Consider the following 237,851-nt stretch of genomic DNA (forward strand, 5'->3'; position numbering starts at 1 on the left):
ACTCGAATCGAAAAGAGAATTAGCTACATACAAATTACAAACTTATGATTTAAGCTAATCCTGGCGATCCTTATCAGGATAGTAAGATAAATTTATAAATTATTGTATTGTAACCGGTCCTTGATAACTTTACAAAATGTGAACGAAATCGTCGGCATAAAGTGGGTCAAAATCGAGTCGAAAGGAGTCAATGACATAAAGGTATGAGGTAAGCTAATAAAAGCTTGTTACAAACTTCTCGTTTTAGAGCCAAAAGGCGGCCGAAATGCGAATATGTAGGTATTTGATCTGGGGATTTTAGCACTTTATTTCTACTGATGAACCAACATTCAGCTCTTTGAATTTTTTTTAAGTACCTACTTAAACTTACCTACTACTTGCATTTTACCAGAAACACTAACACTTTGTCAAAACACGGGTAATAAATGAAAATAAAACACAACTTTTATGTAATATCTTTATTTCATATTTATAAATACAGTGTAGAACAGAACACAGATTTACTTACATATTATATTGTACATGTAAATATTTCTGTTGCGTTACGAATTGCAATAATTCTTTTATACAAATTTTATTAATATATCTATGTACATTTTTTACATTTCAATTCAAATGATAGAAAAAGCTGATTAAATAGGTACGTTAAATTAATTCTAACAGAGGGGTGGTGTGAGATAAAAAGTAAAAAAATAACTGCATTTTATACAGATCATGATATAATACATCCACACATAAATATTTCTCAAAAAAAATATATTTTCCGAACAAAGATTGATGGCAAATTGCGAAATACGAACATTTTCTTACCTATAGTACATGTTATTAAAAAATAAAAATAAATCATCAGTAAATTTAAGTTTAAATAAAGCGATAGTTTGAAGGGACTAACTACCTTTTTTGTTTGGTGAAATTGTTTCTTTCTGCAATATCCTAAAATTATACAAAGTAAATCTAAAATAACGCTTACATTCGTCACGTAGATGTTAAACTCGTAAATATACGCATATTTATAGAATTTCTGCTAAAATAATAAATACTAATATATTTAAGCTTATATTAAATGAATAAAGTTGACTAAATTTATCTTTTATTTAAATAAAAATATATCCATCACAATGAATAGGATGATAAATGAAAATAATCACTAGCCGAAAAGCACTTAAATATTTAGGCCTGAAGAGCACAGGAATGATTAAGTTAAAAGTTTGTCTATATAATGCCGTGTCTACATACAAATATTCGTGGTCTTATAAAAAAACGCTTTACTTTTCAAAACTCACCCATCTTTAAGTTTCGTGTAGACACAGTATTATTTACATAAAAGTTAAAAAACAAGATAACATAAACGACCCTAAATAGTATCTTAGCACAGAGATCTAAAAATTTATTTTATTTTGAGAGCACTAAAAGCTCCATATCTCCTACCCCCACTCTTTAAACAGATCTATGTTAAATCATTGCTTTTACATACATACCCAAGATTAATGAAAAAGGGACGGGTTCTGTTTTCGTATCTTTTTAAACGCACCAATGACGTCCATATATGGTTTTTGGATGATATTCCCCCGGTATCTTTCCAAAATATATTTGTTTCGTTCATACATGCTTTCTTTACCAATTTTCTAGGCACAAAGAGCACTATCTTGTCACTTGCAAAAAATATAGGTAAATAGATTAATAAAATAATACAAGGTTGGAGGTAAATGAATAAATATAACAAGGTTAGCAATTATATTTGCATGGGATTACTTTTTTTTTATCAAAATAACATACTCTAACTTGTTTAATATTCATTAAATATACTATGTTCAATTTTTATTGCATATTTTTTTCCCACAGAACAGTAAGAACATAATAGAAGTGCGATGTGGGCGTGGCCCACGTGTCACTAGTAAGGTAAGATCACCTAACTCGCTCTCAGTTGTGCGCAGAAAAATATTCGAGTCGGTTGTCAGCTGTCAAACCTTATTTCCATATTTATTCATTATTTAGAGCGTGTTGTTCGGTATTAGAGTGGAAAAATAATAGCAGACGAAATAATATCAGCAATCGAGGCATTTCATACCATCGGTAAGTATTATTTTAATATATTTTAAATATATTTTACGTTACAACTTCGCTCGTCATAATTTGTCAAAAATTTATAAAAATATTAAGTCAAAATGAACCTTAATCCATAAGAAATAAGTACTAATATAGATTGAACAGCAAACAAGACTTTCTGGAATATTATTGCAATAAACAAACGAATGTTGGATTAGTGATGCATGTGGCGCATATCGACAGTATCGATACTTTAGAAAAGACAAACATTATAAATATTAAATATTATTCTATTTTTCCTTAGCTTTCATTTGTCCTATTTATTTATAGATTTTCGAAAGAGCCTAATTTAAAAGAGAAATGGATAATAAATGCAACGTGACGAGTTAACTGGATGCCGAACAGTAATAAGCAGTCTAACAAAGGCCACCGATACATCAAACCTACGGCAGTTCCAAGATTTAAAATAATGCATATTTTCTGTTTGTTTTGTAAATATAGATTTATACTATTCTATTCCGTTTTTTATTTAAATATAATAATATGAAAAGACGTACTTAGTAGTAATAAACATACTCCAAAATGTGACACATTATCCTATACTCATATACTTAATAGAAAGAAAAAAAATGCACAAAAATATATTTATTTGTGAATTATCGATAACAAGGCTGACATCCCTTAGAGCATAGCATCAGGTTAATGTCAAGTTAATGTCATTAATTTAGAGTGACACAAATTTCAACCTTATTTCTTTGTGTTGAGGTTCAAAGTTATATCTATCGAAAATTAACGCCCTCTGTTGTGGAGTAGCTGAATGTTTTCGAATTTGGAATTTCTGAGCAAAGAGAAACAAAACAGCTAATATACCTAGGGATGTTATACTAAAATAAACCGTAACATAGTGATTTAGGGTACATATTGAAATGCTGAATTTATAACCTTAGTCGGTTTTTACTCAAATTAAGCTGTCCAATCAAAGGCATAGTTTACTTGTAGTGTACTGTATAACTATCGGTTTAAATGTGTGGGTTTGGCGACACTGGTTTTCATACTAATTATGACATTATAGCACTTCTATTATGTTCTTACTGTTCTGTGTTTTTTCCTTAAAATTGTTTATATTGGTACTTTTATATTATAAGGCTAATCTTATGGCATAAAGGTATAAGAATGTCAGTAAAAAATGTACCAAAAGCTGTTATTGGTATTGACTTTTTTATGACAGCTTAAAGAGCTCAGCCAATCATGCTTATTGTATTCTATAACATCATAACTTCATTCGCATAAGGCTGGGTGTTATGTAAGTTACCGTTTTTTATAAAAAGGTTTAAGAACATCTTGAACAATCCTTATTTGTGTATACAGGATTTTTCCTGGTAGCAAGCTACCTCCACGCCGCACATGTGTAACACTGCGTGTGTACTAGGTATACAGGTGCTATTTCTTCCCGGTGACGTGTAACACTTTATATACTGCCTGTTTAGGGTGTACATTACACGCGTACAGCATTTATACAGGAGCTACCTCCACACCACAGCTGTGTAAACTGTATATGCGCGTTTATAGCATGTGTACAGGCGCTACTTCCTTCCGGTAACACTGCGTATGTACACTGTATTGTAACACCTATACAGGTTTGGATTACACTACACGCGTACATCATGTATACAGGGTGCTATTCCTGTCCGATGACGAGCTACCTCCACACCAAACGTGTTATAACTGCGCGTGTACACTGTATACACTGCCTGTACAGGTTTGGATTACACGCGTACATCATGTATACAGGGTGCTACTCCTGTCCGATGACGAGCTACCTCCACACCACACGTGTTATAACTGCGCGTGTACACTGTATACACTGCCTGTACAGGTTTGGATTACACTACACGCGTACATCATGTATACAGGGTGCTACTCCTGTCCGATGACGAGCTACCTCCACACCACACGTGTTATAACTGCGCGTGTACACTGTATACACTGCCTGTACAGTACCCCTAGTGTGAGTTTGATCGAGTACGAAACGTTACTATCGCGTTTGCGTCACAGCCGAATTAGTATGGGAAATTGAACAGCGCCCCTAGCGGACGTATGGGGAAGCTTTGATTCCCCATACAAATTTCGCTGTGACGCAGACGCGATAGTAACGTTTCGTACTCGATGAAAACTCACACTAGGCACACTGGTTTGGATTACATGTGTACATCATGTATACAGGGTGCTACTTCTTCCTAGTGGCGAGCTGATGTTTGAGCTGCAGCAGCTGGTCGTGCTGCTCGGCGAGGCGGTCGTTGAGCGCGGCCACGTGCTCCGTCAGCACGCTCATCTGCTGCTCGTAGTTGTGCGACGTCGAGTGGAGTTCCTCCTCCTGTACATAAAATGAATATACATGGGTGTCCCGCTTGTGGTGCACCGTGCATGCTCAATGGAAATAATAAATAAATATACGGGTGAAATAATTAATAAATATACATGTGTGTATAACGATGAAAAAAAATTTTCATTTGATTTTATCTTATCTGTATGATTACATAAGAAGTGTACAGATACCGCTCGGCTAATATGGGCATTTAGTGTATTAATAAAATCTTAAACGTAAGCGCGTGCGGAAGGCAATATGCACTGTATAATATACAGATAATTTTAAAAATTGCATGGGGGATTTTATATTTTATAGAAAACTTTAATGTGTGATTTAATAATTCAATATTAACAATTTCAAATACTAACCAGCCTCGCAATAGTATCGTGTTTGTCTTGTATCGTATTTGCGTCCGTTTCTTTTTCCTGCTGTAATTCTTCGAAGCGCAGCCTCAACATTTCACACTAAAAAACAAAAAAGATTTTTTTTTATTTTTATTGTTAGTTTTATAGCATTAAAATGTATATATACTTAATAATTGAAAACTTTAAAAGAACAGTAAAGATTTGATTGTGAGGCACAATACAAACGCGGGTTCAACGTAAAAATCGAACTTTCCTATTCTTAAAAAAATTATCTGGATAATTTATGGAGTTTAATATAAGAAAATAAACATCGCATTAAAAAAATCTGAACACCACACCTCTTTAACATAATGTTCTGCATTGCTGATAAGTTCGTCCCTCTCAGCGCTGAGCTTGCTGATCTTGCTGCGGAAGTAGGACAGCATCCTCTCCTCCCGCTCTTGCACCTCCCCACTGAGGAGGAACGGCACTTGCAGACTTCCTAACAATCCTGTTATCCTACCCTCGCCATCTGTTGTAAAAATGTTAAGATAAGATGTTGTTCTGCCCTATTGCTACTTTTTCATAAGTTATTAACAAAAAACTAAAAAAAAAAATATTCGAATTGGTCAAGCCGTTCTCGAGTTTAACGCTTCGCAACATATCCAGCAATTCATTTTTATTATTTATTAACCCCTTTAAACTCTAAATAACATAATCAGACCCATTGTAAGATGATGAAATAAAATCAAGGAAATAGCAAATTTTAATAATGTCAGAAAGAATTAGAAATACATAGTACAAAGGTATTGAATTTTATGGTTATTGCCTGATTAGTAACAGTTTAAACTTGTAACAGCGCAAATTATATTACAGAATACATTTCATATTATAATCAAACTCAACTCAAAACTTTATATAAACAACACATACCTATAGAAGTTTCACTAAACGTGTTAAAGTCCCCAGAGTCGTGCGTATCTCCTCTTCTCCTTTGCGACGCGGACACGTGTTTGCTAATCTCTAACTTGAGGCTTTCGTTCTCTAGCTGCAGCATTCCATATTCCATACGAAGCTTTTGGTTTTCCTACAAAATATTATTTTAATAGATAAATAAATAAATAAATAATTAATTAAATTAAATTTTTTACTAAAAGAGATAATATGTAACAACATACTTATATGTGTGCAAACACAATATATGGAAAATATCAAAGTCTAGTGCATTTCATTGCAATCTACAAAATAAATGTAATATATTTTGCGCACTGTTAATAGAATGGATGTGCTTCTTATTAAAATTAAATATTAAACTATTAAAAATAGCAAATTGCATTCAAAGTAAACAATTTTTGTACAAAAATGAAAATACAATTCAATGATAACTGCATTGCTGTAACAATTATTTGTAACCCATTGACCACCGAACGGCCCAATGAGACCACGACACAATAGATTTTCTATTGTGTCTGTGATTCCGGGGGCTGAGGGAGTAATATTTACCTGTTCAGAGTTATGTAACTTATTGCTCAGCTGTTCATTTATATGCAAGTCGTCTACTGAACTAAGGGCATCTTCACTGCCAATCTAAAATAAATACATATTTTATCATTTCGAACATTACTAAAGGCGTTATATGAATGCTTATAATCTTGTTTATGAGATAAATAAAGTTCTATAAACCGAAAACTATCAAATTTTATATTCAACAACTTTTTAAATCATACATGAATTATAACAACACAGAAACATTAATATTTGATAAATTGTTGTGCTGATTTATGTAATTCTTATATAAATTGAAATATAATCTAATAAGACTACTCGTTCAACATACACCCAAGTAGCTTTTTATCACAACATAAATTGAAACAACAAAAACAATAAATAAATTGAGACGGCAAAAAAAATCCAATAAGAATAAAAAAGAATCACATGTATTACCAAACTTCCGCCTTCCGACAAAAAGTCACCGTTACAACTAGCTTGACTACCGGCCTGCACCTTTGGCGTTCCACCTAACCGTTCCTTCCTAGCTTCTTCCAGCGCAAACTGTAATTCTTGATTCTTATTCTTTAATTTAGCGATTTCACACTTATATCTACTTTCACACTCTGTCATGTGACGGTTGCAGTCTTCGATTGATGCTTGCAGTTGGGATACTTCAAATGTTTTGTCGGAGAGCTGAAAATTAAAAAAAAAGTTTAGATTTACAGTAAAGGACAAGTGTTAGATTTACAGTAAAGGACAAGTGATCAAACTATAAGAGATTTGTTGTATATATATTGTATTTTGTGCTTACAAAATATATATTGCATGATCTGAAAATGATGCTGTCAATAACAGATTGATTCATATCAATATATATTCATATTCAGCTCATATTACTTATTACATTGTTTATTTTCTAAATATCTATTTCATACCTAGAGATCAATACTGAAAACTAAAAATAAATTTATCTCTCCCACATTAATTGTTCCCATATTCAAAACAAACAAACTACCTTTGTCTTTCAAAAGTTAAAAGTCTGTTATTCAAAGACCAATAAGATGAATACCATATAATATAATAGATTACCACTCAAAGAAAGAGATATGATGCAGGAACTTTACAACTCGGAAATAAATGAGATTTATATAATAAATAAAATAAAAAATAAGGAAATAATTAAGAACAACCCACTTACCTCGCAGACCATTGATCTTATTCAGAAAAGGAAACTACTACTTAGAAACAGAAGAGACAAAGCCACATTAAAAGAAATAAATAACTTGAGCAAAGAAATTAACCGTAAAATTAAACAAGACAAAGCTGACAGAAGATTTGAACGTATAAAACACCACATATCGAAAACAGGAGGCATAAACAAGGCATTACGAGAACTAAAAGAGGAAAAGGTTTGGATTCCAAAAATGAAAAACAAATTAAACAAACAAATCACAAAGAGACAACCAGTCCTCAAGATTGCTACAGACTTTTATCGCACTCTATACTCTACCAAAGAGATCCAATTAAATTGTAACTTAAGCCTCGAAGACTGTACAGAAGATATCCCACAAATTCTCGAAAGCGAAGTCCAACAAGCAGTAAAATCCCAGAAAAATGATAAAGCACCAGGATTAGACAACATCACTAACGAAATGATGAAAGCTACACTACCGGAAACGTTAGAAAGACTGACTAAGCTCTTCAATACCATCCTGAACACTGAATTCATCCCCATACAGTGGACAACAACTACCATTACTCTCATTCACAAAAAAGGAGACAGATCCGAAATAGGTAACTATCGCCCAATTAGCCTGATGTCGAACGTATATAAAGTGTTCTCAAAAATACTGCTTAACCGTATCACTAAAAAGCTCGACGAAGAACAACCGAGGGAACAGGCAGGGTTTAGAGCAGGATACTCTACATCGGATCATATTCATGTGGTGAAACAGTTGATTGAGAAAAGCCATGAATACAACTATCGACTTTACATGGCATTTGTAGACTACAACAAGGCATTTGATTCACTGGAACACCAATCTATATGGGAAGCTTTGAAGAATCAAGGAATAAACAATAAATACATAAGGATCATAAAGAATATATACAAAAACAGCACAGGCAGAGTAAAATTGGAAACCGAAGGTGAAGTATTCCCTATAAATCGAGGCGTGAGACAGGGAGACCCACTCTCACCAAAACTTTTTTCCTCAGTATTAGAGGGAATCTTTAGAAAATTAGACTGGGATAACTTCGGCATAAACATTAATGGGACAAATCTGAATCATCTCAGATTTGCTGATGATATAATACTCATATCAGATAACCCTGGAAATCTTCAAACCATGCTTCTTCAACTGGCACAAGAAAGCAAAAAAGTGGGACTATCGATTAACTATGAAAAAACCAAAATCATAGCAAATAGAGCGCGAACCCCAATTAAAATAGAAGATAAGTTAATCGAATATGTCAATTCTTATATTTATTTAGGTCAAATAATAGCTTTCAGCGACCAAATGGAACATGAAATTGAGAGACGGGTTGCCCATTCTTGGAAGAGATACTGGTCGCTGAAAGAAATATTTAAAAATACACAATACAATATCACAATCAAAAGAAGACTATTCAATACCTGCATTTTGCCAATACTCACCTATGGTTGCCAAACTTGGGCTAAAACAAAAAAACATGACACAAAATTGGTAACATGCCAACGAGCTATGGAGAGGAGCATACTAGGTTATACAAAAAAACATAGAAAAAGAGCTTTAGATATAAGAAAAATAACAAAAATAGAAGATGTTGTAAAAAAGACAAGGATTCTTAAATGGAGGTGGGTAGGGCATATGCTCAGAGAAAAGGGAAACCGATGGACAAGGGTCATTACTGAATGGACTCCCAGAGCAGATGCTAAAAGGAAAAGAGGAAGACAAAGAAAAAGGTGGTCCGATGAGATAAGGAGAGTGGCGGGGCCGCTATGGCTACGGAAGGCGAAAGAACGTGGCGAGTGGAAGAAGTTGGAAGAGGCCTTTGTGTCACAAGGACACGCCAGCACCCACATATAAATTTAATTTTAGTTTTAAGTAAAAATGTAACCTGTAATATTGGCAATAAAGGCTATAAATAAATAAATAAGATGAATACCTGAGATGCATACTGGGCATTTTCAATAATTTTCTTTTGCAGCTCCTCTTGAAGTAGCCCTGCATCCAGCGGTGCAGGATTGCTATTTGACGGGGCTTTATCATCTTTGCTTTTTGATTTTTTTGTTAGTTTTGTCTATAACATTGAAAAAATGGAATATTATAGCAATTTATTCAATAGTATTACTTTAAAGTATACATAAACTGAATAAAGAAGGCTTGATAATCATTTGCAGAGAAAAACAATTATTGAAATAGAAGTAAAATGCTGCCACATATGTATATGATACATAATATGACTGATATCACTGTCCATATTATCAACACATATTTGTACATAGTATCCATAATGTTCTAAAAATATAGAAGTACATGTAAATAAATATAATGTAAATATTGTGAATACAAATACCTGTGTTTGTTCAATTTCATCTTGCAAAACAGAAACGCGTCGCGTCAATTGCTGATTTCTAAAAGTTAAAGAATCTATCTCTAATTCTCCTTTACGCAATGATTTTTCTTTTTCTTTAAGTAACTCCCGCAATTCATTCGATTTAGCTTGCTCATCTAATACACCTTTTTTCAATACCTTTACATGAACCCTGAGCTGTAAGCGGAAATAATAGATTTATTGCAAATTGCCGACAATACTGCATTGCATCTTTATCAATGATTAGGTTTACAACTTTTACCTTTGAATATTCAGCTGCTAATTTTTGATATTTGGCTTGAATATCACCTGAAGGCAATCCCTCCATTGCTATACTTTACGTGCTCATCACTACACAGTAATAAATCCCATTAAAACAATTCTAGAGGGATTTACAATAAACTCGAACGTTGAACTGTGAACAGTGACGAACACCCACTTTGAACTTTCAAAAGTGACATTGACATTAAATTTTGACAAAAATATATCAATTTTTTTTTATGATTTAATGGCCTGGTTACGAGACCTTTAAGCCGAGTCTTATTTTTTATCACAAATGTTCAAGATATTTTTCCTTCCTTTGTCCTTATTTAGATCGTTCCAACAATGTTTTTTATTTATTTGTATAACGCACACATAAAACAAATATTGCTTCAGTCTATAATCGGATCCTTACACCCACAGAACAGTAAAAACCACAGGTAAAAACCACCTTACACCAGTTGTTTCTAAGCACAGATCAAGGACATAGAACATAATATGGCAAACTCCTCTTTATCAAGTGCATAGATAATAGGTATATACATTTCATCATTGGGTAATCATTCAGCGATTTCTTAATAGAACAGTTTCTCTAAGATATAAGTTAGTAATAAAAGAAATTTATAAATTGCCGGCCATCTGCTGGCCATCTACTGGTTTTCTGCAGCATTTAAATAAATTAATTTTGCCAATGAAACATAAGAATGAAACAATTAGAAAAAGAAAATAAAACAATTAGACTATTCTAAAGAATAGTCTAAAATAGTGTTTTATATTCACACTCATCGAGCAAAATATTTCAATAATTTAATTTAATCTGTGATCCAATTATAGTCTGCCGTTACTTTTTTATTATAATGTGGCAATATTGTCTCTGTTGATGTGTCGTGATTGTCTGATTAAAAATATCAATATTTTGGATTTTATGAAAGAAAAGCTATAAATTTTAACTTATTTTACATACTTATATACTAATACATTCAGCCAACCATTTCATAATAGGGTCATGGACGTCAGGTAAGGTTCTGACTTATAAAATAGTATTGTATCGCAACAGGTAAAAAGTTAGTCAGAACAAAGTAAATTATGACGAAACTGTGTGAATTATCCGCAGGGACATGGATTCGAGCAGCTCTACATTTACCGATATAACAAGCGACCACGGTAAAAGCATAATACACATCGACATAGACTGTTTTTATGCTCAAGTAGAAATGTTACGGAAACCAGAATTACGCTCAGAACCACTTGGAATTCAACAGAAAAATATCGTCGTAACAAGTAATTATGAGGCAAGAAAATACGGAATTAAAAAGTGTATGCTTGTTACAGAAGCACTCAAAGTATGCCCTAATTTAAAGTTATTAAATGGAGAAGACTTACACGATTACAGAGCTGCCTCAAATAAAATATTTTTACTTTTACAAAATTGGAAATCTCCAGTAGAGAAGTTAGGTATGGATGAAAATTTTATTGATGTCACAAATTTGATTCAAGAAAAATTAAAAAGTACAAATATTGGTAATCTTACAATCACTGGTCATTTATACAGTGAACCCTCTATGGATTGCCCCTGCGGCTGTCACACAAGACTGAAAATAGCATCACAAATAGCTAATGAAATGCGTCAAAAGATACTGGATGATTTAGGTTTCACAACATGTGCAGGCGTTGCACATAACAAATTACTTTCAAAACTAATCTGTCCCTTACACAAACCAAATGATCAGACTACTATTTATCCAGAACATGGTGTAAGTTTTATGTCAACTCTAGAGAGTGTACGCTCTATTCCAAGTATAGGATCGAAAACAACAGAAACATTAATATCACACAACATTATATCTGTCAGTGATTTACAACAAGTGTCCCTAGATGTTTTAAAAAAACACTTTAGCAGTGACATGGCTGTTAGACTGAAAAATTTAAGTTTAGGTGAGGATAATACTCCAGTCAAACAAACGGGCAGACCACAAAGTATAGGTTTAGAAGATAGTTTTAAGACAGTTAGTGTAAAGAGTGAAGTTGAGGAAAAGTTTACTGCACTTTTACAAAGGTTGCTCATTCTGGTTAGGGAAGATGGTCGCATTCCTGTCTCATTAAGAGTGACTCTAAGAAAGAAAGATGTAAAAAGACTCAGTAGTCACAGAGAGTCGAGGCAATGCCAGATCTCACCATCTATTTTCACAATTAACAGTGGCACGGTTTCAGTCACAGAAGCAGGGCAGGAGAAACTTATGACCATAATAATGAGATTATTTAATAAACTTATTGATTTATCTAAACCATTCCATTTGACATTAGTAGGGTTGGCTTTTACAAAGTTCCAAGAACGGATGACTGGAAGAAGTTCTATTGTGAATTACCTCATGAATGATTTATCTGTCCAGTCAGTTCTCAACATACAGAGTGACTGTGATACATCAGCATCCTCCATGGATTACTCTGCAGTGTCCCCCAGCAGCAGCACAACAACTGATCTCTCTGATGCTGAAGTGGAACCATCACCAAAAAAGCCTAAAAAGGTAACATGGATTGCCAAAAGACGATGTTTATCCAGAGAAGATGTTGCATCACCTAGTAAGTTGAAAGTGGGGGAATTGAGGTTGAATTCAAAGGAACTTGAAAAGGTCTCAGAGCTAAGACTGAATTCCAGAGACAGGTCTTTAACTCCAAGAGCGAGTCCTGCAAAAGATGTGTCTGATAATTCAGATGCAATGAGAGACATTGCTGAAGGTGGCAATTGTGATGAATGTCCAAGTTATGTTGATAAAGAAGTATTTAATGCACTGCCAGAAGAAATGCAACAAGAATTAAAATCAATGTGGAAAAATCCCTCCAATTCAGATATGCCAAGAGCTATCACTCGCAACATGAACAAAACCAAACCAAACTCAATTATGAAATACTTTGTTCCACAAAAATAGTATTAATAATTTGCCTTGTTATTTTAAGTGATAAGTGAATGGTATCTATTTTTTCAAATCATACAATTTTTATTAATCTGATCAAATACATGTTTATGTTATATATAAATGTTTTATTTTTTCTTATTGCCAATTAATAAAAGTCCAGAGTATATAACTGGGCATATCATTTATTATCTATATTTTTTACAGCTTCATTTACCATAGATTTTAAATCTGTTAGCTTGTGCACTTTATTTACATTAATATGAAGTGACTCTGCTAATTTAGTATAATGTACAACATCAACATTTAATTGCAATCTGATTTTGTCTCCATCTGTCACACCAGTTGTCTCGTTATTCTGTTGTGAAGTGACTTCTCGAATTTGTTTCAGTCTTCTCAATGATTCTTCAGTTTTTTGCACTGATGTTAAAACATCTTCTACATATTTACAATAACTGAAAGCAATATGAAATTTAATGCAACTGTATGACAAACTAGTACATTATGAACAAATAAAAAAAAGTACTTACGATAATGTCATTGTATTGAACAAAGATTCAAATATGTTACTCAAAAAGGCATTATCAAGCTTCGTTTCGGAATCTCCTTTGAAGTCATTTACAGTTTTTACAATGGTATCAATATAGTTGCATGGTCTCGTGGGTATACTACGGTTAGTCTTTCTATACAATCTTGGTATATCACTAACTTGCTTCAAATGTACATTGCAGAAGTCAAATAATTCATTGACTATACTTTCTTTGATGATTTCTTTGTTGTGATGAAATAAATCTTCTGTAGGCTTTATACTTTGGCCCAATAATTCTTTACTTCTCAAATTAGGCATTTTGGACTCTACTAATTGCGAGAGATCTGGCAATTTTTGAAGAAGCGTTATTGTGTCATTGTATAGGTTTATACAATCAATAATTAAGTTTTTGTTAATACTTGCAGAGTCCAATTTAGGTGTAGTTGGTTTCTAGTAAAAATAAAAAAAATTAATAACAAAATAGAAGAGTATGTATTTAAGTAATCAGAAAAAATGTAGTTAAAGTAATAATGAATATGGTGACAAATTTCTTACTTGTAGACAACACATTTTTGTCCAAGAGGCATATCTGGATAAAAGCTGGAGAGATAACTTCCAAAATTTGTGTGACAACGCCTCAATGTGTATCCCATCAGACCAACAATCCTGTAATGCCTTCCAACACTTGTAAGTCTCTACCAACACAAATTCATCATGATTCTCCTTTGTTGGACTTGTTTTCAACAATGACTCAAAACCACCTAAAAATTAATTTAACACAAAAAGTAAAATTTAATAACTTTCAAATTAATTGCCCATAGTTGTGATATTTCAACCAAATATTCAAGCATTCATTTTTTATTTAAAAGAAAGTTCATTGAAGCAGAAACAATTCCTACTTTCACCACAATATATTAATTATTCATGACAATCTTCCATACCTGCAATTTCTTGAAACCTTATTTGGAAATAAACTGGGAGATTCCAACGTCTCTGAAAGCTCTTATATTCCGGTGTAGCATGCAACAATTTTATGTTATCTTTGCTTGCACAATACTCCTCTAGTTTTTTAATAAATAACATACTTTCAGTGTATCTTTTGTAAAATAATTGTGGATTTCCAGGAGCAAAAATTGATGCTAAATTGACTTCCAATCGATTTTCAACTTCACACCAAAAACAGTTAACTAAAAACCTATACTTCTGCACTTGAAATGTTAACTTGGAATGTTCTGTAACTTTTAGGAGTAACTTCAGTTTTGTATCAAGCAGGGATAGGATTTTAGAATAGATCCCCTGTAAGCCTTCCTTGCTTCTTTGTAGAGCTGGTTCGTTCACAATCTCTTGTAATAATGGTGCAATGGCCTGCTTCCTGAGTAACATCTCTGTTTCTGTGATTCTATCCAATGAAGTTAATGTCATTAATGTCTTGAGAAGATTATCTTCATTTCTATCATTCCAGAATTGGAAAAGAAGATCATTCAATATTTGAATTAATTTTCCTCCTACTTCATTATACTGTTTCTTTATTTGTGGTTTAACTATAGAATCACATTTAGCTATAGAGAACTTTAACTGATTGTATTCCATAGCTGCCCTGTCAGCTAGTATTATTTGCTCTTGTCGACTTTTATCTGTGATGTCTTGCAGAATACTTTCAAGGGAACTAATACAGTTAAGCGTTTGACTGTAGTATTTCAATAATTGTTTCTTTTTTAATAGAGCATGTCTCTGATTTAACCATAATGAGAGCTCTTTCATAGCATCTTCAATAGTTTTTTTTACATCCTAAATATAAATCAAGTTAAATAAGATATATATATATATTAGTGGAACGTAATTTAAATTAAAATAAATACATTAAAGAGGTAATACTTACTTCTAGTTCTTGATTTAATTCACCTAATGGGACCTGTATTTTTACAATTGTTTTATCAAATCCGATCAGAGTAGCACATAGGTTGACGAAATGAGCGTAGTCCTTGTTAATGAGTTCTATCATAGCCAATCTAAGGACTTTTAAGTATACGCCCAGATCATCTCGCATAATCTCCAAGGAGGCCGCTTTTTCATGTTCAGCCAAAAAGTTATCCACCGAAAAGTTTGTCTACGAAATAAATGATAATAGTTAAATAAAATAAGACATAATAATGATCTAATTGCCTACCGTACGGCTGAAAAACTAGCGATACCTTGACGAAATCATTTCGATCGAAACACAACCCCCGCGGAGCTGGCGGTAATGTGAACTCCTTTATATCACTGTCCATGTTATTAATTTTACGTATATCGTAATTAAGGCACCATAATTTAAGGGGATCGGAATAAAATGTTTATCTTTACAAATTGTCCCTGTACTTGGTAATCATTTTGACAATTTAATCACTGACGTAAGCTTGACACATCATCCGTCAAATATTCGTTCGGATATTACAGGTGTACGTGGTTGTTTTTAGTGGAAATTATATTTTGTAAGGCTTATTTAAGCTGTAATTTAAAGATAAGATAAGATAAAGATAATTTATTTGACTCCACACAGTTGAAGTAACACAATTAACACACAATACAATTAGAATACAGTACAATGACAATATAATTCAAACACAGTACATAAAATTAAAATACAATATGAAGCTAATATAAGAAGTGGAGCCAAAAACGGTAGCCACTCAGCATAAATTGCAACGTAGTTGCAACACTGATTTTCAGTGGCCCGTCTTTTGGCGATTAGAGCGGCAGCACGTTCATAAATATAATATTATAAAATAATATGAATTAAATAGGGCAAAAGGAGAAAATACACAGTTAAGATAAATTTAACATGACATATAAATAGATAAATGTTTAAATTTAAGTCATAATAACAAATACATAATATAGTGATAGACAGATAGATAATATACCTACACAATATAAAATATTTTGGAACCTAATGAAAGTTAAACCCATCACACAACTAAGGTTGGAAATTAAACTCCTGCAATAGATATTTTTTATATTTTTGTTTGAAAGAGTTCAATGAGCTGGAGTTTAATATTGGTGGTGGAAGATTGTTCCAACACTTAGTTGCGGAGTATTTAAAACTTCCCCTGAAAGCAGCTGTGACATTCCTTGGCATAGCTAATTTGCAAAATGAGGAACGGGTAGTATAAACGCTGCCCTCTCCCATCCATGCTAGCTTGTCATAGAGATATTTTGGCGCCTTTGTCATTACAACTCCAAAAAGTAGAGACGCGAGGTGTAACCGCCTACGACTTTCCATTTTTAAGCATCCAGCCTTTAACAGGTACGGAGTAATATGGGACCGTGGGGGAACGTCCCAACAGAAACGCGCACAAGCATTCTGAACGCGCTGTATCGCGTTCTTACTACGGCATAGTAACCTGGGCCCGTACATGACGTCAGCATAGTTAAACTTAGAGAGTACCAAACTCTCACATAGTCGGATTCGTACATCGACGTTCAGGTGTTGCCGAATACGATACAGCAGCTTGAGGCGATAAAAACAATTTGCAATGGTTGTAATTTAAACTGTATTTTTAAATAGAAGTAATAATAGTAGATAAATGTTAACTAAAGTACGCTATTGTGTTATATTAATCTACTAGCGGTCCGCCCCGGCTTCGCCCGTGGTACATATTTACGTTTTCTCTACATAAGAACCATCCTCGTACTTCAAGGAATATAATAAAAAAAGAATTATCGAAATCGGTTCAGCCGTTCTCGAGTTATGCGCTTACCAACACATTTTGCGATTCATTTTTATAAATAAGATTACCATTAATAAAATTGGAGTGCCTGTTAGTAATATTAAAATAACCGCTTTTTACTAAATGCATAATATGTATGTATGTATAATTAATACAGTCTAAACAAACAGACAGACAAACATTGTAAAATTTACTATTTTAATCCGGCTAATCTCTGAAACGGCTGGACCTATTTTGACGGGACTTTCACTTTTCAATCGGTGTAGCTTGGGCTACTTTTTATTCTGATATTACTGGATTAGGAACATTAGGTTCAAAAGGAAAAAATTATTTACGGGGGTGAAACCGCGGGACGCAGCTAAGTAGTTGTTTTGGATACATAAAGAAATATACGATAAAGTCACCAAAAAAGCACAAGATGAGTTAGTTAACTACCGTATATGACTACGTGATGAGTTAGGTACGAACCGTTAAATAATTTGGATAATAATTATTAAATAATTATACTAATTTCAATTTTTACTTATTATAAGGGCTAGCTAACTAGGTACTTAATTATAATTAACATAACATATAGTGTACTATATTTATGTGTATGTGTACAAATAAGCAAAACCTTATAATAAGCAAACATTTAACGAATAAATATTCTAAAACACAGACTTATAATAAACCACAATACAAATTGTAAGTGGTCACATTATGTAAATTGGATCATTTATCAAATAATTTCTAAATAACAGCCTACTCTTGTATAAATTACGACAATAGAGCTTGAAGACAATATTATTGATAACAAGTTTTATCAATCATGTCGTCAGAATTATTAGATGATTTGTTTTTTGGTAGAGCTAAGAAAATAATGTCAATACTTGGAGTATGGATTCCTCCAACTAATGAAAGTACTGCCCAAAAATCATACAAAATATTTATGCTGATATTGCAATATTCATTTTTGTTTTTCCAAATAATCTATGTCATGCAAGTTTTGGGCGATTTGGAGGCGGTGTCGGAGGCTGTATACCTGTTATTCACCCAGGCTTGCTTGTGTTGCAAAATTACAGTATTCCACGTGAATATTGATATAATCAGAATGTTGATTGTACAGATGAACAGTGATGCATTCAAACCCCAATGCAAGCCACATAATTGGTAAGAAAAAATATTAATAACGACCTACTTTTTTCTAAGGTTCAATACGACTATACTGCCCAAATGCAAATTTCGACAAAAAACCGTACTCTCACCAATGACTCTCACAAAATTTTAAAGTCCTAAAAGCAATTTTAACATCGCCCTTCCCGAGTTCTTGTATTAATCTGGTTGTAACTATATTATATTTAATTTCTGATTCTTCATTGTACACCTGATCCTTTACCTTCGCAAGGCTACCAGCACTGCTGAATAAGGGTCATAAAACCCGCCTAAGGAAAAATCTGATGGCTGTATTTATTTTTCAGCATTTTAAAAAGACAAGCAAGAAAGATAAAGCGTTTATTACTATCATTTATAGTGGCTGCTGAAACAACTTGTAGTATTTGGGGAATAAAACCATTATTCGACGATGTCGGCATAAGAAAGTATCCTTTCGATATGTGGTAAGCTCTAAAGTCTAAAAACTTTTGTCTATAGAATACAAGCTACCGGATGACTTTCGTCAATTATTTTTCACTAGTGGTCCGCTCCGGCTTCGTCCGTGGTACATATTTCGCAATAAAAGGTAGCCTTAAATTTTTTATCAATTCTATATATAATATAATAGCAATTCTAATAGCAGAGATTCCTTTCTCGGGTATCAAAATATCTCCATACCAAATTTCATGCAAATTGTTCAGTAGTTTAGGCGTGATTTAGTAACAGACAGACAGACAGAGTTACTTTCGCATTTATAATATTAGTATGGATTATTTGCTTTCACTTTCTCATCGACTTTTTTACAAGGATGCCGATAAAACCGGATAAGTCCCCACAATATGAACTGGGTTACATATTCCAAGAGCTAACCATTTGCATGAGTGCGTTGATGTACTTTGGGGTGGACAGTGTCGCCATCTCTATGGTTATATTTGCGTGTGCGCAGATGGAGATTATTATGAACAAAATGATGAGCGTAAGTTCGTATACTTATTTGAACAAATTGGGTTGAATAATTCACAAATTATGCTAAAATGTCCTTCTATCCTTCGATACTTGTGTAATTTTTAAAATTTTAAATTACTTAGTTGTTAAGAAAGTAAGTTATTTCTTCGTATGAGTTTTTTTTAATTCCTAGATCAAATCCTATAAACATAAAGATGATGATGCCAGGAATCGGACCGAATATTATGTAAGAGGTAACCAGAAATTAATAGAGTGCGTGAAACAATATCAAGCGGTGGTTAGGTAAGTAGCCATTTTGACTGAAATGTGAAAAAATGCATGTTTGTTAATTGCTAAAAAATCGTAAGTAGTTACAGTTTCTATCCGACGATCAAGTACTTTTTTTATTTTAGATTCACCGAATTGGTAGAAGATGCGTTCCATATTTATTTCTTATTTCAACTAACAGGCACTGTTGGAATTATTGTAATGAGCGCTTTTCGAATCTTAGTCGTAAGTATAATAAAGATTTGTTTCACCTGCTTTTAAAAAACTACCAAGCGTAGCTTCTTAGATACCTATTTCACTATTGGAATCAAAATTATTTTACGTTAATAAAGTATTTTTCGAATGAATAAATATTCGAATGAATGAATAAATATACAATATTTTAACAGGTCGAGCAGAATAGCATGTTGTTTATATCCCTCATAGTGTACCTGATAGTGATGACGAGTCAGATGTTCCTCTGCTGTTGGAGCGGTCATGAGCTTACGGCCACTGTAAGTATGGATATTGGATATATCGAAAAACATGCTTAACTAAATATAAAATTATTTTGGAAACATACCATTCAAGGAGTCGTTAAATATTAGAGTATTTGCCGCTCCTCTCTAAATTTAGGGCTCATTATGCCACCCGGATATAGGATAACTGGTAAGGAGGAGTCCTCACCTTTAACCTATCCTATAAGTTATCCTATAAATAGGAAAATATAAATAATACTAAAGTGGAATGCAGAACGTCTTTGATTTCTGAGTGAATTTATAACCTAGGCATGGTCTACAATAGGCTGTCGTATAGTTATACGACAGCCTATTGTAGACCAGCTCAAGTGATATGTATGATAGACTTTAGCCACTTTCGTGTTCCACATTTCTATTTGATATTGAATGAAATAAGTTTAATAACAATATATTTATCCAGAGTGAAGAATTACACACAGCACTATACATGAGCAAGTGGTATGAACAGGATGTGAAGTTTCAACGCACGTTGTGTTTCGCGATGACGCGCATGAGTCGCCCGCTGGTCCTTCGAGCCGGACATTATATCAGCTTGTCACGGCAGACGTTCGTTAGCGTAAGATTTTTGCGTTATAATAATATTTTCAATAAATGAATGAAAGAGGTTTTAAAATGTAACTTTTATTGCTATAAGCTATTATCAAAATGTAATATATTTTAGATAAATTTAGATGCATGAGTTCTAAGTCGTATCTCGATAGATGATACCTATTGTACCTGACCTGCCTTCATTAGGTACTTAATTTCATTACTTTCCTTTTACAGATCCTTCGTATGTCGTACTCTTATATCGCAGTTTTAAATCAAACCAAGTAATAGATAGAATAGTAAAATACACCGTACCTTCACGTTAAATATTATAGTGTGAAACCACAAACAACATACGGCTATTATATAAATTATTGCTTATACTTTAAATTACTGCTTTGTTTAAGTTTGTAAACAAAACCTATTAGAACTTTGCTCTGTTAATTGCTGTTAATTCTTTGAAACTTTTGTGGGAATACAGTATGATCACATTAAATTATCACAATATAATATAACTAATTAAGTAGTTCTATTTTTGCATTGTATCTAGTGTTAGGGTAAAATCACGTAAGTAGGAATACCTATGATATGACCTACCTATGATGCAGTTTGCACACACGGTTCAAAATTATCAGTGCAATTGTCAATTAAATTCATTATTTCTTTGAATATTACTAATAAGATGGTTGGAAATGTTTTATAATCAATCCTAAATGTGTTTTATTTTTCACCATAGTAAGTATCTGTTCATAATACCTACGGATTATAAAATTTGAAAATAATAAAACCAACATATATATTCTGCTTGTACCTAGCACTTTCTATGTAATTAACATTGTACTTAAGGAAATATTGTAGAATTCATAAAAAATAGCACCCTTTGAATGTGTACTTTTAAGCTATAAAACCTATCCCAAACATGAGCACTTCATAATAATCCATTAAAATGGCCACCAACATCGATCTCTTCTTGGGCAGACCTCGCATCATCTTAAAATATCTGGGCATTTGGATGCCTCCAGAGAAATATATTATTTTACTAAACATTTACAAATGTTTGGTTATGTTCACGCAATTTTCTTTTATTTTATTTGAATTTGTGTACGTTGCGGTAGTTTGGGGAGATATAGACGAAGTTTCTGAAGCTTCCTATCTTCTATTCACACAAGCCTCTGTGTGCTATAAAACAACAGTCTTTATGATGAATAAGGAAAATCTGAAAGATCTTCTTCGTTGTATGGTGGTGGATACATTTGCGCCACAATCCGTGGATCATGAGAAGTGAGTTCTTTGGTATAATTATTTATGGTAGGTAGTGTCTAGAAAGGTTTAGACGTAATAATGCAAAATCTATGGAGGCAAATTTTGTGATGGGATAACAAAAAATCTATTGCAAATAAAGATTAATTGTAGTTGCTTACCTACTTCGGAAGCTATCCAGAAACTCCAGAAATGGGATAATTCTGTTTGCTAATGTCGCACAATACATTAATTGTATCTAAGTACTTGGCTTGCTTGAATGTATGTTTGTAAAATATTTATATAATACATATATATTATTAAATTATGCAGGATTCTTTCATCTAAAGCAAAAACAATAAAAAATTTGTGCGCGGTTTTTTTAACCAGTGCCATTACTACATGCACCCTGTGGGCGATAATGCCACTTTTCGATACAGCCGAAACGAGATTTTTTCCTTTCAAAATATGGTAAGTGTTAATTTCGTCACATATTTTTAAAACAATAATGTCAACTGCAAGGACTATTGACAAATATTTATTAAATAGGCTATCTCTATCTTTCCATATTTCAAAATGGATCCCTATTTCCCTTGGTCACGCATGATGCATGATGCATGAACGGGTGGACCGATTTCGATAATGCGTCCCTTATGATTTGGCGCCTAGAGACCCGCTCCACTTGCTCTACCACAGAACTGGTTCTGGGGCCTATATTTTTTGTACCAATGACTTTTCTTTCTCAATAGGATGCCAGTTGATCCCGAAAAATCACCCCACTATGAGATTGGATATTTTTATCAGATGATAAGTATTTATATCAGCGCTTTACTTTTCTTTGCGGTGGACAGCACAGCTCTATCGATGATCATATTTGGTTGTGCGGAACTTGAAATTATTATTGATAAAGTTAAAAAGGTACTTCGAAATAAATGCTACAGATATTTAGTTACTTAGGTACATAGACTTATAATAAAGCCTTCTACAATTTACATTCAATACTAAAAGGTTTTTTAGACAAAAAAATATATATAAATAACAATAATTAAATTGTAAAATATGTTTCCCGCCAAAAATCACAAGTAACATGTTTATATTAGTTGCAGAGTATTCCAATGACTATAAGGTTAAAAAAAGATGTTTGTAAGCAAATGGAAAATGAAAATAATAAACTTTTGAATGAATGTATTCAACAACACCAAGCTGTTGTAAAGTAAGTCTTTAACGATTTATTGATGTCCTTATCAACTTACATTTTGGAAAAAACCATTGCTTGAACTAATATTTTTATAACGATTGCTCTGTTTAGATTTATAGAAATGGTAGAGAACACGTACCACGCTAATATATTTTTTCAACTGAGTGGAACTGTTGGAATAATTTGCATCATAGGATTACGAATTACCATTGTAAGTCAAATCACACATTACCACCAATACATGCATTACGTGGTACAAGATAATTAACTGTTATTACGCGTTTGCAGACAGAACCAAGCAGTGTTCAATTCTATTCTATGCTCAATTACATGGTGACCATGCTGTCACAACTTTTCTTATATTGTTGGTGCGGCAATGAACTGACTACAAAGGTATTTTTTTTTTAATAAATATAGGTAGTTACTTTGTAAAAAAATTTACCCCAAATAATAAAAGGCAATTACCTCAATGTTAAGTTTGACAACTGAAAATAAGTTTGAGTGGCTGATTTTATAATTGAATAATCTAAGCCTCTAAGGATACCTTTTTTTCTAAATAACGATTTCCTATTTTATTAGAGTCAAGAGCTTCGGGAATATCTATACTTATGTCCGTGGTACGACCAAAACGCTAAGTTCCGAAGGTCGCTCATAATCGTTATGGAGAGAATGAAGAGACCTATAATATTTAGAGCTGGGCACTACATTCCACTGTCTCGACCTACATTTGTATCTGTAAGTAAAATTAAAACAGATAATTCGAGACTCGATCTCAAAAGTAGATAATCAGGAATAAGATAGGTAAATGTCATGATTATTTAACTTTTTGAGGCAATGAAGAGCTAGAATAATTAAAATTATTTGTTTATTGCATATAATATACTTAAATTGTTTCATTCTTTTTCAGATACTTCGTTCTTCGTACTCATACTTCGCTGTATTAAATCAAACAAAAAATAAATAGTTATTTTTCGCACACCGCATCAACATTTACTCAAACATTCTTATGGTCTTTAACCTCCTCTTTTTATATGTTTTTTTACCTCGAAATTAATCTTCATTGTACATACAATTAGATTATGTAGGTAGGTCATCCAAAAATTTTTTTGAACTTTTAGATTGTCTTTCTAGGGATGGGATTCAAGGATATATTTGAAGAAAAACAACAAGATCACAAATTATTCGTTTATTCAATGATAGAATGTGTATCACATACGCGTAGTGTACATTTACGACATTAGGCAAGTGCTTAGTTTTAAGTTTACAAAAAATTATGAAAAAATACACATCTCCAACAACACCGAACGTCACAAAGTCAAGATATAAATTCGTGCGCTTAAATTAAAATACATTGTTAGCGTAAGGCGAGCGTTCAAAGTATTACAACCATCTTTAGAATATTTCGAAGTTTCCTTTGAGATACCAAACATCTTTATAAACCACTCAATTACTCAAACGCTTCTCAATTTTAAGTGTCTCTCACATTTTATGACGTCAGAATTACTTTGAAGTATAGATCTTAAAATTGAGTTACGTCTGACATTTTCATAGAGTACCCTCATTTTAGCAAAGTGGAATGTTAAAGTGCTCATGCACGTTCAAATGTAATCACTTTTAAATTCAATAGCTTTTTTTTGGATTATTTTAAATGTAAATCAAAAACATTAGTAGGTATTAGTAGCTTTAAGTACATCGAATGATAGAAATTAATTAAAAATATGTATCCTATATGTTTTTAAGTAGTTTCTGGGAAATAACGAAAGAATATTGTCAAATTCATTAATTGATATTGAATTAAGTGACGCTATCTGAACGTGTGTTCGCATTTTAACGAATTTTCAATTTTTTACTTAATACAATTTATATTTCATAATTCTATGATAATACATTGGGAACCGCTTTCAGAAAAATATCACAGCCAAAAATGATAAAATGATTTATGAAAAACAGCGGGATAAAGATGTTTATTACCAATCGAATTCTTTTTACACAAAATTGATTTTTATTTACGCATATAATTATTGTTACTCTTAGAAACGTTATGTAATTGAAATAACCATCAGTCAATCTTCACTTATTTGTTAAGCTCAGAAGCGGCCGCACATCACACCGACATAAAACACAAAAAAGATAAAGAATTGAGAAAAATTTACATACAAATGTCGTTGTTTACAACGGTGTCACATGCGGTTTCTTCATGTGTAACTTTGCGAGTAAAAGTAAGTTAAGGCATTGGGTTTATAATAATATCACAGCAATGCGATAATATCAATTCGTCCATTAATTTGCATAAACCTTTAACGAAATGTACAACACAGAATTTTCTGAAGAAATCATTGTTTGAAAAAATTGTGTCGCATTAGCAAGGTAAACAAGAGTTACAATGTTGGTAAAATAGGTTTTTCACTTTTACTTTGCAAAATTTATTTTGTAAAAATATATTATTTCATCGTTTACACTGACGGCGCACTTAAAAACCAGTAGTATTGTTTCAGTATTTCATAAAAATAATGTGTTACATTATAATAAAAAAGCGGCAAGAAACATACAGTAACAAATATTATTTTAATAAAATTCACAACATTTTGAAATATAAAAAATTCGAATAAAAACCACAACCGAACGATATTAAAACAATAAAGTTTAATTTTATTACAATTCGCCCTTAAGACCTTAAACATGAAAATGTTACATACAACAGATACTTAAATAAGGAAAGTTGTTAAAACGTGTTATTTTAGGTTATCTATAACAATTAGTACAAAACTTGAAAAAGAGGTTGGAAATAAAATTAATTAAAATTTAGTATAATCATTTGTGTTCACCAAATCCCACATATTTTCGATAAATAATGTTACTACACAATTAACCTACGCGTATTTATTTTATCTATAATTACAAAAATAACTACCTACTAGAACTGGACTAAACCTACCGTTGTTTATGCATTCAGTTCATATTGATACATTTTAGTTCATTTGGCTTAAATATTGGCTAAAGATAAAATGATATCGATTATTATAAACACTAACTAGGTATTACAATACAGAACTCAAGATCTTGTTCAATGGAATTGAATAAAAGTATGGTCTTCCCTAAAAGGAGTCGCTATGATTGATGTAATATGGTCAGTATGAATTCTGAATAGATAATAATAAAATGATGTTATAATATATATATATTATAAGAGATACTAAAATACCCTTGTATTTAAATTTATTCAATCAAACTGAGCAGCAAAAAGCGACCAAATTCTCAAAAGTATAACGTAGTAATTAAGCCCTGTTAACGACATTCCATGTAAATATTACCAAATGATTTGTAATTTACCACTTCCAAAGGTACAATTAGCATACAATAATATTGCAACACATACACACAGAAAAAAATTCACGCACGCATATACGCAAACGTGTACGCACGTGCGTGCATATGTGCGTGTAATATACACACACATGCACACATATGTATGTAATGTGTCATACACACGTATGTCACACAGATACATGAATGCACAAATACGGAGACTTTCATAAAAGGAGTTATACGTGCGTACATGTGTGCGTGCGAAGTTTAAACCAATAGAAAAGCAGAGTTTTCTGTATGCATTGTTGAATTTGAAATATTGTCAATTTCGGTAAATACATGGAATATCGCATAAGTTAAGCTGTTTTTGTTGATGATACGCTATTTTAAGATATAACGTTTGAGAATTCGGGATGAATGGAAAGCTAATTATACAGTTTCTAATTTGCACGACCTTAATAAATACAACGGTACACATATAGACAATTTTAGAACAAATTATGAAAATATATTTCTCCATTATACTGTTTTTATGCCTGGCTATTGGAAGTAAACTACCCGTTTTTAATGTCTTTTATTCATAAGAAATGCAGCATCGTATTTTGTATGACAACACCAACACACATTAAATTTAAATAATTTCTACAATAACATTAAACAACAAACTATTGTGTTTGGTCGTTAGAAAAACTGAGCAAAATAAACTTGAGGTTTTACGAGATATATCATAAAAAAAATTTCAAAAAAATTTCTACAATAACATTAAACAACAAACTATTGTGTTTGGTTGTTAGAAAAACTGAGCAAAATGAACTTGAGGTTTTACGAGATATATCATGAAAAAATTTCATTGTATCTATAAATTAAATAATAAGCATAGAATTATTTAAAATATAATCGCAATGCAATTCAAATTGTAACAATTACGTTAATTTTATATTCATTAAGTAATATGTATCTTAAAAAAACATTAATTTCAAATATATACATTAAACAATAGAACGAGAATTAATTAATAAATACAAATATTATTCAACACAATTATATTATCAACGAAATTAATTTAATTCATTCAATACTAAATATTATATTAAACAACTGAAATATCTACATACTTTGACAAATAATAATAATTGAAAAACCGAGTATTTAAATTTTTTGAAAAATAAGTACACTAAATAAAAATATGTAATTGTATGAAGACGTTTAAAATCAATTAAATTAAATATTTAAAAAATATATCCACATTATTTGCCAAAATATATTATCAAGCGTACATAATTTTTATATTCCCAAAAATTATCCTGACTTACTTATTCAGGTTAAACTGTTATCAAAACTCACTTTCAAATAATATTATCATTTAGTTTTGAATAGAAAATTAATTAAAGACAATTTGTTGGTCAAACCAAGACCCAATAAGAAAAAAAATTCTCACATACAGAATACACCCTCAAACTATTCCAGTAATATAATATTTATATTTGCTTCTAATATTCGTCCACAAATATTCTTTATAAAAAAGTGTGCAATCATTGTTTTGTGCGTAACTTAACATAAGTGACGAAAACCATAAAGTTCTATGTTATCTGCGCATCCAAAATAAAGCATGCTATTTCGTTCTTTCACTATGGAATGCGCCTAAGTTGGAGCGAGACGCATAACAGTTTCGAGACGCCTTTAATTAGGTATGTGAATCAGACCTAAAATCGATACTATGTAGTTGTTTTTTTTAATTATATTTTGTACTCTGTAGATTATAGGAAAAACAAGATTCTGTTTAAAGTGATAGAAGATTAGTGAGTAGAAAAGACGTTTAAATTATACATAAAATAAATATGAAATTTTAAATACTAAAACAACAATGTCCGTGCGAGCCAAAAGGATGAAAGCGGCAACAGTTTATCAGAACAATATTCTTCAACAATATCCCTTTGACTGGACCGTGGACGGGAACACAATGCAACCCGACTGAATAAAAAAGGAGTGACAAATGTAAGCGTTCTTTACATCTACAACATCGAAAGCGACTTTTTCATTCATCCGAGTTACATTATCATAAAATTATTGGACATGCCTCTATTCTAATATTCTCTACGTTGAGTTAGTATGGCCTTACTACCGGCTGAATACTGTTAACTACATACCTGAGCGCTTGACTAGACAAGTTCGAAATACTTTAAAATCACCAACAAAACGGTAAAATAATATAACATTAAATTAAATTAATATGTCAAACAAACACTGTATCAATTGGAATCATGGGGGATTTATAAAATTTGAGCGACAACTTCGAATATCGATAATAATAATTACTTATAAAATAAATTCAATCAATCTTCTTCGCGTGCTCTCCGATGCACATTCGTTAAATAGACTCACCATCCTTGTTAAATTTAGTACCTGCGTATGAAGACAGTGTTCAATTAATAATAAATATATTTTTTTTTTAATATTATTGTGTAATTATATTTATAGAGGCTACACGATCACAGCAGCACACGAAATAAAGCCGCAAGCTCGAAAAGCTAATTCATAGTAATATAAAAAATGTTTTTTTTTTTTTTTATAAATTTAGTTCAAAAACTACTGAACCAATTAAAAATTTAACATAATATGTATTATGTCACCAGAATATTCCTACATTGACATACAATAAACAACTACGTTTAAGAATGTCTGATTAAAACTCTGCCGTCACGTCTAATAGGCAGAGTTTTTAGTGAGCGTGTACTAGACTTTGAACTTTACTGCCACGTAATAAGAGGTTAATTTTTAAGAGTGTTTTATACAAGCTGCTCGTATATTTTGTCGATGTTTTAGCATGTCAATTTTTAATTATTATAGTCCGAAATTACTTAGTCCGGAACTAATTTTCCCAAATTAGTGAGGTAATCACGCATAGTCAATATGTGAAGTCCTGGTACATGATGCTGCGGACCAGCGATAGATCTAGTACCTGTATATACCCCGTAGCGTCTCAAACGCCGAGCTCCCCATACTGCACGGACCACTTCTCGTACGCGGCGAGGCTGTGCGGCGACACCGACGGCCGGATGCGCTTCAGCGCGTCCATGAAGTCCTGGTACATGATGCTGCGGACCAGCGATAGATCGAGGCGTTTCACTTCCTCTGGATCTAGTTCTGCAAATAATAATAATTAATTTAGTATAAAAATAAAGATTTACTGTATTTTTAACAAAATCAAGAACAAGATTTTGAGATACAGTTTTTTTATTATTTTCAATCTTTAGCCATAGAATTACTAAATAATACATATAGTACTATAACAATCGTAGTACCTACTTATCTATGAGCTAAAAGAAAAAAACTACAAAATCGAGAGTTTTTGTTGTTGTGCTTTAACGTTTTTGTTTCGTTGATTATAAAATATGATAATAATTATGATGTATAACACAAGTAATACCACATTATTACAACGTCATATTAAGCTACACTATGATGTAAACTTATTTTAAGCGAATTTTTTACTTATTTTATTTTGCTCCTAGCTCCTATACTATAACGATTTCAGGGTAACCGCTTTAGCTACATTAATAATATTTATTTATTTTCAATCCATTGGTCCGCATTTCATTCCTGTCGTTTTTTGGACATCTCCTTTCTTTTAAACTGAAGTCGAACGATACCTCTGATGGGCCCGAGCGCGGCGTCGCGGCACAGCGCGGTGAGGTCGCTGCCCGAGTAGCCGTCGGTGCGCGCGGCGAGGCGGGCCAGCTCGTCGTCGCTGAGCTGCGCCGCCGCCGCGCCGCGCGCCAGCACGCGCCGCACCAGCGCGCCGCGCGTCGCCGCGTCCGGCAGCGACACGTACACGCGCTTCGGGAACCGCCTGACGCACCACACGTGGACAAATGAACACTTTTTTTGCGATTTATTCATTACTAGCTTTGTGCTTTTTCAAAGGAAAACCCGTATAGTTCCCGTTTACGTGGTATTTCCGGGATAAAACCTATCCTATTTGTTAATCCAAGTTACCCTCTATATATATCTCATATGTGTGCTAAATTTCATTGTAATCGGTTCAGTAGCGTGAAAGAGTAACAAACATACACATACACAACCATCCTCACAAACTTTCGCATTTGTAATATTAATAGGAAGTAAAGTTTATAATATTAGTAGGATATTATTTAAACCGACGTTTCGAAAACTACAGAAAGTGAGATGCTAAAGTCACATTTTCTTCAAATAAAAATCCCATCTCCACATAGATATGAGGCAAAATAAATAGATATTTTCATTGTGTTGTTATGAAAACTAGCGAATGTGTACGTAACTTATATTATACGTACTCATTCATAGAATTTATGTTGGAAACTGAACCATGAACCCTCTTTTAAAAATATTAGATTATGAAATAACTTTGTAGTCACTTCACTAGCAATAAAGTATAAAAAATCTTCGATATTTTGTAACTACCCTACACCAATTTTTACATCAGAACAAAAACACTCCCTGCTCCCTACACTTCCATCATACCAACCTAAGAGCCGCTTCATCCAGCTCCTGCGGTCTATTAGTAGCGGCCATCACAATAAGCCTGTCCGCTCCCGCCGCGGGCAGACCGTCGAACTCCACCAGGAATTCTGTCTTCAACCGCCGAGACGCTTCATGTTCACCGGTAGACCGCTCACAGAGTAACGAATCCACCTCGTCCACGAATATTATTGATGGCTACGAGGAAATTAAAAAATAAATGAATATGAAGAAAAAATATAATAAGGGCTTATTTTGATGGTAAAATTTGGCATAAGGATTCATCAGTCTCCTACTTGGATGTACAATTTTTATTGAAAACAAAAACATAGTAGAAATTCATAAATAGTTTGGAAAATCCAAAAGTGCACGCCTCATAATCTCATCCTTTACAATAAAATTGATTATTTATAAAGAGTACGTGACTATAAATATAAAAATGAAATAAAATAAAACATTTGGAAAAGTAAAGAAAGCGGTACCGTAATAATTGAGCTATTTTTCTTGTGGCCCCACCTAGATGTGAAACTGCGCAGGTTTAAGGGACTGACTACCAACTTATTTTTTTAAACCTTGGCTTATAGTATAAAGAATCGAGTTTATAATGGTGAATTTTGAGTACACTATAAAAAAAAAAAGTCGATATTTTTTTTGTTTATTTAATAACAATTAAACCACATCGAATCAGACCCTGAAAAATGAAAGGGTTCTATTCCTGAGCATACTCAAGCGTAAGAGAAAAAAAAGACTCGATTAGTAAAGTATTTCGGTCGCTATCGTGTTAACAAGAAAAAGGATCCGCACATACAGACACACGGACGTCCAAGACAGAACTTTTTTAAACTGTTTTTTAACTAGTTTAAATAACAAAAATGACATCAAAAATATCATGAACGTTAAAAATAGTGTTTTTTCTTAATATGTGTGTGTATGTATTATCTTACAAGTGCAATGTATGATACATAAAGACATTTTAAGTTTGAAAAATCAGATGTTTTGCGCGAAGTGACAGTAGTACCCACCTCAACGCTTCGCTTATGAGGCGTGCAATAGGAATGTGAGTAGATAAAAATAAAAATAAATATTATTAATTATAAACACATTAAGTAATAAATACTTGGACAAGGCAGTCATAACTTACTCATTGTCATCGCAAGACACAAAGATTTCACTTATCCTAACACGATATATTTACATTATCGTTAACGTAGTAACTATTTACTTCTTATTCTCTAGTCATTCTATGCATATTATAATGGCATGACAGTGCAGAAAAATATATTTAACTTATATCACACCCCGGACACTCCATACAAAATTATAGTTTTGACAGTCACACTGTAGAGACTGCAAATGTGTGTGTAAACTCTTTATGGTTGGCACATTTGTGACTAGCGTAAAAAAAAATTCGCGTTTTTCTGATGAAATACATCCGTAAACAGCACAATATCTAACCATTTTCTACGAAAAACGATAATCACAAATCCAAAATAATAAAATTGCTTTAAGTCAATTTGATTAATGTTGTCAATCTTCGTTGCGTTTCGTCTAAAGACGTCGTTGGTATCGTCCTTGCGGGGAAATGGGTACCATAACATGTCTGATCGTGCGGGGTGAGGTAAGTGTTTAATTTTGGCGGGAGGCGGAGAGTGTCCGTTCTGTAGCGTTTAGCTACTATTATGTATTCTGTGCTTAAATATTATATCTTAATTAAAACTAAGTGTCTTGTGTAACAAAGTACCTAACAACACTAAATTATAGGTCTGGAGTCTAGACAACAAATAAACACATTATTACATAAATAATGATCATTTAAATAATTTTCTGGAATCTAAATGAAGGTCAAGTAAAGGGATCAATTAGATTACTTATCTAATAGGAAATAATGGTTGTTATAAAGTTGTATTATGATTATTGAAAAAGAAGCTACAAGAGCAAGATTCAATAAATTACAGTGAGGAATATTTCAATGTTAGGGAATTATACCATATTGCAATCAACATCAATTGCTGTAACATACAAGGCACATTCATATAAAAAAATACGTTCACATAATAGCCACATAAAATACACAGTCACATAAAAGGCACAGTCACAAAACACAAATAGAAAATCACTCCTAAACCTTACCTGCAACTCTCTCGCTACTTGAAAGAGAGCTCGAACCATTTTCTCTCCGTCACCAACGTACTTGCTGGTGAGAGTCGCGGCCGACACGGAGAAGAACGTCGCCGAACATTCCGCCGCTACGCACCGCGCTAATAACGTCTTACCTGAAAATTTGGACACATTTTTTCAAGCTCATTATCATACAACAGATGCTACCTTAAAGTTCCAATCATGGCATTGGAACTTGGATATTAGGGTAGCATCTGTAGTAGGGAAGAATGCGAACAAATTTAATGCTTACTTTATCGGTCTATTTGGTGTTATGAGGTGGTATAAGAATAACAAATAGGTAGTTGCGACGCCACAATTCGCGAGCCTAGTTCAAAAATAAAATAATCGGCACATAGCTTACGTGCAAAACTCGATCCATGCGCAAACACACCCCATCACTTTCATCCAGCGTTCTTTTTACGTGACGTGTACTGTACTAGTTTATTGAAAAAAAAGTTGGCTAAAGATGAAACTCTAAGACACTACTATAAATGAGTTTCTAACATATAAAATTACTATCTTAGTTTATTTTTACACTTCTAATATGTATGTTAAAGATCGTACAGCTGAAGTATATTTACCATTTCCTGGAGGTCCAAATAACAATAACCCTTTAGCGGGTGATCGCAGTCCAGTGAATAATTCCGGCCTCAAAGATGGCAATACCACCATCTCTTGCAACGCTTGCTTTGCTGCCTGTGACAAAACGAAAAAACCCGTAGAAAAAACTCAAATTAGCTACACAACTAAATTATATCTAACATCTAATTTGCTAGAAAATATTCCAAAATATAACAGAAACTGTAACAAAAGAACCATATTAACTTGAAGACTTCTAAGATCATAGTTCTTTTATACTGCAATTTCGTCGTTGTTCGTCTTCTTTTTGTTAACTAACAATGGTAGTGAAGCTAAATGAATGATTCTATCATATAACGACCATATACTATCCTATTACATCGATTCTATTGTGTTGTTTGCTACGTCTACTAAACTACATAGTTCTACGTTGCACCAACCTCTTGTCCCGCAATATCGTCCCAGTGGACCTTCGGCCCGCCCTCCACAATCTCGTCCAGTATAAGCTGGACCAGCTTCGGGTCCACACCTCGTATGGAGAGCGAAGACTGCGGGGTTCTACTTCTAGTGGGCGTGCCGCGTTGGGATCCGCCGCTCACCGCGCGCCGGACCGGCGAACCGTTTACTGGGACCTGATACGCGCTCTGGTTATGAACGCATGTTTGTGGGTTAATGGATGATGGTGTTAGTGGATGAACGGGATTATTGTATTATTTGCTGTTCTGTGTGGCGTTTTGAGTTAAGAACAGTGTTAGAGCTGCTGTTAACAATTTGTTTTGTAGATGATGGATCTTTTATTCTTTTTATTTTCGAGAGAACAAACATGGAATTATTTTTGATATTACCAACTTGTTTTTAAGCAATAGTAGACTAATATTAGTAAATTTTTGAAAAATTTAAGATACAGATCTGATTACGACTATAGAAAAGGGATTAGATTCACAGTGAATAGCAGGGTCTTTTAAACATAAAACTGGAATAAGTTATTAAAAAACATGGAATGGATTTATGACCAATGATGTTACATGCCAATTGTTATGATACACATAATAATCAGAATAGCTTAATTTTGAAGAAATAATTTAAAATTTAGTTCCAATTGTTAGGAGCATAAAAACGTTAAAAAATATATTCTAAAACTGGAAATAAAATAAAATTATAATGAAATAATCTATCCCATAATTTAAATAAATCCAAGTAACATATCTATTATAGACTAAGGATTCAGAAATGACAAAAGTTTGCACTTTAAACTATACTCACAGAGAGCTGTCGCTTAACCGCGGGTGGTGTAGATGCTGGCTTAGCTGGATATCGGCTATAACTCCCATTACTGCTGTTGGGCTGTGAAGATGACCGACCCATAGAACGCGGGAGGGTCTGTGACTTCATTAACGGCCCTCCCATACCGCTCTGTGTCCTTCTGCCGGCGGTCGTCAGTTTACGACCGGCCACTAAAATTACAAAATGGACCTTAATATAAGGCAACAAAGTAAAAAACTGGATAAAGTGATGTGCGTTAAAAGCATGTTTAATATTTGAAATTTCATGATGATACAGCAAGCTGTCTATGAACCCGACCAGTGATCTCAATAAAAAGTGAAATTCATTTGATCTGGGAAAGGATTCCTACGCATACACCGCCAACGGCCAAAGTGATATATACTCTAGTGTGTACTTATTAGAGTTCATTTTAATGGAATAAGCTGTAACAGTCAATGTTCGAATCTGTGACAGTTCGATATGTTACTGTCTGATCAACCGGCTCCATTAAGGCGATGAGCAAGGAGTAAATTTCGTCAACAGCGTTCAGACTATGACGGAGCGCGTAGAAAATAACTCTGAGACTAAAAATGAAATCGATTAGTATCGTCATGAAATATTCCTTGCAAATTTTAGCTCGTTCCTAAGTCAACCATGTTTGATGAGGTCCAATGGATACACAATGTTAGCCAATAAAATACATAATACAGGAGTGTGGTGATTAGGTACATGATTACCAATCTACCTCAACAATCGAACTTATTAATGTGCGGTTTGGTTTGGATGATTCCATTTGTAACAATACAATAACATTGATATAAAATACTGCATTTGATATCAAATGTAAGGCTACCTCCTTACCAGTAATTGATTATATTTAACTTAAAAGCGAGACACATACTATACTGGATGACTAACTATACGAAGCAAGATTTTGCTTTTTATATTTACAGCATACATTAGTTACACACGTTAGGAAAATGCATTTTGTATATTATACGGATGAGGTTCTATTATAACAACAAAACATAATCTCTACAGTCTACACATCATTAAGAGAATTTAGAATTGTTGACGTAGTAATATTTAGTTTTTGTATCCATGTCCAAAAAATGTTAACGTAGCGTAACATTTTACACCGATTTATTACATTATGCTGCGGGTCTATAATTAAAAATGTCGTATTGTATGGATAATCTAACCTATTAACTCAGTTTATAGATTTAACAATAGGAATTTAGGGCTATTAAACCGCGCGTTTCCTTATAATGAGTGTAAACACGATACAATTGTGGGAAAGCCCTAATTTATAACTGGCATAATTTGCCGCTAACGTGTAAAGATTAAAACAGCTCAAACGTGCAAATAAAAGGCTTCGATTTTAGTATGAATCCATATGAACATTAAATAAGTCAACTTGGTTCCAAAAAGGGTTATTTGCGGAGATCGATTTATTTCGGAAGGTCAATACACAGATGGTGTTTATTTCATATATCTATTAGGTACTATGTATATAGTATGTAGCTATACCTACCTTTATACCTATGTAGTTGCAATACCTAGGGTTATTGCTGGTATTGTGTACCGATCGACTTGGGGATGGTACTTAACAGTTAAAATTTGAAACTAATCAATTTACAAATAACTTTAAAGGTCGGTTTAGTCATAAAACAACAGTCGTATGTATGAATGAGCTTTTGATGAAATCTTTTGTATTTTATTCAGGTGCATAAACATTATGGCAGAGCAAGCACACCGCATGCTCATGCGGTTCACTCATGTTAAATAATGGCCGCTATCCGTGATCATCCGTAACATGAGTGTGTTAACATTTTTTGAGGGCATTTTGATTTTATTTCATACATGATGGTATTATTTTCCACTAATAGAAATAAATGTTCATTACTACCTTTAGCCTTGTTTACCTATAATTAAGTTAAGGGCAAGCCTTTTGTTGAATTAATGCCACTATGTTTTGCGCTATTTAATTATTTTCTCTTCAATGGAGGAGGATACTTGTGTGCAAGGTGTCTAATTTAATTCAGAATAAATGATCGGCAGGTTGGTTTCAAAATGCAATGTGTTTAATACACCTGCAATAGAGCATCTTGCTATTTGCGCCTAAATTGGCATTGCTCATTATGGCCAAATGTTTTTAAGGTACAAGGATCATGTTTAAGGAATAAAATTATCTTGACCTTTGAAATATAATGTGTTATTTATTGGTAATATTCGTTGAATGGACATGACAGAGCGCTGTCCTTTACATATAAATTAAAAGTCTTATACGAGGCATTAATAAGAGGAAAATTTTCAGAAAGCAACTCAAAAATTGACTTATTTTTCTGCTCAAATAGACCATTTCGGATCAGGAGTTATTTTGCAACATAAGGATTTCTTTAAAGGTCAATTAGTCTTTATTATAAAAATCGAAGCCAATAATAACACCTACACGACGTAGGTGTCTTTATCTGTGCACAATCATTCGTCACACAAAAACCTGTTTCTTTAGCCGATTACAGAACTGGGGCGTCAATTTGTTGACATACTTATTGCATTTTATCTATTGGAGAATACGATGCAAATGCTGAGACGTATCGTGTTTGTTTTGAAGATTGTGATAGTGGCCCGAATGTTATAAGAAATACAATTGAAAATATTATATATACGTATTTTTTCAGTTTTTTTGTATTTAAAATTTTTGTAGCGATATGCATCGTCTTGGTATTCATCTGTGTATTGATCATAACATGGATAATGTTTGTTTTTTTAAATAACTGCAAGGAAAAAAGTAACAAAATTAATATTTGATGATAATTTAGTTTTGTCATTTAGATCCTTCCATATTTAAATTAAAATCATAACAAATATTTTATTTATACTAAAAATAAAATATTTTTTGTTTATGAAAACGCTTTTAAAATTTCACCATGAAGTTTATCAGATCGAATTTCCATACAACTCGGCAACAAATTTTAACGTGTACGTACAAAATACACCAGGTTTTTAATCCAAAATAATTGAAAACTTCCATTGTATGGAAAAGCATACGCTGGCGGAAGGATATTCTTTTCAATATAAAGGGACAAAAGAGACCGCTTCAGGCTACTCTTAAGTATGCCAGACGCGGTACTTTAATAAATAATATCTATATCAATGGAACATAATATGTAGTGAATCTTCATATTATGTTCAAAATTTAAATACTAAAAAATAATCTTTAAAAAATAAGAGATAATAATGGGCTCATGGTATATTTTGAAGAGGCAATTTCACGCAAAATGTTGCGTAAAATTAGTTTTGTCACTATCAATAGATATTTGAATGCAATTCACGGTGCCAGTCACAGTATCATCGGAGATAAAGAAAAATAGTGTAATTGAAAAAGCATAAATGGCATACTTATTTGAAACCGTAATGAGTACCGCAGTTTGTCGCACAATTCTCATCGCTGGATAAATATGAAAAAAAAAAATTGTAAACAAGACATTAAAGAACTTCACGTTGAAGTTTACAAAGGGGAGAAATATCAAAACGAGGCTTTCACAGCGGCTGTAAGTGTACTCTATCCGAACGAGGCCGCGGGAACAAATCTCGACACCGGGCTTTTTGAGATGCCTTTTTGCGAAGTTATTGGACGGCTCATGTAACGTTGAAAGCTAGGTACGCTAACTTTTGTATGTGTTTCTGAATAGGTTGTTATAAACTTATGAGTAAGTAACAGTATATAAGTTGGTATTATAAGTAGGTGTGTTCAGTACTTATCAAATAAAATAAATTATTAACAAATGCTTTAATGTTAACTGTATAAAGTTATAGAAGAAGAAATCGGGTTCTAGCGTGACAAAGGTAGCTACAGCAATTGGTTTTTATTTATAGTAGATTTTAATAGATCACTTTGTGAAAATTGTATGATAATATGTACACAATACACTTCAATCTGTTGGCGTTTTATAGTAAAAAGTAATGGAATAAATGTATATATGAATCGCAGTTCAAAGTCGCAGACGGTCATAAAATTTACGAACCGAGACGGATTTTATAGATATCTTTTTTTCAATAGTAGTTATTACTAATTTTATGTTTTCGTTAAATAAAAAATCTCAGTAAGTATGAATTTATATTTAAAATTTTATAATAAATTTGCCTCATGATAATATAAATAAATAATACTAAAATCAAAGTACAAAGGTATATTTTCTTCACTTGGCATAAATGACCAGAAAACCTTCAAGACAAGGATATTTTAATCACGTTTTCTTTAATTATTACAAAGTTGACAAAAACAAGCTAAGGACATAACAAATAATGTTTATGTGAAATCTTCAGAATTAACTGATACAAAAAGTGATATATAACTACCTATTCAAATGATTACTTACTCAATTTTGCATGCATTTTTCTTCAAAATTTTGAAAATAATCATAAAATTTCCGCAAAATAGCCTACCTGGGTACCTACATATTTTTAAGGCAAAGCTAAATGGTCTGAACTGGACAAATAATAACTGACTACTATTCAATAGGACATGAAGTCAATCATCACATAATCATATCTTGAAATTGAGTGAAATTAGTGATATTAGAAAGCCATATTGCGGTAAATAAGTTGATTTCATCATTGCATCAAGTAATACTATTAATATAGAAGTGATTATGACTTGAACCAACATCTGCCTACAGCGTAACAACAGTACAGAATTGAAATTTGCATATGACGAAATATGACCAGGTTTCGGTCAAGGTGATAATACCATATTCGCGTTAATATCAAGATATTACTTTTGACTTTTAAGCAGTTCTTTGAACTATAAATCAGCTTACGTTGGTGAAATATTGTTACGAAGGCTAAAATATTTTTGCCAGAATTTTGTATTCATATTTCAAGGATAGCAGAAGCGAAGAACATCTCTGACTTACAAAATGAAATCAGCAATAAAAAATAATAAAATTTACATAAAGTATAGACACCCTGTTGAGTGATAAGGTCCCCTATTAAATTTTACTCCTTTACAATTTCTATAATGACGTTAAATAAATATTTCTGCAGACAAATAAATATGTCTGGCCTTTTTTTTAAATTAAACATAGAGACAGTCATAAATTATTGCTCTTTGTTTTAATTAAAACACAACTTCTTTCTCATTTCGCGAACGTCTAATAAATGCAAGCTAGTTTCTATTAAAATATAAAACAAGTTAGGTTCCGACTTAAAAGTCTGTGAGAAATAATTTCGAATCGACGCTTGTGTAAAAGTTGTATTGGAAAAAGTAATAAATCTATATATAGATAACGATTTCTAGGAACATAGTAAAAGTTTTGTTTATTATTAAAATGTTTTATATGAATGCCTAAAGAGTAGATATAGATGATCGTTTATACTCTATTCTAACTGATTTGAATTTATCTTATTTAATAACAAAGAAAATAATTCAAAGTAGAGAATAAGTATTCGTAGTAATAATAAATTGTTAGAATTTTTCATCTGTTTAAAGGCGGTGACCTTTATGTATATTCAGTTAGACTGACTTTTCTATTCCAAAGTTTATTGAACCTGTCTGTATTGTAAGAAATATTTTTTTTCACAAATATAAAATGAAACCTAATTTGAATATTAAATTTTCTCCTAAGGTCATTTAGCTTTAAAACTATCCAAAATAGAAAGCACAAATCAATCTAGACGTGTTCTAAGTGGGCTTAATTTCCAAAACCTAATAAAAAAACTAAAATTAATATCGTAAATCGTAGTGCTTTAAGTAAGTACCTAGTATAAACAGATTTTTTTTTATGATGATACAATCCATTTCCATTCCGTCATTTTCTAGAAAAATATCATAATGCGAGAGGAAAAAAGACAACAATTTAACAGTGAAACAGCATGATACAAACAAAAGAACGCATTTAATTAAAACTTCTGAGTGTCTCGTTTTCATTAAAGCGTTTTTAAACGTAAACAATGAGATAAAGCTCGACTGATCCTAGCTAGTAGCTACTTAGCAAATTGCTGACATCGAAGGTCGTCGCACTAGAACAATAGACGAATAGCATATGAGCAAATGTACAAAGAAAAAACATTTATTTTTCTAATGTATAAAGAAAGACAAAGACAAATAAATTGATGAAATTTGAGGGAGTACCTACAGACTTGGCTATTTGTCGCTTGATATCACAATGTTGAAACAACTTGGAAGAGGCTGTATGAAGCCTTACTAAAAAAATAAATACGGTATACTTTTTGCGTAACGAAAGCTTTTTACGTTGGCACGATGTGACCCACTTCTGGGACATTGAAAGTAACAAGGTAGTGAGCTCTCTTTAAAGTGCAAAATAGCCCAAATTATATATTTTTTTACTTGAATTGCTACGACTTGAACTTTTACGGATCGGTTTTGGTCGCGCGAAACTTAACAAAGAACGCCTCTAAGGAAGATACAAAGATTAACTTTTAGAATGCTTTAGTTACTCCGAGTATTTGATAACGGTATTGTCATTTTGCAATGTTTTTTTGATGCAAAAAGCTTCGAAACTGCTTTTATTATTGCCATTAAGACTGAGGATTATCATATTGAACACTGAAAAGAAACAGAAAAAAAATGTAAAGGAAATACAATATACTTATACTTTCACTAAAAAGCTTTTACTACACCAAGAGACATAACTCACGCTTTTAAAATCTAGACCGTTAACAGAATCCTTTTAAAACGTCGCACTCATTGCACTCGTCTTTGGTGTTCACTGTATCTGGTGTAAAATCGATAAAACTATATATTTGGCGATGTCTGGGAGCAGCTGACCTCAAGCAAGAATAGCTATTCGATCAATTTAATTTGCATTTCGTGTTAGAAGTTAAATATTCCACTTCATCAATTCAAGCATATTACGTAACGTTTCGGAGAATTAGAATTTTCATGAAGCTTTTGATGAAATTAACCGAAACTGGGTTAATATTTTAAGATGTTTCAGTATCTCTGCAAATAAATCGTTCGTTTCTAATGTGAAAATAACAGTCTCTATTCAATTTATGTGGAATGGAACTACCAATGCATACAGTTATAAATATCTGTATTTCTATTTTATATCGTAGATAAGCTTTAATCTTCTACAAAAGGTATTGTCTGATTTTGACATATACCTGTTGGCTACTCTTAAATAAATAATTAAGGTTGCCCGTAAAACGTTGGCGAAATTGTTGGTACCGCCAACATCAAATTTCTGATTTCTTTTACATGTTCAATGACAAGTTTTTTCCTGTTACGAACTTACGAGTATATGATACAAAATAAATTGTCCACGAGAATTGCAGTTTAACTGTACATTATCAACCTGACCTTTTTGTTGTCGCGTTGCAAATGTAGAACATTGTGTGACCGGAGCAATTTACAAACAAAACAACACATTGCAAAAGCCAGTGAAATAAAGATATAGCGCTCCAAAAAGCTACATGTAATGTACCTTTAGCTCTTCGAGCAGCATTGACTTGCGTTATGTAATAAATGTGAAAATATTATTATCCGAAATAAAATACATAATAGGTGATGAAATGTTCTTCAAGATCAACTAGGCATATCTGGGCCGATATGTAACCTATACTCAATCCATCAAATATGAAAACGACCCTAAATTGAAAAGAACTGGTATATTTGATGGCATTCCAAACATACCCGAAGCAGCACCTGAGATCCAATAAATGCATAATGTAATTGTTTTCACCAGAATTAACGAACGGTTGCAAAATACAGTCATGATAATAGAACCCCGTTTCCTCTCAACGGCTTTTACATTTTAAAAAGGGGTAGAACATGTTTGCCCTGCGGCTTTTCATGGCTACGACGAGACTGCTACAATCCACGCAAAACACCGTCTCGATTGTATAAAACGAGTTCACATGAATCTCGATGAACCACGTTTTTTCTAATACCGCGAATTTTGAACAGGGTCTCCGAGACCGGTAAGCGTCCCTTGGTCTGGTAAATAAGCTGTATGTCTGGGTAACAGTATTTAATCGACTGGTTATATTCTTTTTCTAAAGATGTTGTACGCATTTTACAACACTATAGATCTAAACTTTACATCGAGACATAAATGTTGCTCTTAAAAGACTGAAGATACGCAACATTTATTCCAGCATAAAATGTGATTTCCCAAAGGCTTTAAGATTTTTTACTCTCGTGGAAGAACTATTAAACTAACTAACGAGCTATGGAAGAATATATTGTGATTAAGAATTTGTCAGGGAGAATAAATATCAATTATAGATGAAGAAGAAAATTGGAAAAATGTTGTGCGGACTACTTAATTACATTTTTGAAATCAGTATAGAAAATAGACAACAACCAAGATGATGAAATCTACAGTCAATATAGATTTCATTTTCTCAGCCATGCCAGGCACAATATTACCATATTATATATTAAAATAACTATTTTTGTGATCGCTACAATGACCGCAAAATGCAATTCAGTAACTACTATACATATATTAATCTGTTTACTGAATGTATTTATTGTGTGCGGGCATATAATTTTCATGACGAGATCTATTTGTCTTTAGATATTTATGTTTGTGCGAGTTTGGATAGCGACAATATTACGGATTGCAGATGAATAATATAGAGAATACATTTAATCTAGATTTGTGGAGATTGAGAACTCTGTTGATTCTGTATATGAATAGAAACATTTAAGCCAATGATGTTAGTAACTGACGTGTTTTACCCAATAAATACGGGGATTACACTAGGATACCATTTGATCGGGATGAAATGATACAGAAGAAAGAAAGAAATAATTTTTCGTTATCGTGAAAAGTATATCTATGAAAATGAACATAGGTATAAACCAGAAAATCGATTGATATACTTATGATAATAAAGTTATTATTTAATTTGATGGCATACAAAAATATAATTTTCCTGAGTGCTTTATTAGCCTAATGGAAAGAAACGAAATCAGTGAAATGCAGTCACGAATAATATCAGTAATTTTTTATGGGAAGTAAAGTAACCGAAAACGAAAGAGCAGTTACAATGAAAAAGTCCAAAACATAGTAACTAGGGTCTTTATTTCTTGGCTGTGTTTTATTTCACTGAAACAACGCTTGATTACCTCGCGAAACAATTACCTTTGATTAGCAAATTTGCCGGAAAACGTGCATAAATAACATACAGACTATTCTTTACTCCCGGTATGAAAATGTTCGACAAGAAATAGAGAGCAGGAAAAAACTATGTAAAACACAATTCTTTGTAGAGAAATCCGGTCCTTTTGATACGGTCGATTTTTATATGATGTATGAATGTATCCTTTTTTTTCTTCTGTTAATAAATCAAACAGCTATACTATATAGGTGATCTCAGACATTGAAATCAAAATTTACGAAAACGTTTAGCTTTTGGACGAAACGTGCATTTAACAAACGAAAGTTCAAGGTAATTATGCCTTTTCAGCATCTCACGTGACTAAAAACAAATATTCATAGAACATAATATAACAAATACGGTTTGTTTGTTTGTCCGTCGTTCAAGACATAATGATGCAACGTTTGACGTTATTTGCACAGGGTTAGTTAGAGCCGTTAGACACGTTAGAGGGTCGGAAAAAAACATAACATTGGTACAATATACTTTTTATTCTGATTTAACATGGAACAAGCTACTTTTCTATGTAAATATAGGTATTAAACTGAAGTCTTCCACGAGCTTTACGTTGATAAACTAAATTCTTAAGAAGCCTAATTTAATATTATACAGGGTGTCTCAAAAGAAAGTTTATATTTTGTGGATGAATAAAAAAAAAGTAAGCGGTGTATTGAAAAAATGTTTAGTAATTATTAAAGTGCATAATATGGGAATTTATTTTTTAAAAATAATATCGTCCAAATGCAGTCCATTGCGTTCACGGCACTCATTTAATCGAATAGTAAAATTACAGTATTTATGACAGCTCGGCAGGTAGACACAGTGATGGCCGCCATTTCGTGCTGGATATTTTCTTTTAAATGCTCTAGAGAAGTTGGTTTGTTGGCATACACTTTAGATTTAAGATACCCCCACATTTGCGCGATTTTATTTTTAAGAAATAAATTCCCATATTATGCACTTTAATAAATAATAAACATTTTTTCAATACACCACTTACTTTTTTTTTATTCATCCACAAAATATAAACTTTCTTTTGAGACACCCTGTATTTAAAAAAATTGTATTTTAAAAAAAACAAATCAAAAATCAAGGGAACTGGCAATTCAACAAATTATTCTTATGTCCCATTCTACGTCCCAAGAAAATTCTGTATTTTTATGACACATTTTTGTTTGTTAGTTTGTGGGCTGGGATTAAATTCCAAGCCTAGTTGTCTCCGTAGCATGCAGTAAGTGGAACACCGGCATCGTTTTAATTATAAATAAGCATGACATTTCCGCGGCTTTGTCTATTTTTATTCGCATCACGATCAAAACATCACGACTGGATTCTGTATCTATTGTGTTAACAATCCATCTCGAAGTACAAATCGATTTATCTTACTTTAAACGGTTCTAATTAAAATTTAAATTTATTGCTGCCACGATTGAGCTGGTCTTGACAAACTTTAGGGAAATAACATATTGTGTAGTGTATAGGCTTTGTGGTTGTGATGTTTTATTATGTGTTTCGCGTATTACACACAGTCATTATTTTGTGTATAAGTAAAGTAGGAAACTATACAATTTTTTTCTTGAAAATTCAGCTTTGGACAGCAACAAAAACGTGAAAGTCAAACTAAACTCTGCAACTACTAGCGCAGATTTTAGTTCGATCCTATTATGTGATATTATTCCGCGCAAGCCTCTTGCGCTTCTTTTTTCTTTATTCTTCAATGAGATCAAGATCTAAATAAGGTTTTAAGGTTATACCCGGCGCGGCCTAAGATGATCCCTATGACAGTTCGTCTTAGTGATTGCTCGTATGATGGATCGTGTCGATACTTTACTATTTTATAGGCAAAGGCGTGGTTTGCATTCAGCCACGTCGGTAAACATGTTTTTACAAATATTATAAAATGAATTTTTAACGTCTATAATGTAAACGAAACACAGTGTATATTATTTTATCATAAAATGGAATCCCCCATTTAATTTTTCTAAAAAACTTATATTATCATAGGTACGTAAATTAACGCGAACGGTAATTAATTATGCTGTGATCATCTGTTCCATTCAATAGTGAATGAACTATAGCTTAAGCATGGAAAAAATGTGAACTCGTTTCCTTTATCGAAATTTGTTTATCGATACTTTCCGCACTAGTCGATAAATGCCAACGATGTAAGTTTTGGAGGACGTAAACGTAAAGTCAGATTGATATAATTTCTCGTAAATGATAAGAATTGTTATAATTCCAACGGAATATCATTGTAATAGCATAAAGCTACGTAAAAATTAATAAATGCCATTTTTAGACGCCTCCAATACGTTTCTAATTTAATGGTGACGCCATTACAAGTTTGTCTTTTGAGAATAACTGTCAGTGTCATAGGGATCATCTTAGGCCGCGCCGGGTATAGTTAGCAGCATCCGTAACTGCAACATCTTACCTACTAGTTCGACTTCGACCCATTTCATACTTTATGGACATGAGCAAAATTCCAGCAGCTTTACCAACTATAACGAGCTATTTTTTATAACCGTTTTCAAAGTAGAACGTTTCTACTGACTATCATCATCTTCACCATCAGCGCATAGGTATAGGTTCCAATTGCTGGGACACGTGCCTTCTATGAGGGTAGGGCCTACTGAGTATACGTACCTATATCAAATTTTTTTATTGTAAATTTCCCGTGACTTCTACGCAGTTTTTTCGGTCGTAGTAAAACATACAACCATGTATATAAGAATATGTTCTACATTATATGCCAGTGCTTATGCACAACACCGTGCTATTATCATTCACACTATACAGAGTAGAATCTATTTATTCTACTAGTATCTAGTCTATCTATCGAGTTTTATCAACGTAATAAAATGGCATGTCCTTCTCCAGGTCCCATTTATGTAACTTCATCCATAAAGATTCAATGGTTCGCATTAATAACGGCTATGATTTAAAACGCGTATTGATATCGATCCTGAGTTCTAAACATAGGTTTGCCATAAAACCTTTGCTTGAACGCACACACGATAATAAACTGAAAAGCTTCAGGAAACTTAGTAGAATTACATGTTTGATGTATAAGCGACGGGTGCAAGACGACATCATACAATATTCACTTTATTCTAGTTAGTCCCAAGTCCCAACTCATTCCTTGCTTCCAAACTATTAACGAGTGTCTAAATTCCTTTGTCACAGAAGCAATTAACATTAAAACTATATCTAAAATGTACGATTCATTAAGTTTGTGGCAGACGCTGGAACGTGTTTATTTCTTAAAATTATGAGTTTCAGAGAATAGTAACAGTTTTCGAAATGCAATTCTGGCGTCAAGCCATACGAAATTGATACTAAAGTTTCAACTGCGTGCGGTGTTACACAAGTTCGTAAACCCATAAAAATATAAGTATGGATTTTTTTTTTACTTTTGGGCATTAGGTACTGTCTGCCCAATAATAGCCCAGTCTATAATGTAATATAGTAGTCTAACTATGGTAAATTGTGTATCATAAAAAGTATCCATTTAAAATAGTAGCAACTCGCCTACAAGGATCTTATTTCAGGTCAATGACATAATTTTATAACTGAAAAGCTCGTTGATTAAATTCGCTACTACGAAATAACGGAATAAAAATGGTTTCAATTAAGTCCTTGCTATTTGCAGTTTTTATTAGCTGGATTTATTTATGCATAGTTCACTAAAAGTTTTTATTTCCTTTAAAAAATAATAAAAATGCTGCTTTTTTGCTCGACTTGGCGGGAGCACTGCCATGCCTCACGATGATAATTAGACCGATAATTAGACCAATTATTCATGTAGGTATGAAAATTCCATAAAATTCTGTCTTCCAAACAAAAAAGTTGAAAAAATAAACAAAGATATGTTTTCCATACACAATAGCTAAACGAATATCTTTTGTAAACATCCGTTTCGAGCCGTATTGGTCTATTTTCAGAATCATCATTATTGCCATTGGAGAACTATGGTTTTGATCTATTAATAAGACGTTTTCAAGTTTATTAACATGGGTTACGATAGGTTAGGATTATGAAAAATCATCAAAAATGTTCTATATATCTAATATATAAAAATCAATGCCACTTTTCGTTGTAATTCCATAACTCGAGAACGGCTGAACCGATTTCGATAATTCTTTTTTTATTATATTCCTTGAAGTACGAGGATGGTTCTTATGTAGAGAAAACGTTAATATGTACCACGGGCGAAGCCGGGGCGGACCGCTAGTTATTGTAATAAAAATGGAATTAAAATTTATGGATGATAATAATATGAAGAATTCATCAATATTTACAATCTAATGATTTTTGGGCAATTTTATTGAGCAGTTTTACTTTTAGTTTTAAACTAGCTAACTATGAAACCTAATTAATTACGATACCTTATTAAACCTTACAGGAGTTCAAGGCTAAAACGTCCCTATACGTACGAGTCAATAATCGATTTTTAAGCTCACGCGTTACAAGTGTTAAACAGTGTGAAACAATAACACATAAATTTAACGCCAATTAAATCCAAATCTCTGAGAACACGTATGATTCTCGGTATTCGTATAAATAGAAGTGATGTCCTTTTGCAGCCCGTAATTTTCTGATGAGTCAGTCATCTTTACAACTAGAAAAAGGGCATTAAGCGTTCAAGCTATTTCAGGCGGGTTCACGATGTATGCGTAAAGACAATAGCATTACGGATACTTCCCGTCCCTAATATTATGTATTCCTTTAATCTTGTCAAGTGTTACACGATATGTCCTTAGCCTTACAGCTTTCTTTCATAGAAAGGTGGAAACATTATACGCGAGGGAGTGTGCAGTAATATGAGCGGTTGTATAATCCGCTGTTGAAATATCCAATGCAATTCATATAATTTGCAAAATTCAACTGGACATTTCCTGTGATAGGATTAAGAGATCAGCGAATTGCTGGACGAGCTCTGAATGCACTCAACGATAAACCCAGATGACTAGTTGGGTATTCAGTGGTTTTGAGTACTCCGGAATAATAAATATCGTATTCAAAGATCGATTAGGAAAATGTCTTGATTCAACACGAGCCAGGAAAGAGTTCTTATCCCGATATCTTGTTCTGGCATTTCCATACCAATAAAGATGTAGCATAGCGTTTTCATAGCATATAGGCTGTTGTTTGCCAGATTTTGTAACGTAGACGGGAAACGAACACGCGACTTCCCCCATCACAACGCCAACGCACTGACCATTAAACCAATGAGGTTTATCCGATGTTCAGTGACCCGTAATAACCAATTGTATAATACAAATAATACTAACGGAAATGTAATGTGCAACGCATCATTAATGGCTATGATAAACCTTTTTCGAATTGGGAAGATCATGACAAAAAAAATTATACAAGTACTCGTAGAATTAATTTCCCCGCAATCAGTACCTACCTACTCTCAAATATAACGTAACTATATTTTTCAAGCATTTTAAGATTGGCAAAACAAAATAAATATTTAAAGAATTATAACACCCTTAAAACAACATAACATTTAACGTTGCCGCAAAATAAATAAGAATAAGACGCGGCACAAATATTACGCAGAGCTGCATTAAGATAAAAATAATAACAGTGTGCCTAGCATATCCTAACATATAGATTATATGTAATTCCATATTTACATGATGCCTCTATTTACAAGTAAATGCAGTAACGTTGCATAATAATTATCTTCTCAATCTTTTACTTGTATTCAGAAGTAATATTATTTGCTAAGATGACGCCCACGAATTCGCCCGCGTCAAAAGTATATTAAATTATTCATTTTATAAAATGAAAGTAACTCCTATATTACTCTGTGCAATGAGTCATAGCTGAAATACCTGTTAAATAAGTCCAGCCAATTTAGATATTAGCATAATAAGTTCGAACATATTATGCCCCATGGTGTATACTTACGAAAAATCTATAAATTTTTTGTTACATTCGAAATTGTATTTATTTCAGTAATACAAAAGGAATACTTAATTAATGATTTAAATCTAAGTTCAGAGATATGGAATTCCGTAAAGCGTTCGTAATGAAGATTTTCTTAACAATTTATAAACTCATATCCTATGGTAATTTGAGAGACTATAGATGTTGAGGTTAATTATGTAGGGATATGCCTTGTTATAACTTATATTATTATGTTGGTTATTAGTCACAATAGTAATGCTTGAAATATTATGCATATAACAAGTTTTATGAACAACCTTAATTTTTATTGGTGATTGTTAAATAATGAACTTAGAAATATTCTACTCACTCATACGAAATTAAAACGCATGCACAACTCAAGTACACTGTAACACAAACATAGTGTCACACGGAAAGCATAAAAAAAAAAATTAGTAAGCACAGTGAACCCACATGCAAACATTGATAAAAACAAAATTCCAATTTATCAACAAAAAAAAAACTGAAGTTGTCAAGTGTTATGTGAATCTATTAGTTTTTCTCATTTTGCAGTAGGTTACGTCAAACGAAGCTAAGCATATTGTGGTAGTCTACCTTCGTTGTGAGGCTTCGTTTGACCACTGTTACTTTCTGTATGCGCTAGCAGTGTTGTCTTGGACTTCTCTAGCCTTCTTGCCTTAAGAGGCGACTCCGTAGGCTTTTTTTCACTTCTCTCAGGCTCACTCTCAACCCCCAGCTTACTGAGGGCGACAAGGTTGGCTACATTGGAACAATTCGTCAGTTAAACCTTCGTTAATCGACTCCATATTGTGGTGTGAAATTGTTTTATCGAAAAAATAAACATAAGAAGCTGTCATGCAATACACAGCCAATTGGGATTGAAATTACATAAAATTTTGAGCATAAATAAATATAGCTGTGAAGTGAAGTTTTATATATTGGTTTAATGCGTACCAAGGAAATGTAAACGGTCCTTTGCCATGCCCAGATTGGTTTTCATTTTGTCGTGCAGTCTCTGGGCTCTTTGCCAGGCATCTCCGCGACCTCCCCAGCAGTCCACTGCTATACCTCGCTCCAACTCATAAATTCCTTTTTTATAAAGTTCTATGGCTAGCTCTTTCTGACCTGGATTGATGTAAAAATAAATGCTTCTTGTATGTCTCTTCAGACATTGGGTATTTATATTTTTATGATATTTTCTTTATTTAGCATATTAAGCATCAAAGTGTCTACAATATCATAATAATATAATCGAACAGACAAGCTTACAAATGTTTATTTATTATCCAGATAAATGTAAAATACTGAATATGGAAGCACACTCAAAATAAAAATAACACAGCATAGTAGTAATCTTACCTTCATTCTCTTCATCAATCTTCAAAGCTTTCGATATGTATTCAAAAGCTTTGCGATGATGATGTTTCTGCTTGGCGAGCAAGGGGTCGCCGGGTCCCACGTTATTTGTGTACGGCATTTCCTCTCCGTGCGCGATTTCTGTCGACACCACACCGTCTTTCACCACCACTTCTAAGTTACACTCACCACTTTTACGAGGCCTATGAATGAAACGATGCGATGCCGAATACAAATATTTGAAAATAATAAATAACTGATACAAAATGGATCGCATCAAATTAAAAAGAATAATAATCGGGAAGGAAACCACGTAGAGGTTTCTTTTATGGACAGAAGGTTGCGAATCATTTCGCAACGTTGATCCTTTTGCTACATCTGCATCAGCTTTTTTGGATTTGCGATTCGGAGATCTAGTAGTTTTACGCGGTAAACGACCACCATTGAAATCGTCACCGGAAACCATCAAGAACACCAAAGTTCCAACTGGTTCAACACCAAATAGCCATACAAATCACAACAAAGACACGCACGTTTATTATTCTACCTAAAACCTAAATACAGACAAACATCGCGACGAGTGAGTAGCTATTGCTGTGCTATTGACAATATGACCATATTGACGTTTGTCCGGTTTGTCGTTTACAGTTTATCTGGGTTGTCAGAACTCAGAACGAATTTGAAATTACAATGTTTGGTAAAAACTGTGGGTAAAAATCATACAAGAGAAAAATAGGTTGGATACTCCGTCTTCGCTATTATATGTATATTAAAGATAAAAGTATAATATTCATTCATAGCTGTTAAATACCATAATCCAGACGTTTAAATTAATAATTATTACGATTGAATTAAAACTGAACAACATTGAACAAAATATCAAATGTACTGAACTCAACTTAATTTAATTATTGTAACATAGAATGATTCAAAGAATAACTTGGCTTTAATTGAAAATCTCACTTTTCTACAATTTTGGGAACAATTCGTAACCTAGCAACATGATCAAGTTACGTCACATTAATTTTTAAAACTTTCGTTATCGATAAATAAAATACTTGGCATTTGGATAGGATGAAAAAATATATTGTTATACTTAGATTAGAGACCAAGATTTTCCTGTTAAAATCGTATTGCAATTTTTCAAACATAACGTTTCATTATCTTTCATCATAACTTAGATTACAAAATAAAAGACAGATGGAGCGTTGCCGAACTAAACCGAATAATTTATCGTCATTTTCAATAAAGCTATGTGTGCTGTCATTTCGCCGCTGCACTGTACGTACACGGTGCTTCTGTGTGCGTGTAATGTTGCCAGATATTGAAAAATTTCCCAAATTTTTCCCCAACTACGGAAAAAAGAGGGTTATGTTTTTCGAGTTTATGTATGTATGTATAATATTTCTTTGACACGCCCTGCAGTATAAACCGTTGGACCGATTTTGAGTTGTGAGGTTTCATTGCAATGATCTGAATTATTATGTTAGTGGCGGTAGTGACGTAGGCTATATATACATAAGTAAATTAGAAGTCAAGTTTTAATTTTTATTTAAATTCTTTTATTACATAAAGTACCTGCCTACTAAAGTTATATATGGACAAAATAATTGTATTCAATTTTTTATTAAATAAATTACATAAAAAAAGTATTAATATTAACTATAATAATTATATTATTTTTTATTTTTCATAATATATGAATACGAATAGCGGTAGTTTTTAGTCGAGAATACGGGACATTTTATTTTCATCATATCCATCATGGAGTTCACATAAATTAAATCGCTAGCGAAAACGACTATGACGTTTTTAAGCTTTATAAAAGTAACAAAATAATGTATTATGCTTATTCAAATAATCTAATAATTATCATGAACCTTTAGTGCACTATACAAATAATCACATTCACGATCGAAAAATCCAACAGCATTACCCTGAAGATCTTTTAACCATTTTACCGTTTTACCAATAAAAATGGCAAATTCATTTTCAAAATACTGGCAACATACGTTGAAGTTTTGTATTCCTTCATATCTGTAAAATTATAATTCGTATTAAAGAAATAAATCAGCCAAATAATCTACAGAAAACCTGTGAAACGATGTTTTATCTTATTTTTTGTTTTCGGGAACAAATTTTACAGCGTTTTATTATCACAAGACGGCATTTTTTTACTAAAATTGCAAACCCTTTTTGACGTATTGCATGACACTTTATGCGCTATAGCACTGGTGCAGCGACGTATTTGTTTTTGATTTCGTATTTTCTTTGACAAGGGCGACGGGCGGTTGTCATGCTCCATCTGTACTTTATTTTGTAATCTAAGCATCATAATATGTTTTTATTAGGAATACGTTTCATATCACGTCATCATATTATATTATGTGGACTGCCAAATGTGGCCAAAAGTCGACAAATTATGACATTTGAGATTTGACATTGACACTAACTTTGCAAAATGCACTTTGCAAGTGGCGAGGTGTAAATTTTGAATATATTGTGAGTTTTACAACCTTAATTTTAATTAGGTACTTTAATTATAAATAGAAAAGCTTGTTGTCAAATAATTGAAGCCTATGCAGTATTATTGCATCAGCAAAATCCTTAACAACTTATAACGAGAGTGCTCAGTATTTAGAAAAAGGTTTGTAATAAAATTAAGAAATTCAGCGGTTAATTTTTGTTATACTGTGTTAAACTACAATCACATGAATCTAAAATATGTGAACTGCTATTAAAAAAAATAACATGTTTTATATACACATTCGAGAAAAGTAAAAATCTGTGTATGATGAAATATTTTTCATTTTAAGGTTAACCATGGCTGAAATAGAGAATCAAGTGAATAATTTAACAGTTCAAGACGACGATGATCTTGTGGACCCGTGGAATGTAACTGGAAAGTCCCAAACTGGAATTGATTATGATAAATTGATAAGTATGTGTTTTCCTTCTTCTATGTATATTTATTTCAAAATTAGTCAAACTTTATTATGGTCGTAAGTATCAATATTGATGAATAAGAATAAGAAAAAAGATGTGTTATTGATAAGTTATAATTATAAAGAGTCAGAAATAAATGTTATATTTTTATTTCTAGAAAGATTTGGAAGTCAGAAAATTGATGAAGAACTCATTGCTCGCTTTGAAAAAGTGACTGGACAAAAAGGTATAAAATCTTATTTACCATTAAGAAATGAACTTAATAAAAACATACATTAATTCAATATATTATCAATTTTTGTCTTACAGACATAAAATTTACCAAAAAATGTAGATAAACAAATATTCTATCTTTCAGCTCATCACTTCCTACGGAGAGGTATATTTTTCTCGCATAGAGATTTGAATACAATATTAAATCTACATGAAGCTGGTAAGAAGTTCTACCTCTACACAGGGAGAGGTCCATCCTCGGAGAGCATGCATATAGGACATCTTATACCATTCATATTTACAAAGTAAGTGAATTATCATTATTTTGTAATGTTAAAAATATGTTATGACGATTCAAAAGGGCTTCTAGAAGAAGTCTAATTGAATAAATAAATTTTTGAGTTTGTCTTTAATGGTTCATAAAGAGCCCAGGCTCTTAATAAAATGGCTAAATAAGGTAGTTGGCTGGGTCTTTTACATATATTGGTAAGACAGTGGGTCCTTTATATGAATATTGTAAATCTGAAAGATCTGTTTGATTTTTTTTTCACATCATATTTTGCTGCAATTTTTATGTCTGGAGATTTTTTTTTCATTGTGTAAATAGGGAAGCGTTTGACCACAAGCTAGCCTAAAGATAGTTTTACTAGAGAATGATATAGGTTACTATTTACCATTGTAAAACATCCTATTTCCAGAAATTTTTGCTTTGACCATGCAGGTGAAGTTGTAGGTAATAGATAATAACCTCTTAAACACTATTTTCAGATGGTTACAAGATGTATTCAATGTACCACTCATCATTCAACTGACTGATGATGAGAAAGTCATGTGGAGGGATATTAAGATAGAGGACGCGAGACAAATGGCATTCAACAATGCAAAGGATATTATAGCTGTCGGTTTTGATCCCGCTAATACATTTGTGTTTAACGATTTGGATTTTATTGGGTAAGTATTATTCATTTTTATTGTTTACTGGCGGTCCGCCCTAGCTTCGCCCGTGGTACATATTTAAAAGAATGATCGAAATCGGTTCAGCCGTTCACACGTGATGCCGTACAACGCGAAATGGGTTTTATTTTTATATATATAGATTGTTTTGGTATTGTGCAGAAAGAAAGAGAGTTCATTAAAATCTTCAGTTAAGAAAAGAAATGACAAAAAGTTTTTGGTATTAATAATTATTATAGTCTGGCAGACTATACAATCACAATCAAAATATTAATGTTCCAAAATGTTGGCTATGTATATTGTGAAATTGTATGATATAATGTAATTTCTTTTGTTACTGCTATATATCATGGACGAATATAATCTAGTGGACTGGTAATGGTCATACTAGAGATCGTACCCCGTAATTTCAGGCTATTACTAGATGGCGCTCTGATTTGAGCTTATTATTTAATTTGCAGCTTTAAAAGCACCACTAGTGACCAATTTTAGAACTATGGAAACAGCAAACTATCGATTTTCAATTATTACATCTAGAGGGCGTTGTTTTAAAAACTCCGGTGTTTTTTGACAGGGCTTAGTGCAGAATTACGAATTAGAATTATTATTAATTTTTTCAAGCGTTGAAATAGTTTTGCTGAAATCATCATATCTGCTGTTTATAAATGTGATACTGTCTTTTAAACTAATAATTTCTTGCTTTATACAATTTAAATCTGACGAAATCCTATTCATAATTGATGATTCCAGTGAGCGCCGCAGCTTTTCCATCTCTTCGGATATAATCTCTCGAATAGAGTCAGCTGATAATGCATTATTATTCACAGCGATAGGGGATTTAAAAGATGTGCCACCTCTACGTGTTGTAATGTTATCAGGACTTCGTTGTAACAATTGAGCGCATGAGCGTACTGGGGTATTTTCAGTATTCAGAGATCTTGACTGATGAGTGGAACATTCAGGGCAAAACCATTTTTTTTTAAATTCGCTTGTCAATTGTTTCTTTTTGTCAGTTGGGAACAAACATGCAATATGATAATTTCGTTTACAATGAGGGCAAGATAAAATCCCAGCGCTGCCTTCTGTTGTAGCTTTGCAACAGGCAAACTTCATAATGATTGGAAAATTTAAGTAATTAAGAAAAAAAAATATAGTAATAAATTTCTGATAATATGACCCCTGTCAGGATCGATCTTCCTACTAACTGTTTTAAGTCCAGTTCACTTTGTACAGAGCTACGAGTGTCTTGTAATATTCAACGAAATTATGTTTCTTATTGTATCTGGTAAATCGTCACGATAGATGACAATGTTAATTTGTAACTTTTGTTTTTAATATACCGTCAACCACTTTTATCACTTTTACGCAAAAAGTTTCCAATGTTAATTTCAATAATAAATCATGATGTATAACGCGTATTCGTCCACAAATCAGATTGTTTTTGATAACTTAAGCACCACTAATAAAAACTTCCAACAAGATATACTATTTCAATTAGATTTGAATTTAATTTGTAACCCGCTTGATCAAACACGTACGCTTCACACTGACGTAAGCGACTGACTGTGTTGGTGTTATCAAGTTTGGGTCGCTGGCTAAAGACATGCTGGACATTTCCAAGAAGACTTCTTTTCAGGTAACATGGCATAAAATCTCTTATCGTTGGTTCCAGCGCACTGCAAGTCATACGCTAAAGAACATAGGGAGCATCTAAGGAAGTGAGTACCTTTAATAAGGTTTCGACACCCACTACAAACATTCGACATAGTGATCAGAGTAGTGTATATAGATTCTTTATTTTTTGTTAAAAAAAATGTCTATATCTTTTTTCTTCTTAATTATTCCCTTGTAAACAGTATTACATATTTATATGAGCAAAAAATACGGGAAAAGAAAAAAAAATCTAGATGTACGGCGATGATTTGAACCAGCGTCCATCAGTTTATAAGTACGAGACTGAGTCAATACAGCTACAGACACTTATACGTCTTACGTTGAAATTTATGCTCTAATTGTTCGAGTAATTCTTAGATAAAAACAGTTCATAGCAGCGTGGTCCATGATGGTGGTCACGAAGTCACTCTCGAACAGCGATGATCGAAGTGAAAACTGAAAAAATAGGCGGTTCATCCTAAGGAGCGCTAGGGCAGTGAACTCTCATAAATAATTATTATAATAAACTTGTGCTCATTCATTTAACAATTAATATATCTTTAATTTAAAATTAAATTTATCGTATACCTAAACTCCAATACGAATATCAAATGCCTAAATACGGAATCCAATAAGAGTGAAAGAGAAATTTGCGGAGGTCCTGCGCGAAACCGCGATGTTGCCGCATCGCATGACAGCAGCAATTGCGCGCGACAAGCGCGCGACGTTGCCAGTTGCCACTCCCATACTATAAACAAACAATAAATATACGCTCGCGAAAGCAAATTCGGGGATTTTCTAATTATTAATTGATGATCATTGAATTCGTTTTGAAATGGCCTGTACTTTATAATTTTTAGTGTTTAAATAGACATTTATAATGTGGTGCTCATTTTTTTTTGGTATGAATTTACTACGCTACTGTATTTTCTTTGTTTTAGTTCAATAATTGAACACCCGTACAATTTTGTCACGAGCCGCCTCTTGCCTTTATAATATTTTACGTTATAGTTTACGTTTTTTGCGTATTATATTTTACGTCAAGATACTATTTGGCACATTGATTTTTTTTAGAAGCGACATCTAGTTGAGACAAGAACCATTCAATTATAAAAAGATGCCAAATGATACTGCGAGTGACATCTATCGACTAAATTGGGAACTGAGAAACGAATTACGCTGGTACTATGGCTATGATAAGTCCTCTAGATATTTATTGGGTCCATGTATATATTTAACTAAATTACTGATTTCAGTATTTTCTGGTAGTTAATTTCTAAGTAGAACACTTTACTCTAAAACTATATGGTTTTCTTTCAGACAATGCCCAGCGTTCTACCAAAATATGTTGCGAGTACAAAAGTGCGTCACATTTAACCAAGTTAAGGGTATCTTTGGTTTCGGAGACTCGGACGTGATCGGCAAAATTACCTTCCCTTCTATAGAAGCGGCGCCAGCGTTCTCTACTAGTTTTCCATTTATATTTGAAAATAAAGTTGTGAGTATGATATCTGAAGTTTAATAAACAGAATTCTATATGTTAAAATTAATATTTTAATAGTGGTTCTAACAATTAAAAAACCTAATTGGCATGCTTTTGGGTTTCATAAAAAGAGCACCTTTTAATATTTTTTATTGAGCCTTTTTTAAATTAAATGTAACAACAATTGTTTATTCTATAAAAATACGTTTTTCATGGCTGTTTTATTAAATTTAACTTATTATTTCAGTTACCCTGTCTAGTACCATGCGCGATCGACCAAGACCCATACTTCCGTATGACTCGAGACGTAGCTGCGCGTCTAAAACTGCCGAAACCAGCGCTTTTGCACGCGGCTTTCCTCCCCGCGTTACAAGGCGCTCAGCATAAGATGTCCGCTAGTGACCCTAACGCGTCAATATTTCTGAATGACACCCCTAAGCAGATTAAGAACAAGGTATGTTGGATAGGATTGGTATTTTAGGTATGCGATATTTCTTTTTAGGTATTTTAGGTATACGATATTTCTCATGATGTGGATGCTCGTATTTTTGTATGTGGTTCTGATTTCGAATCGATTTTTAAAAGAGTAGTCCGTAAAACTTTTGTTATCATCATCATTTACAAAAAAATAATTAAATCATAAATTAACTAGCATAATATTATGATTCATATTTTAATAATTTTTGTAGTGTTTTAAAAAAATAATATGTACTTACTTAAAAAGATTTTTTTCAATTTTTTTTTCGTTCACAGATAAATAAATACGCATTCTCCGGCGGTCAGCCAACTGTAGAGGAACACAGAGAGAAGGGTGGAAACAGTGAAGTGGATATATCTTATAAATACCTTACTTTCTTCCTTGAAGATGACGAGAGATTAGCTGAAGTGAGTATGAAAATAAATTCCAAGTTCAAGTGAAATGTTGTGATTTAAGTTTTTTAAAATGTTGTAAATTGCCTATATGAACATTACAGAAACTATTATAAAATCATAAAAATGTAATTTTTTATGTATCAATGTTTGTAGCTGCAAGACAGTAAATAAGTATTCAAACAATTTTTAATAAATTTTGTATGATCTGTGATTTTACTACAGTACAATATTATGTTAAACAGAAAAATCCTGTGCTGCGGTTTATGTACCTAGATAATGTCTCTTATACAGGGTGTCCCACCGTCGATATTCTAAGCTCAATGGAGGTTATAGTTTTGCCTGTATATTTACATTCAGGTTTTCACTTTTGTTTTCACAGATTAAAAAATCCTACGAATCCGGAGAGCTATTAACTGGCGAGTTAAAGAAAATAGCCATAGATACAATAACACCTATCATCCAAGACTACCAGGCGAGACGGGCGAAAGTCACGGACGAAGTTATGCAGGAATTCTTCAAAATACGCAAAATTAATGTCTGATTGTAAATGTTGTTATAAATAGATTTAATACATTGTGCTATGTGATTAAGGAAATATCAACAAGAATGGTTAATAACTGCTTAATACCATATTATTTTGTAATATGTGAATGGTCGAATAGCTTTTTAAATACTTAATAGATTTTTTTTCTCTGGTATGGTTCCGTACGTCTTAGTTAAGGTGGTTCAATATTGAATATTATAGTCGGGGTAGGAGAAGAACTTGAAGACTCATTATGAGACGACAGACTTAATTTAACATAACGACCGTTCTGCGATTCGTTCAAAGAGTCTTCTATGGCTCTCGCCAATATTAAAACTAACAAAAGCTGCTAAGGCCACCAGTCAACGGTCGCGACGACGTGATTGGCCGGCTTGTGAGGCAGCACACTCGTTGGTGAATAAGAGCTAGCCCGCAAGAGCAACTTTTGTCTCCGCAACTATTTTGTCTATCCCATCAACTCTATGGGGAGTTGCGTCGCTACGTGCGCGCACTTTCTTACTAGCCCATAGAGTTGATGGGAGAGACAAAATAGTTGCGGAGACAAAAGTTGCTCTTGCGCGCTAGCTCTAACGGTTTGGCACTATACTTACCCGCCCGGGGTAAGCGGCGCTAATAGGGGTAAGTTACCCCTATTGGTTCGCTTACAACGACCAAGATTACGTTCGGAAACAAGTACACCCGATAGAAAATATATTGCATTTTAAGTTCTCTAAATGACATACCAAACTTTTCGATATGATGCAAAAATTATACTAGTTAAACAATCCAGAAACTATTTTATCTATTTTTTTTAATTGTAAGTAATTTATTTAAATTCTGCATTTATCATTTTCGTGTACCAAGGTATCAGAGGCCTAGTGTTCTTGCTAAATTACAATCTTCTTCTTAGATATGTTTTTACAATATCCAGTCACCTTTTACGATTATGTTTCATAATATATTTGTTAATGTATTGTACTTATAATTAAAATCATATTTGAATGTCAGCATACGAACATTGCATAGAACTGCTAGTTAACATAGTTCATCACATATTGTTTTAAGATATTTGAGGCATGGTTATTTACATGATTTATATAAAATTCCTTTCATGTAAAATGTTGGGATTTAGCAAAATTATGTTTTAAGAAACTTTTTATCGCAAAGAGCATAATATGGCAAGTGCATTTTCATTTGCCTGTTTGTAAACAGTAGGCAAACTAAGTTTATTATAAATTTAACCTCAATTACAATTTCCTATTGAATAGCTATAATATAATGTATTTATTAATTACAGTGCTTAAAGCACGCGAATTATTTTTGCTGGTCAATAAATTGCAATCACGAATTTGGTTGTTTTTATTTCTACAAATTTTCCTAATCTGAAAACCCTCTTTGACAGCGCACTTAGATCGCATTATTTCGTAAAATTTGTTTTATTCTATATCATTTTATTAATGTATTCAAATCAACTTTTGAACAAAGGAATTGTTATGTTATCAATTGTTCGTAAGATTTGTAACTAAAACACGGAAAAAAAGGATACAGGACATTATTTAGTGAGATTTGCTCTTTTTAATTCCACGTGAGAACTTAAGAGAATATGACAAATTGTGGGTGGCCTCTAGCATTGATATTAATATAAAACGAAAACAAACATTTAATACACAATGCGACACAGACAAACGCCTCAAAAGACTAAAAACTGAACAACACTTGTGTACACAATACAACTTTGATCGAATATACATAACAATAGCAGAGAAAAGTGTACGACACAGTTCTAATCACATACAAGTGGGTGTCGCACGGTTCTACTTAATTTCAGTGAACTAAATACTTATCATTAAATATATGTAGTGTCCTGAAAATGTACAACAATTACGAGGAATCCCCCATTCCTCTGATAGCAAATTACACGGTATTGAAAGATGCTGAAGAGGAAAAGAGAGAGACTGATGACCGAGTGATCCTAGAAATTGGTCGACCAGATGATAAGCAACGGGAGGAGCTGACGTTTTCACACAAGAAGTATGACAAGACGATTGCTCATCATCGCTCCTATGTTATAGATTATGCGGAACCAAGCAAGGTCACATATTTCAGGTCTCAGGATTTGGATGGAGCGCCGGATGGTACGTTCATTTGTTTCTTATAAGTATGAAGTATTTTGATAAAAGTGAGTTATTTTGCTATGTTAGTCTTCATACGAATCGAAAAGGTTTATAGCTACTTTGCAAACCATGATACTGCCTTCAAGAAAATTTCACCCACAGATTAGTTTTCTCGCTATACGTTTAAAGCTATTAGCTAGTGACCCGATTTCAGGTGAATCATAACTTTACAATATGTAAAATAGACGGTAAAGTAGTCTATAGACTCTTATCTACTGGATTTATTTAAATTCTTTATAAAAATTGTAATTTTAAGTCACTTAATAACTACTCTCCATGCTTTTTTTATTAAATAAATAAAAAAATCATACGAAATCAGTTCTTATACGAGTTTTATGTTCATAGTTTTAATAAATTTAGTGTAAGAAACCAACCGTTATTAGTCATTAAATAAGTTAAGTTATTATTAATCATTAAACAATTCACTGTTTTAACTAAGGCTTTGGGTATTGGGTATGTTTATTACCATTATGCAAAATGTTTATTTTGCTTTTATAATAAATAAATAATTTACTTACGGTTAGAATTTATTTTTGTTAAAAAGGCTTTTCTAATCGTAGTAGAGTCGAGATATTTCGAGCATGACGAGTACCAGGAGATCAGAAATATACAAGAGTCTAACAACTCTAGGTCCTCTGTAGAGTTTTCACAAGACTCACAGGACGCAAGCAAGTTTATGGATGAGCAAGATGGTCTTATGGATTGGAAAGAGAGAGCTCTACAACTTGAAAAGGGTGTGTTTTTATAACTTATTATTAAAAGATAGAGTTTCAGTAAAATATGTTAATTGTTATTACTTTTGTTATTAATACCATTTAATACTAATTATTTTAATGTTATTACTTTTGTTATTAATACCATTTAATACTAATTATTTTTGTTGTTGTTAGATTAGTAGTATTTTCATTAAAGTAAAGTAGATTTCGTATAGTGCATGAAATTCATGATACAAGCTTAATTTCAATTTTATAGAATCTGTCCTAATATTATAAAGTGATTATAAAGCTCAAGAGTTAATTCTTCGTTATATTGGTTGAACACGCTAAATTCAGAAATTATATACTGGTTTTAATTAAAAATGAAAGTTGCATCGATGTATAATTAAAAATTTTACAAATCACGCGGGAAAACGCGCGTTTAATCTACACCTACTGGAACTAGGTATTTCCCGGATATGACAGTTCAAATAAAAAGGTTTATTAGGTCGGGTATTATTCGGTGGTAAATGTTAAAAATATGTAATGTAGGTAAATTTTTGAATTTTAGTAGGTAGGGATTAGTCTCTATAATGGATATGAAATTCAAAAACAGAAAGTATCAGCTGAGTATCATTTTACAAATATCCATTGTGGCAAATTAAATGCACGTTATTTAATCCTAATATCTCCTAATATATTATATATTTGACTTTTCAGAATATAAGAAGACTGCATGTGACAGAGAGCGCACACGAATGCGTGATATGAACCGTGCCTTCGACTTGCTGCGATCCAAGTTGCCAGTGACGAAGCCATCCAAGAAAAAATATTCGAAAATCGAATGTTTACGGTAGGACTTTTCTATCATAGTCAGCTCTTTTGACAAACGAGCGTAGAAAATATATAGAGTTACCTTGCCGTAGATGAAAATTTTGATTTATCATTTTATATTTCCAGAATAGCAATTTGTTACATTCGGCATTTGGAGTATATGCTAGCTGGTGGCACAGAAGAAAACCCCGTGTTCCTTGAAGTACACAGTCCGGAAGTTCGAAGGAAATCAACAAGATATTAAAAAAATATCTATACCTACATCTTAGAGCTAGCGCGCAAGAGCAACTTTTGTCTCCGCAACTATTTTGTCTCTTCCATCAACTCCATGGGCTAGTAAGAAAGTGCCCGCACGTAGCGACGCAACTCCCCAGAGTTGATGGGAGAGACAAAATACGTAGTTGCGGAGATAAAAGTTGCTCTTGCGCGCTAGCTCTTAGGAATCTCGTTATGTTTGTCAAAATATGCTTGAAGAAAATGCTAAGTGGCATTCCTAATGTAGTTATAAATTGTTAATAGTCAATTAAATAAAAACACTTTTCCATGTTATACGTTTTTAATTGACATTTCATAATCAAACATCACACAGACACATAAATACACACGTTACATGAATTAGCTCTATCCACTTTTCTTCCTGATTTTTCTCTCACGGGCTTCATCGTCTTTCATTTTTTCAAGCGCCTTGAGGTAGTCCAAGTACGCACATTTGATCAATAATGGTACTTTTACTACGCCTGAAACGTATACATTGAATTTTTTGGCATTAAATATAATATGCAATGATTAAATTGTAATATAAAGACTTTTATTTAACTAAACATGACTTTTTAATTTTTATTACACCTGAGTCCGTTAATCAGACTGAACGTAGGTATTACATGGTATTACGTAGGTACGTAAATTTTTTAATGAGAGAAGTCTGTGCATAACACTAATATATTTTAATTTTGAAGACTTCTACATGTAAAAACCTAGAGAGAAGCAGAGGAAGATTTTTAACTTAGACTAAAACGGGTGCCACTTGTGCACATTAATTATTATTATTAATCAGCCTAATAAAAGTATACGTTAAAATATAAGAAATTAAAAAAATATTATTATTGCTATTTTTTATTTAAAATGAGGTCGTATCAAATGTTGATAAAACCAATTAAAAAATTTCTGATTTCAAAACCACGAAAGGGGAAAATACAACTCTTTGTACACTGTACTCACAAACCATTTCCAGAAATATGCATGTACCTAGTACAACAATGTATTTACGAATAAAAATATAATAGGTATTATTAATATAATAAATAAATTACTTATTTAGAAAGCTCTACCTTCAAACAGTGAAGTTAAAGAAGAGCCTTACCTGAAAAACATGTAGTAACTAGGGATTTATACATTGAATACAACGGAGCCAGGATACTTTCACTTGATTCTTTTCTCTGCAAATAATTTAACGTTAGTTTAAAAAATAATCATTATTTGGTACTTAAGTCAGCTTCAATGTTTTTTTTTTTAATCTTACATTGAAATATTTTGTACATAAAATAAAATGTTGGTATGCGTTATCAGAACAAGCCATATTTTAATTTATCATAAATGCTCTGAACATTGTCAATGATATGACCTAATTATACCAGGGAGATATCAACGTCAAGGAAGCTACTTCCGTTGTTCAGCGTGAATGTGGATGACTGATGCTATGGTTTTACTCTATATACCAAATGATAAAGGCAGGTACCTACTACGAAATATTATTATTCCAACTTCAAACTTATAATGTATTCCTTGATATGTATTAAAATAACAGAGCAGTAATTACCTCTATATTTGTAATACGTGGTAGAGCGTTCGATTCGAATTAAAAATATTATATGGATGACGATAATTTGTAAATATTTTATCAACAAAGCATGAACACCGCAAAATTATTGCTCAAAAATGTACCAATCAATATTAAAATGAAAGCATGTAAAAACAAGAAGAAAGAAAGGGATCGGGAATGCGGAATGACATTGAACGTCTCGCGTATGCAATCTACGTACAGTTACTAGGGTATTATAAATTGTAAGATAAATGAAATGTAGAGAGAACAAGTGGAATGAGCCGTAGAGTGTTTGAATGGAGAGCGAAATATTCGCAATCGCGATTCGTAGCGATTGTTCAATCCGCCGGGAGCTGGCATTCGATGTGGACGCTGTGAAAATCGTCGTCACCTTCCGATACGATTAGCAAGTTTTGTATCATGTAGGGCCGGATAGTACTAGGAAAGTAGAGCCATATTAGAGATTTTTAGAAAATAAGTACCTAGAGTTTAGTTAGTCTTTATATTATATTAGTGCTTAAATAATAGGAAAATATAATTTAATCACACATTAAGTTCAATGAAAAATGTTTATTAAAAAAAATAATATCAATTAAAGATATAGGCTAGGTAGCTAATTTATAAAAACTTATGTTGAATTAAATATAATCGTATTATTCGTGTAAAGAGTCTACCTTCAGACTTCAAACTAATGTTTTTGTAGCTTATTCATAAATGTTTAATTTTGTGTATGTATTGTAATCATAATATATTTCTATTAAAAAATTATGATTACTAATCATCTTAAAAAAAGATATACTCAAACGATGGTATCAATAAGACGTATCGACATCGACAATCTACATAATATTATTCTGTCCGAAATCCAGTTATGAACAAATGATGACGTAACCATGAACACCAGGATCCCATAAGTAAGAAGGAGTAGTTGAATCTAAGCCTGAACTTTACGACTGCGCAGAATGTACAAGTAATAATATTTACTGATTTCAACTTTATGTAGTAGGTTATAGAGTTGAGAATTGTAAGTGGAATATACTCAGATTCTTACAATGACGTTTCCACAATGATCAAACTGAGGAGGACGCCTTGTGTTGATGCTTCGTATGTATTCCTGCCATCTACGAATACACTCTGTGACGTCTTGCTGATTGCCCCATATTCCTTGAGTATAGGTAAAGTAGACAGCACTTACTAGGATGCCAGCCTAGAAGAAAGTATGTGTGAATGATTCAGTAAAATTTTATTAATACTAATAATGGTGAAATGCAAGGAGGTGTTAAATAAATATCATTTATTTGAGACCTCCAATCAAACTTCGCTCTTACCAAGGAACCATGAACATTGGAAGATCGTATCTTTATTCTATTATGGTACCAAGTACCAACTTACTTTTACAGCATACATTAGTTTTCCATGTGCATAGACAGGACCGATTTTTGGTATCTCTAACGTTCGCCCACATTTCCTTGCTTCGTACTCTTCCCTTGTACAAACTTTTATACATGTTGGATGAAGCGGAAGTTCTTAAAAAAGAAAATATAAAATAGTCACAATAATTTCATGGGTCGATCAACTTTTATTGGTCCGACGGTACACGCATCATGTCCCTGAACGATAATAATTAATAAACATGAAATCATAAAGAGTTAAATTGGTTTTAATTATATTCCTTTTAATATTTTCTAACATTATTGTGAACAATATTTTACTTGTTTTATTAATTTGTGCGTAGTTTCATGGTTGTCCAGAGACTAAATGCAATTTTCCAGTACTATCACATTTGTCCCCATGCCACTATGCATTAACAAACTTCGCATCACGAACACATACTATCACGACCATAAATACCAAATACACTCCTTGTTTCAGTACATAATTATTGACATAAAAACATACAAACATTTTTTTTTTATTGGATATAATACGATTTTCAGGCATTTTACTTTTGTCCCTATAAATCATCTACATGGCACAGGTCTCACAGACAACCGTAATTTAGTTATGAAACCAAAACACAGATGGCACGGTAGATTCCTAAACAACAAGCTAAACACTATAATTAACTGTCGGGCTCAAACGCCATTTTGATTTGTATAAAATCACGGCAACAGTCATCCGAGCGACGTTGGTGAGTGTGGGGTGGCTTTTTTGTCAGTCCGTCAGACAACTGTGATTAAAACGTAAGAGCTTGATGCATTGTTATCAATTATACTACACGAGATGCGCTTTCGTCTATATTTTAGTGTGAGCTGAGATTAATATATAAAATAACAATAGTATTTGCTTGGCGGCTCAAAATTTTAAAAATGTCCCGCGGACAACCAGTCACTTGGTCAACCAAAGTGGTTGTACCATGGACAATTTGGTTGTCCCTAGGACAATTATTATATAAAACTTATACTTTAACAGTTAAATAGTTCATGTTTTGTTTATTACTCGGCTGTTTCGGGAACACATTTTTATTACGCGTTTTTATGTCTCGTTTAATTGTAATTTTAACATTTCAAAAATCAAGACGCTACTACTACAACTAAGATGTCCCCATGTGAAAATCACATTAAACTTCATTCATTCAGTTTTATCGAGAATCAGTTCATTTTAATTAAGTAAAATCAATAATACGATACGTAACAACCTCACCTTAATAGTTTTTTTGTAAAAAATATCACTATTTCCGCTTTACTGAAACTTTTTTATATATGAAACATTATTTGGTTGTTCAAAAGACATCATTCGTTTCAATTTTAATAAAAATATTTCGTATTTTGGGTGTAAATAGAACAAATATCAAAATATTATTTATTATTTAATATTAGAAGAATTTGTTTTAATTCTTAAGGGAATTTAACATTTAAAAAAGTACTATTGTGTAAGTTGTCCAAAGGACATTATTTCCCGTGAATAAATCGGTTCGTGAAGTTAAATCCACAAATGTATTTAATCAACATCACTGCTGCTTATATAATCTTAATCTACGAAGAATTATCTTCTAAATGAAATAGTAAAATGCTGAAAATTAAGTAAAAAAAAAAAATACGAGAAAATTATGATCGGGACCTTTAAAAATTGATTGACCCTCATAATAACAATTTATAAGAACGATGACGACGCGTAGTCGTTTTTTCAGAATTGTAAATTAAATAATTTTTAAAGATATTTTTTTTCTAATACTAAAAGCTCAAAATAGCAAATTTCTTTCTTGGTAACTGCCAAGCACAATTTTTTGTACAGTTATTACATAATTTGTAACAAGTACCAAGCCATCATAATCATAAGGAGCTGTTTCTACAATACTTTACATCGCATAGCTGTTACAGTGTTACATTCATTGGTAAGGTTTTGGGGTGCATCAGGGTGTTTTTTCAAATATATAGGGAATAAAAAATAAAAAACGACTAAACGTATTTATATTTAACTAGCTTCCGCCCACGACTTTGTACGTGCATCCCCGTTTTTCCCCGTTCCCGCAAAAATTTCGGGAAATGCTTTCTTAGCGGATGCCTACGTCCTAACATCTACCTGCATGCCAAATTTCATCCCGATACGTCCAGTGGTTTGGGCTGTGCGTTGATAGATCACTATATCAGTCACCTTTGAGTTTTATATATATATATATAGATATGGTACCTATTGTAGGTATAATGATCCAACAATAGATTCCGAAAAATGTGCCGAAAAATGAGTTTTTGGCTTTGGCGCCTTGATAACTATTTTAATAAAGAGAGAGACACTCAGAAAGAGTCTTAACAGTGTGCTGCATAAATATTTTCTCTTACCAGTCACACGGGGGCAGTCAAACTTTTGTGTAGGACTGCATTTTTCATACATTTGCATATCAGTTTTCGGTTGTTTTACATGTTTAGCCAAATTTATAGTTCGACATGGCTCGCATCTTATGCGATCCGGGTTAAGATTTTCACACATACCGAATTTTTAATTAAAAATACTTAAAATTTTGAACGTTACTTCTCCAAATGTTTTAATGATTTTGGTACATGACAAGATTTCTTCTTTTTCTTTCAGTCATAGATTTATTGTATTGTCAAGAATAAAAAGGTTACAATGGATTTTTTAGACTGCTGTGCCCACAACTAAACATAGTAGTAATTGTAATTTGTACATGCTTAACAATATTGTAGATTTCAATTTATGCATTATGAAAAAATCATACGTATTCATCCGTATACCACAATACCAGGGCCACGGGTTTAACCTAATATTAAATATAGTTATTCAAGTATTATGCGTGATATGACAGTCAGGATCACTATATGTAAAGGCCAACAGTCACCCATATATTTAGTTGTAATTATAACAGCACACGGTCGTTTGCAGTGGACGGAAGAGCGATACGCCTACATATGTCCGCTCCGGGTTGCGTAAAGTAGGTACTTCTATCCTAGATAGTGATCCCTTGTTGCGAAATTTGCCAAATTTTTGACCAACCCTTTATTACAGGAAGTTTTGTAAATTTTATCTATCAATTGTGTTCTATTCATAGAAAAAAATTATATAGCGTTTTGTTAAGAGTTGAATGACTTATATAGGTGACCATTTAAAAGTTCATTTGAAGAGTCTCTATTCATTTGTTTAATATTTTTTTCACTAGCCTTCCACCCGCGCAATCGCTCGCGTAAAATGTTTTTATACTTCGTGGATTTTTGAAGAAGAGGCAGGGTGACATTTTTTTACAAATAAAGAAATAAATTTATTATTATTTGAAAACGAAAACCACACATAAATGACTTACAAAAGATGTAACAGTATTCAGTTTTCAAATATTGTCAGTGATTCAGTGAATTGTCAAAAATGGTCATGTTCTTAGACGGGATTATTTGTACCTACAGTAGATACAGATTTTTTTTGCATAAAAAATTAATGTAAGTACACAAACTTAAAAAGATCTGAAAAATATTCAGGTACTGAACCAATGGCTTAAAGACAATAAATTAATAGTAGTTTCATTGCGTTATAAAATTTACCGTTCCAACCCGATCTAGATTTCTAGATACCAATCTCCATTGTAAGAAGGCCCTTTGACCTAAATTGAAAGTATGGAAAGTCGTGTATGATCAATAGAATGCATAATAAATTAAGATAATAAACGTTGTTTACTTTTGAATTTTGATCACATGAAAGTTATGGATTGGTGGGGTCATTTTATCAAGTAGAGTGCTTTATCAATGCAGGTTAGGAACGTAAGCATAATTTAAAGGATGTGGGTATTATTTATATGAGCGAATGCTCATTTAAAAATAGGGATTCAATTCTTATAGGCTACATTTTACTTGAAAAATAAAAATGGGATGACTCCATATTATCAAAAAATAAATTCGCAAACGTATAAATAGTTTTTTAATTTACATGAAATATGTAGAAGTTTAAGCATGTGAAGTCGAAGAAAACACGTTGAATACAACATTTTTTTGGTAATAAGTAATAACACACGAGCTAAATCGCGGGCGGAAAGCTGCTATCTATAAATTCACCCGCGCAGTCAAAGAAAAACCCGCATAGTTCCCGTTCCCGTGGGATTTTCGGGATAAAACCTATCCTATTTGCCGGGGTAAAAAGTAGCCTATGTCCTTTCTCGGGTATCAAAATATCTCTATACCAAATTTCATGCAAATTGGTTCAGTAGTTAAGGCGTGATTGAGTAACAGACAGACAGATAGAGTTACTTTCGCATATTTTATAATATTAAATAGTACGGATAAATATAAATAGGTCATACATGCAAAAAAGATAATGTAATACAGTTGCGGATAATCGTTTAGGTTAAAATAGGACTTATCTCGCAGCTTCCTGATGATAACTGAAAATATTTCTGTATTTTACGCAGACATTACATCATATTATCATAATTTAATTTAACAAATAAAAGCTTGATAATTTGTGATTTAGATAAGTTTAAATTAGAACAATGCAGAATCAAGTTTATATTTGAAATAAATCTTAATATTGAATCATCAGTATTTGCCTCTAAGGTATTTGCAGTTACATTATACTGTTCAATGTTCATACTGTTCGTAATCTGAAACTTACAGGCCGTGAAATAATGTTTGACTCTGCATTAATCTGAACCCCTGGGACCTTGGTCTGCTGATATCCATAACGTTTTATTATAAGGTATTTTACACCATAAAGGGCCGGCTTTGTAAATCGAAATGCACTATAAAAAAAAGCTCAAAACACTGCACGTAAGACAATGCCTACAGATACTTGAAAAGGTCTTTAGCAAAAGAAATGCAATTAAACTTGCTGCGATACAACATCAAGTGAGCGAAAAAAGAAACAAACTCATACGAGAACTTGAAAAAGCTTTTTACAGACGTCAAAAGCTCGTCCAGCGATGCCTCCATTGATGTTTTCGTGAATGGTGGTTTGGTGGGGGCGTCGTTACACGATTCCCTTGCGCCGGCTTCTGCCTGACAGTCGACTAGAAGCCGGTGCGCGTGCGCGAACCGTGCGTCCACGATTCGTTCCTCGCTTGAGCGGGAAATTCAAATTTAGAACTATTTAGTTATTTTTTCTGTAAAAATTCTGAGACTGTGCCTGTACTTTTGTGGTGTTCTTGTGTTGAAAAGGATAATTTTAGGTGATTCGGGCATGCTGTAAGATGGGAACGACTAGTTTAAGGTAAGATATTGTTATTAATTAAATAAAAATACCTATAACCTTTTTTAACACATCGATAAAGGTAAAAAAAAAATATAGGAATACTTCAAAAATTTCCTGTTGATATTTTATAGTAACATTTTTACAAAAGGATGATTCCAAAGATTGAAAAGAATACTATTTCCAATAAATCATGCTGATTTCTATTGATTTTTATAGAAACGCTTGTATTCTGGAAACCTAATCAATTTAAGTAATTCATAAATTATTAATTTAAATAAAGAATGATTTCAAAATAAAAACTATTTTGTATCTGAAACAGAATCAGTCTAATTGCGTATGCTCTAGGATTTGTGGTAGCTTTTATCGAAAGCTTAATTTCTTACGATGCTTATAAATATTTCATCAGGTTCTGAACGTAAAATCAGTAAAAATAAAGGATAAACTTTAGGTAAAAAAATATTTGAACATTTTGTTAATACATTAATTTATATTTACCTATTTAAAGATAATGTGATGAAAGTCGACATCCAGGTACCTATTTAATATATAGATATCATTTATTTCGAATATCTCTAGAGTTCATAGTTTGATCTGTTTCATCTACAACCTACGTTCCAATATTCGTATTGACGTAAGCCAAATTATTAGAACTCATCCTACTATGTTAGATATCCTGCATTGCATTATTGTTTCATTGTTTATATTGCAATCCGTGCTCAAATTTATTGTTTATACTTTATACATACAATTAATGCATCTGTTTTTAATTAACTCTCGTTATTTTTCAACGGATGCGATGTGGAAGTTTAAATAATTTAATTACGTAAATTTGAAAAGTCTAGTTGTTTTTTAGAATAAATAGAAGACAGATTGAAGAGAAGATCATGCATTCTTATATGAAATTTGTTGTTTAGAATAACGGTAATAGTCCCATATTATGTAGACAAGATTTTTTATACATTTTCGTAACTATTGCAAATTTTATTTAAGTACCTAGATAAAATCAGATTGGGATTCATATTATGGCGACGTATAAGGATCCCCTTATACGTCGTTTTAGAAGAAATGCTGGTGTTATGGACCGCGCATGCGTGAATAGCATACCTAGTTTGCTCCAATTTTTATGGAGTTTGGGTTGGGTTTTAGTTGGGTAAATATTGTCTTCCATTTATTTCCAACAAGAGGTAGGTCTAAACTCTAATTCCTCTTACGACTTGAACTCGAATATCAATCGAATATATACTTACACAGTCGTGGAGGGGTAGGCTTTATGTATATGTTACAGGAAATGTATGTAATCCGTCATTGTATACAATTCCTAGGAAATGTATACAATTCCTAAAATCGTACGGAAATGTGTGAAATAAATTATTTTATACACATTTCCTAGGAAATCTATACATTTCCTAAATAGCTATCGGAAATGTAAAACATTTAAGATATTGATATGTCACAGGCAAGGGTTGGACTAAAGCAAAGGGGGCGCAGGACTTAAAAATTTTTTGATGGAGTTGGTGTCATTATAACACCTATTTATTATTGTTTTATCGTAAAGATTACGCTTATATAAGCATGTTTTATAGGAACAACTTTTCTCTAAAATCAAAAATAGCCGAGATATTCGCCCTCAAAGTTAGGTTAGGTTTAGGTTAGGTTAGGTTAGGTTTGTTAAAAAAAAAGTACACAGAAATAGGAGCCCCGCAAAGCGGGGCTCCGTCGACGAAGATCGAACGATCGAAGATAATGATATGAACATAATATTATTACAATTTTACGGTATGACTGTTACCCGATTGTATCAATAAGAGCTATTAAAAAAAAAATAACAACGTGTTTTATTCCAGAAAGCATTTACTTTACACATTTCCTAAAACGATATAGGAATTGTATACAATTCCTAGGAAGATTATACATTTCCTAGGATATGCATGCATTAAATAGTTTTTTAAACAATATTTTATACATTTCCTAAATGGTATCGGAATTGTACACATTTCCTAGGAATTGTATACAATTCCTTGATTTCATACATTTCCGGTAACATATATAAAAACACAGATTTGCTTTTACTTAATATTGCCGCCTTATTATTTTCGTTAATGACGTTGTACCTATCATTATAATTTTAATTCTGAATGTTTAATATGGAAAAGAGATATTGACTAATATTAGAACCATAATTAGAACTCTTCCAAAATTAGCCCGCAATGTATCCATTCAAAAGGGGCTATGAACTGTTTTTACATTTTAAAAATTATTTCAAAGGGTTTATGATCTATTTAAATAGGTATTTTGTTTATTCTTCCTTCAATTTTGAATTGAGGTATATCAGAAAATAGAGCTCCTGGTGTTATAAGCTCTATAATTTTTATAAGCACACAAACAAACATCTAAACATTCTATAATCGTACTGATCATGGCGTTGGGTTGGTTTTAAAAGTAAGTATATATGCGCGTACATCTAAGTTCTCATCTCACATTTGAGTACCTACTCACTGTTTCAAAATTTTAAACAGTAGGTAAAGTTAATATCTATGTCCTGGAAATAACAGTATTCAAACACATATAGATAAAAATCGTCGCGGCGTTAACGCGATGAAATAAACGCATAGCGACCGCACTCTGTAAAGCTCTGTAGAGATCATATCGTAATTAAAACAAACAACGAATTCTTGAAACAACCTATTCATTTAAATGTGCCCTTACGGTACAGCAGTTTTAAAAGCTTTTCAGCCAATTCCTAAACAAAAATAGTTTCAAGTTACGTCCGTCAAAGCCTTTAGGCGTATAAAAAAACGCAAATTCGATCGCATGTCACGTCAGTCTCCGAAATGCGGCGGGAGTCCCGCACACGAACTGGATCCGTTCTATAAAAAAACCAGGCGAGATTAAACCTAAGACTATTGTTCCTTTATCCCGTGCTGCCGAAGATTCCCTGCCCCCATGCATAAATTCATTGCCCGCTTTTGACAAAAACCCCGTATAATTAAGCATTTAGTAGATTTAGATAAATCCTCACATTCTCATTCCGTTGTCGCAAATAGGAATTTAGTACTCAGGCTTAAAATACATTTTGCTCTAAGGGGCATTGTTGCGAGTGTTTTGGAAAGTGCTTTTATGTCGGCGTGATTCTTGCGCCGTTGTTCTTTGATCTTTACGCTTTGCAACCGTTTGCACAAAATCCAGAAGATTAGCAGTGTAAATGTAAAAATTATTACAATTCTTATAGTATTCAATTATCTAAACAAGTCCACGGAAGAGAACATTTGTATAGAATTGCAGCCTCAGAAATAAACTGTATAGTTAGCACTTAGCATTATACCCTACAAACCTTAGGGTTTAGATCATTACATAATGATCTAAGCTACAAACACAAAATAATTCTAAGAAAAGATAAATAAAAAAATTGAATCATGAACATTGAACATATACACCACCAGGGTTTATGTTCTATTAAAAATTCTGAAAATAGCACAGCCCATTTCCAACCGTAGTTAGATCTCAGTTCAAACGATAGGCCCCATTTGCCGGAATTAGGCCGGTCAAGCCATCAAACAAAGCTTTACAATACTTCTTAACGGCCATTGCATAACCTAGGCCGAAATCGTCTAGCACAAATTTAAATGGTGTACAAAATGAATTGAACAAATGCAGAGCAATGGTAATTGCTCTTTAGTGCAATGAATACCGTGGGATATAGAACAATGAGTTGACAAATGGCCATAAGAAAGTTTAAATTGACTAACGTCCAGTCTTTTACCGACTGGATAGTGCTTACGTATGATTGTACTAAGAACCTAGTGCTTGTAGAGCGCTCGCCGTTTATGCTGCCCTAGTACTTGTAGGTATAAAGTTAGACTCAGTCTAGGTCTTAAGTGTTTGATGTTTAGGCTGAAAATAACGTAAAGGCGCTATAGCGAGCGCCTTAACTCGTGTAGCGCCATATTATGTTATTAATGATTTTTAAATGATAACTATTTTAATTATTTTATAATTATAATTGTTAATACAAAGAGAGATTATTGAATTAATGTAATTTATAGATGTTGTTAGTATTCTTATATCTATCCTTAAATTTTTTAACCTGATCTTATAGGAACAACACGAGTTTTCTGTACTCTTAGTCTAAGACTCTTTGTCCACGTAGGGTCATATTGGAGACCTTGACCTTACACAAACCTAAGGGATATTGTCTGTTCTAGTTAAGGGGCAAGGACTTCGTTTTAGATATTGGTTCGTTTATAGATTACCTACCTACTTTACATGTAGATTGTCGAAGGATAAGTGTTTACGAAAAAGTGTCTTTAATTCTTTATTCATCTACCTAAAAGGTAACACAGAATGAGTCATTTTAAATAGAAAAGTTTTATTTCAATTATCCACATAAACTATAATTCGATCGTTTTTATGCTTACACTAGGTTTCCGCGCAGTCAAATAAATAGGTTCCCGCATAGTTCCCGTTTCCGTGTGATTTCCGGGATGGCGTCATTTTTCCGGGATAAAAAGTAGCCTATGTCCTCTCTCGGGTATCGAAATATCTCCATACCAAATTTCATGAAAATTGGTTCAGTAGTTTAGGCGTGATTGAGTAACAGAAAGACAGACAGAGTTACTTTCGCATTTATAATATTAGTATGGATTGTATAAATAGTACTGTGATTTATATTGATTGTGATTTTAAATAACGTAAATGTAAGGTGAGCATGTATGTTCTTCGGTTCAGGTTGATTGATTAGTAATGTACCGACTTTGAAATAATAACTTGCTTTCATTTAGTCAAGGTTCTTTCATAGTTTAGAGTTGACGGTGTGTGGTATTGCGTGGGCGTGAATACCATTTATGTTCCCGTGGGTTTAAGTATTTAATGTTGATTTTTACTTGAATTAAAGCCATACGCTTGTCTTATCTAATGGTACTTTTTCAAATAGCCTTCTATAGCAGGACAATGGAGGTGGCAAATAAACATGTTGTACATTTATTTTTTAGTGTTTTATAATTTAATTGTAAAAATTATATAACAAGTGCGGAATTATACATAAGTTTATTAATTAGATGGATAATAATTGTATGTATGTCTTTAATATTAATAAAAAAATATGCTAAAGTAACATTTGAGAGAGGTCACTCCCTAAGTAAGATGTTAGGTATAGTTACTAGGTAATTAGGTATTAAAAAGGATTGAAATACGTAACTAGTTCATCTATATTTGAAGAATGGTTAAAAAATATTCCATCGAAATTTCCAGTTGTTCATGTATATTTATTTTGTATGTGTGTATTATTTCATACGTGTGTTGTTATATTTATTACAGTAACGTGCATTTACAGAGATGTGCGGATGTAGTACCATATCCGCATGATTGTACAACCGTTCCTGAACAAGTGTTAACGGTTCTCACTTTCCACGACTATTTGTGGATTACCTATGTGTATTTATTTTATTATAGCAAATGGTGTAGTTGTGCGAACTACCGTGTGACGTTGTGGCTAGAGTCTATACACATCAAATTTTACCTATACCACAGATTTCTAAATATTTAGTACGTTACTTATAGCTACGTATGATGTATTCCAGATACAATTGTTTGATACACACCGTTTGTTTATTACGTTTTTACAATCCATACAGTACGTCTATATAATTACATATATATAGTTTTTATATTATTCCTGTAATAAGGAAATTAGTTTACAATTAGCAAAATACAATATCGAAGAACACACTCTACATAACAGCGGATGTCTCTCATAATACGAATAGTTTCAGGAATGCGCAATGCTAATAAAATTTAACCAACATCTAATGTTCACATTGTGAATAATTGTGGATAAAATAATATTAAAACTGAAAATTAGATGATTTTACATAATTTTAGCATGTTCATTTCCGTCAAAGATAAAATACGATCACACCACACCCTGTATACACACTTACAGCATCTTTGTGATAATAGCACAATAATAGTAAATTGAACCGTCAAGTTTATAGGCGATTTTACGTGTGCGTCACATTCCCATGTCGCATATCTATTTAGTTATCGAACAGCCGGCTTGCACGTGGTGACGGGGATGGCATATGCACTAGGGTTGCAAGAGTCAAATAATGGTTGCATTTTAACACTCGAAAGTAATGTTAGATCCAGGGATGCTAATTGTATTGCTAGGAATTTTGAAAAATGAACTATTGTGGCAAGGGAGTACTGAAATATGCAGTTGATTGACTATAATACAGAACCTGGTAGAAAAGCTCTAGCTAAGTCAGATCGTTATGAGAGCGTAGGTACAATATATTATAGGCACTAAGTACAGAAAACAAAAAAGAAAAGAAATACCTATGACATATTTTATACTAGGTATATATTCAATTAATGATAATATAATATAATATTATCGATGTATTTATTTTTCTTTATGTATTAAATAAAAATAAGCAATACGCATGTAATGTCCTCTGTTAAATTGCAATTTTCTTCATCAACGATCAAACACGCTCAATAGATGATTGGTAACCCTTCACAATAGAAGCAACAATGCGCGCTAAATCACCCGCAGAGAGGCGCAACGCTTTGACAGCGTTTATGACAACCCATTGATGTCTTCCTGACGGCTCCTGCATGCTTCCCAGTTCCCATGCTAAGATGCGTCCTTTGAACTCTATACACTCATGTATCCTTGGTATAACATTGCGTCATTCGGAGAAAGTTTATTATTTTCTATTGTTTGTGTTAGATATAAAATCAATTAATTGTGTCTGGTAATATTAAAACAATATTTTTGTATTCTCTAATCTCTATTACTGCCTGCGTCTCAGTTGATGCGAATATAAATTACAAATATATTTTAAAACTTTATTAAATTATTATAAAGTGTAGAGAGCCCATAATTTCATAACATTAACTCTATCCCGGAGATAGGTTATGTAATAAATTTTCCCGCCAACTAGAGTCGTACTCCCGCCATTACAAGCGCGCGCGTATTTCTTCCTTCAACCGCTAATGATACCTTGTTCCAAGTTTGAACACGACGAATCTGTAGCACTCTATGTTGTTATATTTTGTCAAACTATTTTAAGCTTTACGTGTGACACAAAGAGATCATATTGTATTGAGCAAATTTAGGTACTTTTAAACTTCACCACAGGGCACATAGAGTAAAACATTAATTAGCGGTCTTCACTATAAGATTTATTTTTAGAAACTACACTTACCTTAACTTCCAATTTACTGCAATTGTCTCAGTTTTCACAGTAAGATAACATTATATTTCCTATATAATAAAGAACTTAAATGTTTAAAACGCTGCAATTTTAGTTATCGTTTTAAGAGCTTTAAGTGTTATTAGTTACTACGATGCGAAGCGTTGAATTTTTATAGATAAGTGTACGAAGAATCCAGTTTAAGTATTCTACGCCCTTGAACCTTCTGATCTTGCTTTTATACGGCATGTTAATGAAAAAAGGAATAACAAAGAATTATAAGGGCTGTAAGTGGTCAAGCAATCAATTTGGCTTGCCAAGGTGGCAACTGAATAATTCAAAAGAGTATAAACGTCTACGATTTAATACACAGTGCTAATTTGCATATCTTTTAAATATTAAATATAGGATAAAAGTTGTGATTAAAACATAACATTGAACTATTTTTTTAAGATGATCACACACACAGGACTATATAAATTAATATCGCAATGAGATAAATTAATCTAAACACAAAATATTTTTATTTTTACTTCTATTAGAATTGCCTAAATTATCTGCACACTATGTTTTATCATTTTTCATTTATCTAAGGTGCAGAATGTACTCAATAAAATATAGAAATTTCGAATGTGAAGGGCGGCAAGTGGTCTTACAACCGCTACTTACGCTATGTAATCCTAGTATCTTTTACACGTAATTTTACATGTCCTGTGGGAATTGCCTCCGCAAGAGCGGGAGCGAGAGGCCTTGTAAAAGAGGCTGGGGATAATCTAAGATTGTGTTCTTACTGACATGTTTTGTCTTTGTCGTATTATTATTTTATTTTAAAGAAGGTAGAGCGTAAACTCTACCTCTACTTTGTAAAAATTGATGTTATTAAATTAAATGATCGATAGATTCATGATATTCAATAATGTAGAGTGTAGACAAATGACTAAAGATTAATAATTACTGTAATATTACTTGCTCACGTTGTTGTTATATCAGATTTGTTTTAAAATATGAAGCAAATTGCAACTATAAAGTAATACCTGTGCCAAAATAACAGTAAAAATGTATAAGAAGTAAGAAAACTAAGCATAAATCTTTGTAAGATGTCGTGAATACTTCAAGGCCATACTTATCATGAAGGTTACACTTACATGATTTTAAGATTTCCGACTTATCAAAACGTACATGTGCATCATATCGTCTAAAATATCCATTTATATTTTTAGAAGGCTTTTAATGAACGCACATAACTTTTAATTTGAAAACTTTCAAAGAAAGTTTATCTAGCCAATTAACCCGTAATTTTCGATGGATGTAACACGAGGAAGTTTCCAAAGCAAACTTTATGACTGAAGTAACCATTGTGCGTTGCTTGGGCAATACTTGCAGGTAAATTTATTTGTGACTTGTAGAGATTCTATATTTTACGTACATTTTCAATAGAACGTGAAAGTGACGCAAATGTTTTAAAAACGATTCGTTTGTTGTAGGAACCATTATTTATACTAGTTGTAATAAAAATATTTATTTATTAGTTTCGAATATAATTATTAATTATTTATATATAAGTATGTATAATTAATTAAAAATGAAACCATTTATAATGCATTCATGCAGAATTTTTTTAGGTATTTCGTTTATGTAGAGATCACATCTAACTACTTTTTCTTTCCAATTTTATAAGAATAAATGAAAGTCTTAATAGAGTGAGACGTGTAAAGATGTAACTAATCATAAATTAATTAATCTTGAGAAACAAATGAAGTAATATTTGTAAACACTAAACAACACAACCTCTTCAGCTTGCTAATTTTCCTAGTAAAACAATCCAGCCAATAAGTTGTCCATGAACGAGACCCAGTTGAAGGGTAACCACCACACGCCACCCTTGCCACATCCCTACCTCATCATTTTGTCTCACTTATTTATATAACTGTCTCTTTTACACATGCTAGCCGTGTCTCGTTCATAGTTGAAGCCTTTAAATAATAAAATTCATTTAATTCAGGCCACATAGCCCATAAAGTGTTAGTAAAATCTTATCCTAGTGTTAGTATTACAATTACCTATTACCTACATACGTTTATTACTACAGCTTAATTTACATATCCAATGCTTACTAATGATATTATCCGAATAATTTAACACCTTTAACACAATATTTGAATTTTTACGTATACGGTCTCTAATAGAAAAAATCTTTTTTCTCATAATTGCATAAAAGTCATTTACTCTATATAATGCAAACATTAAGGAAGCACTACAGTAACGCGGCAGGCCCATAAACATCCTAAAAGCATTGTTATATTGAACTCTTAGAATGTTCATGGTCCTACGCGTATAATTAACCCAGAGGTTGCTCGTATAAAAAGACTGACAATACGAGGTAAAAAGAAGCTTTTTAACATTTCTACTGCACTGCTTAAATCTTCTTATAATCATATTAGATCGTACAGCTAAACCTCGCCTTTCTCTCTCTATGTCAACTTCGTCGCTTAGAGTACTGGTGACAAAGTGACCTAAATATTTAAAATTTTCTACAATTGCTAGTTTCGTTCCGTTCAAATAAATAGGTGGGATGTTATCGGGACCCTTTCCTGAGCGAAATACCAAGACATTACTTTTCTTCTCATTGTACATTAACCCGTGTTCGCTAGCAAAATTTTGACATATATCTACCAGTACTCTAAGACCCTTGATCGAGGGACTAAGGAGCACCATGTCGTCCGCGTAACTTATGTTATTGACATTAAACCCGCCGATATGACAGCCGGCATGGGCTGAACTCAGCTCCTCGATCAGCGCGTTGACATACAGATTGAATAGGATCCTTTATTCGCTTGACTCTTCATCAGATATGTCGCCGGTACTTGCCGGGCGATAGAACACCGCACCGCACCTTGCTCACACATGCGCAGTGACGACGTAGTGTTTGTGTGTCCACACAGCTGTTTATGCAAATTGCAAATCCTGCATTTATAGGTACGTGTAATCCTACAGAACAACAGGTTTTGATTTCAACTCTATAAGAGCTTATTGTCACTTAAATTCTTCTTAAGATAGGTAGTCGTGGTATTATTTTATTAAATTGCCATATAGGATTAATAATGGAATGTATTATGAGAGATATTGTGTCAAAAATTAATTTAAACCACAAATTGTGTTCAGTCAAGTGTAGAAATGATTCTAATGAGCAAATCTATAACCGTTAATGGAATCCCGTTTTTGTGGTTGCATATGCGAATACTAGAGCAAACCACGGCGTACCGACTAATTATGTGAACTAACAGTATCTAACCACAATGTTTATAATAAAAGGATCCCTTCCTGTATTTAAAACACCAACATAACATATAAAATGGTTTTCCATTGTACCTAGGGACTCTACATACACTCTCTTAAGGTTTGCCATTTTGTTTATAGCAAGTAATTGAATTCGTTTTGGAGTAACAACGTTTTATAGTTTAAAGAAAAAGCAAAAAATAGTTATCGATTTGTGTATAATTATCAAATTCACAAAATATCACGTGTCGTGAGTCACATCCTGAGAAGTAGACGGCCAGTCGACCAGGACCATGCGCCATTATGAACTTTGTGACGAATGATCAACCAAAACAAGACACCCATTGTTCTACCCGTTTATGTATTTCCGTTGTTTAACAAAAAATGACACAGTTTAATTTCAATGTATGTATGTAAAGTGCGTCCAAAGTCCATGTGCAATTTTGCCATAAATTAATTCAATGTTTTACCGTTTTACTACAAATAATATATAAAAAATCATGTTACGCATATATGTATATTGTATGGTCATAACGGAAAACCATGTAAAACTACGCTGCAGCAAGAATTACACAAGAATGTAATATTATAGGTAATGTAAACATATTTATTTAAAACGTTACAAACTTCGCGTACGAAATTGTGCAACTAGGTTGAACATTAGGAAGGGCACATCGTAAATTTTTTCCGTTGTTGCTTTTAACTTTATAGTTAGCTATAACTCAAGCACGGCCGAATATTTGGACAATTTATGTGCATCTGTCAAAACATATGAGTCAAAAACGGGCTGCTATTACGCAAACATAGGGCTACTGGTCTCACCTAAATACCGAATGCACTGCTCTAAAAGGTTTAATTGTTTCCGAACACACGACGCGTACAGGTTCTTTTAAATTAGCAAGCATAGTCATAATTGAAGGGAAAATAAAATTCCCTTTGTAGAACAGCATCTGGTGCGATATGAGGTCGATAAACTCGGCTGAGAGCTGCATTTAAATGCACTGACAAAGTTCTTCTGGGAATTTCATACTGCATATTAATTTGATATTAATAATAATAATTATCAAATTCAGATATCTAAACATGAAATTGATAAAAGTAGACTCATCATTATTTTTTAACTTTATGATTGATTATGAAACAACAGAGGACAATGAAGAAAAATAATTCAGTGAAAATTGCAAGCATCAAAACTGTCGTCCGATGTTAATATAAACAACCTTACCAGGACATCATGAATGCATTGAAGCTCACGAACTGCCAATGTTTCATTGTGCTTGGCGGACTATGAAAATATCTTGTTTGATGTGAATAGCCGGTAAAGCAATTAGAAATTATCTATTATTATCTATTAAATATTATAATTTAGACACAACAAGATTAACAGATTTCAACAGGTTTATATATATGCTTTCGGGATAAAATAAAAATACACTTCTAATAAGCGGACACTTAGGATTTATCTCTATTCCTGGTAAGATAAATGTGTCGGTCTCCACCGCACTTTCACTGAACACGCTTTAAATATTCAGTTATTTATGGTTACTTGGTACATCCGATTATGTGATTTGAGTCAGACGAGAGCCGACAGTGGTTCAAGGAAGTTCTTTTGATATTCAAATATGGTTAACATAAAAAATAAATATGGGATTCTAATAATCTCTTATAAATCTGAATGATTTCGTTAAAGTAGAGCAAATTTTTGTTCTATGAAAACTTAAACATTTTACCATATATTATGTAGTTCATTGTATCTTATGATGAACTATATTTCACAGTCATAATTTAAATAAATAAGAATCCTCTGTGTGCCACGAAATGAGTTCATCAACAAATTTAAACCAAGTTTGAATTATTATTGTTCTCTATCGGTGTTTTAACTAAATGTATTTTAAACGATATGTTATTAAGTTTATTTGAAACGCTTTATGATAATGGTCCTTTAATTGGGGCTATGGTGTATATTAGAATGCGAGGTAGGTGGTCTGCAACCTTAATAACATAATATGAGAATCTGCAATCTTTGAGGAGAGATTTAGACGTGTTATAATGTGTGTGTTTTCGTTCGTCGTTGTTGGCCTACACACTACACAATAAAACGCAAGAATAAACTTATTCAGGGTTGTTTTGAAGAAAGATAATGTAGAATAAGATTTCGTGTTAAAGAATATCCCATTTTATAATTGAATGATTTTTATGAAAACTGCACATCATCGGAAAGTTCATCTTGATGACTTGCATATTCCTCCTAGTTCCTACTCGGCGTGTGAGGCTTATAAAATTATAGAACTGCCACTATTTTCAAACTCTACAGGTTCTGCAATGTAAGTTTTGTATTGTAAAATACACAACGTTGATTATAATGACTTTGTTGCAATGTTATTTTAATTTTCAACGTAATAAAATTATATTTTGTGCAATTCACAAGTCACAACTATCATATTATTATATTTGCATCAGATGGTTTAGGAAAAATAAACTCTACGTGCAACGTTAAATTTTACGAAGCTTTTAAATAAAGATGATAAGATCGTTTGATAGCGTTCTAACAAGGATGGTTCTTCGAGATTTATTGTTATAATAAATTCCTCACATAATATGATTCACTTGTTACATCACGAAGAACAGATGTAAGTGGCAGAAGTTTATGTTAAAAGTGTTTATCTAAGGTGGCCTTGCCTGTCTAGACTATATAATTAGTTAATCATTACTCTATTTAGTGGAGCCACACGCACGAGCAAAATTTCGCTTTATCTTTTATTTAACCCTTATGCTAGGCTGATATGTTTAAATGGGTTTTTAATCTGACTGTCTGTGTCGGCTTGTGATTGTTGTAATTATCGTAAGTAGAAAAGTATATTTATAACGTATTTTTTTCCGTGTTATATAAAATGTTTAATTGGAATTCCCAAAATATGATAAGTCACCGTTTAATTATTTATAGCATTATTGGCTGTTCATTGTACCTATAGGGCTTATACGTAAATATCAATGAAAAAGAGAGAGTTAAACATTATTCCCATAGTATGAGATATGCATTTTCATGTCTTAACTAATCAAACATGTTAGCTACTTACCAGATTACTTTACTTATCTTCTCTAATATATAAAAATCAATGCCACTTTTCGTTGTAATTCCATAACTCGAGAACGGCTGAACCGATTTCGATAATTCTTTTTTTATTATATTCCTTGAAGTACGAGGATGGTTCTTATGTAGAGAAAACGTTAATATGTACCACGGGCGAAGCCGGGGCGGACCGCTAGTTAATGTATAGAAATTATAAACCTTCCTACGTTTTGTTGCTGCCCTGGTGACGTGAAGATGAATGGCTTCTTTAATCGACAACAATTCACCGAATTTATTAAAAAAAATATAAAAAGATAACTCGGTGTCACTTGAAAAGCTTTTCTCCTTAAAATTATATCGGTTACTCAATACACCTCTAATATTGAAGTGGTATTTGTGTAAGCCACTAATTGTACCACTTGCGTCCATCTGTGGACGGAACGTGAGGATTTTGTTTATTTTCTTAGTGTTGTTGTTTCTATTATAAGTCGCATTGCTTTTGTCGTAACTATGAAATGGTTAAGGGTTCCGTATATATCCATAAACGGAACGAGAAAACATAATAATATGTATAAAATTTCATATTTTAAGGCGCCTTTCGAATTTTTTTTTACCATTAATTAATATTGATTAAGCTCCAAACCTATGTCAGGTCAAGTTTAATTGCGAAACTAATCTTTGATTTTGCGGTTTGTGCAGTCGTGTTCAAAATAACGAAATCCGATATGTTTTTAATTAGATGAACAAAAAATGTAAGCCTCTATGTTTTTTGACATACATGTCCTAATTTGCAAATTCTGTCATAACAGTGTATTACAATTATGTCCTATTGCTATTGATACCCAAGATATATTGTTACATTTAAAAACTAGATTAAGAATAAACTATTTTATATGATCAATACAAATGCAAAAAAAAAAATCTACATTAGATTTTTATTAATCTACTTCTTTATACATAATAATATACTTTTCGCTTTCCGCCCGCGGCTTAGCCCGCGTTTTCAAAGAAAAACCCGCATAGTTCTCATTCCCGTGAGATTTTCAGGATAAAACCTATTCTATGTGTTAATCCAAGTTACCCTCTATAATATGTGTGCAAAATTTCATTGTAATCAGTTCTATAGTACTGCGTGAAAGAGTAACCAACATACCTACACACATACACATACATCCATCCTCACAAACTTTCGCATTTATAATATTAGTAGGATAGGATAGGAATTAGGATGTTAAGGAAGAGTTACAAAAACATATATTTGATATGTTTTTAGAATGCATTCACGATTTATCCAAGCAAGAAACCGATAAAAATTATAGTTTCCGATTACACAAATAAAACTAATGCATGCGTCCCAATTTCTTTTAAACATTAAAACTTTAATGCATTAATCTGTTGCAAGGTATCCATTGATCACCTAATTATTTCCGAAAAGTGAACCGTGTTGAATGATATGTTTATTTTTGGCTATTTTTGATTGACCGAAATAGAGCAACGTTTGAAATAATCTTGTAATATGCTTTGATTTGACTTGTTGGTAACTTTGTTGTGTGATTCGAACAGTTTAAGTTGAATGTATGTAATTTGTTTTTATTATTTTAGATGAAGATGCGCGAATTAGTAAAACTGAATGAAAAATACTCTAAAAAAATTCTCGACATCGTTGGTGTTGGGTGGGGGTTGTTATGTTGACTCGTTTTTACACGTTTCATGTTTCACCCTTCTCCGCTCCTATTGGACGAAGAAGGCCATATGAGGGCCTTCCACGATTATTATTGGGCTATCCCGAAATAACACTTTAAAAAAAACTGTTCAGCTTTATAATATTATTTTAAAAATATGGAAATGTACCTTATATGTAGGTACTGAATAGGTGCTGTCCAAAATCTGGACACGCTAGGGAGAGCTTGAAAAATGTTTATCATTTACAAAAATAATGTAATACACTTTAGAATTTGTCTATACTCTTTCCAAATATAAGTACAAGGAAACATTCCAGACTTTCTTTTAAAGTCTAGATTAGATTAGGCTAATAATAACATCGTATGATCCTAAGAACATGCGATTAATAAAACGCCTTGGGAGACGGATGTTGCATATTGATGTAATAAATATCTGTAATGTTTCGTTTTAAGTACATACCGGATACCCATGCACTGTAGACACGTGTTAGTATTTAAAAATGACCTAATTTTTGGCACTTAAATACTGCTAACGGTTTTTCGCATGTTAAAGTTAAAAAATAAATATCAATATAACATTTATTTCTTATTTTTATACTCAGCAGTTTATCCCATACTTAAAAATAATTTAATTCCAAAGCCTACTAGTTAATCAAGAAAGCGTACAATATTCGATAAAAACATTATCCGTAATTATCTAAAACCAAGCTTGTAAGATAGTTCCATTACTGTTCACTTTGAAAAAGCCGAACGTAAACTAATTAAGGATCACAGAAAAGAAAACATTTCGAAGCGACAATTTTTTATCTGTATCTTAATTATCTGTGACGACTTTACTCTGTAGTCTATTAGTCAACTCGGATAGCAATTTATTACTTGTATAGACAACCATCTTTTGTCTGAGGGAACCAAGACCCTTGTAAGCTATGGCTGAGATATTAAAAGTGCAGCTTTCTATAAGTATGTTATATTCACAATACGCGTGGATATTCTACTTCTAAACATTACACAATGCTGGTTTGGCTTAGATATTCTATATTTTACAATCTATCATAAATTGGCAATTATAAAAAACATAAAATAACAATATTATCGTAACCATAGATGAAAGCTTTAAGCTACCGTTAGCATAAAGTCACACGATCAGAGTAAAACTTACGGAGAAATATAATAACATGTACTGTTAGTGTTGTTTCTATTTTCTATGATTGCCATTGCAAATAATTATTACCAATGTTAACACTGAGCTATTATTTGTAGATTTAAGATTACTGTTTATGAGTTGGAATAGAGGGACCCGAAGAACTTTACGTTTGATGGTATAAATTATTAAATATTTTCACTGTTGACTTTATGTAAGTAGGTATTAATTACTCTTCATCAATTTTTATGTACGAATTGAAATATTTCATATCGCAATTTTTATATTCATTTTGTTCCACTTACTCTAGACAAAATGTCAGAATTAATTCAAAATTAAGTAAAACGTACATAGAGCTCATTAAAACTTTTCCATCTTGTGGTGTGTCTTATTCAAAAATTAATTTCGATTAAAAATATACAAAATCATCTTTATGCAATTCGACGTCTACATGCACCGTGACCTCTGTGTATTATTGTTAATTAACTAAATAAAAGATTACCTAAACCACATTGAACTCTGAAACGTAAAAAATGTATAGGAGAGATTATACTGTCGACGTTTTCTTTTCAATGCAAATGTCATAAAATCGTATAGGTAATAATACGATCTACACTATGCTACAGCCTACAACACATACTACTAATTACTTAGTTACTTGTGCTTACGCACACTAATTTAGATATTTGCCAATTAGTATAGCAATGTAGAGGTACCTACCTATATAAATTGAACACATTGTTGTTTTGTATACAGAAATTTAAAGATTGTACTGCAATCCCTATTGCAATTCACAGTACCTACCTACATCAATATCCTATGTAATTTTTTTGCCATTTCATCTATTAAGTACATAATATTTATATTGGGAAGGTAGAGTTTAAGTTTGGTTAAACTTATTTATTTAAAAAACGTTAGAACTTGTGAGCTTGCTATTAAACACAAAATTGAAGGTAGTTTATTAAAACACATAATTGTACAATGAAGAGTAAATAAAATAAGCTCTCTTTAAGAAGACGAACATCTGCTGATCACGCCAGTAAAGCATTCAAAGAATTGTCATAATATAATAAAGTTACTCTACTATCGTTAAAGTTTTATGTGCGATAAAATTGCGCCATAAGTCAGTATTGGATGGAAATTGCACCCACAACTTCCACAGATTAAAAAAGTAACAGAATTGGTTTGGCACATTCAAATGTGGTAAATGTATTCTAAGATTGTATTACATTAATAAATAACAAAACAAAATTGAATTTAAACTTGATTTAAATAGGAACTAATGAAAATTAAATATGGCATGGACAGGGCACGGACGGGGCACGCCCCGGTCGCGACACGGAGTAGCGTGAATCATACTAGCGGTTCAAGTTCATGTGTCTGTCTCGAAATTGCATTCCGATTACACGAAGAAGCATTTAGTGCCGGCGCGAATCAACGTTATAGCCTATAGGTGGTTATAACCTAGGCCTTTGATGTACCCTAACTCTCCCTACCGTCGTAAAATGTGCTTTCTTGCTTGTTACTTTCAGTCAGTTATTTATAAACTGCATGTTAAAGGTCTGATACAATTTATGGATGGATAAAATATCTTTGAAAATCATCACCCTTTTAAAAATGAAGTATAAATTAAGTAAATGTTTGAATGTAGTTATCGTTGTCGAGATTATGTACAATTTGAAAGTAATATTGTTTATTTTAAAATAATAATTGTAAATTTACAAAAGGTTACCCATCAAATATAGTTTTACCATGGTGGGAAAGAGTGTTATCTACAAAGCTCCTACACCTTTCCTTGTAAGTTGATTTTGAACTTTTCGTAGAAGTGTTCTCTAATTAAATTGCTAAAGCAAATATCTTCCAGGCCGATAACGGATAGTGTTGGCCTGTCTGGCGCTGCACGTGGTTTTAGTGACGTTTCAATATTTTTATCGACATCGAGAATAATAAAGAGTCTTCTATTCAAAAAAATTATAATAGTTCGAGGATATGAAAGTTATATAACGAAAACCTATACGAATCTAAATATATGAAGATTTGCGAATGATTTGATTAGATGTGGATTAAAAGCTTCTTTAAAAATAAATGTATCTTTTTTAAGTATTACTTAAAAAGAGAAAACTCAGTGAAACAGTAATCGTTTCGCGTATGTCTAAATGTTTATTTTAAAATCAATTGGTGTTATTGACTTACAACTGTTGTTAATATTTTCATAGATCATTTTAGTAGTTGGTTAAGAGGAATTATTAATCTTCTGGTAAAGTCAATGTGATCATTATTAATAAATATATACTAATTTTCGATTTTCGATAATAATGTGACAACACTATAAATCTTTTGTCGGCTCGAGCTTTTTTGCGCGGTCTTCAATCAAAGAATGCGCCCGCATCGGGACATGCGTTCTAAATTATTCCGTATTTCCATTCATTTTAAAATAAAATTCAGTATAGAGTTAAAAATAGATTTTTCAAAGAATATCCATAATATGTTTTTAATAACGGGAAGGTCTAGTTACCGTTTTCATTAGGGTTTTCATCAATACATATTATTATAATTATTTACTTATGAATCAAATAATTCCAATAAGAATTAAATCAATTTCACAATAGTTACCCATTAAAATTCCGATTAAAAACCCATTTTTCTTCTATAATTCGGATTGGAATGAAAACTACTTAAAAGCTATGGAGCCGACAATCGTACAATTTTCGGAATGGGATATGTAATGGAACGGAGTCGTTACTTAAAGTTATGTTGATAAAATTTGTAATAGCTTACGCAACTAAGGTCTTAGGCTTAGCACGCACTGCGGTTAAACGCGAGCAGCACAGGAATAGCTGAAAACGCAAAACCGCATACGAACACGCATTGCGGCTCGCGTTTTGCTTAATTTTATGTCAGTACCATCATGGATTTCTGGCGAGTAGCATGTGTTGTGGCTTTGATTTTGAAATATAAGAAGCAAAAGTCGTAAACAACGCCGCCGCCATAAGTACTGGGTACATCCGCTAACAGATCAAAGACATTTAAAAGGATACTTTTGCAAAATGTACAATGATGTGCGAGAGCATCCCGATACATTTTTTAATTACTACTGAATGCCTATTAGTACCTTTGATAAATTATTACAAGCCGTAGCAAGCAATATAAAACCGAATGCGGTTAAACGCTGTGCGTGCGCTACCATACTATTACTATAGGACACAAAAAAACGCGCGTTTGCAAACCGCAATCAAAATGTAGCAAGTTACGTTTTTAAAATCAGTCACTGAAAAACGTCACTAATGTGTGCGCTTGTGTAGAAAACTATGTGTTACATTTTTTTGCGGTTTCAGACCTACGATAAAACGCGTACGTTTAACCGCAGTGCGTGCTAAGCCTTAGAGGTTAATATGAGATTGAAACAGCGCACGTTCCGGCAAGGGGAACAAATTACAATGTAACGAAATTAAGATATTCCCAGGGTTGTGTACTCGTATAACATAGAATAAACTGATAATAGAATACTATACTAACTCTTATATACTATTTTTCCTACTTTTACAAAGAAGCTTATCAAAAACTTTTTTATAAATTTATAAGAACAACTCTTGTTATAAGACTGAAATAAAAATCTATTGAACAGAATGAACACAGTTAATAAAACATATGTACAGTGTGTTTATTCGCGAAATTCCTCAATATACTTGCGCCCTACCTTTTTATAGAGGATAAATAAACACTGGATATTTTCGGATAGCCGACACGAGATCTGGGTTGTTGTAAATCTTTGCTACAAACGCCTTGTATTGAGAATCGGCACACATTTAGTAACTAAGCAATTTATTGGGTAGTCTTCATTTGAAACTTTTTGAGGGAACCGGTTAAAATCTATGATAATGCGATACCACGATACTCTCTGGTGTCAAAGATAAAAATAATTTCCTGCATTTCTAAAAACGAATATTAATTTGAATTGTGCATTACTTTAATAAATAAAGTTTTAAATTTTTTTTTAAATAAATAAAGTTAAAAAAAAATTACATTGTTTTATTTTTGATCCCAAAATGAATAAATAACTAGCAATATGATTTTTAAATTTAAATACCAGCTATTCTCGAATGTTTGCAATAATTAATCAGCTTCCTGAAATAATACTTACCAGCCACTTAACATAAAGCACCTACGTGCAGCTACTTCACCACAGACTACTTCACTTACGCAGTCATTTATCTTCTCAAGTATTGCATAAATAAACGGGAATTTGAAATTACAAAACAAATACGAAAATATTCAGAAATGATGAAATTACTTAAAATAAGACATTTTTAATGAAAATTAATTAATTATCTACGTAATAATTAATAGTTTGCAGTAAGTACGATAATGCAACCCCAACGACATCTATGACGTAACGATATTCCAGCTCGAGTACCAGGCAATCATAACCAAGCAGCAAGTTGAGCGATCTAACGCGGGAGCGATTCCTCTATTAAAGCTTTTGCTACTATAAGCTCAGCCTCAATATGATAAAAATTATTAGAAACCTATATTTTATTTGGTCTTAATTAGATTTTGGATAGACAGTGTAGTCTAAAATAAGCACTACGAACCTGTTTTTTTTTCTATGAACCGGTGTCTACTAATGGCAGTTCGGAAACGATAAAAAATAGGTCATTAATCAAAGTTAACCACTTTTTGACAGCTAGAAAGGGATAGCGTCATTCCTGCGGGACTAAGCCGGCATTCCGTAGAAAGGGAAACTTTTTGTCCTTTTTTCCCATCCTTATTAACGTTAGTGAATAGCGGTAATATTTGTTGTGAGTTTTTATCGGGATTTGTTTGGAGGTGTGAGTCTATTGAATAATTTATTGGGTGTTTTTAGTTGGAGATTATAATTTTATTCATATCTCAAGATAATTTAAATCCGTGTTGAAGTTGGCTTGTATGATTATTTATTTATTTTCTATTAGATTTATGGGAAGATAGTATTTTTTATTCTCGATTATTTTTTATTAACAGGTTCTTTAAATGTATTGTTATACCTACTTGTACAATAGTTGTAGCAAGCTTGAAATATAACAAAATATGTAGCTAGTTAGTAGTTATTGTACTACCTAGTAACACAGTAGTATGCGAAGTTATTGCAATTAGATATGATTTGTAACAAAATAACTATAACCGGATTTTTTAAATATTATGCATTGCTAAATATAAAAAAAATGTGTGAAACGGTTCTCTTATTATTTCCCGAACACACGAGAAGACCCGCTAGAAAAGCTAGGCAATAAATTTCCCGCTGCACTTTAAAATTATGTCAACTAGCGAGCGAACGAGTTTGACAGTTATGCAAACATGGCCGGCGCACTTCGGCAGCTTTACAAATCACAATCAAACAATTGTGCGTAAAATTGTTGCGCACACAAGCCGGTATGGAGCACGGAAGCGGGAGAAAGAAGTGCTAATTGTGAATTTTATCAAAATCGTAAATTTTTTAACATTTTACACTCAACTTATCACGCTAATTATATCGATCTTTGAGACCGTTGCATTGAGCGTTGTTTAAAAAGCCCTGGTAATGGGGATTTTGAAGGCTTTGAATTTAGATGCATAAATGTCGAAGGGAATATATAGATTAAAGAATATTTAAGTTACATACTTTAGAATAGGTCCTTAAATGTATCATTTGACAATCACCTAATAAGAGATGTAGAGTTAGCGACTCTTTATCTCTTATTAGTACATTTACAGTGATATATTGAAATGAAACGTTAATTATGAAGGTAGATATACGTATTGTTATTATGGATTAATGTGGCACATTTATTGCAATAAAACTCAAGTTTGCTTGTTAATTAGCGAAAATTACGGAATTATTTATATCATACTTTACCAATCCATGGAGAAAATTCATGCATCAAAATTATGCATATAACAATAGACTCATTAATTTTAGCATACAGTAAGCAATAGAAAATCTAATGAAGTCATCTCAATTGACGTCCGTTAATATACGTATAATGGTCGTATTTCGCGGTCCGTTGGCCCTACGCGACGGCCCCGTTCCGACAATAGAGCCCGATGAGGCGCGGCCCATTTGAAAAACTTTTTACATATCAATCTCCCATATAACAAGTTTTAGCGGGTAACAAGACATTGTGCATAGTGCTATATCATCAAAATATTGCATCATGATTCGTTACGAAATAAAACTTGTAAAAGTTTACAGTTGTGAGTGCGGAAAGATAGAGTTATTTAAATTATATTGATTATTTAGTGGTCATTATTAGATATCAAATTACTCTATAGGTGTATATATTTTTCTGTCCGAGATACCTGTCAAGCCCGTGTGTGTAAAGTACACACACATGAGCACGAATTTACCATCACATACGTAATAGATGTTAGTGAGAAATTAGAACACCCTTCTATAATAACTAAGGCGGTTTGTATATTGTGTTTATTAGAAACACCCCAGTGACCATACTACCCCCCCATACAAATCGCCCTTTTTTATCGAGTTTTGTCCTAAAATGGAAAACTTGTACCAGGCCGACATATTACGCAAAGAGTCAACGAGCACTACCCTTAAAACGACCTCAAGATGCGCAGACTCGAACTTGTCTTTACGCAACCTGAACCCCATATCTAACTCTTTCTAACGCTCCTTGTGCCATCTATCGTTATATCTCTTTTGCACATGCTTAGATAGGGTTGCGTTCACATACCCTTCGCTATGTATGTGTGGACTGTGGATTCAGGTTAGGGTGCACACAACCCCTTGGATAAGTGATGCGTATATGACTATGGTGTGTGTTACGTCTCACACGAAAGCATACGTGATAGCGACTTCCTATTGATTCCTGTTATCCTGGTGCACGAGTATGTGAAGAGATTAGAATTTGCTTAGCAAACGCCTGTTTTTTTTCTAATCTCACCCCATACATGAAAATCTAATGTAAATTTTTCTAATACCTACGCAAGTGAATCCGTAAAATGAACACCAATAACATGTATGAGAATTTCTAATCATGGTGTATCCACACACGTGAGCTTAGAAGGAGAGAGATAGAAATATTTCCGTCTCTGTCAATCCTGTTTCATTCCCCGGGAACACACACGTAGGAATTGATATGGTTTCGATGTATATTATTGATTTAATTTTTATCGAATAAATTGTTGGTGTCATAATTCTGTTTATTTTATTACTTATGTTGAACAATTGTGTAATGTTAATAAGCGTTTGTTTAACAAATATTTCAGTGATTCATTCTTTATCGTACATAAACCGTAGTACAGATAATAATTAAACAAGTGAAATATTTGCGATCTGTCGTACACATGAGCGTCAAGTTTACACCTTCGTTTACACATAATGAGAGTTAGAGGAAATTTGCTGATGGCACATAATTTATTTATATTAGTTTTATTTACCTATGTTAATGCGAATGTATTATCTTAAAACAGTTGTTATATGTATAAATACGCTTAGGTATTTTACTTTATTGGCAATGGAATATTATATTTATAAGATGAAATGAGTCACTAATAACACTAAAAATTAAGTATGTAATGAATATATATTATATTATTAACTGTTTATATAGTTAAAAAAGCTTGTTTTAGTTAATAATTTAATACATAATATATTATGTACGTACATATGTAATAAAATGATCTGCACCTTTATAAACTCTAGCATGAGCTAATCCGTGTATATTTTTAATAACTTGAAATATTATCCTAAGGCTATTTTTCTTATTTTTCAGGTAATCAAATAGCGGGCACCATAAAGGTCCGTCAGACGTCGCGTCGACTTGGGATAATATTATAAATCAAAACTAATCCAGTCTCATGTGGGGTCGAAGGCGATTATAGCCCTCATAATTTTATAGCTTTTGGTCCAATTAATTAGATTTTACTTCATTTTAAGTGATTTTTGTTTGTTATACAGTAGTTATATATTTACGATAAATTAGAACATGAATCCAGATAATTTATTCTATCGAAGTACCTATCTATCTAAATAATGTTTATGATATTCACGTGAACAGCTATACTAAAATTTTAATATTATTTAAATCGACTTCTCTGTGATACCCAGGTAATAAATTTGATTATTATAATTTAAAACAAGCACACGATTTACATACAAACTTTTGAATGTGACTTGTGAATGAGTCGAAGCCATGGGAAAATGTGAAATTATTTCAACCCGGCGCACAGGAGAGCAAAGATATCTATCTACGTAGTAGCTTCTTACATATTGTACAAATGAAGTAGCAATTTCACTACAGCATGCTCGTGATATGGACGGAACTGATAGAACTTCCGCCGCCCACGCTGTCCGTGCTCTCAGGGACGAACTAGCAGAGGATTCCTTTTTGGTAATATGATATAAAAATAAATATTTAACCCTATAAAAGTAGTGTTAAAGAACCAATTGGAGTGCTAGAAAGATAGGATATTTGTAAATTACGACTAGTTATACTTCTGTAAATGTAAAATATTTTGTGTTTATAGAAAACTAGCTTTCCACCCGCAGCATCGTCCGCGCAATCAAAGAAAAACCCGCATACTTTCCGTTCCCATGGGATTTCCGGGATAAAACCTATCCTATGTCCCGGGGTAAAAAGTAGCCTATGTCCTTTCTCGGGTATCAAAATATCTCTATACTAAATTTCATGCAAATTGGTTCAGTAGTTATGGCGTGATTGAGTAACAGACAGACAGACAGAGTAACTTTCGCATTTATAATATTAGTATGGAAGTATTGATAGTATGGATGTATCACGTAGTATGTAAAGCACGTTTTTAAATATAACAAAAACATTGGCCAATAGCGGTGAGAAGAAAGGTAAAAGCACACATTTCTTTACTTTTACACTTTAATAAATTAATAATAAAAAAAATAACTCATTATGAAATAAACTAAAATATTATGCAATAACATCGCTCCATCATATTATTGGTTTAACTGTACAATTTTTTTCAGCCATTTAAGAAATCATTTTAATTCTCTTTGCCATACACAATTTATAACTGCATAAGAGACCAAAACTAGGTAGTTTCTTAAACTATAATACGAAGAAAGATTTGTTAACAAAATGCATTCCCTTAAAAAAAAACATCTTTTATCTTTCCGATCTTAGAGGGCTTCTAAGAAGGAAGTACTTGACCGCAACGTGACGGAACAAATTTTATAAAAGGTTAAGATTTAATCCTAACAAAGACTGCAGTTAGGTTAAAAGACAGATAGTATTTTTAAAGTATTTCAAAAAGTCACATTCTTGTGACCTCGACCTTTTTGTCATTTACAAACATAATATTATGATAAAAAAAGACTTAAAATTAAACAGAGTTTTTTTCACATTTTTTTTACATTTAATATATTTTTTACCTTATTTTTTTTCTACGTACTAGGAAAATATAGCTTAACCGTTGAAAATAACAACGTAACCAAAGATAACAAAAAATTGCCATGTATGGAAAACAAAAGAATCTCAACATACGTCTACACTCTACAGAATTGAGCTAACGCGTGAGATCAATGGTCCCGCCAGTCAATATTGACCCCTAACACGACGCAACTAATTGCGTTGCGTTGTCCTGGACGCGACATCTAATTACTTATTAGACGATTACTCGGTCGTTGACTTGCGAAATATTTCGGCAACTTCCAAGTATGTGACATGTCACCTACGGGTCAGAAACCACTAATGTTTACAGTTTATGTTTGCTTGGTAATTGTTCAAAAACAGCTCATCAGTTAAAAAAAGAAAAACTGATTTAGAAATAGAAAAAATTAATAATAAATCACGAAGTAAATTGGAGTTAAAAATTACGTTATTTTTACTTAGCTAATGCCTTAATAAACGATTATTAATTCTTAAAAGTGAAAGTAAGCGAGGTAGAGTTGACTCTACACGTCGCGTGCCAAACCTAAAATGAAAAGCAAAGGTAACCAAGAACGCATGCGTCAAACAGGTGACACTGGTTTTGTTAGCCAATATAACTCGAACCACCCTTTCTATAATATTAACCCTCGTCAATAAGCACTTGTTGGGTCAAGAATAAATGGTTATAGATACAGGTAGAACAGGTGGGACGCATGCGCCAGGTAATCGCACCTTCTATTGCTTCATAGACCCCTGGTACTAGGCTGGCATCTTGCCACAGGTACGCTTCTAAATAACAGGTGTTGAGGTCTCCATAGGTCTTCCTTATTTGACCCCTTACACCTCCCCTTGACCCGTTTAAGTATTGAATAATTGAACCCTAGTATAGCGCGATTGAAAATTTAAAAGGAACTATATTCAGCAGGCAATACAGATCAAATTAGCTTGCAGTGTCGATTCTCATCGTAAAAGCTCATAAAGCTTTTTCTATTGAATCAATTCACGGTATATAGTACCAATCTTGGAGTAAACATTATGTTAAACTCTATCATTACAACAACTAAATAAATAACAACTAAATTTGCACAAAGAGTTAAAACCAACCTTCAAATTAGATCAAAATACTAAAATTTGTTAAAATAATTACACATTAATTGTAAAGAAAGCTTTAAGAAAGTATAATAAATTGAAGTAGAAATCAAAAGTGACTACAATAAAAATTAAAACTGGGGCAAATAATTCTCCAAATTGTATTTAATCACTTCAGTCATAAATCACGGCAATCGTAAAATTCAACTATAAGCAATCAAAACCGTATCAGATTGGTTCCGCGCGTTCCACGTATAAATGTGTGCCTAATACGGTGTCACGATTTGCCAGTGTAACCCACACAAATTGATTGAATTATATTTTTCATACTTAAATGACAAATATAGGTTTTAACTTATCACTAAATTATTGATTTATGTAGTATTTTTGAATATTCTATGCGCTTTTTTTCGCTTTTGGTATGTGAGCTCTACTGGCATTTGACGCCTCCAGCGATCAGAACATAACTAGGCTACCTACAATTAATCTTAGACTTAATTGTCCACTTAAATCGAACATCCTAGTATAAATGAAGCACCTGCTTTTAGAACTATACTGTAAATAAAACTAATAATTGTACCTTTCACTTGTCCTTTCTTTTTCCTTATAATATGCATTCATTTTAGTCCTGTTTGCCACATCTTTTGTTTAATCAGAGTTTGTAGACGAAATTGCATCTTAACAATAGAGTTCCGCAAAAATAGTTGATTAAAAAGGAATACTTCCAGGAAATAAAGTTTCAGAGATCATTAACCGCTACGACTGTTTCATTTTCGTGATACTGGGTTCGATGCCCGGCGCAGCCAAGCGAGTCAGTCGCGATACTAATTGATTAAAATGATCTTTGTCTAGAATATGACCTATCTAGATCGGTAGCAATTGAGCAGCTTTTTTTGGAGACAAAAAAATTACATCACAGTTCTGGCATGTCATGATATTATTTTCGCGGTTCACACGGATTGTTATATGGTAAATTTATCTCTTTTAGACTAATCTATCTATGACTAATCATAATTGATGCAGTGTATTCTAAATATAAAGTAGAGTTCATTGCTGTGTCGCTTAGGTGGAGTGATAGTGGTTCTACCTACGGAACTCTAAGGTCGTTATAGATCCGTCTACGCAAATGTCCATTGTCGATAGATAAAGAAATGTATTATTGAGTGTTAATATTAGAATGAGTATTTGAACTCCATCATAATTACTTATAGTGCCACAAACTTATCTGACCCGGTGACAGTGTCACTGATGTCGCTTTCTTTTTATTTAAACAAAATATTCCGTATGAAAATTCTGTGAAAATGTGACATTTCAAAATGGCGGCACGTAGTTCCAGTTTTTGTCACCGGGCCAGATATGTTTGTGGCACTATAATTTCTAAAATGTCAACAGAAATGCTTCACTTGTCAATCACATAATCTTTTATTTTAATCTAAGCACATAATGTTGAATTACTGACTATAGAGTATAGGTAATATAAAAGTTACATATGAATGTTAACTCTTGATGTTAACTATAAAATATCTTCTCTTATTAATATAGTTGTATTTCTTGGGAAAGAACTTTTTATTAATTCTGTTTATATTACTCATTTCTCAATTTAGTCTAGTGCCTATAAAACTAGTTCTCAAACAAAAACTGGGTCTTATTTATATACTTAAGCGTTTGTTTGAAGTCTGCAATTACTCAGTGAGGACTTAACGAGCTAATACAAAATTGGGTCAAATATATAATTCTAAGTGTTGGTATATGCAGTTTTTAGCTTTAACTAATTGAAATTTATTTGGTCTAAGGCACATAATTGAAATTTATTTGGTCTTACATTCTCACATAATTTCAAGCGTACTTTAAACTAAATCTAGATAAAATTTTAGTTAACCTGTATTTGCACGTTACTACCTTTTTTCTACTATTTACACTTTTTTCTATGAATATATTATAATACGTGACATCTAAATACAAAGCTCTTTTTAAAACTGGACGTACGTTTCAAAGCTCTCCTATATAGCTAACGATTTAATGTCGATTTTATCATTGAAAATGATTAGTGGCCACTATACTTATATTACGCGTAGGACTAGAAAAATAGACTAGTGCAAAAGCTTAAAAAAATCAATTTCAAAAATATTAGTCAAGTTCAATGCTCCGTCCACGCAATATCTAACGTCAGAACAATGTTTTACGATTTGGCTACGATTTTATAGCTCATACGATTATTTTATGAAGATAAAAACAATAAACTACATTATTTTATTAAATATATGAAATCCATGTTTTTTATTATATAGGTACTGAGATTGGTAGCTTTTCTTAAAACCCATGCCTTTGAAGTTTTATAAACTTACAAAATAGCTTATCGGTTCTCAGTAGAAAGCTCTTATATTCTAGCTCGTACCGGCTTCGGGTTAAATCATATATACCGGGATAGAAACTTCAAAATACTTGGATATTAAATATTATCTACTCGATTGTTTATTTTTTCCAATACAAATAAGATCCTAAAATAAAATCATTCACCTGCACCACCTATTTATTATGTACGTGCAGATTAACCGTCACATAATATAGATGTACTTAGATACGAAATTTTAGTTGTTACTCTCTATTTAATTGCAGTAGGTATTTGAAAATTTGTCATCAATGCTAGAATAAAAAGTTCAGTTCTAAAGTGTAATAGTAGGCGTAGAGGCTGACTAAGAAAATATGAAGTGGGAACGTAAAAGGTGAATCATAAATCTCATGTTTATGTAAATAGAAGTAACTCAACAGATAAAACAAATAACTCATTAAAACATTTTTTCTTTCGTTACAAAATAGTAGACAATGTTATTATGTTAAAAGTGTATAATAGGTACATTTTAAATAAATATACTACAGCGTACTACTGCGAAATGTATGTTATCCATAGAAATATTATTTTGTTTATAATTCAACTTCCACAAGATGTTATTACAGTTGAAAAATTATCCCGTTTCTTATTTTCTTAGAAGCCGCCATTCCATGAAAATTGCTAAGTCATATTTACAATGCACATGTTGAGGCTTTGATATGTTTGTTTAAGCGTTTGATGAGGAAAATTTGGATGTTAAATATTTGTTAAATAGTTTTTTAACCAAAACCACAATTATGTGATTGATATGGGAAAATTCATAAAATTTTAAGATTATTTGGAAAATGTATGGTCCTATTTATTTATAATGTTTTCCTTTTTTTATCAAACAATAATAATTTTAAAGGAAAAAAATTAAAATTAGTTTTCGGTGTATGACCCATCAACAGCCCGATTGCGTTTTTCTGCTTAACTCGAACATGGTTTACAATCATGATATATCACTGAAATTTAAACAATGACGTACCTAACAACTTATCACGGAATTATGCACACTTATAAATATTTTATAACAATAGCCGCTACCAAAAAGCAGACATATTAAAAACATCGGCCGTTGAATTTAAATGTGCTAATAATTGTGGGTGATATGATCATCGATTCATTTTTGGACAAAGCTAACATTGTTATTTGTTGCTTAGTAAAAGGATTATAATATTAACTACCTATAAATCGAATGTAGTGAACGACCGACCTGTGCTACTTTGTAATTATTAGGGTTGCCTCTATTGTGTTAAAGTGTGTCTGCGTTGATTACAATACTGTTACTGCAGTCAGACTAGTACCAAAAAGGCAGAGAGGGTTGCATATAATAAATTAATAAGCGAAGTTTTTACGGCGATTGCTAAGATTACCTGAACCAAACCTGAACATAAGAGTGTCGCAATGCCTAAGTTTTCTAATTCGAACTAAGTGAACGAAGTGAAAATTAACAAACTAATTCATAGTCTCAAAATAGAATAGTCTCAAATGTAATGTAAATATTACGAGCATTAGGTATGTAAAGATAAATTAAAACATCAAGTAAATTGATGGTTGCAACCTTATTTCTAGTAACCATTCACCTTGCGTGGGCGAACATAGGTTTACTGAAATCTAGAGAAATTTGCACCAGTTTAAAAAACACTCGTTTCTTTTTATTGACAGATTGATAGAGGAAACTAGAGTTTGTTTATGATCTAGATAGTTACGTCCATAAAACTTTAAAATAAATTACTATGATGATGGAAACTCCTGCTTTGATGCATTTTTATGTGGAACATGTTTTGTGAATCATCATCATGTTCATTTAATCTTAGATTTAACTCAGACAAATTATTTAGAGTACCTATTTCCTAAAAGTCACAGGATTTCCTGTGAGGAGAAATAAAAATAGAGCGGATATTTTTTATATATATGTGAGAGAATTATAACATAGTAGTTGTTATGTGGCTATACCTTCCTATTATAATGTACTCTATGGCGTACAACATAGTATTGATATTCAATTGATATGAAATGCATGGGGTGTCGGGCCATGCTATGGTTTATATTCCTTGAGTCAGTAGCTCGATGATACAGTCTCGGTACTACCATCGACCGCGCAAGGTGTGCGCACTGAGTCATTATTTAATATTATTTCACATATCTACCTAACTATAATTAATTATGGAGAGTTATTTAAATTCTCCGACAGCAGCGGTGGGATCGGCACTTATTACCCCCGATTCCAATAAGAATAAGACTACGTTAAACGATGCAAATCTGCAAGTGAGTGAAACGAGTGATAGTGTTAGTGAAGTTCAAGAAGAAATAGATAGTGTTAATGAGGTTCGAGAAGAACCAGAGTTTCCACCAATAAATCGTGAGAATGTTAACACAACAACAACAACATCATGTGTTGTGTGTGGGTTGTAAAGCACCATGTCGTGCGCATCTCTGTTAAAAGAAATGGCAGATACACTTTCCTAAAACGAAACATTTTGTTTCCGGGTCTAACGCATAAGTAAGGAAGACCCACTACGAGGCCAGCCTTCATCTACCTGTGTGGACATTATTTTTAACGTGAAAAGAAGCTAAGAAGCGAGAGGAAATACCTTTTCGAGATATGGTATGGTAAAAAAGTGATTGAGTTTCAACATACATCGAGTGCTCCACTACAAAGTTGGCGCTAATCGACCGGCTGAGAACGGGCTGGAACTATGCGAATATAGTAAATTCGTGGTAGAAGGTATTGCAGATAACCAGGTATGATCTGATTTATTATGATACACGCCGATTGATTTTGTGGGTCTTGATAGACATTTTGGCATAAATCATTTAAAGCGTCGCATGTTGCAAATTGTTTGCTATAACTGTGTGTTCACATGTCATTACAAACGTGACTGTAAATCTCGCCCATGAAACAAAATCAGTTAGTTTAATCGATAAAAATAACAAAGGTCCGCTCAATATTTAAGAAATAGTTTTATTGTCATAAATTTGGTCACATAGAAGAGGTTTGTTTTTCTAAGCAACGGGCGGCACGCTCTTAAAGAAACAATACCCTTATTAATGTGTGTTTACAGCACGATACCCCGCTTACAGTCACAGACGTTGCCGGCGTAAAGTTCAAGTGGCTTATTGACAGCAGGTCCGATTGTTTTTTTTTTTTTTCCTTTGTAAAAGGATAGCCGATAGCATGACCGGGCCTCTAGAATTTGTATACATTCGCGTAACAAGAACTGGCACTGTATCAACCTATTCATTCGCCCGTACAACATTACCCATAACTGTTAATGATGTAAATATGAGCTTTGGTTATTGTAGACTCTCGAGTACTTCTTGGGATGGAGTAACGGGTCGAGATGTTTTTACTAGAGCCGGACGTAGTTTGATTATGGATAACAATGGGCTCAAATTATTCGTGAATTTAAAATAAACAATATTTGTTATTGCGGACAATAATTTTTGAATCTATAGACACGGATTTAAATGATTTTAATGATGTTCATCGTGTGAGATCCATTATTGAAAGTAAAGCACAAATTTTGTGAAATGGGAATAAGACTTGTGAATACAACCCTAGCACAATCTACAGTTCTTTCAACATTGATAAGGTTTTGTAATGCCCTTATTGTTAACCAAGGACTAGATAAATTACGTGACTTCATAGCTACTTTTTTATAATCAACGATGTTCTCGAGTTTCAAAATCATAAGAGGTTACATTCTTTTGTTTAAAAAGAATATTGAAAGTCTCGCTTGCGCAGAGTTTTCATTTAATTGGAATAAATGCAAGTTGCTGTTGCAACATTGAATAGGTATTCACCACAAGGTTTCATAACATCGAATGGTAGACTTGTCAGATAAACAAAAATAAGGCTCTTGCTGAAGCATTATTGTCAAAAGAACGTTTAAGTTCGCGAAATATTCTAGAATGATAAAAAAAAAAGATTTCTTCTTCTTTATTAACGATTTTCGGACAAATCTCGTTGTTGAAGTACAAACAGATTTCTGTTCAATAGATTAATAGTGGTTCAGTTTTCCTACAAGAAAGTAATGATCAACTTAAAAATCGAATATTATCAAAGAATCACTGACACAGAAAGTTGTTTAATCATAGTTATTAAATAGAGGTATAAGATTTAAGAAAACCTCAAGCATAATCTATTAAGCGTTAACATTTTAGAATATTAACAGACTGAAATAGTCTCAAAGCATCATGTCATAAGAAAAATATTTTCTCCTCGTGTTCATAGATGATGGGCTTACATACAAGCTTTTGATTTCGAAGTCGGTACCTACGCAAGGGTCCAAGAATACCGCGTGTAGATTTTATTAGTAGAAACTAGTTGTCTTCACATAATGTTCAATTTGGGCAAAAATAGTAAAGATTCGCGACGACTACAAGCCGAACAACTTAGATCCGAACATAAGTAAAGTAATTGAAGCCGATAAAATGATATTATTGATTTAAATTTAAGGTGTCACATATGATAAAAAAATGCTTGCTGTATAAACATTTTCTTTTGTTTGGTGCAAACGAAGTGTTATCATTCATTTATTGATACAATCATTTCATGATTATTTGAAACATTGAAACATTTTAGTTTGGAAAAACCTGCAAACTTTGTGTACTTAGTTCGTTAGAACATACATTGAACGTTTTTAGAGTTAATTAAAGGCCTTCTAGAGCTAGACAGTTGACTTGACATCCGATAGAAAATGTATCAGAACCACTTCATACATAACCGTCGATACGAATGGCACTTACGAGTAGCAGTATAGAATGCGCATTGGTAATTGTTGACGCATTTACTGGTTAATATTGTCACCTAGCTCCTGTTAAAAATGTGTCTTCAAAAAAAAGAGCATGTTAAGTGCTTTGTTTTTGTTGTGCGCTGAAAGGAATAGTAGCCGATCAAGCTACGTCATTCGCAGGTAGAGAACTCATAGACTTGAGTTGGCAGTGTTCTTTTGAGTTTTACAAAATTACAAGCGGGTTGAGTTGCGCTAACGGGTTATTTTAAAAGGTTTATGTGTGTTCTTAAGTTCATTGTTTCAGTATCGCTGAAAATCATGAACCTAGATGATGGTATTCTTCAGTTATTGGCGAAATTCAACTTACTTTGAATTGTGTTATATAAAAGAAACGCACAGCACAGGCGACAGCCCATTGCAATTGTCTATAGGCTGCAAGACCACTGCGTTATAATGATTTAGTACGAGTGTCAACACTTTAGTAGTTAACCTGTTTGAAATTAGAAATAACGCAAAAGTCAGGATGGACGAGCAATTGCACGTCTGTTAAATGTTAATGATTTTGTGTTAGTAAGAGAGAAAAGCCGATTGTAACATCAATACTATTTTACTTGTTTTGACGGTCATTTTATGATTATTGAATTGTCTGAAGGTAGACTATGAGAATGTGATATTGTCCGTAGTGGTAAATGATATGGAAGTTGGTGCGACTTTAGAACCGGGTTCAGTCCTCGTAAATTAATTATTAGCTGTTACTCTGCCCCGTAAAGTGTTGTTATTATACGTTGTTAGTATACATCAAGTTATAAGTGCAAGGTGCTTTTGTGTATTCCTGTAAATACACTAAATATGTCACTGGACGACGAATTGATGGCGTGTCATACGATGTTAATTAATAATTACTAAGTTAGGAGAAAAGTTCTCCAGTCCCTACAAAATTATGAGATTATAGACTTTGCGATAACGAGAGGTATCGAATCGAGCCTCAAACTGGAGGCCATGCTCAGTACATATTTGTGTCAAGAACTTCCAAATTCATCTAAGCAGTTGGAAAGTGAGCCAATGAATAAAAATGTATTCCACAAATGTTACTCCTTACTTCCAGTAATTTGCAAGTTGCCTGGGAGAGATTGCTGTGTAGCAATAAGGCCGCATATTGTGCAAAATATTTTTACCTTATAAGTTTGTACTAGATTTTCTTACATTGTTTTGTACAATAAAGTATTGTAAAAAAATAAATACTCCGTATATTTTTATTTAGCTTCGCGCTTCGTGTAGTTCCAGTTGTTGTGGGTAGCTTTAAGCTCCTTGTAGTCACAGTACATATGAGGCTCCGCGCTGTATGTAGTTCCAGATTTTGTGCGAAGCATTGCGCTTCGTGTGACTACAGTACATGTCAGGCTCCGCGCTGCATGTAGTTCCAGTATTTGTTCAGAGCTCTACACTTACAATATAATACACACACACAATACATTCAAAGCTTCGTCTTTAGGCGACAGTAGCCGTTGTTGATATCACCGATGATGACGATGATGAGTAATAATTTGTGAGTCGGTGTGAAAAGTTACAAACCGTGAAGGGAAAAGAGTTTGAATACAGCAAATGAAATAGCAACGCAGTAAGTAATCTGCGCAAAATTACTAGTCGAATGTTCGCGCGAGAACGCGCTCGTTGTCAGAATGGCCGTGTGAGAGAATTATAACATAGTAGTTGTTATGTGGCTATACCTTCCTATTATAATGTACTCTATGGCGTACAACATAGTATTGATATTCAATTGATATGAAATGCATGGGGTGTCGGGCCATGCTATGGTTTATATTCCTTGAGTCAGTAGCTCGATGATACAGTCTCGGTACTACCATCGACCGCGCAAGGTGTGCGCACTGAGTCATTATTTAATATTATTTCACATATCTACCTAACTATAATTAATTATGGAGAGTTATTTAAATTCTCCGACATATACTTAGGCATAATTACAAACTTTAACGATTCCAGAAAAAGTTTCACATAATTTTTGTATGACATCTACAAATCTTTAAACTATGTATAATATTGCTAGTCTGAACGTTAGCAACAATGTATCTTGCACCAATTAATAACCAAAGTTATTGTTCCATAAAAATGACAATACATTGCCTATCTCTTGGAAGACATCAATATGAGCTGTCGCTTCATTTGGAAGTCTTACACCCGTTAGGATGGCGTCATTTCAACAGTTACCCATTAAAATTGGCGAGCCATACCCGTGGGCTTTGTCAACGATTAATATAACCTATTTATGCAATGGATTAGCAACATTACATCATACAAGTCTGGGAAGATACATTTGTTTATAAAAGTTCGTTGATTATGCTGACAATTGGAGTGAAATATAGTTTCCTTTTAAAATTTTATTATTGTAGTCTTCAGGACCAATGACCTTCTAAACTTTTGAAACCTCTGTAAATCTGAAAACAGTACAATAGGTAGGTGTATAAATTTAGACCTGTATGAATACGAATTTCCATGTTGCGTGACTTCGTTAGACGACATAATATTATTATATTTGAATTTGAATACTACTAAGGCAATTTTTCATACGTCGTAACTTCTAACAATACTTTAACGGGGACATAAATTACTTATTCGCGTAGTGCGGAAAGCATTTATCCACACATAAGCATTTCAAGCTCTAACGCGCATCAGCTGATATATTTAGCTCGTTACATGGCGCTTAGACTAAGAGTTAAGTTATAATAATTTATAATATTTCAATTATCTTTGCCTCAAATGTGTAAGTATTGAAAAACCTAAAAGATTATGTTCTATTGTGTTAAATCACGTAAGTATATGACATTATAATGGACAAACGTTTATTTTATATGGTTTATTTATTATATTTCTTTTAACTATATGAATAGTACGCATTTTAAACGTAAATAACTGTACAAAATTTAACTATTACTTTCGTGATCATACAACAATATCAATTTTAATTATAATATCACATCGTTGCGTTTATAATTATAAATAGAATTGAACAGGGCTCTTACACTATATGTTAATAGTTTTAGCAGACGCGTCGGCGTCAGGTCGGAAGCGCGTAATGAGACTTTGCATACCAATGATATTTTATGTATAGATACGTTATATACTCACAATATATCCAAAAAAAATGCTTCATATGCAGTGTCAGGCACACACAAATACAAGTTTCATTTTACTTAATTTATTACATTGACAGACTGTATAAGAGAGATGGCTATAATAAAATGATATAAACAAAAAAGACAAAGATAGTTTGTCACTTCCGCGCAGGTGTAAGCAAAAGTCATAAGAATTCACCAATTAAATATAAATAAACAAATAGTTGCCATGGCAATTGGCATAGACTAACGACACAGAAGGTTCAATGTTATAGATGTTTCGTTTCCTGCACACGTAAACAAATGTGACAATTTCATTTACTATTTAATTATTATTATGAAGTTTTATTAAAATGAAAAAAACTTTTTTGGAGATATAACTGTATTAAGCATTTATTACTAGCTGTGATGTTCGTTTTCGGTCATCATCATTTCACCCGATAAACACCAACTGCTGAGCATAGTCCTCCTTATAGAACTCCATACGGACCGATATTACGCTATTCGTTTCAAGGCAGTTCCCGGAACCCGTACAAGGTCATCACTCCAACTTGTAGGATATAATAATAGTGGTGCCTAGATGAAAAAAGTATGAAATAAAAGAAAGGATGAAGTATAAGCCTTTTTTATCTAAAACACAAATAAAATTTATGTTCAATAGCTATTTACAGAAAAGCAAATAGCATTTTTCGTCAGTAGCGATAATCTTTTCTTTTATGTATACGTATATTCAACATCATTTTTGCAAACAAACATTTTTGCCATCACGATTTCATTGTATATAATAAATAGATATATTTGTTAATTACATGCACTGTGTGGATTTAAATATAAAAATTATCAAGTATTTACCCAAATCGAAATTAATAAAATAACCGTTCTATTTTCAATAATCGTATCTACATGATAATCTTTGAACACAGTGTGCGCTAGCTTTGTCACACTAGTGATTGAAGCAATGTTTTATCCCTTTCATTATTTCAATACAAGTGTCAAGCAAGTGTCATTCATTAATAATTGCAAATTGTTATTTTTGCTCTAAAATTATAATATTTTAATACATTTACCTGTGATATGATATCCCTCTATCTTTCTTTATTTTACTATCGTAATTTGTGCACTTTCTGAACACACAAGAAGGCATTATTGATAATTTTAACGTTTATATCAGCATGTGCGTTCGCTGTCACAAGTCACAATCTGACTGATTCCACTGGTCCCAATTAGGACCAATTCACGGTTTACGTTTTGGTGCGTTGGTAACGTATCTACCTCTTGTTTCTATATATAATATCATTGTTGCATACACAATGCGTTTAAAAATAATTTAAATGGCCATCAATACTGGCCACTTGGAGTATATTTTATATATTATGGTTATGATACAGTCGTTCGATATGCACGTGAATGTTTTTTTTTAACTGTTATTATAACATTTTGCGAGTTCTTGTAGCGATTTTTAATACATACTTTTGCTGTAGAAGTAACAGTTATGTGAACTATGCTGAAGTTGAGTAATAAATCCTACTCATATTGTAAAAATACGTCGGTCATTTTGTACATTTTCAAGTAGAACCTAAACCTAGATCTTTCGAAAGCACACAGGCGGGTCGTTGTTAGGAGAAAAAATGAAGTTATGGGCTTGAAATAGTGAAGGAAAAAATATGTGCCTAACGCGCATGCGAGCGAAGCCGCAGGCAGAATGCCAGTATGTAAAATATTATGTATCTGAGCAATGTAGCGCCGCGATGGACATATATTAAATACAACATAGCTACATAACAAGCTGTCGTTGCTAACATTCTTCGATATCTTCCGCCAGCATTATTTTCAAATAAGCAACATGAACCAGCCATGAAATCGATTCCCGTAAACATTTTATAATGACACCTCGGACTATACACTGTCATTGTAAATTACGTGTTTACGAGACAACGCCTATCATAGGAGCTCATAGGCGTTTGATAATTTTATGACTTTTTCATGTTCTCATTGTCTTGAAGCGAAATTATGAACGACTCCCGTATAAACTCGAATACCAAGAAATTTTTGTGTGAATTGTTTATAAATAAACTAGCTTTCTTCTGGCTTCGGCCGCTTTGTCTAAAACCTTCCTCATAATTACTCTACATTTTAAAGATTTAAGCATACTTATGGACGTAGGGACAGAGAAAGCGACTTTGTTTTATACTATGTAGTAATGATGTTTTATTTTATAACGTACCTTAAAAGTATGTAATGTAGTTTTTTTTACTTTATTTATGTAATTTGTCGTTGATGAATATTATTATTGGAGTTTATTTACCAGTTTTATTGTACAGGCTAATATAAAATATTAATGAACTTTACAATCATAGAGTGCTAACAATAATAAACGATTACATAAAGCAAATGTAAGAATAATGTAAACAAGAGTATTCGAGTTTTGAGCAAATCTTTGTCGAAATTCAACAAAGCAAGGCAAACATTGCAATTTGTGCCAAGCACCTATTCAAAGAAACGAGGGAAGTGTAAAGAAATAATATTTTTTGCTTACATAATTAGCTTTTGCTATTTGTTTATCTATTTATATATATGAATATGTATGATTTATCCATACTAATATTATAAATGCGAAAGTAACTCTGTCTGTCTGTCTGTTACTCAATCACGCCTTAACTACTGAACCAATTTGCATCAAATTTGGATAGAGATATTTTGTTACCCGAGAAAGGACATAGGATAGGTTTTATCCCGTAATCCCGGGTTTTTCTTTGACTGCGCGGGCGAAGCCGCGGATGGAAAGCTAGTTTCTAATATTTCATTAATTACACGAAGCATTTTTTTACGGTACTCTATTGACTAGTAAAATTTCCTATATTTTTACTGTTTTCAAACTTTTAGTATAAAAAAAAAAACTAAGATATGTTCTTGATTAAATAAGAAAATGTTTTAAAGCAAAGAATTAAAACGAAAACCAATAAAAAATACATAGCCTTCTACAATATAATTACAGATTACAGTCCGATAGTTCCCACGTCTTTTACCTTCACAAATGGTAATTTAAGGGTTTGTAGCCAGATTACATTTCAGACAAGTGACGAACGAGATGTTGAAAATAAACACAATTGCGAATTATTTATTTCTTTTACTTTCAGCGCTGTTGTAAATATAAGAAAATCTCTATACTTAGTAAAGTTTAGACACCTACATGTATTTCTTGATAATATGAGTTTATGTTTGGTTGATTAACCAATAAAATGTCTAAATTAGTTCATTCTTGCTTAAGTTTATGAGTTGAAAGCACCTTATAACTTCAATAATTATACCTAACAAAAATACTAGAAACTTCTCCAAACACACGGTTGTCGTAGTCATTTGCTGCCACCAAAACAATCGTAAAAGAAAGACACGGTAGCGAACAAAAAACCATGGAGCGGCTATAACTCAGCCGTTGTATGTTAATTGACAGGCGGATCGGATTACCTTCCCGCGGAACTCGATATTTGCAATGCCAAGTTCATCTCGCAATGCCGCAAATTAACCGTATCATCACATTTGTATCAAATGTTACATCCTCGCCGTGCTGTGGGCGATTTATGACTAACTGTGTTTATGCAACATAATTTACATTTCCTTTCCTATTTGGATTATATGGCATATCAAAAGTTTAGACATAAAAGTGACTCACGTTTTCCGAAATTGTAACTATTGACTTATGTGACCCCACTTTTCAAATCATTTGGTTTGAAATAAAAATATCTCAATCTGCCAAGGATCTTCAAGTCTCTACGAATATGTTACTATCGTAATTATAAACGAACAATATGCAAATCTTTAAACTAATCATATTCTTTACATGACCTTTATTAAATCGAAATATCTATTTTGGCCTATAACCTAAAAACGAAACCTTATAAACGTACCGCGTAGTTACCTTGTTTAAGAAATGTCTTTAAAACCACGTCCTAATGTAAAAACCAACAACAGGAACTCTTTGTTAATGACTCTGTTAGAGCGATGTTATTACGAAATAAAGAAACAAAACAATATATTGCAAACGGATGGTTTCACGTTGTTATCTTCAAATTATGTAGAGTCAGTTGATGTAGAGAAATGTAATAAAAATATTTTTCCTTAAAAAAATAACATCATTTATAAATCCATTGATGAAGGATAAGTGATAAGGAAGAATACAAAAACAACAATAACGCTCATAGTCGTATCTAATATCTTTATTTCATCTCTTAATTTTACAAAGTTTTAAACTGTCGTTAGATCCCCAAGGCACAAAGTACAATATTATACTTGCAAATCCTTGAATATTAAAGAGATTACGCAATAAATTCGGACCTAGGTTTAGGACATGATGATCAGACCGGATGTTTATATTTGGCTGTATTTCGTAGGTCTCCTTAAAAATAACCACCTCCTTAATTTACAATTGATGCCCTTGCAATACATCATGTGCAGTTTTATTATTCAATGCAGTCTTCGGTCTATCCATAGATTCTTATCAAATAAATCGAAGATTCACCTTATTTCAAGATTTAAACTCAAACTCAAACATCAATTTATTCAATTACACTTCTTTGAGAAGCACTTTTGAAACGTCAATACATATTTTTAACATTTACCACCGATTCGGAAAGCAATATCTATATGGAGAAGAATCGGCAAGAAACTGCATTTAAGAACCATTCCCATAAAGCCAGCAGTTAAATTAATCTTTTGTTGCTTGTCAAGTTATCGTAAATTTTCCCAAAATCAAAAGGCCAATGCAACATTAATATTGCATTATAAGTTGAATATATAAAGCCAATGTATTCCTTCATTGCTTTTACCACGTCTTTCACAAACTAATTACTATGATATCAAGGTGAATACGTCTTTGTTCAGAGTCATGGCCGCTAATTAACATTTCTTTCATCCTGCTTACTTTCTATTCTTTATTATCCCACGGGATTAAATAGCTTTTGTGCTGGTCCAAGTTAGGAAAACATTCGAGCTTTCAATTGATTAATTAAACTGGAAATCGGATTCAATCCTAGTAAATAACGTAAGGATTATCTACCGTAGACCTACAAGAACTCCTAGTAAGTATTGTATAGAAGATCACTGAACACAAACAGGGAAATCTCCTGATATTAACCGATATTCAACCCAAAAAAAGATTTTATTATAAGAAACTAAAAGGATATTTACTTTTTATTCGTTCCACATTCACGGGCGGTCGCTCGTAGCATCAAATAATGTGATAACTTGAGCCACAACCAATAAAGATGATATCAGGCAGAAGCGCGGCAGCAGATCACGCCGCTCATATCTAACAATTTCATCGACAACCTAAGAATGAACCTATCAAATACTTACCTCAATTTTAAATCGTGTAATTGGACACAAAGTGTTTTGAGATGTTCGGAAAGCGATAAAATGCACGTTATCTATCGCTCTGTCGCGTCCACTTGTTAACATTTTTCGAATGTTTATTATTTTATATTTATTAGTTAAAGTAGTATGAAACAGGAAGATTACCTTAAATGGAAGTTTCACACCAAAACTTTATGTCGTATAGCGACAATTACGTGTTTTATTTATGCTCTTTTACGACTTTCATTAGATCGAGGGCTTATGGTGTGGTCGTTTATTTCATTCTACGCAATGATATTTTATGTATAGATACGTTATATACTCACAAGATATCCAAAAAAAATGCTTCCTATGCAGTGTCAGGCACACACAAATACAAGTTTCATTTTACTTAATTTATTACATTGACAGACTGTATAAGAGAGATGGCTCTAATAAAATGATATAAACAAAAAAGACAAAGATAGTTTGTCACTTCCGCGCAGGTGTAAGCAAAAGTCACAAGAATTCACCAATTAAATATAAATAAACAAATAGTTGCCATGGCAATTGGCATAGACTAACGACACAGAAGGTTCAATGTTATAGATGTTACGTTTCCTGCACACGTAAACAAATGTGACAATTTCATTTACTATTTAATTATTATTATGAAGTTGTATTAAAATGAAAAAAAACTTTTTTGGAGATATAACTGTATTAAGCATTTATTACTAGCTGTGGTGTTCGTTTTCGGTCATCATCATTTAACCCGATAAACACCCACTGCTGAGCATAGTCCTCCTTATAGAACTCCATACGGACCGATCTTACGCTATTCGTTTCAAGGCAGTTCCCGGAACCCGTACATGGTCATCACTCCAACTTGTAGGATATAATAATAGTGGTGCCTAGATGAAAAAAAGTATGAAATAAAAGAAAGGATGAAGTATAAGCCTTTTTTATCTAAAACACAAATAAAATGTATGTTCAATAGCTATTTACAGAAAAGCAAATAGCATTTTTCGTCAGTAGCGATAATCTTTTCTTTAATGTATACGTATATTCAACATCATTTTTGCAAACAAACATTTTTGCCATCACGATTTCATTGTATATAATAAATAGATATATTTGTTAATTACATGCACTGTGTGGATTTAAATATAAAAATAATCAAGTATTTACCCAAATCGAAATTAATAAAATAGCCGTTCTATTTTCAATAATCGTATCTGCATGATAATCTTTGAACACAGTGTGCGCTAGCTTTGTCACACTAGTGATTGAAGCAATGTTATATCCCTTTCATTATTTCAATACAAGTGTCAAGCAAGTGTCATCCATTAATAATTGCAAATTGTTATTTTTGCTCTAAAATTATAATATTTTAATACATTTACCTGTGATATGATATTCCTCTATCTTTCTTTATTTTACTATCGTAATTTGTGCACTTTCTGAACACACAAGAAGGCATTATTGATAATTTTAACGTTTATATCAGCATGTACGTTCGCTGTCACAAGTCACAATCTGACTGATTCCACTGGTCCCAATTAGGACCAATTCACGGTTTACGTTTTGGTGCGTTGGTAACGTATCTACCTCTTGTTTCTATATATAATATCATTGATTCTACGTTTCTTTTTACAGAAGCCTTTTAAAATATTTTTTAGAATACATTCTGTGGTTACCTCGATATTCGATGTTTTGGTGTCCAAACTCTCTCGCGTCTGTTTAAAGTCTTAATTCATAACAAAGAAATACATATAGTATGGTAGCAATCACTGGACTTGTTAGTTGTTATTAATGTAATATTGCATTTGTTGTTACAGATCGCTGCTGGTGGCAGCCATCTTTATTATTAATTGTATATCGTGGACGGCTTCAAGGCATCATTTTTCACACGTAAGTAGTTATTATGTATTAAATTATAAAATGGTGTTAACCATAATAAGTTAATATTTTAGCAACATTTAACATAATTTTCGTAAATAGTATTAAAAACAAAAACTAACATATCATTGCAACAAGTACTAGGTATGTACTCAAAATATTTGTATTTCCAAACTAATGTCTATTGCTGGACCTCCCGACGGTTTGACCCTCACCCTGTGAATGCCAAAGAACACATATTAAGCAATAGGCCGTTCGACTATTGACCTCACCACAACGGGCCTTGACTTTGAATCCCGCCGCTCTCATAAATCACCATCTAACCTTAAACCGTCCAATTTAATGAGATATCTGTTTTCACAATACATCGATAAATCAATTTTTAGCTAGATGCCGAATTGCTTCGTCTATTGGACGCAATTTGCGGACGGTTGTATGAATCGACAATCTATGATTAGAATGGTTTTTTAATACTAGAATGATAGTTGTTGAAAATAGAACATTTCTTTATTTCAATCAAACATTTATTACAAGAAGATATTTCTTTGCATTACAAACAAACTCAAAAAATTGTAAGTCAATTATTAGAGTATGATTTTCTGTGATATATTTTTTTTATTTGACATGAATTTTACAAAATATGATTAACATTTTATACTTAATCGTTATATAGGTATTTTATGCGCTGAAAATGTAAAGAACAAGATTTTAATCTCGTCACAGATTCCCACGAATCTATGAAAAGCCGCAGGCATTAAGTTAGTTATAAATTAAAAGCCGTGGTAATAATAATACCATACAAATTACTTTCAATTTCATTTCTACATCACATAACATTAAAGCACGTGGAATTCACAGCGTGAGACCAACATTTTCATGATATGTAGGGTTGTCACGTAAGGGTTGTAGCTATTATAATTTATTTAATCTCTTTGTTTTGTCTTGACTTATACCGTGTACTAAGAGAGAGAGTAATGAAATACTTATCTCCTCGAAATAAGGATATAAGTAATAAACATGGCCCTCCTAGTTTGCTAATAATATGCTACATAGCTGGATTGAAAAAGTATTTATAGTCTAACAAATATTACAAAAAATCGTGATAATATAGCTTTTCTAATGCCTATCACCTTCTATCACTATCAATTTCATTTATACACAATTATAAAAATAATACAAAGCAAAAAAAATATCAAGAACCAAAAAGCTTGCTATGACGAGCTTACAAAATTTAACGTTGACAACCCTACCGAATACTAATTGATCTCTCTAAATAGTCATAAATCTAATCATAAGGCGCCTTCAATTGATGGGTACGTTAGCTTATGACCAACTAGATCGGTCATCTACAGCAAGTCTACAGCACTAAAAATTCGGTTTACTCATTGCTCTACTAGCGATTTATGAGGACATTGTCTTTTTATATTACTCTGTTTTAGACTCGGTCTAATCAATTTTATATGTACAAAGATTATGTGCGTGCTTAGCATTTTTTCCATGTATTGGATAGATAATCTAGGAGTGTAATGGAGAGCCTTCTTTTGTGTTACGAAATATTCTTATTAATTAATGCGAGAGACTATTGTGATTTTAATTATTATAATTGCTGATTTCAAAGCCTAATTACCGATTACTTAAACAAATCGAATACGCAAACAGTGCACCAAAACTTGGGAAAATATTTTGTTGAATATACAACAGAAAAAAAGACAAAGTATTTCTGCTTTACCTTTTAAAAATTAGCAGATTTTCATCAATTTTACTAAATAAGGATCTAGATTATGTTGACAGAACAAACTAAGAGTATATAGTATACAGTGTACATCACTTTTCATGACATACGTGCACTCCACTCATTTGTATACCCACTTGAACTAGAAAACATTAAATGGCCGGATGTTTTGATCTTTAACGAGAACTAACTATTGAGTCTTAAGGGTTACACGGCAGGTGTAGGTCTAACGTGGGCGCAAGTAAATACTTCTTCGTATTGCATTATGCAGTATGCACCCAAACCAAACACTAGTGTAGTAACCGTTTACTTTTGAGTCTTGAGCCGCGAAAGTGGCGGTAAGCAGTCTATGATTTTTCAAGGTATTAAATAATTATCGTCAAATCTTCACAAAGAACAATCAAGTGATTACTAATAAAATTGATTGTAAACGATAACGCGTATGTTGATGGCAACTGAAATATTTAATAAAATAAGAGTGTTCTTTCTTTCATTAAATGGAGGGGATATCTATGGATATGGCATATATGGAGAGGATATTAAATATTATGTTTTATGGTTCTTTCTCTCTTAAATATTATATCGTGTACTCAATTAGATAAATTTAAATTGTATTTATTAGTAAACTTTCGCATTCTCGTAGCAGAAATGCAGAAGTATCAACATGGTTTCAGTTTCGTTTATTTCCAATTTTAAGCTCCTAAAGCTGTTTCTGCTTAATTATTTTTACGTAGTCGCTAATCTAATAGCCTTTATTTACGCTTCTATATCTATAAAGTCGAATGCTCGAGAATCGCTACAAGTTGTTTATTGTCAAAACATTGTAGACCTTTCCCGCGGTGAAGATGATAAAGCCGCCTGCACATCCACGGGTGGCCGTGTTATATGTTCATACGATAGGTTGTTTTACATGGTTATAAGGAACACTTTATATTCATGATTAGATTGAAATAATGGTTATTAAGGTTGTTTGTAATTATTTCCCTCTTTGAGGTGATAATACCTAATAGTTTATAGAGATAGAGCTAACATTAAAGACAAAGGAATTATATTATGATCCTTCTAATATTACGATCTGAAAAGTAAGGTTTAAGCTAGTTTCTATATTAAGATATGCTTTAAATGAAATTTCGTACACAGACAATATAAAAGTTCAACGATCGATATTTTTAAGGTAACTTAATTTTGTTATACAGATTCACGGTCACAGAATAAGACACAGGCGGCAGGGCGCAGGGCTCTTCCTTCCATCTTCATATGTTATACCCGGGGGAGAAGGCGGCGGTGCGTGGGGGGAGTGGGGCGAAGTTTCTCCGTGCTCTAGGACTTGCGGCGGTGGTGTTGCAAGCCAGAAGAGGATATGTTTAGAATTCGGGTAAACATTAAATGCTTGTTTTAAAAACGTTAGGTCTCTACGGTATGTATCTAAAATTATGAAAACACATTTTTTCTATAAGAGGAAGAGATCTTTTTGTAAAGGTGTAAATAATAATGGAATAGATATTTACATGTGTATTATATTTACATAAATTCCAGATCAGATGGACAGCCTCTCTGTGCGGGCGGGGACACGAAATACTTCTCCTGCCAAACTCAGGATTGTCCAGAGACCTCAGGGGACTTCCGATCGGAACAGTGCTCTGAATATGACAATGTGAGGTTCCGTGGACAAAATCACAAGTACGTATCTTAATTATGTTACCCTGGTTAGTTTGGTGTTTTAACTTTAGTTAAGAAATCTAGTTTTGTATGTAACTCAGGACGCTTATAAATTCAACAAACTCTTACACTTTTCTGCACTTTTACTTTAAGGGATAATAAAATGTCCTTTTTAGTCTAATATCATCAATATAAAACTAAACAAACATATAATTTGTTATAGATTTAACATGAATACCACATACCTATACACTATGTTAGAGATGATTTTACATGTAAAACACAATTTCAGATGGGTTCCGTACACGAAAGCGTCAAACCCTTGCGAATTAAACTGTATGCCACGTGGTGAGCGCTTCTACTACCGTCAAAAGGAAAAGGTGGTGGATGGTACCCGCTGCAATGAGGAGTCCTTTGACGTGTGTGTGGATGGTGTTTGCCAGGTACAGCATGATAGCGTTATTTTCTAGTCATACAAAGTTAAATATTAAACACGGATAGGAAAAAAATTATCGTCAGTCATCACTTACAATATTTTTACGTGCATTTTGATGGTCATAATGTTACTTTAATATTTTATTTATCACGGATAATGGATAAATACCATAGTTTTTTGGTGTCAACTACTTATTAAGTAAATAATTTTAATTAAAAAAAAGAGAATGAAAGAGTTTTCCATATCGCATTCACTTTTCTACGATGAAAAGCAACTTAAATTGAAACATATCGCGTAATTAAATGTTTGATAGCCTGAAAATTCATTTTATCATTTTTTATTTATTAAAACCAGCCTGTCGGCTGTGACATGATGCTGGGGTCCAACGCGCGGGAGGACAAGTGCCGGCGGTGCCGCGGGAACGGCACTAACTGCTTCACCAACGCCGGTGTTATCGACACACAAGATCTCACTAAAGGTATGTTCATGACTAGCTTTTAATGTTAAAAAGAAGAAGAATAGTGTATCACATTATTAAGTTAGGTTAGGTACATGTTCTTATTGGGTGAAATGGAGAATAACAAATGGAAGCAGAGAACACACAATATGTTTGTTCTCAAATGTTTATATTCATTTGGTTATAAATAGTGAACTGGAAAAAATTAGGTAATGAAAGGAAAAGTTGTTGCTAAATTAATTGTATTTTCCAGGTTACAATGACGTATTATTAATACCCCAAGGAGCGACGAACATAATCATAGCAGAAGTAAACGCATCCAGTAATTATCTCGGTAAGTCTCTTATAAACAATAATTTCACTTAAGTGATAAGATTACCTAACCACTACCAAAAACCTTAATACTTTTATTTTGATCATTAAAATTCTGCAAATTCATAATAGGTAGATAGTTACCACTTTTTATTTAAAGAGCGTTTTTCCTTTAATTGACGTTTGAATTACCAATTTCTATCTTGCAATTAATACCTAGCTATCTTGCAATTAAAACCAATTAATATCTTGCTATCATTTTCATTTCCAGCCCTACGTGCGAAGGAGGACAACACTTACTATCTGAACGGAGATTATCACATAGACTTCCCCCGCAGTATGGTAATCGCGGGATCCTTGTGGCACTACGAGAGGAGCCAGCAAGGGTTCGCGGCACCTGACAAACTGCGCTCACTGGGACCTATCACCGAACCACTTTATTTATCTGTAAGTACCTAAGGAAAACTATGTACAGGCAAATAGGAGTTCTAGGTCTCTAATTAAAAATACCCCAAAGTAAAAATAGCTCTTGACTATTGACTTACGACTAATTTTCCATAAAGGATTCAAATACCTTAGAAAAAAATTATGCATACAACATGTTGGTTAACACATTATAATATAAGATACAGCAACATTATACAATGATGTTTGTATTATAATTAAAAAATCAATTTGACTTATTTTACTGATGTTATCAGCTTATATGAAATTCAGAGAAGCAAAAAATAAATTGCACAGGTTCCCATAGCTTGTTAATAAATAAATAATCTGCCTAATTTCTACCAGATTCTTCTCCAAGAAGAAAATGTGGGTATCGAATACGAGTACAGCGTACCATCAGCTCTGGCGCCACCACCGAACCAGCAGTACAACTGGGTGCATGAGGAGTTCTCCCCTTGCAGTGCTACTTGTGGAGGAGGTATGAATTATGATTATACGTATTTTAGTAATATCACGATGTTAAATAATTGACAAATGTCTTGTTTAATATATTATGCATTTCATGACAGCTAATTATACTTACCTAAAGGTAGGTACAGGAATTAATAATAAAATTCTTAGAAAATATAAGTATTAACTATCTCAGAACAACACGTATATTTAAGAGACCTATATTTATAATCAGACATTCTCGTACAAAAATAAACTGTTTCATAATTATGGACCAAGTAATTATTTATGATTTCTTAGTCTAAATTAAGCATTATAGGGTACAGAATAATTGATAATCGTTTTGCAAAGGCACCCAAACGCGCGTGGTGTCCTGCCGGTCTCGCGAAGAACTCGACATAGTAGACGACAGTCTGTGCGACGGGGGCCTCAAACCCCCGACCAACCAGACGTGCAACACGGACGCGTGCCCGCCGCGCTGGGTCGAAGGGCCCTGGAGCCCCTGCTCGAAGCCCTGCGGGGAGGGGGGCTCCCGCTCCCGACAGGTGTACTGCGAGAAGATTATTGTTCAAGGGTAAGTTGCCGTAATTATATGTAACGTAGTTTCAGTCACTATTGAATGTAATAAATATGGAATTTCTTCATTTGTTAAAGAAAATCCAGAATAACGAATTCTGTTAAGACCTTTTTAAATAAATTTATATTGTAATGGAATAAATAGTTCTGTCTCTTTCTTAAAAACGTTGTAATTTTTTTCTATGCTTCATTTTCTTACATTATATTCATATAAATAAACTTTATTAGAATGAAAACGATTACGGCTGATAAAGAGTGCTTCGATCTGTATGGCCCCAAACCGGAACTTTACCAGGAATGTAATCAGAACGCCTCTTGCCCGACTTGGTTCACTGGCCCTTGGAGACCTGTAAGTACCCTTTTCCATTTAAAATTGAAAAAATTTTACACTAAAGTTTTTTTTTACAGCTAATTAAAAAAAATAAAAATAATAACACAGTTTATCATTAAGAATTCAATTACGTTACGTTTTTTTACACTGCTCCTTGTTTTTCTAGTGCGACAAATTGTGCGGACCAGGAAAACAGATCCGCGAAGTGGTCTGCTTCCAGAAGATAAACGGTCGGGTTGAAGTATACGATGACGACGAGTGCCCTGAAGAACGACCACCCGCGGAACAAAGCTGCATATTGCATCCGTGTGATGGAGTCGACTGGGTGGTTACTGATTGGGCCGGTGTAAGTTCTATTCTTTAAAACCTACCAAAATAATTGTTTTAAAACTCTGGATATAAGGAAAAACGTTGATTTCCTATTTTTGAATTTAGTCATGAAAAGTTTCAAGTTGGAATACAATGACAAAATGCCTATTAATTTTTTTACTCGTTAAAAGTTTTCCAATGTGTTTATATTATATATCTGACATAATTATAGGTAATTTTATAAGTGTATACAGGGTGTAATCGTTAAGTGTGCACAGGCGATTATTCCGTAACTATTACAGATATCAAAAAACTTTAAACTGATATCGAAAGTATTTAACCTAATGAGTAAAATGGCCATAATAATTTTTTAAAAATAAAACGAGAAATATCTAAAAAATTAACTTGAAACCCTCCCATACATTTAGTATGAGATACGAATATCCCATGTACATGGGTTGATCCAAAAGTAATGATAATCAATATTAAACAAGGTCATTAGAGTTATAATAATTATGTAGTTCTCTAGATAGTCTTCTAACTAGAAAATATACTTCAATTTTTTTTTCCTAAACTTAAAAAAAAAACTTTGACTTCATCCACAAAAACCCCTCCACGCGGCCATCACTTCGCTGTCGTCTTAAAATAATTTATTGCTAAGAAAGTGTTTTTGTGCCGAGGAAAGAGATAAAAGTAAATAGGAGCTAGATCTAAAAAATAGGGTAGGTGTTCAAGCATTTCGAATGCCGATTTTTGAATGGCAGCCATCGCAACTGACGCTTTGTGATCTGGTACGTTGTCTTGGTGAAACAGCGTTCAGGTCCGCAGTTTGCCATGTCTCTTTTCCTTACTAACCTATTGCAATCTTTTAATTTGGTCTGTTTAGTAAGAGCCCAATAAAGTGGCTACCTTTTTAAAATATTCCACCATAATTATTCCTTCAGCGTCTCAAAAAACTACCGCTTTAATCTAACCTACTGATTTTCACTTTGAATTTCTTCATCGTCACTTTGTAAGCTCGCATCCAGAACATTGATTGTTTTTTGGTTTCAGCATAAACATGGTGAACTCGGGTAACGTCCATGATCACAAAACGTGACAAAAAATTATCCTGATATCATTAAAAATTTAGAAATTTACCCTCTACATGTCGAATCGTTGTTTCTTCTTTTCGTCGGGAAACATTCTGGCACGCACGGTTCACATTCAAATTAATGTAAATAATTGGAAACGTGGCCTGTTGATATGATTTTTTTGTGATTACTTAGTGAATACATGAGCAAGCAAAAAACATTTATTTTATTTTTTTATGTGCACAGGAAATACCCAATTATCATTACATTTGGAATAACCTAGTACATTTTATATGAAAGATTTTAGCTTTTTCTTTCTTTTTTTGGTTTTCTGCTTTAATTACTTCGCAAATTTGAAGGGAAGTTCATTTAGAATCTGTAAATAGAGCTCCTCATTGTATTGCACAATGAGGACATCACATTGAAAATCTGCTATGAATACAAAATGTATGGGAAATAAAATGTATGGGAGCGTTTAATGTAACATTTTTGGATATTTCTCCTTTTATTTTTAAAAATTTATTATGGCCATTTTACTCATTAGGTTAAGTATGTGGTTAAGTACTTTCGATATCAGTTTAAAGTTTTTTAGTATCTGCAATAGTTACGGAATAATCGCTTGTGCACACTTAACGATTACACCCTGTATAGTATTTCTCTCGAAATAACTGAAATATGTGGTTTTATCTGACTGAAATAGTATCACGCATGGTTTTATATTTTAAAAAAATAACATGTGGATTTATTAACTAAAAATGTGATGGCCCCTAAAATCATTCACATCTTAACGATACCATTTTAGTGCGACACTTGCCTGTCAAAAAAACGCACACGCCTCGCCCAATGTGCCACGAAGGACTACCAAGTGGTGAACTCAAGCTTCTGCAGCTACCACCCGCAGCCCGCGCTCGAGGAGCCGTGCGACCCCGACATGCTGCCCGCCTGTGAGGTGCAGTGGTACGCTACGCAGTGGAGCAATGTATGTTATTATTTTTATAATTTTTTTTAAATAACCGAGATAACTAGTAAATCTTTTGTAAGGTTAGCACGTCTTGTAGCTTGCACAGAGAAGTTTACGCATCCTTGTTGCTGTAGCCATAGTTGTTCACTATTTTCAAATTGCAGGCGCCTTAAAGCAATTAAAAAATGATGAATTAAATGAAAATAGTGGTGCAAAAAATGTGAATACAAGTTTTTATAAAGTATAGAAATTATTTTTAGTCTATAGAGACTAAAAATAATTTATGAATAAGTTGGGTGTAATATTTATTGTTCTTTCTCTGATGTAAGAGCATATTTAATTAAAATATAACTTTATTACAAACTAATTGATTGTTATCATCATTACTTTCCCGCAGTGTTCAGTAGAATGCGGCGCGGGCAACAAGACGCGCCGCGTGTTCTGCGGGCTGTTCGACGGCGCGAGCGTGCGGCCCGTGCCCGACGCGCGATGTGACGCGCTCGAGCGGTACCGCGACACCGCGCCCTGCGAGGTGCCCGACGCGCTCTGCCCCGCCAAGTGGTTCGCGGGACCTTGGTCTGAGGTACGTCATTATTTTTTAAAAAGGAATTTAAAATTTATATTAGGTTATAATGTATTTTATCTAATGTGCAATATAATGAAAATGTATAATTAACTATGTTAAATACGTTATAAAAATTAACAATAATTAAGAACGCATATTTCTAGTATACACACGTTATTTATTTCTCATCAATGAAATTATTAGAACCAAAATTTGGCTTACAAAGAGATTTCTAGTATAGATTTCTAGTGTAGTTTGATCTATCTGAAATGAAGTAGGTGTTCGTTTCAAGAGTGCTGTATTAACTGCTGCAAATGTAAACTTATACAAAAATGTGTGGTATAGTGCACAAAAGAATGTGGCGGTGGAGAACAATACAGGCGTGTCATGTGTCTGAAAGGAGAAGAGAGCTCGAAAGCCTGCGACGAAGACTCGATACTGGAGTCGACACAGGCTTGCAATGTTGGACCATGTGATAAAGGTAAATTTTATGTCTAATTTATGCTTCTTTAAATGTGTATAATACGAATATCGATTATTTACTTTAAATTTTAAAGAATTTGGAGGGTATTTAACTATTACTAATGCTGAATCGTACATCAACAATTATGTTAATAACAATTGAGTGTTGAAAAATTTTCACAGATGAAATGTTACCAGTTGATTCTAAATCTACTCCAATTATGGATGAAGATGACTATGACGAGGAATGTCCTGCAGAAGAAGAAGATTATCCTGAAGCTGGACTTGAAGCTAAAGAATCAACTGCTGTTACCTTCGTAAGTAATATGTTGTGCTAAATTTCTCCATAGGAAAAAATTGCATCTTTTTAATAACGTCTATTTTAATTTTCAGTTTGATGAGTTTATGTTCAGTGACGCTCCAGTGAGTGGTAAGACTTTTTCATTAAAACCTTATCTTTTTAATTGTTTCCAATGACGTACTTATAAATTGCACTAAATAACATATTAATTAATTTTAGAGGGATCTGGTGAAGCGGTCAGCTTCTCTGAAATTGAAACCGAGTTCACAACAGAATCTGGATCTGGATCAGGTAAGAATAATAAAATAATCATTCTTTACTTTTACGTACCTGATTTTCAAGGGCCTTGACAGTAATCTTTTTAGCAGAAATCCTAATTATTTAAAACAACGTGGTGTTATAAAAACTTACATATATTTATTCTCTTCTAAGAAACAACATACATTGAGACTGAAACAACAGAAGAAGGCAGCGGTATTACATTTACGGATCTATCAACAGAGAGTACTGACATAACAGCTTCCACTGATAGTTCTGCAACAGATGGCTCTACTATAACTGAAACAACTCTTGAAGGATCAACGGAATCTACAAGTTTGGGTACGTTTTTTTTTATTTGAGTTCATAGGTCTTATTATTTTTTTTATTTAGGTATCCCTTTTACTCATGTTCAATTACTAAATAGCTTCATTATTATTATAATATTATAAACAATAGAACACATCGTTCATATTTACTCTGCAAGTTATATAGAGATTACAATGAGTTACTGAACACAGTGAATTAAACTAAGGAAACAAAATAATTATTGTTATTAGATACAGAAACTACGGTAACCTCAGAATCGGAAGCAACGACAGAAACTGGTGAAACCGAGTCTACATTGAGTACAGAGAGTGGTTCGACAATCAGTGAAGGACCCACGACAGAGGGATCCACTGTGAGCGAGGGAACTACATCAGATGTCACTACTGAAAGTAGTGAAACAGTGTCAACCGAATTTAGTACGACTGAGAGCTCTGGAACTGGAAGCACAGAATCAGGTACTGAAGGTATTATTACATAAAATAATCCTTTGCCAAATATGGAATTGCTGTCAATCATCCTGAGAGCGAGATCGAATAGGATCTCTGTAACTATTTGCTGCTTTATTAAGCATATGAACCTAAAAATATGTATATAATATTTTCATAATTGATACTTGATGTTGTACTATTTAATTTTGAATTATTCACACAGGAACTGATACGACCGAAACAACTGCATCTGGATCTACGGAAGGAACTGAAACGACTTCATCAGGTTCCACAGAACCTAGCATTTCTACCGGTAGGTATTTAGATATTCCTCTAAAATAAAATTGTGTTGTTATTTGTTATATTTTACAAAACATTGTTTATTTCTATTAGAAACATCGAGCGGAACCGACGAAACAACAGCAACTTATTCAACTGAAACTGAAGGTAGTTTTTATTATGTTTACTTGATTCATGAATAAATTAAGTAAGAACTTAGATAATATATAAATACTAAATAAAAAAAAACAATAATAATAAACAAATCAATTTAATAATAAACAAATGAATAAATAATAATAAACAAATCAATTTCATATTTTATGGTTATAACACAAATATACTTACGTCGTTAAGAAGAAATGTTTTGTATTTTTTTTCATATCATATTTTTTCTCTTATTATATTATAGGTTCAACAACGGAGACTTCATCCGATAGTTCAACAACCGAAAGTGCTACGGAAAGTTCAACAACAGAAATTTCAACTTCGGAGAGTACAACTGCAGAAAGTGGATCAACAGAGAGTTCTTCAACTGATGGATCTACTGAATCTTCTACAACAGAAAGTGGATCCACAGCTGTTTCCACTGAAGAAAGTGGCACTACAGATGGTTCAACAACAGAAAATGCGTCGACAGAGAGTTCAACAACAGAAAGTGGCTCTACAGAGGCTTCAACAACGGAAGGTTCAACGATATCAACTGAAACAACAGAAAGTGGATCAACAGCTACTGGTTTGGAAGGAACGACAGAATCTGGCACAACAGAATCAAGTGATGGAAGTACGGCGACAACTGAAATTATGTCAACTGAAAGTACTGTGTCAGGATCCACTGAAGCTACGGAGAGTACTTCAGAAGGTAAGCAAATTGTGATCGTTCAGGTTTTCAGGTGCTTCTGGAAGAAGTCTAATTGTTATAAATAAATGTTTGAGTTTGAGTTAGTTTGAGTTTGTTTTCTTCATGAAAATATTTTTGCATGCACATTTTTACGTACGTTCTACGTTTGTGTAAAATTATATTTTAAGTAAATATTAATGTTACATTCATTTAAAAGGATTTTTAAACATTGAGAGTTTCAAAGAATAAATTAAATTTAAATAAATTTTAAATTAAAACTTGTGGATGATTTTGCAGTATAGCGAGACGAGCTACTTGTATTATTTAAGTAAAATGCTTGCCGCTCAATCTGAAAAAGCTCATATAATTATTTTCTTTTATTGTACGTCCTAAAGCATTTTTCATTCGGGAACAAAATATAAAAGTAAAATGCATACATTTTTCAGGCTTAAATTATAATTAAATATGCTTTACTATACAGGCAGCACAGAAAGCACAATCGAAGGAAGTTCTACATCTGAAATGTCCACGTCTGAAGGAACTGGTAAGTTGAAAATTGTTTTATTTATTTAAAGACTCAAGAGCTCTCTTGATTTTTTTTATTTCATTGTTGTTTCAATCAAAAATATAAAAAAATCATCGATTCGACATTTTTAATTAAAGACGATTTTAATTAAAATGTTACTTCACTTGTCTGGCCATGCTTATTTTATTTACGACTAGCTTTCAACCCGCAGCTTCGCCCGCGCAGTCAAAGAAAAACCTGCATAGTTCCCGCTCTCGTGGGATTAACGGGATAAAACCTATTCTATTTCCCGGGGTAAAAAGTAGCCTATGTCCTTTCTCGGGTATCAAAATATCTCCATACCAAATTTCATGAAAATGTTTCAGTAGTTTAGGCGTGATTGAGTAACAGACAGACAGACAGAGTTACTTTCGCATTTATAATATTAGTATGGATTATTATCGTGTATGTACGTTTCTTTTACCTCAGGCAGCACAGACATTACAAGCGAAGGATCAACAACTGAAGTTTCTGCAACGGAAGAAACTACATCATCTGAAGGAACTGGTAAGATGATTCGTTTAATTATACTAACCTTGCAGCATGTAGAGTTTAGAATTTTTACCCCAATAAAAAACTCAAGGCTTGTTTATCAAATACATATTTAACGATATTCCATATAACTTTAATATCGTACAAGTTTTGGTAGACATATTTATAACATACTAGCGGTCCGCCCCGGCTTCGCCCGTGGTACATATTAACGTTTTCTCTACATAAGAACCATCCTCGTACTTCAAGGAATATAATAAAAAAAGAATTATCGAAATCGGTTCAGCCGTTCTCGAGTTATGGAATTACAACGAAAAGTGGCATTGATTTTTATATATTAAGATTTTTGAGATTAATTCTTAATTAATTAATTTAATCATAACATTTATACAACAGGTAGCACTGAAAGTACAAGCGAAGGAATTTCAACGACGGAAGTTTCGACTACCGAGAGCAGTACAGTTTCTGGAGAAACAGGTTAGTCTAAATATTCCTATTATGAAAAGTGTCTATTTATTATAATTTTTTATTACATAGATACACAATAAATACTAACATAGATACTCGGCGTACAAATGTTCTCACCATACCATATTTTCCCCCACGGAAGGTATATAGGTATCTTAAAGACATGTAATAATATAAAATATACCTTTAATTAATAAATATGTATTAAAATCTGATGTAGGTAGCACAGAGACCACGGCAGAAGGTGGTTCTACCACAGAAGGTGAACAAAGCACGCTTTCTGGAGGCACTAGTAAGTCAATTTTATTAATTTATAAAATCGTATCTTACATAAATCTAAAACGTATATTTATTTTAAAATTGCTTTCTTTTATTTTTAATTTATTTTCTACTGTTAAATATTTGCAATTTATTTTAGCATCATGGGATTGGACCTCAACCGTTGAAGTCTACACGAAGAAACCCAAGCAGTGCAAACCAAGGAGGAAAATTGCTAAATGCGTTAAGAGCAAATTCGGATGCTGTCCTGACAGAAAGTCACCTGCGGCCGGACCTTTCGATGAAGGTTACTTTTCTTCATAAATAAGTCTTATTTTACATTTGGATTGATGCAAGATTATTATATCACCAGTTTTTTTCTATTGTAACCGAAAGATGGCAAATATTTTCGCCCGTGACTTGCTAATAAATTAGTTTTGTAAAAACTCATCTAACACATGGCAAAAGCAAAGTGCAACATAAAAAATACACTATTACATACAATATCATTATATATTCCAGGTTGTCCAAACCCACAAACTTGCCAAGAGACTAAATATGGATGCTGCCCTGACAGTGTCTCCCCAGCACAAGGCTATAACGACAAAGGCTGCCCCATCATGCCATGTAACCAAACTCTATACGGATGTTGCAAATCTGATAATATTACTGCAGCTCAAGGAAACGATGAAGAAGGATGTCCACCTCCACAACCAGCTTGCAAATCTTCTAAGTACGATCTGGTCAATGTAATAAAACTCTTGCACGTATATCTGTTCAGTATTATCACATTCAATCATTTTGTAGATTTGGATGTTGTAAGGACGATCAAACTGCAGCGAAAGGTGCCAATAAAGAAGGATGTCCTGAAACAACACAAACTGTCAAACATACAACAGAAGTGGCTAAAGAAGAAACCGGTTGCGCGAGCACCGAATTTGGTTGTTGCTATGACAACGAAACGGATGCGTCTGGACCGAATGGAGAAGGATGCCCTTGCAGTATTAGTGAATTTGGTTGCTGCCCTGATGGTATTGGTACAGGTGAATAACGCTACATATTTATTAAGTTTAAAAATCATACGTCATCGTCGATAGGTTATTTCTTTAACAATGAGAATATTTTTCCAAAGCTCACGGACCGAACTTGGAAGGATGTGTAATGTCATGCATCACTTCTGCGTACGGCTGCTGCCCCGACGGCGAGACCCCGGCACACGGACCGGAGCAACAGGGATGCTGTTTACAAACTGCATTTGGATGCTGTCCAGATAATTACAAGCCTGCTGAAGGACCACACTTTGAAGGTAACATCCTCATGTAGAATATAAAAAGAAATTATCGATGTTTATATAGATTCTATAGACAGACAGACACGCACACTTTACTAGTTTTAACCCACATTATCGTGCATATTATTAACAAATTACCAAATTACAGTTTATATTTTATATTGTTTATGAGGGCTGCTATGATTGTCGCGATAGAAATTCCATTGTTATGTTCACAATTGCATTTTTACCGAAAGTAAAACATTCATTTCCAGGTTGTGGCTGCGTGTACGCACACTTCGGTTGTTGTCCAGACAACATGACGATAGCTCGAGGACCCAACAACGAGGGATGTGGATGTAAATACACTGAACACGGATGCTGTCCAGACAGGTAATATAGTAGATACTTATAGCGATTTACTAATTGAAACCTTTTTTTAGTATAAAGCACACAGCAGATAGGCATCGAAGTAGATAGGTCATTCATCACAGACCTTTCAAATTAATTACTTCAAGTTATTTTTGACAAAGAAAAATACAATTTTTTTAGGCACACACCAGCTCAAGGTCCTGAATTTGAAGGCTGCGGATGTAACACGTATCAATTCGGTTGTTGTCCCGACGGAGTTACAGTGGCTACCGGACCAAACCTACAGGGTTGTTTGTGTCACCAATCCAAGTACGGATGCTGTGGGGACGAGGTCACTGCAGCGAAGGGCCCCAATGGTGCTGGCTGCGACTGTTCCACTAGTAAATACGGTTGCTGCCCAGATGGAGTCACGGAAGCGGCCGGCGAGAAGTTCCTTAACTGTACTGATGCTCCAGAAAATAAACAAGGTAGGATAATGCTTGTAAATACCATTGTGGTTACCACAAAAGCTTTTGTAAAATAAAATATTTTTTAGTAGAATTTTTGCCATGCCATCTTAATTGTTTATTCTGTAAAATTCAATTTATTATGTATAAAATATTTATTTACTAGCTTTCCACCCGCGGCATCGCTCGCGCAGTCAAAGAAAAACCCGCATAGTTCCCGTTCCCGTGGGATTTCCGGGATAAAACCTATCCTATGTCCTTTCTCGGGTATCAAAATATCTCTATACCAAATTTCATGCAAATTGCTTCAGTAGTTAAGGCGTGATTGAGTAACAGACAGACAGACAGAGTTACTTTCGCATTTATAATATTGTTTCTATAGTATTTATTGTATTTAGCTTCGTGCTCTCTGGCGAACGACCGCGGTACGTGCAGGAACTTCTCTGTACAGTACTATTACGACATGACGTACGGTGACTGTCTGCGCTTCTGGTACGGAGGCTGCGAGGGCAACGGCAACCGGTTCAATAGTCAGGATGAGTGCGAGGCTGTGTGCGTGCACCCATCGCCCAAAGGTCATTAAATATATCAACAATTTTCCACTTATTAACCTATTCTATATTTTATACTAGCTGCTCCACGCGGTTTCACCCCCGTGGCTCCACTCCTGTTGGGCGTAGCGTGATGATATATAGCCTATAACCTTCCTCGGTAAATGAGCTATCTAAAATCGAAAGAATTTTACAAATCGGGTCAGTAGTTCCCGAGATTAGTGCGTTCAAACAAACAAACAAACTCTTCAGCTTTATAATATTAGTATAGTTTATGATTAGTTTGTATGTACTTATGTTTGCTTTATGTATGTCTATTTTGTACATTTTATTAATGTGTAACAACTATGTATTGCATCTAATATGTGGTATTGTCTTATTTTTGCTCACCCACAATGTATTGTTATATTTCCTCTGATTGTTGAGTTGCCTGGTAAAGATCGCTACCTAGCGATAAGGCCACCCTTCGCTGTTTCTATTAAGTCTTGTCTTTGTTTTATGTATTTTCAAAGCAATAAAGCATTTTCATTCATTCATTCATATATTCTACTAGCTGCTCCGCGCGGTTTCACCCCCGTGGCTCCACTCCTGTTGCCCGTAGCGTGATGAAATATATACCGAAAGAATTTTTCAAATCGGACCAGTAGTTCCCGAGATTAGTGCGTTCAAACAAACAAACAAACAAACTCTTCAGCTTTATAATATTAGTATAGATTAAGTAATATATCAATACTGCAATGAACAACTTCACATTAAACAAGTCGTTTTCGGTTTCTCAACTTGATATAGCGTTAGAATGGTACCTCATGAACATTTTTGAGGACTATTGGTGGTTATAAAATGTAGAACATTATAATATTATGCTTTGTAATAGAAAATCTGTTTGTTATCAAACAGATTTACCAAAAATAGCTGGTTTGTTTTAATTATATTTTACAGAAGTTTTTGTAAGAAATATTCTTTAGAATCGATTTCGAGGTTTTTATCTAATAAACTAAATTTTTATTTTTATAATATTACTAGCTTGCCGCTCGCGGCTTCGCCCGCTTTCTCTAAAACGATTTGAGATTTAAACTATCCTATCTCTCAAGTTGGATCGAACTGCACATGGTGTGCGAATTTTATTATAATCGGTTAAGTGGTTTAAGAGTCCATTGAAGACAAACATTGTGATACGAGATTTATATACATTAAGATATAGTTCATAATATTATTTTAAAATTACAGACGCATGTAACTTGCCCAAGGTGAAGGGTGGTTGCCAAGGCTACTTCGTGCGTTGGTACTATGACTCTGCGCGGGAGCAGTGCTCGCAGTTCGTCTTCGGCGGTTGCCTCGGCAACGCCAACAACTTCGAGTCGCTGGAGCTCTGTCAACAACATTGTGAACCTGAGAAGACTGAGGGTAATTTATGTAGAAATAATAATTACTTAATTAAATACAGTAGGGCCTCAACATGTTATACTCCAGTATAATAAGTCATTTATACAGATTTCAACCTCATCGGTTACTCTTCACACTTCTCCTAGTTATTGTATAGGATAAGGTTAATTTTCATATTATTGCAACTTATTGCATATTAAAAAAATGTTGATGTATTTTTATTGACTTATATTCAAATAGTAATGCTCAAATACGAATATATCGTTTGTTAGAAAACTCTGCCTAATACACGCGTAAGCAGAGTTTTGCTTCGGACACTTTTTGATAATGATTGGGAGTCTACTTGTTTATGGTTTTAGACCAATGCAACCAACCGATATCGCGCGGGTCGTGCGCGGGCAACTTCCTGCGCTGGGGCTACGACGCGGGCTCGCGGCGCTGCTCCCAGTTTATCTGGGGCGGCTGCGAGGGCAACGCCAACCGGTTCGGCTCCGAGGCCGCCTGCCTGCAGCGCTGCAACCCGCCCGGCGCTCCGCAGAGTGAGACACTTAACAGTCTTATGCCCCTTTTCACCAACAAACCGTAAAATTTAAGTGTCACCTAAATCAATTTAGGGGATACCTAACGTAAAATTTGCTTTCACCGACAGATAAGTATCACCTAAATCGTTAGGTTTGGTAGTGATTTAAAGGGTCCCTTAAACTAAGGAACCCTTACTTAGGACACTGTTTAGGGGTTATTGGTGAAATCGGGCATTAGACACAAGCGCGGATCCAGGGGGGGGGGTCATGGGGTCATGACCCCCCCCTGGGCTAGGTCCACGACCTAAGTGGACCACTAATTTAATATTATCTTTTTTAAATTTACAACTTAATACTGTTCAGCATGATGTTTTTATTGACTTTTGAGACATAAAAGTAATATAAAACAATTAGGTAAATCAATTACAAACGGAAGAGAATATAACAAAAATTAGAGGAAAAGTTAATTAGGGTCGACCTGTGGTCGTGATTCAAGAGCAAAAAACAGGTTTATCGATTTTTGAAAAAACCTATAACTGCGGAATAAAGTTATAGTAGGTTATTAATTTTTTTACTACAACTTTTGCACACTTTTCACACAAAACCTCAAATATCGAAATATCCCAGTTCGTGGATAAGACATAAAACAATAGAAAATTACGACAAAAAATCGGCCAAGTGTGAGTCGGACTCGCGCACCGAGGGCTCCGAGCAAACCTATTTTTTTAATAGGTTGTATCTTACAATTTTATTTAAAGGAATTTTTTCTTTATCTTGTGCTATAAGTCGTTGCTTTTATCCAAATTTCAAGACTGTGTTCACGTGAAGTACCTTGTAGGTTTTGATTCCCTTGCAAGTAGTTGCGAGTTACAGAATATGAGGCTCTATTTGCTTTTTCTTCAGATTGCGTTGACATAGAATTTGAATTAAATAACAGATTTAAGTTATTATAGACCTGAGTTCTGATGTGAATATCAATTTAATACATGTAGACGTTCATGAGTAAAGGGATTGTAAGTTTAAAATTATTTAAAAAAATGTATTTTTATTTTATTTAATTAAATAATTAGGGTTTTTGCAGTTATTCCTACATCTGTGCTATAAGACGATACTTTTTAACTCAATTTCAAGACTTTGTGTTTACGGGACAGGGTGCTCCCTGCAGGTATTGATTCCTTTGCTAATGTCGAAATCTTACGGTCTACGGTCCCTTGATGCTGTGAAAAATTCAAACGTATAAGCCAATGCAATCAAAAGATGCAGCTGTAAATGCTGAAATTTTTCGCAAAATTCGACACTCCCTAGGAAATCAAAGCCTACAGGGTAGTTCCCGAGTATCATGAAATGTAGTACAATGTAACATCTTATAACGCAGACTAGCTAGCCCGCGGCTTCGCCCGCTTTGTCTTAACCCTTATAAATGATATACTATTCCTCTTGAATCACTCTATCTTTAAAAAAAACCGCCTAAAAATTCGTTGCGTAGTTTTAAAGATTTAATCATACAAAGGGACATAGGCACAGAGAAAACGACTTTGTTTACTAATTGCGAAAAACATGAATTTTTACTTAGATTATTATAAAAAAAATATTAAAAAAAATTTTAAACTTACAACCCTGTTACTCATGAACGCTTACATGTTTAGTGTAGCTGTGTGTAGGGAGATGAAATTAAAGATAGCGGCCAATTAAATTTTATATTTCTTCTAAATTACACAAAAATATATTATTTATATATTCAGTAACTACAAAACGTGGGTCGGTGGCGCGAGCTATGGGACAACTGAGGGGCGACGCTATGTGACTGTGCGACGCGGCCGAAAATCCTGCGTCAGCACAGCACCTACAATATTCCCCCCTTTTCAAAAAAAAATGTGGAACATTTTTAAACAAAATCAAATTAAATTATCTTTATTTAGATTACTAACTCGCAACAACGAACCCTAACAATTCTGCTGACAGACAAAAAATAACAATGTGAAACATAATACAAGATTAGTTCAGGAGTCGGTGAAACATTTTTATAAACACACGAACATTTATTTTAAAAAAGATACTTAACATAATATAAAAATTACTAGTCTGCAGCCATGGTGTTTGATATAACGTTATGATGTCCTCTCTTGGCATCATTGCGGCCATTTGCCAACAATACAATCTAATAAAGTCCTACGATCGAACAACATAACATTACATACACACAAACATTATAATGTAAAGTAACATTATTAATAAAAAAAATACGCAATGTATAATATTAAGGTATCATGCACCTTGTACATTAACATGCAAATAAAATCATTCACAATTAATACGAAAATATAATTAAAATTTGTTCCCGTCTCTTACACTATGACGATAGATACAATAACAATGCAATATATGAAACGTCATGATATTAAAATTTTAATAACACACAAAGAAATATAACTTACATGTTTGTTAATACACAACTTTATTTAATTCTCGTGTTCTTTCCACCTTGATTTCAGGAACAGATAAACTAGTAGTACTCATAACTTCTTTTTTAAACCAATTACTAGCAACTTTAATACACTGTTGTTTCAAAACACAACAAACAAAAATAGTTAATATAACTGCAATGAAAATTATTATGATTCCAAATATATTAATTTTATTTTCCAGCTTTGAAACATTGGAAATACTTTCGTTAATGACAACACTTTCCTTGGTTTGATTTAATCCCATAGTAAAATTGTAAAATATTGTATATAGAAAAATAATTGTATAAAATGTATATATTTAGTTGTATATAGTTTGAAAATAAAAATGTTGAATAAAATATTTAAATATAACCATTCTTTAAATTCAAAGAATTACGTGACCTAAAACAACAACATACAATTTGCAACTTTGCATGGTTGCAATAACAATGGCTATGTACATGATTAAAACATAAATTTACTTGGCGTTTTTCGTATTCGCCCTGATCGTGTAACATAATTTTTACAGCTGGATTTGTCTGTCTCAAACGTTACCTTTTTAATTACCTTTTTTGTATGTAGCGAATCATTAATTTTACTATCACTCATATTAACAGACTTACCTGTGAACTTAGTCACAATATTATTATCATCAGGTAAAACGTATGCAGGTTTTAACCTATCTACTGAAACGTTAAGTTGTCTGTCCATTAATTGAATTTTAAAAGTTTTATCCTTTCTACTAATGACACGATATGGCCCATCATACGGCGGTTGTAATGGTTTCCGTACGGTGTCATTTCTTAAAAATACATATTCGCAATCAATTAAATCTTTATGAATGAACATTTTACACGGTAATTTATTAATTCTAGGTACCGGTTTCATACTGTGTATAATCGACCTCAATTTATCAACATAACTATGTTCGTCACACGGTTTTATATTACTTGTGTCATAAAAATCACCAGGCAGCCTTATATTACTGCCATAAATCATTTGAGCTGCAGTTACGCCTGTGTCTAATTTAACAGTTGTGCGTAACCCTAACAATACTGTTGCTAGTTCATCAACCCATGAATTACAATTTAAACGAGCCATAAGCGCTGCTTTTAAAGATCTATGCCAACGCTCTACTGCACCGTTGCTCTGTGGATGATATGGGGTGGTCCGCAACTTTTGTATTCCCATTAATAACATAAGCTGCTTAAATAAATTACTTTCGAATTGTCGACCTTGGTCACTTGTAAGCCTAAGGGGACAACCGAACCTACAAATCCAACCCTCATACAACACCTTTGCCACAGTCTCCGCAGTAATTTCTTTTAAAGGAAAAGCCTCGGGCCACTTGGTGTACCTATCTATGATTGTTAGACAATATCTAAACCCTTCTGATGAAATTGGCAATGGCCCTACAAGATCAATATGTATATGCTCAAAACGGCTCGAGCCTTGAAAACTTCCTAAATCGGATACAGTATGTTTTGAGACTTTAGCTCTTTGGCACTTAATACATGTTTTAGACCAAATTCCTATATCCTTATTCATTTCTGGCCAAAAATATCTATCTGTTACTAATTTTTTTGTGGCTCTAATACCCGGGTGACTTAAATTATGCACAGCATCAAAAGCTAAACGTCGAAATTGTTTAGGTAAATATGGTCGAATTCTATCTGTGGATGTTTCACAATAAATTTGTTTATTACAATCGAACATTGCAACACGCTTAAGTGTAAATTGACTGTTTACGTTTGACCGGTGTCGCATTTCTGCAAGTTGTTCATCCGTTTCCTGCGCTCGGGCGAGTTCTGCGAAATCTAACACGGTGGGACATGTTATTGTTTCAATTCTCGATAACGTGTCAGCGACTATATTTTCCCTACCTGTTACATGACGAATATCTGTACAAAACTCACTAATAAACATAATTTGCCTAGTTCTTCGAGCAGTTTCCCTATTTGTACCTATTTTACTAAATGCAAAACAAAGTGGTTTATGATCTGTATAAACTATTAATTCGCGCCCTTCAACCATGTTGCGAAAATGAATAATTGATAAATATATCGCTAACAATTCTCTATCATAGGTACTATATTTACGCTGAGCTTCCGTAAGTTTACGTGAAAAATATCCTAAAGGTTGCCAAATATTGTTAATTTTTTGTTGTAAAACTGCACCTATACACGTATCTGAAGCGTCAGTCATAAGAGACAATGGAGAATCTAAGGAAGGATACGTCAACAAAACTGCATTTTTCAAATCGATCTTACATTGTTCAAAATTTTGTTCTGCTAATTTATTCCAATTAATTTTACTTTTGTCTTTCCGTTTCGCACTACCAAGATATTTATTTAACTCTGACTGATGTTCAGCCGAGTGAGGAATATGAGATCTATAAAAATTTAACATGCCTAAAAATCTTCTAAGTTCTTCTATAGTACTAGGCTTAGGAAAATCTAAAATTGCTTTAACCTTGTCTTCGAGCGGCTTAATGCCCTCGGTAGAAACTTCATAACCTAAAAACTCTAATTTTTGCTGACCAAAACTACATTTTGAAAAATTGATAGTTATACCGAATTGATTAAAACGATCAAAAACTTGCTCTAAATGTTCTCTATGCTGACTTTCTGATTCTGAACTGATAATGACGTCATCGATATAAATAAATAAGAAATCTAAACCTTTTAAAACTGTTTCTTGCATGAAACGTTGGAAAGTTTGCGCAGCATTTCGCAAACCAAATGGCATACGCATAAATTCAAATAAACCAAAAGGTGTAATAACTGCTGTCTTTTTTATGTCATTTTCTGCAACAGGCACAGAATTATAGGCTCTATTAATATCTAATTTAGAGAAAATTTTCTTATTACCCAAAATATATGTAAAATCATGTAAACGTGGTACTGGATAACGATCTGGTTTCGTAATTGCATTTAAACGTCTATAATCACCGCAAGGCCTAATATTACCATCTTTTTTGGGAACTATATGTAGTGGACTTGCCCAAGGACTACTACTCGGTCTACAAATCCCTAACTCTTGCATAACAAAAAATTCATTTTTAGCCTTTACGTACCTGTCAGGAGGAAGCTGCCTCGCTCTCGCATGCACCGGCGGTCCTGTCGTCTCGATATAGTGACAAACATCGTGTTTTGGCGTCTCTTTGTAAGAAATAGGTTTAGTTAAATCCGGAAATTTATTCAATAAATCGGAATATGGACATTCCATAATTGTTTTTAAAGTGGGCACAGTAGAATTTGAGATATTTCCCTTAGTACTCAAATTAGTTACTTGATCAATCAATCTACGTCCGTTTAAATCAATTAATAATTTATGATTAGCTAAGAAATCCGCACCAATAATTGGTTGCTTTACATCCGCTAATATAAAAATCCAACGGAACGGTCGTCTCAGACCCAAATCTAGAGACAAAAAATGAATACCATATGTTTTAATTTCCGTTCCATTAGCAGCAAATAATTTATATTTATTACCTTCTGCATAAACCTTACCATACACCACACTACGCGGGATGACGGACACATTTGCACCACTATCAACTAAAAAGTTTAGTCCTGAATTTCTGTCCAAAACACTGAGACGGTTATTTCTGTAGACTCGGTCGCAGGCACCCGTCGCTGGCTGCACCGATGCTAGTTTTCCGCTGGTTTCTCACGCTGACTAGGTTTCCAGTTGCACGGTTTCACACATTTCGTCGCTTTGTTTTTATATTTGTAATGGTATTTACAAAGCCAATTGGGATTATGCCTTTGATTACGTTGAAATCTACCTCTTGACCTGGATCGTGACCTCGTTCTAAAATTTGATGTATTATTTCTTGTTTCCAATCTTCTCAGTCGATTATTTAATTTTTCTATCTCACCAATCAAATTATTTTCTGGACTGTTGCTTAAACTGGACTGTTGAACTGCTGATACCGAGTTTAAGGGTGTCATGCTCTCCATAACTTTATCTGCTATTGATGCCAAAATATCTTCACTTTTACTCTCGGATACGGCTAACACAGCTCTTATTGCCGGCGGTAATAAATTTTGCCATAAAACTAGAAGTGTTTCTGTTGTTACTCGTCCACGCGCCAAATCTTGCATTTTCCTCATTAATTGTGACGGTTTTTGATCACCCAATTCCATTTCGCCAATTAATTTTTTTATTTGTCGATCTTCCGATTCTTCAAAAATTTGTAATAATCTTCTTTTTAACTTTTCATATTTTCCTGTCTCCGGCGGGCTAATTAAAATGTCCGTGACTTGCTCGATGACTTCTGGCGTTAATTTAGAAATTACTATTTGGTATTTCGCTTCATCTGACATTTTCTGTGGCGATAAAACTGCTTCCGTTTGTATAAACCATATTTTCGGCGATTTCTTCCAAAAATCTGGGATGCGGGACGTAATGGAGACTGACGATAAACTTGCAAATTCTTCTTTAACCGGTTCCATGGTGATATTTAATTTTTATATGTACTTTTATGTGTTATTAAATTTTATTTAGTTATTTAAATTTTACCGCTGCCACCGCCCTGTAGTTTCTTCTTGAGTTGTCCGTATATATATTTTTATATTAATTTTGAATATTTATTATTCTCCCTACTACACGCTCACGTCGATATATCACGCCGGTCGAGATCACGTCGGGGTCACCAATTTAGTGTAGCTGTGTGTAGGGAGATGAAATTAAAGATAGCGGCCAATTAAATTTTATATTTCTTCTAAATTACACAAAAATATATTATTTATATTCAGTAACTACAAAACGTGGGTCGGTGGCGCGAGCTATGGGACAACTGAGGGGCGACGCTATGTGACTGTGCGACGCGGCCGAAAATCCTGCGTCAGCACAGCACCTACACATGTATTAAATTGATATTCATGCCAAAAACTCAAGTCTATGTCTATGTCAACGAATCAGAAGATACAGCCGAATGCCGAAAAATTTCGCAAATTTCGACATTCGCAATCGCAAGGGTATCAAAACTCAAAACCTACTAGTTCAGGATACATCGCCCATTTTTGCAAGTGACTACTATCAAGCTGATTTTCCGTTTGTAGCTTTATTTTGATGAGACACCGAATAATTTCGTGTACGAAACTCTCGATTGTGGTAGCTAACAGAGATAGCAAGGATAAAATTTTTTGATTTGATGGTTCTCAAATATTTATTACGCAATTTGTAGGACAATATGTCTGTTGAATTATATAAACATTAACTAAGTGAAAACAAAAAAATCAGCTTGTTAGTAATCATTTATGATGACCTCGTTATCGATACACTTTGGGAAGGGGGACTCTTTGAACCAACCATAGATTTTGTAGGACAAATATTTTTTTCGAATAATTTAGGTAATTATCTTGAGATTGAACAAAAAAAAATTCAGTTAGTAATAAATATTTGAGAACCATCAAATCAAAATTTTTTATCCTTGTTATCTCTGTTAGCTACCACAATCTATACTTTCGTACACGAAATTATTGGGCGTCTCATCAAAATAAAGCTACAAACGGAAAATTAGCTTGATAGTAGTCACTTGCAAAAATGGGCGATGTATCCTGAACTATACAGGGTACTTTCCGTAAACTCAGAATCTTGAAATTCGGTACGAAGTAACATCTTATAGTACAGATACAGGAATAATTGCAAAAAATATATATTTTTAATTAAATATATCTTGAAAAATTTTCAAGTTTGTCTGCCTGTCAAGACCCTTTTTCTCAGGAACGCGTGGAGGTATCAATCTGAAATTTATACCGAATAATCAAATCTACGGTTCCTTAAAGCTGTGAAAAAATCAAACTTATAAGCCAACGCAATCAAAAGATGCAGCCGTTTATGCTGAAAATGAAAATTATCGCAAATTTCGACATTATCGGCAAGGGAATCAAAACCTATATTGTACTACTTCCCGTGAACACAGTCTTGAAATTTGGTTAAAAGCAATGTCAGCACAAATGGAGGAAAAATTGCTAAAACATACATTTCATGCTTATCAACATTCTCAAGTGTCGCCAGGAATCAAAACCTACAGGGTACTTCCCGTGAACACAGAATCTTGATATTAAAAATGTTTGTACGGAACTCTTGGTTCGCGAATCCGACTCGCACTTGACCGTTTTTTTTTTTAATCTACGTATCAATTAAATTATCAAAATAGGTATAGCTTTTGTAAATTGACCACGACTATGTGACCCCCCCCTGGCACTAAAGCTGGATCCGCCCTTGATTAGACATTCCTTTATGTAGAACTTTTCCTTTCTGTGTGTGTTTTGAATGCATGAAATCTAGTAGAAATATATTTTCCTTTTGAATTGGAAACGAAATTTTCATAGGCCAGTACTAAAAAAAGAGTGTGTGTACTTATGTACACGCGTTAGAAGTTATACTTCTTTGGCGTATGGAAAAAAAATACTAGAATATACAACTTGAACATAGTTATCAATTTTCATACAACCTAGAACTACTTAACTTCATGCTGTTAAATTTAGGTGTCGGTGTGCGCGCGCATCGTAAAAATTCACTCTCATCATTTTTCTCCATCGCGCCAAAAGAAGTATAACTTCAAAAATTATATTACTAGCGAGAATTTTGTTTTTGAATATTACATGTAAAATATTAATCTTTCTTATGCTTGGTGTTTCTTGTGTCTTAATAACAATCTGGGTACTATCTTTCAATTTCTTGGTGTTTTGAATGCTCTAATTAATAATATCGTTTGAGGTAACTGGTATTACTAACCCTCCTTCCGCACAGCCGCATGCTCGCTGGCACAAGATGCCGGCAACTGCTTCAAGAAGCAGCCGGCGTGGTCGTTCAGTGTGTCGGAGAACAGATGTGTGCCATTCTATTACTCGGGCTGCGGTGGCAATGACAACCGTTTTGACTCCGAACAGGCCTGCTCTGAATCCTGCCCTAGTGAATATGGTAATTACATGTACATGAACATGTGCTTTTACAGTTCCCGATGTCTTAGCTCATAAGTCTACACAGAACAACATATAGAAACGTTTTCATGGAAACCTCAGAAAGGTAGGAGTGGAATATAATATGTATTTAATTGCACGATATTTCCTTTTTAATGTCACGTGATTTAATAATGTTCTTCACCAAATCTTCGAATGTAAAGGTATGTTAGGTATTATGTTTATTATCGGACGATCAACTTTTATTAACGCTCTGTGGTGTGAGTAAATAATAATAATAATAATTAATACAGTATTGCGATAAATGTTTTGCTTTGCATTGATTTAAATTTAATTGTAAATGGCGTGACTTGGTAATTTACGGAATGCTAAGTAGTTAGAAATAATTATGTCTTCCTCTTAATCTTCTTAACTTTGCATGCTTCTTTCGTTCTTGTCTTAGACTCTTATATGGTTTATTATTTCTTGAGTGTATAGTGAAAATAACTTATCACTATTTCACGTACATATTTACACACATTTATTTACATTTCTACATTTCTAGTACAAGAAATATGCACACTGCCTGCTCTTACTGGTGAATGCGCGGATTATACTCAACGTTGGTTCTTCGATACCGCCAAGAGGAGGTAATATATTTAAAACATTTGTTCAATCTCTGCATCTTAATTCTCTATAATATATAAAATATATAATCTTAATCTTAATACTAAAATAAGAGTTCATTTAAACCCTAGGTGTCGTCAATTCTACTACGGTGGATGTGGAGGTAACGCTAACAACTTCGCCAGCGAGTGGGAGTGCGAGAATCGCTGCTCAGAACAGATCCTCACCACCACTGTGCAACCTGCAACTCATCAGTCAGGTAATATTCTTCATAACTTCGTTAGTGGCTTGAGTAGAGCGTAGATCTGATTTATATGTACCTATGTCAAAAATGTAATGTATTTAAATTGTTGTAAGCTGTCGCCGTATCTTATATTATAATCTACACGTAACAGTTTAAATTCACCTCGTTTATAACGTCTCGCCATATCTTAAGTATTACCACAGCTATTACTACTTATAATCAGTGCTCATTAAACGAAATCATCACCATAAAATTTTGAATCACTATTCAGAATACGAAACAGGTTTCACGTGCACACTATCTGGCCACACACTGCTCTATTCGCGCGATTAATCGCGACGCTCCTCATTTCGCACTTGTATTGCCGGTCCTTTGACTCGCGCTCAAATACCGAAAAAATAGGGAGCAGTGAGCAGGACGATGAGCACGATGAGTGGCATGACGAGTAATGTGGCCACACTATGTGTCTGCTTACTTTTCTCGTTACTTCCCATACCACTCATCGAGTGTGTGTTAGTTACATAATATACTAAAATAAATAAAAAGTTTGGAAAATCCAAAAGTGCACGCCTCATAATCTCATCCTTTACAATAAAATTGATTATTTATAAAGGTGTATATATAATATAAGTATGTAGATACACTTGTTCTCATGTGCCAATGCTCTTGTACTGTTTAAAAACAGTTGGAAAAGTAAAGAAAGCGGTACCGTAATAATTGAGCTATTTTTCTTGTGGCCCCACCTAGATGTGAAACTGCGCAGGTTTAAGGGACTGACTACCAACTTATTTTTTTAAACCTTGGCTTATAGTATAAAGAATCGAGTTTATAATGGTGAATTTTGAGTACACTATAAATATAAAAAAAGTCGATATTTTTTTTGTTTATTTAATAACAAACCACATCGAATCAGACCCTGAAAAATGAAAGGGTTCTATTCCTGAGCGTACTCAAGCGTAAGAGAAAAAAAAAAGACTCGATTAGTAAAGTATTTTGGTCGCTATCGTGTTAACAAGAAAATCCTCCACACATACAGACACACGGACGTCCAAGACAGAACTTTTTTAAACTGTTTTTTAACTAGTTTAAATAACAAAAATGACATCAAAAATATCATGAATGTTAAAAATAGTGTTTTTTCTTAATATGTGTGTGTATGTATTATCTTACAAGTGCAATGTATGATACATAAAGACATTTTAAGTTTGAAAAATCAGATGTTTTGCGCGAAGTGACAGTAGTACCCACCTCAACGCTTCGCTTATGAGGCGTGCAATATGATCACGTTCCCCAGAGTTCTGTTTCCTGGAGCTGGACCCGGGCCCGTGCACGCAGCTGGAGGCGCGCTGGGGCTACTCTGCGGCGCGCGGCGCCTGCCTGCCCTTCCAGTACGGCGGCTGCGGCGGCAACCGGAACAACTTCCCCAGCCTCCAGTACTGCCAGTACTACTGTGCGACTACGCAAGGTTCGTGTTATGCAGTAATGTGATGATTTCTTGAAGTGAAACTTCTTTATCGGGGTTGGAAAAAAATTTAGTATAACATTTTTTCGTTAGCCGTGACATTTTTCCCTTACGCGCCATCTTTTTCTTATCCCTACCACGCTTGATTCGACGTATTCCTGTAAAGTGGCATATAATAAATTTTGTTTTGAAAAATAAGGTCATAAAGAAGTTTCACTTCTTACGTGTGTACATTAGTACACGCACAAAATTTTTTTCGTATTGAAGCGTTGTAAACTCCTCGTTCCAGCTTTTCGGGACGTCCACTGCTGGACATAAGAAACCAAAGATAAATGTAACTAAACCATCTTATTCATTTAGATTTATATACTGCAGTTTTATTAGCCAATGTCTATTTAGGTAACAAATACGAATTTCTAAAGTTTTACTTGCGTTTTATTTTAGGGAATTATTAAGTAGGTAGAAATGAAAGCCTTTTCAAGGATTTAAAACGTGATTTATTCCAATTTATAGAGCTTATATAATAATTAATTGCAGACGTTTGCCAATTACCAATGATGTCGGGTCCATGCGAAGGCTCACAGATGCGTTGGTTCTACGATGCTGCGTCTGACTCCTGTAGCCAGTTCACTTATGGTGGCTGCGAGGGCAACGATAATAGGCGAGTCTATATAACTTTTCCCTTATTGTTACTTATTCAGTAAAAAGTAGCAATGAGACATATTTCTAACTTGTTTCTAAAAAGAAATAGTGACATGGTAAACTAAAAATAACACACATCTCCTATAATCACTATATTTTTGTGTGTATGTTTGAAAGTTTAATCACCACATGGCTTTACAGCAACTAACACCTCAACGTTTTTATTGTCACAGGTTCGAAACTAGAGATGAATGTGAGCGTCGCTGCAGAACTGGCGCAGCACCAAGCACTACAACTGCTGCTCCGGTATGTTTAAAGAAAGATACATCAAAATAACTTAATTTATTTATTTATTTATTTAAACTCTTTATTGTGCTGCCAAAATACAAACAATACAAACAGAACTTATTCTAAAAGAAAAACAGCACAGGAAGAGGCCGTATCATTTAAAAGTATTTTAATTAGGTTTATCCAAAAAGTTTGAAAGTTCGAGTTTAGCGTTATGTGTTGGAAACTTTTACTGTGAGCGGTAATGTTATCGAAATGTTAAGCAAACTAGTTTCTCTTGTCAAACCTTGCCAAACTTAAAAAATACTACAGTCACTATCCTGCTTACTGTTCACCATCTCTCATCTGATTATGATTAATGAGTTTTCCAATATTTTTGGGAGCATTGTTATGTACCTACATATAACACACCTTAATTATAAGAAGATGTATAAGGCCACCCAAGAAGGACTTGTACCTAGTAACGATTGCGACATCGCGCACACCTGCGATTCCAGAGAGTATTACGGCAATCACCACCACCGCGACGCTGTCCCGCCGAAGACGATGAACACTCTTGGTTCCAACATTGAACCGGAGGAACGTAGTTTAAGTTAGATATAATTTAATATGAATTTTTTTTATTAAAAAAAATTATTATTAAGTAAATTTCGTTTTTTTTTGCGCCTTCGCGGGTCGGTCAATATAATTGCATCACAAACTTTGATTGACACGAAAACACACTTGTATCCAAATTAAATCAAGCTTCTTTTCTCAGAGCATACGCAGCGAGTGCGAAGTGCTACCAGAGCTGGAGGAGTGCGAGGAGGCGGGTGATGTGTGGTACCTGAAGCCGGGTGTGGGCTGCGTGGCGCACCGCAACGCGCCGAGCGGCCGCGCGTGCCGACACGTCGCCGCGTGGGACTCGCAGGAGGAGTGCGAACGCTTCTGCGGCTCCTTCCAGGGACTCGGTATGTACTTAGTCTTAGATTTAATGTATTTTGTTTTTTTCTTCCTTTCAGTGATTTGACTTGAATAGTGATTGTTCGCTTATTGATAGTTAAATAATGTGATAGTAGTGTATCGTAAACTTACATTGTCTTTATACGATTAATTTAGCAATTTAGATATTTTGTATTTTTTAAGCTATTGCATAGCTTCTATCGCAGGCCTTGAGCGCGGGGACTGAACCCAGAAATTCCGTAACGAAAAAAACCTCACGCTCCCCACTCCAACGGGCACGGAAGTGTGGCTTGAAGGCAAGCTATGCAATAGCTTTACCGCGGCAGTCCCCAAGTGCTACACGTCTTTTTTCCTACCTTTCTTAATGATTTTACCTACTTGAAGAGTGATTGTTCGTTTATTGATAGTTGGATAATATAAGTTCCATCATGTACGACACGGGTGAGATGTGGACTTATCGATCACGTTATCGGTACCTAAGAAATTGATGTCGCGTCAGTGCATCAATTAAATTGAGCATTTAATTTCGAAATTTAATTTTTTTTTCATAAGGAATTACATCTTTCTCTCTTTCTCTTTTTTCCAAGAACAAGTAAGTTTTCCAGATTAAATAAAATTCGTATTAAAATTCCATATTATTGTACAAATTATTACTTATAAACACTATATTTGAGAAGATTGTTTACAAAGTTGACATTTGTGCCCAGACGTGTGCCGGTACCCCATGGACCCGGGCCCGTGCCGCGAGGCGGTCCCCAAGATATACTACGACGCAGCGAGTGACCGCTGTCTGCCGTTCTCGTACGGCGGCTGCGGCGGCGGACCCAACCGCTTCTCCACTGAGCAGGAGTGCGAGGGCGTGTGCAGACCTAATGCCGGTTTGTACCCTTGATCTTGGATATTAAACGCAAATAACTTGAAAAGAAAAGCGCTATAAGAAAGAATACAACCTGTCATTATAAGTACTAGTAAATACATAATATTATACATAAGACACAAAAACAAAAAAACACACAGCGCCATACGCGCCCTCTTTATCATAATTTATTACGTTTCTTGTGCAACGGAATTTAATTCCCAATTCCCACTATCTTATCAAAGCGATTTTTTTAGTTGCAGTTTTGTAAAGCCTGTTTCAAAAAAGAAATAAAAATCTCAAAAAATACCCGAATCCGCTTGCTGTTTATACAGCTAGAGTAAATGCCGTCTATGTCTTATAGTCAGAAATTTTCCAAATACATATTTGTAAATAGCATTGAATATGTAATTATCTACTGTTTAGATCCATGCCAGCTTGAGGCCGAGCCGGGCAACTGCTTGGGCAACGAGCAAATGTGGTACTACGATATGTACAGGAAGCAGTGCTTGCAGTTCTCTTACAGCGGATGCAATGGAAATGAAAATAGGTACAACTTACACATTTTTCTGATTCATGATCAACTTAAAGATTTTCAATAAAATGAAATGAAATCTAACCTGAACAAAAATAAATAGATTTTAAGAAGCCTTTCGACTTGAGGTTTTCGCCTTATTTGCTTTTCATAAAGTAACTAGCCAGATGGGCCGCGCCAGATGGTTTTTCTATGGTTCTAGGATAATTCTCCATGAACCATATTTTAATATATCTAATAATATGAATTTGCTGACAGATTCGCGACACAAGCTGAATGTGAGAGCCGCTGCTTAGCCACCACACACACGGCCATTCCGATTACGAATGCGACTACAACAACGACCACGACCACGACTACGACCACGACCATGGCTCCAACTCCACCTGGATCTTTAGAAAACAGATTCGTTAGTATACTGACTTAGTACCTACTGTATTATTTGACTTAATAATTTAGTACGTGACATTCATTTGGTTGCATTTTTTGGTTATGTTTTAAAATAATATATTATAGAATACCTATGTTTAAAACCTTTACTATCCATATGTACTAATGAATTATATACAAAATGTCTAAAAATTATGATATAGGTATTTACATTTTAAAGTTGGTTGAAGGACGAATCGCAGTATTCTAATTTTTTATTTATACATTTTGTAAATTATCTGCTAATTAGTTATTTCATTTACTTAAGTGTAATCTATCGCGTTGTTTTTTTAAATGGCAATAAATTTCTTTTTTTCTTATTAAACTAAAAAATGACTACAAACAGAACGACGAGTGCAGTACGCCCGCGTCGCTAGCGCCGTGCGGCCGCAACGTGTCCGCGTACTACTTCGACGAGCGCACGCAGGCGTGCGTGGTCGGCGACGTGGGCGCGTGCGGGCTCAGCAACGTGTACCGCTCGGAGGAGGAGTGTGAGCGGCGTTGTGGGGCCTTCCGCGGACTCGGTGAGATGCTTCGATTGTTCATCTATATTCTATACTAATATTATAGAGGAAAACTTTGTTCGTTTGTAATGAATAGGCTCATAAACTACTAGACCGATTTTAAAAATTCTTTCACCATTCGAAAGCTACATTATCCAAGAGTAATATAGGATAGGTTTTATCCCGGAAATTCTACAGGAACGGGAACTATGCGGGTGTTTCTTTGAAACCGCGGGTGGAGCCGCAGGCAGAAAGCTAGTAGTTAATAATCAAATAAATGTTTGTTAGACAATAGTATAACATTTGACTTGGTTATTAAAATTGTATTTATTTTTTGAGAGACTCGTATGTGTTTTCTAAAATGATTGAGTAAACCACACTTTCAGACAAATGTGGATTTTACTTGTAAATTAAGCTCCAACCAAAAATATTTTGAATGAATGTGAAAGGAATTGTTTGCTAAAGGTCGCTATGGATACTAACCTATTAAAGGACCATTTTAATTTCAAAAAATTGCAACTTAATATTCATTCTGCAGACGTGTGCAATTCACACCTCGACCCTGGCCCATGCATTCACGCGATCGACAAAATATACTGGGACCCGACGACGGGCCGCTGCCTGCCCTTCGCGTACGGTGGCTGCCTTGGAGGACCCAACCGCTTCTCCTCCTACGAGGAGTGCCAGGAGGTCTGCGGGGACTCCGGACCAGGTATGTTCTATTTACCACTTTTTAGAAAGCTCCTTAGCTTATGTCAAGTCAAAAAAACTAGCTAACATTAAATTTATACATAACAGTGCTAATACAACTAAAGCAGTTTGGAAAGTTATAAAAAATGAAGTTGTTAATCAAAAAACCATAGATTTCATAGATAAAATAACATACAACAATATTACAATTACAGACCCTACACATATTGCAAATACTTTTAATACACATTATATAAATTCAGTTTCAACCATTACAAATGACAATTTTATGAGGTATAAAAGTAATATTAGTTTCAATGCGAATACTATGTTTCTAAATCCCATGACGACTGATGAAGTAAAGATAATAGTAAATTCTTTGAAATCGACTGGCTCTGTGGGTTATGATGGATTAAATACTAAAGTGATAAAGTCATGTATCGCTGAAATTTTAGATGTTCTCACCTATCTTATAAACGCCTCCTTTTTGTTGGGGATTTTTCCAGAGGCTCTAAAAAAATCGATAGTAAAGCCGTTATTTAAGAAAGGAAACAAACATGACGTAAATAACTATCGTCCTATTACCTTGGTACCCATTCTATCAAAAATATTTGAAAAGTGTATGCATAAAAGGTTGATTAATTTTTGCAATAAATTCAATATTATTGTTAAGGATCAGAATGCGTTTCAGAAAAATAAATCAACCACTTTGGCTATATACTCCCTGATGGATGAAGTTTTAGGTAGCGTAAATCAAAACAAACTAACTACAGCTCTTTTCCTTGACCTATCCAAAGCGTTCGACTTCGTGTCACACTTTAAACTATTAAAAAAATTAGAATTGTATGGTATAAGGGGGCAAACGCTACACTGGATAACATCTTACCTTCAAAATAGGCAGCAGTGTGTAGTAGTTTCTAAAGTAAATAAAGACGATGAAATAACGCATTATTTTTCAAACTATGAAATAATAAAATATGGCGTACCACAAGGCAGTGTCCTTGGCCCCATTCTTTTTGTATTATACGTAAATGACATAGTAAATGTAACAAATCACAAGTGCATTTTATTTGCTGACGACATTTCTTTAATTGTAACTTCTGACAAAAATAATATTCATGACCACATAAATGACATTAATTATAGTATTGACAACATAATAAAATGGCTTGACAGTAATGATTTAAAAATAAATCTGGACAAATCAAAATATTTACAATTTAATAAATTAAACTTTGACATTCCTAAAATTGAATCAAACAATGATATAAAGTTTCTAGGTGTAACAATAGATACTAATATAGACTGGAAATTACACATAGAAAATGTTTGTAGTCGATTAAATAAATTTGTTTTTGCATTAAGGCAAGTAAGAAGTGTTACAAACGTAAAAACCGCACTTATTTCTTATCATGCTTATGTGGAATCTGTTTTACGTTATGGACTTGTTATTTGGGGTAATAGTACTGATATAATAAGAGCATTTCTGGCTCAAAAGAGATGTATACGGGCTTTATATGGTATGAGGTCGGACCAGTCATGCAAACCGATATTTAAAAAACATTGTCTGCTGCCTTTACCATCTCTTTACATTTATGAGATGTGCGTGTTTGTGACTAAACATATGTACCTATACAAAAAAGCAAGTGATTTAAATAGCCGTAGTCGCAGAGATGCAAATAAATTAATTTTAAAAGATAATCCTCGACTAAAAAAATATAATAAAAATTGTCTTTGTATGAGTGTAATAATATATAATAAGGTACAAACTAAATTAAAAAACTTAGACTCTAAATTATTTCTAAAAAAACTTAACGAATGGCTTCAACAGAAATGTTTTTATAGTGTTAAGGAATTTTTGGACTCATGATTGTATATTTGTTTCTTGATTTTTATGATGTATGTTAGGTATAATAAATTTGGAAATTTTTATTGTATAATGAATAATGTGAATGAATGACAAATTAATTGGATACTTTGAATATAGATATTATGTAATAAAATAATTTTGCACGCTGTTAAATAACGGCTAAACATGCTGTAACATTATATTGTAAGTTATAACACCTTAAAATACCATGTTTAAATGCAAATAAAGGATTTATTATTATTATTATTATGTTTCTCTCCATAATACACGGGTACCACCAGAAGGAAGGTACCCGGTCCTTTGGGAGGCTTACGTGGGGACACAGGTCCAACACGCAGAGGCCCTTTAGAGAATTTTAATGTGTTGTAGGACACCAGCCGCAGCCTGCCCATGACTGCACTATAGAGATACAGTCCTGGGCAGTCCGCGGCCGATGCAGGACTATTGTAAAATATGGGAATTAAAAATCTGGGTTATGGAAGGAGGTGTTTAGTGGATCGGTAGGTTGGGTCTATGGGGACTATGGACGTCTGCCTTTTCAATATTAAAAATTGAAAGTGATGGCAGACGGTGACTCGCCAGCTCGGTCGATGGGCTCCCAAAAAGGTTACCGAAAATGGCAACAAGGGGGCAACATCAGCTGAGCGGCTAGGGGTGTAGAGAGGTGCGGCACCGGTTTCACCATCGCGGGCCCGCAGGCCCGGAGCGGGTTTCCCCGCTATTACGCCATTAGACACTTCCACCCCCGAGCATATAGCTCTGGCGGCTCCACTCTGGACGGCCAACAAAGGCAAGCCAGAGGTGGGGGATCCTGAACCTCGTCATTGTTCACTCCGAACTGCCACCGGGACAGCCCAGAGGTGAGGACAGGGACCTCCCCCGGGAGCGCTCGGTTCCCGCGGGGTCGCTACTCCCCGACACCTCGCCACAAGGTGCCCTGCGGGGTGACTGACTGCACGGCTGGGATATCTATTGTAGATATGCCAACCGGGGGCGATGGGGTCGTCACATCCCTACGCCTTTATTATTATTATTATTATGCTAGCAGTCAGCAGATAGTTATATGACCACTTAATGCTTGAACTTGGGAAAGTAATGGTAGAGTAGAAGAGCAGTTTTGCATAATTACATCCAACTATACCTTTATAATCATAATGACTATGCTTTAATGGATAGCAATACTAGAGATACTATCTGATTATAATGTTATTAATTCTGCTACAAATGCCAATTTTAGCCTGGTTAGAAAAATAAGATGCACTTTTATAAGCAACAGTCTGCTAATTACCATATTTAAACGGTGGGAAATATATCATTAACACAAGCTGTTCCCAATCCGAGTGTTAGTTCTAGAAATATAACATATTAATAAACAAATGACTCAAATTTAGTAAATCGGTAGAATTGCATCTAATTGGCATATCCACTAATCCCGAAGCTGGTGGTATTAAGGAAGTTTGGAATACTAACATATAATATCCAGTTGTAATAAGGGAGTTAGGCATAGACTAACATAATATAGAGTAGGATAAGGCTTGTGTACTAACGTGCCGGTCGCGGGTAGAGCGCGCGTGCCTCGAGGCGGTGTCGTCTGGCGCGGCGTGCGCGCGGGGCGGGGGGGCGCAGCGCCGCTGGCACTACCGCGCCGGAGACTGTGTCGCGTTCGTGTTCGCGGGCTGCGGCGGCACCGCCAACAACTTCCGCTCCTACGAGGAGTGCGTCCGCCGCTGTATACCGCCACTCGGTACTGACGCACCACGCTCGCTGCGCTGACATGCTATCGGACGCCACTTTATCGCTTTCTTTTGTTTTACAGTTATCACATGAAATAACTAGCATACCTACATTGTTTTATGTTTGAGCTGTTTTGTATCTAGCGGATTAATGCTCAAACTAGACTTCCATTTGTAATACAAATACGGAAGGCAGGCAACAACCGGACATACGAAATATACCAATAAATATACCAAATATACCAATAAAATAAAAACGGCACACGTGTGAAATAATATAAATAAATACCTACGAACTCTATAATTTAAAATAAAGCACCTACCTATAAGTATTTAAGTTTCGAGAGATAAATGTAGCGTCCGATAAAAACAATATAAGAATACGCTGACGTAGACGTACCTACCTGCTTTTAGATGATTTGGAGAATAATTTTTCTGATATTAAATAAACATTTACTTATATTAAACTATTAATTCATTCATTCACATTTAAAATATATGTACGTCAGTGAATTCGAAGACAAAAAAAACTAAACATGCATGAATTTAAGCTTATGTTGAGTTAATAATATGTTTCAACATCAAAAATTGCCAGTATGTTGATCATGATACAATTTTATTTTATGCTTCGCACTGCTTTTAACCCTTATAGTCTAACCAACTAAATATTTACCTAGTAAATTATTCAAAATTTCTAAGTATCGTGAATGGGAAGCGGTCAATGTGGCCAATACACATTAATTAATTGTTGGCATGAATACATACCATATTTCGAATTTGTTGGACATTGTTATTTGTAATTTACTTCTGATTTGACTGTTAATGTTGTAAATTATGATCGATATTTATATGTATAGTTGTTGTGGTCATGAATTGGTTTAACTGTACGTCAAATGTATTGCTATGCGTAACGTTGTTCTGTGTAAAGTACCGAAAATACTTCATTATTAAAAACATTATATTCGCAACGCAGAGAACAACGAAGTTGTGCCAGTCGACTGTTCCGAGGCTCTCGCGTCATGTACGTTCCTACGCTGCGAGTTCGGTGTGCAGCGGTCGCGTGACGCGTCCGGCTGCGAGCGCTGCTCGTGCGTCACGCGCGAGGCGAACTGCGCGCCACTGCGGCAGGAGTGCGACACGCTGCAGTGCGCGTATGGCATCGACTGGTACGCTGATGCTGATGGCTGCACGAGGTTAGTCACGAACAAAATTTTCATGTATAGTGTTGCTGGTATGGTGTTCTGGCTGCTGGTTTCTTTGAATTGTTGATGATTGATTTGTTTACTTGATGAGATGTAAAATTGATGATATTTCTGACAGATGCCGCTGTTTCGAACATCCTTGCGCAAATAAACAATGTCCTGAGGGAGAACGCTGCGTGGCTTCAACGTACAGAGATCCTATCACACAAGAAGCTGCTTATTCTGCTGACTGCAGAGTCGGTAAGTACACATGCTTTTTTGACATTATAAATTTTGCAAAGCAGTAATAAGTTGTAATTGACTCGACGACAAAGGTACTTCTATAGTCTAATCGAAAACGTGTGTTGTAGAAAACAAGCCAGGTTCATGTCCAGTGGACGTCCCAACCACGGTAACAGAGGGGCCGTGCAGACACGAGTGCAACGACGACGCGGACTGCATCGGCGCGGGCAAGTGCTGCGAGCGCGCGTGCAGCCGCGTGTGCGCGCCGCCCGCCGCGCCCGCGCCCCGCACCGCCACCGCCACCGCCACCGAGATGAGCTACACGCCGCGCACGCCTTACGTACCTGGTGCGTTTTTGTGATATAATGATTGTATTTAGTGCGTAATAGAAAAACTTACTTATTGTTAATTTGTTAGGCTTGTTAGTACAGTCGATAGATGTAGTAACTTATGCACTATTTTCCTTTTGTTTTGAATATTTGCAATCATTGCTTTTCTTATTTATAACATTTTTTTCTATTCATAACAATTCAAATTCATTCAGTTACAGAACAATTTGTTATCTGAAATTTTCTCTTCAACGAAAATAATTATGAAATTTTAAGCCTCATTCCATACTTCAGACGGTTTTATTTATCCCATATAACAAATAATAATAATATTGTGTGTGCAGAGCTGCCGCACGCGCCGGTGGCGAGCGAGCGGGCGGAGCCCGAGGTGCGCGCGGCGGAGGGCGGCACGGCCACGCTGCGCTGTCTGTTCCACGGGAACCCGCCGCCCAAGATCACCTGGCGCCGCGGGGAGATCACGGTATGACATCTTTAAAATGTCTATACACGATTATTTCACAACGGTTTCTATATTTTATTCAGTTTTCAGGGTACCCGAAGAGTCGTGCTAAAAAGCTTATAAATACAGAAATATTTGCTAGCTTTTTAGTATCGATATATCGATATTCCTAGTATTGTGATTAACTGTACTGTAAAATGTGTGTACAAAAGATGTGTGACAAACTTCTGTGAAATTTTCTATCATAAGCTACGATTTCATCACAACGATACTACACAAAAATGTGCAGTGAGATGAAGCACATAATAAACATAGCACAAAATCCACAACCACACTAGCCGGCTTCAGAATTATTACAGAATTGGTCTACTACAGATTTTAAGCGATGTCAGTGAAATTGCTTAAAACAGTATATACCTACGTGGAAGGGCTACAGTGTCACATAATATAGACATAGACTATATACATCATGAATAAAAGGTGTACGGTATTGTCTTATTTTTGATATTCCTTTTTATTGGCGTATTGTTTTGTTAAAGTTAATTATAAATATTTTAATACAAGCTGTAAGGAATCTATATTATGTATGTAAAAATAAAAATAAATAAATAATACGGTTAGCTATCATGTCCCAATTGCGTCAGATCGACGGCGACGTGGGCCGCTACCGGCTGCTGTCGGACGGCGCGCTCGAAGTGGTGTCGCTGTACCGCAACGACTCCGGCGTCTACATCTGCGTCGCGGCCAACTCGCTCGGCGTCGCGCAGCAGGAGGTCTACCTGCATGTTGATGGTGAGTGATTTATTGTAATGCATTCGACTGCGGTTTAGATTTACGTAGATTGGAGCGATGGTACTGTTTGGTGGCAGTTTGGAACGTTAATTAACACACTTATGATTTAATCTGCTCTCATATATTAAAACGATATCAATATTTTTCTAAATCAGCGATCCATTTGTCTTAATTTTGATGTATTAGAAATTATTATGTCCATTTAGGTACATAAACTAATCAGTATCATTGCTTTTTATGCGCACGGGTTTTGGTTTCTTTGCACAATTTCTTTTCTTTACTTTCCTATCTCATAACTTTCAATTTCCAATTTTATTTAGTTCCGAACGGCAGATGTCACAATGAGCAATAACGTTATCTTCGTACAATACTCTGCTAATGGTCGGTGCAGTGCGCCTAACGACTCGCGTGCTAACAACCTTTAATGACATAATATTGTTGATAAAATACCAATGGCAAAATGTTGCAACTCTAAAATTTATAGAAATATAAATGAAAAATGTTTCAAATATCATGTTGTACCAAAAGTTTATACAAAAACAACTGTACTCTACAGTGTGTCTCTACATTGTGGATGACGAGGTGAGGACAGAAAATATGAATGATATTATTAGGTATAAAACCTCGATCGATTACTCTGAAGTGGAATTGATTATTTCCGAAATACCTCACGCAATTTGCTAGTCCACTATACAAGAGTTAAGTCTGATAGAAGCAATTTATAAAAAGAAAAAGCTAACATATTCCTACAATAGCAAAACAGATGTTTCTTCATTAATTAATCAACAAATAAGTAATAACAATCTGCATTCAACAGAAACAACTCCGCCAATAGCCCGTTCCCTAAACATTATAACATAAGCCAGATGTTTTATATATAAATAAATTACGGATTTACAAGTTGCAACACTTTGCCAGTAGTGTTTAACATTTGGCGGTGTGTGGTGTGTGTTAGTGACTAGCGCCAGTCGGGTCCGCCCCTTACCGCCGTCACGATGCTCCTTGTGGCACTCACCGTTCTCACGTGCGCGTACGCATCCCAAGGTTGATTAACATGCTTGATTTTTGTTTTGGATTTCCTTTGGTTTTGTAAAAATTGGTTTAATTTAAATCTCTTTTTGCTATAATTAAGTGCTGATAGACCTATGGTAAAAATCGTCGATTTGATATTTCTTTTCGTAATGCAAATATTTTCTTGATTTTACTTTCTGAGTCACCTTTAAAAAGTAATTTTTTTAGCTTTTTTTTCTCTAGTTAACCTTAATTACTTAATACACATTGTGTTATCTTACCTAGGAAATCCAAAACAATCAATTAAGGTGATAACATGGTTTTAATTTGGTGCAGTAGATCATTAACATAAGAGTTTGTGGAATGCGGTAGCAATGCTCTATTTATAGTATATTTATATTAACTCATTACATTTACGTAAACTATATTAATTGTTGTTGTTATGCGCTTATAACATCAACAATGGAAGCTCGTTACGTACCTAGTTCGAATTCCTTCCACAAACTCGCGTAGAGTAGTTAGTATCTAACAACCCCGCACAATAGATCCAGTGAGAGGGCCCGCCGGGATCGCGGGCGTGCCCAACACGATCATCGTGGGCACGATCGGGCGCCCGCTCAACGTGCGCTGTCTCGCGTTCGGCTACCCCAAGCCGACCATCTATTGGTACAGAGGACGCAACGGGCCGATGGTGCCGTACAGTAGCTCGCTATACGAGGCGAGGGAAAACGTGTTGCAAATACGCAAGTTGAGCGTGGAGACGCTGGGAGAGTACCTGTGCCAAGCGTACAACGGGATCGGGAAGCCGGCGGAATGGACGTTCTCGGTGACGTCATACGAGGAGGGCGCTTCGCCGCCGCCTCGCACCGAGCCCACCGCACCCACCGCGCCCACCGCACCGCCCACCACCGAGATACAAGTACCCGTCTACACTGGTGAGGGATAACGCCTGCATGTACTGCCTTGCATGATTTGCATGAATCTGCTTCTTTTGATCACACTTACTTTGTCACCTGTCTTGTTATGTACGGGTGATGGAATGTTATAAGAATCTTGCCAATGATTACGATGATTTGCAAGTTATCCTTGATTGCAAATATTTCTGAATTTAAGCTATCGTTATACTTTATATTCATATAAATATTTGAGCTGTCTAAGATTGCAGCTCTATCAAAAATAATCTGGGAATGAAACATATTTTGTTCTCAGGTTTGATTTATATAAATGTCTATTAATGTATGAAAAATTCAATACCTATCCCAATATATAAAATGAGTTGTGTCGTTCTTGTATTCATTTTACTGATCATCTATTGCAAGTGTGTTGAGTAACATTTTTTTCAGTTTCAAAAACTTTCTTAAATTATTCCAACATAAAACGAAGTCCTGTCTATAAAAGTTTATTTTTAAGTACCGTCTTTACTTCTTAATACCTAAACAGGTTGAAAATTACAATTAAATGTCCACGTTACTGTTTTATTTTTATAATCATCAGTTATATTATGTACTTAAAGCATCTCACACGCAAGCATAAAATGTCCCCAAGAAATATAAAAAACGACGTGTGGCACTCGAGGACTGCCGCGGTAAAGCTATTGCATGCTATGCCTTCAAGCCACACCTCCGCCCGTCGGAGTGGGGAGCGTGAGGTATTTTCGTTACGGAATTTCTCGATACGGTCCCCGCGCTCAAGGCCCGCGATAGAAGCAATGCAATAGCTTAAAACTCTGCCAAAAAAAGCTTAGAACATCTATTTAATTCATTGACCACCGAGCGGCCCAATGAGACCACGACACAGTAGATTTTCTATTGTGTCTGTGATTCCGGGGGCTGAGTTATTAATGAACTCTCACACAAACAGTGCCGGTAACGACGCGTATCCGCATGGAGGCGACGCGCGTGCACGCGGGCGCCACGTTCAGCGTGCCGTGCGAGGTGGACGGCTACCCCGTGCCTGACGTCAGCTGGACCAAGGACGCTGAGCTGCTCACGTCCAACGATAGGATACAAGTCACCGGTATGGAATTGGAACGATAAATACTGTTTTTTGTTTATACAGGAACTAATGTAGCGATAGATGATTCAAAAGCGATTTCTACGAATGGTAATGTTCTAAAGGTTCTCCATTAAGTAATAATAATGTGTATGTATCTGTGCATTTTCGTAAAAGGTTTAAATGTTTTTTAAACTTTGCCCATTTAGGTACCTATTTAACAGGGACGACTAAAATGATTAAGTATATTTTTTGTGTAATTTTCGAAAATAAGTCATTATAGAGTAGGAAACGTATTCTTTCCTATATTATGTTACAATTTATATATACAGTTACATGACTTTCGTTGAGTTCTAGAGCTATCGGTAACTCCATTGAGCTACGAATTACTTTAGTAGACATAAACATAATATTAAGTATGCTAAGCGAAAACCACGAACAAAATCATCAATGTTAATACATACCTGTATTTTGAATATCACAGAGGCTCGTCTAACGATATCGCACGCAAGCACGAATGACAGCGGCTTGTATAGCTGCGAGGCGGCCAACGCCTACTCTTCACACTCTTCCACGGTTCAGATCACCGTTGAAGGTAATGTATCTTTGTAAACCTCTTGTCTTTGGCTTTGTTCAAAATTTTTGCATCATTATTAAAAAAAAATAAGTCAATTCTTTATTGAAGGGAAACATTCTTATTCTTTTCTTTATTTTCTTCAGGATTCGTTCTGCATATACTTACTTTAATAGTATTTTGCGTTTGTAATGATTTTAATGACCAATTCATAAATCCTAATCAAAATAGAATTTTTTGGCCAACAAAATTGGTTATCAAATAGGTACTTAAGTACTGGTATATTCTTAAGTCATTTAGTAAGCAGGTATAGATAGTAACTATTATCCGTGGTGGTGTCTACAGGTCTGTACATCCCGCCCACGTGCAAGGACAACCCGTACTTCGCCGACTGCAACCTCATCGTCCGCAGTAACTACTGCAACCATCATTATTACTCAAGGTACCTATTTGTTTCTTAGAATAGACTCACTAAACCTTCCCTATTTTATAAATTTAAATCTCCAACAAAATCTCCTTAGATATTATATCCCCCTAGGTACCTATGTAATTAAATCTTTAAAGGAAATCGAACCCACGACCATACTAAGACAAAATTTGTTATCTTTTGTTATAATAATATGATTCATTTATGAGTTAGTTTCAGCAAGAAAACAAGGCAATAACAATTCTTAAAGTAATATAAAATTATAATAACTATAACTTAGAAATGAATTATTATTAAATCTCAAATATATTTCAGGTTCTGCTGCAAGTCATGTGTAGAAGCTGGTCAGCTCGATCCCATGAAGTTAGACATGCAGTCCAACTTGGTCGACCGGCAGTAGGCTGAGGACGCATAGAAATAGATATATAGATAGATACGACATTCAATGTAACACATACAAACACACACACAAAGTCCCAAATTCGATAGTAATGTAGTGTATAAACAATTGAAAATTCATAATAATTTGGGTCTTAGCTTGACGCATACCTAGTTAAAATTAAGTCGCGTAAATATCTGAAGAAAGCAATATATCCACTGAACACTTATTGCATTAGTATAAGTCGTGCCTTCAACAAAAACAGGAAGTAAACAGTAATGTTACCTTTAATCCACATGTAAACGAAAGAAGTAAAGACCCAAAACAGAGAGATTATATCGTACTTAATGTCATAAAAATGAGAAACTCAATATAAATAAAATCATTATTTGCACATTGTAATAAATTTCTCTCGTGTTTTGTTCTATCGGAATATGACTTTCTTTATGAATTGACCCGTTAAAGGTCTAAAATATAAGAAAATCAGAAAAATATTTGTTGTTGTCTTTGTTGCGTATGTATTGTATTTTAGCAAAGCTAGCGGAAATTTCCAATTGCAAAACACATAGTGCCATATTCAAGATATTGTTTACAATAATAAGTTCATTATGAGTAGGATTGAACTCTATTTGAAGTTATTTTGATTGTTCTCCAAACTGCTTAAGGTCTCTAACTTGTTTTTACTTATAAACACTAACTCTATCTTATCCATTCCAGTTTTTTTCAAATGCCTAACCTTTACAAATTAACAAAACATAAACACTACTACGAATGTATTACACGTGGAATGTTACAGACAGCATTACCAATAGACTTAATATTGTAGATAGATTAATTTTATGTAAATACTTACGTCACAACTAGGTAATACTCGTATAATATAATATTCAGTCACAAATATAGAGCATAAGACGAAACTTTATACTTTGTGTTTCAAGAATAACCTACAATAAATAAAGTAAATTTATACATGAAACATAAATTTTCGACGTATTTAATCCAAATTGTGCAATAAGTCAAACGTAAGGCATGTATGAAGTAGGTACTACACGTAGTGCTAGAATGAATTATTTATTTCATGTGTTAATGAAATGCATAATGTTTCATAGCAATAAGTTAATGTAACTGTGAGTCATAATAAACTTTTTAAGGCATTTTTATAATGTTACAGTGTAAATATATCAACAATAAATTTTATAAGTGCTACTGGTGTTTTTTTTTTCTCTACAATTTATGAACAAAATTATCAGAAAGGTACCTATCTAAGTAAAAAAGTCATAGTCCTTTAATTTATAGTAAAGTGCACACACCTGTGTCTGTCACTGATAGTTAATTAAGGAACATATTGAACCCCCTGAAAAATATAACGGTGCATTTACATCAAACGAGCTCATTCTAACCCCACTAAACAGGCGTAGAGCATTCATTCGTTGTTCTTAGTACGTTTGAAAAGATTCTATAAAATGTTCTACAGCTGATACTGAATATGAGTTTTCGTTTATACTAAAAAATCACCAAGGAATGCTCTTGCTCTAGCTCTAGCGTTATGTTCGTTTTATGTAAATGCACCGTAATAGGAATGAGACGTGTCATGCAGTCGGGATTTGGCTCTATTTTTTTTTTACGCTTTTGATAATGCGTACTCTACATTGTCTCTCTACATACTCTACATATTCTACACGCAGTTTCCGTGTATAAACACGCATTTATTCAGAGACGTCAACAAATCAGCTGTTTGACCTCTGTGATAAACGATGATACGATGACCGCCGTAATTAATTGATGTTTTTACTTTTATAAGTAAGTGAGGTTAAGTATACGTATCCTTTACACAGATTATCTACACATATAATATAATCGTAGGAAAGTCAAATTGTACATTGAATATTTTTTACAAGAATCGAAGCCAAAAATATAATTTTTAGAATTTTTGTCTATTTTCGCGGTATGTACGGGCTAAACTCAAAAAGCACTGCATGGATTCACTGCAAATTTTGCAGAATATTAATAACAGGTCGGGTCAACATCGGGTAAAACCGCGGTTACTAACTATATACCTCACTTTCATCTTATTTATGTATCGCTTTAAGAACAAATGTTAGTATTTGAATGTAACGAAACCACGAACATAGGTACGACGGTAAGACGTAAGTTACGTACCTATTGTTAATTGGTAAAGTACATAAAAGAGGAAGCGAGTTATTAATAATGAATTGCTAATATTACTAGCGAGAAGGTCCTGTACCTACCTATCTAAATACCTTTAGAAACGCTTGACCACAATCTTGCCTGCCTAATATTACCGATTCCAACAAATACCTTATAATCAATACTACTACTGTACCAAAGCCTTTTTAATACACTGAGGAGTTTTAGTACACAATTATGTAATTAATATAGGTGGCGACTCTTCAGACGCCACCTATATTTGTATTTATTTAAACTCCAAGAATTTTAGCCTATCTATAATAAAGTCGTGACGAAAAAGGAAAAATGCGAAAACAATATGCAAATTCTTCGAATTTATTTGTTATTAACTATGTATTTGTTTCACGAGACATGTATCATTTGAATGATAATGAAATAACATTTAGGTCGGATTCAATTCTAAGAACTTATCATTAAGTTTTCGCATTTGACACCGAATGCAGATCTTTCTCCGGTTATCCATTTGATAATGAAACCAGGAACAGTGTGCGACTGACTGTCCGAGAGTACTTAATCAGTGTTTTGCATAGACGCATAGCCAATATGCAAGTTACAGTAACTCTACTTTTTTGTGTACTAATTTCTATCGTTCACTGCAGTCCTTATAATGGTAATTATATTAATTTGTAATAAGTTATAGAATTTTTTTAATATAAGTAATTTTATATCTAGAGTTCCTAAATCAAATACCTAGATGGTTTGTTAGCGACGTAGTTGTAGTGCGTATATTACGAATTCATGAGATTACGTTATTACAAAAAAATAATCAAAATAATTTATCCTATAGGTAACCAAAAATTTTCATAATTTCGATCAAAAATCAACTTTAGAATTTTTTTTGAGGCACGAATTTACTTGGTAAGACCATGGTAAGACATTGTTTTTTTTTCAGGTCTACATATACCATCGGAGTGTGTCGACAACCCTTTTTTTTCGGACTGCAGTCTTGTTGTGAGAAGTAAATTTTGTAACCACAAATTTTATTCAACGTAAGTAAATAAATATATTTTTAAATAATATTTAGTAATTTGTTTTTTAAAATAATTTACAAAATCTATTGAACTTTCGTCAACAAACAAAACTTTATCACAGAGCAAGAAACTTTATCTAAAGGTTTAACTGCAGTACATAATGTTACCATTTAATTTTTAAATTATTATTATATCCCTGAATTGAAGATGCACTTCCAGCAATTTATTTTATTTTCTAGATTATATTTTCAGTTTCAGTATTAATTTCAATAAATGTGCTGGTAAATAAAAGTGAGTTGTTACTCATGTTATCTCATGAAATGAAAATTGACAAAAATAGCTTATATTACTCTTATTTTCTAGATATTGCTGCGAATCGTGTACAACAGCGGGTCAACTCGACCCCGTGGGCAACCTACGACAGCCTATTAGTGATTATTATTAGAATTAGTGTTTTTGTTAACTTATTTGTAGTGTTTCCACGTTCACTGTGCAGCTATGATGAGATTACCCCATAAAGGTGCTTATCCACCAGAGATATCCGAGGATGCGTAGCGAGGAATGTGTTTTATCGCATCAAACGCTAATTAATTAAGCCACAATTAAGCTATATGATTGGTTCTTTACAAACACATCCTCGCACATCTCTGTTGGAAACGCAGTCTAAGTGTAAACACAAATTGTTATGTTTTTATTGCCCCCCGGGTTGTTGCGAAATATTTTTTCTTTGTTCTTGTTCACACGAGTAAGAGGTGATTTTAATTTTTCGAACAACGTATGACCTATTCGTGGCCCGTGGGTGCACGTGTGATTTATTATTCGATCTGATGACCGATGGGGTCATGCAGTGAACGTGTGATAATTAGAACGTAGTTGTATGAATAGATATGTAGATTTATGTCTCATCGTCACTCGCATTCTATGTATTTTTATATATGAATCTGTGAACTAGTATCGCCGAATACTTACTTTTTAAATCGTATTTGAGATTGTATAGAAAATATAAATATGTAACCAATTGGTATAATTATGTGTTTTATACTATTCTTCTAAATAAATTTCCTAGAATGTCCTATTCAATTTTATGTAGACAAATTGTAATGAAGTACATAATTAACTTTAAGTGACTGTAATGCACTATGTGTAAAATGTTATTTTGGTCTATAATTAGGAGAGATTAGTATTGAAATAAAACAAAATATGCAGTAACATAAATTTTTATTTACATCCTGAATTTCACAATCAATATAACAAGTAAACCGCCTACGTCCGGCAGTCGGCAGACCGAGTACATCGCTCGCTATATACACCTAACCTGTGCGTCGTCTGTGCTTCCCCACCTGTGACGTCATCTCCGCTTTGGACTCTAAACTATGTCTTGTTTTACGTTACAACATCAAGAATATTTAGTGTTCAGTACCCTAAAGCTTGGTTAATATTGTACCAAATGCTTGCAAATCCTTTTACTAATGAATATTTTTAAAGTGAAACTTCTTTTGGCGCGTTGAGATTAAATTTCAAGATCGTGTCGTGGCAATACCGTCGTGTCATGGAGTAAGACGACGATTTTGGTATCTTTGGATCAAAGAAGTTTCACTTCTGACACGAGTGCTCGGCGCACACGCTCTTTTTTAATTTTCCGGTACTTTCTACGCTCCTAAAATATATAAATGCAGCTAAAAAACAAAAGTTATACGTCTGCTTCATACACAGATACGAACTTAAGCTCATTCTTTCAAAAATGTAAAGTATATAAAACTACCTTTAAACTTGAAAACTAACGATTCTAATGAAAATACTGCGACTGTAGAGACCCAACAGCACTATAATATGGAGACATCACGTGCGATCAGAACACAGACAAATGCAGAATACATTTTTCGCTTACAAAATGCTAGAGCACAGCGACATGTCACTTTGGACGCTTAACCTTGCCGTCACAGTTAAATATAAATAACCGATATACATTATACGTATCGCTTCTAGTAATTTACGCCGTTAAGTCCAAAACAAAAGTCTGCCAATATCGAGTGGTTCAGTAGGTGTCGATTATTGTCGCTAAATAAAACTATACGGCTGGGCCCATACATAATTTATTAGTTCTGTTTAGTTCCCGAAAGCTTCACTCCGTACCGAATCTCTTTACAGTACAATAATAATATGATCTTAAATACAAAAGTTAAAACGCAATAAGTTTTATTATATACATCAAATTATAATTTAACACGTCTATATAATACATAGTTATTCGAGCGAACATCCAGAATCGTCTCGCGAACACTGAACGTCGCCGGACACTGGATATGTACACGCGACATGAGGTATTGTAAAATAAACTCTAAGTATATATACAGTCGAACCTCCCTATGCTCCGATACACCACGCATCACATTTTTACAAATCGTAAAACATTCATTTTAGGTTACAACTATTACGACAGGGCTTCGTATCGACAGAAATAATAAAAGATGCAGATATGCACATTATATGGAATTTAATGAATCTACCACACGTACGAGACTATAAAATTTACTATGAATGCTTTCCCCGAAACGGGATGGAGCGTCGACTGCAGCCACAAATAAAACCGCTAACATTTACACCGCCGCGTACACATATCGCTACACAATTGAGTATGATGCGGTCGGACGCCGTAAAATAACTTACCGGGCCGCCGGAGCCCGTTATAATATCACAATACACGTTAAACTAAACGGAGCTCGCCGAACGCCGAGTCGAGTCGCCAGAACGTCCTACAGATAAACTAAATATGAATTTTGCGGGGTGAGTATGTGGGCGCTCGAGCGTTGGCCGCCAAATAAACACGCGAATCGCAGCAGCAGTGTGCGGCTGGGGGGGGGGGGGGGGGGGGGGGCTCAGTCGAACACGTGCGACACGATCTTCTCCATGTCGTGGTCGATGTCGGGCGCGGGGCGGGCGCGGGGCGCGGCGGGCGGCGCGGCGGGCAGCGTGAACGGCTCGTCCAGCTCCTCCAGCCCCGCCGGCACCGGCAGCTTCGCCAGCTCCTCCTGCAGCTTCACGTAGTGACGCTGCGACAATACACGGTTATAAGTCATGTGGCAATGTTACGTTTTGGTTACAATTTCATAAATAAATAAATAATAAAGGGAAAAATCGACGTTCTTCTTTTTGTTAGTTCAAAATTAAAGTTATAAATTCTGACTACTAATAAATCGTCCCCTTACTGGTAAAACTGACTAACTGCACATTTTTACAAAATTAAGTTATATACACCAATCGATTCGTCCCGTCAAGATCTATCTTCAGGTAAAACCCGTTATCTTCTACGGTGCGTAATTACAAAGTTAGCTTCGGCTAAAACAGCCTTTCTTGCATGATTCTCCAAAATTGCTTCTATAAAAAACGATTAAATTGCTTTAGGATATTATTTAAAAAAATGTATACTGTTAAGACAATGTTTCGCGTTTTAACACGTTTTCGTTTATTGACACTTGTATTCATCATACACAGAAACGATTCATTTAAAACCAGTTATCCTACAGTACCTAGTTGGTTGCGGTTCTTTAAATTTTACAAAATTATTGATTAACACTTCATAAAATAAAAGTTAAAAAGCTTTAGTTACTTTTTCTTGAATATTAGTTAGCGTTTTTGCCTTTTTTGAGGCAAGTAAAATAAATTATCCGATTGTAGTACATTATTACTGAATTACATTAGTTTCACGCTTTTTAAATTACTTCAGATAAAACAAACTACAAGCGCCCCCTCAGCGTATTCTTCATTTTTCTTGAAATTCTTCTGCAATTTCTTAGATTATTTTCTGATAAAACATTACCTGAATAATGGGCCTATAATAACAAACCACTAATAACCTAGATTACTGATGTCTACACATCTTAAAATGTTGTCATACTTTCAAATGCTCATAACTCCAGTTTATGTTTTGTGCAGATAATCACTTTTACCAGTAAGGGGACGAAATTTAATATAGACAGACAGAGATATAATTATGTTACCGAACATATCGACAAATCAAATGTAAACATTCCATCATTTCTATATGTATTGCAATGGTATAAGAAAATAAAATACTTAAATTATTATTTATATGCAAATAGTATAAGAGCCAACATGTAACCTAACATGTTGGAATGACAACTAGTCATCTGGTATTCACCTTGAGCGCCATGAGGTTAAGATGTATGGTGCGCTGCGTGCGCTCGTCGCCCGTCTGCCCCTCCAGCTCTGTGATCCAGTTGGCCACTGTTTGCATTATCTCGTTGCGCTTTATCCAGAAGTGCGTTTGGATCACCTGCACACCAAATAATATCTTATTAGCATTACTATTTGATATAAATCGCAAAACTAAACGAATTCTTTGAAGATAATTAACTTTTTAACATAATATTTTGGTCCTTCGAGCCAAAAAAATATAAACAATATTAATACATTCAAACTGATATCCTGATATTATAACGTATAGCACAGTTACATTTTCACTACTTCTTATTATCTACTTTTTAGATTTGGTTAGTCGTTATCCATCTTACTAAACAAAAGTATTAAGTTCTAACGTAATTTTAATTATTTGTTTAAAATATACACAACAGATCTCGATCTTTTGGGCCTATAGGCGTTTACATTATTTTCGGTTACAATAGCAAGTTTGGACTTAAAAAAAAAAAACAACTATATCCCTGCCAAAAATAGGTCACCAGCTCACCTCCTTAAAGCATGGCTCGGGCGAGCGCAGATGGTCCAGCATGGCCCAGCGCACGCACGCCTGGTAGATGTTGGAGTTGTACTCGAGCGACGCGCTGTTGCCCACGTGCGTGCCGCGGCTGCGCTCGTAGCCCGGCTCGTTGAAGTACGGCTCCGGCACCAGGATCAAGGATTGGATCGATACCAGCACCTGCAGGACAGACATAGTCATCATTATTCAAAAATACATAACGACGCTACAAAATTACATCTTATTGGTGATTTGAATTTGGTAAATACAGTATTTCCCTTGATAGCAACGCATAAATAAACGATAAATAAAAATTAAAGCTGATAATCACTGAAAAAAGTTGCCATAGTTATAACAAGCTTTTGTCTCTCAAGCTTTTATATTTATTTTCTTAATGCCGTAATGAATTTATTTAAGTTCGAGCCATTACACATAATCATACTGTGTTATGAAACATCTTAATATACTTATATAAATCTCGTGTCACAATGTTTGTCCTCAATGGAAACCTAAACCACTTAACCGATTATAATAAAATTCGCACACCATGTGCAGTTCGATCCAACTTGAGAGATAGGATAGTTTAAATCTCAAATCGTTTTAGAGAAAGCGGGCGAAGCCGCGGGCGGTAAGCTAGTATTATTAAAAGAAATTGTTGTAGCAAGTAGCGCACCTGCAGGAAGCTGGAGGTGTGCGCGTTCCACTTCTCCTCGGGGCGGCCGTGCCACGTGTTGAGCACGGAGAGGCACACCTTGCCGTCGTTGTACAGGTTCGGGTTGAAGCGCACCGAGTGCCGGCCCGTCGTCTCCAGGTTGATCAGCATCGGCACCGCCGGGTACTCCGCCGGGAAGTACACGTCCAGCACGAAGCAGCCGTTCGCGTACGGCGTGTCCGACGGGCCCGTGATCAGCACCTGCAACGTGTGTGCGTTAGAGAATGCACAGAAAGTTCATGTTTGTCAAGTATTGTACGCAATTATTTTGTAGAATGAAGTAATACATTTCAAATATAGCATGTTGTAGCTATAATATGCGAAAATGCAGATTAAAACTGATATAAGGCTAATGTCTAAATCGTAGAATATTAGCTAAGAATGAAATAAGCTGATCTAAAGTTTATTAAAAGTATAATAAACTAGCGGTCCACCTCGGCTTCGCCCGTGGTACATATTTCGCAATAAAAAGTAGCCTATGTTCTTTCTCAGGGTCTAAAGATTGTCTGTGCCAAATTTCATCAAAATCGGTGCAGTAGTTTATGAGCCTATTCGTAACAATCATACAAACAAACAAAGTTTTCCTCTTTATAATATTAGTGTAAATTTTCCTCTTTATAATATTAGTGTAAATTTTCCTCTTTATAATATTAGTGTAGAAAAAGTAAGTTTAAATAAGACGAGGTTCTCAATGAATTCATATTTGAATGACTACGTCATAGTTTGAGTGAGTCTGTGCGTACGTGGGTGCGTGCATTTGTATTCACGTACGTGCGTGTGTGTGCGTGCATGTGCGTGCGTGCGTGCGTGCGTGTGTGTGCGTGCATATGTAGGTTTGCGTGCGTGTGCGAGCGTGCGGGAGCAGTGCCATCACCTTCATGACGTCGAGGCGGTCGGTGTCGGTGCGCACGAACACGCTGGACGAGTAGGAGAGCGGCAGGCTGGTGGCGAGCGTGGCGGCCTCCTGCGCGAGCCGCTTCATGCGCGCGGGGTGCGTGCGCTCGCCCGCCGCGCGCACCGTGGCCTCGAAGTGGTACGGCACAGAGAAACGGAACCCGCCCTCGCCGTCCTCCGTTATCATCTCGAACGTTTCTGTGCACGTCACAAAATAAGCAATTATTACAAGCTTCGTATTTGCTCCCATTTCTTAATTTAGCAAAACTCATATGAAAATTTTATATCATTTAGTAACTAAAATAACGTTATCCGTACGTTTGATGTTATTAATTAATAATGTTAATTCTGATACAAAAAAGCTAAGAAGAAAAAAATGCAATACACGGAAAGTACATATAATAAAATGGTAAAATAATACAAGAGAACAAACATGGTAATGGTCTTTTAACCTCAAAATTGCTAAGTTTATTTCCATATTAATAAAATTCTTTATTTGACATAAATACCCATAATTACCTAAGGCAGTTAAAAGATATTAATAATGTCTCACCAAACTGCATGGTGCGCATGAGCTCAATATACCGCGCCTCTCGTCCGGCGCCGCGCACGGAGCGCGCCACGCCCACACTCTCCGCTTCACTCTCTGACCGGCACATTAGCGCTGATGTCGCCTGTAATTCACAATATATTATTAATTATTTTAAAATGTGTAGTTATAATATTTAAACGATTTGGGCATCATTTCCACAAACGGTAGAATTTATAGCGGGTTAAAAAATGTATTTTCTTAATTTAGTTCATATACAAACTTACCTGAATGTCAGCAATAAGTGTTGCAAGTCCTTCGTCTTCTTCAGATAATTCTGAATTACTTGATGTACTAAATCTTTGGCTATACGTCATTTTTCCGAATATGTTCTTTTTACTCATCCTGTAACAAACAATTCAATGATTTAGATAAAACGAACAACTGCTACTTTGAAATGAAGATTAAAGCAATGGCCTTTGTATATTATTTTTACCTACATACATATATGTGCCATACGACAGGGAAACTTATTACATAACGCCGTTCAAATCTTCTTTCTTCTCGTCTTTATTGTAGTAAATTTTTTTCCTATTTTAACAGGTGGACCATCCTCATTGTTGCTCATTTAAAAACGATTAAAACACTTCACCTTCTCCACGACGCATTACGTAGTCGGAGGCCCTCTTACTTACAATCACAAATCGTGTTCCCGGTCACACACAGCACGCACACGTGCACGTACCTGAGCTTGGTGGCGTACGAGTTAGTTGTGCGGCTCATGCTGGCCAGCAGCGCGGGCAGCGGCCGCAGCGCGCGGGCCAGCCGCCGGCAGCGCAGCGACGCCACTGCGCGGGCCACGCGCAGCACGCACACGTACACGTACCTGAGCTTGGTGGCGTACGAGTTAGTTGTGCGGCTCATGCTGGCCAGCAGCGCGGGCAGCGGCCGCAGCGCGCGGGCCAGCCGCCGGCAGCGCAGCGACGCCACTGCGCGGGCCACGCGCAGCACGCACACGTACACGTACCTGAGCTTGGTGGCGTACGAGTTAGTTGTGCGGCTCATGCTGGCCAGCAGCGCGGGCAGCGGCCGCAGCGCGCGGGCCAGCCGCCGGCAGCGCAGCGACGCCACTGCACGGGCCACGCGCAGCACGCACACGTACAGCGGAATGTGGCGTGACATGTCCAATACTATACAAGAACAACACAAAAAATTATAACAACATAAAAAAACCTGTTCATAGTTTTTCTAAAATATAAAAAGGAGCTTGTATGCTGAGCATTCATGTCAAAAGTGAAACTTCTTTTCAAATATATCAAAACCATCGTCACGTATGGCCATGACGCGACCTTTAAATTTTACTTTCAACGCGCAAAAAGAGAACTTAATAAAAATAATACCTGAATCATTCCTGAGGTAGGAGCAGACGGCAGGTACGAGCGAGCTGTTAGCGACGAGGTCGATGAACTCAGGCGGGAGGTGCTGCGTGTCGCCCTCTTCCGTGTCTTCGATTTCCTGTGCCTCCTGCGAGCCTTCTTCGGGCGGCCATTTCTCGCCCGGATTCATATATGAAGCTAATACCTAGAATAAAATATATTATTACTAGTTATTATTATGTGATAATTTATTGTCTGTTTAAAATGGATGTTATGTCGTTCTTTATATTTTTTTATTTATTGTTTAATTTAAAAATAAAATATTTTAATTGACATAATACCTGCAGCAGCACAGTTACGTGCTCCTCCTCAATCCGTTGTCTTACGAGCGCCTGCTCTACGTTCCACGACTGCTGCGTGGAGCCAGTACCGAAGCCCGTTCCTTTGGCCCAGTATAGTTGAGCTTTGTCTTCTTTACCGCCGCCGTTTGAGGTTTGATTGTTCTGTTGAAGTTAAACATAATTATTATTCAAATATTTCAACAAAAGAAAATTGAAATAATTGTTGTGTTAACTATGGATATAAGGGCAATAATCTATTCTTTGTAGCGACAAACACGTGTGAAAAGTTTGTAACGTTAATCGCACGTGTAATGTTACGTTACGTATGTGGCGTGTCTTGGTGTGGAATATGTATGTGTAATTCCAATTCAATAAATTTAGGGTTATGTTTTATCTCGGAAATCTCACAGGAACGTGAACTATGCGGGTTTATCTTTGACTAGCTGTGCTCCGCGGTTTTACCCGCAATACTCTGCTCCTGTTGGTCTTAGCGAGATGATATGTAGCCTTCCTTGATAAAAGGGCTTTCTAATACCGAAATAATTTTTCAAATCGGTCCAGTAGTTCCTGAGATCAGCGTAATCAAACAAACAAACTCTTCAGCTTTATAATATTATAGTATAGATAACGCGGTCGGAGCCACGGTCGGAAAGTTAGTAACGTGTGTGTGTGTGAAGGTATCTTTACTATATTACTAACGTGTGTGTACGATTAAGTACCTAATCGTACAGACAATATACAAGTTCCTGGAATACAACGCGTCGATTTTGCACCTTTCATTGTAATGTATTAATTATTTTACCACAAAATAAGTTAGTTCACATTCGGATTCCGCACCGGGCGGAGTTCCATCCTTACATCATCTCATCTCATCCCATAAGTCTAGCGAACAAATAAATATATCTCAAATCTCAATCTCATATCTTATAAATTTAACCCCAACCCGCCTACAGTGTGTGTGTAGGTAAGGTTTACGTACCGAGGCGGGTCGATGGTGCGTGAAGACCGCGAGGCAGGCGAGCACGAGCCGCACGGCGCCGAGGCGCAGCAGCGCGCGGCGCAGCGCCAGCGCCGCGTCGTCCCGCGCGCCGCGCTCCAGCAGCCGCGCCACCACGCGGAACGGCAGCGTGCCCAGCGACCACGTGCCGCCGCCCGCGCCGCCCGCGCCGCCGCTCACCACTATGCTGCCTGACAACACACAGACACAATTTCATTGTAACGCTTTCAAGACAGAAAAATTTGCTTAAATCCTTAGTAATTAGGGCGTAAAAGACCAAATACGAATTTTCTTGCAGCTTGGATCTTAGAAACTGCTTGTTAAAACATGATTGTTGTAAAATTGTTATGACAATTCAAAAATGCTTCTAGAAGAAATCTTATTGACTGAATAAATGCTAGAATTTGAAAAGCTTATATAAACATAAAAGCAAATATCTTACTAATGCAGAATTTTAAAAATTATAACAAATGGCAGATACATTTTTACATGTACACAATAATAAAAAACCGGAAAAAGATAACGACTTTGGAGTGCCATCCCTTGAGCTCTTATTTCTACACATTTCTATATTTCTAATATGTACTCACGGCCATCCTCATCATGCGCGACACCGAGTAACAACCGCAACAGATGCACGGCACGTTCGCCCTCTTCAAGCAGCGCATGCGCATAGCCCGGCAGTTTGAGCAACAGTGCTAATGCCACCAACGCATGTGCGGGCACACCAGCGCACGCGGCACTTTCTTCTGCGGACCCTCCGTTTCCACCACCACCGCTTCCAGCATTGGCCGCAGACGTTACACCTAATTCTACTACCTCCTGGAATACATTAAAATAACACAAATTATAATAACAAAGTACATAAAAGACACAAAATGAAAACAAATCAGCATTATAACTGTTTTTATTTTTATTTATTATGGAGGTAATATTTATAGTGTATAGTATTTTATCAAGTACACTCAGCACTCTACAAAAAATAGCATTACACATTTGTATAAAAACTTACCTCATAAGTGGAATCGTCCAGTTTCACCCAGTCCAGTTCGTGCGCGTGTTGATGATGCGCAGGCGGCGGTGCGGGCGCAGCATGGGGTCGCGGCAACCTCGCAGCTACTAACGCTAAACCACCACACGCTCCAAACTCGCGTAGCACTGCTCCACTTCCCGACCCTGTACCATTCGAGCCGGGTGCCGTAGACCCACTGCCTGAAGCATTGCTAGTGCTAGATGTGGGATTCGTGGTAGTGGTTGTAGTGGTAGCGGTGCTCGTGCTAGCTGTTTCAGTGCTCGTCCCCCCGCCATCCCACATTGGACCTGTCCATGTTTCTGTCGATTAATATTTGTGAAAATTAAGTTTACACAATAATATTTTAAAAGAGGATAATGGTAAATAGCCTTATGCATAAATGGCTTTCAGAAAAGTAGTGTTTTTCTACGATACGATATACGACACCCTAGCATCGATTAACATATTTAAGATTTTTTTGGGACAAAATAAGCTACACCCTTTTTTATATTAACTAACCTCCAGATGTATTAAGATGCAGTGTGAGCGTAAGGTGTGGCCCGAATTCATGCGGCACGGCGGCACAAAGCTGCGCCAGCGTAGTGCTAGCGGGTATGTAACCTTCTATACCGGTCACTTGCACTCGGATAGATGACTCCAATAATTCTGCAACATGATACATAGATTGTAGAACCATTTTCTTTATAATAAATTTATAACAAGTTGACGTTATGAATCATTATTTTTATTTATTTCACTTGAGTACTAAAACTAAAAATAAAATTGCATGTTAGAATTGACTACGGGATAACTTTATAAGGTGCGATGAGAAGCCTTCTCTTGTGCATGGCTTCTCTGTAACACAGCTATAATAATTATACTCTGTCCATTATATTATTTGCTTTTTGACAGCTTCACGCCTATGAAGGATTGTATCGTTTAGGTTCAAATGTCATACAAGTAATATTGTACTTCATGGACAGGCCCCGCCCACTTAGTGATGTCTACACAGAATTATTTATGGTTCGATAGATTATAATAATCGATAGAAATACTCTTTAAAATATATCCGATACAGAAAAACTCTTCTATTATGTTATGTAATTTAAACATAATGGCAACCAAATTATAAGATAGACACCAATAAATAATAAAATATTAGTTTAGTTTAGTTTTAACATAAAATGCATCGATATGTGGTCTTATTATTACATATCTTATTAGTGCGTTTACGTTGTAACTATTATTTACATACCTGATTCGATTTATGATAATATTTTTAATTTATAATCGGAATGGTATCACAATCGATAATCTTTTGGACATCACTTCTGGTATCACCCGTCGAGCTGTCAAAAGGCAATTCTTATAGTGGACAGACACAATACAATACTGCTCAATCCTCACCGTCCGTAACAGCGAGCACGTTGGGATCAGCGTTCGCCTTGCTCTGCCGTTTCTTGCTGCCCTGCTGCTTGAGCGTAGTGTTCTTCACGTCCTTGACGCGCTTGTCCTTGGACGCGGACGCGGCGGCCAGCGACAGCTCCCACGCTTCCGCGACCGTCATTATCGCTGTGTCTGACGCGCTGCGTAGTACTGATGTACAGCTGGATGTTGATGGGTTGCCCGCGCTTAGTTTTGCGTTGTCCTCCATTAGTGGCACTGCGGGATATTTACATATTTAAAATTGTTAAACTAATTTGTTAAATTTATTTAACTTGATACAAAATGATATAATCGAATTGATATTGCATACAACTACTCCTCGTGAATGCTATGAAATTGAATATAGTCAGAAACACATGGCATATTTTTTGCTGTTATAACTGAATTATTATTTTCATACTTAAATACATTATTCGGCATTTGAATAGAGCAAAAAGTGTCTAATAAAAATCTTAAAATTTTTTGCGCAAACTTCACCTCCATAATTCATTGATCCTTATTCGTCATAATTCTAAATTCTACAATGAACATTCTCAGAATATAGTAATTACAAAAGCTACATACACGGTGGGCGGTGGTCCGCGAGCAGCGTGCGCACCGTAGTGTGCAGCGGCAGCGTGAGCAGCGCGTGCGCGCGCGCAGCAGGGTGGGCGGGGGCGGGCGGCGCGGGGGCGGGCGGAGTGGACGGCGAGCCGCCCGCCCAGCGCAGCGCCACCGTCGCGCGCTCGCCCGACAGCACCAGTCGCAGGATGAGGGAACGCGTGAACCCGGATATGCCCTCTGGTCCTGCAAGTGATGTAAGGAGAAAGTCTTACACAGTTGTTAATGATATTTTACAGTTTGTAGCTTATCTAGTTACAAGTTCGACTTAAGATTTCAAATGTCCTTTTTGTAAAGCAATTAAATTTAAAATAATATTGCACTTATTTTAGTTAACGTTATCAATGGGTTTGTGTTTTTGTTTTTATACAAAATTTTCAGATAATTTAGTCAGTTACAATCACTATCCTAAGACCAAGGAAACAGTAGTAAATCTAAGTAAATCTAATATTACTTTAGATTGACGTGTTAATAAAACACGTTTAAATTATGCCTTACCGGTACATTGCATCGATTCCAAAATGTTGTGCAATGTTGACGCAAATAGTTTCTGATTGGCAGCGTGGCACACCGTCAGCTCGGAGAAAAGTCTTATTGTGTTCTCTTCTAGCTGGGCGTACAGGTCCATCTCACGCCATGAGCTAAATGAATAATGTCCAGTTAAATTTGATTGTACAAAATTGTGAAACAAATTGAATAGGTACCATTCAATATGAGAAATCAAGTTAAAAAAATTAGCAAAGTAACTAATGAAACACAGAACAGTAAGAACATAATAGAAGTGCGATGTGGGCGTGGCCCACGTGTCACTAGTAAGGTAAGATCACCTAACTCGCTCTCAGTTGTGCGCAGAAAAATATTCGAGTCGGTTGTCAAATTTACTGTCAAACCTTATTTCCATATTTATTCATTATTTAGAGCGTGTTGTTCGGTATTAGAGTGGAAAAATGATAGCAGACGAAATAATATCAGCAATCGAGGCATTTCATACCATCGGTTAGTCTTATTTTAATTTATTTTAAATATATTTTATGTTACAACTTCGCTTGTCGTAATTTGTCAAAAATTTATAAAAATATTAAGTCAAAATGAACCTTAATCCATAAGAAATAAGTACTAATATAGATTGAACGGCAAACAAGGCTTTCTGGAATATTATTGCAATAAACAAACGAATGTCGGATTAGTGATGCATGTGGCGCATATCGACAGTATCGATACTTTAGAAAAGACAAACATTATAAATATTAAATTTTATTTTATTTTTCCTTAGCTTTCATTTGTCCTATTTATTTATAGATTTTCGAAAGAGGCTAATTTAAAAGAGAAATGGATAATAAATGCAACGTGACGAGTTAACTGGATGCCGAACAGCAATAAGCAGTCTAACAAAGGCCACCGATACATCAAACCTACGGCAGTTCCAAGATTTAAAATAATGCATATTTTCTGTTTGTTTTGTAAATATAGATTTATACTATTCTATTCCGTTTTTTATTTAAATATAATAATATGAAAAGACGTACTTAGTAGTAATAAACATACTCCAAAATGTGACACATTATTCTATACTCATATAATAGAAAGAAAAAAAAATGCACAAAAATATATTTATTGTGAATTATCGATAACAAGGCTGACATCCCTTAGAGCATAGCATCAGGTTAATGTCAAGTTAATGTCATTAATTTAGAGTGACACAAATTTCAACCTTATCTTTATGTGTTGAGGTTCAAAGTTATATGTATTGAAAACCAACGCCCTCTGTTGTGGAATAGCTGAATGTTTTCGAATTTGGAATTTCTGAGCAAAGAGAAACAAAACAGCTAATATACCTAGGGATGTTATACTAAAATAAACCGTAACTTGGTTCGTTAGGGTACATATTATTGAAATGCTAAATTTATAACCTAAGTCAGTTTTTACTCAAATTAAGCTGTCCAATCAAAGGCATAGTTTACTTGTAGTGACTGTATTACTATCGGTTTAAATGTGTGAGTTTGGCGACACTGGTTTTCATACTAATTATGACATTATAGCACTTCTATTATGTTCTTACTGTTCTGTGTAATGAAATGATAAATACTGGAAATCGATAACTTTTTTTCTTATAAATACCTTACCCCGAGGCTAATAAGCCACATATTTCCTTAATCATATATGTTTATTACTTCTTAAACAACTAAATTTAGTTTTATGGTGATAAAATTTTCATTCGAGCATATTCCAATTCTAGAGTAAACTGAAGCCTTTTTTATTTATAAAAAATGAATTATTTATAAAACCATCATTTCCCATACCTATCGTGCGATCGTGGCTGACACAACAACGCAAGCAACGGGCGCCAGAAAGTAGCTCCAGCACCACCAAGCCAGTCCTTGAGCCGTCGGTCCGCGCACATCAGCCGCGCCCACTGCACTATGTCGCACACCGTTTGCATTGAGGTCATCTCTGAAAACGATATAATTCTTGTAGACCATAAACTTTACACAATAACCTAAATATCTAGCTAGGTCCCTTATTATTTCACAAAAATATGAAGTCTGAAATAGATAAATGTTTCGTACTTTTGTATCCATACTTAATATTATAAATGCGAAAGTAACTCTGTCTGTCTGTCTGTTACTCAACCACGCCTAAACTACTGAACTAACTTGCATGAAATTTGGTATGGAGATATTTTGATACCCGAGAAAGGACATAGGCTACCTTTTATTGCGAAATATGTACCACGGGCGAAGCCGGGGTGGACCACTAGTAATTTATAAGATGTGTAACTCTGTTATAGTATTTCAGTCAAATCATATTATACTTATAAATATTCAAATTGATGTAAATTTGGAGTTTGAAAAAAAAATATATAATCACTTGTAAGAGTTAACATGTATGTATGTATGCATTATAAAAATAAACTTACCACTATTACTATCCAGATCACTCAAATCAGTCATGTGTATATCCTCTTGTGAATTCGTCCGTGATAATATCTGTTCCAACTTTGTCTCACAGAATTCTGAAAAAACACAACCATTATAACAATCATATTAATTAAAATAGAATTTAGAAAGCTGCATATACAAAGTAAAAGAAAGACGTGTAATTTTTCAATTCATTTGCACATTATCTACGTCGTTCATAATTCATACTATCTGCTCCATCTGCGAATAAAAATATAGTATGGAATAGCAGAAGAAGCATCCTAGAATGAAAAGTTCGACCACACGCGACATTTACCACCCCGCAAGCGCACTAGCCGATGTGTGGTAGATTATAGCCTGATTCCCCATAGAAATGCTTATTGGATTGGGAACAAATATAGACCGAATATGACTTCCCAAAAGCTAATAACATACTTGAAACCATAAATTGTTGTCATCATCTATTAAATAAAAATTCTTATTCTTTTAATTATAACAGTAAGTTTGTATTGTACATATTTTAAAGAAATAGCTCAGTATAATTGGCGCATGCTGTGTTAACCTCGAATTATTTGTTACTTTATCGCAAGAACTATATGTTATATATAATATTTATATCTATACATATAATAAATCTATAGAAGGGTCAATTCTGTACATTGAAAATATTTAAAAAATAAATAGCAGGGGGTGTTCCTGGATCGATACCAAACCCAAATATGTGATTAAAAAATTTTTTGTCTGTCTGTCTGTCTGTCTGTCCGTCCGTCTGTCTGTCTGTCTGTCTGTCTGTATGTGAAGGCATCACGTGAAAACTAACGGTTCGATTTCGATGAAACTTGGTATTATTATACCTTATTATCCTGGGCATAAAATAGGATACTTTTTATCCCGGAAAAATACGTAGAAAAAAAATTAATCTTAATTTTTCCGCGCGGACGGATTCGCGGGCGGAAGCTAGTATAACATATAGTTCTTGCGATATACCTAAGAACATTGTAAATAAATAAATAAATAAATAAATAAATAAATAAATAAACATGCAAGTACACTAACCAGCCACATATTGCAGCAGCGCGTGCGGCAGCGGCGAGTGCAGCAGCGGCGGCGCGCACGCGGGCGACAGCGCGACCGCCGCAAGCGTGCGCAGCTGGCCACCGCGTAACCGTCGAGCTGCGCTTGCGCCCGCCCAGCTGCCCACTGAGATGCCGCTCTCGCCGGAGGCGGAGGAGTGCATCGGCCGACGTACTTTCGTGTCGTCGGTTAGTCCCTCCATGCTACACAAACACACATCATGGTATGCACAACATAAAGTTAATAAATACATTACATATTATGCTCACAGCAAATCAGTCTTTCAAACCACAGAAGGACAATCCTGTTTGCCGCATTTATCAGATTGCATATATGTTTGCTACGATTTATTTTGTCGAAACCAAATACATTTCATTAAAGAAAAATATTAGCAACTTCAAATATAACATTACAATATTGCTCTGCCTTCTGAACTAGGTAATTACCTGTATCTCAGAAGGCAGTGCCTTCCCTTACAAATTCCATATTACATTCGTCGTCGTCGTCGTCGTCGTTTCAAGCGTGGGACGACCTCCCACAAGATGGACGGACGACCTGGTCCGAGTGGCAGGGAGCCGCTGGATGCAGGCCGCCGGTGACCGGTCGTACTGGAAATCCTTGAGGGAGGCCTTTGTCCAGCAGTGGACGTCCCACGGCATATTACATTATATTTGAGCAAAATAAAATGCTTACCTTTCTTCAGAATCAATGGGTATCTCCATTCTTTCCAACAGCAATTTGAACAATTCAGGTCTAATGTAGCACATTGAACACATTACTGAAAAAAAATGTATGAATTAGGAAACCTTAAACTGTAATTTATCGATTTTATTATATTTTAGACGATTAACATTAAACTTACCAGCATCCAGTGATTTCTTCAATAGACTGGCTTCATTCACATCAGTAACCCAAGTACAGATAAGCTCAAACAGATCATCAGTTATCAATTCTTCCAAATTGTCCATTAGTTTCTCTTCTTTCAGTGTCCATAATACCTGTTGGAAAAATGCGTTTAAGTTTTATTTTTCTTTATTTCTATCTTAATTTTAAAACAGCAAGACAAATAAAAATATCTTAACATTATTAACATACAGATTTATTTTGTGCACAAAATAATTTAATGTGTATATGACTGCATCATTGTTGTATAATTTTATTGGATAAAGTACACAAGGTAATTATAAAAAAAATCGAGTTTTTAAGCAATTTGTGGTTTGTCAGAGTAATGTGTTAGTAGAGTGAAACGTGTGGTAACCAATGTGCGGTACGCAGAGTAATGTATCAGCAGAGTGTTACGTGTGGTAACCAATGTGCGGTACGCAGAGTAATGTGTCAGCAGAGTGTAACGTGTGATAACCAATGTGCGGTACGCAGAGTAATGTGTCAGCAGAGTGTAACGTGTGATAACCAATGTGCGGTACGCAGAGTTATGTGTCAGCAGAGTGTAACGTGTGGTAACCAATGTGCAGTACGCAGAGTAATGTGTCAGCAGAGTGTAACGTGTGGTAACCAATGTGCGGTACGCAGAGTAATGTGTCAGTAGAGTGTAACGTGTGGTAACCAATGTGCGGTAACGCAGAGTAATGCATCAGCAGAGTGTGTTGTTACCGCAGCGAGCGTGTGCACGAGCGCGGCGGAGGGCGCGGCGCGCAGCTGCAGCGCGCGCTCGGCGGCGCGGTGCAGCCAGCGCAGGTAGGCGCGCGCGCACCCGCCCCCGCACGCGCGGCACAGCGCCGCCACCAGCCCGCACACGCTGCTCATGCTGTTCGTGCTGCCGCGCAGCGGCTGGAACGCTGCACGCAACAAGCATATTGCTTAATATACTCAGTGTCTGATTACTTTCAAGCTATTGGGATGTATTGTAAAAATTGAATTTAAAAATTTTCAATGCGCAAAAAACCAAATTGAATTTGTTTTCACAGACATATTTCTACCAAAAATTTCTGTCAAAAATAAAATATTTAAAAGTTACAGCAGTTTAGCTTATCTAATAGCTTAATTGATAGACCTTAGTTTATAGTAAAAATTGAAGTGAAAACTAAACAAAAAAATTATATACCATGCGCGTGCGCATGCGCATCTAGATCCAACAGGCGATCGAGCAGGGGCTCCTGTAGAGAGGGCTGTGCACGCGCAGCAGCTAGCAGCGCGAGGTGCGCATGATGCGCGGGCGCACCGCCGGCTAGCAGCGCGCCGCATAACGCGCGGACTGCACCGCCACCGCACGCCGCGCGACCACGCACGCACGCGCATACTACGCTCGCCCAGTTGTTTCTAGCAAAATATAAGACACAATGTTATAAAGGGATTTCTATTCAGACAGCTTTCGTTAACCTTAATCGTCTAAGTATTTTCTAATCGCCAAAATACATATAACATTTAAAATGAATTAAATCTGTTATAAAAACATCAACATTATTCCTACATTTATTTTTATAATAATTGTAAACGTTAAAATTGATTTACAATAAAGTCAACACTCACCCAGTACTATCATGAGTATAAGACGTATTGTGCACATCCGATGTCGGAGGCAGAGTCGGCAGTGGCGGTTGCGGAGCGAACGCGGGCGCAGCGAGCAAACGCAACTGAAGCAAGCCCATATTCGACGAGTCTCTAGGTCTGTACAGACGCAGTTGCACTGTTGTGCATACGATGGGTCGGGCTAGTACCAGCCGAATGAATGTCATGCCGGCGGTGCTCTGTGGCGGGCCGAGAGGAGCGAGAGTACCTCCGCAACCGGCTTCTACACCCACAGCTCCAGGGCACGCTGTATACAAAACACATATATTTTTTAAATACAAAATGCTATGGCGTTTGTAAATTAAGTACTCATATATAAAACCATTATGTATTAATCATATGCTTTATGGCTGATTTTCATTAACAATTTATTTTCGAACTCTTTGAACGCAATGTTTCTTTGTAATCAAAAATGATAAATGTAGTTCACTAAAATCGTTTTTTCATTATTTTAAAAAAATATTTTAATATAAAAAATGCCAAAATATCTGCACACTGACAGCTTTCTTGGTGGGAGCCATCAGGTACGGATAGCCCATACACCAAGTAAGTGTTAGACTACTTTCACAATACCAATAGCCTATACTATATGATATTGGTAATGTTTCTGTATGCTATTGCTATACTCTGTTCTATCCGTAAGTAGTTCTAAGCTTTCCCATTTGTACAACTATTAAAGTGTTAAAGAAAAAAATAAATAAATGCGGCGTGTACTAACTGGCGAGGCTGGTGAGGTGCGGCTGCAGGTGCACCTCGTGCAGGCGCGCCGCGTACGGCAGGTGCAGGCTGAGCGCGAGCGACGCGTCGTCCGCGCTGAAGAAGTGGTACGACCAGGCGGCCGCGCGCACGCGCCGCGCCGCGCACCCGCCCGCGCCCCGCCCGCCCTCCGCGCCGCCGCCCAGCAGCACGTCCGCCGCCTGCGCCGTCGGGTTGCCGCACGACACGGAGCCTGCACATCATAATAGAAACCTCATTTATTTTATACTAGCTGCTCCGCACGGTTTCACCCCCGTGGCTCCACTCCTGTTGGTCGTAGCGTGATGATATATGGCCTATAACCTTCCTCGATAAATGAGCTATCTAACACCGAAAGAATTTTTCAAATCGGACCAGTAGTTCCTTTAAAATACAATACATTAGAAATTTCATTTATAACAACTTGATAAAAAAATCAATTACATTACACAATGTTCACAATATAAGTCTTTACTAAGCACCTTATCCAAAATTAACGTCCAAATTTATGATGGACCATTATAACTACTAAAAAATGTGTGCGTGTACTAGTGTACACACGTAAGAAGTGAAACTTATGACCTTATTTTTCAAAAAAAATTACATATATACAGAAATACGTCGAATCACGCGTGGTATCAAATATAAAATGTCACGCGTAACGAAAAAATGTTACACAAAATTTTTTTCCAACCCCGATAAAGAAGTTTCACTTCAACAAGAAAAGTAGAAAACTTACAAAATGGTGCAATATTGATAAGCCCATCGGTAGCTTCGATGACAGGCGGCTGCGTCTTCTTACTGCTAGAAGCAGCAGGCGTCGACAGGTTGACGAGTTGAGGTGGAAGCTTCAAGTGGTTCATGAGAGATGATACCAAGCCTTGACTGCTGCTTGGACCCGCCTGTGAAACAATTTATTTTAAATGAAACACCAATTTTTTCTAGACATAAAATGAGGAATACCCATAAACAACCAAAATTTGTGTTTGTGTTTTGTTAACTGAACGGAATATTGAAATAAATAAAATATTTTTACAAGAATCATGAAAAAATATAGAATAAATTTCTGATATATTTACCTGGTGGCACGCGTTGAGCTTTTTGACGGCGAGGTCCATACCACCCGCCTCGATGAATGCCGCTAAAACCTCCGGCTTGTCCAACAGTCGCATTAGCAGTTGTTGCATCGCCTGAGAGAGATTCACCACTTCGTCTTTGGCTGAAAAACGTACATAGTACATTATTATCAATGATATAATTATACAAATGTAACTTTACCTATATTTTTTTTAAACCTGCTTTGGTATCTAAATTTTATAAAGGATTTTTTCCCGATAAGTATTGATTTTTAAACAAATGTGACTTAATACATATTTTTTGAAGTGAAAACTTCTTTAGCGGCGTTGGGTATAAAATCTTAAACTCGCGTCAGGACACGTGGCCTGATCGAAAAAGCGTAAGACGGATGTTTTTTTTTTTAGCCCTTATATTCCATGCGTAAGACGGATACCAATCCAAAATATCATACATGCTGAACGTTAATAATCAAGTTTTCACTTCTGCCGGCACTCCCGGAGTGCAACCCGTCTTTTTTTTTTAAAGTGACATCTATATACTAATATGTTTTGTTTAAATTAATATATTACTTACAGAGGTATCGGATGAGCGCGGGCAGCATAAGCACGGGGCTCGAAGCCACCGCGGGTATGTGCGCCACCAACCAGAACACTTCCTCCTTCAGAGAGCACTGCTCCGTTGAGTTCTCTACGTTCCCGCCTAAAATTACAAAGGCATAAATTATGAATCGTGAATTTCAAAAGAATGTAATATATAATTAGGTGCTTTTTAACTTACTTGAATTTACTACCATTGTGGTCATGCCATCGCACATTGATAGTGTCCTGTAGAATTTCTCCATGATTGTAGGATGTTGCAACACTGCAAAACAATAAGTTTATGTAAAATAAATATAAAAATTTTAAGAAAGTGAAATTCAATGATCACAAAGTTTTTTCACATAGAAAAGTCAGCAGTTGTTTCTCAAAGACAGAGAGTATTCATAGAAATCCTGATGAATGATTAAAAATATTCCGGTTCCTTGATATAATTAAAAAAGGAAATCTAATAAAATTATAACGTACCGGTGTCAGCGAGGCAAGGCGGACGCGGTACGTGCTTGCGCTCGTCCTCCAAGTTAGTGCCCGCAGACTGTTGTTGTGCCTGTTTACTTTCGTCTGTTTGACTCTCCTCACCGCCCGAACCGCTACCACCGCTGGAGGTACTCTCGGGGCTAGCTGCCGACTGTTAAACATATTTAATTATTAGAATGTTTATTTAACAACTATATTTGAGACATAAAACAAAGGCTCATAGTAGAGATTTTAAATAAGTTTCTCAGCATTAATTAAACAAGTTTGTGTTTGGCTTTCTTATTACATAAAGCTGTTATTCAATTAGGTATAACGTTATTACGTACATATTGGAAAATTCTATCAAAATTTACGCATTATGCAATTAATAACGCTACTTATACTATATGCGTATAGTATGTACACGTACCTGCGTTGCGGGCTCAGCGGAGCTACCGCTGGCACCAGCGCTGGCGCCGCTCGCCGCGGCCGTTGCGGCGGAGCGCGCGCGCGGCAGCGGCAGCGCGAGCAGCTTGCGGCAGTAGAGCAGCAGCGAGGCCAGCACGGCGCGGCGGTGCGGCGGGCGGCGCGCCGTGGCCCCGCCCAGCACGTCGGCCAGCAGCCCGCCGCGCGCCTCGCCCCACGCGCCGCCCTCCGCGCGCCACGCGCCGCCCCACCACACCCACCCGCTGCACTGCTCCGCTGTCACACAAACACACAGCATTACAACACATTCCAAAACAAAAAAATTAACACAAATTCGCCATAAGTTTAAATCCCTCATTCCAGAAAATAGTCCAGTTGTCATTTAAGGTCAATCTGGTTTTGATATTTCTATGAAACATCACTTACGTACAGTAAATTGTATACACTTTAAATATTTCAACATTTCGCGTAAAACAACCGCCCGTAACGAATTAATATAATTATAACAGAACTAACCGACAGCTTCAATCAACGGCAGCGCGTGATGTATATGCTTGTGCGCGAGCGCGGGCAGCAACGAGTGTGCAGCCCGTAACAACGCCGCGTGCAAGTCGAGCGCGTGATGTGCGTGCGCATGTGCATTGCCGCTCTGCCATAGCGCAGCCAGCGCACGTAATGTACACAGCGCGCCAGCCGCACCGCGTGGCACGACTACACGGGATACCACCGCTTGGAGAGCTGCTGCAGCGCCTGCTCCAGCTCCGACTGTGCTGCCACCCTATTAACAGAAAAATAAATCAAAAATCTATATAATAAAAATAAATCGCTTAATATGTTGAAAAATTCTGAACCGATTTCGTTAATTCTCCTTATATTATATTCCTTGAAGTACGAGGATGGTTCTTATTTAAAGAAAACGTAAATATGTACCACGAGCGAAGTCGGGACGGACCGCTAGTTCAAAATGAAAGTTGAACTTGGAAGTTTTCTCAATAAAACGTGAACTTGACAATGACTATTCAGATATTTGCAATTAAATATTTTTTCCCATTGAAAAATTATGTATGAATAATTTCAGATAGAAAAATTAAAATATAGCAAGTAACTTACCAAATAGGGTTCTGATGAAACGACAGCACCATCTGCAGCGATATCGATGGATACAAATTTGACGAGCGCCGGCACGAAGTACTCGCACTCGAGGATCACGCGGCCCATTGTCTGAGTGCTGCCTTCCGTCTGTCATCATACATTATACATTAAACTAGTACTACATTAATTTGGCTAAGTTTAATGTCAATTCAAAAAGTAAATTCATTACAACATTTTTACGGAATAAGAAAACTTGAATGTTACGTGTTTAAATAGAATAAAATAATATACCTGAAGAGGTAAACTAGCAACCCATGCTAATGCCTGCATTGAAAGCACCCAGCAACGCAGTGATATATTTTCCAATCTGTAAGCAATAATTGATTTTAAGAACAGAACAGGATAGATTTATAACGATTTAATTTTTATTAAAGAACACATTCGTCAACGTTAAATAAACATATTATAACTATACAGTCAACAATTTTATAAGCATGATAATTTCAGTTCAAAAAAGTAAAATACATTGCAGAAATAGAATCGTGTAGAAGAAGACAGTAGATGAAGTACTCAATACTCGGCGGGTCACGAGTGGCTGAGTTGGTTAGGCATCCGCCCCGGAATGGCGCGAAGGATGCGGGTTCCAGTCCCGCCTCGTGATCGAATTTTTTCTATTCTTTATAAATTTATATTTATAAAGCATTTGAATGCCATAAAAACCAAAAAATATATACTCAGAAGTCACAGCACAGCTCCGCCCCGTATCCTTCATGCATGCATGAACTAATTATGACTTTATAGCAGTTCTAGTGTCTTGTTATTTAGATTTCTATGCTCCACGTACACACACACACACGCACGCATACTCACTCGGTGAGCGACTTGAGCAGCGCGGTGACCGTGTCGGAGGCGAGGCGGATGCGCGGCGCGTCCGCGGGCACGGTGAGCGCGGCCAGCGTCCACGCGCCGCCGCCCGTGCCCCACGACGACCCGTTCAGCGTGAGCCATAGAGACACAACGTTCTCCATGAACGTGCAGTCCACCTATAAAGCGAGATTAGGGTGAAAATAATGCGTCAAATTTTGAATTTGAACAGGCACTAACTATAATATAGACTATAATATCCTTGTATTTTCTTTTTTTATGTTTAATCAATTAAGATAATGATAGAATCGTGTATTTAATTTTGTATTTATGGTGAATAAAATGATTATGATTATGATTGTAAAAATAACTGCAAAATTTAACATAGTGATATGCATTTTGTTGCAAAAAAATTGATACAAGTGTAGTTACTGTTTACGATACAGTCCACTTTTTTTTACACAGATGACATTATGTAGTTTTTGTATTAATGAAAAGTACATAATGTAATCTGTATAAATGTAATTTAATTTAAATCAAAACACTCACCTGATTGGGGAACTCCAAAGCGAGATGTCTGAACACATCATACAGCGTGTGCGCGAGCGGCGGGTTGTGTCTATTCGCGGGCGCCGGCGGGGAGGCCGGCGAGGCGGGGGACGCGGGGGAGGACGGGGATGGTGGAGCGGGGGGCGAGGGGGTAGGTAGCGGTGTGGGCCGGTGCGGGGGAGCGCGTAACGCCGCGGGTAGAGATAGTGCAGTGGCCGCTAGTACGCGTCGAGCGGCCACCTCCGCTGCCGCTGCCGGTCCGCTTTCTAGGCGCGCGTCCACACAAGAAGATAACGTGCTGTGGACAATTTATATTTAACACAATGTTTAAAAAAACAATTATTGTGGTTATAATTTTACACGATAAAAGTCCAATAAAGTATTTCACAACAATATAAAAAAGTCATCCACAAAATATCAAAATACGTGCACTTTAGAAATAGTAATATTAGATTCGAAGAATAAGTTTTTACCAAACATTGAAAAATCGGCTGTAATAACTCAGCCCCCGAAATCACAGACACAATAGATTTTCTATTCGGGGCTCAATGGGTTAATAATTTAATTATCAAAATTCTGACAACTTTTAGTGTTCATTTAATTTTCATAAACATTCTGTTAGACAGTACCTTGTGTTTAAATCGACCGCCTGTTTTGTTTTTGTCTCTTTCTTCACAGCATCCAATAAGTACTGTTCGAGTTTCTCTTCCGGTTCTGAATCGTCTGATTCAATCAATTGACTCAATTGGTATTCCATGTAGTAGTTAAGATCTGCAATGATTAACAAATATGTTCCAATTAGGAATTAATTGTACAATCACTCGAATAAAGGATAAAATTCATCAAAATTTAAATTATTTACCGGATAATCTTCAATAAAACTTTGTACATTAGAACAAGTACAACACTTATTTACTTATTTACCTTTTATAGGTGCCTTCCCAAAGTTAGGCTGATCGTGAACAAGCGTAGCGGTCACACGCGACGAGCTAGCTGCGTTCCACTCTTCGGCTACTGGTGTTGTAGGTTCACCACATTCAAATTCCACTAGGTCCTGATTAATTTTAAGACTTGATTAAATACACTGAGAACAGGTTCATTTACTGATATTTTCTTAATAGTATCTACACAACACTTTTTTACATTTTTTTTTTTTTTTTCATAATTTTAAGGGACAGACAAATGATAATTTCCATTGAACATATACAGAAGCAGACCTTTATTATTATTACCTTATATTTTTTTAAAAAATAATTTACTATATGCAACTTTACAGAAATACGTCAAATCACGCGTGGTAGGGATAAGAAAAAGATGGCGCGTAACGGAAAAATGTCACTCGTAACGAAAAAATGTTACACTAAATTTTTTTCCAACCCCGATAAAGAAGATTCACTTAAAAAAAAGGAATTTTATTTTACGATTGCATGGTACCAACCTGCAGCAGCGCGGTGAGCGCGTGTCGCGGCCATGGGGGCAGCGTGACGGCGCGTCTAGCGAGTCCCAGTATCCCACCGCCTTCGCCCCACCCGCACCAGCCGCACCCGCCGCACAGCGCGCACACACGACCCACCACCTAGAGACAAAGGACAATTTGTTTAGAGATGTTTTTCGCACTTTACAACAGCGTGGTCACTGGGTCTAAAAAAAATCTTTAATTTTTAAACATATGATACTCGCGTAAAATCAAACACAAGATTTTGCTAAGATAGAATTACACACTAAAATAAATATTGATCGTTAGTTGATTATTGTATAAAGTTGTAATAAAGTTCTATAGATAATATCTGTATTTCTTTTATTTTTTCATCCTTACATGGCATTCGTAGCAGAATACTAAACAAAATTCCCGGATTTATTTCATTTACAAGAATTAATTTAAATAAAAAGGACAAAATCCCACCTTAGCGCATAACAGCAAGTGATCAGCCGCGTGCGTGGAGTCAATTGTGAGTATGTGCGTGAGCAGCGCCTGCGCGAGCGCGGACGCGAGTTGCGGGCTCAAGATGCGCACGTCATCCGCCGGCCGCGTTGACGTGGTCGTGCTGCTGCTCGCACCGCTTGAGCCGCTCGCCCGCTTGCCCATCAGCGCCATGCGCGCTTTTAGAGTGAGGCGCGCGCGCTGTAAACAAAATATGATTATTAAACAAATTGCCAAAACGTGTCTATCACGCAGATAACTTTTAGTTAGAAACTTAGGTGTGTTATTTGACCAAACCTTGTCCTGGTCTCACCATATTCAGGAATTAAGCCGTAGGATTTATGCTGCTTCTGCTACGCTCCGGCGGCTTCGTAACTTCTTGCCTATTCCTACCAAAATTACGCTAGCGCAATCCCTTCTCCTTCCTATACTTGATTACGCAGATGCATGTTTTCCTGATTTAGCAGTCGAGCATCTTGATAAACTTGAGCGTCTCCAAAATTTCTGTATTAGATTTATTTTCGGCCTTCGAAAATATGACCACGTTTCTTCTTTCAGGAAAAGGCTCAAGTGGCTCCCTATCCGACTTCGCCGGGATCTACACTATTTGCAACTACTGTTCCGTATCCTTTTTAACCCCTCCGCTCCCTCCTACCTCAAGTCCTATTTTTCCTTCTTGCACAGTGAAAGCTACTCACTTCGCTCTGAGGATAGACTCATCTTGCGTGTTCCAAGCCGACGCACAAATTTTTATGGCAAGTCTTTTGCAGCGATATCAGTCAATTTATGGAACTCTCTGCCATTAAATATTCGTCAAGCCCAGACCCCTTCGGGTTTTAAAAATCTTGTGCGACAACATTTTCTTTCCGCTGCTGATCCGGACCAGTAATATCTTTTTAACTTTTTTATTTTTCTTTTATATTTTCATTATGTTTCAATATGTACGTGGTATCTGTATTAGATATAGATGGTATTCGTATAATAATTTTATCTTATTCAATATCAGTGTGTTTCCTTCTAAGTATATATTTATTTATGTATATTATATAATATGTAATTGGTATGTATATCTGTTTATTTTATTTATGTATATGTATATTTATATATTGTGTATGTATATGTATAGTATATGTGATATTGTATATGGACATGTATTATTTAAGGTAGATATATATTATTATTTTTTGTTTTCTTGCTATTAATTATTCTTTTTCTTTTTCTGTTCTCGTCCCGCCAATTAGTGATCTTTTTGCTTGTTTACCTTTTACCGTGGTTGCCTGGAAGAGATCACTATTAAGTGATAAGGCCGCCAAAATAGTTGTACTCTGTTCTATGTGTAAGTAGTTCTAAGGCTTCTGTACAACTGTTCTGTACAACTATTAAAGAGTTAAATAAATAATAAATAAATAACTATCACAAACGAAGCAAATGCTGAGTTGTTCACCTAATCGCAAATATTGACAAAATATTAGAATATATCTAATGTATTTTTTTTAATTCGTATTTTTTTTAATTCGTATTTTTTGATTGTCCTTAAAGTGTATGAGTTGTAAGCTAAAATGTTATATATGTATTTGTGATTAAATGTATTTTATTTCTTAAAAGTCTTATATCCAACTGTTATCATAAAATTATTTATTATATTTAAGAAGCATTATCAGAATAAATAAACGTCACTAAGAAATTAAGTTTAGCACAACGTGGTACTGCAAAAAGTTAATAATGAAGAAAAAATCAATGTAAAAATGCACGCTTCTCACCTGTTGCTGCTCGAGCGCCACCTGTATGCCGCGGCGCGACGCCTCGAGCTCCTGCATCTGGTGCAGCAGCTTCTTGTGCAGCTTGCGGCGGTGCAGCTTGCACTCGGCGGCGCGCGGCGACGGAGCGCCCGGCGACTCACTGCCGCTTGCTGCGCCCACGCGCCCGCCCGTCACCCAGTCCCATCTAGACACCAGATTTCATATTAGGACTATTTCACAAGCGCACCTTTTAATCTTAAAGCTAAATTAATTAAAAAATTATTGAGCCGATTAAAATTACTGTTGTCGATAAGCTGATAAAAAGTTTGTAAAGCAGAAAACACGAATCAAGATAAATATAAAATATATATAGATCCTCCGCTATACTTATTTATTATTTCTCACATAATCTGTTGGATGCCTGGAAGAGATTACTTGTTAGTAATAAGGCCGCCTTCTGTTTTGTATGTCCTAGCTTAAGTTTTTTATTGTATCTACTATTGTTATATTGGCAGCACCATAAAGTGTTAAAATAAAATAAATAGATAAAACTTTACTTTAATACAAAAAGAAGACTCAAATGAAAGCAGCCTTTATTTTTCAAGAAAGAATTGTGACAAGTCAATAAATAAATCACCAATCTAAATCATTTTAGCGATAATATCGTACCTATTGTGCGCATTAGCCGGCGTGTTAGCCGGTGTGTTGTTAGCGAGCGCTGCATCTAGCAGATGTGCCAGCGCAGCCAACATGGCCGCCAGCAAGGCCGGCGGTGCGGGCCCGCTGCGCACCAGCTCCAGCGTGCGAGCCGCCATCGCTTGTGTGACGCCGCCGTTGTCGCGGCTGCCGCAGTGCGCGTACATGCTCTTGCGAGACATGTACATGATCGAAATCAGACATCTGTGAAAGCAAATCATGTGTGAGTGTAAAAGTAACTTTTTTTTTTCATCAATATGCTTTTCATTTATTTATTTTAAATATTTATATTTCCAATGTATTAACGGTGTATGATTATAGACCTTTGATCACCTATTAACTCTGAAGCAAATGTTAAACTTCTAGAAAGGACATTTTTGCATTATTTACATTGAGATAATATTACTACGTATGGAGGAGACACCACAATAAATATAACACCATAATTTTTAAAACTTACTAAGTTTTAAAAATTATTATCTAGTTAGGTACTTACCGATAAAAGTTATTCCTTTGCACTTTTCCTTATTATTTGTATTATTTGTGCAATATCGTAACACACACGAAGGCATATTTGATGCGTTTCACTTTAAAACAAATAAAAAATGAGCGTGCAGTTAAGCCATATGGCTTATGTTGAGCGGAACATAAGTGATGTAGGCGGTGTCGTCTCCATATGTATATATCAATGATTATTTACAATCCAGTTCCCACGTGCGCTCACCTGTCGAGCGGGTGCGGCGGCGCGTCGTGCGCGGCGAAGGCGGCGGCGAGCCGGTCGGCGAGCAGTGCTCCCCACCAGCGCGCGGCGCCGCACAGCCGCGCGAGCAGCGTGGCCGCCGCCGCGCCCGCGCGCCCGCCCAGCTCCCACGACAGCGACACCACGCCGCGGCACCATGCTGCGCTCACTTCGCCGTATTGCTGGATATTCAAATTAAAATTAATAACTAGCGGTTTAAACCGCATTTCTCCGCTTCTATTGGTCTTAGCGTGATGATATACCCTATATGATATATATAGCCATCCTTTCTATAGCCTTCCTCGATAAATGGGCTATCTAACACCGAAAGAATTTTTCAAATCGTACCAGTAGTTCCTGAGATTAGCGCGTTCAAACAAACAAACAAACTCTTCAGCTTCAGCTTCAGCTCATTCACAAATTCATAAAAAAAGTACATAATATTATATAATATGAAATGTATTCAAAATAATATACCAATTACGCTAACTCACCACATCATTCATTTGGAACAAGAAATACAGAAGCAGATCCACTACGTTCTCAGTTATCACGCGCAGTTTGTCCGTAGACGCTCTATCTAGAAGCGCATCTGACGTAACATGGCCAGCGTCTACAGCATCCAGTACTTTATCACTGCAGTCGGGTACATTCTGCAGTCGTTTCAATATGTTTGTACAGTTGTGAAGTTGCTGCTGCAATTCTATGCACTCCTGGTATGCAAGGACGACTTTGGCATCGGTTTCTGCTTGGTTTAGATACGCCATCATGTGCGCAGCGTTACCGTTGTACAGTTCAAGGTATGGATTTATTAAATCTATCAGTTTTCCAGTTGCCAATCTGCAAATAATAAAAACAAATAATTACTTACAGAAAAATATAGTCACAGATTTTTTTTTTTTTTTTTTGTTTTAATCCACAAACTTTGTAGAACAAAATATAAATATTATCACAAGCCTAATAAGCTAATAAATTAAGTTATAGCTTACCTGAATCGACAACTAAGATCTTGATGCAATGCATTGAGAGCATTAATAGACGCAGTTACATTTGCTATCTCAGCTATTTCACCATAGAACCAGCCCAGGGGTATTTTGCATTTCATCGCTGACATACCGTAGCGGCCTATTGTTGTAATCTATTAAATAAAATAAAGATTTTTTAATACTTTTTGCATTAAAATTTTGCCTTTACGGCAAAATTTTAATGCAAAATTTTTGCGGACGGGTCACTAATGCTGCCCACGGAATGCCGCATTGCTCTTGTTCCTGATATAAACAGTTTAAATGTTGACGTTTTATTTCTCATACTCTGACAACGAACGCGTTTTTTAAGTTTTTCGTTGTATAAATTATTACCTTCATATATCTGCAAAGTGGAGCTGGCTGAATATCAGACAACACAAGGTGTTTTGTCGCAATGTCCGTGGCGAAGGCTAACTTAACGCAATCTGTCTCTTCGCCGACCGTCCAAATGTCGATGCACAATGTAACTAAGTCTGAACAAGATGGTATAATCTGTGGACAACATGGAAAAAATTTAATTTTAAATTGATAATATTGTGGAGGAAGGAAGGTGGAATTCCTCCATCGAAACAGGGAGGATCCTCGACCAGTTTACTCGACTGGCCGGCCGTTAAGGCCCCGATGAATGGAATGTTGGAAACTTGTATTTATGCTCTGTAGGGAAAACATTTCGCTTGCGCGATTCAGAGCGAGGTGTCGCTACAATATTCTTAAAAACAAGAGGTAATGCAAAAAAAAAATGTGATAATGTTAATTGAAAAATATAAAGTTTTATGCACACAAATTGCTCCGAACCATGAAATAACCATAAATAGAGCTAACAATGTCCAGTATTGCAGCATTCCAAAGTATTGAATATCTTTTCAACAACTAAAATTACATTGAAATTAAGTTAAGCATTATCCGCATAAAAAGCCGTCAATGCACATTTATACCAGTATTACAAATGTTTATGGTTGTTGGTGCCCACATAACATCAAATAGCCCCTTTGCTTGCTCAGTCACAAAAAAATATTCCTAAACATTAACTACAAGCTACTTACCACATCAGTAAGTCGCACGGTGTGTCCAAAATCGAGCACGATATAGCGGCGCGCGCCCGAGTGCATGCGTTCCACCACAAGCGTGTGCTGCGGCGGACGGGTCACTAATGCTGCCCACGGAATGCCGCATTGCTCTTGTTCCTGATATAAACAGTTTAGATAATTAATTACAATGCTGTAAGGGATATTCAACACTTCTCGATTGGAAAGGTTGAATGATTAACATAAAATTAAAATCGGAGTATAATCCGCCTCGAAGGACCAAAATAAAATTCAGTGGTGACGAATTCATAATTTGTAGGTAACGAAATAATTTGCAATAAAGTTAATTAATTTTATAAAGAAATTAATGAGCGGATAAAAATCGTACTTTGAATAGTTTATCTTCACCCAACTCTGGTTTATCTTGAGGATCGCAGTCCATCATCGAACCATCCGCATCTTCCGGCGAATCGGCCTCTTTGGACGCTTGTTTCATTTGTCCTTCCTTCACGACGTTCCACAACTATAGCGAGGTAATAGAGTATTAAAATTAAGGTACTTTTTCTAATTTAATTTTAGTATGTATGAAAAACATATTTTTAAAACGGTGCCTGTGCCGGTGATAGATAGATACATAATCTTTATTTTAAATTAATTTGAATTGTTTTACCAAAAAAATATGTATCTAGTTAGTAAGCCATTTTTAAATAAAGGATACCTGGTGCGGGTCAGCAGTGTGTGCGCTGACGACGGGCGGCGGGTGGCTCGTGGCGGCCGACTCCAGCTTGGTGCCGTCCGACGCGACGTGACAACTCACGTGCAACGGCATGGACTCGCCCACGACGGCAAGTGCGCCCAGCCCGCCCTCCAGCTCGTACCAGTTGGGGGTTTGACTGTTGTTCGTTGTGCTCTTTATCTCGACTGGAAGGGAATTAACGATTTTAGTATTGTGTCAATTTGAATATAGACAATAAAATCTTTATTTGCCTTTATTGTCATATTTAGAACATAAAGTTACCAATCATAGTAGCAAAAAGTATTTTATTTATTTATTAAAGAGACAATTTGTTGTATATTTTATTATTCATGTGACCCGAATAAATTGACAAATCAATGAAGTCACTTATTTTTCAATCACGTTATGTTATAATTTTTATTAAAATTATGTTCCGACAGCAATTTTGTTTATCATAAATTGTTTTTAATAAAGAAGTCTACGTACTCGCATCAAGCGGCATATTGAGCAAGTCTCTAAGCTGTGATTCCTGTTTAGGTGCCTGAGGGGGCTGCACGTCGCCAGCGAGCACGCTCGCGTACGTCACGGGCAGGGAGGAGCTGCGCCCAAACTCGGGGATCTCCACTGCGAATATACTGCGCTCCAGGGCCAAGCCATAAAGACCAAACCTGTGGAAAAAAACAATTTTATTATACCTACGTTAATGACGATTATTGCATTATGAAATTGATTTTAATGTTTTAATAGTTTTAAAGTTTAGCATATTATGGTAAAACCATCAAGCTTAGCTTATTAATAAATATAATGAAAATGACAGTTAATAACTGAAAAGGATGGATGTGTACAAAAAGATGACAAGATATTGATTGGTCTCATCTTCTTGTAAAGAAAATCATGTAATGAACAACTCATCTGCTTCTAGTTTTGCAACTGATTGCAGGGCATACATTAAAAAAAAGATAATGATAATAAAATATAGTACCTAGCGCGTAGCAATTGATGATAAGGATTGCTTCGCTCCCGCAAACATCGTGCTGCTTTCTCCAACAGGGTTAAACATCGTGCAACCAATTCAGGAGCAGAAGCTCGTGAAGTGCCATGTTGGGCCAGCGCCATCAACCATTTTAGTGCTCCTGGTGATTCACACGCACCCACTAACGGTATACAGGCGATTACGCTATTTGTTAATGTGGTCTCAAATGTGCACTTCCAAGGACGAGGTAATTGTTTCACCCCCCTGAAAAAAATAATAAGATTAGATCAAAAATAAAACAACCTTAATCATCAAAAACATATTTGATGATACTTACTCGGTAGTAATAAGGATAATTTTGACGCATTTCTTTGCGATGCTGCGATTAGCGCATAAAATGCACTTCTTCAACAACGCGCTAGTGTGTTTTTCAATAACTGCAATACACTCCATTTGCTGCGTCTCCACCGGACTAGGCGATTCCTTATCTTTACTCTTTTCATTCTTCGCCAATCGCATGCGTTGAAGTCGAATTGAAATTACCCAACTTAAAATATCAAGAGCAAGTTTTCTCTTTTCTATCGTATCTTTACTGACTGCTATCTCACACAGTGAGTTCAAGAAGCTATTAGATTCCAGCATGTTTATTCTTTGTTGTCTCTCCAATGGGACTTCCGTGTGAGGTGTTGAGCGCACAGTAATCGAGATTTGATGTAACCAGTCGCATCCAATGAAACTTGACTTTTTTGCACTACTCTCACTAGATTTTATTGGTCCTTTATTAATATCTTTAGCTGGGTCGAATAAGGTTTTAATATGAATCAAGAAAGTCCTGCCCCGAGCACGGTAAAGCCTTGGACTGGTTAGAATTAAAGTACCAGACTGTTGGGTCATATCTAACCCAGATGATAGCAATAACGGACCCGCGAGTATTTCTGCGTTATGTGCTTGTAAGTACTCTTCGCTATTTACAGGATTTTCGAGATTTGATACATCGGCATCAATGACTGAGAAATGTACCGGTGATTCCGACCTCAGACCATATGAGGCGTCCTTGTTGTACCCGATGCCGTGTAAATTCTGCTTCAACAGCGTTACTTGTATTATAGGCAAATTAACTGAATTGGCAGAATGCAATGTAAATCCAAATTCTATATGAGCCAAAGAAACATTGTATAGCAAAGTGAGTTCAAGAACATGTTCATCCCAAGTGGATGAAGTATTCTGAAGTCTCCATGATCGGTTATTTTGATGATCCGATCTTGATCTTTGAGCAGGTGACAACTCGCACCAAAACCCTGGAACTACGGCGCTATATGGGACAGTAGGATTGGGGCAGTAAGAGCCAGTGAGTGACATTATTGATGTAAGATCAGCTAAATCGAGATCTGTTTTATTTGCTAGCAATACTGGTGTTGTTGCTGAACCTGTAACATCATCCTTCGGCGCACGTTGTAGCATATCAAAATCAATGTTAGCGAACTCATCTTCATTTGTTTCACCAGAAGCATCTTTCTCTCCATTATTAAGAGCATAGAAATATATCATTCCGTGTCTGGTAGAGACGCTCAAGCGCTCGACAGAAGCACAATAAGCCACTGACGTAAATCGTCCTTTGGGCACTTGCTTTTGGGAAAGCAATTTGAAATCAGGAAGAGAATACAATCTTAGGTGACCGTCAAGGCCAACCGAAGCAAATGCGTATTGATCATTTTTATCTACTGGCAATAAACACAAATCTACAGGACTTTCGTTGTATGGTAGCTCCTTTATTGTTACAGGATTATCCTCTAAAGTGTAAATAGAAGTTTTATTGTTAATTTTAAAGTAAAGAAAATATGCTTTAGTGTCATTATCATCAGTCTTATCAGGTTGGTCAGAGACTTCATCTACTTCCATTTTTACGTCACCATCAGCGTCCGTCTCTTCTTCAGTTTTAACTTTGTTAGGTTCGATTGAGGATACTACGACTAAAAGATGTTCTTTATCTTCAGATGGTAAAAGATGTGTGACTTTTGCATCGTCGCATATGTTTAAGCTAGTTGGAAGACTTAGACATTGTATAGCTATACCCTGCGAGACGGCTTCTTCTGGCGGAGGATCACTGTCAAATCCATCATTTGGGTTAATACTGAGTACTGTTTGTGTACCAGCTTTGCTTTTCGTAGCTGACGGTAGTTTAACCTTTTCTGAATTATCAACTCCTTCATACCACTTTAGGTCTGATATTTCCAGTGGTCCCTGACCGGTCATGTTGAGGTAATGTGTGATGGGGTCACCTTGTACTGCATCTGTTTGATCAACTATTTTGGTTATAACAGAGTCTAAATTTCCACTTTTCCAACTCTTCAGTTGTGATATTTTTCCGACAAAATCTAACATAATGCCCTGTTCTGATTCTGGCAGTTCTGGCAACAAAGCAGTGGGAGGGGGTGGGGGTAATACTTTGAAATGTTTACTGAAAATAGTCTTTTTTGGTCCCCAAATTTTGCAGTCCTCTTTACTAGATGATGCATCTAAATTAAAAACATTACTAATTTGTTCATCTAATAGGTTTGTGCATTGGGGAAGCTCTGTATCCTCGTCAGAATATTGGAAGTAAATGTCGTCGTATATGTTTGCATCAACTGTCCTTTGTACTGTACAGACCTTTTTACTCCCACCTGGTTTCGAGTTCCCGCCGCTGCTATTGGATGTGTGTATCGCCGTCGTCATTGAACCCGCCATTGAATTGTGTATGTCGTATGTTAGCAAAAATAACATTTTGTTTGTACTCGCTAAATTATTCTTAGCTTCGTTTTGGTCATTCATGGCTTGGATGGTTTCTTTAGATTTTTCTGGATCTCCAGCATCGAAAAGAGCTTTGCTTGAGTCATCTTTAATTGGTTGGTTTGTTGGTATTGATACTGTTCTAGTGATAACTACAGCGCAAATGAGGGATGGTTTTGTTTTACTTGTGTTTGTTTCCTTTTCTGTATTTTCACTATTTTGTGCTTGAGGATATGTTTCTTGTTGTGATGCCATTCCAATAAAGGTCATGGCAGTAAGTTCAATTCCATATGTGGCTAAAATAAGGTAAAAAAATAATTGTAACACAAAATGTTGTTGATAGGTATGGTGTGAATGAAATAAAAAGAAAATTTAAATAGTCAATACTTACATGAGTCTTTTTCTAAACTTGCTGACCAAACCTTATGACTATCAGTTGTGAGAATGCCACTGAATATTGAGTCATAAGGTGAAAGATGTAAGAATTTCACTAATTTAAGTCCACAATCGAATTTCCAGATATTAACCTTGCCTTCCGTTGTGCCGGTTGCTATAAGATCTCCTGTGTTACCTTTGGATACTACCCTAACACTTGGACATGGCACCGCACATGCTGTGGCATTGGTTACCTATAAATAGTACAATTTAATTTTGTATAAAACATTAAAAGGGTAGAAAAAACCCGCCTCATTATCAAATTTTTCTAATCTTTAAAATTTTTTCATTTATTAAACCACTTAATTCTATGAAATTAAAAATTCAATTTATCAAGCTTTTTAATTTTAAAAACATTTTTACATATTTTTTTTTAAACATTATTACAAAAACAAAAATTTTAAACAAAACTTGACTAAAGACCCCAAAATATAAACTCACCGATATAGGAACATTGTGTGTATACTCGCCCCTCACGAAGGGGCAGTTGGGCGAGTGCCGCTCGTGCTCCACCCACGGCTCGTCCGACTTCTCCCAGCACACGAGGCACACCATGCACGTGAAGCACATGGCGCGGTCGTCCCCGCTGGGCGACGGCTGGTGGTAGAACCCCGCCTGCGCCATGCGAGCTGGGAGAGCCCATCTAGATGGAAGAGATTATTTTAACATAACATAGTTGTATGTGTGTGTGTTTGCAAGTAACCCTGTATATGTCAACTTTTTTCGGAAATAAAGGCTTTATTATATTTATTATATTATAGTTGTACGTGTACATACAGTTAATATAAAATTTTAGCCAGCATCATATACCTAGATGGGCAACTGAGTCTTATATATTAAGTGATTATATTATGTAGAAGTGAAATTTAGAAAGATAATGTTTTGCAAAATACAATGTAAAACTAATTACAATTTTGTTTATTTTCCAAGTATGACAATATTTTTTTTTTTAATCTTTAATATGAATACTGCCCTATAGTTGATTATAAATTGATTTCTATATAAATCTTACTTGTAATCCATATGCGGCCATCGTTTGAAGGTCTCTTTCCTCTCCGCCTCAGAGTACATCAAGCCTCTAGACTCGTCATCTCGGTTGCAAGGCATCAGCTCATTGGCCCTTTGTCCAACTGCAGATGCGATTGCAAGTGCTGGTATCCGTCTGTTCTGACCCTTTAACTCCTGTACGATGCCGATCATTACCAAACGGAGGGTTGATTGCGGTAAGGATATTGTCACTGTACTCCACTAGAATTAAAACAAAATTTATGAATATGCATTGACATTCTGCAAAATTTATCACAATCCCGTAGTCAAAGACATACCTTTTGAGCTTTGACACCTTTTCTGACAGGCTCCATATCAATAGCTCTCTGAAGATCACTGATGAAGTCTGGCAGACCCTCAATGGAGTGAGCATCAAGGCTCTGCACACATTGGTACAGTAACACCGCCTGTTATAGAAAACGAAGTTATCATTACGTATTAGGGTTTCCTTTGGAAGAGTGCAATGACATATTTTTATTTTATTAAGTTTAAGAAAAATTGTTGATAGTTTATTTTATGCCAAGATAATATTTTTTCTAACACATTAACAATTCACATGTGTATTAAGAATATAATTAAATTATTATATTATGGATTATAACCAAATAGTTATACATGACTTCTATTTCAAGTAATATTTATCTTACAATAATACAATTCAATGTTGTTTCATGTCAAGACTTAACTGTGTGTTATATCATCCTTTACAAAGTTGAGCTTAGCAATGAGAAGTTATAATAACTTGTACAGTTAATAAACAAACCTTTACTAAACATGATGATACACAGTAAAATTAATTAAAAAGTAAACATGAGATATAAAATAATGCAATGTCATCCTAAAAACACATTTTCAGTTCACTTCTATATGTTCTCATCCTGTACAGTAAAATATAATATAGAGTATGCTATGATTATGGAAAATAAGGTTTAACATGGTAATTCTTATAAAATCATTATGAAATAATAAAAACATTAAAAACTAATGCATTTAAATGCAGTGCTACTAATGGAAAATTGGTTGCATAAAATGTTGCATAAAGTTAATATGATTGTTCACTGTTTAAATAATCCATACTAATATTATAAATGCGAAACTACTGAACCAATTTGCATGAAATTTGGTATAGAGATTAGAGATATTTTGATACCCGAGAAAGGACATAGGACAGGTTTTATCCCGGAAATCCCACGGGAACGGGCACTATGCGGGTTTTTCTTTGACTGCGCGGGCGATGCCGATGGGTGGAAAGCTAGTTCTTAATATATCTGTTAAGTTGTTCATTGTATGCTATTTCTCAGATCTATGTCATGGTGTAATTTAGAACATTGTTAGTTTACACTGTTGATATTGTTATCTGTTGAAAAGTTGTTATACATAACATACTGTTTACAATTAGAAGCTCTATTTTATGATGATTTTCTACAAATGTGTCGAAAATTCGTCATATATGTATGTATTATGTATTTGGAAGTGTAATGGGCATTTGTTATGATGGATTAGGTTAGGTTCGCATTATGTAAAATGACACAGAAAAGGAGAACTGCTATGAGTAACTACTTCAAGCCACAACCTACACTTGTAACTTGACAGATGTTTTGAAATTTATTTATAGTCAAACAAAAAATAATACATTAGATTAAAAGAAAAAGGCACAGATATTTTTTCCAAAGTTTGCAATCTCACAAGTTATATTATAATCTGATGGTTTTTTACAATATTCCAATGAGTATTATTTATTATTATTTTTACTTATTGCATGTAAACAATATATTTATTATTTCACCTAACTTAACCTTTTACACATTATTGTACTGCAAGTAGGCTACATTCATAAGGTTAATAAATTATAAAGATATGACAGTATAACAAATCCAAGTTCTGATTGCCATTAACCTATTGATGAATGAGTGGAGTTGTGGGTAAGAACACACACAAAAATGTTATTTGGTTACACATAACATTTTTAATCACAAATAATAACATTTGATGAAGTACATGTCCTCTACTAAAAATAACTTTAATTCAAACATGCTTTCATTTTCCTATGTAGTTAAGTTGGACTATTGATTTTAAATGTAATCAAAAATTAAGCAATCAATATTAACTATGCCTTTATTTACATTTATTATATATAGTTATGCATATAATATCTTATAAATTATAACACACAATTTGTTATTAACACACAATTTAGTTTATTGGTAGTTTTTAGGAATTAGGAATATACATATGAATTATAAAAACCAAAATAAATTAAATTGTTAAAACATGCATATTTTAGATACCTACTGGTTAAAAATAGACATATTATAATATAAAACACCTTTGCCACAGAGTATGACCCCTATTGTTTCTCATTTAAGGATGTCATACCTACCTGCTTACCAAAAATGTTATGCAAGAATTAGATATTCTTTATTATTCATTCGAAAAGAAATTTATAATATTATAATCATCCATTTTATTAAACAACAACTTATGCTGTTGTTTAATATAATTTTTATAAACTAAGGTTACAGGAGCAGGTAACCTCTTCCTAATGGTTATTATGATTTAAGAAATTGAACTGGTTTAGCGAGTACAAACAGAATTAAAACTAGAATATTAATATGTTGTTTAACAATTCATATCAAGACACATAAAAGACATAGAAATAAATAAATATTTTGCACTGACAATTTAATAATTATAGTGTGCACACTATAATTATTATAATAGTGTATTGAATTGGGGGTGGAATTTTTCGGAACAAATGAATCATATGTGATTAGATGTTAATAATTATTATCATTATCATGTAAAATTTAAATAAATTATTACTGTGATCTGTCTGACTTAATAAGTATAATACATGATTAAGTTGTGTAATACTATAAGAATGAAATTAATTGCAAATCAAACCTCAGATAGAACAAGTTCAATTCTGATGGGACTGTCTGGCTGTGAGATGGGTAAGGGCCGCTGAAGAGCTGTGTGCAGGAGTAGTACTCCATTGTAGTCAGTTCGAGCGCCTATCCCGCTGTTATCCCATACGAACACACGGTCCGCGCCCGGCGCATACTCAACACCCAAAGTGCCATGCTCATCTATAAAAACAAAGACCAAACCCATATGAATACGGCCGGTAGCTATAAATTTTGATACGATTTTATCGGAATTGTTTACGGAGAACTGTCAAACTAAGACAATGTAGGACATGAATTATTATAAGCAGAACAATCGCAATTTACTAGCAAAAATGTATAATATCGTCGTTATATACTTACTCTCATTAACGCAAAACCAATAATTACAAGTGCAAATTCTTAACTTACCCGCTGAAAGGTGGGAGCTCTGAAGTATCACACCAGAATTAACATCCAAAACGTGTACACCACCCACATCAGTTCTCACCAAAATTATATTTAAGTTGCTGTGATACGTTAATGAAGCAACGGGAAAAGTCATGCGAATATAGCCATCTTCTCGTAATATCAAAGAATCATCGCCCATCGTGGCCGTGAATACATCTGTCTGTTCTACGTAAACGCCATTTGTAATTATATTTTTTTACGTCAAAAAATTTATCATTTGTGGCCAGTTTAAAAATATCCATAGACTAAATAGAATCTCATATTTTCACAGGATTTATCTATCTAAATTATTAAATTTTAATTATTTTTTTGTGCTTTTGCCAAAAATAAAATGCACTCACAATGCACTATTTAAAATATAATTACTAGTTGTTTTTTGCACTTGTTGCACACATTAGGAATATGCATGATTTTTTTTATTCCGTTATTACACATTTTATTTAAGGGGCATTTTACGCGAAGCGGACACAGATTCCAGGGTCAGGTTTTAGATTTCAGTTATATTTTAATATGTTACACCAGCTGTATAATAGGTATCCTCGGTATGTATACGACAATTTTTTGCATTTAGAAGCTTAGGGCGTATTCAGAAAGAAAGCTTGAAACCTATAGGTAAGTGCTTATCGGCGCTTGTCAGCGCTGGTAACCTGCGCAGGAAAATATATGAACATGCGCCTATAAGCGTTGATCGGCGCCGACAAGTTCCGACAAGCTTCAACAAGCGCTGGTCGCTGCCATATAAAATTTGTTTTGGTCTGCTTCAACCTGCTTCCTATGTGTAGAACGAACCAGCATTGACAAGCGCCGATAAGCGCTTATAAGTTTCAAGTTTTCTTTCTGAATACGCCCTTAGTTTTCAAATACAGGTCTTTGAAGATCTCAGTAAGCGCGACGTATGGGGGGGGGGCTTTGAATGTTATTATCAGTTCAAGGAAAGTATTTTTTAAATAAATTGATGACTGAATAATATTATACCCCATTAAATAAACTTTTTATCCTCATATTTGGAATTACTTAATATTTAAATTCCTTAGAAAAATATAAAAATATTTTTCTTTGTCATTTTTTACAAACTTTGCGTACCTATTTTTATTTTTTTTAAGATCATTAAATAAATGGCTTATATTATGTTTAAACTTCATGCAAATTTCTAGAGTAGGTAGTCATCGCAGTAGTTTAGAAGCTACATGTATTATAATGGCGAAGCGCGGCAATATCCCCATACTAACATAGATACTAACGCCTGCTCTTGGGTACATAACCACCACCTCTCGTTTTATTTGAACGAATCTAGTAGCTGATCACCCTCTTTCGGACCTTCGAAATTACTAGGTTAAACTGTATTTTATCGGACGTCTAGTTGAGAGTAGTAATTTTTTTCACAAATCGCAAACATAATTTGTAAACAACACAGAATTTATAATATATATAACAACAAAAGGACAACAAATAGAACTTTGATTTTTATTTATAATTTATTCATAACTATGGATGGTCCTTCAGTCGCAATCTTAAAGTATAGAACTTTGAATGTAGACCTGTTACTAAATAAATATTTTGAAACTCCTTAACACCCCAGCGCAAGGCATGACGTACCATATATTATGTTCTGGTGTAATACATCTAAATCTAAATTATAAACACATTTTTGCAGCGATTAAAACGAAAACAATACCAAAAGAAAAATACTCTCTTAAAAATCTATCTGTATAGTTTCCTTCCCCATAAATTTAGGGATAAAAGCCTACGTTGGCAGCACTGACGCAGATTTAATAAATTACATATTCTATGGTACCTACCACGTGGTACCTTATGCTTTATGACGTCATAGTTCATGCTTTGCTCTGACCAATGGTGTCGCATTTTTATAATATACTAGCTGCTCCGCGCGGTTTCACCCCCGTGGCCCCACTCCTGTTACCCGTAGCGTGATGAAATATAGCCTATAACCTTCCTCGATAAATAGGCTATCTAACACCGAAAGAATTTTTCAAATCGGACCAGTAGTTCCCGAGATTAGCACGTTCAAACAAACAAACAAACTCTTCAGCTTTATAATATTAGTATACCTAGATTTGAATTTCCTAGACTTTTTTAGGACTTTTTAGAAATTAATTTCACAATGAATTATAAATTACTTATATAAAAAATATTTACAGGGGAGGAAGTAATAAAGTTTATTAAAAAAAATATTTAAGACTAATTCGAGTTTCATGCATATTCCCTATTCATGACCTACAACATGGCCAATCCGTAAAACTACACAACTACAGTATCTTTACCGTAGGACTTATTTCGTGGCACGCTCTATGGGTTATGGAGGGGATAGAACTCTGAACTGGAATTAACAATAGCAACGCTGACCCGTGAGCGCTGACCTCGGTGGAAATGTAAAACAGGCTTAGAAGTTACAGCTTTACTACGGAAAAATCCTTGTCACGCTATAGTATGATTTGTACATACGTAGTATATTATTATTAGTCTGTGGTATGATATACGCAGATATTGTACTGTACACAGCCCCACAGATAACTATATATTAGTCAGAGACACAGCCCTATACAGGGTTTACCAGTAATGCGGTCTAAGCAATTTTTTGTTAAAGTTAGTTTTATTTAAAACCCTGAATATAAAATTATATACGTTTATTTGGTACTATTGGATTTTAAATAAAACACCATAGTAAAAAAATAATATTTTTTTTATTTTGAAAAATAATAGTATATAAACAATATTTTAATACTCTGTTGGACGGAATTGAAATAAATTAATAATATACTAAGTACATTCAGCACCACAAAAAATATCCATATTTCTTAAACTTACAACTAGAGTTCTCAATTAGAATTCAGTCGAATTATTTATTACTTTATCTTAATAACATGTGTCTTTTTAGTTATATTTATACACATTAAAACTCCCAAGTATCGAGCCATTTCAAGCCGCTCATTGTAGAATTAGGCTCTGTCGAGTGTGGCCCCGTCATACCATAGGCGAGTGGCGCGAACAGATAGAAACTGTATACAGTCGCTGACAGGATTATACCCATAGCGGTGTGGTATAGTGTTGTACCTGCATCTCGGTTGAGATAGCTCTGTAAACTGCGTAGAAGATACTCTGTGAGGATGCCTGGAAAAAATATGTTAATTATTTATTTCGTTTGTTTATGTATTTGAAAGAAAGAAAGAAAGAAAAAAAGCTTTATTGCCAACAAAAACTTAGATTATCTTAACATAAAAAATAAACATAATATAGTAGTAGTATTTAATGAGTTAAGTTTTTTCAAAAAAATTAAGGCAATCAAAATCAAGTTATTGATCAATTATTTTATTATTGTAAAGCTTCTTTTTGTATCAACATTTATAAATACTTGGTTACAGGTTTACGTTTACACAAATCATGATTTAAAACAATTTCTCATTAAAATTTTCAAAGTGACCAAATTTATTACATGTTTAAATAAATAACATTTATAACATATTTACCAGTGAGCATAGAACTGAAGATAAGAGCAGGGAAGTAATGATGAAAGTATAGTACCCGACCCATAGCCCAGAAGGGAACATAATGCAGGGCCCAACCAACGAAACTCCAGCCCGCTCCGTTTAGTAGAGAACGAGTTTGATCCACTGAAAAACAAATGAATATGACAATACATACTTATTCGTTATTGTATTGAGTAATTTTTACTTTGATAAAAGATTTTTTTTAATTGGCGCCAAAGTAAACAACCTTATGTCTTTTTCACATTCGGATCAATTTCTTATGACTTATTTCACAAGGGAAAAAACCAAAGTATTTAAAAACTAATCACATTTTTGTGACCAAATTACCTTGCAACGGTCGCCCAAACGCCTCCGCCCGTTTCTCTCGTATAGCATTCACAACATAAATCACAAAGAACAACACAAGGAAGGCCAGGTTCGCCCACCAGATCACTGGGTTGCCGAGTAGATAGATCCTGTATGCGCTGCCTGAGAAATATTGTCCCTGGATGGAAGAATAAGAAAAAAGTTAACTAACTATTGACTCTATTATTAAATAAACAAAGAATATAGTTATTATTGAAGCCAATCCGTATCTAACCCAATGATATTATAAAAACGAAAAATTGCTTAGCAGTATTCTTACTACTATTTCCTGTATTTTTTTCGTATTTTATAGTCATAATCGAATCTTTTAGTATCTAAAGTTAAGGCAAAAGAAGATTTTACCTTTTTTAAATAATATAATTCCGAATCATATTTAATACCTAACGTTTAAGTTCGATTTCGGAATATAACTCACTCTATAGTTGATGGGCCACTGCCAGGGCTGCGAGGTGATCTCGCCCTCCTTGGGCTTGAGACCCGCATTTCCTTGAAACATGACCGCGTGGGACTCCACTAAGCGCTCAAAGAAGCCCGATGCGTACGACTCAAAACTCATTTTTGGTACTGAAAATAAGAGATATGATCAATTTGGTGACCATATGAGCGTAATGTGCGTTCTAATAAATATTTCAATAAACAATCATTAAACATCGAGTCAAAACAGAAGTTTATGATAACAAAAACAAATTTAGTTTTTACAAATTTTAGAAGTTCGAACTGAATGTTTACTTGTTTCGTGGGAATTATTAATACAATGAATATAAAACATTTAATATTGCAGCCTCACTCTCTCTTTTCACCATTATTCACATAAGTCACCTGCAAACGCAAATAAAAATGCACTTACATCCATCAAAGATATTATCCTCGACGTTCCACAATGCATTTTTATCCCTCAAGTTGGGATTACAGGCCACCTCTTGTTGTTCGAAGCCCCACTTCGGCAGTTGCTTGCCTGTCGTTGTTAGCACACAAGACTGTAAGAACATAATGTTAATAATAGTAAGCTTAATGTTATACTAAAATAAAAAAATAAAAAAAAATACATTTACCTGCAGATAGTGAACGAATATGAGCTTGCTTCGCACTGTTTGTATTTCATCGCCATCTTTTCCGCCAGAAACAACAACTTTCCATACATCATTCGCGTCTCCAATACCATCCTGAGTTAAATAGAACATTGTATTAAATATAAGTAACAGTAAGGCTGTGAAAATACACGAAAAACTATCAACACATGGATTTTTTTGTCCAAATTAATAATAATATACTTTTCTGCAAAATACTTGATATTTTTTGCTTTTTTTCTAAAAAAAAAACCTCTTTAAGTGTTATTGTACTGTGAACGAATCGTAATATATACTACTATATACGTATCTACTATACACTCACGCACGCAAACGCTACGTGCGTATATGTTTGAGTGCGTGCGTGTACGTGTGCTTGTCTATTTGTATGTGTGCCAGTGTTTTATTGTATCTGTGTAGATGTGTTTGTGTCTGCGTATAAAACCCACCTCCCCGTAGCCGGTGACCTGCAGGAACTTGGGCGTGACGGGCGCACGTTCGCGGTGCGAGTGCAGGTTATTTAACGTTACGCACGTAGCGTATGTGTTTGCGTACGTGTGTTTGTCTATTTGTATGTAGGCGAGTGTATATTTTGTTATTTTTCTGTGTGTGTGTGTGCACAAACCCACCTCCCCATATCCGGTGACCTGCAGGAACTTGGGTGTGACGGGCGCACGTTCGCGGTGCGAGTGCAAGTTCCGCGCGGTTGCCGCGTGCGTGAGCCGCACGAGATCGCCGCTGCGTACGAGCTGCGTGCCGTCCACCGTCTCGCGGTCGTACGGCTTGATCAGCCACTTGTTGTTGTCGTCCTTGTGCGTGTATGTGGTTATCTGGAATGTAATTTTGTTGTATTAGGGTGTTTTTCATATTTTATACATAAAAAAAAACATACCTACACTTAACTTTTTACAATTTCAATTGTTACTCTTTTATGCGTTTGTGAGATAATATATCGCGAGTACGCCATTGCATTATTGCAAGCTATTGCCCAGTAAGCCCATTTTAAGTGCCGATTTTTTTTTACTGTCCATGCTGGCTGCCATTTTATCTTTTTCTCAAGCCTACCTGCTGCTGACGAGCTCCAGCCGAGGGCGGATACAGGTGGTGGTGTGAATGCAGGTACCCTCCCCCCGTTCTATGGTTCTTCAATGTTATTAGCGCGCCATACGCAAGCACGCGCGGTGCGCTAGCGTTGTGCAAGCTGTTGCCTTCGAGGCGAGCTTGGAAACCGGACGAGTAGAAGCCGTCGCCATTACCACTGCGATACAAATTACGCATTGCAATATTATGTACATTTTTATTCTAATAACTCAGGCCCCGGAATCACAGACACAATAGAAAATCTATTGTGTCGTGAATCGATCTGGCCGCTTGGGGCTCAATTTGTTAACTCATAAATAGTTTGTATATTTTTTGAAGTTATTATATTAAGAAAATTTGGTTTAACAGTGTTACAATATATTGAAAAAATTCTAAAAAATCTAAATATAAATAATGACATACACTTACCTTTTACTAAGCACTGTGAGGTGAATCCAAAAGAAAAACACATACAGCATGATGGGCCAAATGATTAATGTAAAGCTCCTGCCAATCAGGTGTTTAACAGTAAGAGTCTGTGAATGAATAATAATGGAACATACGTTTTTATGAAATGCATTATGCAACAAGCACATGGAAAAATGATAAATCTACACAAAAATCTTATTTCATGTTGAAATATGTGTTGTATGTAGAATACATAGCCTCTTAGATTAAGGATTGGTACCAATCCTTAATCTAAGACATAGCCTGTTTCAAAAAGTTGGTGATGGTCATTTGTTTTGTTTTAATTCAATATATTTACTTACAACTGGCTGTGATAAATCTCCTAGAATATTCCATAGATCGGCTATAGTCCTGAGACCGACGAATAGCACAACAAACAGGCCGACAAACTTCACGGACATGGTACAAGCGAGGGACGCACCAAGGAACAGCTGCCATATCAACATTCGAACAGAGAATGGTGCTAGGCCAGCCTCTGTTAGAGATCTAACCTGTGGAAATATTCACAATTTAAGTCTAAAAGCCGGCTTCACAGTGTTCAACATTCACTGCATTCCCTTTTTGACGTTGTTATTCTTTCAATGGAGTGAACCAATTTTGGTGATTTTTTTTTCATTTCATTTAAATTTGGTCAATATGGTGAAAATTCAAAGGCAGTTTTGTTTTTGTTAAAAATAATTATTTATTATGTTCTGTTATGTTCATCTGTGAGATACAATATTTGAGAATTTACAAAATTTTATGTTATTTAAAAAAATATTTAAAAGACAATGATAGGTTTTTTTTCTTTAATAATTCAATAATACATTGAAAACCATGAACATCAAAATGACAAATTGTACAATTTTGGTGTCACCAAGAGCTTAAAAGTAACATACAACAGATGTGTGGCAACAGTGCGTTTAGTTAGTAAAACAGGCCATTGTCGTACAAACAATGTAATCTTAGAATAATGCCACATTTGTTATGGCAATTAACAATAACAAAAGCAAAATATTAAGACCTCCAGGTGAATTGCTATGAAATTTTCGGCATATTCTAAAATTAGTTTTGTCAGATGATTATGAAAACAATAATTATGTTCAATTTGTTGTTAATAGTCTAAATATGAATATATTTCTTTGTAAAAGAGTATGGCCGTTGCTTTATAAAGACAAAATAATGTATGTTTTTTTATAATGGTCAGATTTCAACTGGTCACTGTGAACTCGACTTTCTAATTTGGGGCGTGGCCAGGCCGGCGGACAACGATGACTCACTATTTTCTTAACGCGAACGGACTTATAGCAGTCCGCCCCGGCTTCGCCCGTGGTACATATTTCGTAATAAAAGGTAGCCTATGTTTTTTCTCAGGATCTAAAGATTGTCTGTGCCAAATTTCATCAAAATCGGTCCAGTACCTAGTTTATGAACCTATTCATTACAATCAAACAAACAAACAAAGTTTTCCTCTTTATAATATTAGTGTAGATAATGAGAATTTACATGTCAACATTTGACTCACCTTAAACACTCCATACATAGAACTGCTCATAAAAAATAATAGAATTGGATCCAGTAAAATATATCTGTTTAAAGTTAAGAAGCCAACATCTAAAAAAAAGAATAATGTTATATTATAATCTATAAAATAAAACAATGTTGATATTTTAAGTGGAAGGCACTTACCAAAAAGCAATAGCATTGTTCCTATTATTGTTGAATCAAGGGATTTAGTCATCTCCCATATTGTCAAAAATGTTAAAGGTATTATGAGAGCACCCAATGTTGTACAGAACTAAAAAAGTAATGAAATATTTATTAATGGGATACTGTTAAAGTTAAATTTAAAATAAAATAAATAATAAGTAGTTCTTTCTGTCTTGCTTTAAAAAGTTCTAGTAGTAAAATAAAATAAATACTAACAATCCGCATCCCTTCATATTTAGCACCATCAAATTTGTCTCCTGGCTTTTCAAATGGATATTTGCCATCGTACCCTGTCAGCTTCCCAGATAGCGCAATGAGCATCTGTCAACACAAATATGTAAAATAATAATACATAACCTTTCTCTTGAATCACTCTGTCTATAAAAAAAAACTGCATTAAAATCCGTTGCGTAGTTTTAAAGATTTAAGCATACAAAGGGACAAAGGGACAGAGAAAGCGGACTTTGTTTTATACTATGTAGTGATGTTTCAGTGATAAGCTGCAGAGGTTGATACACTTTACAATATGTTTAATTTTTTAGACATAGTAATATCTTAGATTGATTTCATTTTTAACTTGTGAAAGTATGATAATGCGCAACTGTTGCAAAGGTTATATTCATTTTCAATGATGATAGGCAACAAGGTGGCAAAGACTAGACTTAAAATATTTTTTACTCACTTTTCCTAATGGTGGATGTACATCAAAGAAGAATGTCCTATTTATGTACCAACTAGCCATTTTCCCAAAATGCGTCTCATCCCAACTGAAAAAATATGTAACAATCTTATCTAAAGCATATAGGTATTATAATATGTGGGTAATACCTACGTAAAATAATAATAAATACATAATATAAAGGAGTAGACATGTAGGTTCGAAAAAATCACATTCTTTTTGGTTTTAGCAAGTAAACAAAACATGATAAGTTTTGCTTTCGTATTATTACTTTACAAGACGTTTAGAGTCGGCTTTAGAGTTCTAGTATTTTTTTATTTACCCTCCACACAATAAACATGTGTGAACATTTTAATATTTTATTAAATATGTATTGAATAATAATCCATCATATCCTTTCTTACCACACATGGTCTGGTTCTAATACTTTGTAAAATCGAGTCAAGAAAGTCGCACCACATATAATGCCGAATGTTATCCACCATCTAAAATATAAATAACAATTAAATAAACTATAACATTATCATGTTTATGTTAATTATGACGATATTATTACATTTTAGTATCAGATTTTGTTGTCATTTTGTTTCAAATTAGATCATATTAAAATGTAGTAGTGCAGTCTATTCATTCCTTTTCAGCTGGATAATATTTTTATAAATACAACTGCTTATATATACAAACTGTGCCGTTTAATTTCTGTTTTTTTTAGGAATATAAACGTAGGATTTAGAAAAATAGAAAGTTATGATGTGGTATGTATTCAGTTTACAAATAACGGTGTTTTGAGTTTTGACTTTTGAGTTCGGTAATGTCTTCTGTCACTGACAGGTGACAAAACTGACATTGACACAAGCCCATAATACACCTTCCTAAATTTAGCCTCGAAATGCGCTTAATACACCTTTTTAAATTTAGCCTCGAAAGGTCTTTCTTTACAAGGTCATTAATTTTTATGAAATTAAAAGCTTTTGAGACCAATGCAAACTTAGCACCCCATCAATGGAATTTTAGGTCAAAAATGACCTTGATCGATAGGTCTCCGTTAGGTCCTTTAAGGTCCCACAATTTTTTCGTTAGGCCCCATTTAGTTTTTTTTTTAATAATTTTTTAAATTTTGGGTATAAAAAAATTACACTTTAGCACCCCATCCATAGAATTTTGGGTCAAATTTTTTTTATAAATTTTTTTTTAATTCTGGGTATAAAAAAATTACACTTTAGCACCTCATCCATAGCAAAATTGGCGAATTTTATCAAAATCGTATTCTTTACCGTTAGGTCCGTATAGGTCCATCATTGAAATTGTAAAATTATTTGTTTTATTAAAATTATAAAATAATTAAAACCTGCGCATATCGATAATCGTCGATGTATCGTTTAGCGATATGATCAAGACAAATTAATCGAGTCATGTTTACTCGATCATTGATGTGGCCTCACAAGACTGGAAAAAAAATATACTCAAATTTAATCTTTATGAATTAAGCGATAAAGTTGAATTTAGAACGCGATATTGAACCGCACTCCCCACGGGACTATCTTGGAAAGAAATACAAATTTAATCTTTATGAACTTAGTGATAGAATGAATTTAAAAACTCGCTTAAAAGGTCGTAAATTTTTACGACTTTCTTAGTGACGGACTACTTCTAGCTATAATATTTTGAAATGAGATGAGAAATAATCTTTATACTAAAATTTTACACAACTGCACAAAAAGGAGTATAATATTTATTTTGTAAGTATATATTAAAATTTTCGCTCTGTTAACTGGCAGAACATTTTAATGGTACGGAACACTTGGTGCGTGAGTCCGACTCGCATTTAGCCATTTTTTTGTAATTTTTAATTTTGTAACCTTTCTATTTATGTAATTTGTTTATATGTATGTATTAATGTTGCGTATGTTTCAGATTATATTGTATTTATGTAATTTCGTTCAGACTGTCATAAAATTTTAGTAGGTACTACTTTTGATAATGCTCTTAGAGACATATTTATTTTATTGAAATGTGCTATGATGAATGAATACATATTGAAATACAAATAAAATGGCTTTTTATTGTTTTTTCGTATGCATATAATAATGATGAAAACGTTACAAATGACCTGTGTAGTAGTTTTTATTATAATATAAATGTTATTTCTAATTTCAACAAAATTATTAACCGACTTCAAAAAAAAGGAGGAGGTTATCAATTCGGCCGGTATTTTTTTATGTATGTACGTACACCGATTACTCCGAGGTTTCTGAACCGATTTACGTGATTATTTTTTGTTCGATGCGGGATGGTGTCGAATTGGTCCCATAAAAATTTTATTCGGATAGGCCCAGTAGTTTTTATTTTATGAGCATTTTTGTCTGTAGGTATTTGTAAATGTTGCAAGTGCAAGTTTGAAGTCGGTTGTTTTTAACGCAGTATTCACTTGTTATTTTTGTAATATCGATATTGTTACATCCTTTTCGAGCGATTGTATTAATACGTATATGTACAGAGATTTTTCTGTGTGTTGCAATTTGTGCAAAAATATGCTAGTGTGTCAATTTTGTAATAGTTTGAGTTTGTAAAGACACAAATTATTTCTGTGAATGTGTGATTGTGTTTCATAGTGTGAGTTACCCTCCCCGCACCAAAATCGGAAAAAAGATTATTTAGAACATTTTCCAGCGTACTCCATCCATTACTTAATGATCTAAGGTTGAAAAGTAGGTTTTTAATAAATAAGCACTCTCAGAACAATTGATTTATTTTAATAAATGAAGCAATACCAATTTAAATTTCGCGCTGTTTATGTATGATGTGCGCATGCCTTAATGCTCTAAGTCGCATGCGAAGGTTTTAATTATTTTATAATTTTAATAAAATAAATAATTTAACAAATTCAATGAAGGACCTATACGGACCTAACGATAAAAATACGATTTTGATAAAATTCGCTAATTTAGCTATGGATGAGGTGGTGATGAGGTGCTAAAGCGTAATTTTTTTTAACCCAAAATTAAAAAAAAAATATTTATAAAAAAACTAAAGGGAACCTAACGAAAAAATTGTGGGACCTTAAAGGACCTAACGGAGACCTATCGATCAAGGTCATTTTCGACCCAAAATTCCATTGATGGGGTGCTAAAGTGCATTTTTTTAATACCCAAAATTTAAACAATTATTTAAAAAAAAACTAAAGGGGACCTAACGAAAAAATTGTGGGACCTTCAAGGACCTACCGGAGACCTATCGATCAAGGTCATTTTCGACCCAAAATTCCAATGATTGGGTGCTAAGTTTGCGTTGGTGCTTTTGAGTACTATGTCCTTAATTGAGAAAGTAAATCGTGTAGTGAAGATGATGAGTTGTTCATTTTTAGTGGCTAAATTTAGGGAGGTGTAATTAAACGTAGTGGTTAGGTATATCCTCTTTGGGTGTAATATGGGCATTCAATAAATTGACGGATGACTGTTGCATGCTGCAGCAGCTGTCTTATGTCTAATGTCATTATTTGTCACTTGTCAGATTATGTTTATATTCCACTTTGCAACAATCATTCTTAATTTTTGAGTTCGAACAGTTCGAACAGTTCCTGTATATAAAAAGGTACTCTGTGAGTTCGAATAAATAATAAGGTTGTCGTAAATTGACTCATTGTTTCGAAGTTATTAATCGTATAAACATGGTGCGATGATCTAGTGTTCAGCTTACGTCATGGTCAAGTTAATTGCGTTCTTATTTATTCAATATCTACTCACAACAGTTTGTTTCTCGGAATTAACTGTAGAAAAGGGAGATAAGGTGTTGAATGGATTTATAGATTTCTTAAATAACCTACCCAACCATCCTTATGTTTACAACGAGGGTACCCTACAAAATGCGCAACAAGTAAGTAAACAATCTAACAAAAGAACAAAACGCACCTAATGTTCTGAATAAACTTTCTCTTTTATGGAATATTATGAATTCTGCATCTTATTTAATTAAATTTAGAAGAGTATAGATATCTAAATAGAAAAGGTTATCTACTTGGACCTTTGATGATATGTTTAAATCATTGTCCACATAATCCGGATACTGGTAATAATATAATAATATTTAAATTAACAATACACATATTTTTTATGTATGATTTGATATGTTATGATGTACATCACATACTTGTTAATTATTATAATAATTTTTATACCATATAAGGAAGCTATGTACATTGAAAGAAATATTTAGTTTCACAGCAATCAGCCATCATTATATTTATTGCAAATTTATTAAAATATGGATGTGGAAGGTGTAGCCAAAAGTTTCTTCTTTTGGCTATACTCTGAATTATAAATATATCAAAATCTTGTGATGTTTATACCAAATTAAAATTATTGCTACTTTAACAGGAACCAAATAGTGATGTGATCCACATAGAGGTTGTGCTACAAGGTAGTGACGAGGAGCAACTGTACGGTAAAAAAACAGTAAAATGCTCTGCAGATGTCATTGATCTTCTGGAAGCTGGGATATCTGTTCAGAACCAGCCACAATGCCAAGAAGTGGAAGATGTGACTGTGCCCAATGTTCACAATGAACCAAATGTAGAAGAAGCTGATACAACTGCTCCTCCTCATGAACCAATACATCTTGATAACGAAGAACAGACTGAAGGGGTTTGTATGGAAATAATTGTTTTATTAATTTTATTTTATTTAGGTGAAGCTGACCTTACCAGATTAATAAACTGTCAAGTAAGAATGTTGTTGCATATAAGTGGATAATGTTGTAACTGTAACAGGAAAATAAATTGTTTGCATAGTTTTAAAGATCTAAGCCTAAAAATTGAGGGAAATAACTTTCTTAGAATACTAAAAAGTGAAGTCCCTTGTCCTCTAATGGGGTATGGCAGAAATATTATTATTTCTTTTGTATTATTTCATTATTACTCTGTTACAGATCATATTATATTATACTAGCTCACCGCCCGCGGCTTCGCCCGCTTTGTCTAAAACCTAATAAATTATACACTTAAACCTTCCTCTTGAATTACTCTATCTATTATAAAAGCCGCATCAAAATCCGTTGCGTAGTTTGAATGATTTAAGCATACAAAGGGACGTAGGGACTGAGAAAGCGACTTTGTTTTATACTATGTAGTGATGATTTATAAGTATGTTTTGGATTACATTTTTGGCCCAATTTGTTTTGATTGTTGCTATTGTTTGTTTACTGACATTTGAAACTGTTAAACATGTTGTGTATGGCATGTTAAATATTTACCTTGTTTTTATGTTGATGTGTGAAATTCTTCATTTGGAATTTATCATCAGTATTTTTATTTTACTATTATTTTGTTTTCATTTTTTTTATTATTATAATAAATTAAAGGACACATTTAACTGTGTTCTACAACTCGCACAATGTTCGTAGCCGCCATAATGTTTGGAGTCAATTGTATCTTACAACAAATACTAAAAACTGCATTGGAATCTGCTCTCCTCTTTGCCCTGTCTGTGAGAACATACCCTTAAATGATGTATACATTGATAAAAAAAGAAAACGGAGAAATGTTGGTAAAAACGGTGGGACACAGCTAGTCTAATATGATACATTAACAAAATCTCATTTGTCCATTATGAGTATTTAATAAAAATGATCATTATATTTAAGTGATTAGTGTTATGTGTATGTAAGGATGTGTGAGTTATTGACATTAATGTATCAATACGATACGAGTACCATAATAGTACCAAGAAGTCGGTCTAAATGATATTATGATATAAGTACATAATATATATATTATGATATAATATATAGTGGTTTTTTTAAATAAATAAATAAATATATATATACTAACTGTAAGTATACAACGTAATTTTTATGTTTCTCATTAGATTTTTTAATACGTTTTAGTCAGAAAAGATATCTAATTTTTGTCAATTATTAACTCAGGCCCCGGAATCACAGACACAATAGAAAATCTATTGTGTCGTGGACCGATCGGGCCGCTTGGGGCTCAATGGGTTAAAATTTATGTCAACGTAAATTATATTTTTCTAGGTAACGTCAGGGGAACAGTTTATAGCAGTACCTCGTCGTTACTTAAATGCGTCGTGTGCTGGTTGTGCCGATCACGTTAATCCCGATGCGCCAGGAGTGAGGGAGCTTGCCTTGCTGGCTGTAAAACACCTCGATAAACATGAACCAGCTTTTAAACACACTCTCAGAGATATTGTTGATGTTGAAAGACAAGTTCAGGTGCTTATAACTAGTCATAATTCCCAAATTATAGTAATGCTTATTGGTTATTGCTAAGTGTTAAATTTGTTTTTCTCTTTCAGGTCATAAATGGCATTAAATACACACTAACTTTAAACATAGACTTTAATAACTGTACATCACCTGAAGAATTATGTGATGAAATTGTTCCGTGCAAAATATCGATACTTGAAAAAACTTGGATAAAATACCCTGATGGATCAAAATACCGAGCTATCACATCAAATAATTGTACAGAACAGTGGCAATTTGGTGACGATGGTGAAGAAATAACTGATAAAGATAATAATGCAGTATCAAATGTAAATAATGCAGATAGTGATGAATATATTCACGCCAAAACTAATTCAGCATTGGATGCTCAGCCAAGTAAAATTAAAATTATACCTGATGAGGTAGTTAAAAATATAGAAGAACAAATAATTCCTTATAAAGAAATTGAATCTTCTAAAACTTCCCTACAACATCATCCAAACTCATTTAATTCAGTTGATGTGAAATCTGATCATGTTAAGGACTTAGATGCAATACCTGACAATGGTAAGGTACAATTTGTAGAAACCCATGCTGAAAACCAGAAACCGATACAATTTCTAACTGATGAAAAGAAAAAAGCTGTTGATGATTTAATAAATTTTTTTAATTCCGCTGGTTTTGATTTTAGTACAACAGACAACTCGCAGCGTGCAAAGAGAAGTTTCGACAATGATTTAAAGTTATTGACTGTAGTTGAAAAATTTCACAAACTCAAAAAAAATATAAACAACGCAAATTTAATTTATTCTTTGGCTCAAAATATGATTGATTATTTGAATGAAATAGATTTGGAAATAAAAAACAGAGTTTTGCAAGACGTAATAAGTGCAGAGGAAGAAAATGAAAATTACCAACATTTCTTTTATATACAAGCCCGTGTTATTATACCGTGTGATAAATTATATTGTGACGATCAAAGAAAAAGAGCTAAAATTTGCAATGGCGTCATTGAGAGTGTTGATGGGGGATCGCCAAATATTTTAACTACATTTTGTTACGATGACGTCAAGAAACCCTCTTCGATAGGGAGATCGATGGCAGTTCCTTTAGATGATCCATTGCTAAAGAAGATGATAAATCAGGCAATAAAGAAAATTGAAAGTAATTCATTAAATTCAAACGCCATAAGTGTTAAACAGGTTCTCGATGCCACAACACGAAGAGGATCTGGTGCATTCACCAAAGTATTAGTAGAAATTGTATTCACGAATTGTAATAAAACTCTTTCTTTAAAGAAAAGGGAAAACTGTACTATCTTAAATTCTTTGGGTTCTAATATTTGCGAAATCATCGTGTTTGAAAGATATTCTCTGAAGGAAAAAGATATGACTACTACCTGTAGTCCAAGGAATACAGAAGAAACTTTTTCTAAATCGAAAGAAACACAAAATATCAACCAAATATATGAGGACCCTATTATCGCTGAAATGGTTCAACAAGCCCTAAAACAAATTGAACTGGATTCAAATCAAAATAATAAACAAAGAGTACTACAAATAAACTCAGTTACTACTCAAGTTTTAGCCGGCCTTTTAACTGAAATTAATTTTGTAGTGGGTTATACAACCTGTAAAACTGATATAGAAAATGATATTGACGAGGCTTCATGCCCATTGAACAATGAAACTCCACGAAAATGCCAAGCAATCATTTGGGATAGACCTTGGTTGGAAGATGGGCGTCAGATTAATGTGACTTGTAACAGTGAAGATATACCTTTTAGTATTTCGAGACCAAAACGAAGTATCCAAAAAAACGGTCTACAGGGAGCGCAAAGAAAAAATGACCATAATGATCCCAAATATTTAAATTTAGCAAAAGAATCTTTAAATAAGTATTTTTTAACATCAGGAGTGTCTGAACAGTATGAGCAAATAAAAATAAAAAAAGTCACAACACAGGTTGTATCTGGTACATTGATAAGACTTGATTTCGAAGCAACTGGGCCAGGGAATGTCATCACATGTCATTCCAAAGTATGGGAACAACCTTGGTTGAAGAAAAAAGAGATTAACGTTACATGTAATACTGATAGTGAATTGTCGAGAGAAAAGAGAGGCATTCCTGGGGGAAAAACAGAACAAGACCCTAATGATCCAATATTTTTAAATTTGGCTCAAGAATCATTGAATAAGTACTTTGTTACATCAGGAGCGTCTCAACAATATGAAAAAATACAAATAAAGAGAGTCACAACTCAAGTTGTAGCTGGTTCATTGACAAGAATTGATTTCGAAGCAACTGGGCAAGGGAATGTAATCACATGCCATTCAAAAGTATGGGATCGACCTTGGTTGAAGAAAAAGGAGATTAACGTTACATGCAATACTGATAACGAATTGTCGAGAGAGAAGAGAGGCATTCCTGGGGGAGAAACAGAACAAGACCCTAATGATCCAATATTTTTAAATTTGGCTCAAGAATCATTGAATAAGTACTTTGTTACATCAGGAGCGTCTCAACAATATGAAAAAATACAAATAAAGAGAGTCACAACTCAAGTTGTAGCTGGTTCATTGACAAGAATTGATTTCGAAACAACTGGGCAAGGGAATGTAATCACATGCCATTCAAAAGTATGGGATCGACCTTGGTTGAAGAAAAAGGAGATTAACGTTACATGCAATACTGATAGCGAATTGTCGAGAGAGAAGAGAGGCATTCCTGGGGGAGAAACAGAACAAGACCCTAATGATCCAACATTTTTAAATTTGGCTCAGGAATCATTGAATAAGTACTTTGTTACATCCGGAGCGACTCAACAATATGAAAAAATACAAATAAAGAAGGTTACAACTCAAGTCGTAGCTGGTTCATTGACAAGAATTGATTTCGAAGCAACTGGGCAAGGGAATGTAATCACATGCCATTCAAAAGTATGGGATCGACCTTGGTTGAAGAAAAATGAGATTGACGTTACATGTCATACTGATAGTGAATTTTCGAGACAGAAGAGAGACATCTTTGGAGGTGAAACAGAACAAGACCCTAATGATCCACAATTTTTAAATTTGGCTCAGGAATCATTAAATAAGTATTTTTTATCATCAGGAGCGTCTCAACAATATGAAAAAATACAAATAAAGAGAGTCACAACTCAAGTTGTAGCTGGTTCATTGACAAGAATTGATTTCGTTGCAACTGGGCATGGGAATGTCATCTCGTGTCATTCAGAAATATGGGAACAAACGTGGACGGGAATAAAAGAAATAACTCAGGTTAAATGCCAAACTTTTAAGAAAAAATCTAGAACCAGGAGAACTTTAAGGGGTGGTAAGACTGAAGAAAATCCAAATGACCCTCGATTTGTAAATTTAGCCAAAGAGTCCTTACGAAAATATCAAATGTTAAAGAAAAGCAGATCAAAACACGAAGTTATATCAGTGAAAAAAGTTAATAAACAAGTTGCGTCAGGAATAATTTATAAAATAGATTACATTGCTTTAAGAAAAACATGCCCTAACAAAAAAAATATGTGTCGAAAACCAGAAGGTGCGAAACTTTATTGCCATACTAAAATATGGGAACGGCCTTGGTTAAATAATAAAGAAATCGCTGTTGATTGTTATGAAAATGATAAAAATGATGATAGCGAAGAAAGTGGTAGAAAAAAGCGACATATTACAGAAAACATGTCTAAAATGGGAGATCCGAACGATGAGAATAATAATATATTGTTGGAGGCAGAGAAAAAGCTCTCTAAAAGTATTCGACAGAAAAGACAAGTAGAAGAGGAATATATCGATGAAGATACTAAGTATTACTATGCAGACCGAGCTATACAACAGATAAATGAAAATTCAGATACAAACAATCTACAGAAAATGATCACGATTCATTCATTTCAAAGTGGAACGATAATGGATGTAAATATGGTAAGAATGTATATAGAAACAGCTTATACATTTTGTTTGCGTAATCAAGATGAAACAGAATTGACTCAATGCGAAGAATTACCTGGAATGTACCATAAGTTATGTCTTGCTCGCATTTGGCCTTCTCCAGACGATGAGCTTGTTATTCAACAAATACATGTCGTATGTAATGATGAAAAAGAATTTGAGACTGTTACCGGTATATCTGCCAGATCATTCATTGACGCTTCAATCAAAGAGCTGGAAGCTTCACCTAAAATTAAAACTAAAATTGTCAGTCTAGGAGAACCTAATGTTATACCTAGTCTTGATTCTAGAGAGCCAACAAAAGTTAATTTTATGTTAGGATTTACTAATTGTTCGAAAGACGTTGATTTGAAACAATATCCTAATTGCGACATTGACACCACAAGGCCATATAAAACGTGTACATCTCACATATGGTTGGTACCAAATAGTAACAAAATTAAGAAACTGAATGTTCATTGCATGTTTCCCAATGTCATGAGGAAAAAACGATCTGTGTCAATGAACCCGACAAATGCAACATCAGATGAAATAACCATACAAAATTTAGTCCAGGAATCTTTGGAAAAACTTGAAATGAGTTCGATACATAAATATAAACAGCGAGTATTACAAATAAATAGTTATTCCTCGAAGATAACAAGTGGTCGAGTTACAACAATCGATTTTGATGTTGGATATACGTCTTGTTTAAAATTTGAATGGGTTGATAATATTACAAATTGCGCCTTTCTTGAGCATTTGCCTCGAAGGCATTGTATTTCCTCTATATGGGAGCGATTATGGCTAGATAACGGTAAACAGATCGATGTCAACTGTCAAGATGATGAAACTCCTATTGAAGCTCACGTTGAATTTGAAAATCCAGAACATGCGATGCAACTAGCGAAGCAGGCTTTGAAACATATCGAAGCAAAGTACCCGAATCCTCTTCGTCAAAAGGTTGTTAGAATATTTTCAATGGAAAAGCAAGCAATTGCCGGTGTACACTATCGTATGAAAATTGAAGTTGCAAATACTAATTGCCCCGCATTGAGTATGAATGATACCTGCGAAGTAGTATCAAATATGGGTCTAAATAAATTTTGTAGAGTTAATGTTTGGATAAGACCCTGGACAGAACATCCTCCCAACTACCGTGTGTCCTGTGATTTTCAGGACGGAGCGACAACGGAGTTGTATCGACACATACAAGCAGAACGCCTTTTCTATGATTTCATAACTACGTATAGACCGGATTACATCAACGATCACGACGAAATGCTGAAGCGATTTGAAATTTTTAAAGATAATGTGAGGAGAATTCACGAATTAAATATCCGCGAACAAGGGACAGCTAGATATGCTGTGACTAAATTCGCAGACCTATCATATGAAGAATTTGCCAAAAAATATTTGGGCTTAAAACTTGGTCTCAGAGATCCAAACCAGATACCTTTTAGAAAGGCAGATATTCCTGATGTTAAACTCCCTGACAAATTCGACTGGAGGGATCATGGCGCTGTAACGGAAGTGAAAAATCAAGGATCTTGCGGAAGCTGTTGGGCTTTTAGCGTGACAGGTAATTATTATAATTTTATTACCATACGTATAATTGTTTTGGTTTCAATTTCGTTTAAGCCACGTCTGTAGTTTTTTTTACACTTTAATATGAATGATATGAAATTTATAAGTCTAAGAGAATGTTTCTCTGAAATAAGTATAACAATAATGTTAGTGACTGCTTTGATGTTACTTTTGATATGAAAAAGCAAATCTAGGATGAATTAGTATGAATAGAATTAGATATGGACAAGCAACGCAGTTTGAAATGGATGGAAGGATGGCAGATTTTGAAGGGACTTAACGATTGAACTGAAGTGAAGTTAAATTAATTCCAAATTCATTCATAAATGCTTTTTTTGTTTTCAAATATTTTTATCAGGTAACATCGAGGGTCAATGGAAGATTCAAACGGGCGAGCTTGTGTCGCTGTCGGAGCAAGAATTAGTGGACTGTGACAAACTGGACGAGGGCTGTAATGGAGGCCTACCTGATAATGCGTATAGGTAAGACATTATACTGAACTATTATTGATAATAATTTGTTCATTTAAATATACACTTCGTTAGCGATAATGATTAAAAACACACACGAGCACACGTGTAAGAAGTGAAACTTCTTTGGCAAGATTCAAAGATAACAATCGTCACCTTACTCCATGACGTGAGTATTGCTTTGACGCGACCTTGAAATTATATCCTCAACGAGCCTTAAGAAAAAGTCAAGTTCGTGGAAGAATAATTATCCAAAGCAATGATTCTCTTAATTATTCATAATCATTCGTTATATTGTTTACTCTTAGCTATCTCATGGTCTTAAAGTGACTGCTTTGATTTTTCTATGCAGCAATTTGTGTAATGTCTTTAATTTACTTGTTCAATTTCACCTTAGAAAATTAGTTTAGTTGCAAAATGAAAGTCTCCAATATTTATTTTCTTGTTATCGGCTCAATGTGTTTTTAATATTTTTTGCTAACATTTCACGCACGATAATGTTTAGCCAAATAAAAACCTAAATAATTTATAATAAAGTTTTGTATGCGAAATTATGTATAGTCGTGTTAGCAGTAAAATGTAGGTCATGGCAACAGATTCAGAACGAACAAGTAAACACATTTGTTCGCCTTTTCATATCCAGAAAGGGCATGTTTTGACCAAGTTACGTACGGAAATAATTCATGTAAACTTTATGAAAATTGTTATTGTTTGCATACTGCATTATTTTCACAATAAATAAAACATTAATTATGAACCCATTTCAATTTTATTACTTGAAGGCGGTTTAATTTTGTTTAAAATTGTTTGGCCAAAATCAAGTATTTTTATATTCATACCTGCTCCGCTCATTTGTTGAACCTATATTACTGGAAAGTTTCAGCCAAATCCGTCCAGTACTTTTTCGTGTAAGAGTAACATACATCCATTCTCACAAACTTTCGTTTTTATAATATTAGTGGGATTAGAAAGAGCAAAATAATAAGGTATTTATATAATTTGTTATCAAAGTGTTTATTTACTATTCGGCCAAATTATGTAGCGAACTATAATTATTTTATTTGACGATTATAACCAGTGTTTTGCGGTTAGCAGTTAACACGTCATCAGCTGATATTCACTTATCTATATTGAACTTAAAAGTTGTCCTGTTTACACGACTTTGAAATTATTAGTTTACAATTTATTTAGGTCGAGGCTACAACTTCTACGTTGCGTATTCTTTGTCATAGATTATCTATATTTTATTAGGAGACATATCATTTTATCAGAAATTTGTTATGCCTGTATGCAATTTTTAGATGTCTTTTTTCCATTCGCACATTTTCATGTTGCATACAGATGAGGTAATTTTATCTTTGAAATGAACATGATTCACTAAATTTTAAATGGCAGACTCACACACATACTATACCTACAGTCTACACCCATAAAGGATGGGGTTACTAACAAGTTTCTATCAATTTTGAAATCACACAATATAAAGAAACATGAGTTATAGCATCAATATATAAGTACTAAATCAGGACAGTACCTATACAAACAGTCTCATAGAGAAAAAAAATTAGCGACGACTCGCCACTAATGAATATTTTGTATTCCATAATTTTATCAATACTTTCGTCTGATTTTAACTATCGCAAAAGTATACGTTAGTAGATTTTATGACATCTGCATGGTAGTATATCGGGATTATAGTCAGATTCGTTCTCAGTCTATAATATGTCTTCCACACCATGACAGGATGTGCCAAATATTTATGAGTTCCTCAGCACAGAGTACGCTTAACATGAGCATTAACTTTTACTGACCATTCGTCCAAAACTTGACATTGGCAGAATCCGTCCTCACTGGGATCGGGAGTTGCCATTTGAAAAAATATGAAGAAGAAGAAATATTTATGTGTTTATAATTTTTTCAGAGCCATCGAGCAGCTAGGTGGGCTAGAGACGGAAACCGACTACCCTTACGAGGGAGTGGATGACAAGTGCGCTTACAACAAGACCCTATCCAAGGTCCACATTCGCAGTGCGCTCAATATCTCTTCCAATGAGACTGAGATGGCCAAGTGGCTGGTGCAGAACGGACCTATTTCTATTGGTGAGACTTTTTAGTCATGTAGTTTAGTATGTGTTCTTTTGTGTAACTTTTTCAGATGATAAGGATGTTTCCAGGCAATTTAGAACAGTATTATTTACACTAACGCTGCAATTGGCTTGCCCCAAGAGGTTGAACCTAGCAATATGTGTAAAATTGAGTTATGTAGATTTTCATCCCTATGATTTATTAGTTTTCTAATCTATAGCATTTTAAATAGTTTTAATGAGCTGTTATGATGATAAAAAGTTATGTGTTCATTAGTATTATCAGACGTTTAAAAACCCATTATACTATAATTAACGTTACTAATTTCTAATTTCTATTACCGTAGCGGTCACAGATAATTCATAAATTTTTCTTTTATTACTTCATTACCCATAATTTACTTTTTTAACTTTACAGCGTTACATTTCAATTATTTTTACACATTGGCGATTTGAAGCTAATTTTAAATTACGATTATTGAATTATTCGCTAATAATGTTTCAATGTAAACAATTATTGCCACTTTAGCGATAAGCGCCTCGTGTAAATACGACTAACCGTTTAAATAATTTTAACGATGCTTGGAATCTTTTAAATGTGTTTTTGTACCACGTCAGGATAATGAACTGTTAGATATATAGCATATCTAACAGTTCATTATTTCTCTTCAAGCGTTTACGTGTTAAAATAAGAGAAATAGAGAAAATAAATAATTTGACTTTACATTTTTTCTAGTTCTATTATGTATTTGTAGAGTTTTTTCGTTTTAGTTATGATTCAATCATCGTAATGGTGTAAAATACGAGATGATACATTCTGTATTTATATTTACATTACATATATTTTGTATAGAGATATTCATTTACCTTATTAATAACTGATAACACGTACATACGTTTAAATTAAATAATAATTACATGTATATATGTTTTGCAAAACAATGAGATCAGGGCCATACATTTGAATTATTAGGGTTTAGTTAGTCTTTATTTTTAAATTTGTACTTTAGAATATACTGCGTATATTATATTATATTCTGTTAAGTATTTTGCTGGAGAAAATAAATGAGTTATAATAAAAAATTAACGTTTTGAAATTATTGTCCTTTAACTACTATAATATCATGCTTAGCGACGGAGTAGATGGTTTATGATACTCGCTTTTTTGCCGATTTTCGTATGTGCTCTTCTTCTCTAAAATTTTCCATCTCTTATTATCTCTTCTAAAAGGATTTGAATTATTTTGAAAAAATAAATGTCAATGTTTATTACACAGTTTTTTTTTTACCACAGATTAAATTTAATACTAATGTATGTCTAAAAATTAAAGGTATCAACGCGAACGCAATGCAGTTCTATGTGGGCGGAGTGTCTCACCCGTGGCGGATGCTTTGTAACCCTAATAACTTGGACCACGGAGTACTCATAGTGGGATATGGTGCTAAAGGTAATCCATATCTTTTACTGTTTTTATTTAAATAATATGAATAGATTAAACGTTTACATAATTAATTTAATTCAACTAAAAACGAACTTTTTCCAAATTCTTAAAATTAAAAAGTAGGGCTTTTAAGTTTTAGGTTTTAAAGCATTTGAAGATTTGTGTTTGTATGTTATTTCCATGGTTGATAAAAGTAGATAGAAGGCTTTAGAAAAAGTTTATGTTTGTTTGAAAATGATTAGTCTGGAAAAATGTACGTTTATTTTAAAACCGCGCTGCGCTTTGTTTATAAATATTCCACAATTTAAAGTTGAGCATAGACAGTTTCGTATTCTATATTTGTTTGCGCAATAAAGGACAATGGGAAACAAATGTATGGAGTCTGGGCCCACCCCGCAATAGTAACATGTGATATACCATTGCATAGGGCTTTTTAAGCGAAACATTATTTATTATTACAACTATGGTCAAATGTTAGTACTTTCGGCGTCTTAAAGTATTTTAATCTAACTTATTATTTATGGATTTTTTAAGGTATAATGGTAATAAATAATAATACACGTATTTCACTTTAAATAAGATTTATTCGTCGTCCTGTACATCGATAAGTTAACAATTACATCGTTTAAAAAAGCCGCGGGGGCCAGGAATGGTTGATATCTCCCAACTCCTAGGTACCAAATCAAAGATATTATATGAGCGCAAGTACCTACAGTTCGCCGTCCGGTCAAGCAGTACAATAATATTGTGTTATCGCGTTTCTTCCAACTTGGTTTATCAATTAATACGGTAAATTATAATATAATTATATATTTGTTATAATTATTACGGTAATTAATAATTTACATGTAATACGGTTCTAACACTATTCGGTAATATATTGAAGTAAACTACGATAATTAATTGCAGGGATTGGGATCACTTTTATGACAGTATAACTCCGAAAGTACTGACTTTTAACCTTTGATGTAATACTAAGTTTTATTCGGTATAAAAATACCAATTCATTCATGAGTTTCTCACTTCTATTGAGAGGTGGGCCCACCATTACTCATTGTCCTTTATATCTCAATATAAAAAATTAAGCCTGTACAATGGCAATTTTATTTTCAGCCAAAACTCAACTAAATCATACCTTTCTATTTTGCAGACTACCCGCTTTTCCACAAACACCTACCGTACTGGGTCATAAAGAACTCGTGGGGCAAGGAGTGGGGCGAACAGGGATACTACCGGGTGTATCGCGGGGACGGGACCTGCGGGGTCAACTTGATGGCTAGTAGCGCGGTCGTGTAGGGTCTTGGGCCATGGGCCATGGGGCAAAGGGCTAACTGGAACTTAAGTGGTGGATTAAGTGCTAAAGTCAGTGTTACTTTTTTCATGAATGCAAAAATTTGTGACATTAGGTTTAAGTCAGAGTTGTAAAAACTAAAATACAATACAGATAACGTTATTATATTATTGTCACTCCAATCGATGTTTACTATTACTTTAACCAGTGAGCCCCGAGCGGCCCGATCGGGCCACGACACAATAGATTTTCTATTGTGTTTGTGATTCCGGGGGCTGAGTTATTACGAAATATAATTAATAATATCCAACTTATAATTCGTGACTGTTTTAAAACAACGCAATTTCTCAAATGATAAAACTAGTTACGAATAAAATTAGTATTTTATACAATTTATTACCATTGGTAACCATGGCAACGTTAAAATTACCACATGCAATATACACAGTTAAGTTCCAGTTATCCCCTATATTTAAAACATAGACGTATAGACCACGTTAAAAATAAAGATGCTGCAGATATTATAGTTAAATAAGAATATGATTTACACTTAATCTAGATAATAATAATATAATTAACTAACACGCACTAATATATACACAACACTGACAACACTTTACTTTAAATAACATTTTATGATGTGAAATCTCATATGTTCGAATTTGCAATATATTTTATAATACGTTAAAAATACGTGAAATTCTTACTAGTCATGATCTTTGGTGAATTTTGACAAAAAGTTAATATCACATCGAATAATATTTCTCAATACTTTGTGATTGTCTTTATCTGTTTTATATTGGATCAAAATACTCCTGTTTGAGATAAAAATTATAATTTATTGGCATAATAAAAAAATGTGTTAATAGAGACCAAGAAAAGAAGCTAATATGTACCTAGTAATAATATCATCGTCCAAAAAAATAACCGTATAACTTTTTAACCAGCTTTAATGTGCATTATATTTTGTTTATAATTATATATTACTTTTAATCTATACATATAATAAATCTGTAGAAGGGTCAATTCTAATAATACCAGGGGGTGTTACTGGATCGATACCAAATCCAAATATGTGTTTAAAAAAATTTTTGTCTGTCTGTCTGTCTGTCTGTCTGTATGTGCAGGCATCACGTGAAAACTAACGGTTCGATTTCGATGAAACTTGGCATAATTATACCTTATTATCCTGGGCGTAAAATAGGATACTTTTTATCCTGAAAAAATACGTAGAAAAAAATTAATCTTAATTTTTCAGTTTTATCCATAGACGTCCATAGACGTTCTGTAGAACCGCGAACACACGTTTCGTATTATTATAGGCCTAGCCGTATTTGGGTCCAATAGATATTTATAAGATATAATTGTCAGAGTTACTCAAAATGGAGAAATAAACCATCCACGCGAAGACCGACATCCGCGCGGACGGAGTCGCGGGCGGAAGCTAGTATGTCTAATAAATGCTAGCGAGCCTGCTCTCTCTACCATTGTAATTAAATATTAAGCTATTGCATAGCTTCTATCGAAAAAACCTCACGCTCCCCACTCCGACGGGCGGAGGTGTGGCTTGAAGGCATGCAATAGCTTTACCGCGGCAGTCCCCGAGGTCCACACGTCTTTTTATATGTATATCTATGACTTGTGTACATTATAAGCTTACGAATTACATTAATATAATTATTAAGAGTTTTCGTTTACACTAAAAGATCACTAAATAATTTTCTTGCTCTAGCTCTATGTTCGTTTAATGTAAATGCACCGTTATAAGAATCTATATTATCAAACTTCTTCATACAAAAGTCGTCTGTATTACCAACGAATTAGGTTTGAAGTTGAATGAAGTGAAATGTCGACCAATAATATTCTATTTTATGTATCCTTCGCACTAATTACGAGAAATAAACCATCATGTTGAGAAACAAGTCATTTTTACTTAAAAATAATTTAATTACATCTCTCTACCAGTGCCTTATGAAATTATTATGCATAAGCGATATTTTTAAGGTTATTCTTTGAGATTCTCATGAGATTTTGAGATGTTATTAAATTTAGTATAAGCAGACAATAATTATTATTTGTAAGGGAATGTATTAAAAAAATTGTTTTCTAGTTCCTGAATTCATCATAATATGGACATAATAAATTATGATTTGTCTATTTTCCATTTAACAAGCTTTCATTTGTGTGACTAGATGGCGCTTCTAGGAATTTTCCATGACAATCTATAAATAATTCAAAAATATTGGCTAAATTGAAATTGTAATATTAGTTCCCTTGAAATTAATTATCTGCATTAGTTTTAATTTGTAAAACTAATGCAGATTTGTTGAAATTTTTTCAACCTTTTTTCAAACTTGTTGAAATCTTTTCTAGTTTATGATGTTCTGTATTTTTGAATTTTAAGTCTTCCGCCTAATTTGACTATACCAAAAAGATTTGATGATTCAAAAATTCTAATAAATTGTTAATTACGTTATACTTAAACGAATCTCTAAAGTAAATACTCTTATGTAATGGCTACAAGAGTACGTGTTAACGTCTTATGCATAATAAATTGTTAAAGTCTATGAATATTTATAAAATGTAATATTATAATTAAGGAAACTATGTATTTTTACTTTTTGAGGTTGTATTAAATAAATATTATATAACAAGCTATTTTGTTTTATTTTATAGCAACCCTATGAATATTTATTTACCTACCCACAATTTGTTTTATTTAGCAAGTGTATTTTATTCATTTTATCCACTCGCACTTCGCGATGAAACGTAAATTTGATAAATAAGTAATTGCGATTTATAACAACGATATGTGTATCATCGCGATACGAACATTGGAATAATTACTATGAGAGGAGTAACCGTTGAAAGATATCCGATCACAATCAATAATCAATATATTCATACAAATATATTGAGAGCCTTTTAACAATTCTACTTTTGTATTTACTAGTTACCATCATTAGTCTAAACCACAGATAACTTTTCACTATAAAAATGTACGCCACGAGTCACGACCCAATTCCATTACGGCGATAGTCAAATATGTTACTATATATATGTAAGTATATCATAGTATGTTTACAGCAGAATAAATCGATCCTTTCATAATACATTTAATGCAATAAGGAATCTACGATGTATTACCAACTCTGCGGCAGTAAACTCAATAAGCGTGCGTTCGTAATTCAATAGGATGCCTACTGAGACGCTCGCTGCATCGCTAGTGCAACTATTGTGTAGTGGAACGGGCTGGTTCGCTTCAACGATCAACATTTTTATGCTTAAGTTGCATGTTCTGTTCAGTATTTAATTGGCTTTTTTTTTGGAAAGATCAGAGTCCTAATAGCTTCCTAATTGTTACTCTTAGAATAGGTAGTAGCGGGCTAATAACTCAACTCTTCTATTATGAAGGAATATTTTGATGTAGAACTAGACAAGTCTCATAATGTTTTAACAAACATAATAGGCGGTAATGTAAACCTTCGACAACGAAATAATAGGTACCATTAAGTTTTCGTTAGTTCTATCCTGTTGGTTGTCCATTTAATTCCTACATTAGAATTGGCGCGGAGAATATCGACAATGTCCAGTAATGAATCAAGTGCCAGTATTAGATTGTGTTGTTACAAATGTATTCAGAATTGTATGGGTAAGTTAACAGGAGAGCAAGTCGAGCGTGTAGCACCGCCCTAGACATAGGTATTGTCAAGTCGAGGTCGCGAAAGTGGGCCGTCGAATGTTCTCACGGAATGAGGTTACAGATGCATACATAAAATATACGGAAAACCTATTATTCATGACACTAGCTTACAGTTTTGATCTCTGTTGTTATTCTTAAATAGCTAAAACACACGTCTCATTGCCGCTCAACGCGTGTAGACGGTCTACGGTAGACCGTGAACCGCGGTTACAGTTTCAGGAAGAGTTTCAGATATAAAAAAATCGTTTGTATGCAATGATATTATATTATACATACTAACAAGAGGTTTTTATGTAAATTTAGACACATCCGGGCAGTGTCAAAAGAGATTCATACTTACCTATTGATGGGAAAATATTGTTTGTAGAGGTGAAACACGAACAGAGATTGTTCGTGTTTCTTATAAATTATAGTTCTTCAAAAAGTTGCAGAATTCACTTATCTAATAGATTATTATCGACGTAGGAATATAATTATTTTATTTTGTTACAATAAATATATAATAATACTTCAAAAGTAGCTTGTTATGGACACAACAACACAATAGAAGCTTCGGATAATTCATTAGAGCAAAATGTTATAGGAAATGTACGACTACGTCTCATTTCCTAGTAACGAATTCAATCAGGTTAATTAATACCAGGAACTTACGTGATTACTGATTAGTAATATAGTTAAAATGCAATAAACGGAGTATAAACCCGTTAACCCGCGCTAAGAGGTATTTGATTAACTCTCCAACGATTCGATCTATTTGATCCCAATGTTTTCTCTTTTAAATTCGACGGACCAAATAGTTAGGTGAGGTGAAATCCAAGAGGAATTGGGTCATTTTCGAGTTCAAACGGTTGATTTGATAGATATGAGATTTTACGTAGATATTAGATACCTATAGCAGTACGAATGAACGAAATTTTTTAAATTTTCTTTTGGGAAATACGTCTTATAGTTGTATCTTGTACTTTACCGTTGTAGACGCCTTGGAGTGCCATTTATTAACCGACTTCAAAAAAAGGAGGAGGTTATCAATTCGGCTGGTATGTTTTTTTTATGTATGTACACCGATTACTCCGAGGTTACTGAACCGATTTACGTGATTCTTTTTTTGTTCGATGCGGGATGGTGTCGAATTAGTCCCATAAAAATTTTATTCGGATAGGCCCAGTAGTTTTTATGTTATGGGCATTT

General features: G+C 34.5%; 13 protein-coding genes and 1 long non-coding RNA gene across 19 annotated transcripts; 7 read left to right on the top strand and 7 right to left on the bottom strand.

Moving 5' to 3' along the window:
• Window positions 1-3,170: 3,170 nt before the first annotated feature.
• Window positions 3,171-10,240, bottom strand: LOC123699792 (protein phosphatase 1 regulatory subunit 21). Its single transcript, XM_045646822.1, has 9 exons — window positions 10,088-10,240; window positions 9,808-10,002; window positions 9,397-9,531; window positions 6,703-6,942; window positions 6,262-6,345; window positions 5,692-5,845; window positions 5,118-5,290; window positions 4,783-4,878; window positions 3,171-4,420 (listed from the first exon to the last, which is right to left on the bottom strand). The coding sequence occupies exons 1-9, from the start codon at window positions 10,151-10,153 to the stop codon at window positions 4,274-4,276; spliced, it is 1,290 nt and encodes a 429-aa protein (XP_045502778.1). The 5' UTR covers window positions 10,154-10,240; the 3' UTR covers window positions 3,171-4,273.
• Window positions 10,241-10,962: 722 nt separating this feature from the next.
• LOC123699782 (DNA polymerase iota) lies at window positions 10,963-13,116 on the top strand. Its single transcript, XM_045646810.1, has 2 exons — window positions 10,963-11,103; window positions 11,201-13,116. The coding sequence occupies exons 1-2, from the start codon at window positions 11,093-11,095 to the stop codon at window positions 13,011-13,013; spliced, it is 1,824 nt and encodes a 607-aa protein (XP_045502766.1). The 5' UTR covers window positions 10,963-11,092; the 3' UTR covers window positions 13,014-13,116.
• Window positions 13,117-13,163: 47 nt separating this feature from the next.
• Window positions 13,164-15,892, bottom strand: LOC123699778 (conserved oligomeric Golgi complex subunit 2). Its single transcript, XM_045646803.1, has 6 exons — window positions 15,720-15,892; window positions 15,407-15,634; window positions 14,469-15,315; window positions 14,083-14,288; window positions 13,529-13,977; window positions 13,164-13,453 (listed from the first exon to the last, which is right to left on the bottom strand). The coding sequence occupies exons 1-6, from the start codon at window positions 15,795-15,797 to the stop codon at window positions 13,180-13,182; spliced, it is 2,082 nt and encodes a 693-aa protein (XP_045502759.1). The 5' UTR covers window positions 15,798-15,892; the 3' UTR covers window positions 13,164-13,179.
• A 2,156-nt stretch (window positions 15,893-18,048) lies between these two features.
• Window positions 18,049-25,420, top strand: LOC123699915. Its single transcript, XM_045646964.1, has 16 exons — window positions 18,049-18,389; window positions 18,698-18,835; window positions 19,179-19,378; window positions 19,532-19,619; window positions 19,730-19,829; window positions 19,994-20,098; window positions 20,523-20,678; window positions 20,888-20,934; window positions 21,596-21,931; window positions 22,223-22,360; window positions 22,639-22,807; window positions 22,990-23,102; window positions 23,199-23,302; window positions 23,380-23,480; window positions 23,667-23,822; window positions 23,995-25,420. The coding sequence occupies exons 1-16, from the start codon at window positions 18,049-18,051 to the stop codon at window positions 24,049-24,051; spliced, it is 2,349 nt and encodes a 782-aa protein (XP_045502920.1). The 3' UTR covers window positions 24,052-25,420.
• Window positions 25,421-27,866: 2,446 nt separating this feature from the next.
• On the bottom strand, window positions 27,867-51,943 carry LOC123699780 (spastin). 2 transcript variants are annotated; one of them, XM_045646805.1, is made up of 11 exons: window positions 51,312-51,943; window positions 50,907-51,077; window positions 50,547-50,711; window positions 34,893-35,083; window positions 34,070-34,261; window positions 33,632-33,746; window positions 33,021-33,163; window positions 30,898-31,088; window positions 30,044-30,243; window positions 29,353-29,537; window positions 27,867-28,796 (listed from the first exon to the last, which is right to left on the bottom strand). In XM_045646805.1, the coding sequence occupies exons 1-10, from the start codon at window positions 51,772-51,774 to the stop codon at window positions 29,374-29,376; spliced, it is 1,995 nt and encodes a 664-aa protein (XP_045502761.1). In that variant the 5' UTR covers window positions 51,775-51,943; the 3' UTR covers window positions 27,867-28,796; window positions 29,353-29,373. The 2 variants fall into 2 exon arrangements, with proteins under 2 accessions (XP_045502761.1, XP_045502760.1); XM_045646804.1 differs by having other exon boundaries at window positions 34,070-34,273.
• A 1,818-nt stretch (window positions 51,944-53,761) lies between these two features.
• Window positions 53,762-61,301, top strand: LOC123699786 (tryptophan--tRNA ligase, cytoplasmic). The gene is made up of 9 exons (XM_045646814.1): window positions 53,762-53,955; window positions 54,125-54,249; window positions 54,412-54,480; window positions 54,613-54,772; window positions 55,236-55,418; window positions 58,395-58,572; window positions 58,805-59,011; window positions 59,311-59,442; window positions 59,810-61,301. Exons 2-9 carry the CDS (start codon window positions 54,132-54,134, stop codon window positions 59,969-59,971), a joined length of 1,209 nt encoding a protein of 402 aa, XP_045502770.1. The 5' UTR covers window positions 53,762-53,955; window positions 54,125-54,131; the 3' UTR covers window positions 59,972-61,301.
• A 455-nt stretch (window positions 61,302-61,756) lies between these two features.
• LOC123699793 (transcription factor 21) lies at window positions 61,757-63,979 on the top strand. Its single transcript, XM_045646823.1, has 4 exons — window positions 61,757-62,088; window positions 62,688-62,861; window positions 63,543-63,675; window positions 63,783-63,979. The coding sequence occupies exons 1-4, from the start codon at window positions 61,824-61,826 to the stop codon at window positions 63,898-63,900; spliced, it is 690 nt and encodes a 229-aa protein (XP_045502779.1). The 5' UTR covers window positions 61,757-61,823; the 3' UTR covers window positions 63,901-63,979.
• Window positions 63,980-64,199: 220 nt separating this feature from the next.
• LOC123699790 lies at window positions 64,200-69,444 on the bottom strand. The gene is made up of 5 exons (XM_045646820.1): window positions 69,255-69,444; window positions 66,868-67,001; window positions 66,527-66,682; window positions 65,017-65,092; window positions 64,200-64,393 (listed from the first exon to the last, which is right to left on the bottom strand). Exons 1-5 carry the CDS (start codon window positions 69,400-69,402, stop codon window positions 64,278-64,280), a joined length of 630 nt encoding a protein of 209 aa, XP_045502776.1. The 5' UTR covers window positions 69,403-69,444; the 3' UTR covers window positions 64,200-64,277.
• A 2,468-nt stretch (window positions 69,445-71,912) lies between these two features.
• On the top strand, window positions 71,913-163,701 carry LOC123699775 (papilin). 5 transcript variants are annotated; one of them, XM_045646800.1, is made up of 59 exons: window positions 71,913-72,117; window positions 116,338-116,410; window positions 119,327-119,505; window positions 119,667-119,810; window positions 120,082-120,232; window positions 120,580-120,703; window positions 120,936-121,016; window positions 121,266-121,441; window positions 121,784-121,916; window positions 122,240-122,462; window positions 122,693-122,813; window positions 122,962-123,141; window positions 124,980-125,156; window positions 125,536-125,721; window positions 126,049-126,184; window positions 126,349-126,482; window positions 126,559-126,595; window positions 126,686-126,757; window positions 126,899-127,066; window positions 127,285-127,518; window positions 127,706-127,795; window positions 127,876-127,929; window positions 128,174-128,623; window positions 129,084-129,146; window positions 129,597-129,674; window positions 130,056-130,136; window positions 130,348-130,419; window positions 130,546-130,692; window positions 130,908-131,118; window positions 131,193-131,428; window positions 131,518-131,691; window positions 131,931-132,048; window positions 132,208-132,494; window positions 132,872-133,048; window positions 134,252-134,428; window positions 134,767-134,946; window positions 144,138-144,308; window positions 144,852-144,936; window positions 145,045-145,172; window positions 146,452-146,622; window positions 147,157-147,280; window positions 147,495-147,567; window positions 148,307-148,499; window positions 149,199-149,369; window positions 149,774-149,897; window positions 150,141-150,291; window positions 150,658-150,835; window positions 151,353-151,526; window positions 154,939-155,118; window positions 156,081-156,300; window positions 156,428-156,549; window positions 156,660-156,878; window positions 157,205-157,341; window positions 157,965-158,112; window positions 159,669-160,058; window positions 160,984-161,139; window positions 161,600-161,710; window positions 162,035-162,131; window positions 162,432-163,701. In XM_045646800.1, exons 1-59 carry the CDS (start codon window positions 72,098-72,100, stop codon window positions 162,514-162,516), a joined length of 8,952 nt encoding a protein of 2,983 aa, XP_045502756.1. In that variant the 5' UTR covers window positions 71,913-72,097; the 3' UTR covers window positions 162,517-163,701. The 5 variants fall into 5 exon arrangements, with proteins under 5 accessions (XP_045502756.1, XP_045502752.1, XP_045502751.1 ...); XM_045646796.1 differs by lacking the exons at window positions 71,913-72,117; window positions 116,338-116,410; window positions 119,327-119,505; ... (3 more) ...; window positions 120,936-121,016; window positions 154,939-155,118 and having other exon boundaries at window positions 121,271-121,441; window positions 127,285-127,509; XM_045646795.1 differs by lacking the exons at window positions 71,913-72,117; window positions 116,338-116,410; window positions 119,327-119,505; ... (3 more) ...; window positions 120,936-121,016; window positions 154,939-155,118 and having other exon boundaries at window positions 121,271-121,441; window positions 127,291-127,518.
• Window positions 140,432-141,963, bottom strand: LOC123699789. Its single transcript, XM_045646819.1, has 2 exons — window positions 140,885-141,963; window positions 140,432-140,533 (listed from the first exon to the last, which is right to left on the bottom strand). The coding sequence occupies exon 1, from the start codon at window positions 141,830-141,832 to the stop codon at window positions 141,026-141,028; it is 807 nt and encodes a 268-aa protein (XP_045502775.1). The 5' UTR covers window positions 141,833-141,963; the 3' UTR covers window positions 140,432-140,533; window positions 140,885-141,025.
• A 1,459-nt stretch (window positions 163,702-165,160) lies between the features above and the next one.
• LOC123699795 lies at window positions 165,161-166,883 on the top strand. The gene is made up of 3 exons (XR_006752564.1): window positions 165,161-165,313; window positions 165,596-165,692; window positions 166,038-166,883. It is a non-coding gene; the product is annotated as an uncharacterized LOC123699795 (long non-coding RNA).
• Window positions 166,884-167,242: 359 nt separating this feature from the next.
• On the bottom strand, window positions 167,243-207,240 carry LOC123699774 (baculoviral IAP repeat-containing protein 6). The gene is made up of 59 exons (XM_045646793.1): window positions 207,031-207,240; window positions 206,618-206,802; window positions 203,992-204,120; window positions 203,679-203,914; window positions 203,108-203,309; window positions 202,623-202,860; window positions 199,800-202,527; window positions 199,472-199,726; window positions 198,976-199,157; window positions 198,472-198,674; window positions 198,142-198,276; window positions 197,772-197,912; window positions 197,062-197,220; window positions 196,693-196,841; window positions 196,198-196,543; window positions 195,689-195,885; window positions 194,938-195,168; window positions 194,290-194,473; window positions 192,512-192,730; window positions 192,047-192,184; window positions 191,533-191,662; window positions 191,238-191,379; window positions 190,609-190,906; window positions 190,066-190,238; window positions 189,487-189,562; window positions 189,214-189,342; window positions 188,620-188,881; window positions 188,108-188,379; window positions 187,690-187,849; window positions 187,403-187,486; window positions 187,199-187,324; window positions 186,628-186,767; window positions 186,288-186,450; window positions 185,532-185,762; window positions 184,775-185,060; window positions 184,350-184,564; window positions 183,899-184,083; window positions 183,150-183,285; window positions 182,981-183,065; window positions 182,270-182,490; window positions 181,213-181,308; window positions 180,596-180,746; window positions 178,794-178,936; window positions 178,260-178,481; window positions 177,657-177,911; window positions 176,769-176,915; window positions 176,250-176,569; window positions 175,828-176,059; window positions 175,220-175,428; window positions 174,241-174,402; window positions 173,924-174,104; window positions 173,551-173,713; window positions 172,811-172,928; window positions 172,548-172,668; window positions 171,975-172,192; window positions 171,062-171,301; window positions 170,380-170,568; window positions 169,834-169,968; window positions 167,243-168,724 (listed from the first exon to the last, which is right to left on the bottom strand). Exons 1-59 carry the CDS (start codon window positions 207,206-207,208, stop codon window positions 168,551-168,553), a joined length of 13,425 nt encoding a protein of 4,474 aa, XP_045502749.1. The 5' UTR covers window positions 207,209-207,240; the 3' UTR covers window positions 167,243-168,550.
• Window positions 207,241-209,752: 2,512 nt separating this feature from the next.
• Window positions 209,753-216,723, bottom strand: LOC123699777 (protein O-mannosyl-transferase 2). The gene is made up of 16 exons (XM_045646802.1): window positions 216,481-216,723; window positions 216,329-216,409; window positions 215,928-216,012; window positions 215,462-215,566; window positions 215,225-215,333; window positions 215,061-215,149; window positions 213,859-214,047; window positions 213,518-213,624; window positions 213,074-213,266; window positions 212,638-212,838; window positions 211,994-212,104; window positions 211,789-211,918; window positions 211,357-211,505; window positions 210,903-211,059; window positions 210,555-210,698; window positions 209,753-210,198 (listed from the first exon to the last, which is right to left on the bottom strand). The coding sequence occupies exons 1-16, from the start codon at window positions 216,504-216,506 to the stop codon at window positions 209,981-209,983; spliced, it is 2,094 nt and encodes a 697-aa protein (XP_045502758.1). The 5' UTR covers window positions 216,507-216,723; the 3' UTR covers window positions 209,753-209,980.
• A 2,740-nt stretch (window positions 216,724-219,463) lies between these two features.
• On the top strand, window positions 219,464-233,122 carry LOC123699776. The gene is made up of 9 exons (XM_045646801.1): window positions 219,464-219,480; window positions 219,528-219,797; window positions 220,298-220,564; window positions 221,952-222,149; window positions 222,233-227,669; window positions 228,033-228,156; window positions 230,066-230,244; window positions 231,559-231,675; window positions 232,820-233,122. Exons 2-9 carry the CDS (start codon window positions 219,624-219,626, stop codon window positions 232,963-232,965), a joined length of 6,642 nt encoding a protein of 2,213 aa, XP_045502757.1. The 5' UTR covers window positions 219,464-219,480; window positions 219,528-219,623; the 3' UTR covers window positions 232,966-233,122.
• Window positions 233,123-237,851: the final 4,729 nt, after the last annotated feature.

This window comes from Colias croceus, chromosome 18 (assembly GCF_905220415.1).
Source record: "Colias croceus chromosome 18, ilColCroc2.1".
Taxonomy (NCBI): domain Eukaryota; kingdom Metazoa; phylum Arthropoda; class Insecta; order Lepidoptera; family Pieridae; genus Colias; species Colias croceus.

What these genes read in the sequence shown, in the direction of transcription:
- LOC123699780 (XM_045646804.1), bottom strand. Translation starts at nt 51,774, where the DNA reads ATGGTTTCCGGTGACGATTTCAATGGTGGTCGTTTACCGCGTAAAACT. An exon ending in ACGATATTGCGGGACAAGAG is followed by an intron (nt 33,747 to 34,069) that starts GTTGGTGCAACG and finishes GTTTTGTCACAG; the next exon opens with GCAGCAAAGCAAGCGTTGCA. An exon ending in AAGTAGCGAGAGAGTTGCAG is followed by an intron (nt 31,089 to 33,020) that starts GTAAGGTTTAGG and finishes ATTTCCTCGTAG; the next exon opens with CCATCAATAATATTCGTGGA.
- LOC123699775 (XM_045646800.1), top strand. Translation starts at nt 72,098, where the DNA reads ATGGGAACGACTAGTTTAAG. An exon ending in GTGTGGATGGTGTTTGCCAG is followed by an intron (nt 120,233 to 120,579) that starts GTACAGCATGAT and finishes TATTAAAACCAG; the next exon opens with CCTGTCGGCTGTGACATGAT. An exon ending in GGCCGGACCTTTCGATGAAG is followed by an intron (nt 130,693 to 130,907) that starts GTTACTTTTCTT and finishes TATATATTCCAG; the next exon opens with GTTGTCCAAACCCACAAACT.
- LOC123699792 (XM_045646822.1), bottom strand. Translation starts at nt 10,153, where the DNA reads ATGGAGGGATTGCCTTCAGGTGATATTCAAGCCAAATATCAAAAATTA. An exon ending in ATGAAATTGAACAAACACAG is followed by an intron (nt 9,532 to 9,807) that starts GTATTTGTATTC and finishes TCAATGTTATAG; the next exon opens with ACAAAACTAACAAAAAAATC. An exon ending in AGTTACATAACTCTGAACAG is followed by an intron (nt 5,846 to 6,261) that starts GTAAATATTACT and finishes AATATTTTGTAG; the next exon opens with GAAAACCAAAAGCTTCGTAT.
- LOC123699786 (XM_045646814.1), top strand. Translation starts at nt 54,132, where the DNA reads ATGGCTGAAATAGAGAATCAAGTGAATAATTTAACAGTTCAAGACGAC. An exon ending in AAAAGTGACTGGACAAAAAG is followed by an intron (nt 54,481 to 54,612) that starts GTATAAAATCTT and finishes TCTATCTTTCAG; the next exon opens with CTCATCACTTCCTACGGAGA. An exon ending in AACGATTTGGATTTTATTGG is followed by an intron (nt 55,419 to 58,394) that starts GTAAGTATTATT and finishes GTTTTCTTTCAG; the next exon opens with ACAATGCCCAGCGTTCTACC.
- LOC123699776 (XM_045646801.1), top strand. Translation starts at nt 219,624, where the DNA reads ATGGTCAAGTTAATTGCGTTCTTATTTATTCAATATCTACTCACAACA. An exon ending in TTGGGCTTTTAGCGTGACAG is followed by an intron (nt 227,670 to 228,032) that starts GTAATTATTATA and finishes TATTTTTATCAG; the next exon opens with GTAACATCGAGGGTCAATGG. An exon ending in CTACCTGATAATGCGTATAG is followed by an intron (nt 228,157 to 230,065) that starts GTAAGACATTAT and finishes TAATTTTTTCAG; the next exon opens with AGCCATCGAGCAGCTAGGTG.
- LOC123699789 (XM_045646819.1), bottom strand. Translation starts at nt 141,832, where the DNA reads ATGGAACCGGTTAAAGAAGAATTTGCAAGTTTATCGTCAGTCTCCATT.
- LOC123699777 (XM_045646802.1), bottom strand. Translation starts at nt 216,506, where the DNA reads ATGACAACAAAATCTGATACTAAAAT. An exon ending in TACATCCACCATTAGGAAAA is followed by an intron (nt 215,567 to 215,927) that starts GTGAGTAAAAAA and finishes TTGTGTTGACAG; the next exon opens with ATGCTCATTGCGCTATCTGG. An exon ending in CTCACAGTGCTTAGTAAAAG is followed by an intron (nt 213,267 to 213,517) that starts GTAAGTGTATGT and finishes TTTGTATCGCAG; the next exon opens with TGGTAATGGCGACGGCTTCT.
- LOC123699790 (XM_045646820.1), bottom strand. Translation starts at nt 69,402, where the DNA reads ATGTGTGAAAATCTTAACCCGGATCGCATAAGATGCGAGCCATGTCGA. An exon ending in TGACTGCCCCCGTGTGACTG is followed by an intron (nt 67,002 to 69,254) that starts GTAAGAGAAAAT and finishes TTCTTTTTTAAG; the next exon opens with AACTTCCGCTTCATCCAACA. An exon ending in AGTTACTACATGTTTTTCAG is followed by an intron (nt 64,394 to 65,016) that starts GTAAGGCTCTTC and finishes TATACGTTTCAG; the next exon opens with GCGTAGTAAAAGTACCATTA.
- LOC123699774 (XM_045646793.1), bottom strand. Translation starts at nt 207,208, where the DNA reads ATGGGCGATGATTCTTTGATATTACGAGAAGATGGCTATATTCGCATG. An exon ending in CACACAATGTTCCTATATCG is followed by an intron (nt 202,861 to 203,107) that starts GTGAGTTTATAT and finishes TACTATTTATAG; the next exon opens with GTAACCAATGCCACAGCATG. An exon ending in CCCATTGATTCTGAAGAAAG is followed by an intron (nt 182,491 to 182,980) that starts GTAAGCATTTTA and finishes GTGTTTGTGTAG; the next exon opens with CATGGAGGGACTAACCGACG.
- LOC123699793 (XM_045646823.1), top strand. Translation starts at nt 61,824, where the DNA reads ATGTACAACAATTACGAGGAATCCCCCATTCCTCTGATAGCAAATTAC. An exon ending in TTTGGATGGAGCGCCGGATG is followed by an intron (nt 62,089 to 62,687) that starts GTACGTTCATTT and finishes TTCTAATCGTAG; the next exon opens with TAGAGTCGAGATATTTCGAG. An exon ending in AGCTCTACAACTTGAAAAGG is followed by an intron (nt 62,862 to 63,542) that starts GTGTGTTTTTAT and finishes TTGACTTTTCAG; the next exon opens with AATATAAGAAGACTGCATGT.
- LOC123699915 (XM_045646964.1), top strand. Translation starts at nt 18,049, where the DNA reads ATGTCGTCAGAATTATTAGATGATTTGTTTTTTGGTAGAGCTAAGAAA. An exon ending in CAATATCAAGCGGTGGTTAG is followed by an intron (nt 19,620 to 19,729) that starts GTAAGTAGCCAT and finishes TTTTTATTTTAG; the next exon opens with ATTCACCGAATTGGTAGAAG. An exon ending in ATTACGAATTACCATTGTAA is followed by an intron (nt 23,303 to 23,379) that starts GTCAAATCACAC and finishes GTTTGCAGACAG; the next exon opens with AACCAAGCAGTGTTCAATTC.
- LOC123699778 (XM_045646803.1), bottom strand. Translation starts at nt 15,797, where the DNA reads ATGGACAGTGATATAAAGGAGTTCACATTACCGCCAGCTCCGCGGGGG. An exon ending in AAGGTTTCAAGAAATTGCAG is followed by an intron (nt 14,289 to 14,468) that starts GTATGGAAGATT and finishes ATTAATTTTTAG; the next exon opens with GTGGTTTTGAGTCATTGTTG. An exon ending in TTCAATACAATGACATTATC is followed by an intron (nt 13,454 to 13,528) that starts GTAAGTACTTTT and finishes TATTGCTTTCAG; the next exon opens with TTATTGTAAATATGTAGAAG.